The 288,358-nt window shown below is 38.7% G+C and overlaps 3 protein-coding genes and 2 long non-coding RNA genes across 13 annotated transcripts; 3 read left to right on the forward strand and 2 right to left on the reverse strand.

Annotated features, from left to right (window-relative positions):
• Nucleotides 1-25,755: 25,755 nt before the first annotated feature.
• Nucleotides 25,756-58,626, forward strand: SLC18A2 (solute carrier family 18 member A2). The gene is made up of 16 exons (XM_007424026.4): nucleotides 25,756-25,853; nucleotides 28,376-28,520; nucleotides 32,835-33,195; nucleotides 38,077-38,135; nucleotides 38,975-39,058; nucleotides 39,682-39,774; nucleotides 41,109-41,198; nucleotides 41,296-41,339; nucleotides 41,425-41,485; nucleotides 45,477-45,572; nucleotides 49,401-49,479; nucleotides 49,699-49,750; nucleotides 51,509-51,572; nucleotides 53,702-53,821; nucleotides 55,000-55,133; nucleotides 55,817-58,626. The coding sequence occupies exons 2-16, from the start codon at nucleotides 28,400-28,402 to the stop codon at nucleotides 55,925-55,927; spliced, it is 1,569 nt and encodes a 522-aa protein (XP_007424088.1). The 5' UTR covers nucleotides 25,756-25,853; nucleotides 28,376-28,399; the 3' UTR covers nucleotides 55,928-58,626.
• A 1,681-nt stretch (nucleotides 58,627-60,307) lies between these two features.
• PDZD8 (PDZ domain containing 8) lies at nucleotides 60,308-116,427 on the reverse strand. Its single transcript, XM_007424027.4, has 5 exons — nucleotides 115,217-116,427; nucleotides 94,960-95,082; nucleotides 90,973-91,075; nucleotides 66,448-66,610; nucleotides 60,308-64,956 (listed from the first exon to the last, which is right to left on the reverse strand). Exons 1-5 carry the CDS (start codon nucleotides 116,089-116,091, stop codon nucleotides 62,627-62,629), a joined length of 3,594 nt encoding a protein of 1,197 aa, XP_007424089.1. The 5' UTR covers nucleotides 116,092-116,427; the 3' UTR covers nucleotides 60,308-62,626.
• Nucleotides 116,428-116,513: 86 nt separating this feature from the next.
• On the forward strand, nucleotides 116,514-188,866 carry LOC112540176 (uncharacterized). 3 transcript variants are annotated; one of them, XR_015794487.1, is made up of 4 exons: nucleotides 116,514-116,692; nucleotides 120,394-120,435; nucleotides 175,453-175,530; nucleotides 176,512-187,318. It is a non-coding gene; the product is annotated as an uncharacterized LOC112540176 (long non-coding RNA). The 3 variants fall into 3 exon arrangements; XR_015794488.1 differs by lacking the exon at nucleotides 176,512-187,318 and adding an exon at nucleotides 187,787-188,866 and having other exon boundaries at nucleotides 116,517-116,915; XR_003084243.2 differs by lacking the exon at nucleotides 176,512-187,318 and adding an exon at nucleotides 187,787-188,866 and having other exon boundaries at nucleotides 116,528-116,692.
• Nucleotides 146,248-228,271, reverse strand: LOC112540177 (uncharacterized). Of its 6 annotated transcripts, none has more exons than XR_015794481.1 (5): nucleotides 227,810-228,271; nucleotides 201,078-201,174; nucleotides 200,581-200,691; nucleotides 199,659-199,791; nucleotides 197,191-198,089 (listed from the first exon to the last, which is right to left on the reverse strand). It is a non-coding gene; the product is annotated as an uncharacterized LOC112540177 (long non-coding RNA). The 6 variants fall into 6 exon arrangements; XR_015794482.1 differs by lacking the exon at nucleotides 227,810-228,271 and adding an exon at nucleotides 205,129-205,633; XR_015794486.1 differs by lacking the exons at nucleotides 197,191-198,089; nucleotides 199,659-199,791; nucleotides 200,581-200,691; nucleotides 201,078-201,174 and adding exons at nucleotides 146,248-146,395; nucleotides 151,405-151,508; nucleotides 162,290-162,366.
• Nucleotides 228,265-238,982, forward strand: EMX2 (empty spiracles homeobox 2). Of its 2 annotated transcripts, XM_088132538.1 has the most exons (3): nucleotides 228,266-229,006; nucleotides 231,750-231,934; nucleotides 237,291-238,982. In XM_088132538.1, the coding sequence occupies exons 1-3, from the start codon at nucleotides 228,610-228,612 to the stop codon at nucleotides 237,456-237,458; spliced, it is 750 nt and encodes a 249-aa protein (XP_087988664.1). In that variant the 5' UTR covers nucleotides 228,266-228,609; the 3' UTR covers nucleotides 237,459-238,982. The 2 variants fall into 2 exon arrangements, with proteins under 2 accessions (XP_087988665.1, XP_087988664.1); XM_088132539.1 differs by lacking the exon at nucleotides 231,750-231,934 and having other exon boundaries at nucleotides 228,265-229,006.
• The last annotated feature ends 49,376 nt before the right edge of the window (nucleotides 238,983-288,358 follow it).

Genomic DNA, 288,358 nt, shown 5'->3' on the forward strand with positions numbered 1-288,358 from the left:
CCACAACAGCTGGAGGCACCTGCAGAATCCAATAGCTTTGTCAGAATGCTGATGAGCAGGTTGCAAAGTTGTGATGCAAGCTCTGCCCTTTATGTATGAGTATGTGGCATCACAATGTACATACAAAAAAGCAGAGCTTGGGTTGAGATGTTTTGATGCTCCTTTCATCATTTGCCACCCTTTGCCCTCCCCATTGACTCCCATGGCTGGAAGCCACACATTTCTGTCCTGCAGTGCAAAATGAATGCATGCATTTCCCTAGATTATGGAATTATACTCACTTTTGAATAAGCAAGAAATAATCCTTGAAAAGCAGTCTGTAAGCTTTGGGCTATGCAATGCTTCTTATTCTAACAGTGCTTTGGAGGACACGAATATAGCATCTTTCTGTAACTTTTCAGAGTGGCTGCATCTCAAAATCATGGGACAGTTATACAGGGCAGCTGCATGACCCCAGGGAAAGACACAGGTGATTTAAAGAGCTGCAGACAAGTGCTACATTTGTGCCTCTGTACATTATAAAGCACCTGTTTTTAACTCAGCCCAATATGCTGCACAGCCTTAGTAAACTTTCCAATCAATCTTTCCAAAGGTGACTGGGAAACTGAATTAATGCTTGATTCTGGGGGAGCTAACTGACTTGTGGGTTTTGCTATAAACTGATTTTTTTTCTCATTGGGGAGGAAAGGGAAACCAATATTATGTGCAAGAAAGAGACCATTTATGGATTACCTTCTCTGGTATGAGCTTACTTGAGTATTTAAGATCATGAACAGAGGCCCTACTTTGTCCTCCAAAATCCAAATAGTTGACTGGCCCTTTTTATTGGTTGCACCCAAACTTTGGAAATCCCTGCTCAGAGATTTAAGCCACCTCTTTCCTGAGCCTTCTACTGCTGTCAGTGATCTTTGGCTTTAAACTTGGGGTCTTTGTTTATCCTTCTCTCCTTAAATCTACATGGGTATCTATGCACCACTTGGGCCTGTGACTTAGTTGCCTCTTCTGTGTGAAAGCTCATGTCATAGTAGATCAATTCAACTTTAAGCTTCCATTGCACTTTGTTCATTTTTTAAAATTATCAGAAAGAGTTTGCTTTGTATCTTCCATGCTCCTGCTGAATACTGTGCCAAAGGGAAGATGTGATATTTTCACTTCAGAATGCAGGGCCCAGAGGGAACAGGTGTCTGTTTCTTTGCCTTACCTTGACCTATACCTAGTTAAACTATGTGCCTAAGAAGTGAACCCAACCAGGCACCCACGGATGTAACGAAGGTAGTTCATTGCTATTTATTTATATTTAAACGTGGGTCAACATGCAAAGCAGAGTGTAATCACATTTGAAACCAAGATCTCTTCTTACATCAATCTGAACTTCCTCCGTGCCTGGAAGATGGTATTTACGGCTTGGCGTTTAGTTGCTTAAATGTCAAAAGGTTTCAAAAAGCAGCATAAACAGTCAATATAAACACAATTTGCATGTAATGACTAGATTCCTTTAACCTCAAGGGATGGGGAAGATTATTTGTTGGATGCCTTTTAGTTAGAGACAAATGTCCAGGAAAAAAATAATAATTAGGTTTGCAACACTGCACTCAGTGTCTCTTCTTATTGATAATGAAGCTAAGGCAAAGTTTGCCTGCAAGGCTGTGTCAAGTGTTAAGAGAACACTTAGCTGGGAAAGACAGATAAAACAACCTGTGATTTAACCTGGTTATTAGCCAGCTTTTATTTTCCTTGACAGGAGTTCTCTCCTTGTTAAAATACCAAGTTAGGGCAATATGATCTTCTCCCTTTTCTGCCTGGTACAAAATGATTATTTCTAGTGGCAGCTGTCACTGAAAATATCAGTGATTAATATTTCCCATCTAATGGTTTACTGAAAAAACATTTTAAAGATGGTATGCTTTAATTTCATTGTGGCTCTGTTCTTGATATTATTCTAGAGAGGGACAATTTCAAATATTTCAAATGATAACAATTAGAAGTTGACTTGGGTACAGCTGAGTGTAAGAGGGAATCAATCAATCTTCTTTATTACAGTCTTTAACCAGTACAGAAAAAAAAGCATGATGGAATGAATATGTAACAAAGCAGAAATAACATCATATATTGGCCTTCGCCAACTAAAACACTGACCCCAATTTGCTGATCCTTGGATCAGATTCTGAAGGATCATTTGGTGGACTCTACAAGGCACAGCACAAAATTGGTGGGCATTGGCAGCTGAGAGAGTGGGGGAGGGAGGAAAGGGAAGGTACTGGAAAGACTGGTGTGGGCGGGCTGCTGGATATGTTGAGGTAGGACATCAGTAGTGATGATGACAGGGAGGGGCTTGAAAAGGACGGAGGGAGGGAGGGAAGATGCTGGGAAAACAGGAAATGGGCAGGCTAACCTACAGCCCGTGGGGAGGAGGAAGAGAGGGGCAACATGTATCTGCCTTGCCTTCATGTCCTGTAAAATGCAGTGGGAACCTTCTGAATTTTGTTCTGACCAAACCCAAAACAACTAAAACACTCCAGGTTTTGTTTCTGTAACTGTGGCTGATCCAAAATGGTTTGGCATAAACTTGTGGAATGCAATGACTTTTTGTTGTTGTTTCATGCACACTTCTAGTAAGAAGTGACCTGAAAGCAATATAACAGTTGGACTAGGTGATGGCCATTGTGATATAATTTGGTTACCTAAGGGATACCATACTCATATTTTCTGATAGTGCTCAATAAACTGATTGATAATTGCTTGGATACACCTTTTTTATGTATCAGGATCACAATAGTTAAACCCCAATCCAATGGGCCATTTGATTGATACAAATGAAATGCTTAGCCAATCCTGGACAGAAAAGGGAAACACATTGGTCTAGATTTAACATATTATACATACTATGCTTTCCTTGTATCCAAACCAAGACCTGGTAGTTCTATGAAACTACCATTGTATTGTTACAGACTATTGTGTTGAGTTTATCTGGACTTTTTCAGCCAAATAACCACCTGAGTTTGTTATCAATAAACCAGCTCACAGATATGTCACTTCTAAAGTGGGGAGTTCCATGCTAGTTACTGTCCAAGATGAGAGGGATTACTTCAGTGATGTGAACTCAGAGATCTTCATTCCCCGTCTTCCATTTTTCTCTCTGCTGACAATAGGTTTCCTATTTTTGTAAACAATGTTCAAAAGACTGCAAAGTTAGTTGAAGGCACATGGAATAGCTGGGGGCCATGGCATTTCATGGTAGTGCCAGGATGTGCTGGAGATATGAGGAGACAGGAAAATACAGGATCAACTTCATGCCATCCATTTATACATCTGAACATACAGTCAAAGAAACATGTGTTCACAGGCTAAACATGCTTCACTTTGGAGAGGAGAAATAAAATGACCATTCTTTAGCTTTAGTACAAAAAGATAATAGGTTATAACGAGAACTGTGGGAACAGTCCTGGATGTTGTCTCTTCATAATCTGCTACAGAATATCTTCAAGTAAGATGCTAGAGTTCAAATTATCTATTGTGCTACTTAGCATTCTTTTTTTAAAAAAAAAACTGTCTACTTTCAAAGTTATATAGTGCAAAATGAAAATAAGGAACTGTTGAGGCATTGATGGGGAATGCAGCAATCAGTAACAACAATACCATTGTTTCTTCTTCAGACAGCTTAAATTTCCAAGTATCAGTGCCACTGCAAAAGTCAGAGACAACAACTTCCAAAACAGTAGATCTACAGCTGAGGCAACTCGCTACAGAACACAGCCAAGAAACTGCGATATGTCCTCACTTCTCATTGCTGTCTTTACATTTTGGTAGTCTACTGAATCTGTTATGGATCATCACTCTTTTGTTTGTGGCAAATATTGAAGGGGAAAATTTCACTGGAACTGAGAAACTAGATGGTAGAGGATAATCATGCTGTAGATTTGTTTCTGGAACTCCACAAACACAAACATGGTGCTATATGTGGCAATCAACCACCTATTAAGTCTTGTAACTTCACATTGATCCTCCAAATTATTTCCCACCCAGACTTCAGTGAATACCTCGAAAATTGTCTGTTTTAGACAAGTCATGTAAGGCACAGTTTTTATGAAACAAGATTTTTGTAGCTGTTGTTTGATTGGTTAAGAAAAAGTTACTTGGCAGTTCTTCACTGAACTTCTGTACAGATATTTTTGTGGATATAAGTATATTAATCTAGGAAGAGTCACCATTCTCTTTCCTTATTTAGTCAATCATTATCTATTCAGATAAATTGCTACCTCAAGTGTTAAGATTTCTAATGTCATATAGGAAGTACACTAGCACCACTGCAATAAAAAAAGTGAAGATGGTGGGAGTATTTATGTGATTGAGTCTCTCTTTTTTTTTAATCTACAGACAATATGTGCATTGCACATTAAAAAGGACCATGGCTTTGGTCAAGTCACCATCTTGACTTTTTTGACCTACTCCTGCAAATGCCTCTGACTATATTGATCCTATCATATGTGCCCACAAGGCAGGATTTAATAATTATATGTCTGAATACCTACAGGTAGTTGGCTTACAATGGCAGTTTGGACTGGAATTTCCATCGCTAAGCAATGCAGTTGTAAAGCATGATGTCATGTGACCACATCATTTAGTGATAGCAAACCTGGCAGTCTCCAGTGCTGTTATTAAGCGAGGACTGTGCAAGTTGTTAAGCAAGGACCTCATGTGACTGTGATATGGAAAGAGGTGCTGAAACTACATCTCTGGCAAGCAGGACAGTGGGCGAGAGCTATGAGCATGTGTGTGCCACAGATGGGCAGGCTTATGCCATAGACAGGCAGGCAGGTGCTATGGAGCATGGGTGGGCAGGCACTATGGAGTACGAGATCCCCATGCTGCCCAGGGCCTCGTTGGGAGAAAAAGCTGCAGGAGTGGGAGCGACTTGTAGGAGCGATTTGTGACCTCCTGCCAGCTTTCCCACTGACTTTGCTTGTGGGAAGTCGGCACGGAAGGTCACAAATGGCAATCATGTGACTGCAGGATGCTGCAACCACTGTAATTGCAAGCCAGTTGCCGAGTGCCCAAATTGTGATCAGTGACTGCAGGGACACTGCAACAGCTGCAATTTTGAGGACTGGTTGTAAGTCCCCCTCATTCAGCGTCATCATAACTTTGAATAGTTGCTGAACATGTGGTTGTAACCTGAGGACTACCTGTACTTTGATTTGCAATTGTGATGGAGGTTAGATGAAATGAGTGATATATACAATGAGATTGTGCAAATACACCAGATTAATTACTGTAATTAACTGATTATAATCAGTTATAATGTTCTGGATAGATATCAGAATGTGATAACCTGGATTAAGAAATTCGTGTTCCTGTTAAAGAAATTCCTATGCAGTGCTGTGAAATTTTGACTTTCATTTTTTACTTTAGATCATCATATTATCATGACTTTCTATCCCGGTAACAGAATTTCTTGCATATCTCTCCTGGTGGATCTAATGGGATGGGTAGAAACATCAGGGGAAAGCTTGTCCTGCAAATAACCTGGCCCTAGGCCTTGACAGGCTTTCTAGGTGACACCAGTATCTTGAATTTCACTCAGAAGTACCCTGGAAGCCACTGCAACTTGCAGTGTAACGTTCAGGCAGTGAGGTGCATTCATAACTTCCCACATTGCTGCCTTCTGCACCAGCTGTGCCTTCTGGATGATCTTCAGGGGCAGCCCCAGGTAGAGTGCTTTGCAGTAATCTGCTCAGGAGGTGACTAAGGAATGAGTGACTGTGAGCAGGGGTGCTTTTCCTGGACCTTGCACATAGTATACAAGGCAGTGTTAATGACTTAGCATGTAGCATGTGAAAGTTATAGGGTGTGTTTTCAATCAACACATGCTTGAGCTTTGATCATAGCAATATTATTTGTTGCAGCAATATAAAATGCAACCATTCAGCCACATTTTCGTCAATTAAAACTTAAAATTCACAATAATATTCAGCTGCATTCACAGCAATGTCATTTGATCTCCTGCAATTTATGTATAAAGCTGGAAGATTTTAATCTGGTATATTGCTATCGCCATGTCTGATGAGAAGTAGGAGAAAGAGAACTTACAAATGGAAAGAGATTGTGAAAAGAAATGTACCAATAGAGACTAGGGACAGTGAAAAAGACATATTTCTACACAGCTGTGCCAGTCATTTCAGAGCAAGGCTAAAGAAACAAGGCAGGAAATATGGTCTGCCATAAACATTTTTGCAAGTAACAATCCAGAATGAGAATGGTTGCTACAGCAATAAAACACTCAACTGTATCTCTTCCAGTATAGATGATTGTAGACCAATTCATGGCTACTGTGAAACTGGGACTGGTACCAGAACAGTGAGAAATTACTTCTTGTACATAGCCAAGTCCTGCTGAACCACAATGAACACTCAACATAAGCACAATTGCAAGTGAGTGCCTGTCAACTTCCATGTTACCAGGATGCTGGGAGCAACCGCTCCTGTTCACCAATCAGCATCAGAGATCTGGTGAAACCACTTGCATATTACAGTATTAGCAGCTCTGACAGAATTCTATGGCTATTGCAGCTTTCCAGACATGTTGTCCATTCCATTGATTCCAGGCAGTTAAGGAAGCGTCCACTGCAAGATGACATTGAATCCAGTGTTGGATCATACAGCCAATATTTGATCATACAACCAGGCTGATTGATTTGATGAAAATTGTATACTAACAAACAGTGCACCTAGTCTATCTCCATTCAGTCTAAAGTCAAAGAGCAAAGAGAAACATGAACTTCGATAATGACCAATATGCCTGAAACTTGAATTGTGATGCAACCTTTGTGGGAAAACAAGAACAGTGGCCTAGAAAGGTACATTTTGAGTGACGCTCAGAAATCATCACCATCATACCGTATTGTTCTTTCAGTTATGCCGAAGGTTTTCCAACAAATATTGTTAATAATGTTCATTGTGATGCCAAATCTTTTTGCAAGACTTCATTCTGTCTCTTTCCCCTTGAAAAGATATTTGGTTAAATCTAAATGCAACAATATTAGTTGTTGAAAAGGAAGTAATATATAACTACAGTGCATTACCAGCACCAGAAGAAAGCACATATAAAGATACTGCTAATTTCCTAGCACTGTGTGCTCTCCTACAGAAGAAAGTATTTATGCATGTATTGTCAATGTCATTGCAATGCAGCCAGCAGACTATGCAAGTGCCCGAGACACATCCCTACTGGAAGCAAATGCTCAATATACCCAGTGGTGGGGAAGTCGGGAGTTGACCAAAACAGAAATGCAAGTATCTCTCATTGGTCACTGGAATCCTGACAGCTATGTTCCTTGTCTCCCAAGCACAGCTCCTCTTTCATGAGGACCTAGAACCCATGCTTCTAGAACTATTTTGCCATCCCTGAAGACATTTCCCATGTGCCTGTAGGAATAATAGGTTGACAGCCAGTATTTATTTATATTTTTATTTATACATTCAATTTATTCTCTGCTCATCTCCCCCCAGTGGAGAACTCTGGGCAGCTCACAAAGTATATAATCCTAACAGTGACTAACAATTCCTACAATTACAAATCTACAGTGCTATATATATTACACTATGTGACCAGCAGTGGTCGCTAGGGGGTCATCCAGGCTTTTCCTCCTCCATAGATCTTTCTCGCCACTTGCATCGATCATCACTCGTGCCAGTTGCATTCAGAGTTCGGTCCAGCACCGGTACTTTGCTCCCCTGCGCAGCACCGCCGCTTCCTCCCATCTAGACGGGAGTCCCCATTTATCTACTCGCAGATGGAATTGCTTTCAAACTGCTGGGTGAGCAGAAGCTGGGACGAGTGATTGGAGTTCACCCGGTCCCGCGGAGCTGGGCCCGAACCACTGGAGTGCTGTGATGGAATGGAATTATGAAGGCCAGACTCAGGGAGAAAAACGTTTTCTTTCATCTCCTGAGGTGCGAGGGAAAGATAAGAGGATGAGACTGGCACCTCTCTGAGGAATTCACAATGTTGTGGCTGGCATTACATGGGAGCTGGGGTTTCAGTCTGGGAAAATTCTTGCTAGAGGTTGTAGCTAATAAACATTGCTGGACTGAATTTACATGATCTCTTGGAGTTCCTTGGGCTAGGCCTGACAAGTGCCGACCATTTCTGACCGGCAAACTCCAGCGTCATTAAGCCCTGCACCACCACGTCCCTTGTATATTGAAATTGGCACTCTCAGTTCCAGGGTCCAGTGATCCCAGGATCCAAATAACTGAGTTTAATAGTATTTTCAAATAAAGTGTCTTTTAACATGAGGGTATTTTCAAACCACTTTTTCTGGTACCAAATGCCCAATCACTTTGGGCTTCTTTCTATTGTGGCACTGTCACAGACCCCTTCATGGATCACTGCCTTGTCGTGGCGAAGGGGCTTGCGTAACTCAGTGAAGCCATGAGCTATACCGTGCAGGGCCACCCAAGACGGACAGGTCATGACAGAGAGTTCTGACAAAATGTGGTCCACTGGAGAAGGAAATGGCAACCCACTCCAGTATCCTTGCCAAGAAAACCCCATGGACAATGTTAAAAGGCTAAAAGATATGATGCCGGAAGATGAGCCCCTCAGGTCGGAAGGTGTCCAATATGCTACTGGGGAAGAGCGGAGGGCATTTCCAAGTAGCTCCAGAAAGAGTGAAGCGGCTGGGCCAAAGCCGAAAGGACGTTCAGCTGTGGATGTATCTGGAAGTGAAAAGAAGGTCCGATGCTGTAAAGAACAATATTGTATAGGTACCTGGAATGTAAGATCTATGAACCAAGGCAAGCTGGATGTGGTCAAACATGAGATGACAAGATTGAACGTCGACATCTTGGGAATCAGCGAACTGAAATGGACGGGAATGGGTGAATTTAATTCGGGTGACCATTATATCTACTACTGTGGGCAAGAAACCCTTAGAAGAAATGGAGTTGCACTCATAGTGAATAAGAGAGTGGGAAAGGCAGTAATGGGGTACAACCTCAAAAACGACAGAATGATCTCAGTGCGTATCCAAGGCAAACCATTCAATATCACAGTCATCCAAGTCTATGCCCCAACCACTGATGCTGAAGAAGCTGAAGTTGACCGCTTCTATGAAGACCTACAACACCTTCTAGAACTAGCACCAAAAAGATGTCCTTTTCATCATAGGGGATTGGAATGCTAAAGTAGGAAGTCAAGGAGTAATCGGAATAACAGGCAAATTTGGCCTTGGAGTACAAAATGAAGCAGGGCAAAGGCTAATAGAGTTCTGTCAAGAGAACAAGCTAGTCATAGCAAACACTCTTTTCCAACAACACAAGAGACGACTCTACACATGGACATCACCAGATGGTCAATACCGAAACCAGATTGATTATATACTTTGCAGCCAAAGATGGAGAAGCTCTATACAGACAGCAAAAACAAGACCAGGAGCTGACTGTGGCTCAGATCATGAGCTTCTTACTGCAAAATTTAGGCTTAAATTGAAGAATGTAGGGAAAACCACTAGACCACTCAGGTATGACTTAGATCATATTCCTTGTGAGTACACAGTGAAGGTGATGAATAGATTTAGAGGATTAGATTTGGTAGACAGAGTGCCTGAAGAACTATGGACGGAGGTCCGTAACATTGTACAGGAGGCAGCAACTAAAACCATCCCAAAGAAAAAGAAATGCAAGAAGGCAAAATGGCTGCCTGATGAGGCTTTACAAATAGCTGTGGAAAGAAGGAATGCGAAAAGCAAGGGTGAAAGGGAAAGATATAAGCAGCTGAATGCAGATTTCCAGAGAATAGCCAGGAGAGATAAGAAGGCCTTCTTAAATGAACAATGCAAAGAAATTGAGGAAAACAATAGAATGGGGAAGACTAGAGATCTCTTCAAGAAAATTGGAGATATGAAAGGAACGTTTAGTGCAAAGATGGGCATGATAAAGGACAAAAAAGGCAGGGACCTAACAGAAGCAGAAGAGATTAAGAAGAGGTGGCAAGAATACACAGAAGAACTATACAAGAAAGATCTTAATGTCCCTGATGTCCACGCTGGTGTGATCACTGACCTTGAGCCAGACATCCTAGAGAGTGAAGTCAAGTGGGCCTTAGGAAGCATTGCTAACAACAAAGCTAGTGGAGATGACAGTATTCCAGCTGAGTTATTTAAAATACTAAAAGATGATGGTGTTAAAGTGCTGCACTCAATATGCCAGCAAGTTTGGAAAACGCAACAGTGGCCACGGGATTGGAAAAGGTCAGTTTACGTTCCAATTCCAAAGAAGGGCAACGCCAAAGAATGCTCAAACTATCGCACAATTGCACTCATTTCACATGCTAGCAAGGTTATGCTCAAAATCCTACAAGCTAGGCTTCAGCAATATATGAACCGAGAACTACCGGATGTACAAGCTGGGTTTCGAAGAGGCAGAGGAACTAGAGATCAAATCGCCAACATTCGCTGGATCATGGAGAAAGCACGAGAGTTCCAGAAAAATATCTACTTCTGCTTCATTGACTATGCAAAAGCCTTTGATTGTGTGGATCACAACAAACTGTGGCAAATTCTTAAAGAGATGGGAATACCAGACCACCTTACCTGTCTCCTGAGAAATCTGTATGCGGGCCAAGAAGCAACAGTTAGAACCGGTCACGGAACAACCGATTGGTTCAAAATAGGGAAAGGTGTACGACAAGGCTGTATACTGTCACCCTGCTTATTTAACCTATATGCAGAGTACATCATGAGAAATGCCAGGCTGGAAGAATCACAAGCCGGAATTAAGATTGCAGGGAGAATCATCAACAACCTCAGATATGCGGACGATACCACCCTAATGGCAGAAAGTGAAGAAGAACTAAAGAGCCTCTTGATGAGGGTGAAAGAGGAGAGTGCAAAAGCTGGCTTGAAACTCAACATTAAAAAAACTAAGATCATGGCATCTGGACCCATCAATTCCTGGCAAATAGAAGGGGTAGAAATGGAAGCAGTAACAGACTTCATTTATTTGGGCTCCAAGATCACCGCAGACGGAGACTGCAGCCATGAAATTAAAAGACGCTTGCTCCTTGGGAGGAAAGCTATGGCAAGCCTAGATAGCATATTAAAAAGCAGAGACGTCACCTTGCCGACAAAGATCCGCATAGTCAAAGCTATGGTTTTTCCAGTAGTAATGTATGGCTGTGAGAGCTGGACCATAAAAAAGGCCGAGCGCCGAAGAATTGATGCCTTTGAACCGTGGTGCTGGAGAAGACTCTTAAGAGTTCCCTGGACTGCTAGGAGGTCAAACCAGTCAATCTTAAAGGAAATCAACCCTGATTGCTCATTGGAAGGATCGATAATGAAGCTCAAGCTCAGATATTTTGGCCACCTAATGCGAAGAGAGATCTCTTTGGAGAAGACCCTGATGCTGGGAAAGATTGAAGGCAAAAGGAGAAGAGGACGGCAGAGGATGAGATGGTTAGATAGCATCACTGAAGCAATGAGCATGAAACTGAGCAAACTCAGGGAGGCAGTGAAGGACAGGAAGGCCTGGCGCAATATGGTTCATGGGGTCACGAAGAGTCGGACACGACTTAACGACTAAACAACAACAACAACAACTGTCACAGAGGATGAGAGAAACCCAGAAAAGGCTTACACCGAACAATGGCATTGTTTATAACTACACCTATAAGGATTTCTGTTTTTTCATGACAGCCTTTGTGAGTAGAGCACATCAACTGCAGTCTCCTTTATGCGTACTCTCAGTGTTCTATTAGTGGCATTTACAAAGCATTGGAGACATTCTCATGGTAGCTAGTAAGACAGTAAAGTAAAATAGTCGCTGGAAGTTACAGGTAAGAATGAAAATGTGTAGCTGAAAAGATTATATTGATTTATCCCTGCCTTAGGCTTGGCACAGTCACTCTTTCTCAACCCTAGGAAGGAGTCAATGAGAAATCACGTCTGAAAATGCTGCCAAGAAACCTGCAGGGACTAGTCCAGACTGTTGCTAGGAGTCAACACTGATTTGAAAGCACCAAAATAAATAAATAAATAAATAAATCAATAAATCTATGTTTAATTTCTTAGCCATCTTACATATCTCTGAACATTATCAGTTTGTCTTTTGTGAAATGGGCATTCAAGCAGAAAATGATAGTTTCGAAAGATGATAGACTATCAAATCCCAGCTTTAATTTATTCTTGAGCAAGTTACTTTGCCTCATTTTTACATGGACAAACGTTCTCATAATAGACATTTCGTGAAAATGCCTATGATATCCCAATCAATCCAAAAAAAACCAAAACCTTGTTCTAGCTTATTTTCCTTCAAAGTATCTCAGATCTTCTGATATATTTCCAAGTTCCATACTTTTGAAAGTCTTTTTCCTTTGGATGACTTTGAGTCAGTTTTTCACTCCTGGCAACTGTTGGACTAGTCCCTGCAGTTTTCTTGACAAGGTTTTTCAGAAGTGGTTTGCCATTGCCTCCTTCCTAGGGCTAAGAGAGAATGACTGGCCGAAGATCACCCAGCTGGCTTTGTGCCTCGGGCAGAACTAGAACTCATGGCCTCCTGGTTTCCTAGCCTAATGCCCTAACCACTATACCAAACTGGCTATGTTTGAAAGTTTACAATTTCATTTTTTCTTTAAATAATTGTCTATCATTGATTTATTATTGCTACCATAAATCTTTATCTAATTTATTTCTAAAACAAATTATATTGTTTTAGAAATTGTTTTAGATACTGACATCTACCAATCAAAGCCCTATAGATAAGAGTGGGCAGGAAAAAAAGCTAATAACTGCAGTGACTTGCATATTAAAAAAATACCCACTTACATCTAAATTACTGCAAATCCAGCTATGCACAGGAGATGTACTGATTCAAACAAGTTTTCACTCAATTTTTCAATCACATCCATGCCATGCTCTCAAAATCCCAAATGTCCCCATCAGTTCTCAAAATCTGGAGGTGCCTGAAACAAGTTGAGGATCATGTACACCACACTGATTTTGTCAGAAGAAAGATGAGAAAAAAATGAACTGACTAAATATACCTGAGTTTCCATTGAATGTACAGTGGAAATCCAGCACAATGACCTTTAGACATTACCACCATGTAAGCATTAATAATATATCTGTGCACAAATAAGTACTCTCAGAAACAATTTCAGCCACTTGTTCCAAAGGTGCTGGTAAGATCCCTTTTAATATATATCGGCTTTTGTATCTGGCAGTGAGAATGTCAGCTCCTTGGAGGCAGGAAGAGCTTGAGAGCCTAGGAAAGCCAAGGATTCAAACCTGAGCAGTACTAAATAGCCACCATCACCATAGACTACCCTGAGGAAAAGGCAATAGAAGAAACAGAATAAACAGTAACTGGCTAGAGAGGAAAGCTTTCATGGCAAGATGTTTACAATATATCCTGTCACAAAGAAATCTCTTTCTTTTCACTTAATGCACAACATATGTGGAATTCTCTTTGAAAGTCTGACTGCATTACAGCTAAAGACTTATTTTTTCTTTGAAGTATTGCTAATGTGTAAATTATTCCTTTTCCCATAATGTAGTATTGCTATTGCTGTTTTATAGAAGGCACCACAGTCAATGGAGCATTGACTAAGTAAGATTGTTTTTTTTCCTTACTGAGTTGGATTCTAATTTAAATGTAGGTAAATATCTATTTGCAACCACAAAACATAAGTCTTTGACTTCCTATTGGAAAGTTGAAAGATATGTCTGTGTCCCCTCCTCTACCCTCTTTAACTGTATACCTAAGAAAGCTTTATAATCATGATGAAATTTATTTTCTGCCCTAGGATATTGTGTGTGTGTGTGGAGAGAGAGAGAGAGAGAGAGAGAGAGAGAGAGAGAGAGAATATATTGATTTACAATATTTTTTTATTTGTTCACATAACTCAGGAAATATTTTTATTAGGACCAATCAAAATGTCATAAAATAGCAAGCAAGCTTTCAATTGTTCTTCAAGGTTAAAAAGTTAAGCAAAGCATAGATGGAGGAGAGAAAAAGGATTTGTTATGATGTGGTTAGCAAATCTGCATTTAGGGATAGCAGTGTCAGCCTTACTAGGTAGACCAGACAGGAAATACAACCAGATAAGCTAATTCTACTTTATTGTAAAGCTAAATTAACAGAATCTTGCAAGTCTGAAAGTACAATTCTCCCCCTGCCCCTGGTCTCCTTTACAGTCCAAGAAACTGGGGAGGGTTTCTTCTGAGCCTCTTGCCCCTCTATTATCTAGCTGTGGGCTATGCTGTCTCTTATCTGACCATTCCCTTGGCAGCGTCTCTTGGCCCAGTCTCCCAAAGTCTTTCCCACATACCAGTATAAGCAGAAATAACTATTTAGTAAGGGGGTGAGCAACAACAGCTGAGAGCTCTCCATCCCCAACCTTTCAGCCAGCAAATGCTAATGAGGAGTCCATGCTCCACAGTTCACTAGACTAAAGTGAGCATTGTGTGGGTGTCGCATTTGCTTAAACAGGTCTCCCCCTATTTTATTGCCCATATGTACTGGCACTCATTCTCAGAACAAATCATCCACTAGGATCTATAGTGTCTTCTAGAGTAGTGTTTCTTACCTAAGCAACTTTAAGATGTGTAGACCTCAGCTCCCAGAAATCCCCAGCCAACTGGGAGTTGGTCCATGCATCTTAAAGTTGCTGAGGTTGAGAAACACTGTTCTACAGCCATTTACTCATTGTGCTAAAATAGCAATCATGAAGGCAAGGTTATATAACTTCAGTGATGTCTGGGTGATGCTATGAAGATGCTATACATTGATAATAAGGAGACAAATAGTGAGGCAATATGTCAAGACTGTTCTGTTCACTCTGATAATTCTAGAAACAATTAGTTCCCAGAACTGTTCAGAATAATTTTTTAAAAAACATTGGAGAAATGGATGTTGATGTAGGTTGTCCATAGTCAATGTTGGTAGCATGTGGTTACAGAGTTGTCACAACTTCCTTTCCAAGGCTAATTTGTTTTAAAAATGCAACAGAGTTGTATGTGTGTGCTTGTAAACCTATTTCTTTTTGTAAGTTTTCAGAAAAATATGGGTCCAACTTTTTGTTGTTGTTGCTATGGGCATTCCCCTGTATCTCTATTTACATGTGGTAGATTAACAGGATCTAAATTAGCTATAACTTTTTTAAACATAAAATTGCTTTGTGTGATAGTTTAACACATTAATTAAAATTGCAATAACCATTTAGGGATGCTGGAGCAACCTTTTCTTTAAATAGCTGAAAATAAGTTGTTACCTTCCCCAGTACCCTCATTTTTTTCCTCTAGTCCTACCCCCACAACTTCCTTGTCCTCCATGTCTCTCTTTTGCAACTATGAAATGATGCTTAATTTTTCTGTGCACCATAATACCAATACCAATACCAATACCAATACCAATACCAATACCAATACCAATACTTTAATGGCCAAGTATAAAACATACACAAGGAATTTATCTTCGGTGATAACAGCAAAATCAACGGTGCGTTTGGATAAGAGCAAAAAAAAGATCACATGGTGTTCAGCAAAGCAATGGCACGAGGGAAAAAACTATTCTGATGTCTGGATGTTTTAACATAAGGAGCTCTATGGCGCCGTCCTGAAGGAAGAAGTTGGAACAGATTGTACCCAGGATGAGAAGAGTCTGCAGATATCCTCTCTGCCCTCCTTTTGACCCTCACAGTATATAGTTCTTCTACAGAAGGCAGATGGATTGCAATGATCCTTTCTGCAGACTTAACTATTCGTTGGAGTCTGAGTCTGTCCTGTTTGGTTGCAGAACCAAACCAGACAGTTATAGAGGAGCAGATAACAGACTCAATGATTCCCCTATAAAACTGCACCAAGAGCTCCTGGGATAATTTAAACTTCCTAAGTTGCCGCAGGAAAAACATCCTTTGCTGTGCCTTTTTAATAATGGCTGTAATGTTATACGTCCATTTCAGGTCTTGGGAAAGTATAGGGCCCAGGAACCTGAAGGACTCTACCACTGATACTAGACTGTTAAGTATAGTAAGGGGAGGAATAGGAGAAGGATTCTTCCTAAAGTCCACAATCATCTCCACGGTCTTAAGTGTATTCAGTTTTAGGTTATTACTACCACACCACAAGACCAGCTGTTGAACCTCCCGTCTATATGCTGACTCATTTCCATTTTGAATTAAACCAATGACAGTTGTATCATCTGCATATTTCAAAATTTTAACAGAAGAGTCCTTTGAAATGCAGTCATTGGTATAAAGGGAAAAAAGCAGTGGAGAAAGCACACATCCCTGAGGGCACCAGTACTGATTAACCGAGTACTGGAAATAATTTTGCCTAACCTCACATGTTGTTTTCTGCCTGTTAGAAAACTAATAATCCACCTACAAGTATGCACAGGCACAGTAAGCTGGATCAGTTTGTTGTACAGAATTTCTGGTACAATAGTGTTAAATGCTGAACTGAAGTCCACAAAAGAACTCGTGCATAAGACCCCGAAAGTTCAAGATGTTGCAGAATATAGTGAAGGGCCATATTAACAGCATCATCCACTGACCTGTTCCCCCGATAGGCAAACTGCAGTGGATCTAACAGGGGATCCGTGATGGCTTTCAAGTGAGCCAACATGAGCCTCTCAAAGGTCTTCATGACCACAGATGTCAATGCAACCGGTCTGTAGTCATTCAGCTCACTAATAGGGGATTTCTTAGGAACTGGGATGATTGTAGAACTCTTAAAACAAGAAGGAACATAGCCCGTCTTCAGTGATTTGTTAAAAATATGCGTGAAAACGGGGGCCAGTTGTTCTGCACAGACTTTCAGACACGAGGTAGTCACACCGTCTGGACCTGGAGCTTTTCCAATCTTTTGCTTTTGAAGCAAACCTCGCACTTCTTTTTCCAGGATCACCAGAGGTAAGGGACCCGAGGGATTGGGGAGAGGTAAAGAAAAATCGAGTACTGATGATGTATCCGAGATACAATTGGCAGCCGCAGATATCAATTGATCATTCTCAAACCTGCAATAAAACCTGTTGAGATCGTCTGCCAGTTGATGACTCTCTTCAATCAGGAGAGGTGGGTGGTTGTAGCCGATGATGTTCTTCAGGCTCTTCCACACAGTCGCAGGATCATTTGCTGAGAACTGACTTTTCAGCTTTGCTGAATAGTTCCTCTTTGCCACCTTAATCTCCCTCGTGAGTACATTTCTAGTCCGATTATACCTAATCCTGTCCCCACTCCTATGGGCCTCCTCCTTGTCCCGACGCAGCTGTTTGAGCTTTGCTGTGAACCACGGTTTGTTGTTTTTATAAATAAGTATGTTTTTAGTGGGCACACACATGCCCTCACAAAAGCTAATGTATGAAGTCACAGCATCAGTATACTCATCCAGATCTGCAGAGGCAGCTTCAAAAACAAATAACTAGCAATTGGCAATGTTCCTGCGGCTAAGCCTGGCCATGAGAGTTTCTGTCCCAGGGCTTCACTGATTTCACTGAATTATAGTGTCAGTGACTGAAATGGGGGGTCGGGGGGGGGGGAAGGGGAGTTTATTTCTCACCTTGTCATATTTGCAATATGGTGCAAGAATCTCACCCTAATTCACTGTGAGAGCTGCTCCTGTTTCCAGAATAAGAATGGGAGAACTGTCTGTATGAAACAGCAATCAACAATATATCCAAAATAGTGTAATATTTACTAAGGATATTGTCTTCATCTGTGATATCCATAAATACTCAACTCATTAAGCAGCTGGGAGCTGCTAGGGATTTCAGTGAAGCTCACAGCTGTAATGTAGCCTATATGGACACAAGGTTTGCACGAGCCTCACTTTCTCAAATACTTTCCGATGTAATTAATTTACAGCTAAAAAAAGATTTTTTTGAGTGCAGGATAAGAAAAATTCCACTTGGTGAGTCAACATTCTTTCTGAATTACAAAGGGGAAAAAGGTTTTAAAGATTCAAAAACTTTTGGCAAAAAGCTTAATGAGGAATGGATGTAAGAAAATTTAAAATGGATAATGGGTAGTTATTTTGAAAGATCATTTTTTTGATGAAAGTGCTTTTGAATAAATTGGAATTATAATAGACAAATGAACCAGACCTTTGTGGGAATGTTTTTTTGTTTACTATTAAAGACTGCAGACAATTGGTGGATTTTACAAAACATAAGATAAAAGTAATATGAGCCAGACTGTGATGCTGACTGTAACTACAGAGTGCCATTTGAGATGAAAGTATTAAGGGGCCTGGAAAACAAAATAGAAAAAAAAAGGGAAGCTTGCCTTTTCCTTTTCCCTTGTTTGTGACACTTTCATTTTTGGATTATAATATTATAATGGCAACCACCATTATAAGCAGCAAAAATAGCAGAGGGAAGGAGAGGATTGCTAGAGCAACCTGCAGAGAGAGGAATTACACCAGATTTGCTTCAGAAAATGTTTGAGCAACTGGTCAGTAAGTTAGCTGAATCACTTGGTACTAATTTAACTTAATCACTTGACAGCTTTTGAAAAAAGAATGGACGAAAGACTTGTAAAGATGAAAGAGGAGATGAAAGAAGAAGTTAAGAAGATGGAAAGCTCTGTAAAACAAGTGTCTGGAGATGTAAAACAAATTAATGACAAAGTGGAAATTTTGGAAAGTAAGACAGAAGTTATAGACAGGGAGTTAGAAAGAGAACTAGATAATATGGCTGTGTTGGAAATGAGGGAGAAGGGATTTTATTTATTTATTTATTTATTTATTTATTTATTTATTTATCATATTTATATAGCCACTCATCTTACACAAGGTGACTCTGGGTGGCGTACAACAATTAAAAAATAAATACATAAAAACAATTACACATAAAAAACTGTAAAAACACACAAAACAGGAGGGGATAAAAATTAATAAGGGAGCCATTGTAAAATCTCTCTGGTCCCCTGGGAGCCCCAGGCCTGGTCACATAACCAGGTCTTGAGGGACTTATGGAATGTTAAGAGGGATGGAGCTAATCTCACTTCTGGGGGGAGAAGATTCCACAAGGCAGGTGCCACAGCAGAGAAGACCTGCCTCCTGGGAATCACCAAATGACAGGATCTGCAGCATGCCTTCTCTGCCAGATCTGATGGGCAGAGAATTTTGTTTGAGATTTAGAGTAATCCCAGAGGATTCTGGTGAGGATATTAGAGAAAAGGTTATTAAAGCTTTAGCAATTTTTTTTGGATTGGAATGAGAAAGATTCAGAGGCAGAAATTTATCAACTATATAAAATAAATACAAGATTTGCAAGAAAAAGGAATGTTCCAAGGGATGCTTTGATGCACTTTATCAGGAAGAAGACAAGGGATCAAATTTTGCAGCAGCATTTTAATACAAGATTGAAGATTGATAATACAAATGTAATTGTTTTTAAAGAAGTTCCTATTAGAATCGTTGACTGAGAGGTTAAAACAAAAAAAGATTCCATTTTGATGGGACAAATTGGAAGGTGTGATTTTTACTTTTAAACAGCAGAGGTTTCAACTGAATTCTGTTCAAAAGGTGAGAGAATTTCTAGAAAAAAATTAAAGAGAAATTGGAGGAGATTCAAATGGAGGTGTCAGAGGAGACTACACAAAAACTTCAACAGGTGCAACAGGAAACTAAAAGGGATGATACTAAACTAGACACTATAGATATCAATTTTCTAAATTTTTGGCTTGATTATGGATTACAAATGTTTAACGTGGCATATAATTGGAACAAATGCTCCTCAAAAGAGAGAGAAAAAATCATTATTTGAAAAAAAATTAAAACAAGATATAATTTGCCTACAAGAGACATATTTTTTAAAAGTTCACAAAATATTTGATTTATAAAAATGTGGGTGAAGAATTTATTTTAGCAGGAACTAAAAAAAGAAATGGAGTTGTTTTGTATATAAATCCCCAACTAAAACCAGAACTTGTATTGACTGATGAGCAGATTTGTTGGGGTGGAAGTTAATTTGTATGGGACTAAGACTTTGATATTGGGAATTTATGCCTGAAATGAGGATAAAGTACTGTTCTATAAAGGACTTATGGAGAGATTAATATATTTCTTTTATGAAAATTGGTGTGTGATAGGGGATTGGAATGGAGTGGTCCCCCCACAACTGGATAGAACTTCTGAGAAAAATATTAAACTTACTCAAGGCAAATTACCAAAAGTTTTTTTTTTTTAATTTGATGGATAACTTAGGGTTGGTTGATATATAGAGACAAAAATATGGTAATTCAAGAGAGTACACCTACTTTTCTGAAAGACATAGACCCTTTTCAAGAATAGGTATGATTTGGATTTCCAAGAATTTGGTTACTAAGATTTTTAAAGTAGAGATATTACCAAATACGTTTTCAAATCGTAATCCTGTAAGTTTGGTTTACAAAAGGAAATCTAATTCTTTTAGATGGAGACTAAATGAAATGTTGCTACAGAAAGAAGCAATAGTGGAGGACTGTAAAAAAAAAATTAAAATATTTTCTTGAAAATAATTTAGATAAAGGCAGTGATTTAAGAACAGTTTGGGATGCAAGTAAAGCTTTCATTAGAGGTTATTTTATGCAATATAATAGTGAATCAAAAATAAGAAAGCACAAGCTGTTTTGGGTGAGATAGAGAGAAAAGATGAACTAAATAAATTTCCAGAGAAGATAAGTATTTCTCAACAAATTAAGCTTTTACAAAGATAGTTATCTATGTTAACAGTAAGAGAAATTGAAATAAAAATGAACTATGTAAAGCAAAAAAAAAAATTGAGTTTGCAAACAAACTAGGGAAGTGGTAGGCATACAAATTACAAAAAGAAAAGGAAAAGAAAATGATATTGAAGTTACAAGAGGGAGATACTGTATTAATAGATAATGTGTCCATACAAAACGCATCTTATCAATGTTATTCCAACTTGTATAAAGGAAGTGACCTTTCTCTGGAGAAAATAGATGAATATCTAAAGAAACAAAATTTATTGAGGATTATGGAACAGAGACTGATTATGAATAGATCTATAATAATAAGGGAAGTTTCTGAAGCTATAAAAAAGATTAAACCAGGAAAGGTGCCTGGATCAGATGGATTATCAGGTTCTTATTATAAATGTTTTGAGGATGAACTTTTACAACTTATACAAAACACGATGAACTCTATCTTATAGGGAAGAAAGGTGCCAGAGTGCTGGAATGAGGCCAATATAGCACTAATACCTAAAAGGGACAAGATTTGACTTTAACAAGAAACTATAGGCCAATATCATTATTCAATAATGACTACAAGTTGTTTGCAACAATTCTAGCTGATAGACTGAAAATAATTTTGCAAGCTTTTATTCTGAGGATCAATGTGGGTTTTTACCTAAAAGACAGTTAAAGGACAATCTTAGAAATGTGTTGGACATTTTAGAATATTTGGAGCAATGTAATGAAAAACAAGCCACATTGATTTTCTTAGATGCAGAGAAAGCCTTTGACAATTTGAATTGGGCTTTCTTGTTCAAGGATTTGGAAGAAATGAATTTTGGAAAGAACTATATAAAATGGGTAAGATTGATTTACACTTCACAGAAAGCACAAATATTTGTTAAAGAAGATCTAACAATATCCTGTGAAACACACACAAAAAAGGAACAAGACAGTCTCCTCTCCTGTTTACTTTGGTTCTTGAAATACTGAATAGAGATATAAGACAAGATGAGAGCACTGTGGGGGTAAAGATTAAAACAGAAACGTATAAGTTAAGGACTTTTGCAGATGACTTGGTGTTAGTTTTAGAAGATCCTTTAAAGGGAATTGAAACATTAATGGGCAAATTATAAGGATTTGGTGCATTAGCAGATTTCAAGATTAATAAACAGAAGATGTTAACAGAAAATATGCAAATAGAAGATCAAACAGAATGGATGAATAAAGTGGATTTTAAGATTGAGAAGAAGGTAAAATATCTGGGCATCTCTATGACAAATATGAACTGTATGTTATTTCAAAATAAGCATGTTAAGACATGGAATGAAGTTAAAAAAAGACATATTAAGATGGGGAAAACTACAACTGTCATTGTAGTTAAATACAAGGTGTTACAAGATGCAAGGGAAAGAGGAGGATTGGGTCTACCTGATTTGAAATTGTATTTTGCAGCTTGCTGTTTGGTTTGGATGAAAGAGTGGGTGCTGCTGAGAAATAGAAGGCTATTGGAGATAGAAGGACACAACCTGAGATTTGGGTGGCATGGATATTTGTGGTACGACAAAGTCAAGGTTAATGTGGATTTAAAAAATCATTATGTTAGATGTGCCATGTTGAGAATATGGAATAGATACAAACCCAGGTGGTGCCTGAAAACACCTTTGTGGCTCTCAGCACAAGAAGCATTTTATAGTTGAGAAATGGCTAATTTATTGTGAGATACTAGAATTTTGTCAAGGGGAATGTAAAATAAAATCAAGAGAAGAACTAGTGGCAGAGGGATATAGTTGTTAATGTTTTTTTTATTTATAGTTATTAGAAAGATTTAAAGTGGACAAAAGAGTTTATGGTTTTGAACATTGTAAGACTGAGTCTGAAATAGAATTGTGTACAAATGATGGACATGTAATTGCTAAAATGTATAAACTTCTATTGAAATTTGAAACAGAACAAGTGAAAGAATGTATGATAAAGTGGGCTAAAAATGTTGGTTATAATATACAGTTGGAACAATGGAAAATATGTGGTTGAAAGGATTGAAATTTACACTGTGTTATAATCCTAAAGAGAACTTTTATAAAATGATGCACCGTTGGTATATGTCATCAGAAAAATTGTCTAGAATGTATAAAGGTACTTCAAATTTATGTTGGAAATGTGAACAACAAGAAGGGACATTTTATCACATTTGGTGGATGTGTAAATAAGCTAGAAAATTTTGGATTCAAATATACACACTGATTCAGAGGATTTTAAAGAATAATGTACAATTAAGATCAGAGGTTTTTCTTCTGGGATTGATGGACAAACAGTTGAAAAAAGTCATCAAACTTTGTTTTTGTATATGATAACTGCAGCAAGATGATTGTATACACAAAGATGAAAAGATTCTGCACTACCCACAATGGAGGAATGGTTGGTGAAGATAATGAAACTTGGTGAGATGGCTAAATTAACTTCTTTGATAAGAGAAAAGACATCTATGTTAGTGTAGACCTTGGGGTTCTCTGAGCTTGGTTGTTTTCTTGCATACATTTTGTTACCCAACTAGGTAACATCTTCGGTGCTGGAAGGGAGTAGGGTTTGCTCTCTGTTTATGTACAGTAGTTCACCCTGTCAGTGTTGGTGGAGGAGTTGTTTTTTCTTGGTGGTTCTTAGATGAGATTGTTGTTTACTGCTTGATTGTTTGTCTGGTGTTGATTGCTAGTGAGGAGGTGTTCTGGTCTTTTTGTTTCCTTTTTAGGTTTTTATTGTCTCTTTCATCTATGTTTGTTGCTGACTGGAAACCCCTTATGGACTTCTTGCGTAAAACAGAAAAAAAATGAACTTATGATTTATGGTTTTGACAATTAGACAGGATAGATCAGTGCTTCTCAACCTTGGCAACTTTTAGATGGATGGACATTTAAGACATGCTGGCTGGGGAATTCTGGGAATTGAAGTCCACCCATCTTAAAGTTGCTAAGGTTGAGAAACTCTGGGATAGATTATAGAAAGAAGAGCGTCATGTTGCAACCATAGAGTAGTAAGAGGTAAATTTATAACTGTAACTATAACTGCTGTAAAGAAGATTGGGAGCCACTTCTTTGTATCGTTTTTCTTTCTTTTCTATTTTTCTTTTACTTTCTTTTTACTTTCTTGCACTTTTAGCTTTCTCTTTGATTTTTTCTTTTTCTTTCTTTTTCTTAGTTTATATTATTTTGTATCCTCCTTTTTTAAAAATTTAATTATACACACACACACACACACACACAGTATATATAAACATATCCATTTAAAAGTGAAATTAGGCCAATAAACAAGCATTTTATGGAAGTGAATCTATATGTATGTGTGTGTATGTATGTATTTATGTATATCCATACATAAATAGATACATACATATTTGTATGATTAAGCTATGAGAATTGCTGAAATATTAGTTTAAATTAGTTTTTGGTAGCAGAAGATGGAAGCAGCTTGTGATCTGTGAAGTAAAAGCGGTTAATACACCATAGTCTCACAGAACATTCTGCTTTGTTATAGGATATATGTGTAAGTTGCCAATAATCCCTTGGAAGGCTCTTGAAACAAGCCAGAGATGGCCAGCCTGTGTCCCTCCAATCATTGCTGAACTGTCACTTCTTGTATCTCTCACCTATGTTGCCTGAGGCTGCCGAGCACTTTCTTATTTTCTTCTTCTTACAGAAGATCCATGGATTCATCCCCCTTCCTCACAAGTGAATACTGACAGGCTACAAGGTGGACTGTGGAACTGATTTTCCTTGCAAATATGAACAAATGATAATAGTTGACAACTGGCATGCTCTTGCTTTTAAAAGCCTCATGGTTCAGGGAAGCTATTAAGGAACCATCTAGCTACCAAATAGTTATACAACTCATTAATTGGGTTCACACCTTATGCTAAATTATGATTTAACATGGTTTACCGAGAAAGTCATTATTGACTAGGTTCACGCAGTCCACAAAGCCAAAGCAAATTAGCCATCTTGTGCCTCAGCCTGATGAATCAGCTCAGCCTGGGAGTGTTAAAGAGCTGTCCTCACACCGTCCAGCTTTTGTTGGTTTGCAAAATGAAGAGATACCATAAATTGGGTTCTACAGACTGTAGAGACTGTGGACATCATCTTGCATACAGATGCCTTGCTAACCAGATGCCTTCTTCTCATAAGGTGGCTACCAGTATTTTCAGGCCAATGATTGGTCAATGTCTGATCAGTCACATGGATGGTAGAACTTGCTGACTAGTGACCTAAAGGAGGGGGTGTCTGCACGCTTTCTTGCACAGCCAAGACATACCTCTGGTTGCACTTTGTAACACTTCACCTTCCTTTCTGGTTGTCACAGGACCCTGTTTTGTTTAAAAAGGGAGCGCCAGCTGCCTGGGGGAACAAGGAGAAGGTATAAATTGATTACATTCTTTGCTGGGAAGAAGACAAGACCTGCGCCCTGTGGCCAAAGGGGCATCTTGGAGATTGCCCGGGCAATCTGGTGTTGATATAAACTGCAAGTGAGGAAAACCCCAAAGGCAAGTATTGCTCTTAACATTAGACAAAGCAGATCAGCCTCCTGTTCACTGCACCCAGAAGATGGAGACGCCAATAAGGCCAGCTGGCTTAATGAGCTCTTGGCACACTGTCTTCCTAGTATTTACCGCTCGCGCAGCAGCTGCACGAGGAGTGGTGTGGCGGAGAAACCATCTGCAGTGCAAGTGATGGTTATTTCTTCTTGGGCTTCTAAGCCAGACGCTTGCAAAAAGTGCCTCAGGCTCTACAGCGGTTTTTCCACTGAGCATCTTCATCCTTAGTTCCAGGCATGAGGGACGCGCTTACTTTTGAGACGGGAAGAGGAGGAGGAGGAGGAGGGGGAGAGGACGAGGAAACAAGGTGCGCCCGAACAGGGAGCAGGACATGTAATTTCTTTTTGGGGGCGGGTGAGGGACCAGGAAACGTTTTGGTTGCCAGGCTGGCGTCCAGCAGCAAGCAATATCAGAAGGGAGTCTGGGGAGAGAGATAAGGATCTGGCGTGACGTCAAGGAGGAGCTTGGTGAGCGGAGCTGCTCAGAGGCACCGGGGGCTCTTTGGTGTGGCGTTGGCGCTTCGGCAGCAAGCGAGGCGGGCGCGAGACAGCAAAGCTCCGCGGCCGCGTCTGGCGAGTCTGGTCATCCGCGAAGGGTGCGTGGAGCCTTTTGCGCGCGGAGGAAAGACGGGGCGAGGGACGCGGGAGTTAAGGGAGCGCGGAGAAAGTGGAGGAAACTGCGTGGCGCGCTTCTAGAGTGAGAGGGGGCGAGGCGCTGTGGGGAGACGCTTGGGCGGAGTGAGGCGGTGGGTCCAAAGAGGGGTCGGGGCGGGAGGAGAAGTGAGTGGTGAGGGGAACGTGGAGGGAGGGAAGGTGGGGAGGCAATGGGTGGAAATGAGGGGAGGCGAGGGGTGATGCTGGAGCGCCCCGGACAAACGGGGCGGGGAGGGAACGGTGGGGCAGGCCGGTACAAAGGTCGGTCTTCTGAGCCGGACGAAACATAAGAAAGGGCTGAAGACCACGCATCGCACTCACTTTGATTACTATGCTTCAACCCTGCCCCCCCCCCCCGCCCTCCGCAAAAGAAAGTTTATGGCTCTTGTGATTGCAGCCAAACCAATAAGGTATCTTAATGGCACCTTACAAACGAATAAATTAGCTTTTGTGGACAAGATTGTCATCGCCTGCATGGAGCAATGCCTCGAGATGTACCCAGGAATGGCACTCCTGTTTCATCCCCTGCATCACATGAAGTGGACAGTGCTCCACCAAGGCTTATGTCATACAAATTGTGGTACCTCTAGAATCTGTGTGTGCATTTAATGTCACTGAAACGTGGGAGGTAGGGAACCTCTCAATCCAGGAGCAAGGGAATAATCTGGAGGCAGAGTACTCTGGACTTGTGTGTTTTTGGATGCATTTGGGAAGGAATAACAGAAACAATGTAGAGATGTATATAAGAATTGGGGTTCATCCTTAGAACCTGTTCTCAGTACTGGAATTCAGACCTGGAAGAGAGATTTTCTGAGCAAAAAGAGCTGTACTCCCTTCAGCAATGAGTATTTAATATATATGTTTATGTATGTATGTATTTATGTATGTATAGGGAGGGAGAGAGAGAGGGAGAGAGAGAGGGAGAATGCTCATTGCTGAAGGGAATACATATGTATATGTAGTATATATGATGATTATGGAGCATTATGGAAACAGCAAGAAATATATGTAGAGTGTATATATATAGAGATACTTCCAAAACAAGCAGGTTGGTTTCCAGACAGGTCTGTTTCTTCATATATCTGTTTTAATAATTGAAAGGAAGTCTGCATTAATGGTGAAAAACTAGGAATAAAAACATAGTGATTTCTAAGAAAGAATATGATGTAATAGTATGTATGAAAGTCATTTTATGTGCTTGTAGCTTTATATTATATTGTTATTTGGGACAATGACAAAAATTCATGCAGGGTTACAGGTGCCACCACTTATAACCGAACATACGGATCTTTGCATGTGTACTGAAAAAAAATAATTGTGCTGATGCTGTGTCAATTAGTATAGAAGTAAATATTGATTGGGGTGAATTTTAGGGTTTATTTCTGTACGTGGGATTATAGGAACCCTTTGTACACGCTTAGGTTTTTTGTGTGACATGGTTTTCCCTATTAAAAAAAGGAAGACTTGAGTGAACTCTCTATTTATGACTTCTTGAAATGAAATCCGAATTGTAGCATTAGACTTGGGATCCATGGTGGGTGCATGAATCTGGGTATTGAAACAGGCTGCTTGCAAGGTTCTGAGATGTCAAATATTAGTAATCATCTTTTTCTACATTTAGTGTTAATCTTTGTTGTCTGTTATTTAGGCAAACTTGCCACATTATGTTAAACAATGAGAAATTAAAAGTAGAGATTTTTAGAAATGGGCATTGGGGGAAAACAAACTATAACCAGGAGGAAGTTTCTTGGTAAAAGGGGAATATGTGTATATTGCACTGGGGTTTTGAATAATTTTGTTTTAAACTAACTCAGTCCTGGAAAGTCTGTTTGAGATAGTGGAAAATAAACATAATTATTTAATATAAACTATTTATGAAGATTATTCTAAATAAAGCCATAAGCGCTTGATGTTCTTTGCCTAGAGCAAAGGCAGGCAGATTGATTAACATAAATATGGGCAGTAAATGAAACCAATTTAAGGTATTAAGTATTTCTATTGGTTCAGTCAGCAACATTATATCTGAATGCATCTTTTTGTATGTTAATGGGCTTGGGTGTCTAGTTGATTCCTTTTATTTTCAGATTATTTTTCTTATCTATAAATCATTGTTAATTGGATTTTGCACAGGTTATTTTTATGTGTGTTTGTCAGCTCTAACAAAATGCAAATAACTTCTGTTTAATAACTTGTGTAGAAATATTGAGAGTAATGTTAGTTATCATTTATGGTTTTATTCCTGATAACAAAAACACTTGTTTAGCTAGAGAGTATAAGGAAATAACCAGGCAGAAGCAGCAGTGACACCCAGGAAAATGAAGAGAAGCAAACATCACTATAGTGGTGGCAGATTATGGAATCATGTTCTTCCTTAAAAAGAGTGCCATGAAAGCAAAAAAAAAAAAAAAAAGTTTTAAAATTCTGGATTACATTAAACTATTCTTTTTTATGTTTACTGTATAAGCCATAACTCGAGGGAAACTAAACCATGGCTTGGCACGAATTCAGTGTGCTGAACTGGCTCCGAGAGGGTCGGCAGTCCCGAAAATTAATCTTGCTGATTGTCTTCATTGCTCTGCTCTTGGACAACATGCTGCTGACTGTAGTTGGTATGTAAAAAGTTCCTTTTAATATGAATCAACTCTCAGGGTCATTGTTGTGGGGAAAATAGGAGGAGGAAGGAGTATTAGGTACGTTTGCCACTTTGGGTTATTTATAAAAATAATAAAGGCAGGATAAAAAATTTTTAAAAAATCTAAAAAAATATTGTAACTGCTTTGTTTCTGGGTAGCCTTATTCACATCAATGTACTACATTCATTTCCTTCCTTTGTGGTTTTTGTAAAACAAAATGGCAGGAAAGATAAAAAGTTGGTATGTCATGTCTGATACTTTTGCTATTTCACCCTTACATTTTATGATGGTTTAGGTTTTTAATGTCACAACAGTTAGTCATTATGGAAACAACAATAAATTTAATTAATTTGCACGAAGGCTTGTATGTAATGAACATTGAGCAGAGAATTAAATACTACATTCCCATCAAAAGAGGAAATATTTTATTCCAAAAGGACTGAAGGGTTGGCTTCACATAAACTTATCCTGTAGCCACATTTTAAATTTAGTATCCTCTTGTATTGCTTGTTTATTCATTGGAGAAAGTTTGAAGCAAGATTGTCCTTAGCTAACACAAAAGTTCTGTTTTTATTCAATGGTGTTGAACTGCTATTGTTTATTGCTCATATAATGATTGCCAAGACATGAACTCATACAAAACAGGGGGCATTTCTTCAATAAAGGAATTATGAAGTTGAAAAAAACATTCACAAAACAAACAAACAAAAACTATAACACAAAAATGAACTCCATTTGATGCCCCAGATTGACAGTTTCTATATACATATAAAGATATTTAAATCAGATCATTTTAATAATCACTTTTTATCTTTTTATAATGGTTACTTTTATACACTTATTATTTTATTTAATTGTTGTACGCTGCCCTGAGTCACTTTGTGTGAGATGGGTGGCTATATAAATGTGACATATAAATAAATAAACAAACAAACACCTTGTTAAAGTTTTGTATGCCATTTCTTACTGTTGAAGTAAGTCCCTCTGTCAAATGCATTGGGTGGGTTCATACATAATGTAAAATTGTGTTTGTCCTAACTAGTTTGAATTTCCAGGTATACAACAAGTCAACCATCATTTAGAATTCTTTATTTGTTTTTGTCTTTTCATACACTCCAGTGTTTTATTTCTATTTTTTTTTTACTAGAATTTCTATGCAATTGTCAAGAAAAAATTAAAAACAACATAGAATTCCAACTATAAACTCCAGAATAATAAGTGTTATCCACTAAGGGCAGGTCAGATTTTAATAACCTCCCAAATGTTTATAGTTCAGCAGACTCTTGAGGTTGACTAATGTCCTAAATGTAGTTTGTCAGTTATTTCTGAATTCTGCTAAATTATGCATACACATGAATAATTTTTGGTCTTGTTCCCCCCACTCCTTTCCCAGGGACCATAATGAAGATGGCTATTTCTGCAATGTTATTATTTGTTTCTATATAAAGTAATATATTTTAAATTTGCAATCCTGTACACATGTACCTAGGAATATGGCCCATTGATTTAAATGGAGTTGACTTCTGAAGAGACATATGAGGGACAGCTATACCGATATGAAATTGTATATAGCTGTCAAATGATATACATTTGACATGTATTCAGGAAATATATAGCCAGTTGTTGAAACTGGACTTTATTATGGCAATTTAAATTTGCTCTGATTTAAAATAAATCTTCACTACATATTATTCTCTGCAGTATAGTTTATAAAATGACATTTGACGTTCATATATTGGAATAAGTAGTCTTCTGTATTCCTGTTTCTCCTGTAGTTACGCTCATCCATGGCTTTGATCATGTAAATTTCACAGTTTTTCCCTTGTCTTTAGGACGTTTTAGGACTAGCTTTGACAAGAGATTTCCAAATGATTTTAAGTTTTGCAAGTTAGCATCATCACTCCACTTCCTTATTTTTATTGTCAAGTGTTGCCAATTATTCCACTTACGCTTGCTTTTCCTGGTGGAATATACCTTTTTCTGCATAGCTTTCCCTACCAGTAAGCATGGTTATTTGAACAGCTATATAAATAGCCATTTATGGCTCCCCTACACAGTAGGATTCCTGAAACAGCAGCAATATCCTGAGAATATTGGTGATGCTCTGACATGTTAGTATTTTTATATGTTTGATGTTACCTTCATGTCAAAATTATCTTTTTGATTTGAAGTATGGAAATATCCCTTTGTAAATTATTTCCATATCACTAGTTTTTCAGTTACGTACTTGCTGAAGGCCATTCACTTATCTCAACTCAAAGGTTTCCTGAATAAATAAGATTGTTTACACAGTAATTAGATTCAGACATTTGCAAAACATGATTCATGTACATGATTGATAATTTTGTCATTAATATCCCCTGCCAAATAGGTTCCTACCTCCTTTTATTTTAAAAGTCCTCATTTCCTTTCTCACACATTTATATAATTAGGATGCTGTTAGGAACTTAAATCATATACAGATTTCCACATTTACTCATTTTCTTTCTTTTTCCTTGATTCCTGAAATAATCACTATCTCATCTTAAGTAGGTTGACATGAAATTGAACAGAGTTTGCACAGAATCATTAAGCTGTATGTAATTTATTAAACTGTATGCAATTTCCTTGACTGGAAAAGACTTCTCTGTTATGTACATTTATAAAGAATGTATGAAGGAGACATTATCCACCTTAATATTATCTCTATTAATTGCAGCAACTATTCAGACTTTTAAATCTGAGTCTTTTCTAGAGCTACTTGGACTTCTAGGGCTTTGAATTTGGGATGTTCCTCACAGAAAATAAGAAGCTTATTACTGAGTTATTAGTAAAACCAGAAGTGCCTTTTAAATGTGAAAAACCTGTTCTTGTTAATGAGGATTAACAGTCTAAATCCAACCTTAAATGTATATCCTTGATTCCTTACCTTCAGAGATCAAGTAGACTATTTTGTAGAATGAACATAAGAATGATTTTACTTTCAAAATTCTTCAAGAAATGTCAGATGCAATTGGTTGCATATATTTATTACACTGTGTTGGAGTTAAGAGAAATTAAGACCCAAAAATGCCATTGTTACTTCTTTCCTTATTTATATTTTGTTTAACAGGTTTTTTTTTAAAGCTTCTTTTATTCAAATAACTAAAGGTATAAAAGATACAACAGTAGTTTCTTAAACTCTATTATGAAGGGGTGAACTCATTCCTTTTCTGTGGTGTCTCCTGGACAACTAATTGGTACCAATATTGCATTTATTTACATACCAGGTTATTGTTATTTTTGATATGCAGTATTTTGTTTCCAGGTGAACTTTATAGAAGCTGATTTGTCATTTTAGCCTTTTTGCTTTTATGTTTGATGTTTGCTGTGTTTTATTATAATTAGGTTATCTATTTGACTTTTATATCCTGCACTGGAAACTACTGCTGTGGGTAAAGGACAGTTTATAAATGAATAAGGGCATAATGTGCGTATGATTTTAATCCTTCGCTTTTAAAGGATTGGAAGTATTTCTTTTGTCATTCAAATTATAGTTATATTAATATCCCTCAAGTATGCAAAAATCAGCTTAGACATAATTTTTTACATCAAATTTCTAGCTGTGTTTGCATTTTTAAATTCATTTCCCTATTGTAGACATATGGGGACTTACTTTTGCAGAATGCTAAGGAAATTGGGGATGAACTTGTATATATTTTTCCTCAATTCTATAAATCTTTTTGTTGAAATTTTATGTTGGACTGAATACTGATGAGTCTTAACACATTCTTTCATTCCATGTAGAAGAGTGAGAGAGTGTTGAATTACAATAATTTTGTGAACAAACTTGTGGATTTTTTTTCTTCATCAGTATTCTTTTATAAATGGAAACAATCTAGGATAGCTAAGTTTTCAAATTCTTTAGAACAGTCTTCTTATAAACTAAATAGCCCTGACTATGATACATTTTCAAGTAGTATGCAAATATTAAAAGATGTTACGTTAAATTAACAACTGAAATTATAAACAATTCACTTATAATATATGATTAAATATGAAGGAAAAATGAAAAGCCTGGAGACATATATCAGGCAATACAAAATTTGAACACATTTAAACTGCTTTTCCTAGCCTCTCGGTTGAAATAAAGCTATTTTGATAAAACTGAATATAATTATTCCTCCATCCTTCCTGACAAAAAGTTCTGAAAACTAGCAAATTTTTCATTCATGTATTTTATTACAGGAAAGGTACAGTCTTGTGTTTATTTTTGATGTTTTAATTATGGCATATCCCCTTATATGACAGTTGTTCTCTTTGTTTTTTCAGTGCCAATAATACCCAGTTATTTGTATAGCATTAGACACCTCAAAAATGCAACGGATGTCCAAACCATTAGACCAGAGACACCTTCTGTAAACCTGAACAGATTGCAAAGCATCTTTTCATATTATGACAATTCGACTATAGTTACTGGAAATAATTCTGAAGGAACAAGGCCAGAAGATGACTATCATGCTCAGACAGAGAAAATGGTGGTAAATATGACTAAGACAACTCCATCATCCTCAGACTGCCCAAAGAAAGACAAAGAATTGCTAAATGAAAACGTAGAAGTTGGTTTGCTTTTCGCTTCCAAAGCAACTATGCAATTCCTGACTAACCCTTTTATAGGGCCAATGACAAACAGGTATGTTTTCTTTTTTTCTTACATAATGAAATACATTTCATGCTGTTCTATTCAGCTGTGTATTTCTTTTTAGAGAGAGTTTTGTTTTTGCTTTATTATGTGTACGTTCTTATTTCTTATTTCATTTATTGATTGAATAATATATATACATGTTATATCTTTCACTTATACATATTATTAAAAGAAAATCCAAATAATAAACCTGCACTATGTATTTTCTAAATAATTCAGCCTTCTATTTACCACCTGTTATTTTATTTTAAATAATTTTTAACTTTGTTCCTTCTCTGCTCTTTGAGTGGCACCCATATACAGATGTTTCTGTGGAAAGAGTGAACTTTTTTTGAGCTAGTGCAAATATCAGATAATGTGAACTAGAAATGAAATATGGAATGGTAGTTTATGTTAGTAAAACTGTTGCAAAACTCTTCAGTATTAATATGGGAGTGATGAATGAAAGTTGTGCATTTCCTTCCAGCCAAGTTTTCAAGTTTATTTTTTATTGCAAACATATTTATTTATATGTTGCCTTTTGAGGAAAATCCTCCTAAGGTTGCTTATTTCAATAAATACCTGCAAATAAGTGCTGATGAAACCAGGAGCAAAAAAGACTGCAGGATTGGTTCCCATCTTAGACAAAAAGTATTGTCTTTTATACTTCAGTTTGTTGATCAAATACAGTAATATAGTTGACACTACAACTGATTTCATCTGAAAAGATAACAATTCAGGCAGGCTCATATTGTTCTTCTAGGCTGGAGGTGGAAGCACTAGAGTGGCACCATGGTTTTAATATGTCATCACAATTCCATACTTTTCCAGCAGCAAACTTAAAAGCACATATGGAAAAGCTGTAGGAAAAAAAAAGTTAGTATAATCATATTGATAGATACTATGTTCCTGTTAAAGCATGATTGAAAAACAGCAACAAAACCGCCAATAATTGCAACTTTAGTACAGGTAGTCCTCCCTTAATGACCATTTGTTTAGTGACTGTTCAAAGTTACAACAGCACTAAAAAAGCTACTTACGGCCAGTCCTCAAACTTAGAACCGTCACAATGCCCCCACAGTCATGTGATCGTGATCTGGGCACTTGGCAACCTGCTTGCACTTACAATGGTTGCAGCATCCTGTGGTCATGTGTTTGCCATTTGTGACCTTCCCAGCTGGCTTCTGGCAAGCAAAATCAATGGGGAACCACATGATTCACTAAACGACCATGTGATTCACTTAACAACCACAGTGATTCTCTTAATGATCGCCGCAAAAAATGTAAAATTGGGTGTGGTCACATGATGTCTTGCTTAACATCTGCCCTGCTTAACTATGAATTTTCTGGTCCCTATTGTGGTCATTAAGTGAGGACTGCCTGTATTGTGATGTTACTATTTTGTTCAGCTAGGATAACTTTAAAGAAAGTCTCTTCTGATTGTGGCACAATACAAATTCAGTAAGGGAGTTAGAGAAGGTTGGTGATGAGCCTACAGTTAAGGAGGGCTCTGGAGGAAATGAATGATCTGGATGCATTTCAGTCTGGTTTCAGGCTTGGACATGGTACTAAAATTACATTGATTATTACTGTGGGTGACTGAAAGAGGGTACAACTCTCCTAGTCTCATTCTATCTCTCAACAGCTTTTGATTCCATTCATATGGTATCCTACGGGACTGCCTCTGAGGGCTTGGAATAGGACTATTTTATATGGTTCTCCTCCTTCCTGAAGAGAGGTTCCAGTCAGTAGAAGTTGTGAGGAGAAGTCTTGTTCTAGGGTATCCCACTGTGTTGTGCCAGAGGGCTGGGGGAGATCATTGGCTGAAATGGGGTCAGGCAGGCAGATGATACTCACTTATACTTCTTTTGCTCAGGCAAAACAGGAGATGTGGTAGAGTTCCTGTTCCTGTTCCTGTTCCTGGAGGGACAGACTTAATAATGGCAAGACAGAGTGACTGTGGATACATAAACCTTCTGACTCTAGGGATATATTATTTTTAGTTCTGGGTGGGGTTACACTGATTAATAACTTGGGAGTCCTTTTGGACTCATGGCTCCTGTTCAAAGAGCAGGTGACAGCTGTGGTCAAGAGGACTTTTGCACAATTATATCTGGCACAGAAGTAATGAACATTCCTGGACTGGAAAATCCTACAATCACTCATGCTTTAGTCATCTCCCATTTGAATTATTGCAATTTGTTCTACACAATATAACTAGTGATTGAAGTGATAAGTTTCTCCCATATAACATTCCTACTTTGAGAGCTGCACTAGCAGCCAATTTGCTTTCAACTGCTATTCTTGCATTGGCACTTACTGTTATCTTTAAAGCCTGCATGGTTCAGGACTTGGATGTCTATAGTACTGCCTTCCCCGAGTGGCTTCTACCTGTCCATTCAGATCAAGTCAGGTATGATCACCTTGGGTCCTTCTCTTAGGGTATATCATCTATAGAGGCCAAGAGCTTTCCCAGTTGTAGTCCATCTTCTTTGAAGTAGCTTACCTCTGGAAATCAGACTAATACCCAACCTGCTGAGTTTTAGGAAAGCTGTAAAAATTGGCTTTTTATTAAAGCCCTCAGAGGAGATCTGGTATAAGGTAGAGCTCACATTCTGGGTTGTGTCTGGATGTTTATTTTTCCTTGGTGACCATAGTCTTCTTTGTAATGTTCTTTGTTACTGCTAGTTGTCTTGTTGTGATACTGCTTTGTTATTTTAATTTTACTGCAAGAATGGAGTAGAAGCCATTTAGAATCCCTCTGGATTAGAGAGGCATAGAAACCCCAGCAAACAAATAAATAACAAACAAATATCTGATTTGTGTTTACCCATAAAACACTGCAGTACACGATGATCTATGTTATGTAATGTAAATCAGTAGTTTTTTTAAAAAATCCATTATGATTATGATTTTATTATTAATTATATTTATATTATATTTATATATGATGTCCCACCATACTGTCTACAAAAAACAAAACAAAACCACATAATACAATAAAGTAATATGAAAAGCAGTAGCAGCAATTATACAGGCTAAATTCTTAACTGAAAAGTGTAAAATACTAGGAAATCAAAAGTGCAATGATAGAATAAATTCTGAACTTACGATTTACTGACAACATAAATGAAATTGTTGTTTTAGATGAAACAACAGGAAGGCAGGATAATATTTGCATTGCAGTTTGAAACATTAAAATATGCTATTTAACTGCTAAGTGTTACTGTTGTGCTACTGCATTTACATGTGTTTGCTTTTAGAAAGCAGGAATAATTTTTATTTAGAATAATATGGGAAGCCTGGATCACGTGTTGATTTGGCTCACAATATGTGGATATTATGGAACTGCCTGATATAAACATACAGATCCAGGAATCATTACATCTGATTTATGTAGATATTATAGATGCAAGTGCATATTAATTTGAATGTGTAGTAAAATGTAAGATGCCCTTGAGTTCAGTTCAACTCCTTTTTTTAAAGTAATTTTTATTATAAGAAAATTTTACATAGGTTTAAAAAACTACAGAAACATAAAAGAAAAAGTAGGGAAAAAAAAGAAAGTATAAAAGAGTAAAAGAAAAAGTGAACAAAAGAAAAAGAAAGATATCTAAAGAAGTGACTTCTAATCTTCTTTGCAGCAGGTACAAACATAATAATTACCATTTCTACCTTCCCAAATTACATATCATGGTTCCCTTCCTCCCATAAACAAACATTCTTAATCAGTAAATCCCAAGATCACCAGTTCATTTTTATCCATTTTCAGCAAAAAGTCCATAAAGGCTTTCCAGTGTTTTAAGTAATTATAGTTCCCTCCTTAATTCAGCTCAACTCCTAGTGACTGCAGCCATACAGTTTTCTTAGCAGTATTACTAGAATGGTTTGCCTTTGCCCCCTTTTAATACTTCCCAGTCAAGCCAACAGCAGTGTGATCCCTCATCCAAGTGCTACACAGGTCTGATCCTGCTGAATCTCAGGTTCAGTCATGGTCAATTACCTGTTGCTACCTGAGTGTCAGAATACGTTAGAAAAGGGTGGAAGCAGTTGTAAAAAAACATTGTTGCACAAGGTTGTCTCTAAGTTCCCCTCTTTTATTTTCCATTGGTGGAAAGGACTCAAGGTGCAAAATCATAGTACGTTGCTGTTTATATCATCTGGTGCTGAATGGATGTTTTGATGAAGAATTGGTAGAGAATTGCCTGGAGCCCTACTTGTTTTTAGCATCTCATAAAAGACCAGTGTGGAGCCATCTCCTGGAACACCAGGAAATAGGAACCCTATTTCTATTTCTGTATTTCTCTAGTGGTGCAAATACATTATTGATATGTGAAGTTAATGCTACATGCTAAGTTAATAAAATAAATTGTGAGTTTTGAAACAAATGATCTCTAATTTGTGGAGATCTGTAAAGAGGTTTCTGGTATCATTTGGGCACATGCAGAGGTAGTGGGTTTACATCCAACATCTTCCTGGCTTTGAGGTACCCCCCGTCCCCCATTGGCTACAGTATTATGAAGCCTTGTTACAATATTAAAGTTTTGCACTGCCACGTGCTGTGTTTTCTCACTGAAGCAATTTCTTGAATTTAATTATACATCTGTAGTCTATTACAGACAGGCCAGCTAACTGAAGGTAAGCCAGAGCCCTTACTGAAATAAAACAAAATTTGCAATCTGGCAAAAATTCTTTTGTGGTTCCATTCACTTTGCATGAGCAACATGCCCACACAGATCCTTACCCCCTCAAAATTCTTCTCTGGCCATCAAAAAAGTTGCCTAGCCCCGTTATAAAATATCATTTTGAGATTCCTAAAAAAAACTTAGAACAGCTCTTGCAGATATAGAAAAACATATATAAAAATGTGGTATTGATTTTGTTTTTCAGAATAGGCTATCAGATCCCCATGTTTGCTGGCTTCTGCATCATGTTTGTTTCAACAATTAGTAAGTGTTGTTTTTCTCTGTCCCATATCTCCAAGTATTACAGAAGAGAAAGAGAAATAGGAACAAAACATTGTTTTACATTGTCAGATCTGGATAACCTTTGATTCTAAAGAGTATGTGAAGCTTTCACTAGAGAAGCTGAATTGCTGGGCAGAACATGAGTGAAGACAAGACTTTGTTCCATAGATTCTAACTGTGCCATAATAATGTAGTATTCACATAGCCATTCCTTTTGCCGCTTAGGACATGCTCTGAGCTTGAATGCTTTCTCTTCTTATACAGTCCATACTGTTGGACCAGAAGGGACAGAGTGGATGGAAAAATAAGGCATTTTAATCTTACCTATTCTTACTTGCCAGATGAAAACCAACCACAGCCCGATGGAAAGAGGAATGCATTTGAATGCCTCTCATTCATTAGAGTGGTTCTTCAGTTGTATCATTCTATTTATTATATAGAAATACATATTCCCCACAGAGGTTTGGAAATGGCTTGCCTATTTTCAGCAAGGAACTTCTGCTAGACCACTTAAATTGTACCTTGACTGGGGGAAGGTTTTGTGAAATATTGGAATAGATACTGCTTTGATAAGAAGCTTCCTAGCACTTCTTTCTTTTATATTGTATCACCAAGAAGCTGAACAAGAGCAAAACATTTCAGCAATAATAATTCTAAATGGAATAAGAGAAAATAATGCAGTTAGCCTTGAAAGTTCCATGATAGTCACAGAGAACTCAACTTAAATGAATGTTAATAATACAATGGTATAAATATAACTTTTAAATTTAGATAGAGTTAATCCTTTGTTTTTTTAATGTTTCCTCCTGCTTTTTTCCAAGTGTTTGCCTTTTCAGAAAGCTATAAATTGCTTGTGATTGCAAGAGCTCTCCAAGGTGTGGGTTCCTCTTGTTCTTCTGTAGCTGGTAGGTTTCTAACATGTATATTACCATAGGGGTTAGCTGTTTATTCTTTTCTTTATTAAGGATTTTATCAACTTGCAAACCATTTTATTTTTAATATTTTTATATAATTAGATGAGGCTTTTAATTATAAACAACTTTGCATTTCTTAAGAATGATTATGATCTTTTCTTTTGCTTTTAAAAACGTAAAAACCATTTTTCAGGTCAGGTAGATTTAATATATACTGTATCATTTAGAATGCATAGTTTGTTGCATTCATTCTAGATTTCTAGAATTCTTTACGTTCTTGAGAATTGCAGGTTATATCCATTCTGCATTCCTCCATACCACTTTCTTTATTGCCTAGGGAAGGGCACAGGGGTTGCATAGAGAAGGGCAAGTTAATAAAAAGGCATCTCTCTCCTTTGTATTAAAGCCCCCATTGTGTTAAAGAGACTGCCAAAGAGACACATTTGGAGAGAATTCTTGCCCCCCACTCTCCTGATCTTAAGAGATTTTCCAAGTTCAGTTTATTGGATATGTGAAGATAAATGTTTCACAGGTGATTGATCATATCTCAGTGTAATTTCCTGTCTGTTGAAGACAACTTTAGTGATTTTTATTTTGTTTTTCTTTTTATGCAGGGATGGGTATGCTAGCAAGTGTATATACTGATGATGAAGAAAGAGGCAATGCAATGGGGTTTGCCTTAGGAGGCTTGGCTATGGGGGTATTAGGTCAGTATGACTATGTTCCCTGGAACAGAATATGCAATTTTAGAAAATTTCATATGCCCCTTTTTCATTCAACTGCTATTTTATAACTAGTTCTTTTTATTCCCAAGTAAATGCATATGTAATTTTACTGTCTTAGGCTATGATTTTTTTTTCACACTTACATTACAGTCAGTGCCATTAAATATATAAACACTTATGTCTGAGTAAAACTGCACAAGAATAGATTGTTAATTGAATTATTTGACTCAGAATTATTTGTTGGCTTGTAGCTGTCAAAAAGTTTAGTTGTGCATATACACAGAGAGAGAGAGAGAGAGACATATAGAGTACTATCAAGTAAGTTTTGACTCCTGGCGTCTGCCTGGGCAACTCCCTGCTTCTTGGCAACGTTTTCAGAAGTGGTTTGGCATTGCCTTCTTCCTCAGTCAGAGAGGGAGCAACTGGCCCAAGGTCACCCAGCTGATTTTGTGCCTAAGGTGGGACTGGAACTCACAGGCTTCCAGTTTCTAGACTGGTGCCTTAACTATTACACCAGGCTGGCTCTCAGTTGCCAATATACTGAACATGTAATTGTTCCTCCCTTCCATTTTGCAGTTATAGGTACTTAACAAGTAGCAAGGGCAATGGTTACCTCAACATACTTGAATTTTTAACGTATACTGCTTTATTTTATATATAATTGAGCAATGTATGGAGTCTCTCTGAGTATGGGCAACCACACATTCATTTAAGACAAGCATTTCTGTGAACAGCCACCATATGTCCCAAATGGTTCAGTACAATGATGGTTCTCTTTTTATTCCTTCCAATCAATTGAATGTTGAAAAGAAAATATGGATTAGGACTTGTCTGGCAGCAGGATAATTAACTGAAAACAGAACGAAATGGGCAATTGGGTGTTGGGGAGAAGATGGTATAGAAGAAAAATCAAGTTTGAAAATGGACCAGACTGGGCTGGTGGCTGTGGGAAAAAAATCAAGAAAATTCCCCCTATGAATCCCTATTTGAGAGGCAGTTGGGCAGTGTCTCGGAATGCAGCTGACTGTTCCATTCAAGCCCCCTCCCCTATTCTATCATCATGCGACCCAGAGCACAGCTGTTTTTTCTCTTGAAAAGAATTCAAATGCCACGGCCACACATGCCTTTTCTACCTTGTTTTAAATGGCCATTTTCCCTTCAGAGGAAATTGAGGTTTTAACCTAAACACCAGACACAATATTCATCTACGTATAGAGATGCCATTACTTATTACTGATGTTTGGCCATATATCTTACTAGAATCCAAAACATTTACTAAGAAAAAGTAACTTTGAAACTGGTGTATTTTTTCATAGTTGGTCCGCCTTTTGGAAGTGTCATGTATGAATTTGTTGGGAAGGCAGCCCCATTCCTGGTGTTAGCAGCTTTGGCTCTTTTTGATGGAGGTAAGTAGAAGGAATGTTTATGGTTTTGTATATAGTTTTATAATTTAATTACAACCTATACAGTAAAAAGCCCCTTTTTGTTTTGTTTTGTTTGCAGCAATACAACTGCTAGTTTTACAGCCATCTAGGATACAGCCAGAAGTAAGTACTTCAGCAAATATTTTAAAAGAATGTTTATATCACCCTTTTTATAAACCTGATTTTTTTTTTCAAAATCTTTTAACAGAGTCAAAAGGGAGCATCATTACTGACCCTCTTGAGGGACCCATACATTCTTATTGCTGCAGGTATTTTTGGATTTTACATAGCTACATTTTTAAAAATATATGGCTGTTTTCTGGATTTGATAGGCTGGTTGAAAATGAAGTAAAAAAAAATGTTTCAGCATTCAAAACCAGATACTCTCTGCTATTACCCTCAGCTGCTTCTCCTCCCCCACTTCCTCTTCCTCTTCCTCCTCCTCCTCCAAAAGCTCTGGGTTGCAGCTAACCACCATTTTTATTTTCTAAGAAAGCTTATTTCAGAAGCCTACTGAGAATTAGTTTCTTCTTCCAGCCTTTTCTTTGTTTGTAAAGGTAAAATTATCTTTGGTAAAATGAGATGGGTTTGGGTTCAGGACATTTGGTGAGTGGCAAGAGAATTATTCTTGCTAATTAGGAATCATAAAGGAAATCCCACATCTGTATGTAGTAAAATTTATGCAACAGAAGCTTTACAGAACCATTCATGAGCTCCTGTATATGGTTATCAGATTCAGTATAGCAATATTTTTTCTCAGATATTTCTTAGGAGTTCCTTAACGAGAAGTTGAGTGATGATGTAATCTCTTAACTTCCCTGGCTTCTGATTTTTCTCTCCAGAGTACAGCTGCAAGTACTGGATATATTCTTGTTTGCATTTCCAATCTTTAAGTTCTCCTTTGCCCCAGATCTATACTAACTTTGGGTCTTTTCAATTCTATGTCTCAAGAACCTATTATTTTTTCACAATTATTCTTTCTGGTCTATGCTTTTCTTTTTAATGTTGTTGTTGCTGTTGTGCAATTTTCTTCAGGGATTTCCATACAATTGGTCTCTTGTCCCCCAGTTTTATGCCCTTAGCCTTTTCCTGAAGATTTTTTTCAGCTGTGCAGTATATGTGTACATTTTAACTAGTGTGAGTGAGAATAATAATGTTACCTTGTTGCACGGAATTTGGATGTAAACTGCTATGCTACCAGAGCAGTGGGACATTCAAAACTATTGTACCACTCACTAAACAATTAGCAGAGGTCTCACAACTACAACCTTGATATGCCATTTCAAAGTACACTAAACTGAAATTGTATATCACTGTTTGTGTTTGTCAAATACCACTGAAAAGTTGTTGAGTTAATACAGTGTTGATTTACATGCAGCTGGCATCTGGGCAAGCAGCTTTTTAGTGTTAGAAAAGCTTGACTGAAAAATTACAAAAATGGGGAACCTCAAAAAGTGGGGAAGATGATTAGACATACTTAAATACCATTGAAATTAAAGAAGCAAGTTTGTTTTGGAAAAAATATTCATGAATTTTAATTGTAACATGAAGTTTCCTTGGTTTCCTTTTGGATTAAATTTAAAATTATACTTTTAGCATACTTTTTGTGCAGAATTATATTAGTTAGGCACCACTTGGCTGGGTTAGACCTCTGGTGAAGGTACGAGCTGAGGCCTACTATCTCTAACTATCCCCAGTAATAATTCATAGCTCTTCCAAGAGATTTCCAGAGATTTCCTTTGATCCTGTCTATATTTTCTATTGTCTTCCCTTTCTGTTTCCTTCAACCACGCCACATACAGTACTAGCTTCATCTACACAGCTAAAGTATGTGAGTTTCTGTTAGCTGATCATTAACTTGAAGGAGCAGTCCATCCTTATTTGTCCAGGACCAATTAATTGATTTTTTCCTGGGAAAGAGAATTATATTGCATGGTAACAATTGCTCGTAGAGTTACTTTAAATGAACTATTAAATAATTAGGTGTCAAAATCATATGGGTGTTTCATATAGAATGCTAAGTTATAAATCAGAGATGCATGAGGGCAAAGTGGCATTGCCCCAATTCTCTCTTCCTGGTGTTTTGTTCCCTTTTATTTTAGTAGCTTTCTAGTTTGATTACGTATGAAGCATGCTGATTAAAAGAGACTAAAGTCAAGTGTTAAATCAAGCAACCTCCACCTGTGGATTGTTTTTCTGGTTTGTTTAGCAAACTAGGTTCCTCTTAAACCATATTTTTTCTAATGGAAACTTAATTCTCTTTCTCCTGTTCTGTGGGAAGAAGTGAGGTGTTTGGGGCTAGAATGAAACCAAGTTTCATTGGTTTCGGTTTTCTCAAGCTGATTCATGTTCGTACATCAATCATAAAGTTTAATTACCAATTTTAGTCAAATTCAGACTGGGCCATAGTATTAGTTTCTCTTGAATTGCTTTATCTTTGTAGAAAGAAACAGCACAATGTGAGATAACTGGATATCTCAGATAGATGCATGAGGGCATATTCAGAGATAACTAAATATTATGAAATGTAAATACTTGACATGAAAATGAAAATTCTTTAGGTACGTACTCAGGGGTAAAATTTATTTCCTGAGTGAACTAGAAAGTTTAATTCTAGCTATATCAACTATTTATCAAATTGCTTGTAATCATTCTACGTTACTGAATATGTATGATTGAGATTGCAAAAATATACAGATCTTTGCCAAACATTAAATTAAATTAATTTAGAGAGAATATGGTATCACAGATGATACTTCATTTTTTCTCCACAAAAATGTGCTTAATATATGTGGATTTATAGCATGTAATGTATAGATCTTTAGATTACACTTAGCAGAGCTTTGAATTTGTGTAGCTATGTTTATGTCAAATATTTTTCTTTAGAACTGGTTCTTGGCTAATGCTCTTGTGATAGAGTAAATGATACAGCATTAGCTCCCTGAATATTTATGTTAAAATTATTTATGTTGATCTCTAACAGTTATAAAAGCAAATATTAGCTAATGTTTGAAATGAAAGTACTAAAAAAAAGGACTTTTAAAGGTGAGAATGTTCATTGGCTATCCTTGCCTTATGGTATTAGCCTGTGGGTGCTAGAGAACTTGTCATCCGCATCATTTTAAATTAAAATCAACATTGTTTTAAACAAATTTTTAAAAATAAAAAATGGCTGAGGCCTTACAATATTATAAAACCTTGTGAGAGTTTTGCAGTCTTACAGGAGATTGTACTGCTTTTCTGCAAGAAGATATCAGAACTTGAAAAAGCAAAGGCTTTTTTTTTTTTTTAAGTTCTGATCTGTTAGATGCAGCATCTTCTTTGCAAGAAAAGAACTGGACCTTTGCTCCTTGCCTTTAGGCGTATGAGTGAGAGCACATCAAGGTTTTAGATATTCTAAATAGACAACCTAATTCAGCTTGGCATATCTGAACAAAGAATGACAGCAGTGGTCATTTTGTTGCTGAACTGTGTGATAAGAGAGCCTTTTCCTGGGCAAAATAATTTCTCTATAGCTAAGAAATACTAGATGAAGTGTAAAGATTTAAAAGTCATCACAGGCTGAGTTTGCAGTTAAGTTTTGGTTGTTATCAAAACAGTATAAACTGTTTTAAAAGTCATTCAGTCCATGAGTGGTATAAGACAAGTTACAGAATCTTAAGTTTTTCATTTAAAAACTTTATTACTCCATAATATGCTCTAAGAGAAATTCCATCCACAAATATCAGGATATTGGGTATATTTGAATCTACTTGTAGGGAATGTGGCAACTGTTCTATTTTGTGATAAATAATCAACAAGACTTGAATTTTTTGATTTTCTTCTTGTGGTTGTTCTAAAGTGTTCTATCAAATAAAATTTCCACCTGAAAATCGAAAGTACTACATAGAAATAGACATTTTAGTAAAACTAAATGTGTATATCAAATATCACTGAGTCAATAATAGCAAACTTACTTATATTAAAAGTTGTGCATTGCTTCTCCTAGATTTAAAACATTTTCTAAATGTCATTGCACATTGTATTCCACCTCTTGGAAATAGCGTACTTTTTATTGTTTCATTTCTGGAGAACTGGGACTTGTATGAAATTACAGGATTAAATGCTTTGTCCCATCCTAGCAATTTAAATATAATAATTGTTGTACATTTGGCAAGCAGTTCTCCAAACTGCATTTTTTCATGTCAGTGTTGCTCTTTCCAGATATTGATTAGAATTTAAGTGAAATAATTCCAGAAATCTATTTTTCATCTCTTCAAGGATCAATATGCTTTGCAAATATGGCAATTGCTATGCTGGAACCAGCTTTACCCATTTGGATGATGGAGACAATGTGTTCAAGCAAATGGCAACTGGGTAAAGTGCAACAAAATATTTAGCTATTTTATTCTTGATCCTTAGTGTGTGTGATTGCCTTCTCAGAAGTGTTAGTCACAGACACTTTTTGAAATCTGTGTGTAGCTAATAGAATGATTATCAGATTTCTAGTACCTTGAATCATGCATTTGAAAGCATGGGGCTGTGCAGATTTTCAGAGGGGTGCCTTGTTTCGTCAGGTGTCTGAGTGAAAGCGCCTTTTACAATGCTTTACAATCTCATGTTTGGGAGAGGGGAGTGATCGCGCTGCTTCATTTGGGTGACAAAGCTGCTGTTTATGATCCACTGGATGAAGGCATTCCCCATGCCAAGGCAATCCAGCATGCTTCCCTGAGGCAAAGAGCCTGACCGTGGCAGACTGTCCATGATTTATTTATTTATTTTATCTATTTATCAAATGTATATGCTACCCATCTCACTATACAAGTGACTCTAGGTGACTTACATAAAAAATGATGTACTGTACACACTCCTTGTAAAGAGAAGAGCAGGGATGCAGCATAATGTATGTTACACCTGCATAACGGCTTTACTCAACAGAGGTTTGCTGAGCATTGGAATGTTCCATTAGAAGTAGATAAGAATTTAATTAAATTTGTGAAATTATATATACACCAAATTCTTCCCAACTCCTGACTAATAGCTCCACTCTGGGCCATGTGACTGAAATGGCTTGGAATGGAACAGTCAGCAACATTCCAGGCTGCTGCTTGATTGCTTCTCCCATAGGAAAGCCCTGGAGGAATTTTCTTTGGATTTTTTCCCTCTCACCTGAACTAACCTATTTTCATATTCAACCTTTCTTTTGCTGGATTCTCGCTTACCCCAAATGCAGTTCTAGACTGTTCAGTGTTTAAAGGGTTATCGTGCTGACATATAGACAAATAGAGACTTTAGTCCCTTTTTGCAACCACCTTCCAAAATTCTATTAGGTTGCAAGGAATACAAATGGAAGCTAACCCTGTGATATTGTTACTACAGAGTGAAGGGGCTAATTTCTTACCTGCATATATCCTAAATATAATAGTTCATAGTTACTGTTTCCTATCAGTTCTGCAACACATATGATGATATTGTATAGTTGGACTCTAAGAAAGTCTTTGACAAAGTCCCTTATCAAAGGCTCTTTAATAAACTTAATAGTCATGGGATAAGAGGACCTACCATTTTATGGATTGCTAACTAGTTAGAAAACAGAAAACAAAAAGTAGAAATAAGTGGCCAGTTTTCTAAGTGGAGGGAAGTAAAACATGGAATCCCTTAAGGATCTGTTTGGGAACAGAAACTTTAAATTTATTCATCAGTGGTAGTGATCTGGCCACATTAGTAGATGAACCAAACTGTTCATAGTATCAAGAGTGATTGTGAAGAAATCCAGAATGATCTCTTTAAATGGGTAAATGATCAACCAAGTGGGAAATGAAGATCAATTTAAGTGTGTGAAATGATGCGCCTTGGGACCCCAAAGTCTACATATATACAGATGGGATATGAACTGACTGTAGCTCTCAGGGGTCACAGCAGATAGCTCAATGAAAAGGCCAACTCAGAATCCCAACCAAAGCACTCTCCCTTTCAACCTATCTCTTACCCAAATCTAGACAGATTCACTGTCTGGGCTTCTCAAAATGGGAGATTCAGACATTTGGAACAATTTGCCTTCAGGACAGATCTGGCAGTAGACAATAGATCAGATTCAGATTGCTCTTTCCAACTTCAGGAATCTGAGGAATGCAAAGAGCAAATCTGGTTCAGTTTAAGTATAAAGATCTGTAATAGTCAGAAAAAGAGTGTGGGGTCACAGGACTCTCCTTAATTAATTGCTCAATTAAGGTATAGACTCTACGCGCAGCAGCTTTGAAAAAGGCTATTCTATACTAGGGATCATTATAAAAGGGATTTGCCTTTTTCAAAGTTGCTGCACGTAGAGTCTATACCTTACCTGAGCAATTGAAACATCTGAGGGTTCATTGACCCATATGATATAGTCCAGTGAATTCTTAACACTTTTCTGGAATAGTATTTTAATATATATATAAGTAGTTCTATGGGGAAATATTTAAATGTTAAAGATGTTAATGGAGTCTTGAATTATATACCAAAGCTCTGAAATCTGACTGTCTGTGAGGAATTCTGATCGCACCATGCATGATAGGGTGGCTAAAAGAATAATATTGAGAAATTGGAGAAGTGGTAATATTCCAGATATTAAGGGTTAGCTTTTGGAAATGTGTAACTTACCCATCCCGGAAAAGGCAATATTTGTCATTCTAAACAAAGAATGAAGCAATATGTTCTGCTTTGGCATAGATGGTATGACATTTTGCAATAATATTTTGTATCTGATTATAATATAGCACCATATGGTAAATTTGTAAGCCAGTGACTAACTATAATATATAAGGTAGAATGTGTTCATTTCCTCCCCCCCTTTTTTCCTTCTTGTTTTTTATTATTTTTATTTGTATAGATTGTTTAAATTTGTTATTGTTATATACCTTGGTATTTTGCTTATATTCTGTATTTTTTAAAATGAAGAATTAAAAAAAAATTAAAACAAATTTTACAAATATATGGTATGCCTACATCTGGAATAACGTGCATTGGCCACCATTTTGGAAAGGAAAAAAAAATAGAAGAAAAAAGTGCTGAAGAGGGTAACCTAGCTGCTCAGGGTGCTTGAACACCTTCCCTATGAAAAAAGGTAAAACCTTTAGGAGTCTTTTGTTTAGGAAACAGGCAGCAGAGAGAGGATATGAATGAGATGTATGCAATAATGCATAATATGTAGAAACTGAACAGAAATAGGTTTTTCTTCCTCTCTTAAAACATTAGGACCAGGGATCAGCAGACTGGAATGAGATTTAGAATAGGCATAAGAAGTTACTTTTTAATAGAATGCACAATTAACATGGGGAATTTGTTACCAGAAGGCAAAATGATAGCCACTAACTTGTATGGCTTTAAAAGGAGGTTGGATATGTTCATGGAGACAGATCTATCAAGCACTATTTGTTCTGAACACACGTGTTACCTCTAGATTGGGGAATACCAAATATCATTTATAGAGGAACAAGAGCAGGAGAGGGATATATTGTCTGCTTGTTGGACATCCCAAAAGTACTACTTAATGAAATGAGCCTTGGCCTGATCCAACAGGGTTAATGAAGAAAAGTCTGCTGATTCAGACTAAAGGCCTATCAAGGCCAGTATTCTGCACTGGTTAGCCATATATGAATGGGGAATGCTACAAGCAGGATGTGATCAGTAGAATAGCATTCTCTTCCTGTTATCCAGCCACAGGTATTCAGTTGCATTATGTAGCAACAACAGACTGATATCCTTATTCCAAATAAATAAATTATTTTTATTTTATAAACTTGGATTTCTAAATGTTGTAGATTCATTTGTGATCTAATTCTAGGAAAAATCAGTTATTATTAAATTATTTGTTACTTTTCAGTTTAATTCACCTTTTAACAAAGTTTATTGATGTTTATTAATATGTTTTATTTCTTTGTTCTATAGATGCATATACTCCTTCACCTCCACAGAAACATGAACTTATGAGGACACTTTTAAAAATATAATTACAATTTAAATCTGATAGATAATCTTGTTTGAGATTACAAAAGAATTGAAATAACCCGGATATTAGAGAGGGTTTTCTTTCTTTCTTTTTTTTTGGTTCAGACCGTGGACCTTCATTAGATATGTTCTAATAAAAATGGCTGTGTCTGAATGTATTACTTTTTCCTATGCTTCACTGAAAGCATTGTTGATAAGACACCCATTCATATTTTTCAGGCGTTGCTTTCATTCCAGCCAGTGTCTCTTATCTGATTGGAACAAATCTTTTTGGTGGTCTTGCACACAAAATGGGAAGGTAGGCTAAATTTAAACACTGAATTCCTGGACAACTTTTCTAAATGCTTGGGTGTTTCTTAATTCTTAGTGAAAGCATCCTGTGGTTTTCATAATAATATAATTGAAGCAATTTTATTTTAAAGTCACATAGTGCTGTTAGCTACAATATTGCATGAGAAAAATACATTTGGTGTCTATGTTTCTGGATGGCTAAAAGATAATGTTTCTCCTTTCACAGGTGGCTTTGTGCCCTAATTGGGATGATAATAGTGGGAATAAGCATTCTGTGTGTGAGTAAACGTTGTTACTGCAAAAAACCCAGTTCTGTTCCGTTCTGTTTTTTTGTTGTGTGTAACAATGAAGTAGGAAGCAACATCCTGGATTTGGCCAGATCTAAATAGCTCATTAAAATTGAGAGAGCAGCTTGTAAATTTGAATTTAACGTAGGTTCTACACATGAGTTTCAAGTGTGATTTGTTTTAATGATACATTATTGAACAAACTGTAGCAGCTTGGTTCACGTGTTTTATAACCTATAAAATTATGGTTTAAAAACCGTGATGGACGGGATCTCACATAGTGGTAAGCAAAACGAAAAACAAAACCCAAACCCAAACCACTGTGCCTTAGTGCAATCTGTATCTGACACCAATAAAGAGGCATCTGCAAATCATTAGAAATACTGTCTGCTTTACTATTCATCCCAACAGGGTGGAATTCAGGTCTGGAACTATTTTTATAGGTTTTTAAAACAAACTGTAATGTTTTCCCCTAATTTCTATAACTAGTATGCACTTGAATAAATTGTCCAAAATTTTTCTAATGTAGATTGTCCAGCCCTCTTTTTTTTTTTTTTTTGCTGTGTACATTTTCTTAATGCAGGCTTTTAAAATGCAAATTCCTGGTTGTAAATTCTTTTAAACATATAAACTTTAAAATATATAAATACTGCTATTTGCACTTAATACTCATTACTTTATCTTTTTGTCATACACTTTTTATTTAGGGAAGATGAATGCTGGGCAAACTAGTGTTCACAGCATTTCCAGGGGAAACTCCTTTTACATCTCAAATTGCAGCCATTTCATTCTCTTGCTTTTATTCAGGAGAAAAAGAATTATGAAAAATGAGCTATGCCCTCTTGATTATATTATTCTTTACATTTGTGTCAGCAACACTTAGAAATCTTGCCATCATTAATATTTCTAGTTTGCATTTCTGAGCCTTAACATGTCCCTGTCTCTTAGTACAATGGTGCCACTTTTTAAAATGCAGTTTTTTCTTATATAAAATAGAAGCAGTTAGACTTGAATTCTATTGAATTAATTCCATATTTATCCTATGTGGCATGTCTCAGGTTTACTGAAGCACATTTTAGCATATCTGTGTTTTTGTGTGCATCATGTATTTGTGTTGTAAATATGGGAGAAATGTACAGTCAGATGTAAATCCTTGGACAATCTAGGTTTTTAAACTTTATGTAAAATTAAGTTTTATGTACAATAAAGATTCTTTATTATTCCAAATGGACAAAATTCTAGGAACATAATTCTAAAAAAATATGGTTCTGCAGAACTCACATGAAACAAAAACCATTAGCACCAAGTTCCCACACTGTTAGAAACTGTAGTATGAAAACATACCCACCAGAGTGCTCCAATCCCCACAGCTGAAGACTTTGTATGTGTAACTGATGTTATTAAAACCTGTACACTGACTTTAAACTAAAACATTATGTAAATACTATTTGAATCTTATACCAAACATAGGAATGATACGCTGCATGACCTTAATAAGTTTAATGCAGGTGTCTAGAAGGTATGCCTCACCGCCTTGCCTTTTGGTGTCTCCGCCCCAAGTTGGTGGTGCCAAAAATTTTGGTTTGGAAACTTTAAGGGGCAACATTGATGCCTCATTTACTGTGGTTCCTCATGTGCCACGCAAAACCTAGCAGAGCCCTCAAGCTGATAGAGGTTTTCTGCTCATCTAATGAAAAACACATCCAGTATCGATACGTTGATACTTCATTTTGTTTCTTTTACTTCCAGGTACCGTTTGCTAAAAACATATACGGACTCATAGCACCAAATTTTGGAGTTGGCTTTGCCATTGGTAAGGGGAAAAAAAAGGGTGGAAATTTGGTTAAAGAGTATGCAAAGTTACATTCTGTTGTTTAATGTGTTACGCAGAATCTTTACTTTTACATACAGTAGATATCAGTAGAGTGATATATAGGTTTTGATTTCTATCACAATTACATTAAATGAATTTGAAAGAGGACATTATCTTCCTGTGTACAGATGCATCCAGACTATTTGTATGTATGATTCTGTGAAATAAGGGGAGATACATGAGATACACCTCATGTTTAGGTTGGACAGTGATAGAAGAGGTAACATAGAAAACAGCTGAACTGGATTATGGGATTGCTTTGCAATCCCAGATACATTACTTTATATTTCAGATTTTAATTAAGTTGCAACGTGGTACCATCTAGTAATTTGGATCTCCTTCCTGACTGGATTCTGAATACAAGAGATGCATGTATATTTGTGAAATATGATGGCTTTAACATAAGGAACCTACCTCATTGTTATTACTTACAAGTGCTCAGCACAGTTAAGATTCCAATGTTCTAAGAAGATTGCATGCAGCAATATGCATTAACCATTGTAATATATGGAAACCTGTGGCTTGGCCATGGTTTCTGAAAGTATACAAAACCTTAAAAACATTGCAGATAGAGCTAATTAGTGTTCACGTTAACGAAACATAATGCTTTACTGCTGCTTCCTTTCAAAAAGCAGTATTTTGCATCATTTGGAATCTACAAAAGAAGTAAATACAGCAGTGACTATCGGTACATAAGAGACATAAGGAATCCTATTCTGTTTCTGCGTAATGATGTTAGACTGTGCTGCCAGCAGGAAAATTAAACACATTTTTATTGTATCATAACAGATGTGACAGATGGTGCAATAATTAGATATACATATGTCATTCTGTAGAATATAAAGAGTCTTTACGGGGTAGAGAATTTGTATAATGATATCTTGACATTAGTGAATAATATTGGATTGATTATATTCTAATAAATTATCTTTAATTATAGCAAAAGTAGCTCACGGATAACTGACTCTAGTATATAATTATTGGTTTTAAATTTAGTAGAAGCTTTCATCCTCTTGCACATTAGTACAAAGCAGCGGGACATAGGGTAAACAGAAAAGGCTAAACATTTTTGATGAATCCTTCACAGAAAGATGTCATTGCCTTTCATACATAGGCTTTTGCAGATGAAGGTGAGCGTTAGTTACAGTAGCACCAGCTTTATCAAGAGCAAGACAGTTCTATTTTGAAATGCTGTATTCCTGTACTATGGCAGAAGGCTTGAAAAATGGTCCAGCAACACAGGTGCAACTGCTAGAGTTCAATATCTCTTCTACTGGCTTGATGTATCTGTCTGCCTATCCAGGCACAAATATAAGGAGACTTAAGGACAGTTTATGGCAAGATAGAACCAAACATTAGTAGAAAACATTAGTATTCATTGACTTTAAATGGTGTGTAAAATCACTCAGTTGAAGATAATATACTTGTCTTAAGACAACTTTTTATTTGAATTTTGCACCATAGTGGGATACAAAATTAATTATATGAAACTAAACTTTGGGAAACATATATTGTTGAAGAACTTTGATATTGAATTAATAAACTAGATGGTGGATTCATGATGTTAATTATTAAAGGTTTTTGCTTTATATTTCAGATCTGGTACTGATTATCATAACCCACTGATTTTACACCTGTTACCAGGACAAAGTTTATGAGAGTGGTATGGTAGTTTTATAGAATAGGCAGGATTGGGCTGTTCCTCTCTGGGAAAGACAGTCACATTTTGGAGGGGCAAACTCAGGCTTATTAGAATAAAACAAATTGGACATTTGAAGCAACATTTCTTCTTAAGATCTTACAAAACCTTTTGAGGTCATTGTTCCAGTTCTGGTAAACAAAGCACAGCCTATTTCAAATTTTGAGTGTGTTGTGTTGAAAGGAAAAGATTTTGCTACTGCTAGAATACCTTTTGGTTTAAAAATTCTGTAATAAATTCAATAAAACTGGGCACTATTCACATACATATTTCCTTCAAAAATTTGTGGCAATTTTATTTTGCAGGTATATACTTTGGAGAAAAATTGGAGATCCTGCTTAAAATATTCTTTTTTCTGTGTTATAATCAGGGATGGTGGATTCTTCATTGATGCCTATTATGGGTTACCTTGTTGATCTGCGTCATGTTTCAGTCTATGGGAGTGTTTATGCAATCGCAGATGTTGCATTTTGCATGGGTTTTGCTTTAGGTAAGGGTTTTATCTGAAATGCACTTAACATCAAAATAGCTGTTTGTAGCGTTTAGATCTTTGCACTGTTTTGTATTAACCCATCCCCACCCCCACAAATCTATGGTTACTATTTAAAAATATACTGAATTACTACCAAAATTTATATATAAAGCTTCAAATACTGTTTGAGAAGGCCAGGATTTTTTTGGGGGGGGGGGTTACCATTGAAGGCTGTTTTGTTTCATGCTGAAGAACTATTTAAAGCTTATTCTAGGGCAGTATTTCTCAACCTTAGCAACTTGGAAGATGTCTGGACTTCAACTCCCAGAATTCCCCCCCAGCCAGACATCTTCAAGTTGCTAAGGTTGAGAAATACTGTTCTAGGGCTTCCATTAAACCTTTCTTGCCTTTCCTGCCCCAGAATACTAGGAAGCCATGCTACCTATTTTTAGTAACTGGGAGGAGTCCCAAGGCATGAATGAAAATCAGGAGGGGCACCCTGGGGACTTAGGGTCTCCACTTTGCTGTTGAAACTTTCTGAAAGCAAGCTACAGAAAAATAGCCTGATGATGGCAAAAAGGATGAGTTAGGGCGAGAATTAACTGAGTTTTTTTCCCCACTCTTCAATTCATGAAATTATGAGAACTATGGTAATGAAGCGAGGACATTATACTAAGCATTTCAGTAGGCAGCAATCAGAAAGCTATGTTTGCTCACATTTTAAAGATCTGATTATACTTTCAGAGTATTCTGGTTTCCTGCATAACAGAACATCTTATGAGCAAATGCGTTGGTGCACATTGTCAATCATTCCTGTTTAGGTCCCCTTTCTATTAGGAGTGTGGCTAAACAAATAAGTCTTAGTCTATGGCATATTTATCTTTGTATGCCAAATGGGATCCCTTGGCATTCCTAAAGAAACCTGGCTTCAATTTGCAGCATGTTAGATGAAATCTGTCATCCAGGTTTTTATGTAATGCTAATTAAAGATAAACATAGGTAACTGCTTTCTCATTTTTGTAGGAGGGGCCAATTGAAAGCAATCAGGCAGTTTGAATTGGCATACTGGTCTGATCTCTGACTTAGTGTTAGGCATGAAGTGGCCCAATGTTTTAGATCAGGTCTTATTTTTTCCTTATTTGACGGTCCTCAGCTTTTTCTTTTTTCTTTTTGTTAAACAACTTGTATTTCCAAAGGTCCATCTGTTGGTGGTGCTATTGCAAAGTCAATTGGGTTTCCATGGCTCATGACAATTATAGGAATTATTGATATTCTCTTTGCTCCCCTGTGTTTGTTTCTGCGTAGTCCACCTGCCAAGGAAGAAAAGATGGTAAGCACAGAGCTATTTCTTCTCTGGACTCAATACAGAACATCTTTTGTAGCATGTCTTCTGTGTCTATATTTTCTGCAACAAAATAATCATCATGACTGCTTTTAAATACATTACAAGGGTGTTATGTCATTTACTTTTCTGTAAAATATATCTTTAACCATCTAGCATATACACGGAACAGAATGATTGAAGAATAGATATTCTGCCAATTATCTGGATAATTTCACACTAGGGACAGCTGACCTTTACATTCTTAACTGCTGCTCCTTGGTAGCTGACCAAGACCCCTATATTTGCTTGGACTGACATCTAGGAAACAGCATGTCCACATAGCTGAAATAGTATATATCTAAGTAAGATGCATTTTTTATTGTAGATAACTAATGCCTGCAGTTCTAGCTTTCCTTCAGATTAATTCACAAGGAATTAGGTTAAACTGTTTTGTATTATTATATTTAGTGAGCAGGATACCTACATCAAGTGTTTTATATTAAAAGCTAAACACTAATTAGGCTAGTACAAAACAGGCAAATATGTTTAACTTCTGAAAATTAATCCTATGCTGTATATGCTTAAGTGACACTGGCCTTGAAGTCTTCTGTTGTTTTGCAGAGCAATACAATAATACTTTGGTAATATTATCATAGTAATATTATAATCATAGCTCTATTCTTTTATAGGCAATACTTATGGATCATAACTGTCATTTTAAAACCAAAATGTACACACAGAACAGCATCCAGTCACATCAGTTAGGTGGTGATGATGAAGATTCGGAGAGTGATGAATAATGTTTAAAAGCCGGTACTGGTAGTTCAATGATACAGCAGACTTTTCCTGTGAAACATCTCATCAGAAAGTTTTAGTTGTACTGTACTTTTAATTGTGAACTTGTAAAACAAAACGAAACCAAAGGTATAATTATTTGTTGCCCTTGATCAAGAGTACCCACTGCCTTATAAAAAAAGATTTTAGAAGATTTTGTTATAACGTTAAAACTTTGTGTTTAACATTAGGCATTTTGTTGTAAATGTATACATCTCAATCTAGATCCATGCCTTTAAAATATTAGTTCACAAACATTTCCCTATGATACATTTTCATTTAATTCATTGCAGCAATGAGTGCCTGAAACTATCAATTATAAATTATCAGATTGTATATTTTAAAAAAAAGTTATAATACTTTGCACTTTTCAAATTAGCTTTGCTTGAAACTATAAACTTTCCTTTACACTTACCCTAATTAAAAATGATGTAAAGTGAACAAAACTTATGTAGCTAATAGAGAATCAATTTCATTGCAAACTATGGGAACGTTTGGGAAAGAGAAATTTGATATAAGTAATTAATTGGTTCATCTTAATTTGGCATTGGTACTGATAAATAATAAGATATTATACTGAAAATTGTTGTATTTCTTTCATTTCATTCTAACTTGTCCAAATCTGGTGTCTTATCCTCATTTAAACATTGATGTCTAGTGCATTATTTGAATATGTAAATTTCAAATAACTGTTACTATGGTGGCATGCCATTAATTACATCCAAAATTATACAGAAAGAAAGTTGAGATATACGATTTCTGCTTATACTCTTTTTATGTAGGCGTGAACTAGAGTGTGCACCAGATTCAGACAAGCCCCAGATTCCAAGTTGAAACATGATAATTCAGAATAGGTTTTTATTTCCCTGGGATGGATAGGCAAGCCTTGATTTTTTATCTGGAGCTTTAACCTGCTGCAACAGTGATAATGCAGCAACCCTTTCTGTCATTTACATGGAAGGAACTGAAGAAGCACCTTTAATTATATCATGTCCTCTATGAGCTGTGGCTCACTTTAATTCAGTCTTTCATCCTTAGCTGCTGCATGGTTTATGCTTTCGAGCTGTGTCAGGTACCTGACCTGGCCCCAAGCAATGAACCTCTCCATAGACAAGGAAAATTCTTTACAAGGATCTCTTCAATTTATATTCCCCATCTATTCAAAATTCAGTTTGGATGATTCCCTTCAAGGGAGCTACTGATGCTACAAAATTGAACATGCTATATCACAAAATAACATCTGACACTGAGACATTTTAAAATAAGAAATTAAATTTTAAAGGAATATAGCCCCAAAACTTTTGTAGCAATTTCTATAGTTTGGCATGCTTCATCTCACGAAGCTTTAGTTTTTCTGCCGTTATCCCATTTAATGAAGAAACAAACTGATCACAAGTTCAGTTTTCCCCATGTTAGGCTGCAGTTCTGTTCCCCACCCACCCAAATCTTGTTTCCGATCCAAAGGTCAAAATGGAATGGCTATACCAGATCAGTCTGTTTCTGGAGCTTAAGATTAATCCTCAAGCTGCACCATTAGTCTCTGCATACTCCTTGCTAAAACTGTTCTAATACGTGCCTATTTAAACTAGAAACAAAACTGCCAGCATTTGAACTCCCGTATATGAGATCTGTTTTTTAAAAATGCTACCTGATTATCAAAAGGAAGGCCAGGCAGTTATATTCCCTAGTAGATTTGTACTATAAAATTTTATTTTTCTAAAGTTTGTTTTGTTTTTGCAAATTAAAAAGTTATAGGACATACCTGCCTTTTAACATTGTCAGACGTTTAGGTGTCTGCATGAAATGAAATTCATGCAAAGTCTATTCACAGAGTGACTCCTTTGTTTCTAACTATCTTTTGGACATCAGCAGATGGAAGTGGATTAACACCTTTCCTTGAATGAGAGTCTGCATCATAGTGTGCTTTTGAAGAAAATATGCAAAACAGGGTTCAACAGATTTGAAGACTGGGTGGTTTGATAAATGGGAGGCAGAAAACGTTCTGGTTCTTAATACATAATGGTCTATATTGCAATCTATTGAGTCCTGTGGCAGTGTTCTCTCAGTGTTGAGATGAGCCCATGGATTATGGCCTTAGTTGTGAAAATAAAAGTCCAACAAATGTAAGACCATGTAAGTATCAAATATTTATGTAGTGTTGTATACATAACACCGTTTGTAAACTTGATTGCTGTGCCTTTTCTAATGTATCAACAGATGGTTTGTATTTAAAGCAGAAACTTTATATAGTTTTGTAAAGTGTGTGTTTGTGCGTGTCATTTCCGTGCATAAAACATATATTTTGGTCAAGTTTTGGAAATACTTTAGATGAATTGTTATTGTTCTGTTATACAGAAAATAAGAATTGAATGTTATTTTGTGAAATAAATAAAAGGTACAATGTGATGTTTCACTACTGTTTATGTGCCAATTAGTACAGAAAGGCAAGACACCAAGTCTTGGTCCCCTTGCCCCATTGCTATGACAGTTCTCAAAATGACTGTGCTGAATTTCAGAGAAAGTGCTTTAAATCCACAGTTGTTTGCACATGTGGATTTTGGGGCAGGGAAAACATTTTTTTTTTTGTAATCATTCCATATGTTGAAGAGTCAACAGCTCCCTTCACATAAACTTACGAAACCTTATCTTAGATGAAGACAATTAAATAGGTGTCTCTATGTATGTATGTGTATATGCAAGTGAGAGAAGTGTATAGAAAGAAAGGCACTTGATGATTCCTCTAATTTCTCACCAACTTGCAGAGTTGTCCCCCTAAACTCAAATGTTGGGCAGATAAAGAAATACTCTGAATCCACAACTCTTGGAAAGACTCCCTAAATTATGGATAGGAAGTTTTGAACAACAAAACAAAACACCACTGTGAAAGATTAGGAGAGTTTCAAACATCATTCTTCCCTCACAGTTGCCCTTCTTGTGTTAGCACAGTAGACAATAAGTGGTGCTAGAGATTCCTGGGTCAGAACATTCTGAGACAGAGATTCGAATTACTCATTTTTTTCCTAAATATTTGAAGTGCCTCTTACTATAAACATTGCCACTTGAGAGTAAACCTCAGGTACGCCTTAGGTGCTATTGCAATTAACCAATTTAATTCTAATCCATTTTACTTTTGGCACCTGGCATTAATAATCAAATCTTTCTTGTATAACTTTTATAACTAACATTTATTTCAGTGGTACCTTTATTACAGAGAACAGTATTTATCTTAATCTGTATTTGGTTTCTATGCAGTGTATTATTTGAAATATAGTTGCCTTGCATATCTAAACACATTATGCTGAATTTAACAATTCTTCTACAAAATATAACTTTTATTTATATTTATCTACTTACTGATATTCTGGTTTTCCTTGTACATTTTTCAAAACACATAATTGTTTGTTTTTGATAAGTCTTCTTCTTAATACAGTCTTAAAAAGTCTTCTTTTTAAAAATATGAGCTTTTTCACTCCAATAGGTGTGTTTGGAAGTAACAGGTTTTCAGATAATGGTATCTGTCAAAAGTCATACTGTCACAGTAGTGATAACCCTACTGGAGAATAACACAAGTTTTCATATTTAAGCATTCAGAACTGCTTCTATGAGATGGTGATATTAAACATATCCCTTAGTACTGTAATATTTGGTATTAGTTTGCTACAACTAAGGAGTTGCATTACACAGTATGTTTAAGAATTCTGTCATTAAAAGTCTAATAGGAACATCATTATGAAAACAAACAACCCCATTGCACTTACTTTGTAGATAAACTTGTTTAATCACCCCAAGGCGATGTTTTAATTTATGATTTTTAATTAAGTTCCTCAGATTTATCAATAATTTCTCAATCAAGGAATAAGTATTTCACAACCTTAAATCCTCTGTAGCATACAGTATTGCAAATGTAGAGAAGCTTCTTAGAAAATGTGTTACTAGAAAGAAGGGCAAGTACTTATCGTATGTAACTGGGCCACCTAGTTCTCTGTTTCTCCACTAGCCTTTCCCAATCTGGAGCCCTCTGATTACAGACAAGCCTGGCTGGGTCTGATGAGAACTGAAGTGAAAAACATCAGGCAGAAACCAGGATGGGAAAGGGTCCATAAAAGATTTTATTGAGCGGGCTTTCCTAACTCTACCGAGGCCTATCAAGGAATAAGCCTACTATCATTCACAGATAAACAAGCTTTTTATCTTTCATCTACAACCCTTCCACAAAATTGAAAAGTTTCACTGAATATGTTGGAAGCTATTGTTCTAGAAAATAGGCTGGAGTAAAAAAAAAAAAAGCATCAGTTATGTGCTAAAATATTCTTTAAATATTAACAGCTTGTAACAAAGAAACAGAATTTATTTAAAAACTTTTATTAAAGCTTGTTCTCATGATAAAATCATCTGACAATCATCTCAGGCAGATTTCCATAAATATATGCAAGGGTCAAGTAATAACATACCACCACATCAAGATATTCTTGTTCCAGTGGTATTTATTATTTTCAGCTCTGTAGAGTAAAGCAGAGAAGCAAAGGATATAAAAGGAATGTATTAATAGTTGCTCCTTAAAAACAGTATTTATTATAATTCTATTCTTTATGTTTTCCTTGATGCTACCATACTAGTATGTTGCTGCCATTCTCACACAACAGTTAGAATATTGTACTGTATTGAACTTACATTATACAATCGTCCTAGTGGAGAACTAATACCCACCTTTTCATGCCCTTTCATTAACTGGTAACTAACTATACGATGTTAGTTCAGTAAACCTCATAACTGTAGTATTCCTGTAACTGTACTGTCATTAGCAAATTAGTACCTGGACAGAAGCTAAAGGGAAAATGTCCTAGTTTATGCAAACTTCTGTTAAGCTGATGAATTTTGAAAGATAATATCCTTTAAATACAGCGTTGATTGAACATTATTGGTTCATTTGGGCAAATACTTAAAAATGTTTGCCTTTTTAAAAAAATATGGATTATGTTAATTTGGCAGCTATTCAGTTCAACGGTTTGCTTTTTAATTGTAAGAACAAGTTGTAAGGTTAAACATGTCGGGAGGCTGTTCACTCTCATCGTAACAGTAAAACAATTTCTGTGCAGTAGCTCGAGCGGTTGCTTGTTAGTCAAGGTAGGTGTGATTTAGAATGCTAACTTTATAAAAAGTGATTTTTATAGCAGTGCCAAAAATAATGAGTAAGTACATAAACACAAAACATTAAGAAATATGGGTCTGAAACACCTAAATGACCCTAACGAACAATCCTCATGTCAGGTCAACTGATATTTTTTTTTCCAGAACAAGGTGGAAAAGTTTATTTTAGTTTAGTTGGGCTCAGGATCCAGTGGAGGGAAAACATCTTAAATTGCTGAGCATCTGTCATTTTTTTGTGCAAGATATCACCACAGCCACTGGAGAGTAACTCATTTTAGTGTTAATTTTTTTATCCTTTAAAACATTAATTCTTAAATCATAAATTCTCTAGCAAAAATAAACTGGTAAGGCTACCATTAAATTTTAAATTTTCTCACAGGTGCTTAACATTATTACATTATAGAAGGGGTATATTCTGTGAAGCTTCCATCTACAGTTTACATGAACAAACAAAAACCTGCTGGCACGTTTTCAATACATTTCTATAAAACATTGGTATAGTATATGTATAGGCAAAACCTAATGCCTACGGACATTTTTGATCAGGGAAATGAGAATCTGCTGAGGGTTGTTTCAATGATATGTGCTTTAAAGGTCCTTCCCAGCTAAAGATTCTAATAAATCCACAGAAGGAAAGAGTGAGGCATAAATTGCCTTTTCAAAAAATTCAGTCTTCTCTGTGAAAGAAAATCATAGAAATCAAACATTGAAATAATACTAATGTTACCAAATAATGGAAAATAAAGGCATGTTATCTATAATGCATCATTGGCAAAACAAAAAAACCCCTGAAACTCCCAATCCCCTTTCCAAATACTGAATAAGCAAATGGCAAAGCGTAACAAAAGTCTTCAAAACTGACCCCTTAGCAGCCGCTACAGTAGTTCTAATCTGAGTGCAAAGTAAAAATGCGAAGCTTTAAAACTGAATAATGAAAAGAACAGAAATGAGAACAGAAACCGTATAAAGCATTTCAAAGGCAATTCAGAAAGCATGTTGGTGTGAGCAAAGGGCTCTTTCTTGAAACACGGAGGCAGCCATGCCCTTCAGAAGACAACATTTCCATTGAGATTGCCAGGAAACGGGCTATGGGTGAACGTGTCTGCGGAGACGACTTGAGAAAGCCCTCAGAACGGTGATGCTGAACCTTATGGAGGAGGTGGCTGCCTTGAAGCATGCCAACCCACTTTGTGAAGCATCCCTCTGAATGCTTTGTACAGGTTTACAACTTACCCTAATACATTTCAGAAATACATTTTAGAAAAAAAAGTTCAAATAAATTAAAAATCATCTAGCATAAAGCCCCAAAATGTTATTTAAATGTAACATGGCTCAACAAAACAAAATCGTATTGTACCTGGAAATAAAAGCCATTTCCTTACATGGGTTTGAAAATAATGGAGAAGCAGCTTGTACATATTATATCAGTGTTTAATTACATTTTGAAGTATCTGATGTAGTTTGATTAAGTGCAAAGTGTTTCCCAGTGTATAATATGCAAGGCCAAATGTGCAATATCAGTCTACGGACACATTCTGGGATTCAAGTCTTTCTTCTTCTTTTAGTAAGGTTTCAAGCACTGGCGCCATTACTAAAGCGGCCTCATCTTCATTATCTGTTTCTTCCACTAAGTTGTTGTCTTCTTCATCTTTATCCTCTTTTCTAGATCCAAGTTCTAAAGCTGTATTTTCTAAAGCTTCTATATCTTCAATGCCAGCTTTATAATGAATCATAAGAAGTGTCAGGGCTTGCAATCTTTCACCTGATTTAGCCAATGCAGCAGCCAATAGTATTTTTTTCCTTGTATCTGTTGTTTCTTTCTTTTCTCTAATTAAAGAATTGTTGTTTTCCAGTTCCTGGTCTATTTCGTACTGAAGTTTTTCCAACATAATTTCTAATTTCTGGATTCTTTCTTCTGTAGGTAAACTTCTATAAAGATCCCGGCCAATTTCTTTCACTGCAATGAAAACACTATCATCAAGTCCTCCTTCCTTCCTTGGTAACTTAATTCCTGGAGTGGGTATTTGCTTGGAAGGACTACTAGGGGCACCAGTTTCTGTATCACTGCCTTCATTATCTGAAGGATGTGGTGTCTGCTTTGGTGAAGGTTCTATCACGTCAGGTCCTTGTTCATTAATACGAACTTTAGGAACTTGACGGAGGTTTAAGAATCGGCTGCTTGTATTGATGATGTGTCTTGTTAGACCTGTTGCTTTATTTGTAGTTTTCAATTCTGAATCAACACGAGTTCCTTGTGTGGACTGAGAATCTTGGTTTTCAAACTTAAAAGGGTGTAGAGCTCGCTCAAGCCGTCTTGTGGCTCCTAAACAGAAGGGAGCATCAGTTAGACACTTTTCTTGACATTTCTTGTGGCAAACATATGCACAAACCACACACTGTGATGCAGCTTTTGTCCAAACTTTCTTTTTACAGTAGTCGCACCAAGTTGGATTCTGAAACTGAGTATCTTGGAAATTATGCCTATTTTCAGTGTAAGTAATTTGTCCAAAGTAAGGATCATCTTTTGAAAGAACAGGAGCTGCTGCTTCTTCTGAAATATTTTCTTTCTCTTTTTCCAACAAAAAACTTGAGTCTTCAGGTTCACCCTCTCTTAAATATTTAAAATGTATAGTGACATCACCATAACAAAACTTTTCATTGAAACCTTTGTGTGAAATCAAAGTACGCAATGCTGTTCTAGTTACTGCGGCTTTAGGTGCAGGAGGATTTAATCGAAATAGCCTAAAGAATTCCATAGAAGATGTAGCTATACAATCTAAAGCTATGTCTTCAAGTTTTATGCTTTCATATCCTAAACAAACCAGCCCACCTAGTTTGAAAGGGTCTCTACACCAAATACCAATATTTAGGTAGGTATGTTCTTTTCCTACTTCAAATATGTAGGAAGAGCCCTTTGTCCTTGCCCATTTACCTGCTCGATTACGATAAGGAATTTCTGGTGATTCCCATGAATTATGGTTTTCTACTGCCTTAGAATTCAGTGAAGAATGTGAAGAATCTGAAATGTCTTTATATAGCTCTAATTTGTTTGCAATAGGTTTATTGATAGGTGCTTTAATATTCTGTTGAGATTCTGTAGTTTCCTTCAATATTTCTGATTTATTTATAGCTGTTCTAGGACTCTGTGAAATTTCTGAAGGCTCCTTAGTTATTTCTGGTTTGTTTGCAACTGGTTTGGATCCTGTAGATTCTTCTCCTACATCAATAACTCTGATGACCTTTTCTGAACTCTTATCTCCATTACTTGCAGGAGGAGGGAGCTTGTCTACTTTCTCAGAAGATAAGTCACCAGTTTCTAATTTATTTTGAACTTCATTAGAAACTGTTGACACTTTAAGCTGTGGCCGGGGTGGTACAGGTGGTTTGGTTACATTTATCTGTGGCTGTTTGTTTGTCTGCTGACTTGTATCCAGGTTCTCAGGATTTTTGAGCATCGCTTGTCTGGCTGCCTCTTTGAAAAGTGCCCTTGAAGATGTCTGATGACTTCCTAGATGTAACTTGCGATTTAATACTGGAGATACAGTTCCAGCTGGTTTAACAGCAAGTGAAACTGGTATATGCTTGGGACTGGTTGAAGAATCATCTTTGAATTCACTTGACTTTATTGCATTTGCCAAGTCCTCAAATTCTATATCTAATTCTTTGCTATCTATCTCATTCAGCAAATATTCATCTGAAAATGTTGACTCTTCCAATTGTGAAAGATTATCCTGGGCTAGTGGAGTCTGCTGACAATAGCCAACTGGTCTCTCATAAAATATGGTGACTCTTTCACCAGCCTGTTTGATAAGTTTTAACACTTGTATTGTTGATGTAATTCTGACTCCTGTTAAAAAAAAAGAGAAATAATTATAATTAATATTTGCTGTAAGTAATTGACAAACACCTAATCTGAGGGTGCTGCCCAGAGGAGAAGCCATGCAGTCTGTTTCCCTCCCATACAGAAAATAATTGGGACTGTCCTATGAATTAATTCCTTATCAATGTTATTACTATAGATGTAAATAGGAAGTAGAGCAATTATCATTTGCATTATAACAAAAATCCTATTTAGACTAAGACTGCTGACGGAGGGAGAGCCAGTTCAGTGTAGTGGTTAAGGCATCAGGCTAGAAACTGGGAGACCGTGAATTCTAGTCCCACCTTAGGCACAAAGACAACTGGGTGACTTTGGGCCAGTCACTCTATCTCAGCCCCAGGAAGGAGGTAATGGCAAACCACTTCCAAAAGCGTTGCCAAGAAAACTGCAGGGATTAGTCCAGGCAGTCGCCAGGAGTCAGCACTGACAGGAAGGCACAAAACCAACCAACCAGGTGATGGAGGGGTAAATAATCATCATCATAATAATCATATTCCCAAGGCTACAACAGGTGCAGTGTAGTGGTAAAGGAAGGAGTAGGGAGATCCAGGTTCAAGTCTCCAACCAACCCCAGAGCTCACAGACTGACCCTGGGACAGTCACTCTCCCTCAGCCCAGTCTATCTCACAAGGTATTGTAAAGATAAAATATATATGCCTGAGGTTTCAGAGAAAAGGAGAAATAAAAATACAATACAAATAAAATTTATCATTCTTTAAGAAAACATGTACAGTATCAACACAAAATAATACAATACCTTTACAAGGTATTGTAAAGATAAAATATATATTCTCTGAGGTCTCAGAGAAAAGGAGAAATAAAAATACAATACAAATAAAATTTATCATTCTTTAAGAAAACATGTACAGTATCAACACAAAATAATACAATTCAACAGATAATAAAGGTTTAGAGAGTTAAAACTAAATCAAATTTGCTACTCTCTACATAAACATCACATACAGGAAACTCTTCTGTACAACAAAGAATCTTATAGAAATAGTTACCTAGACACTTAATTGTTTGTCTCTCTTGTACTGAAGTGAAAAATATTTCCTCAACAGCTGCCAAGGTTGGTACCAAATATTGATGTGAGTTTTCCTGAAATATTTATGTATTTTTTATTCTCCAATAATAAGGTCCCTTCAGTGTTAAGGAGGAAAATATACCTATAAGGATAACCAGTAATTTTACAGTAAAAACTACACTAAAATATCATTATGGACTTATGCATCTGAAGACAAGTTATGACATTCTCTTCATTAAGGCACTATTGTCCTCAATACAATACAATGTTTTATGATCCTGCTGAGTGATGAGTGATGAAGGATGGCTGAAGCTCTTTTTTATACATTTCTCCATAGTGTCATTTCATTTTTATACCTTCTAAGCAGTTTCCAAATTGCATACAGCTTAGTAAACCTTATTAAGTATAGTCCATGTAGTTTCACTGCATACCTCCAATAGATAATAATCTGTCCCCCCTCTGAAGATCAGCAGCAGCAGCAGCAGAGTTTGGTGTTACAGTCTCAATGACAACGTGACCTGTTTCTCCTTCCTTAGCCTGCACTTGACGGAGAGTCAGTCCAATACTTGGTGAATTTCCTTTTATGAGTTCTGCCTGTGGGGGAAAAAAATGAAAAATGATTTTCATTGTTAACATTAAGTTAACATTATGTTTTATAATTCAAAAATTAAATGTTTTTCTGCTGATATCTCATGCAGAATTTGTATTTGATACAGATAAATATATATTTCATATAATTACTATGTTTTTAAGGAGAAATATATTTTACAAAACATGGTATGTTTTACAGGTCAATACTGGTTATTTCAAACAGAATGATATTTATTACAAGTTATATCTCACTACCCAAATAGTACTTAAAATGATCTTTTCCATCCTTGTCACAAAGACACCACTAATAAAATAGTTTTTGAAGTTATTTGAAGAATCTGTGTAATTTACAGCATACACCAACTTAGCAGGAAGCTATGTGGTTCATGATGTCAACCAAACTAATTCATAACAAAGGAAACCAGAATTAAGAACAGCTCTACAGCTTTATATTTTTTATTCAAAGTCAAACTGTTTGCTTACCCCAAAATTATTCACCTTGCCTGATAGTATATATTTTATACATAGTTCTGTATAAAATTAAGTATTTTTAATATGTGAATGCAGTTTATAAATGCAACCCAAAATTGGGAAAAAAGTTAATGTTGTCAGCTAATTAGTCTGTAGGATGCAGGAAACAGGATAACTTTATATTATTAACTTATTTCTTTGTTCAAAAAGATGTATGTGGCCACCCATATTCTAAGGTAAATAAATGGAGGCACAGATTTTGACAAGCAAGATGAACATTTTCCTGCAAAGGATGCAGATGCCAGGTTATAGTTTGACTGGTCCTAAAAGTCAGCAATGGGAGGAGAAGCAATTGGAGGAAAGGAAGATTGTTTGAAAGAGGGCAAAGAGAAACCCAGCTCCCTAAGATCCCAACTTGGGGTGTGATGAGGAAGAGATAGGGAAGATGAGAAAGGAGAAAGGAAAAGAAGAGCATTTGGAATTAGCAGGGAGCCCTTCCTCTCTACTGGCAGAAAGACCATTCATGAATAAAAGATGGAGAAGGGTCAAAGCTTTGGGCAAGGAATATCAGAGCTGTGACAGGCACCTGAGTCAATGTGGTGTGAAGAGCTAGGGTTTGGTTCTTGGGAGGAGCTGAGAAGCAGCTTGGTGATCTGACCCAAGAGAAGAAAGATGCTAGGATGCAAAGCAAAAAAAAAAAAGTGGGACTGAATATCCGCAGCAACCAATCAGCTACATGAGACATTGGCAGAAACAATTAGAGCGAGCACATTTAGGAAGGGTGAGGGATGAGAGTTGTTTGGTTTCTGGACTGTTTGTTTACTAATTTAGGATAAAGTTCCTATCATGCTGGTATCCATACTGCTCACGTGTTGCATGTTGTTTCCCAGTGATGTAAGTAAAAGTAAGAAGTTCAGAAGTAAAAAGAGGTGGAATATTCTTTTACATATTGCATGGTGCCACACAGTGCAAAGGCACCCGTTACAGCTCCCCCTGGTGGAGGAAGGGTTGGCAGCAGGCTTCGTAAGCATAAATTCTCTAGGAACTGTTAAGAGATTCTTAGTTGCAAATTTCTAGGAAAGTCAGCTCTTGAACCTGAACTGAATTTATGAATACATAAATCTTAAGGATCATAGATTAAAGTATAAGATGTAGCACAACTGTGTTTGGTATCCTGGAGATTCTAGTCAATTTTTCAGTTTGAACCATGAATTCACTTGGCAAGATTGGAAGGCTAGGATAGTAGCTTGCTTATGAGTAAGATTGGATAAAAATACTACCCTTTCTTAAAGGGTTGTTGTAGACATATATGCTAGGTGCTTAAATATCTGTGTGAAATACACTGATCATTTCTGAAGTTATTGTGCTACTACTTTTATTAAGAACTGCTAAACTGCAACATTTTTAAAACTCCGATTAAATTAGATGGCACAGTTTATCACAGAGATATCTGGAGAGCCAGTAAATGTATCCAATTATTCATTTCAGTATATTTAATCCTCAGTACTGTATAACATAGTCTGTGAATTTGAAATACAGGATGATTGATTAGACAATGAGAGGAAAAGTGCTGGTCAATCAAATTTCGCATACATATAAAAGATACCTATCATGTGATTCCCCTTCAAGACAAGCAACACTGCAAAACAAAGTAATAAGAAATGCCAAGAGAAAGAAAAGGTATGAGATAAAAGAAAAAGAAAGGAAATACAGCTAACTATAGTTTATGCAAACACCATTTTACTATACCTCTTCCTAACTTTCTGTCCTTCCAAACAATCCTTGCTTCCACCACATCTACATATAGATTCAAACTCTTTTTTTTAAAAAAAATCTCATTTCTTCCTTTCAGTGGATCTCATCAACTCCATCCAACCACAACCTTCTTAGTCTTCCCTTTCCCCTCAAGCCATTCCCTTTTCCTTCATATAGCTGTTCTGCAATCCAGTCCTCATTTATTCTCTCTTTATGATTAACCTATCTCATTTTATTTAATTCTGGACATTTGCTTTTGTATTCAATCCAAATTCATTCGGTATCTATTCATTTTTTATTCTTTATCTTCTTTTACCACACATACTCCTAAGGACCCCACTGTGTGATATAAAACATTATCTTTCTCCAGACATACCCAACTCTCACTTTCATGTAACAAAGTAAACTCTTTGTTCTGCTCTCATAGTCATTTTAGTTGTTTCAACAAAGGTTATTCCTCACAACAGATCACAACAGAGAAGGAACACATTAGCTTATCAACCTTAGCTGTATCCATGCCACAGACATTATTCCTCATTAACAGTAAATATAGTATTGGTCAGTTCTGGAACATTTTAGTCAGTATGCCACAAGCACAATTAAAATCCACTTTTGTCCCAAACACCCTCACACTATTCTATGTAAACAAGAAACTCTACTCTGGAGACAACCTTGTGAACCGACAAACTGTTGCCCATGCTCCAGTAATTGTAAGATACACACAATGTAATGATAATTTTAGAATTCTCAAATCTTTGGAAATATTTTCTCGTAATTGCACTTCTGATATCCTAATTATAAAATGAAACATTAATTCAGTCTTGCACTTTGAGTCCAACAATGGAATCATCATTAAATCCGCTCATTTCATCTGAATCAAAATCCAGAAATTCTGAGTATCAAGATGCCTATCTTAGATGTTCACATTTCTACTAATAAGAGATTTGGATTTATCTCACTTAATGATGATGCCATCTCTTTTCTTCAGATATGACCATATTTTTTTCTGGGACTGCCCTACCTAAAACCAAGTTTCATTTGAAACTAGAGTTCTTTCAGAGACAATAATACAGATATATGTACTGTATGTATGTATGTATGTATTTAACCAATTTATATAGCCGCCCATCTCACCACAGGCAACTTTGGGCGGCATACAACAAAGCTAAAAACAATAAATAAATACATTAAAAATATAAAAATCAAAATAGAACAGAGAATAAAAGTATATTAAAAATAACGGAGCCACCCCCATCCCCTGGGGTCCCCAGGCCTGCTGGCACAACCAGGTCTTAAGGGACCTCCGGAAGCTCAACAATGACAAGCTCAACCTCAGCTCAGGGGGGAGAAGATTCCACAGTGCAGGCGCCACAGCAGAAAAGGCCTGCTGCCTAGGGCCACCAAATGCAGCTACGTAGGCGATGGAACCCATAACATACCCTCTCTGCTGGATCTGATAGGACGGGCAGATGAAATCACGGAAAGGCAATCTCTCAGATGGCCCGGCCCCATGCAATGAAGAGCTTTAAAGGTCAACACCAGCATCTTGAACTGGACCCGGAAACAAACTGGTAACCAATGCAGCTCGCGAAGCAGAGGTGTAATGTGTGTTCTACTAGAAACACACATAACTGCTTGTGCCACTGCATTTTGCACCAGCTGAAGTTTCTGGATATTCCTCAAGGGCAGCCCCATGTAGAGATGACAAGGGCCTGAGTGTCTGTGAGTAGGTCCCTCTGATCTAGGAATGGGTACTATTTGCGCACAATACAAAGTTGTGCAAAGGTTCTCCTAGCCACGACTGCCACCTGCTCTTCAAGCAGGAGTCATGAGTCCAGGAGGATCCCCAGACTGCGCATAGGGTCTGTTTGGGGCAATGCGACCCCATCCAGTACCAAAGATGGTAAAATCCTAGAACCAGAAGGGCTCAAAACCCCAAGCCACTCAGTCTTGCCAGGGTTCAGTTGAAGCCTGTTGTTCCCCATCCAGATCCTCACAGCCTCCAGATACCGAGATAGGAGGTCCACAGCACTGCTTAAGTCGCCAGGGCAGAGATGTACAATTGAGTATCATGATACCTCATTCCATGGCAACAGATGAGCTCACCCAGTGGTCTCATGTAGATGTTGAATAGGAGAGGTGAGAGCACTGACCCCGGTGGCACCCCGCATAGCAGGGCAGGATCTCTCTTCCCCAATCACCACTGACTGGAACTGACCCTGGAGGAAGGATACTGTGGTGTCCACCCCCAATTTTCTGAGTTGGTCCAGAAGGATACCTTGGTCGATGGTATCGAAAGCTGCCGAGAGGTCAAGTAAGGCAAGGATAGACACATAACCACCATCCTGCCCACACCAGAGATCATCCAAAAGCGCGACCAATGCCATTTCTGTACCATACCCAGATCTGAACCCTGATGGGAAAGGATTCAGATAATCTGCTTCATCCAAGGTCCTCTGAAGTTGCTGAGCAACCACCTTCTCAAACACCTTTCCCCAAAAGGGGAGGTTGGATACTGGATGAAAGTGGTCCAGTATCATGGGGTTCAGTGATGGCTTCTTGAGGAGGGGGTGAACCAAAGTCTCTTTACGAATCTTCACAACACACCACTTTTTATTGATAACTACTTGCTCAGACCAGCTGTTTTAAGCTTGAGACAGAATAAGTATACAATGTATACTCTGATGATAAATATTATTACAAAGAAGCATCTAAGACAGGGCTTAATAATTTCTGTTCATGTATACATATTAAATTATTCTCAAATGATGAATTCTGTAATTTTAAACAAATTACAGAAGGTTGATTCAAGTCAACAGTGAATAGTAACATTATCCTCATATGTTGTTAAAATAAATTGTAGAACACAGATTATTAACTTTACTAATAGCAGCTAAAATACATAATAACAGAAAGCAGCAGAAGTGCTATCAACTGATATAGAAAATATGGAGATTAATACTGCTTGTAAAATCAAGTTTTTTTGGTTAGCAATTCACTTGTCAACAGTAAAAAGTTTATACTTAAATGGCCATTATTTTGATACCTTTGTAATGAAAAAATTCAGGATAGGATTCAAATTATCAGTTTTTATATTTCATTATTTTTATATACGTATTTTGTTTTAAAAATAAAGGAAAGGTAAAACTAATGTTCTTGGAAACTTATTTTTTAAGAAAAACAACTAGCCAAGTAATTAGAGGCTGAACTAAATGCATACAGTTTAAAAGTGATATACTCCAGGATTTACTCCTGATGTATTTCCCCACATTTTACATTCAAAGGGAGAGCCTTCTTTTCTTATTATTCCAAGCAAGTTTTATAAATTGTCTTGAAAGAGCAAAGTGATTGAACACATGTATTCTATATAGGTGATCTTAAATTCAACGCTGGAATCTCAATCAATGGTAATCTAGAGTTGGAAAAATCTTTCCTCTGAGAACTTAAAGAATCTTTTCCAGCTGGAAAACAGTATGTACATTTTATACTTGTCTAACATTTTAGGAAATATTTATGTAAAATTCCAGTGTCAGAATCTGATTTATATTTTAACAAATGGCCCTGATTTTCTCCTAATTATTTCAGCATGCTTGTAATAGCATCCGCTTGAACTGCAAAGTAATAATTTTTTCAAAACACTTGGAAATAATCAGTTTCTGTGACTAGCAAGTAAACTTATCAGCAGTTAGCACAAATTGCCCAGGTATTTCAAGTAAGTGGCAATTACCAAACCAGAAAAGAGAAGATACAAACAACTGCAAAAGCAATTTAAGAGGCTGTATGTATTAAGCTGGCTTTTTTTAAAGGCCACGAGCTTTTTACACAGTCCTGCAGCTGTTCCATCGAAGAAAACAATTTAGCCAATGTGATTTCTGCTGAACATTTCTTATTCTCTGACTTTTAATCTTTACTAATTGGAGTTGGGATGCTTTCTCAAACCTGAAAGAAAATCATTATTTTTATGATTTTCACCCACCTTAATGTACAGTGACAGAAAAACTTCTCTAATTTGGCATCTGAGCACAGAAAATTCTGAAAACTAAACTGACTGATCTCTCATATAGTAGATATTAACTCGATACGGTCGTTGAGGAAAAACAAAGAAATCCTTTTGGGATTATTGTGATAATGAATGTATCAACATTTGGTTATTTTATAATATTGCTCAAAGAACCTATTTCATTCTAAAGAGTATTTAATTATAATTTAATTGAAGGTCATGATTAATGTGAGTTCGAATAATGCAATATACATTATTATAGTCAGCCCAGGATTGAGAAGTATAATTGGGTATCATCAGTAATGCAATACTCAATTTAGTGCTAATTGTAAATTGATACCAGGTCCTGTTTAATGCGAAATAGCATGTGTGCAGTTGAGGTAAGTGGGTTACCACTGGAGTTTTAGATGCTGCTACTTGTGTATGCAAAATGGACAAAAGAGGGACCCCTTCAGATGAAAGCACTACAAGTTAAAAAAGAAGAGGCTCGTTATTACATTAAAGCAAAACTTTGATGTGACTGAACGACATGAAAATAGAACGAGGTGTCGGAATGCCTGAATCTATGGGACACAATATTATAAAATACGCAGGGGAAATAAAAGAAAAAAGGTTGCATCAGCTTTTTGTGGTTTGCAAACACCTACAAGGAATAGTGTTACAATGATAGAAACAGAGCATCTTTTAACTGTATGGATTGAAGATTGCAAGATTGCAATTCTCCTTAGCAGAGTAGCCATTCAGACAAAAGTTTTAAATTTGTTTAAGAGAGTGAAAGAAAAAAATAATGAAGTAGAGGAAACGTTTAATGCAAGCGTTGGTTGTTTTGATTGATTTAAAGATCGAGTAAGCATACCTTTAGGAGTGATATTTAGAATTTTTATTTTGCTTTCTATAATTACTCTGACTTTGTTAGCAATACAGTTAAATTATAAGTTCATTCTTTTTATCATTTCCTGCAATATTTCATTTATAAACATATAAAAATTATGTTTAAAAATTTTCATTGTCTATTTCCATCTATTACCATATTATCCATAGAAATATCACTTTGAATAGTGTGAATTCAATGAATTTACTTTGTGGGATTCATTATCCACACTAATTGAGACCTAGCCATATTCCAATTTTGAGGCCATCTGATTCCGCAAGGATTGTGGGCAGCTTACAATGAAGTTAAATTAAAAAATAACCTATCAAAGAAAAGAAGATATGGCTGACCGGAAGACCAACCCATAACGTGAAATACAAAACAAAAACAAAAAACAACCCTAGCCATCATTGAAAAGGTACATTTCCTGGGTCCCACAAAATGCTAGATCAATGGGCCCCGGAGTGTGCCCACTCTAGCTGACCTCACTAGACAGACCAAAAGATATAGATATAGGAGATCCCATAGCCAAGCCCAAGCCATAGAGGCCTTTATAGGTGATAACCAGCACCCTGAAGCCAACTGATAACAAGTTCAGCTCACATGCACAGTAGGAGCCGTGAGTCCAGGAGGATCCCCAGATTGCATACCGGTCTTGCAGGGGGAAGTAAACACTAAAGATGGAATGTCCCTGGAACCAGAGTGGGGAGGCTTGAGTCTGTTCCTCCCCATCCAGTCCCATATAGTCTCCAGGACTTTGACAGTGTCACCTAGTCAGCCCAGGATTGAGAAGTATAATTGGGTATCATCAGTATTCTGATGATACTGGATACCAAACTAACAGATGACCTCACCTAGTGGTTTCAAATGGTTGTTAAACAGAAGGGGTGAGAAGGGGGCAGACATGCTCCCTCACCCTGTCAACCGACAGAAACTGGCCACAGAGAAAGAACCACCACAAAACAGTGCCTTCCACCCCAACCCCTGAAGCCAACCCCAAAGGATATCACGGTTGACAATAATGAATGTTGCTGAGAGATCAAGGAGTACCAAGATGGACACACCACTCCATCCCTGCTCTGCCACAGATCATCAGCAAGTGTGACTAATGTTGTTTCCATACTGAACCTGAGCCTGAAGCTGACTGGAATAAGTCCAGATAATCTATTTTCTCCAGGATCTCTTGGAGCTGAAGCTAGACCACCCTCTCCACTAGCTTTCCTAAAAAGGAAATGTGGAGACTGGATGGAAATTGTCCAGGATGGTTGGGTCCAGCAGTGGTCTCTTAAGAAGAGGGTCCACCACAGCTTCTTCAAGGCTGAGGTGACCAGCCCCTCTTGCAGAGAAGCAGACACCACTGCATGGGCCCAGCCACAGGTCAACTCCTGGGCAGCTTTAGCCATCTAGAAGGGGCCTAAATCTGAGAAATAGGTGGCCAAGCTCACAGACTGGAGGACCCTGTCCACTTCCTTGGGAGTCACAGGATTAAACCTGCTCCAGATCACTCTACAAGGCTTGGACACCTCATCTAGACCTGTGGAAAGTCCATAAACTTTCAGGAAATGATAAGCATAGTTAACATGGAATTAAATGATACTTATCTTCATTTAATGGTAGAGTTTCAGTGACACAGTTAAATATTTATGTTAATACTTGTATTCTGGCCCTCTGACCATTCAAGGCATTTTACAGAGAAATTACTAAAGTATTATGAGTGGAAAATAATTTTGTATATTTTGTTTCACCATCTTTTTTTCTGCTCCATCATACTACCGGCTTTCAGAATATATCAAATCTGTCACCTTTTTGTTATTAAACTATCATTGCTCATTGGGTGCATTGTTTACATATTTAAATATTTGTAATATTTTATTTAAACTATTATATAAATATATTCATTTTACTAAGAACTGTATTTTTAATGCAGTTTATTCTGCCAATTCTCTTGAACTATACTCTTTTCTTCAGCATAGGTACAACTATTAATAGTTTTCTTCCAACAGGATTTCTTTTTAAGCATTTGGTTTTCTATTAAATATTGTCTTGTTTAAGAAAATGTCTACCTTCAGATTGCAATTCATATTTACCTAAACATGTGCAGGGGAAAAAAAAAACTAGTTTATGCTGTTTCACAAATGCTTCTGCATGGGCTTGCAGAATAATTTGTTTAGAAGTAGAAAGGTAAGATCTACAGTAGTTCTATGTCCACCTGTAACTTTATGGATTTCATTTCATTTTTCTTCTTTGATATCTAGCATAGTCTTCATTAACCTAGGCACTATCAGAGTTTGTTAGATAATAACTCCTATCACCCACAGCAGGAAAGTATAAATTGCTAATTGTGAAGTTCCAGGTTGGGTAATGGGTGGACCCTTGGCCTGCAGGCTAGTGCAGTCACCAAAACATACTGCTGATTTTCAGTGGGCAACCATACAATAAAATAACAAGCAATAAACTAACTCAGCACACAGATTTTGCCCATATAACTCCTTATATCTCACCCAAAAGACAAAAGGGGCTAAAAGATGTTATCCCACACACTGTCTCTGGGCACGCCCTGTAACTCCCAAAGGCCTTTTAAAAATAGTAATTAAGTTCAGGATATGGCAAAAAAACTTGGTTGCCCTACTGTAGCTGCTAGAGTCTATGATGTAAGGCAGACCTTTTATGAGTAAAAGAAATGTTTAATATATGGAAGACCATTTTTCAATCACACTATTTATGGTTTTCTAAAGAGCCTAACTTTCATTTCTTCCCCGCCCCACTGATTTTTAATCTTTTTCAGTTTTTGTTGCTACACGCTGTTACCTATTATATCTCTTTAATGAATTCCTTGCCCATTGTTCTGAAAATTGATCTCTGGTTCAGTCAGTAGCAAGTGCTTTCTCCTCCAAAGCCGCAAATAATTAACTTTTTTTTTAAAAAAATAAGAAATTATACAACTACTTTCACTTTTGGTACACTTTCAATAATTATTTCCTAATTTTTGACCCAACTTCACCACAATATTTCCCCCCACTCAAAATGGAAGGAATTCCACTGTGGGCATCTGTTTGACTCAAATGAAAAAGTGGAAAGGACTATCAGGACTTCTTTGCATGGCAAAGAAGATGGCAAAGCTTTAAGAAGCTTGTCCGTCATTGGCAGAAGTGTGTAGTGAATGGTGTGATTATCTGGAGAAGTAAATGCAGATAACAAAAGAACTCATTTCAAGAATTTTTTTTATTTCATTTATCAAAATATTTCTATTTAAACTAAAGTTATGGAGATGGAGGCATTACTTTTATTCAATCCTTGTATAATGTTCCCTTTCCTTGCATTTTTGCACAGCTTTCCTACATATATTCCATAAAGCCAATAACTGCTTCTTTTTTCTCCCTTCTTTAACAATATGACATTTTCACCACAAAGTCCCAGATTTAATTGCAATTGCCATGGATGAGAATTAATTCTCTCTCATCTATCATCAGTCAGTGTTTTCTTAACAGTATGTCTATTTTGGGGACCAAGTTCATGCATGTTAAGGGCATACACTTTGCTAGCAGGAAGAGTTACCAAAACAGAATTTTCACTGCTAGTTGATGTAAAAACATATTTTTGTCTGTAGAACTGTATCCATATATCTCACTACATCTATTTGTACTGCAGAAAGGTCAGCTATCCGTTATTCTTTGTGGGGATTCTATTCCAGGTAAACAACTGCACATAACAAATATATATATATATAAAATATATAACACATAACATGAGAGAATATATTTTATGCATGAGCAAAAATCCATTTACCATTTACTTGGATAATAAGTATAATCTATTCCAACTGTGGATATGCAAAACCACAGACAATGAGGCATTCAACAAGAAGGGCCACCTGTACTACAACAATTCAATGAAATGACATAGGGAACTATAAGGAAACAGAATATTTCTTTTACCTACGCATATGATCAATGAGATAGAACAGAGCGGCACAGGCTGAGGCTGGTGTCTAGGATGTAGTTGATAAATATTTGGGAAGTTTGTACACTGACTGGCATTTACTGAGACAATTTCTCTCCAACCAGACTTTCTCCAGTGAACTCTGAATACATGTGGAATCCTAAGAGCTCATTCAAGGAGGAAATAGGCAACTAGTTTAACCAGGCTGATTGTACTGATCTTATTTGGAATTCTTTGCCTCCCCTTGTCTTTCCCTTTTCTCAATAAACTGTTTTTATCTGGAGATTTGGCTTTATTGATTGGATAAGGGAATTTCTACCTTATTTTGCTTGAATCACAGCCTTTCTCAGGGCACATTTTAAGAATGCAAAAAAACTGAACAAGTTCAGAAAACACTAGTTAAGTATGATTAGGGGACTACAAGTCCTCTGAAGAGTGACTGAAGGAGGTGCTGTTGTTTAACCTTAAGAAAAGAAGATGGGGTGGGGAAGGGAAATATCACTTTTCAAATATTTAAAAGGATATCATATAGAAGAAAGTCATGATCTGTCTTCATCATTCCATAGTAAGGACATGAAATAGTGGAGTCAAGTTAAGGGAAGGCATGTTAGGGTACAGTATGTGTGTGTGTTTTTACAAGAGCATTTCTACATTAGAAAACCATCTGCTGAAGATGCTTTGATTTGGATTTCTGCAGTGATCTGGAAGATCAATTTGATGATCCCTTCCAAACATTAGAAATGAACAGAAACATTAAAGATGTACTCCTACAGTTGGTTTGAGGATACCCTAGGAATTATAGGATGTTTAGGTACTTTCTTCCAATAGTGGAGGGTCTACTCTTAGAGGGGGAAATCTGATGCTGAAACCCTCTCCCCACCAACTACTTTAAAACCTCCAAAGCTGTTGTCTTACATCAAGGTTCTAAAGTTGTTACAGAAGCATTTCCTGCTATTCCTCCTTTATATGTATCCCTAAAATCTGTTCTGGATGATTCCAAACCTTTTTGGAACAGATTCCGCAGAGTACAAGGGAGAAGAATTCAGTCTCCCAACTGTGGCCATTTCACTGATAGAAGTTAGAGAGTTTGTTGCAATATAGGTAAAGAACCCGACATATTTAAATATGGTAGGAAAGATTTGCTTTTGCTTTTATAGTAATTTATCTTTCATGTGAGCTTTCCCAAGATCACAGAAAAAGCTGCAAGGATTAAGGTCATTGTTAATATTTGGAAAAGTGGGCCTACTTTATTTCTTGCTTACAAACTGAAAAACTATCTTTTCAAGATCAGTCAGTTTGGTCAGTTACACTGTATTTATAAGAAACTTATTTCCTACTGAGGAAATTTGTTAGTCTTCAAATGTCAGCAGAAAATCATGAAAAATAAACCTCTGTTTTCATCACTGAACTCTTGCTGTTCATATCCTCTGACCTATATATTTTAATATCCTCTAAACAGCAGAGTGGTAAAATAATTAAAAGTGAAAAGATTCTACAATATGCTGGCATTTAAATTATTTGACAAAGAAAAAGAGATTGAACTGGGTTTCTGTGCTATTAAAATCAGGCAATGTGGATTAGAGATTTATTTTATAAAACAACTTTAATTTATGGATTTGTTTATATGATAAATTTTCTTCAAGGATGGTTAAGCATTATAGCAGAGAATTGGAAATGAAAAGACAGTGTTAAAGAATTGGGGATTTTAAACACCGGCACTAATCCTACTAGCTGATAGCCTGCCATTTGACAGGAACAAAACAAATCTCCCCATTACTTATCCTAGGCACACTAAATCAGTGTGCCAGATACTTCAAAAACCTTTAGACAGAAATCAATATAGAATGGAAAGTGAGGTTCTTTGGCCTTGTTTACACATTGTGTTAATCCATTATGTAGTTTGCTTTGCTTAAATTGATATACAAACCAATATGAGGGGGAATGCCCCTCCCAATTTATGAATTGCAGGTTCACATTTTATGGCTTATGATGAATGAAACAATGAATTACTGGTCTCAGTACAGAGTTTATCTTAAAGTTTTGGGTTCTTTTCATATAAAGACCCCTCTCCCGCAAATATCCTTGTGGCTCATCTTCCTTTTTATACCCAGTTCAAATTTTGGCTTCATGCTTTATTCAGCTTTTGCATTCTCTCCTGAATGATAACCAGTTAATTTAATGAGCTGAGGAAATTAGTTGATAATATGTAGGGGAGATGTAGCTATTTACTGCATGTGTTTTTAATTGTTTACTTCTAGAAATATATAAAAGTACATGCGCTCCATGTTTTAGATTTTTTTAAGGAAACAAACTAGAGGCAAAAAGCAAAATTTATTATTTGTTAGGTCTTATTTGAAGAAGCTGTTGAAAATACAGGAGTGGACAATAGGCATCAATGGGTGTAGACCCTGCTACTGCAGAGCATGGATGCATTTGAAAGCCTGAAGAATAGTTGTTGGGAAAGGCTGCTTACCTGGTAAATTTACCTTTCTGTACCCTACCCTACTCGGGGCTTCTCTTTTTTTTTCTTCCCCAGCTACTGCATTCCCTCTCATCTTCCTATTGTTTTATTTCATCCTTTCTCTAACTTTCTTTTTCCTTCTCACCCCACCTCTATCCTGATTTTTTTTTCCTTTACCTATCTTGCTGAAATAAGGAAGTAGTTGACTTTTGTGTTTATGCACGTGAGAGTGATGGTTGTAAGAGAGAGAATAAGTAGTATATGCAATGAGAATCAATGGCTTTTCGAAATAAAGTATCCTTTTAGAGGGTAATTAGTTTTACCTAATAATTATTTTGTGTGTGTTGTGAATAAAAGGCAGTGTATGAATTGATACATGGACATGGTAGAAACATGGATGATATCCAAGGATATAATGATACAGAGAGATAGAGTGAAAGGTTTTGATATAAACTAGATTAAGCCGTATTTCATTTTCTTTCTTCTTAAATCATTTATTTTGCTTTTGTTTCTTACACTCTTTCTGCAATTGGTGTAATACTGCTTACCAAAGAAGCAATGTATAAACACCTCCCCAATTAGTTAAAATTACTATCTAAAATAATGCCCTATTTCCAATAGTTATTCATTTCCATCTGCATATACCAATCATCTCTCACATGCCAATGACTTTCACACATAAAAACAAAAGTCAATTTCCACTTCCACAATTCAGTGAAACAGAAGTATGTATGCATGTATGTCTTTTCTTTGCCCTGTCTGTTTTGAGGAAGATGTGGCTTCTGGCAGGTACACAGAATACATCCATATATGAAAATACCTACACAAGTATGGCATATGTAACACATTTATTGGATGAGTTGGGAGGTTTCTCTAGGATTAGTTTCAGCTAGAGTTTGGAACTTTAGATTGACAACGTGGGAAAGCTGCAGTTTCTTCCTGGCTCTTCCTGCACATGTTGGGGTAGAATGGGGCTGGGGCTCAGCAAGGCGGAACACTGATGGGAAGGAGAGTGTTGCCCCAAGGAGTTTTTATTGTGATTTTTTTTTTTTTAAATGTTTTTTATTGTTCTGTGAGCTGCCCAGGGTTGTGGTTCATATTATGGGAAAGTGTACACATGCAGGTGTATGCATTAGATGGAATTTTAAATTAAATTGTCACCAGACTCATGGGGTGGCTTTGGCTTCACTTCATGCAGTTCCTTACAGATTAATCTCCACTTTTTTGTAACCCAGAATGATAAAAATATCAATTCCTGTTCTCAGGTCAGAATGAATAAATCTGTTTTATTCCAAATACAGATGATCTTTTTAAAGCTAAATTTGTGTCTGTAATTGTCTAAAGCAGCAATTCTCAAAAAAATCATCTACGATTGTAGCTCCTGACTTTTGTAATCAGGCTGTCAGTCATACCATGCAAAGTGAACCATCAATTACATTATGACGATAGTTCAAGCCTAGTTTAATTATTGCTTAATTGAACAACTAGCTTCATATGAAGTACTAGTTATCCAGCTTTATTCCACTCAGCTCTGACATATGTATACACCTTCTTAAGTCACTAGAATCATCTAGAGATCAGATGATATTCCTATGCTGACAAAACCATCTTCCAATAAATTCTTCAATGCTTTACATCCCCCCCTTAGACAAATAGAGTTGTCTAGATAAAAAAATCCTACGCAAAACATAGGAAAAGGCTGTAGCTCAGTGGCAGACCACATGACTTGCAGCAAAAAACAACAACAACAAAAAAACACAAGACAACACAAGACAGGACCAGACAAGACAAGACATCTACCCTACACTAATGCTTTCAAGGCCTTCCAGAATGTCATCAGGGTGGAAGCTGTATGGATCTTGGGGGGAACCTCATTCCAGAGTGCAGGCGCCGCTACAGAGAAGGCATACTTCCTGGATTCTAAAATGTGACACTGTTTAATCAAGGGGACCCAGAGTGCACCCATTCTGCTGGATTGTACCAGACAGGCAGAAACTGTGGAAGACAGGCGGTCCCTCAAATAGTTGCACTCTATGCCATGTAGGAGTTTACAGGTAATAACCAGCACCTTGAATCACACTCAGAAGCACATTATCAACCAGTGCAACTCATGGAGTAGAGGTGTCACATGGGCATACAGAGACATGCCCATCACTGCTCATGTCACTGCATTCTGGACCAGTGGAAGCTTCCAAGTGGTCTTCAGTGACAAACCCATGTAAAGCACATTACAATAGTCAGACCATAAGGTGACAAGGGAATGAGTGACTATCTGGAGTGACTGCCAACTGAAACAGGAAAGGCTACAACTGGTGCACCAGATGGAGCTGTTAAAGGCACTCTTGGCCATAGCTGCCATCTGTTCTTCAAGCAGGAGGTGTAAGTCCAAGAGAACCCCCAGGTTATACACTGCTTCTGACTGGGGAAGCATCAACACTGACTAAAACTGACTACGAAGGAAGGAAGAGAACCACTATAATAGGGTGTCTCCAATTCCTAATTCCTGAAGTCAGTTCAGAAGAATGCCATAGTCAATGGTATTGGAGACCTCTGAGAGACCAAAGAGCAGAAGAATGGCAATTCTTATAAAGTACAGTCATAAGAATATAGCGGAGCTAACTACTCTTTTATATTACACCAATCTTGCTTCAACTAGCCTGATTATTATTTCCAGACTTGAGTGATTTTAATAGCTTGGGAGCAAGTTATTCAAATGTTGTTTACAAAAATATAAGCCTATTTAAGCCCCACACAACTGAAAAAATAAAATCTTTACCAATGACTCTATAGGACTTTATATTTGCTATCTGATATTTTTAAATAGTGATACCCTTGAGATCTTCTGAGCATTTATTCAATGCATACTTTTATTAGATGCTGATGCAACAACAGCAGTGAGTCAGATTTGGCCATACAAATGCAAGAAGTTATCATAGTCACCTGATACCTAACTGTCTTGGGAAATAATGTAGGTAGAATAAAGAGCTACAGGTAGTCCTCACTTAACGACCATTCATTTAGTGACCATTTGAAGTTACAACAGCACTAAAAAGTAACTTATAACCGGTCCTCACACTTACAACTGTTGCAGTGCCCCTGCAGTCATGTGATCATGATCCAGGCACTTGGCAACCAACTCACATTTATGATGGATGCATCTTCCCTGAGTCACATGATCACTATTTGTGACCTTCCTAGTTGGCTTCTGGCAAGCAAAATGAATGGGGAACCAAATGATTCACTTAATGACCATGTGATTCACTTAACGACTGCATGATTTACTTAAGGAACATGTGATTCCTTAACAACCACAGTGATTTGTTTAGCAACCACTGCAAAAAAAGTTGTAAAATTAGGTGTGGTCACGTGATGTTTCACTTAACAACCACCCTGCTTAATGATGGATTTTCCCCGCTTAATGATGAATTTAAACAAATTAAGTGTGGACTATCTATACATGCTTAAACATTTGAAATAGGGGTATATTCAATACATCGTTAATACATACAACACTGTAGCCAGAGCTTTCTAGTATTGCAGGACCTTAAGGACAGAAGAGAATACACCACATAAATATACATATGAAGATTATACTAATATATACAAAGTGGCAGTTACAGCTCAATATATACTGCTGTTGTGGCAGAAAATATACATGTCAGTAGAACAAAACTACTTCAATCACTGGAGTCAAGATGACAAAAGAAGTTAAACATTTAATACTCAAGCTTATTGAGTAGAAAGGAGATCACCTTCAAATTTATACAGAAGATAGATTATATAATGTTAAACAATCCTCAAGTCTTAGAACTATTCCCCATAGTACTTACAAATATTGGCTTTTACAAGATTCTTTTTCATAAAAAGTGACATTTTCAAAAAGGCGGTTTCTCTTCCTTAATCTCAGTTCTCGTTTGACAGGATTAAAGACTAAAATGGCAGACTTTAGTAAGCTCAGTAAATTGCTAACCATATGAGGCATTTAAGCAAGGCTCACACATTATTAATTCACCATTACTTCAAATGTGACATTATTTTATTTTCAAAATAAATTTGTGAAATCTATTGGGCTAAGAGATACTGATTGACCCAAAGTAAGCTATGGATGAGAAGGAATTGAACCTGTCAAGCACCTTATTCTAACACCTTAATCCAGGGTTTTTCAACCTTAACCACTTTAAGATGTGTGGACTTCAACTCCCAGAATTCCCCAGCCAAAATTCCCCAACCAGCAGAATATGCTGGCTGGGGAATTCTGGGAGTTGAAGTCCACACATCCTAAAGTGGCCAAGGTTGAGAAACACTGCCTTAATCACTACCGTACATTGGCTCTAGCATTGCAATTAGATTTAATCCTTTGCCACTCACCTAAATGGGACTCATTTATTCATTGCAATGCAAACTGCAGCTATAATTCTACACCAGGTCTAGATCAAGATCACAGTAGGCAGCACGCCATTAAAACTACAATACTGTTATCTGGTTCAGGGGCTTATACATAGGCATTTATTTTTTTAAAAAATGCAAAGACTGATTTAAGCAAACAAGTTCACATATAATTTGACTCTAGTTCTCCTTGGTGTTTTCTTACTTCATCAACTTCTTATATACAAGTAACTGAGTTCTCTTAATGGTTTACAATAAGATATAAAATAATATTTTATTATTAAAAATATTAAAAAATTAAAACTTCAATTAAAAATTCAAAGTGAACAATTAAGATCAACAATGAAAGAATTAGGTTACAAAGGTGTACCTAAGATGCTTATTTAATGCCAACAAAGAGGGTGCTTATCTCCAGTCAGCAAAGGATGCGTTCCAAAGAACTGTGCAGTCACAGAAAATGATAACCTAAATTCACTTCAGAATGAGCCCACAACAACTGGAGGCAAACTTTTTGAAATGATCTCAATGCACATGGAGAGGAGAATTCAAAAAGAAAGTAGAACTCTACTGTGGATCTGGATTCAAAGAAAAGGTGATTCGGACATGCTCACACAGCACCTGCCACATTTTCTTAAAGAAGCTGTGTCTTTTCTTAGTCTTGTACAGTCCCTGGAAAACACGTATTTAAGAAAGTGATGACAGGTGTTATATGTGAACTCTCAAACATCTTTTCCCATTTCAATATGGATAACTCCACAGTCCTAATAGAAAGATGCACTATTTCAAGTACTTTGGACTCAAGCCATGCTGAGTTTTAAAGATAATATCCTTGAGTGTTAACAAAAGTAGAAAGATGGTATATAAATCTCATAAACAAGCACCTGTCTCGGTTGCAAATATGCATTAAAGTTGGAACACTGATTTAAAACTGGAAAGCAGTCCAAACTAGAGCTCACAGCTACAATTCTAATAAAGTTGCAAAAATATTCCAAACTGTAGTTTATCTAATTATTAAAAATTAACTATATTTTTGCATATTTGGATACAATCCCTAAGTCTTCAAATCCAACATGAAATAAAGGTAAATGGCAGCATGCAGGTACTAGACTTATTTGCAGTTTAACAACCCTAGTTTATTAAGTTCATGTTGTTACTTCTAAATCCATTACTGTGTAAAAATGCAAATAAAAAAATAGAAATGGAATGTCTAAAACAGAGGTAGGGAGCATCCCCATTACTTCCTGCTAAATTCCTTCTGCCCCACCTCATTTGCTTTGTATATAGAAGAAGGTTTGGGAAATACTCTAGTCTGAAATCTGGAGAATTGTTGCCAACAAATGTAGATTAAGTTCCCCAACACAGTGCTCATGGACAGTCCTTTGATTTTATGTTTAAAATTGAGAGCCTTATGGAAGACCCTCCTAATTCCTGACAGGAGAGGAAAACAATGAGGCTTTGTCCTCCTTCCCAGGGACTCTGTTACTAACAGTAGTGACAATACAGTTACATTGAACAAGAATATTGGAGGGAAAGGAATGTAGAATCCTTGTAATAATGGGACAGTGTAGCTCCTAATCTAGCACAAAAGAGCCATGAAGCCAAAAAAAACAAAACAAAAAAAGCCTACTGAGGTTATATAGCAGGCATGTTATATGCAAAATTATCTTAAATTTATCGTATTGAACCAGGGACACAAAATTACAAATTTGCTTGAAACAGATATGTCCTCATTGCAACTGACATTTTAAGCAATATACTGGGCAGGTTTAATAACCCTGAATCTTCTTTTACAATCAATTATGTACCAATATTCTGTAGGTGATGTGATCAGATTAAAGTGTCACTACTGTTCATTGCTGTGACTAAGCTGTCTAACTTATCTTCATTGCTAGCAGAATAAAAAATGAAAATGCCAACTCAAGATGGGTAGTATTTTTCTCAAATAAAGAACTTGAATGCACAAGATAAAAGTTGTGTCTCTCTCTATCTGTAAACACATTTAAATCTCCGCATGAAATTGCAGAACAGATCCAGACATTCTTAAATAAGTGCTATCTGACAAAATGTATTTCTACATTTTGCCATTAATATCATCTTAATTGACTACAATGTATTGATTTAAGTGTAACTAAACAATACACCAGTACTTTAGATATTCAACTTAAAGTTTAACAATGCTGAAAGACCTGGTGACCCAATCTAGGTCTTTTTTTTCTCAATATTATATTCATCAGATGTTCCCAAACTACAGACTTCCACTTTTACTCTCTATCAAATCAGTTGGGGGGCCAATGCAATTGTACTTCAAAATCTCTCTGTGGCATATACTGGAAAATTTATAATATAGGGTCAAATGAAGAACCAAGGAACTGAATGATTAAAATGAAGAGCATCGTAATGATGCCTCCCTGATCAGCATGAAATATAAAATTCAGCTTAGTAATAATGATTATTGAAATGATTTAGGAGCATTTTATTGTCGTCTACAACTTTTGGATTAAACTATTAGCAAATTTGAAGGGTAAAAATCCCATTGGCATCTGTTCTTCTAGCAGTTCTTCAGTTATCTGAGATCCAAGAATTGTTCAAAACATATAGTCCATTGTTTGTAGAACAAAAAATATGATGTCCCTTTATTGGATTTTTTTCTGTAGCTTGAACTAGAAGTAAGTAAAGAAGTAAATGAGTAATCAATGGCTTTCACTGCATCCAAATGCTCAAAGTGGGTCTTTTGTTCTTGGAATCTTTATGTAGGAAGTGACATTTTGCTTTTCTCTATTATTTCAAGGATCCATTAGCTTACAGCAGAGTTTGTAAAAAGATATTGTAAAAGGATTACCAGAATATGTAGAGATGGTGCTTTGGCAAACTTGTGAATTTGTCTAAGGGTGGAGGATGGTTCCGTGACTTTGGAGGGGGTTTTCTAGACTGAAACTGAAAATTGCTCTACTGAAAGAAGCATCTTTATATAAGATTATTTCTGAAGAGTAAGTTCTAACTTAATTTCCAGAATTACTCTCCTCTACCATTTTCTTTCTTAGGACTTTTTTTTCCTTAATTTGGATTTTTTAAAAAATTATTATACCAAACTAATTAACATAATTAAAATATAACAATAATAACAATATAATGTAACCTCAAATTAAGCATGAGAAGAGAAGGAAGAAATGAGAAAAAAAAAGGCCTAAAAAATTATGCTATAAACAGAATAAATAAAGAAACCTGACCATATTGTATAGGTTCTTTTTTTAAAAATTTCACTCCTCTGTAAACAAACAAAGCTAATTCAAACAATGATATACATTAACAATCCATCACTGTAAATTAGTGGAGATTTCTATATTATATTACTCCTTTAGCCAGACCTCATGTCTGAAAAATCCAGAGTTCTTGATGGAGTCCAAATACTAGAGAGATAGCCAAGAAGATCATATACATCCACAGTCTTATTAACAAACCTACTGATATCAACCCCAAATGTGGCAATAATAGGACATGTCCAAACCATGAATTAATGTTCCAGCTGCATCTCCAACACAAAAGTGATAACAATGAATATTATTAAACATTCTCAAAGGTACCCAAAATACATGAAACATGTTTTTGTTTAATCTCATTTTCAGACCATAGGAAATAATTTCACATTATTTAAAGCAACCCTCCATTCCTTTATCAGGACAAGACATTCAAACTCATTATTCCAGAGGTCAAGTAAAAAAACACAGTTAATATTAATGCCCTTCAACTTCCTTTAACAAAAAATTACTTGCATAGGAGCCACAATTAATTCCACTAAAATATCCAGTCATTGTAGAACTTCAGAAGCAACAATAGACTATGGATCAAATAGAACAAATAAGAAATGCTTGCATTAAATAAACTGCCAAGAACCATTATTGAAGTAAACTGAATTCATTTTTTAATTCTGCAAAATGTTTTAAATCAGAAACCTCAGGACTGAGTTGATCCAAAGTAATATTATGAAAGGCCCAGTTTACCCAATAAATAGATTTACCCACTATTTTTAACTAATGGGATTATGCCATAATGTAAGATTTCCATAAGTAAAAGGGTCAAAGTTATATTTACAACCCAATTATTTTCCATATATATCTTGGAGCAAGCGCTCACACAAACAGGGCCCAATGCTTGATAAGATTTTGAAGGAGGATTCTTGGGGCCAAGTTAAAAGCCCCTAAAAACTTCTTCCCAGGGAAAACGAAGCACAGGCTCAGCTATATGGTGTCAAACTGGGCAACCACCTCATTGCAAAACACTTTCCCAAGAAAACTACATTGTTAGCTTAGCCACAGAACATTCAGAAGGCCAAGGAATGCTGTCGAGCTGGGAAAAGATACTGGGAGGCAGCAGAGCTCTGGCGAAGCAAAAGAAAGTATCCCCTAGAAAGAAACTCTGTTCATGGAATAACTGCCTCTTTGTTTTGTAAAAACCCCATTGTCTTGGAAGTCCTGCCCCATTGCCTCATAGTTATACCCTAATGGCCTCACTGACCTCACAAGGCACATGATGTATTATATCCAATGAAATGCTTGGCTGCTCTGTCCAATCACATGTACATTCTATTGCCTGTAAGTCTATAAAGAGGGACTGTAACCCTTCCCCTCTTTAGGCCTCCTGCACTGTCAATAAACCAATTTATGCTTCAATGTAATGTGTCCTGGTCTCCGGTTTAAAATTAATTAATCCCTTTAAGGGAAATACCTCCTACTACAATTTCAATGGGTTTAATAATAACTACCAAGTTGAGTGTAAAGAAAAACTGGATTCTGAAATTCCTGATTCCAGCTAGTGGCCAAAGCTAGGATAAATACCCAGTGATAAACCTGAAAGTATGGAAAATTAAATTTATCTTTTCCAAAATTTGGATCTTAAAAGCTTTGCAGTCTCATAGCTTTCAATCCTACTGTATATATCAATTGGATTATTTTTAAATCTTGCATTGACCATCAAAGCCCCATGCAAGAAATAATTTCCAGTGACTACTTTGGATGTTGTACAGCTGGACACTAATATGCCATCTTTGCAAGGATGAAGAAAGTGATATAAGCTTTGGCAGCAGTATAAAATGGTGTTTTAAAGTAGATTCCAGGTGGCAGTCATTATGATCCCTACATGATTCATTACACAATAAATTTTCTAATTGAAGAAATGTGATTATAGGAGCATTCGCCTTGGAAAGAGAAAGAAATGCTTTGGGCAAGTTTAAAATTCTGAAAGCTGTATTTGATTTTTGTATTATTTTTTAACATGATGAGAGGTTGCTTGTTTTTTTTAGAATAGTCAAATAAAGGTTTCCAAAAAAGGAATTCCAGTTTAATCTGGGCCATGTAGGAAAAACTTCTGAATGCTCTTTAGGATAAGAGAATCATTCCCTCTGAAGGCTTATTTGCATAAGTATCAAAATTTTATGTGGGGAGCACATCAAAAAGATTATGAAAAAAAAGCCTTTCTTGCTCTGATGAAAATAGTTCAGGAGCCTTGCTCCAAACAGGCCTTTCTGAGATTAACTGGGAATCACCTGAAAGTTCATTACTCCTGCAATCAAAAATGGGGAGAAACGTCAAGAATAGACTTCTTTAATATGACTGGCTTTACAACTGCTGACCAATTTAATAGTTCTTGCCCCAGTGAGAGTGATGGAAACATTAAGACTTCCTCTGCTAAAAAGCTTGCTTGTCAAACAATAGCTGTCTTATTCAGCTTACATACCTTATCTTGCTTAAATGTATGAACAGAAAGCTCAGTTAAGTGAGGGGATACAAATAGGGGATCCAATTGATGCTTTCTGTCAAGTACAGAGATATTGTGGAAGATATATTAAATAGTAATACTGCCACCTACTGTTAAAATGTTTGCAACTATTACATGGGCTGAGAAATTCACAAAAGAAAATACTAGACCAAGTTTTGGTTCTCTAAAAGAAACAGTGTCATGTATTGCCAATGTTATGCCATTAGTAGCAGAAACTAGGCACATTTTTTTTTTTAATCTTCCCACCAAACCACTGCTTTTTCCTCCAGGGACTACTGCCCATTATTCAAGTAATTTATTTTAATTTTATTTATATCCTACCTTTATTTTTTACAGCCCAAGGCAGCATACATAATGCTCTCTCCTCCTACTTTCCCCACAACAATCCTGTGAGGTGGATTGGGCTGAGGGAGAATAGTTGGTTCTGATCCCAAGGGGAAAGCAATGGGTGTATAAATGTACAGAAAGAATGTATGGAATTTTCTTTCCAGGCAGTGGCTGGTCCAAGAGATGATGGACAAGTTTCCACTGAAAAATATGTTGATTCTTTGCAAAAGATGTATCTCTATAATATCAGGAATAGATCATGCATTTTAAGTTCATAATATTATATATCACATATAGTATGTTATATATCATATAGTATATTATATTACATATACCATATATTACTGCTGCATTAGACTGAAATTATGGAAAATATGGTTTACCGTCTTGATAAAAGTCCTTTCTTTTTCTTCCCAAACTTTATCACTCAATTCAATTGTGCAGTGAATATTTACTTCTCTCTCATAGGATCCAAAAATAAATAATCTGAAATCCAAACATATAATTACTGTTTAAATTAATTATTAAATTACCATTAATTGCTTACAGCTGCTACATTACCTTTAAAAAATGATTTGTATTACACTATTTCAGCTGCACCCATACTCCTACAATTCAGGATATCAGAAGTTTAAAAAAGAATTTGCACCCTCTAGTGGAAACAGGCAGCAAATGAAAGCAAATCCAGAATTTCAACATTTTTCATATAGGTAATATATGCAACTGAAATAGGTAACAAGTAAAACTGTGCATTATTGCAAAGTAAGTAACAGTGATAAAAACTGACTAAAAACAACTGAATGTACTAATTTTAATTAAATGCATATCAGTGAAATAATTCTAAAGGGAAAAATATAATTCTTTTCTTACAAGACAAACAGGTAACTGTCACCTATAACTTTTAAGTACTTCTGAAAACGTGTTCATTATGAAATATACCTGCCACCTAATTGGGGTAGCCTTTTAACCAATATTTTTAAAATCTGAGACTCAGTATAGCTGCGTGTGTGAAGATTCTGCATTTTATAGGAATATTATGTAATTCTATTCAAGCTTCTCAACTGCTATTTAATAGCTTAACTGTCAATAAAATAAGAAAATCAGGTTAGATTAAAGATCAAGGAAGACTTACTGGTCCCTTCTACTACATTTTATCTGAATAATCTATGAGAAATACATTTTAAAACATGTCTATGTTGGCTAGATTTTCTGCGTTATCCAATACATTTGATTATTTATGTGCCATCAAGTCAGTGTTGATTCTTAGTGACCACAAAGATAGATAGTTTCCAAGATGATCTATTTCTAATCTGGTCCTACAGGTCTTCCAATGGAACACCTATGACCACTGCAACTGAGTCCATCCACCTTGCTTCCGGTTGTCCTTTTCTTCTCTTTCCTTCCACCTTTCCTAGTGTTAGACACTTCTCTAACACTTCACATAATGTGTTCAAAGTAGGACAATTTGAACCTGGTCATTGGTGCCTCAAGTAAGAACTCTGAGTTGATTTGTTTGATGATCCCTGTTTGTTATCTTGGCTATCCAAGGTATTCTCAAGATTTTGAACAACAAAGTTCAAAAGTGTCAATACTTTATCCTGCTTCTTTAAAGTCCAACTTTCACTTCTGTGGAGTGTCACAGGGAAAACTATTGGCTGCATGATTCTAATCTTTGTAGGTATAGACACATCATGGTATCTGAATATCTCTTCCAAGGCCTTCATTGCTACTTTACCAAGTGCTAGTCTGCAGCATATTTTTAATTATTAGTTCCTTTACTGCTGATGGTTGATCCTAAAAGGCAGAAGCTATCCATTATTTCAACATCTTCACTGTCAGTTCTGAGGCTGGTTGTTGCACCTGTTTTCTTTAATTAGGTCTTCTTTATGTTGAATTTTAGTCCCATTTTTTCCACTGTGTTCCTTGACTTTCATTACTAGAGCTTGCAAACCATTTGCATTTTCAGCTATCATTACCCAATATATATGCAGTTATACTTTAGTTTCCTGAACTTTTTATCTTGCTGATAACATAGCCCAAGATATATCTTTTTGATAGAGAACACTCTTTCTCTTGCCCATCACCCTCATACCCTACATAAACGGGACTGTTTACTATCATTATCAACTGTTACCTCTCCACCAATGATGATTCAGCAGTCATTCCACCAAGTTATATCAGAGGGAAAAACAGGAAGCAGAACTATACCCCTTGCTCAGCTACTAAAGGGACCAGAAATGTGAAAATTCTCTCTCTTGGCCATTTCCATGCCAGCTAGTTTTGAAAAGATCAGCAACTTCTGGTTACTTTATAATTATTACTGAATTATTTCTGCATTACAGCTGGTCATTTTAAGATTAGTAATACATTACAAATTAGTTCCCAGACATTCTTGTTTTCCTTTTTCTTGCTCTTCATTCTTTCCTTTTATTTTTGATTTTTAGTTGTGACTTTTTGCTTTGCAGGCCACTCTGAGAATCTTTCTGGCTAAAGGAGAGATAACTAATGTCTTAGTTGTTAAACTGTTAAATTTATTTATTTGCTAAATTGATATCCCATCTTTTTTTCAGGAGCTTAGGTGGTGCACATTACACTTTTCCTCCTTTTTTTTCTCTACAACAACCTTGAGAGGTAAGTTGAGCTAAGAGATAGTGAATGGTCCAAAGTCACCCAGCAAGCTTCCACAGCAGAGGGTGGACATGAACCTGGCTCTCTCTGGTCCTAGTCAATTAAGCATAAAATGACTAAAATGACCATTTCTAATAGAAGAGAAATGAGCAAAGAGATTCATACAAATCAGCATCAGTCCTTAGCTAAGACCCAGGTCATAACATTATATCCACTATGAAGTCTATCAATTCTATAGTTGATTCACTATAGAATCCCTAACAGATAACCATTCAGCCTGTTTCAAGTCTTCTAGTGAAGAACTCACTACATCATGTGGCAGCCTATTTCACTGGTTGACAGTCTGTACTATCAGGAAATTCCTCCTGATGACTACAGGGAACTTCCTTGTACTTTTAACCCTCTGGTTTTGGTTTGTTCTCTGGGCAACAGATAATACATCCATACCCTCTTCTATATGACAACTGTTCAGATATTTGACACTGCTATCATATCTCCCAGCTTTATACCCAGATCCCTTTAAAAATTTCTCATACAGCTTGGTTTCCAAACCCATCACCATCTTGGTAGCCCTTCTTGAACTTGCTCTGATTTGTCACTAATGCTTTTTGAACTGTGGTGCCCAGAACTGGACATAGTACTTCAAATGGGGTTTGATCAGGGTAGAGATGAGTGGAGCAATTACGACTGTGAAATGAGCTCTATGCTTTGGTGTTAATGCACCCAAGAGAGCATCCGTCTTTTCCGCAACTGCATCATGCTGCTGGCTTATGTTCAACGAGTGGCTGAGAAAGACTCCAAGTTCCTTTTCACATGTACTACTGCCAAACCAGGCCTCACCATTCTATACTTGTACATTTTTGCTATCCAGAAGCTGAACTTCACATTACTCGTTAAATTTCATTCTGTTTATTTCAGCCCACTGCTCAAGCCCAGTCTCTTTTATCTAAAGTATTAGCTACCTCACCCAGCTTTTGTGTCATCTGCAAACTTGATAAGTGTTTCCACAACTTCCTCATAGAAGTCACTGATAACACTGTTGAACAGCTTAGGGCACATGATAGAGTCCTGTGCACACTGATACTTCCAAGCTAAAGTAGAGCCATTAATGAGCACTTTTTGAGTGTGATTGTTCGGCCAACTCTAAGTCCATTTAAGCCGACTCTCCTAGGAAATGATAAATTTTGCTTGGCTAGGGTACCCAGTGACGGCTTTTGTCACCATTATTTGGCTTCTTCCAAAAGAGCCACACTATCTATGAGTTTAGCTGTCACAGTGAACCTATAGCCAAATAGGTTACAAATAGGTTACTGCTTACTTCTTCTCTTAGGGGCTTCTGGTATTTATTGGTAGTCTCCTGTCCAAGTACTAACCAAGTCTGACACTGTTCATGTTTTTGAAATCAGCAAAGTTGGGTAGTTCCGTCATAAAATCTGTAAAATAAAAATTGACAACCTCTACCACTCAAAGGGGAAAAAGACCAACAAAAATATGTTTTGGGAGTTGATTCTTTGGGAGACGTCTTAGTTCTAGAGTGCACATTTCAGTCATTTCAACTGTCTTGAACTCTGTTCTGTTTTGCTGATGAGAACTTTCTGTCAGAAGAATAAGTTAATTGGACACAAATCCTTAACTTGAAGAACCGTAACACTAACTGTAACCTGTTCCTAATCCTGTTTACCCAATCACCTGATTTTAAGGCACAAACAAAACCAATATGATAGGGATCATCAAGAACATACCTTGAACATTCTATTAAGGAAACTTTCAGTCTTCCTTCTGTTAGTGAGAAACCTTGTATACTGAGGTTCCGGTCTCTATATTCTTCAGGTGGCACCACTTGAAATGGAAAAAACGGTTTGAACCTAATCAAAAGATATGCACACATTATTTATTTAGAATTGTGATTTTAGCAATTCATTCTGTTGATACAGGACTCTGATAGAAATCTATAACCCTAGAAATGGAATCATCATCATCATCATCATGGTTGGGGACAGAGTATGGCAGTCATTGTTGCATTCAGAAGTTTTTGTACATTAGGGTTACTCCTCCCAGGATATCCTGTAGCATAGTGGGCCATGGCAAGAAGTTCATATACCTTGCAATCTATGAAGAAGTTAAACATACAAATCAAGAAACATTTTACATTTCCCAGTAATACTATTTGTGATTACACTTAGAGCTTTATTTCCCAAGAGAAGACTTGAAAAAAAAATCAGTGTGCTTACAGTATTTGTTACGATAAAAAGCTATATGCATTTATTCAAAAATATATAATCTATAACACTTATGGAAAATCCATTCTAGAAACATATGTAAAAACTAAATTGCCAGCCTCCACAGGAGCAGGCAGGATGTGTGTGTCAGACAACAAAAGCACCGTTGCTGTGTTGTGATGCAAGTTCCACCCCTTTTCTAAATACATCATACATGCTCAAAAGGATAGAGATTGCTGCATGATGGCACAACAGACTTTCTTCATTCTGATGAAAGGAGCAAGATCTTGTAAACACCACTGAATTGGAATGAACAGTAATTTATTAAGAACTGTATAAATAACTGATTGCATTTCACTTCATATACTAGTTTCTGAAGGCCAGATTATCTCAGGAGACACACTAATTTAGAATGCTACAGGGTGCCTGATTTCTGCCACTTATAGTATCAATTTTCATGTTAAGGTAAAGTCTCCTTTGAGTCAAATGTTCCTCCTGATGACTTAATGGACATGGAAATGGTTCACCACTGCATTCTTCCAGGATGTTGCTGGTGCTATTGTAGGAGAAAATATAGTGTTGGTTAGGACAAACATAACACCCCACTCCCTAGGTTAACTTCCCAGAGACTTGGGAAACAATAAACCCTGTCAGCATAAGATATAAGGACATGAGCATAGGTGCTAGGAAGCAAAGCCAGTATAGATAACCCTATAAAAGTAACTGTCTTGAAAGAAACCATGTTCATGAGAATACTGTCTTTGTTCTTTTAACATACCGCTGTTTTTATCATTCTACCTCATAGATACCACCTCCATTTGACTTCCCTAAACACACGTGTCTCGGTATATCCAATCAATTACTTTACTGTATACAATCATATGTATATTCTAATGTTCTTAACTCTATACAGACGGGTTGCATTCCCCCTCTTTTTTAGGTTTGCTCCTGCTGCCTCTGATGCCATAATAAACAATTTGTGTTTCATCTGAAGAGGGTATATATGGCTAATCCCAGTTATTAAAGAACTCTATGGAGAAATTTCTCCTCCACGATCTCAGCCAAGTAGTACCCAGGTCCAACCTTGCTTTTTGTGATGATCAAGGATGGTTAGATGCTGCCACTACCTGGGTGATTTTATGTGAGTTTTTTGGGGGGAGGGTCTCTTCAAACCAGTCTTGACTCTGGTGACTGCCTGCAGTTTTCTTGGTACATTTTTGGAAGGGACTTTTACATTGGCAGTATATAAATAAACTGTCATCATGCATAGCATGGCAAGATGTAATAGCATATACACAAATGTTAATAGATAAAAAGAAGTATCAGACAATAGAAATATTTTCCATACTGTACATCCTAAAGGCCAGTAGAGCAGTCTATAATTTCTATTCCTCTCTCCACCACCTTCCTAATAACTGTTCAACTCAGCTATGCCTTCTTATCACCAGTTTCCCATCCTGATCAATTATATGACAGGTCTTTTACTTATTCACACAGCTTACCTACTACCTATTCTAGATGTTAGCTTAATTCACAGGTTTACAGCATACTATGCATCATTTCCATAGCACCACATTCTGTAGGAATAAATGGAAAAGATCAGCAGGTTAATCACTTATACTTCCTTCTCAACCCAAATGTTCTTTTCTACCATATTCAGGAAGGGATTGTCATACCTTATTTATTTATGGGCTATTGCAATGCGCTCTACATGGGGCTACCCTTGAAAAGTATCCAGAAGCTGCAGCTGGCACAGAATGTGGCGGTGTGGGCAATTTTGGGTGCCCCTAGGGTTGCACATGTAACACCTCTGCTGTGTGAGCTGGTTTGGATGCCAGTTTGCTTCTGAGTCCAATTCAAGGTGTTGGTTATGATCTTTAAAGCCCTTCATGGCATGGGCCCAGCCTGAGGACCCACCTTGTCCTGGTTACATCAGCCTGTCCCACCTGGTCCAGCAGGAAGGGCATGTTGCGGACCCTGTCAGAGAATTTTGACTGGCGGGGTCTAGGAGGAGAGCCTTTTCTGCCATCGCCCCCACCCTGTGGAATATCTTGCCCCCTGAAGTGAGGTTGGCCCCAACTCTTCTGGCCTTCCGGAAGAGCCTTAAGACCTGGCTCTGCCGCCTAGCTTGGGGATCCAATGGGAGCTCCCAAAACTGGGGGTGGCTGGCGCCTTGAGGATGCTCTCTCCATCTTTTAACTTTGTCTGTAGTCTTTTCATGTCTTTTGTAGTTTTTAAATGATTTTATATTTTTACTTGTGAGCTGCCTACAGTCACTGATAGAGAGATGGGCGGCATATAAACTTGATTTATATATTTATTTATTACATTTATATAGTACAGCCACCCATCTCACAAAAAAATGACTCTAGACAGCTTACAATAAAAGCAATAATAAAATCCAAATGTTAAAAACTACAATTAAAAGACATAAACAATGTTATTAATAACAAGATATGGGAGAGAATTGATAGTAAAACAATGTAGCCATTTCCTTGAGATCCCCAGGCCTGCTGACACAGCCATTATTTAAGGTATTTCTGGAAGGTTGTCAAGGATTTTCCAATGAGCTCTTCTACACGCCTCCCCACTCCCTGCATTGAGCACTATAGGGTAGAAGTGCAGAAAGTGTTGCCTGAATCCTTTCCGCAGCCCTATTGAGTGCAGGGCCAGAAAAAATATGGATAGTAAGAGTCCAGGTATAAAATGTGATTACTATATACTGTTCTTTTCTTTTAAACTCTTATATGACATTCCAATTTGATCACATTTGCAAATATGAGTTGTATTAAATGTTAACACATGCAGATTTATTACATTTCAGGTCTAACGACTATATACCATGCTAATATTAAAATAACTGCTGTTCAACTGTAGCATAAACTTTTCTGATGAAATCATTAATATTTTCTAACTTCAGATGAATTTGTTATAGCAATCAAATTGTCCTCTTGTTCAGGCACTTTCACTGAACTCTGTGCCAAAAGTAAGCCTCCTTCAAGATCATGTAGTTTTGTAGTGATTTGCTGTTGCTTTCTTCTTGGATGTTTTTTCAACTCTGTCTTTTTCAACTATCAAGTCTAAAGCCCTGCTTAGCTTTCCAGCCCATACAAGATTAGTCATGATGATTAATCAATCTTCATTACAGTGATAGAGCAACATAAAATGAGATTTGGAATAAGCTCATCCCCTTCATATGGAACTATGTTTTTTTCAAAACAAATTGTTTTGTAAATACCTGATTCCTCCCAGTATATTAAAAATCTTGTTAATAACATAGTGTCAGGCAATGAATTCAAAATAAATGTTTCTACAATGTCCCCCTCATATAAGATGCAGCTATAGCAGTGCATTTTGTATGAGGTTGGATTTGAAAACTGTTTAAGCAGCCCATTGTTGTAGAGTTGATGGGTGTGAGATGCCAGGAATAAATGACACAAAATTATAGAATTGCAGCTGTTTGATTTAATTCGAACTGTAGAAATTATAATTCATTGTCATGAATTTTTCACAGAAACTTCCCTGTATGTATTATTCTTATTTAATCACTGACAGCAGAGTGTAATTTGACACATTTTTCAATATGGAGTGTCTAAGAGGAATTCTCAGTCCTAAGAAGCAGACTGTGAATTCAATTTTCAATAATTCCAAGCTTTACATAAATGAATTGTTTCAGAAGAGATTTTCTGCTTTTATCGAATCCATTTCCTACTCAGAAAGACAGAGAAATGCAGAGCTTAATATAAAACTAAATTCAGCTCAATTATAGCAATATATGAACATCATATAGATTTGTTCTAAGAAAGCATTGTTTCTCCTTTCACTAGCATATCTCTTCAGCCTACTTCAGTTACTAGAAGTTTTTTCTATTTGTTTTTTTTTCCTGGAATACTAGCCTGCTTCTTTGCCACATGTCACTTCTCTACTGGTGCAACTAAAATTAGTGTACTTCAACACACACTAATTTATCTTGTTTCATGGGTAATATTCCACCACTATGAAAAGCACCAGCAACTTTACTGTATGATAATATACTTCAGTGAGTCATAGTAATAATAATCGGAACCCCTATCATTTATAGTCTATTAGGCAACATACAGCAGGTTCATCAGCTATTTGTAATACAGTACTGACCTAGGTTCAAGGTTGCAGCATCTGTAGCCCTCCAAATATTGCAGAACTACAATGCCAAACAACTTCAGCCAACCCTGAAGAACTACTGATTTCCAACTACTGATTAGATGTGGGGAGGGAATTAAGATGACGACATGGTCACAATCCTTATAACAGACTGCTCCTAAAAACCTTTCATTTTACCTATATTTTAGTTCACTGTTTATTTTTAGATCACTTGACTTTTTCTTAAAGGTTAATTTTTACTATTTTATGTCTTTTTTAGTATTATTGCTATTATTGGACCAGTCTTTTTTATAGAAAGTACGTTTGCATTGCTGTCATGGGTAAAAAGAAGAGACAGTGGACATCTTCTGCAACATAGCCTTCATCTAAGCCTCTAAAACAACAGAAAGTTGACAGATATGTCACAAACAAGCAAGCCTCTCCCGTAAATAATATCACACCGCTTCATCTATCCGACAGGTATGACCCCCCGGATTGGGACCTACAGGCTGACAGAGAATCAGCAATTTCTAGAGCTTTCCTCCTCTCTGATAGAGAATGCCGCCTCCCCACAGGTGGCTGCTGTTTGCTCACCTGTGGAATGGCTTATACAGGAGGGAGATGAGGTCTCTAATCTTAAATCCTTGAAAGAACAAAATACACTAGACTTTATAACCAGAAATAGTCTACTGACAGTACAGATCGTTCTTTCAATCTTTGACTTGCTGACTAGTCAAAAATAAAGTAGACTCTCTAAAGGAATCTTTTGCAAAATGTATTGAAAGTCAATCAGATAAAATTGCTCACCCTGCCAAAGCAAACAATTTGTGTCTAAATTGTGCCCTACAAACAGCAGGCAGAGGAAAGGAAGACCTCATCCCTGAATTCAGCCTAACAAGGGGAAATGATAAAGAAGAAAAGAAAAGGATAAGCAACTCTACAGAGAAAGGCGAGAAGGGTGAAACGTTTGTAAAAGACAAATGTCTCTTACAAACCAGTAAGATAACTTTGCAAATCCTAAACAACAAAATAAAGAGGTAGATGGGGATCTAAAAAAGCCATCACCCAGTTCCTAAGCCAGCTATTACGCAGTGAAAGACAACTGATGGACTTACAAAAGGTAGAATGGCTTCCACCTAGAGGCAGTTGCAGTTGGATCTTGCTGACATTTGGACAGCCTGTAGTCCCCAGCATGCTCTTTAAAATGAAACCTTTTCTGAGTACTTTTTCAATCTTCCCAATTCATGTTTTCCATTTTGAGGAAATCAGCCCACTTTTAACTCAGTGCAGCCAAGAGGGTACTGGCACTTTAATACACAAAAGTAAAATTCCCCACTCAGACAACTTCAAGGACATCTTATCAACAGAGTCTCTGTGAGGGAGAACTTTAAGCAAACAACTTGTACAATCCACAGTAACACAGTTGTCTAATGAACCACTAGAAGAAAGTCTGATTAACTGTTTTAATGCTTTGTTGGATACATACCAGGCTGACATAATTAAAAGGCTAGATGACCTGAGAGAATCTTTAATGACGTGTAAAACAGCTAAGCCACTAACAAATTTAGCTTTACTAACTACCCAGGCAAATAACTCTCACTTTGAGAAACAATGTGATTGTGTTGCTGAGGAGGAGCAACCTATGTGCATTCTCACAGCTGCCATGAAGAATTCAGATCTGCAAAACTTCAATGCTGAGCTTGATGTAGAGGACTCTCTATTTCTAATTCATGTTCTAATAGTCCTCTGAAACGACCAAATTTTAAAACTTCTACAGTTGCTCAGCTTTCTGTGCAAGCTTCTGATAATTTCAGGTCTGAATCTCCACAAGCTAGGTTTATTGGTGGGACCCATCAGGACCATAAAGTGGGTATTGACAAGTGAGGGCTCACAGAACAGTAGGCACAACAGCATGTAGGCCGGCATAAGGCAAATATTTTAAAAATCCTAACGTGGAATTTAGCTGGCTGGTATTGCAATAGAGGCTCCAATTTTTCCGACCACCTGCATACCAACGATATAATTCTGGTGCAAGAAACATGGACAGTTGATGATCTCCTGCTTAATGGGTACTACTCATATAAAATGGAAGTAACTCCAGGCAGAGGGCCAGGGCGGCTGCAAGGCGGTTTCAGCATCCTCAGCTCTACCTCTTTGAGAGTACCATCTACAACCATCCCTCCATTAAAACAAATGGCTATGGCTCTACTTCTCAATGGGTACTGGCTCATTGTTAATTATCAATGTTTACCTTCCACAGGAAAAGCTGAAATCAATGTAGTATGAATGGAGCTAGAACGGTATGTTCTTTTGGAATACCCAAATGCTATGGTGCTACTGACTTTAATGCTAGATTGGGCCCTGATGATTATATACTTTATAGTAAATTTCACCAGTACCCACCAACTCAGGACTTCAATTCAGCTTGCATCTCCTTTTTGTGTCTCTCCAAAGATAAAAGATCAAATTATGCTGGATTCTGCCTCGCAAAAATGGCAAATAGGCTTAATCACCTTATACTAAATGGTTCTTTTGCAGGAAATTATCCAGGTGAACATTTATGGCAGGGATCAGAACAAGTACCATTGATTATATGTTAATTACATCGAACCTGCTACCCTACATGGAGGATTTCAAAGTGCTACCCCATCTGGACAGTGATCGTTTCTCACTCTGTCTATATTGGAAGCCTCCCACTCAGCAGACACACCTGGAGACTCACTTCTTCATTCCTTCAATTTCTCCAGTAGGTCAAGCAAGATGTCGTGCCAAATGGACCTTGCAGCTTAACCAAAGTATGAAGAGGGCACTGGCAGAGGACAGTCTACAAAAGTGTTAATCGGCCCTCATGTCAGCCAACCTTACTCAGGATCCTTTGGATCTATACAAAACTATACACAAAACCTTTAATAGTACAGATTATTTCAACAAAAATATGGGACATTTAACTGTTTTACTCTCTAACTGGATAATAAAGTCTATGATAGGCAATTATGTCTCTAGAAACCATACAAGGATGTTTTCCAATAGCTACCTATCTATCCTGCACAGAGGAAAACCTTTTTAGGAAATGGCTTCAGTTGACAGCCTTAGCATTTGGGCAGAATGATATGAGAATATGTGGTCCTTCAATTTCTCCAATTATACACAGTGTGAATGGTGTCAAGAAGTGGGAACTTTTCAACATGGCCAAAATACAATCAACATGGTAAGTCCTAGCTAATAAATTGTCCAAAGTGTTCTGAATCAGATGCTATTTGTATTTTCTCCCCAGGGATAGAGTTCATACCAGTAAAAATTGGTAGCAAGTATTTCAATTCACAGAAGTCACTTTGAGACTAAGAACATTTTCCCTATCCCAAGAATTATTAATCAACTCAATACAAATATAACTCCACCTAGAATTGGCCACAATACAACTTCATAGTTTAACTCCATTTTGCAACTACACCATTACCATAACTGGTTTCAGCTTCAGTTTTGTAGCACTCATCCAACTAACCTTGACTCAGAATCCTCTAAAGGCCACTGACTGCTTCACCTGGGTTTTATGAAAAAAGAAGAGCCGAGAATCAGTAGAACTACAATGTAACTGGATACAGAACTTAGATCCTAACTAAATCTATTCCAACCTGTTGCCATAAATTCCAGATGAGTTGCCAAGTAGTTTGCTGCAACAGATATGGTTTCTTGGGGTTCTTTAAGGTTAACAGCTACATTGTTCCATAAGCTTTAGTGGACTAAATCCACTGTATTGATTCAGGGAGTAATATTCAGACAAAGTACAGTGGGGCAAAAAAGTATTTAGTCAGCCACCAATTGTGCAAGTTCTCCCACTTAAAAAGATGAGAGAGGCCTGTAATTTTCATCATAGGTATACCTCAACTATGAGAGACAAAATGAGAAAAAAAAATCCAGAAAATCACATTGTCTGATTTTTAAAGAATTTATTTGCAAATCATGGTGGAAAAGAAGTATTTGGTCACCTACAAACAAGCAAGATGTCTGGCTCTCACAGATCTGTAACTACTTCTTTAAGAGGCTCCTCTGTCCTCCACTCGTTACCTGAACGGAATGGTACCTGTTTGACCTTGTTATCAGTATAAAAGACACCTGTCCACAACCTCAAACAGTCACACTCCAAACTCCACTATGGCCAAGACCAAAGAGCTGTCGAAGGACACCAGAAACAAAATTGTAGACCTGCACCAGGCTGGGAAGATTGAATCTGCAATAGGCAAGCAGCTTGGTGTGAAGAAATCAACTGTGGGAACAATAATTAGAAAATGGAAGACATACAAGACCACTGATAATCTCCCTTGATCTGGAGCTCCATGCAAGATCTCACCCTGTGGGGTCAAAATGATCACAAGAATGGTGAGCAAAAATCCCAGAACCACACGGGGGGACCTAGTGAATGACCTGCAGAGAGCTGGGACCAAAGTAACAAAGGCTACTATCAGTAACACACTATGCCGCCAGGGAATCAAATCCTGCAGTGCCAGACGTGTCCCCCTGCTTAAGCCAGTACATGTCCGGGCCCGTCTGAAGTTTGCTAGAGAGCATTTGGATGATCCAGAAGAGGATTGGGAGAATGTCATATGGTCAGATGAAATCAAAGTAGAACGTTTTGGTCTAAACTCAACTCATCGTGTTTGGAGGAGAGAGAATGCTGAGTTGCATCCAAAGAACACCATACCTACCGTGAAGCATGGGGGTGGAAACATCATGCTTTGGGGCTGTTTTTCTGCAAAGGGACCAGGACGACTGATCCGTGTAAAGGAAAGAATGAATGCGGCCACGTATCGTGAGATTTTGAGTGAACACCTCCTTCCATCAGCAAGGGCATTGAAGATGAAACGTGGCTGGGTCTTTCAGCATGACAATGATCCCAAACACACCGCCTGGGCAACGAAGGAGTGGCTTCGTAAGAAGCATTTCAAGGTCCTGGAGTGGCCTAGCCAGTCTCCAGATCTCAAGCCCACGGAAAACCTTTGGAGGGAGTTGAAAGTCCGTGTTGCCCAGCGACAGCCCCAAAACATCACTGCTCTAGAGGAGATCTGCATGGAGGAATGGGCCAAAATACCAGCAACAGTGTGTGAAAACCTTGTGAAGACTTACAGAAAACGTTTGACCTCTGTCATTGCCAACAAAGGATATATAACAAAGTATTGAGATGAACTTTTGATATTGACCAAATACTTATTTTCCACCATGATTTGCAAATAAATTCTTTAAAAATCAGACAATGTGATTTTCTGGATTTTTCCCCCCATTTTGTCTCTCATAGTTGAGGTAAAGCTATGATGAAAATTACAGGCCTCTCTCATCTTTTTAAGTGGGAGAACTTGCACAATTGGTGGCTGACTAAATACTTTTTTGCCCCACTGTATTACATAAACTAATGATTTGCAGGGGGGGGAAATAAACAAATTGTAAGGTCAGGGGGAATTAAAATGCAGCAGCACAAACTAGGATGGAAAACCAGTGACCATCTGATTGTTGCTGAATCCCAGCACCCTAGTCAGCATAGTCAATATAAGAACGCTAGGCATTGTAATTCAGCCTATCATCCTTATATCAGTCACAAATTTCTGAGCCCTGGTAAGGTCAACTACAATTACCTTTGTGATAGTGGTCATTCACAAAACAGTTCCCAGATGTCATAATCACTGTGTAGTTATCTGGACTAGTAGTTGGTTAACACATCATATAAAAAGAACCAATTGTCTCTGATCAACCTATCAGAAATAATATGCCATTTCTGAACCAAAATTAGCACAGCTATGTCATGATGAAATCAGTCTTTGCAATTCATTTACTCAAGGATGATCTGTTATTATGCAATGTACTGAAAAATCAAAATGTTCCCCTATTGGGTTAAGATATTTCCATTTTTGTTATTGTGTTCCATTATTCTTTTGCATAAGGACTGGCCAGTTTGTCCTATGTAGAGCTTAGTAGTTACAAAGTACATTTTACTCTTATAGAATCTGTGAAGATAAGTTTCCAGATTGTAAAGATGACAAAGCTAACTATGCTAATTTACTGTGCAAAATTTCTCTTGAATAAGGGAATATTTGGTCACTCAACTATACTTTAAGTATACAGAAAACAGAATTTGCCCAGTGGAGAACAGAGTTCTTAGTTGCTTAACAATAAGAATGTCACATGCCGCTGTGCTAACTTAACCCACTGACATTACCACTGCCTTGCAACACAATGCCAATACCTCATGCAGTCCAAGACATATATTTCCCCATGTATGAGAGAATACGTAGATTACATATTTACCACAATGCTGCTCTACATAACATCTCACCAAGCCAATGGGATGTGCTTAATGGTCACTAGTCAACCATTTCCCACACAATTCCTGCACACTGACCTGGGTAAGGAACAGGCATATGTGCCAGTATTCCCTGGTTTTGAGTCTTACCCACTCAAAACCAGAGCCCTGTGAGAACTTGGTCCTGTTCTGCCTGGGCAAAACATATCATAGAAAACAATAGAGAAAAAAGAAAATAATTGGCAAAATATCCTAAAATACCCTGAGTTATTATAGTTATATAATAAATGTTGGTGTAGCAAATAAGATTTTATTAAAGTCTTAGAAAGAGATGTGATTACAGTTAACATCCTTGTTGTGAATTAAGTAGAAGGTAATCAATTCCTTATCTGTAGTATATTATAGATGAAATAAATTGTGTATATAGACAATTATATTCTAGGTGTTTATTGTGCTATCAAGAAACCTTCCCAATTTGCTTCCTGTTTGTTAATATATACTTAATCTTACTGAGACTGTAAAACAGAATTCCAAGTAATTCTCAAAATAGTTATTTGTTTTTTAAATGAAGATTTGTTTTAAAAACTCAGCACCACAACTCCACAACTCTCCATGCTCTTCCTAGAAAATTTACATGCACACTGAAAAGAAAAATAGAATTTTACAGACAAAACTCAAGGATACACCAGTATCCACCAAGGAACATGCATATTCAAATAATGTCATCTGAATAATAAATGGGATTGCCAATTGTGCACCCACGTCAGATTACCAGGTATATTAACATCTGTTTTAAAATGTAACAGATAATCAAAAATAAACTGTTCTGAGCATATATTTATGAGGGCCACAAGATCTAAGTCTCACATTGAGATTATAAATCCTGCTAAATCCATGTAGTGACTTTTCCTTCTAAACAATATACAGAAGTACTGCCAAGTTTTAGGAATGTAAAAGAAATCTGCATAGATGGTAGCAGAACCCAATGTCATCTGTCATTCAATGTTGGGAAAGTAGCATTCATAAGGAAGTAGCATTTATAAGGAAGTTACATAGAAAAAAAGAGTAATTACATACAAAAAGCATAAATTATTAGTAACAGCTTCAACTGCATACAAAAATGTATGTATAACTTGGTATATAGTGAGGAATCACAGCCTGTATAACAATTGCAAACTTTTTAAAATATAATTTTATTAAGGATTTTAATTGCAATAGTAAAATCTAATACAAACTAAAAGAAAGAAAAAGGTATAGAAAGAAAGAGTGAAAGCAGCAAAGGAAAATAAAAAAGTAGAAAATAGAAAGAAAAAAGAAAAAAAAGTAAGACTATAGTAAAGAAAGAAAAAAAGAAATATACTGTATAAAGAAGTGACTTCCAACCTTCATCACAAGTACAAACAATTTTAGTAACTCTTCATCCCCTCTTAGTTTACAACCAATGATTTCTTCATCCCATATCCCATCTTTTATCTATAGACAAATCCATAAAGCATCATCTTTTCAGTCCTGGTGTCAGCAGTAAGTCCATTAAGATTTACCAGAAATAATAACATATTTTAACCTTGACCAAATAAACCAGCGTTATATTCCTTCCTTTTACTTCTATTAAGACTTCTAACAGTCTTAATCTTTAGTCCATTCAAATAATGTTGTAGAATTTGATTTCATTTCTTCTTTGTCCCTTCTCACAAGATTCTTCAAAGCTTTAACAAGCGTCTTTTGTAAATCCAATATAAAAAAAAAAATTATCCAGGTCACTCTTTTGGTTTATTATTTATATTTTCCTTTTGTTTTTTTAAACATCAGCTGGTTTCTTTTGTATATCCTTTTCCATGTCATTCTCATAGCCTGTCATTTGTAGATCCACTTTTGATGCCATCTCTGTCTTATCAAATAAAACTTGTTCCTCATCTGTCATTTCTTCCATAACATCTTTTGGACACAGTCTATCCATAGAAGCAAACATCACTATTGTCATTGTTAATACTAACTTCTGATTCTATTTTTCAAAAGTGTCCTTCAGTATTTTCAATGTTAAAATGTTTTGCATCATTTTATAAGTCCCAGTTCATTAGCTGTTAATCAGGCTTGTGTATTTTTCTCCTTTAACTAAAATCTTTAGTTCCCTCTAGTGTCCAATTTTTAAAATTGCTTATCTTTACTGTGTCTTGCAAAAAGTCTAAACAAATCTATTTCCCACGGGAAGGATTCTTTATAATTAATTCCAAAATCTCATTCCAAATTTATCTGGATCCTTAGTCCATTTATAACTTTCTAGGATCAAAGTCTTATTTAGCTTTTTGCTGTTTATTTTAAATTTTTTAAATTCTTAAGCCAAAGATTAAATTTTTCTTTCACTAAGGATTGAAGTCAAACTCACCTGGTGCTTTCAGACTTGTCAATCCAAAGGTCTCTAATAGCTTAAAAGTAGTTAACAAGCAATTTCCAAATATGATTAGAAAAGGAAGTTTGCGAACTGAGTGTCCTTTAAAAGGTGCTGACCGTGGTTGCGAGCAAGATGGCTATTCCCGTCATCTCCCAGTGCTCAAAACCTGGCAGGGACCACTGTCTTGCAGTCTCCTCACAAGGAGCAACTGTTTGGAGCACATGTGGGTGATCTCCTGTCCTCTGCTTGTTCGGAGAGGTTCCAAAGAGCTGGTCTACTCACCGGTTCTTCATTCTTCGCTGCAGTCATCAGTTCTGCTTTTTGTGCTTCAGGAAATGCTTCAGTCCACCATTTCTTCCTCCAGAAGTCCAACAATTGCAAATGCTTAAGAATTAATTAGCATTTCCTTAGGCAAATTAGTGAACATTTTCTTCAGTCCTTTTCAAATTAAAGTCAAAATGTACACATAACATGCTCAGTGGCAATTTTAAGACTGATTTTAAAATTAATCATTAATTTCTTTTGGAGTACAAAACTATTAAATTCACTATCTATTTTATATTTATAAACTGCTTATAATCAGTCTATGTGCAACATTTTGACTTTAAGTACAGGTAGTCCTTGCTTACTGACCACCCATTCAGTGACCATTTGAAGTTACCAAGCCACTGAAAAAGGAGACTTGTGACGGGTACTTGAAGTTGCGGCCGTTGCAGCATCCCCCAGTCACATGATCCTGATTTGGGCACTTGGCAACTGGCGTGCATTTACAATGGTTGTCGCATCCCACGGTCATGTGATCACCACTTGCGACCTTCACAGTTGGCTTCCAACGAGCAAAGTCAATGGGGAAGCAGGCAGGAAATTGCAAGTCATGGTCATGTGATGTTATGCTTAACAACCCATGGTGATTTGCATAAGTCAGGCGCAGCCACACGACATTTCACTTTACAACCATATCACTTAGCTATGGAGTTGCCAGTCCTAGTTGTGGTAGGTAAGTGAGGACTACCTGTATGTCAAACAAAAATTAAGTGATCCCTGGAATACTTCTATTCTATTGTAGCTTTTCTTTCAAACAGATTTCTTAATCAAAAAGCATGATATATATGTATTTTCTGCAGCTTTTATATTAGTGTTATATTATTATCACTTGCAGAACCATACATGCATATTCCAATTATAACAATCCCTTGTTGCTTACATCACAATTCTTCAAATGACTTTATGAATACATATACTAAATACTGTACATTTAACCCACTCTGAAATTCCCAATTCTCATAAACATGTTTCAAGGTCCTTCTGATCACAGAAATTTACCATTCTTGGTTCTTACTCCCACTCCTCATTTAGTGACCAAGTTCCATTCCAAAAAGCAGGTCATTAAGTGAAATGGTTGCTAAGTGAACATGTGACTGAGAGAGAGAGAGATGCTGCTGTCTCATTCAGATAAAGTTCTCTAGTACAGCTACATCAACTTTCACTCTGGCATGCGTTGTTGTCAGGTGCATGAAATTTGGCCATAAATGTGTGCATTGGTTGGAACATGAATTTTTTATTACTGTTTATTACTGTTGTACTTGAGAATGGTTGCTAACTGTGAAGGAATGGTTGGATGAAGGCTGCGCTCAGGGAGATAAGCATTCCCTTAGCCCCCAACAGTAGCGTGGGAAGTTTAAGAAGATGAGATTGGCACCACCCTAAGGAATTCACAGTGTTTTGGCTTGCTGGCTTAGGAAGTTAGATTCAGTCTGGAGAGATTTCTGTCTTGAGGTGGAAGCTAATAAATGCAACAGAATTGTATCTGCACTGTCTCATGGAGTTCTTTGGGCTGAACCTGACACTAACTGAGGTAGTCGCTAAACAAGATGTGGATATAATGGGTTTGCACTTCCCTAGGTGGAACTTTCCAGGGCTCTTGGCTCCTGAGCAAGTGACAACTGTGCACAATCTACCTTGAGTGCCAATTATGACCTTTCCTATATCAGGTAGCACTTCTCAAAATCACTTATAACTTAGTCTGCAAGGATCCTAACAAGGGGATTGTCAGATTCAGCCAGCACAGCACAGCGACCGCTGCCGCTCAGTTTCACCTAGTCAATTTCACCGCCCCAGGTGCTAGCAGCAGAAAAGGGGAAGTTAGCCAAACCTTGAACTAATTGCAGATGGCGGTGTGGAGAGCAGATACATTGTATCACCGTCAGCTTCCCTCAAGCACTGCAGACAAAGGGAAACTCAGCGGCTTGGAAGCACAGCAATCAGTGCGTGATTAAGAACTCCCAGCTTTATGTGCAACAGGAAAACCCAACAAATGCAACAACCACACAAACAATAGACGGCAAGTAAGAAGACAAAAGAACCGGATTGAATCTGCCATTTGGGCAAGGGGGGATTACTGCAGGTAATCGGTAACTAGGCAACGGGGTAAAGCACGGGAATGGGGAAACTATAAAACACCATGTAAGTTATGCCAAGCCAACCCTGGCTTTGTCTGTACCTACCTATGTTACACTCTAGTAAACTTCTTTGCTGAACCTGTGTGTCACGAGAGTTTCATTGGAGCTGAACGGGGTAACCTTGAAGACCACTCAGACGTTACAATTGGTCTAGAACACAGTTGCATGAGCAGTTATAGGCATTTCCTATTTCACCTATGTAATATCTCTACTCTGCAAGCTGCAGAAGCTACCTGAAGTTAACTTCAGGACCACCTTTTCCCTATTGCTTCTTCCAAAACAGTAAGATTTGGTATAGTTGGCATGCTTTAGGTCCCAGCTGTAAAACGTTGCAATCTTGCGAGACCTAAGAGAGGTACCATCACTGTAGCTGTTATGCCCTATGGAATAACATTTTCCCTGAAGTCTTTATGGCCCCAACTCTGCTGAACTTTTGCAAAGCTGTGAAAAACTATTCTTGAGATACTGTGGGGTGATTTGCTCTTTGATAGCATACTTTAGTATTTGACTAAGATAGAGTTTTCTTCCCTGCTGCACTGTACTTATGTCTGGTGGGTTGCTGTTATTATTATTTCTATGCTGTTATTTTAACCCTAATATGTAAGCTGCTGAGAATTACTCTGATGACGGAGGTGGCACATAAGTTGTTAAATAAATAAGCTTTAGGGAAATATCTTAGTTAAAATGAAGTAACCCCCAATTTTCTTCTATTTATTAATTTGTAAGGAGGCTACCTATTCCCTCTCTTCATGCATTTATCACAAATATTGTTCTTAAATCCAGAGATGCAGAACATGTGGTTCTCCAGATGTTACTAAACTACAGCTTCTAGTATCCCTCTCATCATCACTCATGCTAGCAAGAGCTCTTGAAAGTTGTAATTCAACACCTGGAATATGACAAGTTCCCCACTTTAATGTATTCTAGTGTTCAGTTGATATTGTACTGCAAAAATATTGTAAAAATCTTCTACACAGAAAAGCTAGATGTTATCCAGCCCCACTTATTTATTTAGCAACATTTGTATGCCACTCCAAAAACAGAATATGGCAGCTCAAATAATGAATCATAAAAACTTAAAACCAAGTATTCAAATAAAACCATAGAATAAAATGCAGTCAACCAACAATACGTATAACAGCCTTCATAACCAATCCCCTAGACACCAAATGCCCAGTGGATAGTCTTCATCTCTTTTCTGAAAGATATTAGGGAGGGAGCCATCTTAATCCGGGGGGGGGGGATCTGTTCCATAGGATTAGGGCATCCATGAAACCATCCTGCTTCTATGCCTGCCTGCCTGTCTGTTCTTCTGAGGGAAAAAAATTAGGAGCATACCTTCCCAGTTAGAACATGCAGGGCAAGCTTACTTCAACATTTGGTAATACCTAGTTGAAGAGCCAACTTGACTGGCTACAAAAGTGTCCCTAATTAAGCAGCAGGTTTTCTCCCTCTTTTACATATACACACAATACATGCTTGTAAAACCTACAAAATGTAAACACTATATTAGAAGAGGGTTTCCTTGTATTTATTTAAATTGGGCAATCCCCACAGATGTTATTCAAGTAACTGAGAACCAATCATGTTTGAACATATCTGGTTCTGGGCTAAAACATCAATATTTACAAGACAAAGTGCAGGAATGCTTTTAATACAATGAAAAGAATTCACAAGACATGTTCAAACATATTAAAAAGATGAATGCTAACTTTGTTATATTACTTCTGGTTCAAAAATAGAAAATTTCACACTGGGGCCAATAATGTGAACTGCAACAAAAATGTAATATTCTAAATTCTTTTCCTGCTCAAGGGAGTTACAAGCGCTTTTTAAGTTGTGTTGCAATCTGTAACTGCACCCAGAAAAGAACTCCCACCAATAGATGAGTGAAAAGTAAGCTTTGCTTTTGTCAAATGCATATGCATATCAGGTAACCCATGAGTTCTACACTTTTTCAGAGATGTATGTATTTATTGGATTTATCCCCCCACCTCCCATCAGAGACTGTTAGCTTGCAACATCTATCAATACAAAGTAATAAAACAAGGACAAACAAGCCTTTCTGAAAAAGCTCAACTTTTAATAGCTTACAGTAATGCTTCTTAAAGTGTGGTCCTAGGGTGCCTGGGGATCCCCCAAGACCCTCTCAAGGATCCGCAAAATCAAAATTATTTGCCAGCTTATGTTGAAAAATAATACAATATTAAAATCCCATCAAACAATTGTGAGAAGTGGGAGTGGCAGCAAATGCATACATTTTAATTTTTAATATCAATAAATATAACCCATATAAACAAAAGCTCTTTGGGGATTCTCCGTAATTTTTAAAAGTGGGAAGGAGTCCTGAGAGAAAAAAGTTTAAGGTAGCTACTGTGACATTGAGAATCTGACTTTATACTGAATACTGCTTCCAATCTGAACCTTTACTTTCTTAATATTAGCATAAAGATCTAAAAGCAATACTTCAAATCTATAATTCCATCATGTGAGAGAGCTGCCTATTTTATATACTGATTTGTTTTGTTTATTTATAATTTAATTTATAAGGCCGCCCAATTCAACACTGACTGTGGATGGTGTAGAAATAAAAAAACAAGCACACAATCTAAAACCAAGCAAAAGATAATAAACGTAACAGGGGAATAAGCATACCTCATAACTGAAAAAGAAAAAAACACAAGGATTCCTAACCTATCCCAAAGCTTGGAGAAAAAGTGTTTTTCAAAAGTTGTTTAAAGAATTACAGGGCTGGAACAGTTCAAACCTCCAAGGGATGCTATTCCAAAGACCATAACAGAGAAGGCACACTTCTCCGGTCTCATCAGATGACAATGCTTAATGGATGGGAAATGAAGCCACCCACTCTGTCAGATCTTATAGGACAGGCAAAGAGAATGGGAAAGAGGTGGTTCCTTGGAAAACCAGGCCCTATGCCATTAAGACTTTACAGGTGATAACCAACACTTTGAATTTTACCTGCAAGCTCATTAGGTACCAGCAGTGTTGCATAGGTATACTGAGGGATGCCCATAACTGCTTGTGCTGCTGCATTCTGGACCAATTGTAGCTTCTGAGTGGTCTTCCAGGGCAGGCCCATGTAGAGTGCATTGCAACAATCCACAGGTAAGATGACCAAGGCATAAATAACTGTGAGAAGAGACTCGGTCCAGGAAAAGGTGGAATTGGCACACTAGATTAACTTCCAAGTCACACTGCCACCTGCTCTTCCTGCTATAAGCCCAGGAAGTTCCCCAAATTGTGTACCAGTTCTGTCTGGGGAAGTGCAACACTATTCAGAACCAAAAATGGAGAATCTCTGGCACTGGAAGAACCATGAACCCATGGCTACTTGGTCTTGTCAGGGTTCCTTCCCATCTAGACTCCAATACCCCCTAGGCACTGGAACAAACCTCAACGTCATCACTTGGTCAACCAGGGATCAAGATATATAACTGAGTATCATCATACTGATGACAACTGACCTTGTGTCAACAGATGACCTCACCCAGCAGCTTCATGTAGATATTAAACAGGAGAGATGAGAGTGTCAAGCCCTGAGGCATCCCACAAAGGCTGTACCTTTTCCCACCTGTTAACACTGAGTGGAACCAGTCATGTAGAAAAGAGGAAAACCATTGCAACACTGTGCCTCCCACCCCCAAGCCCCCTAACAGTCCAGAAGAATACCATGATCAATATCAAGGAGAACCAGGATGGTCACACAAGCCCTATCCTGACTCTGCCAAAGGTCATAAATTAAATGAAATCAATGCTGTCATTCCCAGCTGAATGGATGATGAATAAATGTGGAATGAATATAGAACTGAGTGACCAATATGAAAGGAGTACTTTGAGGTGTTTTGTTGATGTGGAGGAAATGAATAAGGACCACATTTCAAAACAAATCTATGAAGGCAGAGTGAATGGGTCAAGAGAAAGACTATGAAAGTTGTGGTTGTATGGAACTGATGAAATTCTGAAAAACAACTGAGAAATTTAAAGAACAAAATGCAAGGATGGATGGGGAGGAAATGAGGCTGGTTTGCAAGAACAGAAATATACAGAAAAGCCTAATTATTAGTTTGGTGAAAACTTAGATATATTCCCTCTTCTTTTTCTTAATTCATGTATTAATTCCTTTGGCTTATTGCTTCTTACCCCTTTTATGTGCTCAGCATAATGCTGTTTCCCAAAAACGGGAATAGTGTGATGAGTATGCATGTGGGTATAAAAATAAAACATCCAATTCATTATCAAAGCCCACTATGATGTGAGGTTTGAGCTTTCTTCAGAAATCCAGCATGGCTTCTAATAAGCCTAAATGTTGTAGAATTATACGTTGAAAGCCAAGTTTATTCATCTTCCCCATTTATTACCATGTCCAAAAGACATTTGTGTCACACTTAAACTGCCCTTACCAAACTTCTTCAGAGTAACCCAGTGAAGTATTCTTCTTCCATTCCCACTCATCTTACGCAAGCATGCAATGTAACTGTATCTTCTTAATCCAAAACAACTTACCTGATTTTATAGTGAGGTAATGTATGCTTGCGCTTAATAACTTTCTTGAACTGATTGACAATGATGGAAGTGAGTTGTGGCAAGGGCCTTCCTTCGAATTGCGACTTGACTTCAAGGTCGATCACAGGTTCATCAACAAAAGCAAAGGACCAGTGTGTGAAGGGTATACGGGTGAAGACCAGCCTCAGCCGACCCACAATTCTAGAGATTTTGGCAAACAGATATGCTGACTTGCCAAAAACAAGGTCTGCATCAATGGCCAAGTGGAAGCCACCATCATACTCCACGTCAACCTCAAAGTCCAGCTCCTCCGGGCAGCCTTCCTCATTACAAGTCACTGGCCGCAATATCTTGATATTTTTAAAAAGGGGCACGACGTTCCCAAAGGAGACATCCCGCAAGCTGAGCCCCTCCAGCACCTTGCCAGTCACTTTTGTCTGCAGAAGCTCCTCAAATTCTACCTTGATCTTCCTGGTGACCCAGTGCCGGATCAAGGAGGTGTCCTTGAGCTCCCTGAAGAGAAAGAGGCAGACGGCATTGAGCCAGTAGAGGGTCTCCTCCGTACACTCCACCGAGGGGGGCGATTCCTGGCTCGAGGGCAGCGCCTGCTTTAAGCTCTGCTCGCTTTTGGAGGGCGACTGGTTGAAAAAAGCTCCGGCGAAAAGCGCCTCCTGCCCGATCCCGAGGAAGCCGGTGAAGTACTCCTTGAGGGTCGAGTCGGGCATTACTCTCGTAACAAAGATGTTGGAGGTGCGAGCCCGGGACGGCCCGGCCGCGACTTCGGGCTTCCTCCGATAAAAGAACAGGATCTGGGCGAGCAGCGTGAGGCAGGAGCCCAGCAGAGCTGACAGCAGTATTCCATAGACCGACAGCATCGCCTCGCCTCAGAGCCCTTCGCCGCCCCAAGCAAACGCGCCGATCCCTGAGAGCCGAGGGGCCCTTCGCACCTTACGCCGCATCCGGTAGCGGCGCAGCCATCCCCGCCTCCTCCATCTTGCGGACAACGACCTGCGGAAAACGGGCCCCGCGCTCTGTCAGGACGCGAAACTCGCGGCCGTCTCCCTGGTCCGTCCCAGACAATAAGGCGAGAATCCGCTGCTGCCGCCCGCACGACTCCCTCCTTCCCCGGCCCGCTCAGCCCCTCGCGCCGGCGGCGGCAGCGGCATCCGGGTCTTTTCTCCCTTCCCTTCCGCCACCCTCCTTTCGGAAATGAAGAAACCAACTGCTACTTCTCTCCCTTTGCTCCGCTATTTCCTTAGGTCTGGATTGGAGGAATCCGAGAGGACCGGAGGGTTACGTCATAGGGCACGCCGTCCCTTCTCGCTGACCTCATAATACTGCGGAGGGAGGAAACAACAACAAAAAAGAATAAAAGAAAAAAAAGCCAACGGTAGAATGTACGCGTGCGTACTCCGTCCTTCCATTCCCTCCCTAGCGCGGTGCTTCAAAGCAAGTCGGAGAGCGTTCGGCTCGTAGGTGAGGAGAAACGCGGGCGCCTCGGAAAGAGTGATCTCATTTTGCAGGCCAATAAATCTGATGAAGTATGTCTTACGTACAATTCCTCATCCTGCACGGAAGGGGGATTCCCTTTTCAACGTAAAATGAAAAAGAAGGGTGAAAACGAACGGTTTAGGGAAGGCATCTTGTTACGAGTTTTTCTGGCCGTTGGTCACTCTCTGGCTACTGAGTCCCGAAGGAGGTATGACTTCCCGCCCTGTTTCTTTTCAGCAGAAGCGGGTCGCGTCTCCAACTGTTTCCTGCACATGGGGAATTTTGAGACAAAATACTGATGATGATACTTAGAAATAGGGCAGTACCTGTTCCTGACTAGGGAAAAGTGGTGATGAAAGTGGTCCAACCACAGTAAGAAAAGGAACATTCTGATTAAAAATGCAGATAAAATAACATAATTTAAACAGCAATAATAATTTGATAAAAGCCATTCTTAAAGCTATAAAAAAAGGCTAAGTTGAACAGGTGCAGGTTATATGAAATGCACAGCTGTAAGCCACACAATGAATTTTAGGATTTACAACAGATTCAGTGCCCTCAAGATTACGATGACCACGATATTTGCAGAGTGGCTTCCCCAAATTAGAATAATAAAAACGTTCTCTTGAAAGGGCCGCCAGTGAAGACACTGAAGTTGAAGTAGAAATTGAAGAAGTAGTGGGCCAGCCTTTTGGGGCTGGAGGATATATCTGGAATTTTGAGAATATGTTATGGCTATTTTCCTAAAATTGCTTGGAACATTAGGCTTGCCCAATGTCAGCCGTAGGTAGTTGTAACATAATCAGTTTACAAAAGTGATTTATCAATCCAGCCATCACTTCACGCCCCCTCTCCCAGAGGTTCTTACAATTTCTGCTTACATACGTTTCTTTTTTGGAGGTATACATTTCCAAATAAAGCACAAGGGTGCAGTCACCCAACATTTCTGTTTTCCAAGCGTATATAGCTTATTGGAGCCTAGAGGTGTTATTGGAAATAAAGACAATGCTAGAGGCTGGGGGTTAGCTTTATAACATGTCAGTGTCCCACTTTTGGAATTACATTTTTAAAATGTAAAAAAGGCACATGGGGCAGAGAGCCTGGCAAGGACCAAGGTAGGTGTGTGCAGCCACATTGGTGCCATCACACTGGATATCCAGCCATAGCTCGTATGAATTGAATGGGTCACAAAAGGAACATGATATATTTTTCCTGGATCTGCAATAGCTTCTTAAAGTCTCTAGATACATTTCAGTCTCCTATTTTCCCCTCTAAAATTGTAACTAATCTAAGCCCAATACAGTAAAATTGGAAGTAGCGGGCGGGGGGGGGGTTATTTAGTGATGCATTAAGTTATTCATAGTTAATATTTTTTTATTTAGAAACATTTTAATTATCTGTTTTATTTTATATTTATTTATTTATTTATATTTCAAATTTAGATACTGCCCATCTCACAAAAAGTGACTCTGTTTTACAAATATTTTGTTCATATGCTTATTAATAATGATAGATGTTACCATAGATGTTCAAATAGTTCAGAAAATTAAAGATCTGAGTTACAAAACAATCTACTTATAATTTCTAAATTAAATTAGGGGGAAATTGTACAACTAAAGATTAAATCCCTAGTCCCTTAGAAGATTCTAGTCCCTTAGAAGCCTTTCATCTACAGCTCAGGAAACCATCACCCTCTGGGACTTTTTCTTTTTTGGTAATGTTTGTAGAGTTTTTACGTCTTTTGTAATTTTATATGTATTTATTATTTTAATGGGGGAAGCGGTGGTGCAGTGGCTTAATGACGCTGAAAGTTGCCGGCCAGAAATGGTCGACGCTTCAGCGGTTCGAGTCCAGCCTTCGCGTTAACAGGGTGAGCTCCTGTTTCCTCCCCAGTTCCTGTCAACCCAACAGTTCAAAAACTCATGTGAGTAGATAAATGGGGACTCTCACTCCGGTGGGAGGAAAAATGCTGGCAGCGCCTTGCAAAAGGAGTCAGGAGCAGTTGCCAGTAAGCGTGAAACCGCGCTCGCCTGAAAAGGGCGCAAAGCAACGGAAACTCCACCTCCTGCGCTCGCCAGCTGGGCTCTGCTCTAGGAAGGAGGCTCTGGCAAACCACTTCCGAGACACCTTGCCTTGAAAACTGCAAGGACTCATCCCACTCACAAAAACCAAAGGGCCAGTTAGATTTTTTAAGGTATCTTAAAAGATTTTTTAAAATTGTTGTAACAGTTTGTACTGTTGAAAGCTTGTTAGCTCATGGCTGGTCTGAAATCCATGAGTATTCAAGGGCACAAGCCAGAAAAGGAGTGTTGAAGATGAAGAGGGTGAAATCGTAATGTACTAATTTGCAGAGGACCCTTGGTAGGTTTGAAGATGACCAAAGAGATAAAATCAAAGCATCTTGTTGCCTGTCAAAGCTAAATCAAGGCCAGTTGCCAGTTCATCTGACTGAACTAGAGAAATCTTGCCACTAATACCTGTAAGTCCTTCCTTAACTCTAGAATTAGACTTAAGAACTCTAGAGGTAGAATTTTAATTAGAAGAGACAAAATTAGAATAGGGGATGTATATGTTGAGCTTAGATCATAATCTGTGCGCATATAGATGCTTAGAATTTACTAGAACTCAAAGTTGGAGTTCAGAAAAAAATGTTTTCACTTTTGAAACACTCTTATGAGCAAGGGAAGAACAAGTGTTCACTGTAAATCATGTCTGTAAAGCTTAGCTGGAAACAAAACTTTTCCATTTCCAGCTAAGCTTTGCAAACATGATTGCTATGTATTTTATCTGTAGTCTGAATTAAAGGGAGGATTAGAATGTTGTTCTGTCTCCTTCACTCAGATCCTTCAACATATCCTGTGACATTTATTTGTTTATTTGAATTTATTCGCCACCCAACTCCAGTGGACTCTGAACGGTGTACAAAATTAAAAAACATAAAAACAGTGTGAAACATTAAATCTCAATAATTTAACAATCCATATCATTTGTGCCATTATTACTTACTCCTCTCTATATTCCTATCATTTAATAATCACTGTATTTGCTAAGTAGTCTGCTTACCAAACAAGCATGATTAAATAACAAAAATAGAGTTTGCAACAACCAAGCTCAGAGAACCCAGGACTCTGCAGTTCAATCCTAAGCTACATATATTCTCTTCTGTTAGTTTGCATATTGTTTATCACACTTTCTTTTGTTAGGTTACTTGCAGAAATCTGTACATGGGAGCATGCTTTAAAATAGTTGCTTAATACCAATAATTGATTTCAACAAGGAAGGTTGAGTGATACTGCATTGTAATCTATTGTTATGTAACTCAATTTTTTTAAATTAAAAAGTGCATTAGTGTTATAGATACTCAAGGGCCTTGCTGTTTAATTGCTCATGAAGATATTTTTTCCCAGTTAAAAACACTTCAAGGCTTTGCTGGGTGTGGATAGAAGGTAAAGGAGGTTCTACTGGTTGATGATTTGCAATAGATCATCAAAGGGTTCTGGATTTATTGTTTAATAATAGTAACAAAAGGATTCCATACCTCCTAAATTATTCTCTTAGAATACTTAATAGGTATCTATACAGAGACATCTTCCTGCTTTTCATCCCACAGAAAAGCTGAAAGTTGTTTAAAATAAAATCATAAAATGTTACTGCTACAATCATATTCATTTTTTATTTTTTTTTAGCGAGTAGCAGTAGTGGGTATCCAACCTTGTGCATCTGATAAGGTATGTTCTTTATTTCAGACACGTTTCTGCAATGCTTTTTATATCTGAAGCTGGATGTGACAATGCTCTTTTCCCTAACTACTTCATGGAAGCAAATCTAATGGTGCTGACAGGTGCAGCTGTTATTCTTCCAAAGTCATATGACATACCTGGATGCAATTGCCATCATGGAATATGGCACCAAAATTGACCTTCAGGGATATGAATAGATACATTCAGTCAGATAATGCTGAAAGGAGAGGGAGGGAGGGAGCGCTGATTATCTTTAGTATGCTGTTGTTCCCTGTGTTTTTTAATAGGATATATTTGACTACTGGCAACTTTAATTCTATACAGTATTGTTATATTTCTGTTGTGTTTTATTTCAAGAGCGTATTGCTTCCTCTTGCTACACACACACATGCACACACTTCTCAGTTATGAATATCTTGACTGTCTTTTTTATATTCTTCCATTGCTAGCAAGAGAAAATAGATGACCAATTACCCTCATTCTTCATATGTGATCAGTAGAAAGGCAAGATGTTGAGTAAAGTGCATAGAACCTAGGTAAACTAACATGTTTGCTATTGCAGGTGCTATTTCATTACTTACCTACAGTTTTTTGGTTTCAGAGTTGCCACACTTACAAGATTAACATTCATGATCATTTACATGAATTGTGTTTATACACTGCTACAAGTAGCGCTGATATGTGTACTATAGAAGGAACCCGTGTGTTTCTCTGCATTAATACATAAATGTAAGTTAATGAAAGAGGAGAAAGACAATTCTCTTAATCAGCTTTCTGAGATGTTAATTTGTGGCTTATTGGCTTTAAACATAGGTATTGTGATATTGTGCCATGTAAAAATAATGTACTTTAGCAGGGAACACAGCAGAGTAAATGCATCATGCTGTTCATCTATTATTCAGTTTATAAATAAACACACCCCTCTGTTGTTCTCTAGAGAGTTTGAGAAAGCCTGATGATTAAAGGCAAAGGAAGAGAGGCCTGCAGATAAACATGCCTAATAAAAGGCTGGGGCAAATGGAGAGGGATAAGAAAGAGCAGGCACAAAATACACATTAAGAACTCGTGTCTAAAATTGTACACTGTGGCTGTAGTATAAAATGTATAAGCCAAGGATAGGCACTTGATATTGTCAATGGTCAGGAGTTCTGGGAGGAATTGTAAAGACTTTCCTGTGCTCCAGTTCTCTCTGTAGTGGTAAATTGGCATCTGGACTATTTTGTCATAGAGAGGGAGGGGTAGATGGCATAATTACATGTTATGTTCTTCCATTAAGAAAAAATAAATCAAACATTTGTTGCAGATGGAATGAAACAGTGTTCGCTCAGCATCTTGGGCCAAGATCAAAATTAGGGTTTAGGGTGGATCTTGGATCTATTCAAATGTACTAGCTAAATGAGTATCTTGTCTGTAAGTAAAGGAAAGTTGTTGACAGATTTCTCTGTAGTCATCACATTGAAATAGTTGGAAAAAGCAAATCACTAGAAGACATTTGGATGAAAGTTCAGAGAGAATATAACTTTCAATTTATCTTTGTGAAAGTAAATTTTCAGCGCTCATCCAAAAGTGAATTTTGAAATAGACTAAATGTTACGCTATTCCAAGACATTTTTAAGAAAGAAAACTCATGTCAGACATTGAAGAAATATACCATCCTAAGTACATACATCCCATTGAGATTTTTAATTGATGCATTAAATATAAAGGAAAATAAATGTGTTTTTTAAAGCAAGTTTTATTTCAATATTTTTTATTTTTTAAATCTTTTTTTAAAAGGAACAATCATAGGTCTCATAAAAAATATTGCTCAATTTTACACGGTCCAAAAACGGTTAAGAAACATTGGAAGGAAGAATCAGTATAGCATCTAGCTTTGCCATTTTAGCTGCCATGTGGAGAAAATTCTTCATATGACATCTAACTATTTCTACCCATTATTGGAAGTGAAATAAGGCATGTAGAGGTTTACAACCCCAAACCTAGGCTACCAGTTGACGTGCATCTCAAAGTGCTTTGCATTTATATTATACACTTTATATGTATTATTTCCTATCTCCTCTGATGCTGACCAGCTTTGTATGTTCTCTGCCTTTCCAGTGTGACCACTCCCAACTCTTTTCCAGCCAATGACACCTTATCTCTTTGAAGCAATGTAGATGTTTCTTTTTTCTGGTGCTCACTTCATACATTCACACTTTCCCCTTCCCTCCATGGCCTTGAAGTATGTCTTAAAACATGCATGAAAAATAGAAGGTAACTACATAGATAGCTAACAAGAAAATAGAGAATATCCAATTGCTATAAACTAGTCTAAAGAGCTAAAAAGGATTTTGCATAGAGGTATAGAGGAATAATTGATGCTCCTCACTATGACAATATACATGAGAAGATGCTTGTTTAGAAATGTGTGCCTTAAACTTAAAATGCTTACTTTAAGCAGAAGCATGTGAATTAGACTCAAAACTCCATAGGCAGCCAGTATAGTTCCCTTTGAAGAAATACAACTAGGCAAACTTAGAAGCCAAACTCTATTTTAGTTACACCACCAAAAACATACTATAGTTAGCTTTCCAATGAATGAAATCTTAGCACTGTAAATTTCTAACACAAGAAATAACAACCAATAAATATTGTGACAGTTATAGCCAATAACTACCACATCATCAACTCCAAGCCTTATTGTCTAATACATACCCCCCGCCCCATTCTGAATCTCGCCACAAGAATTTTTAATAAGCAGATCATCAAAAGATTAGCCCTTATACTGATGGAACAATATCACATTGAGGATCAATTTGCAAACTTTAGAATTGCTTTTTAATGCATGTATTTATTCTCTGTATCAAATTTCTATAAGTAGTTAAGGTAGTTCTGTATAAGCAAATACTACAAAATTGAAACAGTATATGTAATACCATAGAACAATTTAAAAACTCAGTCTTCCACATTCCAAAACGTCCATGACGTAACAAACCAAATCAAAGAATAGCCAGATTCTTGTCATTCATTTCTTTATAACTAAAAACAAACAAACCACAACCCTGATAAGTTTTTAAGTTAATGTTTTTAACATATTTAGAAAAAACAAAATACTCTGAAATAAAACTTGAAAATAGTTCAAAGTAGTCTTCTACTATATTTCTGTGACAACCCCCTAGTTTTTAATATGGCATAAAGGTTCCCTCTAAAGCATGGATAAGCAATAAAATGGAATACTTGTAAGCTTCAGCCTCTTCTCTTAAATCAGCTATGAAAACCTGAAGAAAGATTGGCCATTTTAAGGATTCAAAAAGAGGACATGAGCTGTAAATTGGAAGCGCATCCTAGTAGATGCTAAGGAGTTGTGTGTATGTGTCTACATGTGTGTGTTTGCAAGTGTAATAGCAAGGTTTCAGACATCCATTTTTACTATACAAAAGTGGGGGCCTCATTTGTTTGGTTTAGCGCCTTCCATATTTTAAATGGGAAAGCTGTGTATAAAAACATTATCATCACTGAAATGGGCAATATCCATCTTTTTCATTAAGACCCCTGTGTCAAGAGAATACAATGGACTCCTTATGCAGGTTCCTTTTCCTGATACTAGTACAAGAAGTAGCAGAATAATTTTGTGCAATTGTTTCCACACTTTTCGTAAACATCAGTACAAAGCTAGCTCGGAGGAACTTGCTTAAGATACCGCGTGATGTAAAGCTTAATGTTTTGTCCTGGGACTGGTGAGATAGATGTTTAGATCCCAGATGACTGCCAAGCTCACTTAGTAATATTTGCTCTGTTAATATTTCTCAGCCCAATTATTGGGAGGATTAAATAAATGGGGATCTGCGCTGTCCTAAGTTTCTAGCAGAAAGGTGGGATAAAATTGTATACTTATACTAAATGACATTCAGGGAAGCTAGATACAAACCTTGAAACAGAAGGATGATGTCAGAGACAGAACTTGAACAGGAATGTGTTCTTTCATTTTATTTCCCCAGTTTGCTGGACCTAAAGCAGGAGTGAGTAATGTATGGGATTCAATCTTAAAAATATGTATAATCCCAGAAATATCTATTATTCTACAAGTCCAGTGATAATTATGTATCTTAAAAAAAACCTTATTCTTCTCAGTCTTTCATGTTGGTACTGCATGCCAAATCTCAGTTAGCCTCATATACCGTCCATGAAGAAGATATTATCTCCATATTGCAATTTAAGGAGTTGTGGCTGGAAAAAGTAAGTTATTGATTAAGACCTAACTAAAGTCAACATTATGGAGGTGGGATTGGGATCCAGTGGCCACCCAGATTTTATCCTATGGTCCTATGCTGTTATATTGGTCTTCCCCAACCTGATGCCCAGATTTCCAGTCCTTCTTTATCTTACTGGCCTTCTGAAGGGCTGTACAGTCTTGGCTCTTTAGGAAGCATTGGAACATAAGAAAGATTAGCCTACTCACCCATGCCCCACCCCATGGGTGGTACTGTACATTCATGATGTTTTGGTTAATACGAAGTTTCCTATGGGATTTGATATTTTTAACTCTATGTATGGTGATCCGTAAGATCCCACGAGAATGCCTTAGCAAATACAGACCTGCCTACTTACATAATACAGGGAGTGAGTGCAAGGGAAAGCTGCTGTGCTCATCTGTATGTTTCCTTCTTTTGTGGTCTTATTACTCAATTTCTATATTTCTTCATAACCTTTTAAAAACATTCATACTGGAAGAAGGAAGGACCACAGTTGGTGTGTACAGGTTTTGCAAGCAAAACCCCCCAGCTTTCATTCCTGGCATCTCCAGGTCAGATTGGAAAAAAAATCTTTGCTGAACCTCTGGAGAATTTTGGCTACTTGATATTGATAGCTGGCTTAGACAGACTACAGGTGAGACACCAGTGAACCACAACTTGGCCAATCACATTTTAACTTTGCATGTTAGACAAATCGTTTATTTAAAGTGCAGTGTGAACCCAGAATAAACTGAATACATTATTGTTAAACGTTTAGGAGTCAAAAAGGTAGACATTTTTTTTTTTTTTTTACTATTTTGGGAAAAGACAAAGGAAAACCATTTCCAAATAATGTGAAGAAACCTGAGTAGTAAGAGTACACTCTTACTACTAACCTGCATGGATTCCATGTAAGTAATCAAGAATCAACTTCAACTGGAAGCCTTTTTTTTTTTTTTTAATTTCAGCTTACTTTTTATAAGTTCTTAACAAGCATATTAAGCATATTTTGCCCTTAATATTTTCTTTAAAAAGAGTCTACAAAAATAACGTTGCCCAGAATTGGCTGTCATTTTGCTGAATTTTGGCAGGATAATCTTGGAGTGTTCTGAGGGAATCAAAAATGGGGCGGGGGAGCTGCATGTAGCCTGTTAACCACATATTCACCATCCTTGCAGTATGTAGCATTTCCTGTTCTAAATAAGAGAGCTTAAAAAGAAAAAAATAGTCCCCTCAACTACTGTGGTCACATCTGCTATTCAACCAGAACTGTGGGATTAGCAGGACAAACTGTTTTGAATAAAATTGAACTTTATTGTCCCAATCATCTCCTGATCACTTTATTTCTATCAGAGGGGAATTGAGAAAAAGACTGACAGAAGACAGGGGAAAAAAAAAAAAGAATCCAAACAGTTAATTTGTTTTCTTTAGAGAATGCGAAATGAATACATTTCCACTGACTTCAGTAATAGAATCTTCAGATTTGCAGGGTAAAATTGGGGATCCAGCAACCGTAGTCCTGAAGTACATTAGCATGCATGACTGGTTTGACAGAGTCTTGAGTGAGACTTGCTTTTCTCTGCAAATCTTCAAAAGTGACAACAAAATGTCTTTTTTGTTTTATACCATCATGCCATCTAAGCTTGGTGGTGGGGGTGCTATCAAAGGACAATCTCAGTCACCTCTGTTAAATATTCACTCTGAGTTCACAAGCATAGAGTTACTATAATCAATGTTTGACTCACTGCAGGGGGGTATTTTGTTTTGGATATGTTTTTAGGCAAATAGCAAAGGCTGGACATTGGTTGGATACAAATACCAACATTTTGCATTGTGAAAATCTAAGTGCTGCTGTAGAAGAAGCTCTGTCATTTGTGTACAATTTATATTAAGGCTATGCAAAGACCACTCAGTTTATTCTGCAGTCGGGAACTGATATTCCATATGTATATCTCCCTATCTCACCTTTGCCAGGGTATAGTCTACCTTGATTTCTTGCTAGTTCAATTTGGGAGGAGCTCCTTTTCCGATGTGAGCATTTCTGTGATCACTCTGATGTGAGGCCAAATTTGTCATTTCCCAAATCCAACCAAGGTATTTTACACAAGCAAACTCCCAATATTTTTAATGTCCTTGTTCTTTTTGGTTTGGCTGTTGTGGCACCACTCAAATCAGGATCGCAGGGCTGAGAATATTGAGCCGGGACAGGATGAGTAGCATCCTGTTTCAGGTAAGTAAAAACTGGTGCTTAATTGCCCAGAGTCATTTTGAGGCTTTGACTGAAGCAGAGCATTGCCTATCAATATGTTCAAAATAAACACACAGCTCTGTTGTTAATTACAACAGAATTACAGGTATTCTGTTGCTTCTTCTAAGAGATTATCTACCTCCTCTGGCCAGTATGTAGTGGACATCTAGCACCAGCCATTCTGTCTGTCTTCCTAACCTGTTTCTTCCAGTTGGTCATTGTAAGAACAGCAAGTTACAAAATAGATTCCTGAGCTTACTTTTCCATCACCCCTTTCCCATCCTTTTTTTTTCCCCCCATTATGCATAGTAACTTTTAACTTGTAAACTCAAGGACTGTGTCTCTCATACTACTATTCTTAGTGAACCATTCTGGGAATTGTTTTGGTTAAAGGCCAGGCTAAAACAGGGTTTCTCAACCTTAGCGACTTTAAGACGTGTGGACTTCAACTCTCAGAATCTCACACATCTTAAAGTCACCAAGGTTGAGAAACACTAGGCTAAAATGATGGAAAGAAATAAGCTGTTGTTGAGCTTGCAGTCCCTTTCTAAGCATTAGAAGCATAATCTACTAGTTTATAAGCTTTTTTTATTGTGTCCAACAGACTACAAGGTCAACCTTGTTTAAGATTAAAAACAGATATTTTTAGAATGGTAGAATCACCATTAGAAGTTCTCTTTAATGCAGAGGCGGGCAGTCTTTTTCTCTTAGGAACCACATGGGGATTGCATGGAAATGGGACTGAAGCCAACTAAAAGTGGGATCTGAGTCCAAAATGGCCAGGGATGCCTAGTTTCTCAACGTCTCAGTTTTATATTTCTGAAAATCCTCTTTCTTTCTCTTCTACTTTCTGACACTTTCTTTTCTCCCCACCACATGGTAGGCTGCAGGGAAACAACAGCTCAAACTGATCTCTTCCTCAGGGCTTTTTGAATTAAGACAAGGTTTACAAGTTGTCCAGTATAACAGTGGTGCATCTATTATACTGCATCCAAAGATAGATGCAGATAGATCTCAGAACTGAGCAGTTCTATTTTTCTATTAAAATATTTTCAATCAAAACATAAATAAATGTGAAACAGAATAGGCATATAGGCAGAATAGACCCTTTTAAACCTAAGAGAGATGAGACTGACAAACTATCAGTTGATTTACTGGCACTTTTAAGTTCATTCCAATTACAATGCTTGGAGAACCAGATTTTTGGCAGAACTGGGGAATCCTCTGTAAATTCTCTTGTCATAATATCCATATTTTCAATGGGATCATAGCAAGTACAGTATCTGAAGCTTTCTCTACTCTTATATGTTTCATTCATATGTTGGGTAAGTCTCTCATACTGTTTTGTGGTTGCTTGAAGAAGCCACTTTTGGAGATGGATACTTTTTTCTAGGTTGAGACTGCATTTAGCTTTCAATTGAAATATAAGAAATCAACAGAAGAAGATAGGGAAGAAATACACACAACTGACTAATTGTCTAACAATATGATCTATTATAACACTAAAATTAAAGGAGAAAAAAAAAGGATGGAAAATTATAAACCAAACAACACAAAGTGTTTGAACAACTAATTTCTAATTGCCAATTCCTTGAAAAAAAAATACTACTACAAACAACACATAGCAACAGTATATTGCTGCACATCAGATGTCAATCTATCCTTTCAGGGTTGTATTGCAGTCAGTTTACATGAGGCAGTTTTGATTCACCTCTATAAGGCATTTTCTGCAGTGAAGGTGACTGGTATGTTTCAATGAGGTATAAAAGCAACACAATATTAATTTTTCAATACACACTATAACGTTTGGAATTTGTTTATAAGATTGTCAGTTACCCAACAGCGGTTAATAATAAGTAAAATATAGTGTTATCATAGCACATTCTCTGGTTTAGAAGCATCAAGCCAAAAAGCTCTTTTCTTCACTTGGCAACAGATCATGAGCAAGTGTATTAATGGCATCACATGCCAACACAAGAGTGGAAAAGAGAGTGTTTTAAAATAAATATACTGTAAAATGTATTCACACATCCTGGATTGATTACTGGGAAAAGAAAGATATATGGATGAATAATAAAGGATATGCATTTCACTCCAGGAGTGGCGGTGGGGGGGAGCATTTCCTCCAATCTTAAAATAAATGTTTCATTGATTGTGGTGATACAATCTGTCTTCAGATTTCATGTAATTCTGGAAAAATACTCTAAGGCATTACAAAGTGCCTCCAGATTTAACCACAAGATGATGTTGCTCCAGTACACAATTTCCTGCTCTTACAGTGTCAATAGCATTAATAACCAGAAGCTAACAATGCCAATAAAAATATAGATGATTCCTTTTTACATCCTGTGAGACTCAATGAAAGTATAAGAATACTTTCATATAGGCAGAAGCGATTGTGCTAAAACGGGTAGACTTGATAACATTGCGCTATATTATACACGCTCTCTAAATATTGCAGATAAGTGGCGCAGATAGATTATGATGTGGAAATAGGGAATGATTAGCTCTCATTGTCTATCATTTGGCTGCTGCTATGATGAAGCTGCTTTGTTCTGAATATAATGCTATATATAATCTAATTAGAGTATCAATAGAATCACTTCAAACTCATTTGAAATTAATTTGGGACACATGAGAATCCACACAGACATTACAGAGTGAATCAGGAATTTATTTTCCCTCCCTCCCTCTGTATGGATCTCATTATATAGCCTAAAAGACCCCAAAGTACTGGTAAAAGCTAATTGAAGACATTGTAAAATCAGCTTGAATTATCAAGCACTTCCATGTATTCCAGGAGTGCCTGATAATGTGCAAAATCAGCTATCATTGTGTTGTGGAAAATTGTTGGGAACCAAGTGTTTTAGGTTGTGCAAAAAATAGTTCCAGGATTGTCTCTCCCAAATAGATTTGGTCTTCCCTGGGCATACTTTTGGAGAGGACCTGCTGAGGATCCCCACCACATGCAAAGTAAAGGGAGTGGAGTAAAGTGAGCATTTATCTCCCTGATTGTGTCTCCCTGATTGCTGCCCCCACACATTGGAATATCTTCCCTCCTGAGACTGTAAGTGATTTTTCACTATAAAGTTGAAAGAACAATCCAAGAGGTGCGAACATAACATTTCAAGATCAAAAGTTCTTTCAAAGTCAGAACAAGATGGAATACTTTGATCTTGAAATGTTTTGCACACTTTCACAAACCAACTAAGGTATTCCATTTATATACGTACACTGCTGTAAATATATTTGTGCTTATTGTTCTGGACAGGATCACTACTATTTTCAATAATGGCACAGATAAACTATTCAGTCCAAATGGAAAGCCCCATCTGAAGGAAATTCCTTTCCTGAATAAAATCAGACATGGACTGAACAAATACCTGTATGAAAGTCATGTGCTTCCAGGATATTGCTGTCATAGATATCCTTGGTCTGCCTAAATCCATGGTGAGGTGGAGGGAAAAAATGCTGATCAAATTTGCTGACGACACAACATTGCATGAGATAGTTAATATTTTAGAAGATAGAAATAAAATTCAAAATGATATTGGTAAGTCAGAGAAATGTGTTGAAGGTAGCTGATCAAAACTGAAGGGAGACAGATATAAACTTCTTCAGTTTGGAATTAAAAATAGGGTAGGGGGAATACTTGGAAATGGCACTTGTGAAAAAGTTCTTGGAACAGCTATTAATCACAAACTAAATATGAGTCAGCAGTGTGATTAAAAAAAAGACAAATATAATTCTAAGCTGCATCGACAGTTACGTAATGTTCAGATTGTGAGAAGTAATTGTACCATTTTATTCTGTTTGGTTCAGAGAATACCTGAAGCAGTGTGGTGAATTCTATTTACTTCATTTTAAGAAGGATTCAGAGAAACAGGAACAGGCTCAGAGAAAGACAACAAGGATGTTCAGGGAACTAAAAACAAAATCCTAGAAAAAGAGATTGAAGGATATGGTTAAATTTTAGTCTTCAGAAGAAAAGATTAGTGGGGAGGGAGAGGGGGTGTTGAATAGCACTTTGCAGTGACAACTGTCTCAAAAAATCTGAAATGTCAAACAAAGGAAGATCAAGATCTATTTTATCTTCTTCTGCAGTGCAGGACACCAAATAATGCATTTAAGTTATCAGATGACAGACTGCAGTTGAATGTTAGCAAAAACTTCCTGATAATTAGAAGAGTTTGACAACGGAACCAATTATCCAACTGGTGATAACTCCACTAATTTGGATGTGTTCAAATGGAGGCTGAACAGCAATCTGTTGAAGATGCTTCAAACTGAATTCCTACACTGAGCAAGAAGTTGAACTCAAGGATTCTGTGATCCCAGTACTGAAAAATCTGTACTGATTGCTAATTGCTCGTTGGGCACAATGTAAGGTGTTGAGTTTTAAAGCCCTGAATGGTTTACGGACAGACATTGTATCACCTCTCCCATTATGAATTTCTTCAGCTGTTAAGGTCTGCAGCAAAAGCTCCTTTGGGGATGTTTCTGCTGTTAAGAGGCCCATAATGCTGGCCCAGGACAGAGATCATTCCTCTGTGTTGCTTCTAGTCTTTAATGCTTATTTTAGTTTTAATTTGTTTTAACATTTTATATCCCCCCCCCTTTTTTTTAATTGTTAGGATCCTTGAGTACTCACCAGAGTGGAAAGCTGAGGATGTAAATAAGATGGATATTACTTCTAAAAACCAATTCACATATGGCATTTTTCTTCTAAGCAATATTTTCTTTTTATGGAGAAACATGAATTATATAAAAAGCAATCATAGCCATGTTCATTCGTGGCCAAATTAATGTCCAGTTTGGCTTAAATAAAGATTCTGGTTTTCTGTTATGTCTGCTCTATGCCAGGTGAGAGCGTCCGTTTTTCAATTGTGACAAGAGACATAAGGGAAATGGTGTTTTCAACGCTTGGAGTAATATTTTCTTTTGCCCAGAGATGCTAGGTGTTACTGATGCCAAGAACAACTATGTGTTCAGCCCAAAACCTCTATCCTGGGGCTGACAGGCCTCATGGCTAAAACACCTAATATGGCCTAATTTTTTCTTGCTTCATCCTAATCCTTATTTTTTATAACATCTTGCCCAACAAAAATGCCTAGAAATACTTGAAAACTTGAATTATTTTTCAAGCCACATTGGTTGGCCCTTCTAAAAGTATTGCCAACTATGGTTGCATAAAATCACAACTCATAAAAAAGTAAGGAGAACCCATATCAGACCCACGTATGTAGTGCAGCATCCTGTTTCATACCCTCAAAAATATAGGACATGTGCATGTTTATTTTATTTTTTGCATTTGCATTATTTGGGGACTGTAGTGTGTGCAGTGTGCTTAACACAGGGACCAGCATTAAAATAAATACTCAAACATTTTTCCCCACAAAAAAATGATATATAAAGTTTGACACTTGTTCTATACAGAGATTATATTCTGGTAGGACAAAAAATGCAAAAGGAGCTGAGCAGCCTTTTTTGCTGCTCTTAAGATTTAAGCAGGTATAGCAACTCACAACAACAAAAGGTCAGAATGTTCACCTCTGCAATTCCTCTTGTGTTCTTAGAATTCTAAAAATGCAGAAGTTGAAAGAATTCTCTGCTAGAGTAAACAGTGTCTCAGCAAAATATCCCCTGGGTGATTTATCTTCTTTGTACGAGTTAACTTTTAACTGCAAAATGGATAGAATGAAGAAAGGCACACTATTCCTCTAAACAATACTCAATTCTTGAATCAGGTCAAGATTTAAGATTGGTTTGTTTGGTATCAACTGAATTGGTGTTAGCATAGTGGCTTAGCTGAGTTCAAAATATAAACAAATGCTTGCATTCATTGGTCCTGCCAGTAAGTCAGATGTGCCGTTTTGCAGAATATTCCCTTTCATTCAATGTTTCTCCCTTTCAGAGTCAGCATTCCATGCCTGCTTACCATGTTCATTCCATGTCTAATTATTTTGTAATGTTCTGCCACCACTGTGTTAGGATTCTTTTATTTCTGCAACTTGAGTTCTTTCAAGCTTCACAGTACATCTCCTTCTTACATATGGACGGTGCCATTTTGGATACTTACAGTGCAATCTTATATATGTTTTTTTTTTCAGAAATAAACCTCAGTAAGTTCATCATGCATTGGTAGAAGGATCAAGGATCTGCATTCTGATCTTGCTATTAATATATAAGACTAAGGCTACCCTATCTGGGCTGTAAAAATCCAGACAACCGCTAGATGGCAGCAGAGAGACACTGTCTAGAAGCCCTTTTCTCTACACTTTTCTGCCATCTAGCGGTTGACTGGATCTTTGCAGCCCAGATAGAGTAGCCCTAGTAAGGCAATCATTCAAAGCAGCTCTACTAGCGTAGTTTCCTTTGACAATAAAGGGAAGCATTAAACCTACCATAACCCTATATTTAGCAATCATCCGGTCTGTTTCCATGAATCTATTCTGTCTACTCAGTTTTTGAGAGCAGGGGTAACTGGTAAATTCTGCTGAGTTTATGTATATGATAATCCTTGGTTTGTTTTAGCCATGGTTTGTTGAACAAGTCATAGTGGTCGGGCTGTCAGTGTAATCTATGCTTTACCAAATTATAATAGCTGAGTTCACATATCACATTCAGCCAAAACCCAGTGAGTTACATTATGGCTTTGTGCAATGTCTGAATTCAACAAGTATGTTATCTCTACTGAATACCCAATGCCCATAATATTTCAAGACCCTATGATTACAGTAGATTAATTTAGATTCTTGATCTACTCCATATGTGCACAAGAAATGTTGTTTCCTATAAACAGTTGCATTAAACAATTGCTTGGCATTTGTAAATGATAACTGTCTCCCTTGTGATAGGGAGGAAACCCTCTACCCTATCCATCTGTTCATCCATCCATCCATGTTCACTTTCTCATACCAAAGGAAATACTTAAATGCCTCTAATTATTGGCTATTTTTAAGCCAATATTCATGTTCATCTGAAATCTTTGTCCTCAGACTGGACAAAGATCTACCCTTTTCAGATGTGCATACCCACCCATGCCATAGTCTCAGTAGCCACACTTTTTGTTTTGCCCTTTGTGAACAGACCTTGAAGTTCACAATATAAGCCACCAATTGCTCTGCTCTGCTCTGCTCTGCTCTTCTCTTCTCTGCTCTTCTCACAATAAGGGATCACAATGGCCATTGTTCATCAACTGAATGGAACTCTGCTTTTAAGATACAATGTACTAGTTCATAATTCAAACTTTTCCAAGAAGAACTTGGAAGTAAAATTGTAGCAAAAAAAGAGTTGCCAGAATATTAGCTCCAATAACTCTAGCAACCAGAAAGAAGCAACTTCCTCTCATTTAGCCTGACTTTTTCTTTTCTTTTTGATTTGAATGATCATCCACTTCCTTCTGACTTCTTCAACAGCCTCTTATAGCCACATTATTTCTCCTACATAATGTATCTGGGCCTTTTCCCACTGCTGGGTTAACGTGATATCTACCCATTCTTGAGTTGGCAGAAAACTATCCCAGCATGAAATTTGCTATCTCCATTGTTGACTGCTGCTCTTCCTCTATTACACCTGTTCCAAATGACTGCCAGATGATACTCTTCTGGCAATGAAAGTGCAGCACATGATAGGCAAAACAATTGGCTGGGTCCTCTGATAGTGCTATTATATCTGGAATGCAAAAATCCAAATGACAACTAGATACAGCAGAGGGATAGAGAAAAATGGGATTGTTTGCTGCCTTCTAGAGGTCATTCAGGATTTTGCAACCTACTTATGGCAAGTTCTGTCTTTTGGTTTTGCTGCCCTCCCCCTTCAACATGTAGGGAAAATATCACCAATCATGGCACTGCAGTGCCAGAGGAAGAGCCAGAGACTTGGACAAGAACATGCCAAGGTCAAAAACATAGCAAGAGTCAGGAGCAAGGAAACACTGCGCCAGATGCCAAAGTTGTTTCCAGCCATGGAAGGCAGTTTCTGTGTGGTGTAAATCTTTTCCTTGTGGGACATGCACAGCTGAAGCTTCCCTTGCCCAGCGGTTGTCAATAAGGAGGCACTTGGCTTGCTTGAAGAGTTGGCAGCCTGCTGCTTACTTGTGAGGTGTTCATTTTCATGGAGCTCAGAGTCTCCCCCACTTCCTGGTTCCTAAGTTGGCTAGAGAGGCTTCAGTGCTGGCTGAGGAAGGGACTGAAAAAGCTTTGGTGGTGAGACAAAAGGCCTGCTACTGATGAATTGGTGGGTGCAGCACCTGGTGGGGCCTGATCCTCCTTCATTTTAGATCCGGGTCCTTGGGCTATGACTTCCCCACTTTGTGGAAACTGCAACAAGGACAAGGAATCTCCTGTCCATTCTCCTATTTATCTTCTCCTTTCAATACTAACCTGTACAAGGCGTCCCTCACGTTAGTCACTATGATCCACCCTCCACATACATGAGCAACAATAAACACAGTCTACTGGGGTTGTCATCCCCCCTTGCTTTCCAAACAGAGGGGTTGGTGGAAAATCTTAGTGGCAGCTCTGGTCACCAGCCACAAGTTTATTTAGGTACTAACATACACGTCAAAAAACAAAAGTGCCTCCTCACATGCATTTGCGCAGCTGCTCATTGCCCTGTAGGGACAGGGGAACCCTCTTTCCTCCCCCTTGCTTTTCATGGTGCGGAGATCATGGGGTGGGGGGAAGAGACACCCAGTCCTGATGTGCAGGCAGGAATATATTCAGAGACACAACACACCACAATCAATGAGGATTAAGGGTAGCCAGGCCACAGACAGCAAGCAACAACCCTTTGATATCTCCCCATTCCTTTGTGCACTAACACTCACGCAAGCTGGACATCCAAATGTTCCACTGCCTGTTAGTCCTGCAGAGTCAGATGGCAAAAACTGGCAACTAGCCTTTCAGAGTCACAACTCACCTGGCCTTGCTCCTGCAGAGTCCCCAAAACACTTCCCCACAATCTCACCCTAACCTGGTAACTCCAAACAGGTTCTGGATCAAGGAAGAAGAAAGGCATGGGCAGAAGCCATGAACCAGGGGGGCTCAAAGTGGCAGACTGCTGCGGTTCTTGACCTCTGCTCCTGCCAACTATGCCAGACTGTTGTGGGAAAAATGCCCACTTTAGAAAAGGAACCAAAGCAATTGGAAATAGATGCAACAGAATATTTTTTTTTATTGGCATGCGCAACTACAGTGATCACTGGGCTGTCTGCCATGAGAGTACAAAAGAGCCCTGAACTAAGCAAGGTGATGGGTTATATATTCCCAGAACTTTACATGGGAGCAAAGTAAACCACACTATGCCCTTTACAGCTGGAATGTAACATCTGATTATATTATGGAAATATTCCTTCCCTTCCCTTCCCTTCCCTTCCCTTCCCTTCCCTTCCCTCTCCTCTCCTCTCCTCTCCTCTCCTCTCCTCTCCTCTCCTCTCCTCTCTTCTCTTCTCTTCATTGAATATGTGGTTATTTTTTAAATGGGTGTTTACCTGTACATTTTATCTTTAACTCCAGTGCCAGTTTTGGGGTCCTTTGGTTGAAAAGCAACATAAAAATAAATGAGAACATATTATACCCTCTCTAAGTCTGAAAGTTAATAAAACATTTGGTAATGGTTAGCATGGCCTGCCAAGAGTTACAGACTTTTCTAGCTGCTGTTCATTAGCTATCATGCTTGACAGCAATTAAAGGCCAGCCAGCATATCAACTGATATCAGGCCATCTATGTTCCAAGCTCTGCCAACCTCAAGAAAGACTAATCCACCTATCTATACTCTAGTACAGTGTTTCTCAACCTTGGCTGCTTTAAGCTGTGGACTTCAACTCCCAGAATTCCCCAGCCAGCCATGCTGGCTAGGGTATTCTGGGAGTTGAAGTCCAGACAGCTTAAAGCAGCCAAGGTTGAGAAATACTGCTTTAGTAGATGAATAGCCTAAGACAATAAGACCTTGCTCCAAATAATTAGACAATCATTCCTTCTAATAGCAAAGCAGGGTGGGGACTGTGGACAGGACTAAGTCACTAAGACAGAACAGGTCACAAAGAAGCAAGAGGCAGTATCAGCTGCTTAGTGGGATCTGGAAACAGAACCCCCCTCTCTTGAAAAACAATCCCAGGAGCTCCATAATGGCTAACCGCTCTCAGGAATACACTACAGGTCATAGCTAGTGGGAAGGAAAATGGGGGTTGGAGAAGGAAAAGGTCGAATATCCTGCCTGAAGAAAATAGCTGGAGTCCTGAACAGAGAGGGTCACTTATTTATTAAATGTATATATCCTTCTAATCTCCAAGGGCTCAGTTTTATTTTTTCCATATTAGAGATCAGGCAGCCCCCTCCTTACCACAAGTTAGGAGGGGCTCAAATTTGGGCTGCAAAACTTAGACACCCACTAGGTGGCAGCAAAGACATGTAGAAAAATGCAACTGTTTGCTAGCGGCCTTTCAGACTCAAGCAGCCCGGATCTGGTAGCTTATCAAAATATCTTGGTTTTTTTATGTTTCTTCTGCATATCTTGTGGTTTTAATTGGTGGATGCTCTTATTGCACGAAATTTTATTTTTGTATGCTGAGTAGAGCAAATTGGAACTGGGCAGCATATGTTAAAAATAAGTACGTTTATTTTGCTGCAAGACCTGCTTGTCTTAATTAAATATTTCTTTCTTTGTCCAAGATGTGTGTGTTTGAGGGGGTGCGCATTAGGGGAGGGGATTTTTTGGTGAAAAAAGGAAGGAGGGGAACAGCCTTGCTTCTCCTCAATTATCATCCCCCCTTTCACAGTAGCAGTCTCCTGTGGCTGATATTCATTTCCAAAAATCTGTTGAAGAGCTGCAGAGCTGCAGTGGGGCATGTGGGCCCTTAAGCTAATTCACACTTTTTTTTTTAGAAATCAAAAACACTTGGATACCCCTTAGTATCCTAGTTAAAGCTTTTGGCTAAGTGAAGACTTGCTGATTAGATCACTTAGGTGTCTGCGCTGTTAATCATGTCCCACATTTGCCTATAGGCTACCACTAAGTGACATCTGAGCTAGACACCATTAATTAACATGGTGCTGAAGCACGGTATACTTTGCAGATGTATTCAATCTGCAGCAGCCTTTTATTTTTCTTCTTCCCATTCTTCTCTAATGTCTTTCCACAAGTCTAGCTATGGATAAAGACTCCAGGGTTGTTGTTCTTTTTGTTGTTGTTTTAAATCCTCCAGTATACCACTTAAATGTTAGACAAGGATGTGCCTAGGATGAAATGACTAGATTCACACATTCCACTATGATTTCTTTAACCCTGGTTTACCAGATAAGTTACAGTTGGCTGAGTTTGTACAATGTGCTAAGCCAAAAATGGTTTCTAAATCACAATGTAAGGATGAGCTGTAGAGTTTACTAAACAAAACCAAATAAATTATGTTATAATTTCTGTGAACTAGGCAAGTTAGTATAAAATCTCATCATGGGTTGTGTTAAGATGCAGTTAGCTGGTTTGTGATTCATTGTGATGTGTAGATCCAGGAAATTGGATTAGATCATTTAATCCTGCATATAAACAGAGAGCAAACCCCACTCCCTTCTAGCACTGAAGATGCTACCTAGTTGGGAAACCAAGCGTCTGCAAGAAAACAACCAAGCTCAGAGAACGCCATGGGCTCTACATTTAATCATAATTAGCACACTGTGCAAACACAGTGTATGAGTATTGATGTAAAATCCCAGTTTAGAAAAAGTTAGGAATTACTACTCTTTGCTCTTATTTTTAGGAGCATCCACCAGTTTTTTAGTTTCTAAAGTCTACAGGGAAATACTTGTTTTATTTTCTGTTTCAGTTTTTAATCAGGCCAAAGAAACCTCTGTGAACTGGGATAAAAATATATATATAACATAACCTTGGCTAATGTTTCAGTGTCTCTGGGAAATTTGTACAATAAACAGAAAGAAAATATCTTGGTATTCTATGACAGTACATTGTGATAAATACACATTCAGCCTGGCTTCCTGGGTGTGAACTTTTTCCTCGGTGGAGAAAGGTAAATATAGCATTTATTAGAAAATTTAGACATGTGGGCTTGCTGTTCACGTACCGCCCATTTGTTCTAGAAAAGGTAGCAGAGATAGAGAATGGGAAGTTGCCATACATGGGCAGGTGGAAGAGAGCTATTTAATTTCTATTGGCAGCTTCCTATGACATTTCTTTCAATAAAGGAACATTGAGAGAGTATAAACCAGTGTTTCTCAACCTCGGCAACTTTAAGATGGGCAGACTTCAACTCCCAGAATTCCCTAGCCAGCCAGGGACTTCTGGGAGTTGAAGTCCATCCATCTTAAAGTTGCTGAGGTTGAGAAACACTGGTTTAAAGCATGTCTTTGCCTAACCATTCACAGTTTAATTCCTTCTAAGTATGAACTCCTTTTATCTCAATCCCTGGGAACAAGAGGATCAAGAGGTGAACAGTTTTATTACTAGAACCATAAAACTCTGCAAATATTTATCAAAGGATCAGGAAGTTAGGTTAATAGTTTCAGACTATGAATCCTTGGCTGTACAAATGCAAATGAACTCTAGCCTGGTGTAAAATGTCAGAGATGAACAGGAGATAAGGGCATATGAAAAAGGCAACCTGTTGTTAACTCAATCACATGGGCCAGGCAAAATGTCTGACTTGATTAACTTTGCCAGAAGACTATAGTGAGTACATTCATTCATATGAATGAATCTAGAAAAAGGTCATGGCCCTCAAGGACTTTGAGAAAATGTGGAAGACCAAAAATACTTGGCTCCTCATGTAAAAATCACATTGACAAACAGTGCTTGTTCATTCCTGTGCCATCTAAAGGGCTCACAACTCTCAAGAAAGTTTGCACCAAACTTGATCATAGTAATTATCAATGCATATAATCATAGGGTTATAAAATAAAAAGAGCAAAAAGGTGCTATCTGAAATGAGCAAAAAGATTAACAGCACCTGTGTATTCAAAGATGAAAGTATAGTAGAGTTTAAATTTAAAGTGACATAGATTAGCAAATACCATTATTTCAAAAATGTGTGCACTTTTGGTATGCGTAGTATTCTGCATATGCCCTGTCATGCAAACACCACTAAAATCCAAGTGCTGCCATGATTGATTTGGTGATTTGCTTTGTCATAAAGCAAGGCTCACAAAGAAGCTTATATACAATCAATAAAAACAAGACAGTCGCTACCAACAAACTTATAAATGAAAAGGCAAAAAAGAAAAAAGGGGGGGGGAGGCAAAGACTGAAGTGGGAAAAAAGAGCAAATAGGTCTTTTAGTAATGATGACGGGATCCCATTTCTCTTTTTAGTGGTGTAGCATTATCCTGTGATTTTTATTTATTTATTTGGTAGTATGAACAAGTTATCTATCGTTCTTTCATTCATTCATCACATAGCATTGGCCCAACAAGGTGGACATGAATAGTCCTTTCTGATAAGGCTATTGTTTAGAACAATGTTTCTCAATCTTGGCAACTTTAAGATGTGTGGACTTCAACTCCCAGAATTGCTGGCTGGGGAATTCTGGGAGTTGAAGTCCACACATCTTAAAGTTGCTGAGGATGGGAAACACTGCTTTAGGGCTACCAGATGTCACTGATAGAGTTCAGCTAGCTCCTAACTGAAAGAGTTAGTTTTCTATATCTGTTTGCTGCCATCTAGTGCTGTTTTCTTTTCTTTTGTGCCTTCGAGTCAGTCTTGGCTCCTGGTGACTGCCTGGACTAGTCCCTGCAGTTTTCTTGACAAGATTTCAGAAGTGGTTTGCCATTGCCTCCTTCCTCGGACTGAGAGAGAGTGACCGGCCCAAGATCACCCAGCTGGCTTTACGCCTAAGGCGGGACTAGAACTCACGGTGTCCCATTTCTAGCCTGGTGCCTTAACCACTACACCAAACTGGCTCTCTCAAATCATTTAGATTTGTGGAAATAAAATGGGGAGAGGGCTGTCTGTCATCTGCAGAAAGGAGCTGCGACACTTACATTAATGAGTATATGAAAACTGATACCTTTTAGTGTGCTGTATTAAGACTGATCACCACCACAGCAATGACACTGTTGGTCTGGAATGATGGGAATTATGGTCCAAACACCCCTGGGGGGCATCAGATTGAGAGGGGAGTTGATTTGGCTTGTCCTGCTCCTGATTCATAAGTAAGGTGTGTTAGTCAATTCTCTGTTTGTTGGATCCAGAGGGGCAGAGCTGACAAATACTTAGTGAACACTAATGTGATCATGCTGTCCCCATGCTGGGGTTTATTTGTTGGTAAGCATGCACTGAATTTGGCAATATATTTAACTGAAAAGAAGCAAGAATATATAGGATAATAGTGTCTTATGCTTTCTACGCATAATGTGTAAGTCTTGTAGTTTTGTTAAAACAAGAAGTATTTCATGCCAAGATGAGTAGTCCTAGTTAAAATGTCATGCATAACAATGTTAGAATAAGGGCCAATAAGACATGCTGTTAAATGTACACATGTATTAAATGTGTCTGGTTTTTTTTTAAACAAGATTTAGGAAAATCAGAATTAAGACAATGTCCCTGAAATTCAATTAAAATTAAATTAATCGTTCACCTCTGCACTATTCCATTTCCTCTGAGATGGTTTGCTGATTTAGTTTAATGCTGATGCATACACATTTATTTGTGCCGTGTTGCTCTGTCCTTTGAAATAAATGTTGCAGCCCGTGGACTGAAGTAAGTACTCCAGGAGCCACAAGGCACTCGAGGTCAAATACTTTATATTTTCCAGATAATACTTCCTCTGTTCTTTATCAGGAAATAGCGTTTGTAGGAAAGCCTTGTCATATATTGTTAACTGATGTCCTAGTTTATTATCATTTATAAATCATAATATCTTTTTGGTGCTATTATAGGTAGTCCTCGGGTTATGATGGCAGTTGGGACTGGGAACTCTGTCACTAAGTGACATGGTCATAAAGTGCAACATCAGGTGACCATATTGCTTAGCAACAGCAATTCCAGCAATGCCGGTTGCCATCATTAAACGAGAACTGTGTGGGTTGTTAAGCAAAGACCTCATGAGATACCAACTTCTGACTTCCTACTGGCTTTCCCATTCACTTTGCATATTGGAAGCTGGTAGGGAACATTGGAAATCATGATCACGTGACTGCAGCTTGCTGCAACGTTGTGATCACAAGCTGTGCACTGAGCACCCAGATCGCAATCACATGACGGTGGGGATGCTGTGATGGCCAGAACTTTGAGGACCCCACACTGTAAGTCCCCCTCATTCAGCACTGTCATAACTTTGAACGGCCACTGAACAAATGGTCATAACGCGAGGACTACCTGTATGTACCTTTCCTATCTGCCCCTCTGTGTAAGATAAAACTACAAGATGCTCCTCTCTTTACATCTTCTACCTTCTCTTACTCTTTGTCCGCATGTTTTCCTCCCCTCTTCTTCCTTTTCTTCTTTTTTCCCCTTTTCTTCCTGTTTAAAAAGTTCGTGTTTTTTCACTGTGGCTAAATAATATTTCCTGTACATTTTGTCTCATTTCAACCTTTTGTTGAAGTAATGGATGATTACATTTCCAATTTGTTAGTTATTATTGTAATGACAGATGAATTCTAATTTTAATTTAAATACTTTACATTGGAAAATGCCCTGTAACTAATCCAAAGCATAAGCTGAGAGCCTTTTTAAAAAGGGAGAATATTGCTGTATGATAAAATCTTCCTAAATCCAGCCCAATGGTTCTTTGTAAAAAGTAGTCGCTTTCCATTTTGTGCCACAAGGTGGCAATACTGATCCATTTTTCTGTCAATTTTCCAAACAAAAAAGAAAATGGGGAAAATTACAAATGAAACCTGCATGGCTCCTTTATTACTAATATTGTTTATTAGGTTTCTCTGGTTCTTGTTCCAAGCACTTTCATTTGCCACTGAAGTACATAGTGAGAAATATTTAACCCCTGTATCTGAGAGATAGATGCTCCTATGAAAGTGTTAAGTCTCATGTCAAGTTTATTAGTTTTACATCCTGTCTTTCCTTGAGGAGCTCAAGTCAGTTTATATGAGAAACTCCCATTCATTCTATGCCCCAAACAATGACCCTATGAGGTACCCAGGGCTGTGAGAGAATGTGACTAGCTTAAAGTTGCCAGAGAGATTCCATGGCAGAGAGTGAACCTGAAGGTGGGAGTCCATGCCCTCCTCCAACACCATAACCAGGGCACCAATTTGGCTCTTTTCTTTCCAGAATCTACCTAGCTCAATACGATGGAGCACCTAATTTGTGTATGCTGTTGTTCCTTTATTGTTTTATGTTTTTATGCTGTTTTTAATTATTGTTAGCTACCCAGAGTCATGAATTTGTGGTGGGCAGCCATATCGAATGAATGAATGAATGAATGAATGAATGAATGAATGAATGAATGAATGAATGAATGAATGATTCTTGCTTTTTATAAAAGAGTGATTATTTTATTTATTATTCATAAAATCAGGAATATTATTTTATGGAAGGCAACAGTCACAAGGACAGAATAGTGAGACTGTAGTTTGAAGTAGATAGACTGTCAACATTAAGCCAAGAGCAAAGAAACATGGCTTACATATTGCACTGTTGTCCTGTCTGCATCAATTATTTGATGAACATCCAAAAATCTGCCACTTTAACACTTCAACAGCCTGGAAAGGTCTACTGAAAAACAAACCCCACTGGTCTCACTGATATAGGTTTTTCATGATCATTTCTTGTAGTGTGTGTGTTGTTGTTGATGTTGTTGTTGTTGAAGAATACTCCTGAGAATATCATGGACAGCCAAGAAAACAAATGGATCATCAAACCAACCAACCTAGAGTTCTCACCTGAGGCACAAATGACCAGGTTCAAATTATCCTACTTCAGACACATTATGTGAAGATCTAGCTCTCTAGAGAAGGCTCTAATTCTGAAAGAAAAGAGAAGGCTCTAAAGGAGGAAGAAAAGAGAAGAAGAGGATGACCAGCAGCAAGATGGATGGACCCAGCTACAATAACAATGGGTGCACATTAGAAGACCTGAAGGAAAGGTTAGAGGCAGATCATTATGGAGAAAATCTATGTGGTTGCTAAGAGTTGATGCTGGTTTGATGGCACATAATCATCAGTCAAGCTTCCAGCAAGATCCTCTCTAACCTTCTCTCCTTTTATTTTATCTTTCTCTCACTGGAAGCATGCAGTAGCATTAATGCGCTAAGGACACCTATTTTTTGTTTGCCTCTTCTTTTATTTTGCCTTGCCAGCAGTAACATCAATGCATGATGCTGAATAATCAGTCCCTGCTGTACTTCTCAGCAGTCCCAAGATCTTTGGAGGAATCCAATTTCAAATCCAGGGTCACAGTGATTGTTTCTCTTTCCTGTGGTTTAATTCCTGCAAGTGAAACAAGCAAGGGAGTAAGTCCCACTGAATTCAGTTTGATTTATTTGTGAGTACAAATCCATAGGATTATACTTTTTGGAATGAACTGTTCAGGAGTTGAGGAAATGATGTACATCCAGAGATTGTTAAACTAACTTCTATTCTCCAGAGATAGAATAATCAATGGTTAGAAAACCTTAATGCAACTGAAATCCCACCATGTTCATGAAACCATTTGGTGTCTTTCACTATGAGCCACTTACAGTAGTAATAAGGAATGTTTATGCTTAAAGAACAAACCAAACTCTGAAATGGCAGGCAGGGAGATTGTCCATGGAAGTCTTCTTCTCAACATGAGGAAAATTAGGATACCCAGTTGCCAAAAAAACAGAACAGAACAAAACAATCCTTCCCTCTCCAGATAGGGCTTCTAAATCTTTGAAAATTTTGTGGAAAATGGAATTTCAGCAGATGTAGCCCTTGTTAAGATTCCCTTTTAGGCCATCTTATGCAAAGTGGCTGCTTGCAGCCACAGGTAAAATAATAAAGACATCTTGGAATTGAGACATACCTGGTGTCTACTTTGACACAATCATGCAGGTTTTCTGGCAATAGTATGGAAATGGCTTGTAATTTCCTTCTTCTGGGATAGTTTTTAACTTCCCAGTTAAGCTTACTACTCTGATATTCCCTGTTGGTCTCCAACCACTAACCCAGTCCAATGCTGGCTAGCTTACAAACTCAGGTGCTGCTACCTGCTGAGACCCAAACATAGAAAAACAAAGAATATAGGATTCTGTTTAGTTAAGCCAACCAGATACCCTTGACAGATAGATGGTAGAGATGAGCTGAGAATAGATAAGAAGAATAGCTTGACTTAGAGATCTTGCTCAGCCCAGTTAAGTGAAACTATCTAAAGAACAGATTACTTTGAATGGGAACATAAAAAGTTGAATTCAGGGCTGCATGGTCTTCAATTTACTCTGGAAGTGGAGTAGCAAAGAGTGATGTTTCTCTCTCAGTTCAGAAATTACTTAATATCCAAAGCCCATCAAATTATTTTGGCATCTGATGCAGAAAAGCACCTGTTCCTGTCCCAAGCTATAAAAATAAATTAATAAATTAAAAGAACAATTTGCCGCCCTTTTGCAACAATTGTCACAGTGTGTGGCAATGCCTAGCTGATCTTGGCTGACCTCAGAAAGTTAAACAGGGCTGATACCAAGTTAATGTTTGAATGGGAGATGATCAAAAAATCTCAGAACTCTCAGCTAAACTGAAAACTTGAAAAAAAATCCTGAAAAAATTATCTTTTTTTGCCAAGAAAATAACATAGATGTGTCAATGTAGTTACCAAAAATTGCAGGACCCTTGACCTTTACCTACCTCACTAGAGTGTCTTTACTGTGTGGGAGGTCTTTTTTTTCCAAACTATACTTTTCTGTGGATGAGGGTCAGAGATAATCTGGGACTGATGCAATAAAATCACAGGGCATGAATGGATGTTTTTGGCCTTTCCCCACGCTTTTGTGATTAGGGATATTAAATTTTAATGGATACATTAACTGTTGTAGAGGCTTGACAAAACTATTTTAATAGTTATTCCGCTGAAAATCAGCATAAGATCACAGGTCAATTTCTTGGCAGTTTGTAATTGAATTTTACCAGATCAACACTGGGAGGCTCTAGGAGCCAAAAAAGAGGGTTTGGGGAACCAGAAGAATTCATGAACTGTGGATTTTCCAGCCCAATTCTATCTAACAGCAGAACAGGAACCAAATGAATCAAATGACATCAATAGAATCCTTTGAAACCTCCAATAAACTCCAATAAGTTCTAACTGCCCCCAGGAGAAAATTGAGATAAATTCTCAAACATTAGAAAAAAGTAGAAAAAACAGAAGTCTATTTCACAGAGGAAAAAAACTTCTGAATTTTTCTGGTCTTCTTACTCTGTGTTCCAGCCCCTTTCTTCCTCTACTGTTGTCTTCTTCTGCCATTATTTCTCTCTATTATTCACCCTCATGGTACATCTGGAACTCATGCAAGCCATCAGCTGTCTTCCCAGGTTTGACGGCCCCTTGTTTCTATTATTTCCAGTTTCCCTGCTGTGCCAGAATGAACAGAATAGAACTATGATCAAATGAACTAACAAAAATGCTAAGTGCTTGAAATTTTGTTTAAAGACATTCCTTAAAGACATTCCTTCCAAAATGGACATACTGTATTTCAGCTCGTTTGAAGTTGTCAAGTCCATTCCAGAGGAAATCCTAGAATATTCAACAATATGTATCTTTCCATCACTTTGAAGCCCTAGCTGCTCACACTTCCTAATCATGCTATCTCCCCTAGGATTTAATTGAAGCAGAAGCTAGGGAGGCTGCAGACCACTGGAGAAATGATTACACAAAGACATGCCATTTATGCCCATATCTTATGCAGATACATGCCGATTTCTTAGAAAGTCTTACAGTACGGCCAAGAAGCTGACATCTAGCAGTTAACCTATTTTAATATTTTTTAATAACCGTTAATTTTCTTAGTAGGAAAAAGCTTATTGATATTATGTATCACATCATCCCTAATGCAGGTTTTAGATAAGTCTTCCCCACCCTAGCATCTTCCAGCTACATTACCCATCACATCAAGCTAGCCAACCATCTGGCTGGTGCTGTCAGGAAAGCAGAACAACAGTTAGAAGAAGGGCCATACTGGAGAATGATGGAGCCAAAGGTAGATATCAGCACAGAGTCTCAACAAAACACTTTATTTATTTATTAATCAAATTGGTATGGCTGACCATCTCACAAAAAGCAACTCTGGGCAGCGTACAACAGTCCAATAAAACAATGCATATATAAAACAATCAGTATAAAAATATAAGAATCAATAATCAATATCTGTGGCTCCTGCCCTCTGGAATAGCCTGCCCCCTGAGGTGAGATTGGCCCCCGCTCTGTTGGCCTTCCGAAAGGATGTTAAGACTTGCATGGGGACCCAGTGGGGGTTCGCGGCACTGGGCGTGGCTGGTAGCCTGAGGATGCTGTCTCCACTTTTTTAGTTGGCATTGTAGTTTTAACTTTTTAGTTTAATTTTAACCTTTTCCAGTTTTTAACTTATTTTTTTTTCTAGGATTTTCTAGTTTTTTATCTGTTACACTGCCTAGAGTCACTTGTATAGTGAGATGGGCGGCATATATAAATTTGAAAATAAATAAATAAAGAATACAAATATTAAAATATAAATAATAAATATATACAAACCCTAGGCAAAGAGAGAATATGAATAGCCACCTCAGCAATGGAGTCATCTAAGCATGTCTCCAGTTCCCTGGGAGACCCAGGCCTGGTGATATCACCAGGTCTTGAGGGACTTCCAGAATGACAGAAGGGATGGACCTAATCTAATTTCGGGGGGGGGGATAATGTTCCATAAGGCGGGTGCCATGGCCCAAAAGACCCATCACCTGAGACCCACCAAATGTATGTCCCTAGCTGATGGTACCCGTAGCATGCCTTCTCTGCCAGATCTAATAGGGTGGCCTGATGTAATTGAGGAGAGGCTGTCCTTCAGATAAGCCAGTCCCATGCCATGAAGGGCTTTAAAGGTTAAAACCAGCACCTTGAATTGGACCCAGAAGCAAACTTCCTTTTCATTGCTGATCTTTCCAACATCATTTCCTGACCTTGAGATAAAAGAATATGTTAGAGATTCACTTGCTAGTATTATCCAGAACTCAATGATAGAGCCCAAGGTCTGGAATTTGGAAACATTAGCAAGAGCTGTAAAAAAGGGTTTAGATTTGTTGTTCATCTGCCCTTAGTAATGTAATGTAACTTTGCATTTCAGCCCTTAGCAAAGGAAAGAAAGCCAGCGATATTTTGGATATCATCTCTAAACGAACTCCCTTCAGGTCAAAGTTCCATGATTGTGGCAGCTTTTCATTACATATCTTTCAGTAACCCTACAGATTATAAAGGCTGAGCAGATTATCCCTTTTCATGCAAGATACTGCAAACAATTTGATAGTTTAGCATTTGGGAAAGCTTAGTCCAGAGAGATTCAATTAATTTTTCATATGCCCAAAAACAGGTTCAAGATGTTCCTTCTCAACTTGAACCAAAGATCTCAGCTCCTATCTAGATCTAGATCAATAAGCAGCAGCTGACTTCAAAAGTGTCAAAGTCATAATTAGCATCATGTGTGCTCACTAATGCAGATATATTGGAATCTTGCAGAAATTGAACCCTAGGAGTGTTTCAGTGTAGCTTCCATCGTGTTACGCCAGTGTTGGAAAGCATGTTCAGAACATGACTTCCTCCCACTTTGAAATAAGTGGAAGAATTTTAAAAGAAATAGGTCTGACTCCTGTGTAATCCTCCACCATGCAGAATCTCTAGTAATACCATTTTTTAAAATTGTAGGCATAGTGTGATGGAATGGACTTATGAAGGCCATGCTCAGGGAGATAAGTGTGTTCTTAGCCCCCAACAGGAGCGTGGGAAGTTCAAGAAGATGAGGCTGGCACCTCCCTAAGGAATTCACGGTGTTGTGGCTGGCTGGCTTGGGAACTTGGGTTCAGTCTTGAGGTGGAAGCTAATAAACGCAACAGAACTGTATTTGCATTGTCTCGTGGAGTTCTTTGGGCTGAACCTGACAAATAGGCACATTTGCCTTTCGTACTCTTTTCCCCATAGAATTTGGCTTACATCAACAGTGTGCACCCCTACTCACAAACAACATAACAGGAAATGCTAGTTCCTCCCTCTCTTCCCATCTCCAAAGAAAGTAGTAATAAATTTACCTTTGCTGGATATACTCAAGAGGAGGTTAGACATTTATCTATCAGGAATAATTTAATCTGGATCCTTGCACTGAGCAGGGCCTTGGACTCAACAGCCTTCACATTCTACAATTCTATGATTTTAATAGCCACCTTTGTGCAGTACTCATGACTTTGGAGGAAGTTTTAGTGAGAGAACTATCGGTTCTGAATAAACCACAGTTCCAGGTTTGTTAGTTCCTGTTAGATAACAAATGATGGTTATTGTGCTGCTTATATGTTTCATATTCTTTTCTATTCTTGTTTATCTATTTTTCAGTGAACAGCTTCCAGTAGGTTTATATAGACCCTGACTTGTAATAAATTTAGAGCTAAAATCAAATAAAAGTATGGAGATACAGGTAAATTATTTCCTCAACTTCCCCAGATGACCAGATTCTTTTATAGAAGATCTTAAAGAGACCGTGAAAGCATTTAGGTCGACAACAACCTGATCCTCAGTTGGGAACCTAAAGCTTGCTTCTACAGTGCTGGCATGTGGATCCATGTTACTTTCCATTTCATCCCTCTTGTTGCATAGTTTTCTTCCCTTTTTGTACAACCACCGGGGGGTGGTTTCTACTCTGTGCTAGCAATCAATAGCAATCTTTTTAAGTTCACACAGAACACTTATTTTTATTTTATAACACTTTATCCAAACAACTTTGGATAGGCTTTTAAAATTATTTGTTATTGTTTACTCCTGAGAATGTGAGCATAGCAAATTGCATATATGTACTTGCTGAATTCTTTGAAAATATATCCATATATGAATGGGTTGAATCAATGTCAGCAAGATTTACATTCATGCAATCTAATTTTACGTATTTTACAATGAAAAAGGGATAGTTTCTGCTTTTCCTTTCTCTTTTTGTTTTTTGTTTGTTTTTTTTGGTTCTATTTTATAAAATAAAGTAAAATTATCAATAATAGTAAAGTTATACATCCCATTTGGTTGTGATGAAAAATCTAAAGCATAGTATGAGGATTGTAATATATTGTTTGTTTATACACACAAAATTTTTTGTTTTGCGCTGAATTCTACTGAATTCTACACTACTGATAGAAATGGGCATCAGCAGGGTAGGCAGTGGGAGGGGGGGAGGGAGGATGAAATTTGGACACCTGAGAATAACAGGCACCATATAATTCTACTTGGGATGACTGAATGATTCAGTCCCCAAATCTGGCGCTGGACTTCAAAGGATCCACTGAGTATAGCTCTGAGAATCTACACTACTTAAAGACTTCTGATGCAAGGGTGATCCAATTGATTATCCAACCTTTCCAAATACGGAAGTCTTTTGTTTCTGAAAGGCACAATCCCTTAGTCTGGAAAGCCCCTCTCTCACCTACAAGCAGGCATGTTTGTCAAATTTGATTCAATTCCTTCTCATTTTTCAGCCTAGCATCATTCCATTCTATTAATACATCAGTTTGCAACTAAAAAGAAAAGAAAACCCTCTGCAAGAGGATGTATGTGTTTCAATTTCTCCTAATATGCATTCTTGTACAATGCAATATACTGTAATACACACATATTCTCATATATGCACCCTCTGCAATCCATTTTTTGCTAAACCAATGTATTTTGTGTACATTTTCATTCAAACTTTTCCATTATGTTTTACTCACATTTGGAATAACAATCTGCATCACAAAATTTGGGAAAGTGCAGATTTTAGTGTGTGGCGAGGGGGGGGGGAGTTTGGCAACTCAAAGAAACAGTTACAGGCAATCCTAGTGAAATTATGTCATGAAGAGTTGAAAGCAAGCAACTGAACAAGTTTAGTATGTGTGTGTATGTGTCTGTGTGCATGCTTATTAGTTATCCTTTCTGATTTTCTCACATTTTTCAGATAACAGGAAATGATCCCCTCCCATCCCCATATCTCATTCTTTTCCTAATTCAGAAGTTTAATATTCATATATCAATATGAACTTTAGTCTGGTGTAGGCAAATTATATCAAAGAACATACCTTTCTTCTTTCATGATAATCAATAAGCCTTTTCAGAAATATTTTCAAGAAAAAATACCTCTTCCCCACAGAAAAAAGTGAGGAAGAGTTTGTATTTTAATGTCCATTTTATGGAAAGCTTAACAAAGAGTGAAACCACTGGATTGTGAATATCGAAAGCGGTTGTAAAAAGCTCTTACACTGGCATCTGATAGATGTAATGGATACAGTGATTGGGAAACCAAGAATGCCAATGCTTTCAAAACAAATTCCCACCTGTTTCAGATTCAGAGATCCATGTTTTGAGAAGATGAAGCAATTCATGATTCTGCTCACCTCCTCAGATCTTTGTGAGGCGCATCTCTGTGTCTGATCCATAACTGAAGTTCATTCAGCATGCTGCCAGGCCTATAACATCACTGTTGTTCTTTCAGGTGAATCTGAAAAAAGATCGACTGTTTTAATGAACACTGGAGAGGTGCAGTGCTCATTCTTGTGCTTATAAGAGGTTCAAAACACTTCCATATCTTTTCTGAAACACACATGGCTCTACTGGCCACAACTCTTTCCTAACAGAAAGCCGTTGAAAGGACCCTGACTGATATCAGGACCAAGGCTTGAGGGAAATTCTATTATGCAATCCCCACCATGCCATCTTCCCACCTTACAAAAATGTCACTTGCTACTACATGTACATGGGTAGCAATCAGTACCTTTTAAATCATTCTATATATTCAATATTGAAATTGCAGTTTGGAAAAAGAAATTGGTAGATTCCTGATGTTTTTTTGAATTATCACTTGTACATTACTGTTTTGTAACTGTATTTTCTTATTTTATCAATCTAGTGTTTGTATTATTTTGTTTTCTAATGAAATTGTTAACTAGAGATTTAACCTGATAGCTGACAACTGATTAGAGAATTTAAAGTTATTTCTGACCCATATTTTAATACATTTGTAGACCACCAAACTTCCAAACTAGATTCCTTTTTTAAGATATAGAAGGATTTTAAAAAAAATTGTTTAGTAAATGAAGGCTACCACTTATTGCCAGAACAAAATACCATCTGTAATATTTAAGTTTTCATTCATTTTATTCATTTCTTGCAAGTCTTGCAATTCTATTGGAGCATAGTTTGACCATCAATTGAGTAGAAATGTAATCTGCTACTTAAATAGTAAAAATATAAAAATAAGCAAATTCTGCCAGTAAAGTGCCAATGACAATCCTATGTTTTTTAAAATGTTTTTGTGCTGTAAAAGTTAATGCAAACCAGTCAAGCTGATAAAATCTGGAGTTATCATCACAGATAGAAAGAATTTGTAGTGGTGGGAATCTGTGGTAAAGAGTAGAATTTAAATTCTAGGGGGTTTCCCTTTGGCTTATCAATTTGTTGTTGTTCACAGCTACTATGGAATGGCTGGGAAAAAAATATTTTTCAGTAAAGCAGAACACAGCCTATTAAATGTAGATCAAAAAGAAATATCCACAGAGCAAAAGTAGAAAGAAGTGAAATCTGGTGATAGAAAGACCAAGTCAGCACACTTTGGTTAAAAAAAAACCTTCCTGCTTTTTGCAGCTGAATGTAGTAGAGTAGAGGCAGAAAGAAAAGATCAAAGCTAGATCTAATAGTACAGAAGAATAAAAGTCAGAGGGAGTGATGTGAATAAGAGTGATCCTAGTAGGTATTTGGTGAAAGACACCATATGCGTCAAAGTATAAAGAAAAGGGAAGACATGTTACATATGAGAAAAATGCAGCTTTCAGTATTACCTTTGCACATATCCCAATTTTATTAAAAGATTATGTGGATGGGAAAAAAAAGAATGGGCATGAAGCTAATATTATAATAATTCCATTAATGGTTGAACTTCATTAAAGGATTTAGATTACAATTTGAAGTACTTTGCCAACCATTAGACTTAAAAAAAAACTTTTTTCAAAGCAAAAAAGGGAAGAAACACAAAGAAGCTCATTAGCTTTAAAAAATGAGAGCTAAAGCATAATGATCAGTTCAGACTTTTTTCTACAGAAAGAATTTGAGACAACAGAGCTAAAGAGAAAGTGGGAGGATGTATATAACCATTTTTAGTCTGGGCAAACTTATGATGAAAGTCCTCCGCTAGTGTTATTAATAATAGAACAGGTGGCATTCTTTGCAGATGTTAGACATCATTAAACTATTTTATGCAAATTGCAGATAATTTAAACATTAAATTAAAAGACGAATTAAAAGTGGCTGAACTCTTATGGAATCTTGGCAATCACTGAGGTCTCAGATGATCTCCCATAATTTTGTAACATTTCATGGCATTTATTATTTTTATTTATTTATTTATTTATTTATCTTTGCAGTTTCATGGGCATTACTTAGCGATGGCATGGGTGCTATGTTTCCACCCAGAGCTATGCAAAGGTTTGTTGCAGGAAACTGATTTGACAAGGCTTTGGCAGTTTGATTTGTCAAATCAGATCAGTTGATCCAATCACTTGGATAACAGAAAAGGTTCACTATGCATGAACAGAAAACTGATTTTCTGAATCAGATTGGAACAGAACTGTTTCTATCAGCAGAATACAGAAAAGGGAGTTCCTATCCTACAGCAAATGATTTTAGGTTCTGCACCAAGCAATTGGTGGATTCTGAGAATTCTGGTAATTTGTGGAAGGTATCAAGAAGGAGAAGGTCCCATTGGCATGACAAAAACCTGTTTTTTCAAATTGGATTTTACCCATAGTATTAGCTCCATATTAAATTAGTTCTATATAATCTTGATAATATAATGACTTGTTCAGTTGATTTCAATGGACATTAAATATGGCAATGGATGCAGTCTTAAACTAGGAAGTAAGTTCTAGTGGATTACATAGAGCAGACATGGATAAAATTATGTTGTTATTTAATCAAGATCCAATCTATAATATTTTCAATGTTAGTTATCCTTCCACAATTACATTTCATTTTATTTTTGTAGTAGATATACCAAACGCTAATGTATACAGTAAATATAAATACACATTAAGCAGAAATAATACACTGAAAGAAAAGTATCAACTAAATTCAGATTTAGAGAACAGCCTTCCTGAAACTAAATCAGTTGAACCTCAGCAATACAAGCTCACATCTTTCTTTGTTAATTTATCCAGTGATGTTGAAATAAGTGCACCCATCTTGCCCTGAATTAAAACCATAGTAAATTCTTTTCTGTTCCAACTTCCTGCTGATTTGCTGAGGGTAAGATCACTGGAGATCATTTAATCTGAAGAGGAAAATCCTCTTAGCTATTTTCCAAAAGACTTGCTGAGTGGGCTAAGTGGAACTATTCATGGTGGAAGAAACAGGAGGGAAAGAAAATGTAATAGTCATACTTTTTCCCAAGCAAAGACTTGACAGAGAAACATGTTTTTAAAAAACTCTAATACCTAAGAAGCTTTTTAAGGCTGTTCTCAAGAATCCTGGTAATTTCAACAGAGTATTTGAAAGAAAGACAAGGATCCTGCAATAAAATATATATTTTACAGTAATTTTCCTGTACTAGATAAAGCTGGATAAAGCATTGCTCACCCTAAGTTATAGTCTGGGGTTCAACTCCTGTCAGAAGTAAAACTTCTGCTGTGATTAAATTATCTCATGCTTTCAACCTCATGAGTTCTATTCTCACCTTGTTCCTTCTTCTAATTTTCTTTAAAATGTCACCGAAATCTATATGACAACTGGTTTTTGCCCTAGTTCCCCTAACAAGTATAGACATTTCATATTTTTCTTTCAAATACTTCTTCACATCAGACTCTCTCCAGGATTAGAAAGGCCCAGGCCATTTCCAGCTGTTGAGGGCCCGCCATAATAAAAACTAAAATGAAAACATGTAAAAACAAAATAAGGCACACATGCATACCACCTTGAGTGAAATTTAGTTTAAATCTTTTTTTAAAAAATAAACTATTTGCAAGTATTGAAATGTGTGGACTCCTTGAACTCAGGTTTAGGCCAAATGGCCCTCCCTGTGTCTTGTCCAGTACAGAATGCATCTCCACTAGTCTCAAGAAGAGGCAGGTTTTCCTGGCCTAAATCAGCTTTCCTTAACCTGGTGCCTTCCAGATAAGCTGAGTTTCCAACATCTGTTGCTGGCTAGGGGGTTATGAGAATTCATTTGGGGGGTTCCAGGTTGGGAAAGGCTGACCTGATCATCATGGCCTATCTAGTTTCCCCCTGTTTTTGCAGTATATGCTTTGGCTCTGATCAGCATCGTGTCTTTGCTTTCTTTCTTACACCTAAGAATGCAATACACCTAATTATACTGCCTCTGTTCTCTATAATTTATGTTTCCTCAAGAGCCCATTTCTCATTTTGTGTGATATTCTCCCTTCTGTCTCTCACACTCTTTTATGATGCTGTTGTGTATGGTCTCATTAGGTTATCGGTATAATTTGGATCAGAGGCTCCTTAGAGTAGAAACCTTGTGTTTGGCCTAATACATAATACTTCATCATGCTGTTAGATGGGTCTTCTGGGACTGTATTAAACAGGAGTGGCAGATTATTAAGGAAAAGCATCTGGCAGTTTGTGACACCTGGGGTCTGTTTTGCTGCGGCATCAACAAAGTACAATAAAGTATTATTCATCAGATTAAAAAAATTTTAATGCAAGACTAGCTGTGCCATCAACATTTGAAGCTTTATTCAGACAACCTCCTCTATGCATTCAAAGGGTACTGGTGGGGGAGGGGCTCTGTGTTAACATGGGCTAACATTGGCCTCACTGTTTTTGTAGTCAAGGCACACTTTGGGTAGCAAAATCACTACCCTTCCTTCCATGCATTTTACCAGCATGAAATGCAAAGGCCCTACATACTATGATATATAAATATAGAACTCTTTCATGCTATTGTTAGGATCGAATTTAGATAAGTTCTCCCTTATTTGTAGGTGCTCAGGGATACAATGGAGCCCTTTCCCAAGTCCAAAGGTTGGACAGTTTGTTGCCAAGGAAGAACAACTGTATGACTGCTGGAAGTGTAACTGGAAGACTGTTTAACCATACCTTCCCATGTGTTCTTTCAGCACTTCAATCATGTGAACCTCCCTGTAGCAGTAGAGTCTCAGCAGAGGAAGTGTAATGTCCATCAGGTTCCACTTGTATGTATCTACCACCCAGATTAATGTTATACAGAAAACAATCTTCTGCATTGCTCTAACAGTTGTCACTGAACTTGGTGAAAGATAATGTTCTTTCAAAATTTCTTTCAAGACAGGATGATTCCAGTGAAATTTTTATGGGACGATGAGTGATGTTTTTTGTCTTACTTAGGTTCAAAGTGGTGGAAGAATATATGTGTTTGCTCTTGTGCTATCATTTTGCCAGCAGTTTGCAGACTCCCTTGTTTCCCACACTTAAGTCCCAAGGAAAGAGATAATGATGAACTCCTCTATTGAGCTTTTTCACAATGGGTAGTGTGGGCAGCCAGGGAGTTTTAGAGTGCTGGAAATATGTGTTACAGAAAAACAATAAAACCAGCAGGTTGCAATCTTTAATAATAAAGTAAGTTGGAAACAATGTCAAGGGAGGTTCAGAAGAAATTCTCAGCAGGCTGAGAATAAGGTACAAAATTAGAAGTTTCTTTAGCAGGAGAAAACTTTGAGAAATTCCAAGATACATTTCAGCACAGCATTAGTACAAATACTTGATTTATTGCTCAAAAGTTTGTACTTATTTTTCCTACTTCCTTCATCCAAATGAGAAAGCTCATAGTTGCCATGATATTGTTGTGAATTGTTGCAACTAATTGTCTCATCCAATGTAATAACTCATCATTTACTTGTGTTATGAGTTCAAAAAGTGTAGAATCAAAAAAAAAGCCAACATATAGCAAGTCAATATGTAACTAAGATAGGTTTTCTAAACTGAGATTTTTTTTGCAACGGTGGTTGCAGGAAATGTGGTGGTGACATGATGATGTCACAAGAGGAGGTAGGGTAGCTTTTTCCACTTCAGATTTTTAAAAAGCTAATAAAGTTTAGAGAGGTTTAGGGTGGCTTTTTGAAAGTAAAAAGATGTGCTATTCCTATCAGAGGCTTAATGCACCTGTTCTACTTTGTCTTAAAAAAAAAAAAAATCAACACACACATGCTGGGTATTTGCAATGTTTTGTTACCAAATATTGGCAGCATGACCTTAAGGGATTCTGGGCCTGAAAAGAAACTGAGGGCTACATATCACCCACAGGCTGCAAGTTGCCCATCCCTCTCCAGCTTGTGGTCTGAGGGCATCTGAATTAATCATCTTGCAGAATTTCAACAGTTTGGCTTTAGATAGGAATTTAGGATCTGTAGCCACTTGGGCTCAGATAGTCATAAAACTCAGATTAATAAGAATAGATGCCTCCATCATGTATGCTACTTTGATATCTATGTTAATATTTCATGGATTTGTTTTTTGCTTATGATGAAAAATATCATATATATTCATACAAACCAACCTTTCCCAACCTGATTCTTTTCTGAGATGTTGGACATTTTCAACTAGTGTGGCCATCTGGAGGGTATCTGGTTGGGGGAGAAGGGGAAGGGGAAGAGGAAGAAGACAAAAAATGTTTGACAGATAATAACCCTTGTGGCAGAAGATTCCACTGCAGAAGCGTCTTTCTGAATGCAAGGGGGAAAGACCATGATCATAACCGATTATATTCATGTGTTACCTGCTGCTGTGACTCAGCTTACAGAATCTGAGGACAAAAGTAAAGGAAGGGCTATTAAGAGATTCATCCTGATGTAGCCATAAACTGCTAGGTGTTTCTCAGACATCTGCTGAGAATTTGAAGCCACAACTTCATACTCAGCTGAACAGAGGTACAACAGGAAGCCCCTGTCAGTTAGGAATAATTCTCCAGAAGCAGAAATAAACTTTCATTCCCTACAGATCCAGAACTCTCCTTCTCATTAAGTGCCATTGGGTTGCAGAGTATAGTCCTTTAATCTCTCAAATCATTTTTGTCTGCAGGCAGTGCTGCTCCCCACTTTCCTGAAAAGTATACATGATTAATTTTTTTTGGACAACAGAACTTTGGGAAACAAAGTGGTATCTATGCAACATTTGTTTTCTTTATAAACACAGAAGCATCTGCCTCCTATGGCTAAATTTGCAGGCCCGGGCCCTTTCCCCTGGTCTTTCTGAATGCAAACTGAAGGTTGCAAAAACCCTGCATTTCCCTCTTTCCCCTTGCTAAAGATTTTGTATTCCAAAGGCCAGGGGAAACAGAATTCAGGCTGCAAAGGGACATTTCGGCCTTGTTAAAATAAGTTTTGAGCATACTGTATTCCAGCTTCCTTAGACCATTTTTAATAATAATCACTAACAAAATTACACAAAGATATCCATTGAAAAACAGCACATCTCAAATCCACTGGTAATAAATGGTAAGTCTCTTTAAATAGTGTTGTTTTGTTGGGCAGGAACTATACTCTGTGCACTGGACATGCCACTCCTGATATATAGTTACACTATGTTGGGAGATAAAAATCATACTGTTAAAAGTTTTTGATTTTTAAAATGTTTGAGGATGTATTTGCAGGATTGCAAAAATTATAGCTAAGGTAGCTGCTTCATAAAGTGTATTTCATACAATAACAGAGGTATCTATATGATGAAATCCATTTTTATTTAGCTCTTCTGATTTAGATTTAGATTTAGATATACACATGTATATATAAATTTCAATATTCCCACTGATTTAGACCTGTCTGGTTTCAGAAGCTTTTCCAAGACACACATTATTTATGGTCCTATGCTTCTGAAAATGGAAGGCAAGCAGGTATATGCAGAAACTCAATTATCAGGTAACCATAATACTGCAAATTTAACACATGAAAAGGCTACCTAAGTCAAGGGAAAGTGTGAAAAACTGAACTTGAGAGGATTGGATTGACTTTGCCATTTCTTTGATAGATCTCCATCCCCCACCTTGTTCTCTACAGATTTCAAAGACGCTTTCAGATCCTTTTCAGTGGTCTCCTACCATGGTAGATTACATGGCCAGGCCTGCTTGTCTTCAATGTAGAGTGCCTTTCTGGGCCTTCAAAAAATATTATTTGGGAGTAATTTTGCTTGTAATTTCTTTGACTTGCAGTAGATGGCAGTGAATGAACACAAAAGGCCAACTATTGCTATGGGCTGAAAAATAAAAGAGTCAGTTTGAAATATGGAACACATTTGGAGCAGAATAATCATACTTGGGTCTGACAGGATAAAAGGATGAATAGATAGGCTAATAAAACATATGAAATTACCAAACTAGACAGCAATGACCATATGAGCAAATAAACTAAGTATGTTTTCATGACAATGATTACAGTCATAAAGAACAATATTCAGGAAGTTACAAAGCTCTCTCTTTTATTATTAGAGTAATGGGTAAATAGACATCAGGTTGGAGCTAGAAACAAAATGGTAGCTTGAACTCTGCAAGATTTGCCTGTGAGTAAATGTTTATACATGTCTACTCAAAATAATGTCCCATTTTCAACAGGAGCTTGCTTTCAAGCAAGAGGAGAATAGGACTACAGCCTTAATCGAGTTGGACTGATTTCTGAGGACCAAGTGACAGACAGTGATTTAATTAATTACAAAATGGCAACTTTAGATTCTAGTGCTAGTTTTCTGATATATCTCCAACAACCATACACCAGGATTTATATGTGAGCTATTATAGATCAAGATCGGATATCAGCTTATTAAAACACAAGTCACTTCCACTATTTCTAACCCTCCCCCCCCCATCTCACCAAAGCAGTTCAAATCAACTGGAATCATCTCTGTTTCTACCATTCTTGAAACACAGAGTAGTTACGGGGAAAAACTATCAGCCAGTTAGTGCCCTTTCCAATTGACAAATTGGTGAGTGCAAAGAAAGTAATTTAGTTAGCACGTTACCCTCTGAGCCAGCTTACATTCCAGAGTAACCCGAGTCCCCTCACTCCTGTTACATAAAATGGAAATAAATAAATTGCTGGTATACCCCATACCTACATTTTAGATAATGTTTTGTGCATTTATCTAGAAGCCTGCAAAACAGTAACAACCCTGAACTGTTGCTATGAGTAGTAGTTGTAAAGCTACCCAACTAGCTTTCCTCCACGGCATTTAACAGCTCCTATGAGCAGTGACAAGAAGTACATTTATGCAGTACAGTAGGCATTTTCCCACATACTGCTACGGTGGCTGAAGTGAGAGAGATGGGGAGATTCCCTCAAAACAGTGTTCTAAAACTCTGTGGGAAGAGCAGTTGCCTTGAGTAAAGAGGTGAGAGAACAGAGTGAATCGAAACCACATAGGTCTGGATATGGTTCCAACCTGGCATAAAGTCCACATGTCAAAATGCCTGTATTGCAACAAAACCACTCTCTTGAAAAGCTTTTCTTCATCTATCATATACATGTTTACTTGGAAGAAAATCCAGCTCAGTTGCATTTTCAGCTCTTGCTTCATTTTCTTTACTTGTAAATACGAAGCTTTAACTAATTTTTATAGAAAGCCAACCTCTTGCAAACATTAAGATCACAGTGAGATATATCTACAGCAGGCATTATTTTCCACTAGCTTTGATAGTCTGATAAACAGATGGGTTAGATAGTATGATAGGTAACAGATTATTTCAGTTAGGACTCATTTGTAGAACCAACAAATAAAATTGCTAGTGGGTGCCTTTGGCCAAGGCTCCTATACCATTTTCTATCATACCACAGAAAGAAATGAATCAGGTAAACCTTTTGCCAGAAGACAGATGGGGGAAAACTTTCCTTGCCACATTTCTTACCCTAAACCTAAATCTGTCACTAGATCTCACTTGCATTACCCAGTGACTAAGTTGCTAGTGGGAAGACAGATCCTTTGCCAACCTTTCTATCCCAAATCCCAACATCACAGGGAGAGGAAGCCTTGCTGTCAAGAATTAATTTGAAAGACTTACTTTTCAGCTCTGAAAATTTGAATGGGCCATGATCTGAGAATATCTGAATGTTATGAACCTTGAAAATTTGAGAGGCACAACCATTCTTGAAGCAAGCAGGATGGTTGAAGTGGAGGAAAGAGGAAGACAGGAGAATTTATTTCTACATTGAATAAATGAGGTGTTTTCTATAACTGTTTCCATGTAGCTTTTTTTTAAAAAATCAGCCACTGTGATGGAGACTAGCTTTTTACAGTGATATTGCAGTAGGTATCATAGCAGTAGTAGAATAACCCAGAGGCAGCTGTTCTCCTTCCAAATCCTCCTTATGGCTTACTATTGCAAATATATAAGAATAAGTGGGTCTTAAGACATTTAGGGCTTTAAACACTTGAATGAGCACTTTCTATTATTCCTAGAACCAAATATGGTATCAGTATTTTGAAGTTATATGATCATTTTGGGCCAATGGAATCCTTTGAACAGTCTTCAGTGGCAACTTGGCATAGACTACACTGCAGTGATCTATGATAAATCTTTTAACCAATGAGATGATGATGATGATCTCAGTTTCATATGAGGACACTCATACAAAGCTGACTTTTATTGAAGCAGACTCTTATTTAGCTAGACCTGATTTTCCACCCAAATGTGGTTGATACTACTTCTTTCAGAATTCTGGGCAAACAGGGTCTATTTACTCTGAATAACATACTGTAATAATTTTGTTAAAATCTCATTTAAAAACGTCATCTCTTATTGGAGAGGCTGGAAATTGAACAAAGTGCATGTACTGGTCAGATCTGTCAGAATATGTTATCCATTCATTTTAGCCTAAAAAAGGAAGCAATATTAAGCCTGGTATGCAAGGATCTCTTCAAGAGAGAGAAAAATAAAGGATGGCAACCAGAATATTGTTTTAAACAGAATTTGATGTATCAATTCTTGATTAACTGAAGGAAGTCTTTCCCACCCTGTCACATTCTAAATGTGTTTGTTTAAATAACTTTTATAGCCATCTATCTCACATAGTGATTCTAGGTATCTCACAACAACCAATAAAAACAAGATAAAAAGAGAACAACCCCTTCCCAGCAAGCGCCAGACCACCCATACTATTGACCCCCTGCCTCAACACCATCCTGGCCAAATGTTTGGGGAAAAGCTAGTTTTGGGAGTGTTGGGATTGCAACTCCTAAAATACCATATTATCTGCTGGCCATGTTATTTGTGTAATTTGGGGAGCTACAAGCACAAGTTTCTGGATCCAACTGTACCTCTTTCCAGGGACAAAGGAGGTGAGATGCCAACCTTGAAAAGCAGAGATCTTCAAATAACTTGAGCACATCCAGTTCTAATGAAAAAATGATGGAAAGGTTTTAGTTGCCTTATATGAATTCTTCATTCAATAAAGTCATTAGTCTGCCATCAACTAATACCCTTGATTTGATTAGAATTCTAGCAATAATGTATCATTCAAGAGGTTTTGTTCATAAGTATTTAGAACTGTTGCGAATAAATATATTGAAGTGGAATTGATATATGTTTATGACATTGGTTAAATATTTTAATTAGATTAGTTCTAAGTATTATAGCTGCTGTGAAAAATGAACTGATTCCTATCCTAGAGAGAATGGGCAATAATAGGACAGTTGAAAGAGTATTCTACAATTGGTTTTGATATAATAATAATAATAATAATAATAATAATAATAATAATAATAGTTTAGTTTATAGAATCTCCCCAGTTCAAGCTAATATGCTATTCTACATATCTATATCTATCTATCAGTCATCTTTCAGTGAAACGTTATTGTTGTTTCAAATTAGGAAAAATCCTCTAATTAAATACAGTATAACTGTACATTTTCTAAATAAATGGGGATGCTGTTATTTGATTATTTATTTATTAGTGTTTCTTAGAAATCTAAATGTTTTAAGTGTCATATAAAATTGATTCAGACATAATATTAAAAAAAGGAATAATGATAAATCTGAAAAATATAATCCAACCTAACTGGTCTTCACTACATAAACAATATTAAAAGAGAAAATATTTAATACAGAATACACATAGCCGGCAACACTGAAATGAAAACTGCTGTCCATGCTACTGGGACTACAATAAGACTACTAAAAGCTTAGAAAAATAGAAAGGTCTTAAGAGTCTAGATCATGCAAAATGCAGGTGCTAGCTTTCTTATGAAGAACATTTTGAAATCACAAGTCCACCATAAAATTCTTTGGGTCAGTCACAACACTTTAATGAAATGGGCTGATCTAAGGGTTTTGAAATATTTTTATTTTTATGGTTATATATTCTAAATATACCCAACAGGGATCCCATTCCTGGAATCAGTGAAGAGATTCCATCTTTAGAAGAGGAAACAATATAGCTCTAGTTAAATATTAAGAGTCACCAAATATGTATTACTATAGAACATATAAAGCTTATCACTGATCCATCACAACCTTTTTAATCTGATACCAATGAGATGTGTGGTGACTATAATTTGCAAAAGTTCTATTGGGCACATGGGCTAAAAATTATGAGATTTACAGTCCAAGTGTATTCAGTAAACAACAGGCTGAGAAATACTTCTTGATCATTTGTTTCATGATTCATCTGGTCTGAACATGTGACCATATATTTTTTACCATTTGGCAGGATGCTGCCAAAAACTAACCTACTATCAATGAGACAGCTCAGCTGAAAGTAGTTTGGTCATCTGTATGTACTTATTTTTATCTTTTAAGATTTATCTTGACAAATTTTGGGTGTATAGTTCATCTTCATAGTGCCAAAAGGCACAAACCCTAATTTTCTTTCTGTTTTAGGACTAGATTCTAAACTGGCAGATAGATTTGGCCAGATGCAAAAACAACAAGAAATGTAACAACTTTAAAACAGCTAGGTCAGTTTACATTGGCTGAAAATTGAGTTCCCTGCTTTCAGATAGGCTTTAATGATAATATTTTAGTTGTTATATATATGAAACCAGATGATTCTACAGATCCTAGGCATACTTTGTAGATATAAACAATAATAGACTCAGAGTTTTCTTGCCTTGTAGAAACACACCATTTATATTTTTCTGCTTAATGAGCAAGAGAAGGATTGCCAACATGTAATTATACAAAATATATACCATGCTGATTAGAGATTCTTGTTCTTTAATGTTCAAAAGAAGCTTTTAAGTTCATGTTATATCTTCTCTCTCCCTTTCTAATGAGATATGGCTTATTTGGCTCAGAGCATGAAAAAGATACAATTAGCTTGGGAAAAAAAGTGCTATAGTGTCATCAGTAGGGAAATTTCTTCCAAAAGTATAGGCTGAAGCCTCAATTTTCCTGAAGCTCCCCCTTGGTGATGGAATTCACAGTGAAAACAAAAATTAGTTACTTGAAAATTCCCAAGCAGAGTTCAGCTAAGTCACCATAGAGTTTGGCAATTGTTCCCTATAAGGTCAGGATAGAAAAAAGTAACTTTTTGGCTAACCTGCTTCCAGAACTGCAAATGTTATTTAAAAAAAAAACCTAATCAAAAAACAACAACAACAACCAAGAAATGTTGTAACAGGGATAAGAAGGAAGACTCCTAGAGATAAGTTCTTGGTAGGAAAAACTCCACAGATAGAAATGGGGTAATTTCCATCTTGAAGAAGACTAGAAGCTAAATTAATAGTGAAAATAGCTTCTAATCATTTGATGTAACAAAGAAGCATGGTAAGTTGAGTAGAGGACCTCTAAAACTAGTCCTGAGGATGGTGGTGGCTTTTTTTTTTTTTTTTTGGTGGGAGTAGGGACAAGTTTGGAAGATAAAAAAATAAGCTGAAAATATTTTAGCACATCTAAGAAGAAACCAGTCAACAGTCTGCTAACTCTTAGGGTCAAATTAGAACATTTATATTCATAACTATGTTTTTTCATTCATTGCTACTACAATTGCAGCAGTGGGAGGCTTTGATCCAGATAAGAAGGGGAAGAATGAATATTTTATGCATATATCCACTGGGAAGCATACTCCAAACCACTTATTTGTATTCACAGGAATTTCCTTCACACACAAACTCAAAAATAAATAATTGAGGGTTAAATAATTATGTACAAAACACTTGACTACTTCTCTATATCTCTTGGATCTAGGTTAGATTGAGATCCTATAGAATCATTTATTTCTTTATTTTAATATAACAGAGGAATATGATTGTGCATTTATCATTTCATGAAGTCCAAACCTTAATGGTGATGAACTTTAGATACTCAAGATGAATTGAGTTTCCCAGACTAGATTTCTGGGAGATCATTGAAATTTGAGATTTTTTTCCCCCTAAAATAGGACAGGACATGTTGTGTTATGGGACCAAAAATTCAATTTAAGAATGTCATAAACTTGTCTACTCTGCAAGATATTGCATTATGGAGATATTTGCAAGACACAGATGACATAGCCATCTTCTCCCTAGGTAAGTCTACTAATCTCTGTAAGCCAGCAACGTGCAACTCAGAAAGGTTGGATCTGCTATTCAAATGACTGCAAAGGAAGCTGGTGGTTATCAGTTTTCTCCCCACTTCCTTTTTTTTCTTCTTCTCCAAGGGGAAAAAAAATCTTGTGGTATCACAATAAGTGTTCGCACAATTACAGATAGGGTTGAAGAGGAAGTATGCATCCTACCTCTTGGTGTCCATTTTTTATATCTCTTCCCACAAATGTGGAAACTACTAAGGAGACAGATGCCATTCCTATATGAAGTGAGGCCTCTCTAGAACATCCTCTCAAGGCGTATCCACATCACACCATTAAGCTGTTCCTGTCCCATTCTGATGGCAGTTGGACTCTAAGCTAATTTACAAAATTTCTGTTCAGATTAGGATGCTTCAGCAGCAACTTGCCATTACCAACAATTACAGTGGTATCTCTAGTTACGAACGCCCCTCCTTACGAATTTTTCAAGATACGACCAGCTCCGGCCCCAAAAATTTACCTCTACTTGTGAACTCTGCCTCGAGTTACGAACCAGATCCGCGGCCATTTTCCCTGCTGCCACGTGGTCGCGGCTTCCTGTGGGCGAGATCGCGGTAGCAAGGAGACATTCGGTGAGGCTTGTGTGTTTTGTGGCGTTTGAAAGGTTTTTGTGGCGTTTGGAAGGTTTTTGAGGTTTAAAAATAAAATGCATATGTTTCAGAACTGTTTAGCCGTATTTACATTGAACCTTATGGGGGAAATTTACCTCGGGGTGCGACCAGGTTTGGAGGGCGGATTAGCCGTATTTACATTGAACCTTATGGGGAAATTTGCCTCGTGGTGTGACCGAAATTGGAGGGCGGAACGGATTAACCGTATTTACATTGAACCTTATGGGAAAATTTACCTCGAGTTGCAACCAACTCGAGTTGCAACCAGAGTCACGGAACGGATTAAGTTCGTAACTAGAGGTACCACTGTATACTGCTCATTGGACAATTCTCTGGCTGCTGAGTCCTCCCAATTTTCTGTGTACAATCACCATTCTTCCTGTGGGCAGGCCAAGAATACACATAAACACAAAAAGCTAAATTTATATATACAAAGTTAAAGCATCAAAATGCATATATATATATATATATATATATATATATATATATACACACACACACACACACATATACATACATACATACATACATACATACACACACACACACACACATACATACACATACATACATATACATACACTGTATACACACACACACACTATATATATATACACATACATACATACATACACTGTATACACACACACACACTATATATATATACACATACATACATACATACATGCATACATACATACATACATACAGGCACACCAACCACTTTAAAATAAAATTTCTTTTTTTTGCATTTTCCAAAATTTGGCTCATTAATGTCTGCTGGATCTACTCTTACATGAATCTCTCACTTGCATAGGGTTATATATTAGAGATTATGATTGCAGTTGGCTCAGGGTGAGTAGAAGATGACATCATCTCTTCCTGCCCTCCAGATGGTTGTTGGTCCATACAGGTAGTTCTCACTTAACAACTGTTCATTTAATGATGGTTCAAAGTTACGACAGCCTCAGAAAAAGTGCTTTACAACCTGTATTCTCGCAAACGATCGCAAACCATTGCAACCCCCTGTGGTCATGTGTTCATGATTTGTGACCTTTTTTACAATGGTTGTAAAGTGAATCACCATGGTTGTTAAGTGAATCACATGGCGATAAGCAAATTCTGGCAAAGAAGTCCATTGGGGAAGCTGGATTTGCTTAACCACCATGTGATTCACTTAACAACCATGGTGATTCTTTTAACATCCATGGGATTCGCTTTACAAACATCATAAAAATGGATGTAAAATTGGGTCCAGTCACGTGGTGACTTGCTTAACAGCCACCCCACTTGACCAATTTTCTGGTCCCTATTGTGGTCATTAAGCGAGGACCTGTACTTGCAACAGGTCAACTTGTTCATGCAGAAATGCCATAGTCTTGAGATAGAATCAACTACTCAGTAGTTCACACAATGTAGAGAGAGCCAGTTCAACTTTAAACAAGAGAGAGTCAGTTTGGAGCTAAATCTGAATACCTCTAACTTAATTAAGTGGGTCATGTATGCAGTTTAGAGAGTCCTGTAATATGCTGACTGCCCTTGTTACCCAGTTGTTATGTGAACAGAGCCACTAAGTATTGTATGGACCATGTATTGTGGTTTTATATGTAAGCAGTTGTATTTTGGTTCTGTTTTAGAGACCTTTAGAGCTTACAGAATTACGCTCTCCATAATCAGCTAATAGATTTTTAATGCTGCTAGTGACGTGCTTGGTTTCCTTTGCATGTATTAGGTTAGTAGACTCATCTGCTAACATGAAAAAGCAGATTTGCTTGCCATATGGCCTGAAAACTAGAGTTAATAATCAGAAAAATCAGAAAGAGATATAATAGATCCATTCAGTGGAAAGGAAACAGTACTGATTGAAGAGTCTTTACAAGCTAGTCATGTTCCTAAAAAGTACTGGCCTAGGAGAACAATTCATTGAAGGCTTAATAATTGTGCAAGAGTTCTGGTCTGCATATAACTGAACTCTTGGCTCTTAATGGATCACACAGTAACTACGTATAAGGTCTTTCCTCTCAAGAATTTGGGATTGACCCGTTTTAATATGCCAGAATTGAAGCTTTAAAAAGGTTCCTGAATATGATTAATAATGTAGAAACTGGAAATCAGCAGGCACCCACATTCACACCCACCCTGAAGTTTTTAAATACATTAGTTGCTAATAGTGCTTGATTTTACAACAACAGCAGTGGAATACTGGTACTTGGTAAGCAGTACTTAAAGTTCAGTGGAACCCACATCAATAACCTCTAGGAATTACTGTACAAATATTCTATCTGAAATTGTTGTCATATTTTTGTTCATTTGTATACTGTCATCTATGGTCAAAAGAAAGCTATTTTAAAGTAATTACTGATTTCTGCCTAGCTTCTTAAATGGACTAGAATTACTATGTGAGATAGATGGCCATAAAAGTTACTTAAACAAACACATTTAGAATGTGACAGGGTGGGAAAGACTTCCTTTAGTTAATCAAGAATTGATACATCAATGTGCCAATATTTTTACAAAGTGTTTTAAATAGAGAACTTTTTCCCCTAAACGTTTCTTTGAGACAAGTAGACAATAATACAGTGCCTTTTCATTAATATTATTATAAATATTATTTTAGTATATATAGAAATCTGCTTACTCTCGTACCTTTTTCTGCCAACTTTGACTACATCCTCCTTTCCATTCATTTTCTCTAGCTTCTATTCTCTGTTGACTGACAATGGGAGAAGAAGCTGTTTTGAATCTTTCTTTCTGCATTCCATAACTGTAACTGACATCCAAATATATAAAATATACATTTTAAATTGCTCCTTTTAAAATATGGCCATATTTATCCTGCCAAAATTGGTTTGTTCTGTTATTATGTCAGATATCCCACCAAACTTGAATCCAAGCTTTCTTCAGCAGTTTCAACAATTCAGCAATGTCAAAAGACCACTCTAATTACAACAATTGTCTTCTGAGACTAAAAGAATTAAGGATATAATTCTGTATCCAATTACTTATACATAAACGCTGCTTGGATTTTCCTGAATATCACTTATGGAAGGCTTGTCTGCAAATATTTATAATTCCTAGTGGTCTATTTCTTCTTTAAATCACAAATTCAGAAAGTGGAATCTTGGATTCCATTGTGAAACATTCACCCAGAAGTAAGGCTAATGGAATGTTCATGCAAGGATTCTGTATCAATTGAAATTCCAAACTTCTGGGTTCCTATGATGTCAGAAGTGTTGGAAAGCTGAGTCAATTCATTTTCGGTCAATTGTGAGTTAGTTGAACCACTGTGAAGCTAGTTCCCCACTGGAAAAACCTCTTGCTTCATTCAACCCTCCCCCTGGCTCCTGAACTTCACATACTGTAAAAGAAACATTGGCTTGATAGCTTTGCAGTAGCCCAGGAAAAAAAACAGTGATGAAACAGATAAGTATTTTTGTTAATTTTGTCCTTCTTTTCATCACAGCAATGGTTGCTAGCTTCCTCTCCCCCCCCCCCCCATTTTGTGTGTAGAGACTTTTGTTACTGCAGGACTAGTGACAGTCAGGCATCTTGGATTGCCTTCAAATTGTTTCTGATGGTTTAGGAAGTGAAAATGAGGTTGATGTGGAATTATTCTCATTTATTGTAATGGACTCAGAATTATCCCATTATCCAGTTAGAGATCTATCTATGCAAGATTAAAAATAGAAAATAACTTTTTTGAAAAGGATTACATATCAGGACATCTCGTATTATTGTGTTAATTTTTATTTTAATTGGTTACAAAATCAGTGCAAAGCCCTTTTTTTTTTAAATTGATTGAATGAGGGTTCTGAGAAGCTCAGAAAATAAAAATATTGCTCAAAGAGTTCTTCCAAAGTTAGCTGCATGGTCATCTGTCAGAGAATCATGTTGATATCATAGCCACACATCAAGCCAAATTCTTTCCAAATTTCAGGATCACAGAATGTTTCAAGGAAAAAAAACAAACCCTAGAGAAGAACCCCTTGAAACTTTAGTTACTTTAAAATTCAAGAACTTCAAGGATGCTAGTAGAAAGATGTATGAATGGTTTTTATGTGATTTTACCTGATGCCCACATTAATGTGCACTCCTCCAGTTCTTGAGTCAGCAGGAAATATGACCTCATAATTGTGCTTCTCTGATGTCCAAGCTGTAATCTGCCTCAATAATGAGGCTTCAAAGTAGTCTGTACAACTTTCCTGTGGTACAGTTTAAGAGCAATAGTTGGTAAATTCACTTGCTTTTGTTCCCCTATCCCATGCAATGTCAGCTGCCAATTGCTTTTGTTAAAGTGTGGCAGGGTGTGCTTGGACAAGTGTGGGTGGGTGCCTTGGAAGGAGACTTTTGCCTGACTGACAGGTCACCAGTGAGGAAGTGTTCCATGTCAGTAAACTGTCACTCGAGTCTATTGGTCTTCTGGAAGCCTAAGTCACAGAAAGAGCAAACTCATTTACCATTCTTCTAGAAGGCTGGTACACCAATGTCCAAAAATAGCCTAGAAGGGGAAACTGGCATAACTCTTGTCAATTCCACCCCAGCTTCCAAATATTCCACAATGGTTAAGTGCTACAAGGGAATGGCAGTATGGGCGGTGTTTAGCTATAGTCAGTAGCACTCAGAAATGTTCCATCAAGTATGCCCAATTCTGTTAGAGTAAGCTAAATATGTTGCTTTCCTCCCAAAGGAATGAAAATAGTAGAAAGCCTGGCCATGCAAATCCCTTATTACAGAAGCAGCAGAAAACCTTAATGCAGTCATTTGTGACAGAATCGGCAATACATCTCTTTCCCAGTTAAAATCAGCAGGCAAGCCTAGTTTTTATAGACACACCTTCTGGTTCTTTGAAGGCCATTGAACAGGTATTTATAATAACAGGGCAAGTGGTCTTCCAGAAGACTGGTATGGCAGTCTATATAAGGAATCCATGTAATGACTCCATGCTTTGGAAAGAGTGGGTCAGGTATTATATGAGCAGATGCCTCTATGGAAACCAATTGTCCAGTTTCTCCTGCAGTCCAAGGCAAAATGGCTATGAAGAGCAGGAACCAGTGATGGGAGGGAAGGGAGATGCCTGTAGCAGTCTCAACCAGCCAATAGGACCTTGGAAGAAGCCAGTCCTTGATACCAGGAACATGAATGAGGCATTGCAGGTCATTCACATCGCAAGATTTGTTTCAGGAAATGATAGAAAAATTACTTTAAAACTGAACAGCTAAAGACAAATTTAGGTTTCTTCTGCAGTAGGCTGTGGTTGAGGCAAAGCTGCATCATGGTGACATGTCCTCTAAAAATGGCTAGTGGAGTGTCTTCATGCCACTGATAGCTGAAAGTGCAGATGAGGTATAAGTTACTCTTACATAATTTATGCCTCATCTGCACTCTTAGATAATGGTGGCATAATGGTACCACATTAGCAATTTTTAGAGCTGAAGGAAAGGAGGGAGAGCACAGATGAGTATGCTGGTTTCACGTTTATTGTCTTTGATCTCCTCAAATACACATAGAGGTGTTTCTGATGTTTCAGAGTTCTAAATCCATGGAGTCTTCATAAACAGGGAAGGCTCCCTGTTGCACATGGAACCTCTAATTGTGCATAGCAGCAAGAATAATATTAGGGTAAGCAAAATTAGTGTGGTCATTCTTGATCCTACAGAATAAGAGTGAGCAATGGGTGGTCTGTAAAATTGCATGTGGCCCCCAAGATCTCCATTTGTGGTTTCTTCATCATTCCCAGTTTTGTGCAATAATTGTGATGGAGTGTGTGTTTTAAGGGTGGGAATGGAAGCCTCCCAGTAGCATTCCTGTCTTGGTCTCCAAGCCCATGGCATCATTGGAGAGCCTGCTATGGCAGTCCAATAGGCCAGGACACTGAATTGTGTTCCAATTGCTCAAATGTTTCCCTATACAGCATAAAGTAAGTTATTTTCTTTTTGTATCAGTGAGAATGAAAGCTAAATTCTAAACTGATTTATCTGGGAATATAAAAGGACATTTCTTGATAGATGTGCCTATGATTTCAGTGTTAATGCAACTTAGTTTAGGCTCAAATTAGATTTGGTTTTTTTAAAAAAATGCTTCCAAATAAACTGTAAAGTAGTAAGATAGCACTGTAATACTTTATTGATCAGCCATTAGGCCACATCAGAATATAAAATATAAAATACAGAACAATAATAAACTGGGTATGGATGTACATTTTCTGAAAAAGATTATCCGGAGAAATCACCCTAGGGCTGATATTTTAAATAGCCATTAGAAACAGGTATTAAAGACTTCAGGGTCAAAATATACATCATGGAAACAGTTCATCATTTATTCAAAAGAAAGGCATGCACATTTCCTGATAGGTGGAAAGATGACAGGCCTCCAGGTGAAGAGGAAGATGTGAACAAGGATAAGCAGGACTGTTCAATGAACAGTCGGAAATGATAGGCCTATTTTGCATGATATTGTATTGAAGGGTTCTTGTTTTCCTATCCTTTCACATGATAATGTTTTGGGTCCTCAGGATATCTTGGATTTCACAAGATATAGGAGGAATACATTTCTCTAGTTGGATGGATTTGGTTCTGTCTTGTTTTAGATCATTAGAGGCTGACCGAGTTGAGCCATGTATCCAAAGCACAACGGGCACATTTCTTATATTTGAACAAGCAAGATAAATGGAAACATCTGCTTTTTACTACTGCTTCTGCTGCTATTTAATTAATGTGCATTCTCTTCTCTGCTTTCCGTTTCTTTTGGCATGCTGTCTTTTCATTCAGCTGAATAGAGCTATTACTCAGGTCTCCTATGTACTCTTGAAACATTTTACATGGGACTGCGGGTGCAAGGATTAGTCCCTTTCCCTTTGGAAATAATTCAGGTCTTTCCCATGTATAATGTCCAGATCTTTGTTTGAAAAGCCAATTGTTCTTTTACATCTGGCAACATGAGGAAAAAAATATAGGCCATGTACTCTTCATTTGCTGCCATACCAGCACACTTGCAAGCCTGTACCCACTTACATGGAGCAGATACCATGGAATACAGTAGGAGGGGGCTTATTTCTGAGTCAGCATGCATAAGATTGCTCGGAAATATATTCACTTAACTACATCAATATTTCCTGGCATTGAGTCTGGCTGTATATTTACAGTACGTGAATTGCTAACTTTATATCTCTTTTAATTTTCTAAAGAATCATGCTAGCTAAATATAGTCAGGTTGCGAGGAGTGGGAAGAGAATGGGGATTGTTATTTTCTTTCCCTCCAGAATTCAAATGCAAGCTTGGAGCATGGAAACTGCATCTCAGTACAGGCTTAAGGAAAAGCTAGAAGAAAGGCTTAACTAGACGGCAAGCCTTTTAAGAGGACAAAGAAAAATCTGATCCACAGGAATTAACATCAGCAGGAATTAATGTAAGAAGGAGCCCTGATTTTTCAGCTTAGTACACATTAGGACATTAAAGAAGTGAAACTAATTTTTGTCATTAACCTTAAAAATTCAGTGCTTTGGGAAAACTCCCAGCTGCTTCTTGCAATCTGCCGCTCAAAGAGCAAAGCAAACTGCTTCTATTTGTCTGCATTAAGTTGTCTTTTTCAAACCTTCTCAATATTTTCTCCGTTGGGGAGGGTTGGCCAGTTGTCAAACAACTCTTTGGTTTTCCAGTTAGAGGAAAGACAATAGCTACGTTTATTGCTGACTGGAAACCCCTTATGGACTTTTTGTGTAAAACAGGAAAAAAATGAACTTATGATTTATGGTTTTAACAATTAGACAGGATAGACTATAGAAAGAAGAGAGAGATGCTGCAACTTTAGAGAAAGAGGTAAATTTATCATTGTACTTATAACTGCTGTAAAGAAGATTGGAAGCCACTTCCTTGTATCTTTTTTTCCTATTTTTCTTTTTTTTTCTTTCTTTCTTGCACTTTTAGCTTTCTCTTTGATTTCTTTCTTTTTCTTTTTTATTCCTTACTTTATACTAGTTTGTATTGGTTTTTACCTTCGTTTTTAAAACTTTTAATAAAATTATATTAAAAAACCCAGCTCTTTGGCTTTGCCATTTTTTACTCATTCCTCTCCCAAGCATTTCATTTTCATGTACCACTAATTTGGAATTACACTTGAACCCATCACCCACAGCAATTGCCCTCTCCATGAGATTGCAATGATCTGTCCAAGTCACAGGTCTGCAATTGCCATCTTCAAAGGAATAAAATTCACCAGAGAAGAAGAAAACAACAACACACTACCCTTCCTGGATATCCTCATCAGCAGAGGAAACAACAGGAAATTAGAAACTCAAGTTTATCGGAAGACAACCCACACCAATCAAGTGCCCCACTACCAAAGCAACAACCCGACCTCCCACAAGAGGAGCTGTGTAAGAACATTATTCAAGCGAGCTCAAACACATTGCAGCAACCCAGAACAGCAGAAAAAGGAAAAAGACCACCTATACAACATCTTCCAACAAAATGGATACCCATGTAATTTTATCAAAAAGTGCCTGACCACTCAACCTACTACAACACAACCCACACTGCCATACATCAGAAACATCTCAGAAACCACCAACAGATTATTACAACCATATGGCATCTCTGCTAGAGATGTGATCTGGGAATTTTCCATTACATTCAGTGCAATCCTTTACATATCTATCAAAGTATCTCTGTGGCATAGTTTACATATTGTACTAAGTGATGGTTTATTTCTATGTTCATATATAATATTTCATGTACTAAATTATGGATTGTTGAATAGTGGCCTGGTTCTTTCCTAATACTAAGTTTTAAATCAGGCAAAATTGGTAGATTTAGACATTCAACAAGCAAAGCTTCAACTAATTAAACTATGTTATGGTTTATTGTGATTTTTGACAATAGCCACTGAGTTCAGTGTATTATATTGTCAGTTCAGTGGATATATAATTGTAGCCTCAGGAAATATGATATGATTTATTAATTTCATTCAGTTTAAAAGTTATTTTAATTCAATCTTTTAGGGGGAGGTCTTCTCAAAGATTTACAGAATAGGAATTAGAACATGAGTATCATAGAAAACAATCCACAAAACAGCATCAGCTTAAAATATAGTCATACAACATTAAAACCAGTGAAAAACCTGGTGGCATTTTTAAAGTTTTCAAAGTTCTAGGGCTCTGCTCTGAATATATGTTGTTTTAATCTGAATCCAATATTCAGAAAGGTTATCTGGGTTCTGCTCGTGTTTAGAAATTCAGAACAGATCAGGATATATTTGTAAACTGACTTTACCTGTAAAACATTTTTTGACTCTCACCTTCTCTTGTCAGGTATGAAATGTGCTCGCTGGGAATTATACACAGGCCTTCCTCTCTCCACTTTTGGGAAAGAAGCCAAGACTTCTTCAGGCAGGTTTAAATTTGGATTAATCATTATTTAGCTGTTATTTATGCATTTTAACTAGATGTTAGCTGCTGGCTAATAGGCTAAATTTTATTATTTTCTATTAGCTACCTTGAGTGCTGCAGAAATGGAAAGATAAGGTTCCTTTTCCTTTCTCCTAGTTTTTGCATTTGTGAAGAGATAGAAAGCTTGGGCCCTCTCTCCAGCTGATTCATCTCCTTTCTTGCTGCCCAGCTGAAAGAATGAATTGTTGGGTGCTTCTCAGCTGTTCTTAGCATCATATTTCTTGATTCTTTAGGCCATTTTTATTAGCTCCTTCAGCCTGTGCAACGAGGAGGGAAAGAATACTTTTCTCCAACCTCTTTTCCCCATGTAAAAATGTGCATGATTTCAGATTCAGAAAACTTAATGGGTTCAATCTTGCCTTCTGAATTATTCCCCAAGAGCTCTGTGTCAATAGATTATCTCTGAAGAGGGAGAAGATATACAGAATGCTACTTGGAAATACCTCTCTTCTACTTTGCTGTAAATCTCTTCATGGGTTTTGGCTCAAATAAGGTCTTGGAATAATGTGTAGCAAAGAGACAACTGTAGGAATAGTATGCTAAATAATGTTAAATTAAAATGAATGTGTATGCAGCCCCTGACAAACATCATAGCAAAACTACTTTTTAAAAAACTTGGGAACAGAAGTTTTCTTAGAAGATGAAATATAATAAAATCTCTCACTTAAAAATCAAGACACTTCACAGCTGTCAAGAAATGGTGCTGGTTTGAAGCAAGCAGTCAGTTTCTGTAGTATCTTTATTGTGCTATTGCCAGGGGTACATTTCTAACCAAAATGTAAAAAGCTGATTTTTGGGTTGGATTATTAGAAATCTCCTTTATCCATGCCAGCTCTTAAGATAGGCAGTAGAAGACTGAGAGTAGTGGTTTTCTGTGGTAGCTCCACATCTTGTGAACATCTTACTAACTGAATTTTCCAGTTCTCAGACTTGCATATTTTCTGTCATTACCTCTGGGGATATGTTTTACCAGACTACTGATGCCTGACATTTAAAAAATGTAAGTCTCTTTAGAATGACATTTCTTATTTCATTATTACTCTAATCAAAGAATGTGATAAGCTTCCTTTTCCTTTCCATGAAATGTTCAACCAGAGGCTGGACATCCATTGACTGGAGTTGCTTTCATTTAGATTTCTGTGCTAAACAATGAGTTGGACTTAAGATCTAAAGAACCCCTTACAACTCTACTATTCTATAGTTTATTATGGTATTTATTACTGCATCCAGCCCTGAAAAATATTTTAAATAGAAGAAAGACATGATTTTAAAAGGCAGCACCTGAAAAGTTGAAAGATGCTCTTCTTTTTAGCAAAGGCAAGAAGTAAGAGGCCAAGAGCTTCCTTCTGATAGGACCAGAAAAAAGGTACAGTTTTCCTCCTGTAGGGATTTGGAGCATGGAGCAGGCCTCTGTAGATGATTTCAAGGCTTAGGCAGCATCATACTGTCAGTGGGGATGGTATTAAATGTGCAGATGACAAAACTTGGATAGACAATAGAAACAGCATTTGATAAAGCCTGAGAAGTTGGAAAAGTGGACTAAAAATAACAGAATTAAATTTAATAAAGACAAATGAAACATGCTTCATTTACAAAAATAAATCAAATATGTAGGTATATGGGGGTGGATACCTGGCTTAGGAATATGACACACAAAAAAAGATATTGTAATTGTAGTTAAGCAAATATTGAACATGGCTCTGTTGGTGCTGGCCAAAAACACAAATACAGTTTTAATTTGCATCAAAGGAAGTACAGTTTCCAAATAATGGAAAGTAATGGTTCCACTATATTCTGCATTGGTCAAACTCCACCAAAGTACATGGTGTACTTCTGGATACCACATTTGAAGAAGAATTCAGATAAAAGGGGAATGAGGATGATTGGGGGCTGGAAACAATCCTACAAAGAGAGACTATGGGAATTGGTCATATTCCTGTGGGGGATATGATAGTAGAGATGCCACAGAAAAGTAGCTTGTCTCTTCTTTGTTATTCTGTGGTACAGAATATACAATAATGGTCTTAAATTACATAAATGAAGATTTCAGTTGAATGTTAAAAAATTAATCTTCGAACAGTAAGAACAATTCAACAATGAAAACAATTACCAGGTCTGAACAGTGATGGGGATTTGACTTCATGGCCTCACTACCCCCTTCCAACTCTATGATTTTATGATTCTGTAAGAATATCCCAACACAGATCTCCCTCCTTTCTGTTGTCCAGCTGATTAGTGCTGAAACAGCTGAGGAGCACAATCAAAATGCAGCAAGGAAAGGAGAGACAAAAATGAAATCTCAGATCACTGGCGGGAAGTACATATGACTGTGTGTGCTTGCATTTGTATGTGTGTATGTACATGAAAGTGTCTGGAGAAAGGATATGTGTGTGTATATGAATTGTGGAGGTAGTTCCACTACATATGAACCAAGGGATACAGTGGAGGATATCTGGAAATGATCCAATCTAACATTTTGACCATGTTGACACAATATCCTACACCTACCAGTAAGATGGTCAAACATGTTGTTTTAACTCAACATATATGTAACAAAATTCTCTAGCATTAACAATCTACGGCTTTGAAAGTAACGTGTGAAAAACATGTTACAAATTATACTGTATCATTGATGCTTGGAGGCATGTTCTAAAAACGCCAAGTACTTTTTTACCAATCGTATCCTGATTCTTGAGATTCTAATCTTATAGACACTTATCCAAGAGGAAACAAGACTGAAAAGACTGAAACTCACTTTTGAGTAGGCATATTTGACTATTACTAATTACTACTATTTTCTGCTGCAAATGATATTCACTTCAATGGAATCTGGCTTAATTATTTTGTTTTCTTTCATGTTGTAATAGAAAGAAAGAAAGAAAGAAAGAAAGAAAGAAAGAAAGAAAGAAAGAAAGAAAGAAAGAAAGAAAGAAAGAAAGAAAGAAAGAAAGAAAGAAAGAAAGAAAGAAAGTCTCAAACCTAAATTGGACACAGGAAGACAGCTGTAGACTGAACAGGAAGTGCTGCCCAGGGCTAAATAAAACAGCTGTTGCTATTCTTCTGAATAGAAAGTGCTTCTGCAATTCTACCCAGTCCAAGATCAGAAAGCAGATGTTAGTAATTATTACACATAAAAAGAGCGGCACAGGATCAGTCAAGTGACGAAAAAGAGATGGGACCAATAGATTTATAACTCTGCTGCAAACCAACAACCATCAAGAAGACTATAACAAGTGTCAATGTTTATTTTTCATTCTTCCTGTACAGTTCACACTGAACTCATTGCCTCCCTCTGTTCGGCTTGCAAGCTGATAACCAAAGGATCCAAGCACAACAAAAATAAGATGAAAAGAACTCTATCAGTTATCAAATCTGCTTTGTAATACCTCTGAATCATCATCATTACATGAACTGCTTGATCAGTGTCAACAGTGCAATTTTATAATGGAGCAGCAAGAAAACATTACATTTCTATATTTTATCTAATTTATCAGCACATATGACCATGCTAAATCTGCATTATTAACTCATATCTCTAGACTGCAAATTAAACAGAATGAAACTGAATGCTGCAACTTCTACTGTTCCATTCTGATCAGATCTGAAGTGAAAAACATAAACAAAACCCCATAAATTGAATTATTTTGATTCTCATGACAGAGAGCCTTTTGATTCTAATGAGACCTGGGCTTTCCTCTTAAAGCACATGAAAAAGTTTCTGACATTTTTTTTTATTGTTTCAGACTAATGTTGAGCCGATTTTGGACTCTTGGTGTCCATGATGATGCAGGAATCAATATCTTTGGCGATATCTGTATCTGCTCTACCACCACCACCACCCCACACCCACAATTTGCATAATTTGTGCTGTTGCTCTTCTAGCAATGGCAGGGAAAGAGAAGGAGTCCCCTTCTCCTTTAATTCTGGCACACTGCCCTGGTTGCACAGAAGGTGCAATGAATGCTGCAAAATATGGCTAACCCAACACTACAGCCTTGATCAAATGTCCTGGGAAAAAAAGGAAGAGGTCTTTTCCCAACCCTTTCCTATACTGGATGGAGAAAGAAGAAAGGCTTGGAGAAGTATATGTGACTGGGTAGAAGAGGCTTCAGTGCCTCTCCAGCATCATTTTGAGTCTGAGCTGGAGAAGAATATGGGGAATAGTAACTGTTTAATATGTTCCAAACCCACTTAGCTTATTTTCCAAACTGTGACTATAAAACGATTAGCTCTTTTACTGGTATGAATAGGGATTTACAAAAAGTGTCAAAATGGAAATCAGACTTATACTCTGCCATAGATACAATGAAGACTGTAAAGTCAGAGCTGAGACATCTGCATTGGCAATCACTGTCCTGCTTCTGTGGCATCTGTTACGTATTCCTGCTGAGTTGTATTGTCTTCATTTGAGAATGTGCCAATTGTTATAAGCATGCTGACTGGTCTTCCACCCTGGCTTTGCTGTTATTCCCCTTCGGCATATCCCAACAAGCAAGAAAACATCTACCAGTCAGAGTACTGCAGCCGGAATGAAGCAGTTCTGACATTATTGTTCAGTTCTGGGACTCTGTCTGGGTTTCTCTAGGCTGGTTTGCCAGTCTCTCCTCTCAGCCCCCATTTGGGCAACTCAAAAGTTCAAAACGATGTGAAGTAAAGAAACACATGGGAAGATGGCTTCCAAGCATAAAAGTGTTTCTACAAAAAGAAATTGAAAGAAGTCAGGGCCAAATGGATTTTTCTCTGGCCAGTATAATTAGAGGTACATTAAGAGACATCAGAGCAAAAATAGCTCCAAAGAGGAGGGAAGCAGAACCTACCAAGCTTTTACAGCTACCTAGATCCTATATCATTGAAACTTCCTTTTACTTTAAGGGGGCAGGGGGAGTGTTGAAACAGATAAACACAAGGAAACTATCAGATAAGGAACAAGGACTCAATTCAACATCCCTCATTATTTTCTGGTCACTGAATTGAGGACAAATGGGACTTTGCATTTAATGGTAAAATGCACATTACATAAGATGTCATGTTGGAATAGCACTAGGATGGAATTGCATAAATATGCCTCTTCTTCCTCAAATAAAATAGTGAATGTCTATTTTCTTCTCCTCTACCTTGTTTGAAGCAAGAAGAGAAGCTGGTTTCAGAAACAGGGAATGGGAAAGGTAATAGGTGTGCAGGTAACACAGAAACACAGCACCATTTGAGAGGGCAAACCCTGGAAGAGAAATAGCTCTGGTGGAGGCCAGTAGCCGGAGAAGGAGCATGTTTACATCATCCAACATGCCTGAAATTACTGGTCATATTTTTCAGGTCACCTTATCTCACCTCCAAGATAACGAGGGGTAACACACCACTTGAAGCTGTGGTGAGACAGTATTAACTTAAATGGGAAAATACTATTTTGATTCTAGTAGACAAAGTGATGTCATTAGGCCGTAACTCATGGAAGATAAAAAGCCAATATCATGTGATCAGGGGAAGATTGAAGTTTTCAGGGCCTTACGGGGCCCTGCAAATTGCAAGTGGAAACAGGACTAGTGTAGCAACACCCACAGGCACTTCCACAGTGATATTGGCAACCACAGTTCTTTTGCACTGATGATAACTCCACATTAACCAGAGACGTTTGAATATGTTGTCAGTACCCATACAGTTAGCAGTGGAGTAATAGGAGATAGTAGCTGTTTTGTTTCTTTGGTTGAACTGGATGAAAATATGAGAGAGAGTTCACCATTTAGAGGACACTAATGTTGCAAACATTCAACTGGTTAGCTTCAAGGCTTTCACCACAATAAACTTGAAATATTTCTCCTGGTCTTTTTTTAAAGCAGAAATATCAGGGATGAGAAAATCCCCCAAGCTGTGTAGTCTCCAAGCTGTGCAGTAAAGGACTGATAAAAAATGTTGCACTGAATCAGCACAGAAAGTATCCGACTCCAGCTTAAAAACAGAAAGCAACAGCAACAAAACAAAAACTGTTTAAAAAGTTAAGCTCTAACTAAAGATCAAAGAGTCCTCCAACCCCATGACACTTGCTTTCCTGGCCTGGCAGGCTTATTGGCATGACTTAGTGGCAAGGTTAACTTCTTCTAGGAATGAGGTATTATGCACTGTTTCTTATATATATCTGAGAAATCTATTATTGCTACTCTATATATTCTTTTATGAAATAACTCTTTGGAAAAGACCCTGATGCTGGGAAAGATTGAAGGCAAAAGGAGAAGGGGACGGCAGAGGATGAGATGGTTAGATAGCATCACTGAAGCAATGAGCATGAAACTGAGCAAACTCCGGGAGGCAGTGAAGGACAGGAAGGCCTGGCGCGATATGGTTCACGGGGTTACAAGGAGTCGGACACGACTTAACAACTGAACAATAACATGAAATAAAGATGTATATGTTATTATATCCAATAATGCAATAGCGAGCGCACACCTTAGGACCCACATGCAATGAAGAAGACCCATTTATTAAAGATCAGGCAGAGATAAATAACAGGGAAAGAGGCTTTGTTTTCAAGTTTGGGGAGAAGAGGTAATGGAAAAAATGAAGGGACTGAAAAGCTGTAGATGGACAGGTACAGAGACCAAATATTCCAAGCATTCAGCCAAATAGGCTAGGTATTCATAGAACATAAGGATAAAAAGAGAAAGATATAGGGAAAGGAAGAGAATGACATAGAAAGAACAAGCCAGATCAAAAAAGAGCAGTATAATAAATCTGAATCCATCTCTTCCTCTCTAAGAAAACCTGCCCAGATAAATTCTAGCAGACAACAGAATTGGATTTGCATCAGTGCAAACTGAGAGCAGGCTTTGATAAAACTAATTGGACCTATCATTCCACTCACTCCTCCTACAGCTTTGTTTAGATACAGAAAGAGAGCTGTTTTTACCCGGTAGAGTGTGTGAAATTCTTTACTTGCTTTAGTCAATCACTTTTGCTAATACACAATAAACAAGAATGATGTTTTTTCTGAATGCTGTTGAATTAAGGGGAAAATACTACTTTAACATTGGCACAGCTAAGAATGATTTAAGCCTGTCTCACTCATGGGCTGGACACAAGATGAAGGCAAAGTCATGAGGGCTCAGTAGGAAAAAGAAGTTGCCAGCGCATGTTTGCACTATGGTTAGGCACAAATAGGGAAAGGCCCAAAGATTCATGAGGTTGTAAATAGCCATTAGTATTAGTTGCCTGATCTGACATTAATATGTCCACTCCCTTTTTAAGACCATCCAAAATGGCTACCATTGCCACAATTGCAGGCAACAAACTCTACCATGTGAAAAAAAAATTATGATGGTGCTGAGTTTCCCTACATTTAATTTCAATGGATGACCTCAAATTCTAACATTGTGAGAGAGGGAGAACTGCCTTCTCCCCACATTACACACACTCTCTCCCCTAAAGTTCTTTGCAACTTTTCTAGCTTGATAATATCCTTTTTTAAGGTATAGTGACCAGAACACAACTAGTGTACCCAATACTCCAAGTATGATCTGAAGTTCTAGAGTCAATTTCTTTTTTAATGTTCCAAGCATGGAATTTTGCTTTTTTTAAATTTTATTTTATTTACATTAGATTGACATTTTCATAGAGGTGTCCTCCAAGTTCTCTTTTCTGGTTAATCCCTGCCAATTCAGAGCTATTAATGCATATATCAAATCTGGATGTTTGTATGTTTGTTCCAACATACATCATTGAACACTGAGCAATATTTGCCATGTTGAAGCCTTTATAGACATTTGGAGAAATCCTTTTGGAGCTCTTCACAATCACCTAACCTCAACACAAACATTTTTAGTTGACATGTCTTCATGACATTTCATCTCTTTGTTTCATCTTCATCTCACAGTTGAGGCAACTTAAAGTAGCTTTTAGCTATCACAGTTTTAAAATTATGTCTTCTCCCACATAATTTTTGCCATGGATAACGTCTGGCATGTTTCATTGATGATATGTTTCATGAAGTGGCCACTTTGAGTTGCTGAGGTCATGCCCCTCCCCTCTAATAATGAGCTGTGCTCTCCGTGGCCATTTTGGCTTGGGCTGGCCTATCTCCTGGATATTTTTTTGTGTGTAATTTTTATTTATATGTATGTATGCATGTATGTATTGTGGATCCATTACTATTGCTTCTATGAAATTGTTAGATATGTGTTTGTTGTATATAATATTCTGGGGTGGAACAAGGAGGAGTTGCTAAAGTTGGCAGTTTGCTTGTAGTAAGTCTTAGAAACTCTTCTGGAGGAGGAGTTACCAGGGAAAGCACAGTCACTGGAAAATCTCCTGGGAAAAAGCATCTGATTCAGTTAATGGGTGACTCAAAGCTACTTTGGTCTAGTAGTTAAAAGCACAAGATTAGTAATCAGAAGACTGTGAGTTCTAGTGCTGCTTTAGGCACGAAGCCAGCTGGGAAACTTTGGACCAGCCATTCTTTCTCAGCCATAGGAAGAAGGCAATGGCAAACCACTTCTGAAAATGCTGCCAAGAAAACTACAGAGACTTGTCCAGGCAGTCACCAGAGTCAAGTCTGATGTCACACACACACACCAAGCTGCTATGCTTAGGGGGAAATCCCACTCACTTCAGTGAATGCAATCTTCCTTCCAAACAAAGCACAGAGTCAGGCCACTTTGTGAAATTAGGGGCACCGGGGAGACATTCCCCAGTGATGATGGTAACTACATTGGCTCTAAAGGCTTATTGAGTCTTTGGCTATTTTGGTTTTTTTATTGCAAAAAGAGCACAGAGCAGCTGTTCTTACCTGGAAAATAAGTCAAACTGAACTAAAGAAAATCCCAGACTTTAGGATGTTTGCATTTATAATGAAAAGTGGATAATAAATATCAGGAATAAATAAAAATTCAGTGGGACTTCAGCTCCAATTAAGATTACATTATGATTGCTTTAGATGGTGGGAAAAGACCATGAAGCCTGAGCCAATGAGCATTTACTGATTTCCATATGACTTTCTCCCTGGATAAATATGGATGGATGACTGCTTCCATTTGGAGCCTGCTTGCATTATAAGTTGCATGCATGACTGCTTTCAGGGGAAGTGAAACGTATTTTGTTGGCATTCAGGTTTTAAGCACAGAACATTTGGTTGGAACCAGTCTAGTTGGATTTAGAGGGACTATAATACTAAACAGTGACTGCTGACTTAATATTCACAATCCTGTATCTCCATAATTTACAAGTGCTCTGGAGAGGATGGTACAGGTAGTCCTCAGATTATGACCACTCACTCAGCAACCATTCAAAGTTACAATGGCGCTGCATGAGGGGGACCTATGAAGGGTCTTTGGAGTCCTGGTCATTGTAGCATCCCTGCAGTCATGTGATCATGATCTCCAACATTCCCTACTTGCTTCCCGCAAGCAAAGTCAATGGGGAAACCAGCAGGAGGTTGCAAGTCACTCCCACTCCCACAACTTTTTTGACTGCCCGCACTCTGTAGCACCTACCCACAGCACCTGCACACCCACCTGTAGCTCTCCCCCACAGCTCTCCCCCGCTGACTTGCATGTCTGGCACTCCCACCTCTTCCCACATCACAGCCACGAGGCCCTCACTTAATGACCCGCAGGGTCCTGGGGTTACAACAGCAACTGGGACTGTCAGGATTGCCATCGCTAAGCAATGTGGTCATGAGACATTGTGGTTTACAACCGCATTGCTTAGTGATGGAAATTCTGGTCCCTATTGCTGTCATAATCCAAGGACTATCTGTACATCTAAGCAAGTGTGTTAAGACAATGACTCTTTATTCTTTGTAGCAAAGATGGTTAGGCTATAGACATGAATCCTGTGGACTTCAGTAGTACTAAATTGGCTTGATGGAGCAGGTTGTGAATCTCAAATGTTCACCTGAAATAGCCACAATGGATTTTAAGTGCAAAAATATAGCATGCTGTCTACCTTTCACTGTATATTGCAGATAGGTGACCCAGCATAAATGATACTGATTTCAAATGTATTTACGATAGAAATATCAACCTCTCAAGACATCCATACAGTATTCCCATGATTTGAACTTTTTAAAAGCTAATACCCTGAAAGACTCAGTCTTCATATGTATTTGCTGTACTTTGGAAATATATTGATATAACTGGTGGGATAATTTTTCTTTTTTTGGTTGGGGGATTACTATGGAAATATTGATCTCCAAAGAGATCAATCAATCTGTCCCAAACCAGTCCCACTTTGGTGGAGCATTAGAAAGCACAACAAAGCAGGAAGGTGTACCTGGAGTCCCTTGATTCTTCTATCTGCATGTTCAGTAGGGAAAAAGATGACAAGAAATCCACCAGTCACAGCTCTGAAACTATCTCACAAGAAAAATTGTAAGTTCAATACAGTAAAATATAGTATAGTAAGGCTCAGCTATAGAGACAGGCTAGCTTATATTGATATACTTTTCTTCTGACTTAAAATGCCTGTGAGGAAGATCCCAAGGATGGGTGGACAGGACTATAACTCAGCAGTGAAGAAAGACCCTGTATGTCAGACACTGACTGGCAGCACCACATTAGATGCCTTCACAGTCCTAGGGAGACCAAGAAAAGGGCTTTCTGAAGACATTCTAGATCTGCATCAGATTTTATAAAATTCATTAACTTCCTTCCTAGCATTTTCCCATCACTTTTCAAGGATTTTTTCAGATTCTGAGGAATATTTTCAGGATCTGGTGTCAAAACCTTGACTGAGCCTAGGTAAAAAATGGGTTCAAAATCCTACGTAGTTGAGGTTCTGCATACTTTTACACATTCCTCAAAAGCAGCAGGAAGGAAGTATAAATTACTTATCAACTTCACATATACCCAAATTCCATTTCCAGCTACTAAATAAAGGTGGGAAACTCATTCTATCCTGTATGTATACGTCTATGCACCTACACACACACACATGTAGATACATGTATAATTCAAGAACTATGGGGAATAAACTAGGTATTAAAGCATGCTTCTTTTGTTTTCTTCTGAGAAACATGAAATAGTCATCAGAAAGCAAATGTTAGCAATTACAACTCAGGAAAAGGAGGGTACAGATAGGATTTGGCTTTTCATTGAAGAAAGATGACTCAGAATGTCAACAATTTGTAAATACGCATACTATGCAATTACATCTATTATATTTTGTACAGAAAAGTGAACATGATTATGCATATATATTCATGTATCCATACTAAAAACAAATTTCAGTCTTAAAGAAAATGCCTTCAAATTAATACAACCATGAGTGTACAGTACCAAAGTAGTGATAGAAACACATCAAATCATAAACTCTTGCTTTAACCAACCTGGGAAGAATCATGGTGAATATTTGGAATTTGGAGAAAATTACAAAGAAGAGATTTTGGAGTGTTAGGATCCTGATTCTTTACCCTCAGGGCTATGTAGATTCATGTACTACATAAGGTCACTATAATCCAAAGGAGAGACTTCTATGAAGCTAAACTTGCACTTCGCCACCTTAAAAACTGAATCTATTTTCTGTACTTTGGGCTGAGGGCCAAATCAGGCAACCAGCAATGTGTGAAGAATTCATCAAGCTATAGCCTGTTCCAATTATATCTCTCCTTGAATAATTGGAAAATGAGGTTTTTATTAAGTGTTGCCTGGCACCATGGGATGTGTGAGAAAGACGGTGAGAGATTGGGGAATAGTGTTTGGCTACTCTATAATAACAGGCAGGGGAGGTATGACAGAAGGCTGCAACTTGGCCATTGCAGGGAAGGGAGGGTGGTGGGTGTCCTGACTTTCTTTTAGAAGTCTGCCTAACCAAGAAAATCTAGGTGACAGTGAAGGTGGGCCCTCCAGCCTAAAGATCCTGCTTTTTAATGCCAGGTCACTTCCTAGGATTCTCTAGGACTGAATACTGGATGGAAGCATTGAATTGGCATAGAGTTCTGTCAGCCAGGATATTCTGTGATGTGTCAGGATAGGGAGAGAAGGCAAGAAGATAATGTAGCTGTAGTCTGTCTGTAGGGATTCTGTCTCACTTACCAGAAGCTCCATTAGACCATTTTGAGTGTTTGCCACTGTAACTTAATTTGGGTAAGTGGGACAATCTAGGGATCCTTTTAGTGTAATGTCCACTCCCCTGGACAACAGTCTCTCTTCCTGAATTAGCCAAGGTGATCTCTGGCATAGTGCTGGATTACATTAGACTTCTTGTCTTGCAGGATTCTACCATCCATGATGAGATTGCCCAGTGAAGAAAGGCTCAGAATTTAATGTCTACCATGACAACCATGGACTGGTTCCAGTTGTGTCTGGCCTCACACATGAAGCTGGATTTTCTTTTTGGTTTGGTTGATGTTGGAGACTGAACAGTGGAGACGCTTCCTGTAACTCTGGTGTTATGAACAGATCACCCTTTGGTTAGTACTACACTGGTGGCTTCTATACATCTTTGGAAGGGGTGGAGGACTGGTTGAAATGGTTTGAACCAGGCACTTGATGGATCAGGATATTTTTCTGAATGCATGTAGGTAATTTCACACTTTGTGTATTAGAAATACTGTTGAATATGTGGCTGGTTTTGCATGAGGAGATGGCCTGCATGGTTGATACTATTGCACCTAAATATTATCTTCCCTCCAACAGAGCTCAGTTAGCACCTTGGGAGCTGAGACTAGTGAAGCAAATATGTAGAGAATTGAAGCATGAGTAGAGGACTTCTTATGATGAATTGAATAAAAAAATGGACTGGGGGCCCATTTGAAATCTTATTCTGTAGTTGTGAGTGCAGCAAAGGGGAATGACTTCTGTGCCTTGATTGCATCCCCACCAACCAGGCTAGTGATCCTTTTCAGTATTGTGCAACACCTCCCTCATTAATATGTTGGAGGAGGGGAGCCAAAAGAGTTGGAAGCTTGCTGTGAGCATTTTCCATCATTATCTGCAGATAAAGTTGATCAAATTTTGCCTCCACTTGGAGTCCAAGTTTATTATTTGTAGAATCCCCTCTCCTATGATGAACCTGCCTGGTTACTTAGATCAGCAGGAGAGGCCCTTCTGCTCCTACTGTCAGAAGCTCAACTATTGGGTACATGGGCAAGGCCATCTTCTGTATGGCTCCTGAGTTATGAAATATGTTTGGTTCCTGTTCTCCCAGTATTTAATTGTTAAACATTTCATGACATTTTAATTTTGGTTTGCTTTTAATTGCATTAATTTTATTACATGTTATACTCTGCATTTTTCTTGTTGCATGTTGCCTTGAGAATTGGAAGAAACATTGATAAGTAAAATAAAAAAGATATAATGATCTTGTGAGCCTCAAATTTGTTTGCCTACTTAGCATTTCCTTCATATGTTGAACATCCTCTAAGAAGTACCTTTCTCACATTTAAAAATATGTAATTGGAAAACAGCTTCCCCCATAACAAGGAGCACAGATTCTATGAAAGGTTAGTCAAAAGATAAAGCATATGTTTGCCATCTTTGCTCCAGATATGAGAACCAGATGCTTAAATATACCAGCCACCATACTTAATGTAACACTCTTTTTTTTTTTTATTAAACCCAGTTTTATAAAAACTCTCCACCTCTGTTAGTTACTTTCAAAGAGGTCGCATATTCCTCATTGCAACTATCATTATGTATTTAGAGTAAATTAGACGGCCACATAGACTGTTTTTGATTATTACTGCAAAAGAGCAAGAGGGCACCTTATTCTTCTCCCCGCCTTTGATAAATTAAAAGAACTGTAAATGGGTGATTTCTGCAACCTGCAAAAGGGCAAGTCCATCTGTGACTCATTTTGCATTGCTTTAAAGAAGATTTATTTGATTAATTTGGGCAGAATCTAGAGAGAATATCGATCCCCCTTTCCTTTTTAGTTCTATTGCTCAGGAGTGGGAGAAAAAAAGAAAACCCAGCCTAGCACAGACATTTCAGGAATGAAAAATTGTCAGCATGTTATTATTATATGAACAAAGTTTGCTGCGTTCGTGGTGAGATAGAGAATTGCTGCCTAGCCAACTGGAAGAACGCCGTTCAAGAATGGATTTAATATTCAATAGGCCATATGCCACCACCATGGGAAAGAAGCAAGGCCCAAAAATGTAGGGTAGATTACTGGTCAATTGACCTAAGTTGGTAGAGGATCCAAGAGAGCATTTGCAAAATCCTATCATTTTATTTCAGATTAAAATCTTTGGAGTAGATCTCATGTCTGAAAAAATCATAATATGTTCACTAAAAACAAGAATTAAAGTAAATTGCCTCCCCACAGGTTATTTTGTAATAATAATAGTTTTTAAAAATTATGTGTATGTGTTGTACGCATCTATAGGATTTGTGCAGTGAGATGTAATAGCCAAATAACAGACATGGAAAAAGTAAGTGCATAAATTCCTTTTCAATGCAGGTTGATGGAAATGTTCTCTTTGGTCAGAATCTCTGTGTTCATGTTACAAACAGGTGGGAGAAGAGAGCCTGATTGGATATATGATTGGATTATGACTGAGTTGCTGATGCCTAGGACAGGTGGCTAACAGAAGAAGAGGTTGAGACAATTGGTAATTTGGTGGAAGAGTTTGTGATAGAAAGACCTAGAAATGTGTACTTGGAGGGAGGGGAAGAGGTTGGATGCAAGCAGTGCAAGAGGCAGGCATCCATGCATGGTGTATGAGGGAGAAAGGGCAAGCATGTAATAAATGAAGCAGTGGTTGGGGGAGGAAAGGTTGAGAATGGACAATGGACCAGTAGGGCTGGTCCAGCACCTGCATTGGCTAAGAAGCAGAGATGGGGAGAGAATGTATGCATAATAGCTGGTTGGGTGAAAAAGGCCCAAAGTAGGATAATGGGTCGGTTGAAAAAGGTACCTCTTTTATCTGCATCACTCACAAATAAAGTTATATCCATGTATACATTTTCAACCAAAGGAGGGATGGTAGAAGACTCCATTCAGTGTTGTCTTCCATGCTATGGACAAAGTCTGTTTTGAAAAAGGTTGAAAATTACTCCCATGAAAATCAGGGCCAAATTCTTTTCACATCCCAACTTTCTGCATGGCCCACCCTGTGCTACTAATATCCAAAAAGTTCTAATCATAGAAATTAAAAGTAGATAGGATGGAACATAGTCTGAATCCCAAATGCTGAACTGAAAGCTGCTATGATTTTCTAAGAATGTAAGGAAAGGGTTACAATGTGTGTGTGTTTTTGTGAAGAATACCTAAAATTACTGGTTACAGTGGCAAACAGCGGCAATCAGCTAAATAGAATACAGTACTAGCACTATTAAGAAAGATTGCTTGGATCTCCCTGGCATTGTTGTAGGTCCTTCCATTAGCTATTACCCTGTGGAGGTGCACAATTTAATTCTCTGCTTGTCAGCCTCCAGGTGCAAGATCCATCCATTGCAAACTTCAGTCTGAAGAAGTGGTATGTGGAAAACAAAGCTCTCCCTCTCTTTCTCTCTGCCATTGCTTATGAAGGGTTGTCTATATAGTGATAAATGGGGTTAGGTTGAAATTCCCCTATCTTCATCTTTCCTGACAAGCAGGAAGAATGAGGAAGATCAAAAGCAAATGAAAATCAATAGGATTAAGGTTCTGAAATTCTTCTGTTTTGCCACAGGCTGTCACTATAACTCCACACACTTTACAGCTGGAGATTTTTTTTTTTTTTTAGTTTCCTAAAAGAAGTAGCTAGAATAGACAAGGTTTACTCTTGGGTTTATTTTTATTTTTTTACAAGTTTCTGAGATATAATCTCCCTGAAGATTTGTCTAGGAATCTAAAGCCTATACACATTTCTCTAAGAAGGGAATAAAGTATTTGTCTTGATAACATGCAAGCTGTGTTTATGGAGGTAGTTTGGTTGGTAGAATGGGATGGCCAGAAAGAGAGATATAGAGAATGAGAGACAGAGAATCTAGTAACAGTTTTAATATTGCAGGGTTTTGCATATATAAGTCATTTGTGTCCCTGTACAAATTTGCCTAAGAGTACACAAGTGAGAAATCTGTGATCTCAATGACTCCTGTTTGGTCTAACTGATACCATGCCAAGCTCTTCTGATGACAACAGATAAGTATACCTCAACAATGAAATATTTCCATTACAGTAGGATCATGGGTTGGGAGGCAATTGCTTTACAATTCATACATGGAAGTTCGATTCAGTGTTTGAAATGATAAAGTGGATTGATACTTTTCATTCCAGGAAGTAAAAATAATCAGCTAAAATACTGTCCCAAGAGATGTTTCATTACTTTGGTTCTCCACTTTCACTTTCCTGTTAACTGAGCTATTGATTTCATTAAGAAAAAAAATGGACAAAATTACACTGACCATCTGACCCAGACAGAGTCTTCAAAAGGTCCAGCATTTCAGACATGTTAGCTCACAGCACATAATAATACAGATTCAAGAGTCAGCATGTACTGCAACAGAGGGTCTGCTCTTCTCCCAAACAGTTAACATCATGCACATCCTGATCAGATTTACTAATGAAGCAACATTCTCCATGTGGTTGGTCCTCTCTTCCATCGTTCAGACTTCCATCACCTATGACACAGACACATTAGATGGATGCCCATAGGTATAGTATCTGAATCACATGACTTCTCTCTCTTGGAAAAAAGGGAAGAGATTGGGCATAGGCAGAGTATGAGCATCAAGTAGAACAAGTATGAAAAAACTTGTTACTCAGGTAGACGTCTAGACACGTGTGTATCCAATATTTTGTGCTGATCAAAAACTGTGGTATGTCAGAGGTGATTAGAGGATACGTTTTAAAAAGCAAATGGAGTCTTTTGTCTTGCAATAGCTCTGTTTCTAAAGCAAGTTTTCAAGTCAAAACATAAAGAAGGGGAAAGGACACATTGCCAGTGGAAGACAGAGATAAAGGGTCCAGCTGAAGGTCAGTGAGATGGAAAAAGTCAGCACTATTGAAACTGCAATTACAAATATTGGTCAAGGGCTGAAACAAGTCCAATCAAGTATCTTGGTCTTATTCTCTGATCTTCAGTATCACACAATGGACATTTGACTTATGTGGCACTAAATGCCCAAAGGATTGCAGCTGCCATCCAATTTTTTTTCAGCATAGAGAAGCTTAATAGAAACTCATGGCAATTTTCTCAGCCAGATCTTGTGTATTGTGTCCATATAATAAAGTTACCCTTTTAGAATTAGTTCAGAATTTTATAATCTTTCTTCCAGGTTCCTTGCTTCATCTCAAATGCAGTTTTCCACATTGCAGTGGGGTTGAATTTGTACTGAGTCCAGGCAAGAATGTTTAACCTATGGCTAATGTTAAATTTCTATCTGCAGAGTTTAACACCTCTCATTTTGGAATGTAAATTTTCATAATCTCACAGGTTCATGTGGGAGAAGAAATTGTTCCAGTATGACTTCTTTTTAGGTTCTGTGAGCACAATGACTTATGATCATGCTAAACTGGAGCTTAGTCAAAGGATCCTAGATACAGATTGTCAAACTGATGAGAGCAGGATAACAAACTCAGTCTGTTTAGGTGCCCAGATTTACAGTGAAAGTCAACTCGGTCCATAAATCAATTTACTGTGCCAAATATTGTAGGATGAATTTTATCAGCACATGTGCTGCTTTGGACAGTCTCCCTTGAAAGGTATATAAAGTTAGCATATTCAGACAAGCTATTCAGAGTGGCTCTGAAACAGCAGCATATATTATATATAGCAATTGCTATGCAAATATTGGTTTAGAGTATTACCTTCTTCTCCAACAAAATATCAAGGCCAATCTGACATGTTTTTGTTATTTACTTACCTTTCTTCTGACCGAGTTTCTCTGAGTGCATGTCATGTTCAACTGCTCAACCCTTGTCATCCCAAAACAAGGGTTACTAATAGCATTTTAAAGTTTGCTTTTATGTTATATTGTTATTGATGTGGTCTTGCCTTTGGTTTTTATATATGATCAGTGAACAAACTAAAATTCTATTTTAGCAGTGACTTTGAATCACAAATGTCTTCATGCCCACTCAGCAAAATTGAATCTGTTAAAGCCTATTATTTGGCTCATGCATGACTTCATATAGGCTTCACTTAACATAGCTATAAGCATATTTATTAGATTAGAATTCTACTCATCACCCATCATGAACAGGGCAGTATACTGGTCCAAAGCTGAGAACCTTTGGAAGTCTGAAAGCAAATAAAGTCAAGCTTGAAGAAGGGAGTGTAGCTTACTGTAGAATGAAACCTTCCCAGTTTAGTCCTAAGCTTCATGAAAAGCACAGTTGGAAAGGAAACCCATCAGAAGCCCGGGGGGGGGGGGGTCCATGCCAGTTTTGTCTAGATGAACCAATAGCTCTATGAGGATGCTAAAGATTGTGCCTGCTACAAGCTATTATGTTTTGCCCAGAGGCTATTGTGGAAGCAGAAATTCCTAGCCTGTAGATTTTTCTAGCTTGGCCTTTGCTTGAACTACTCTGACTTCACCTTCTACCCCCTTGATAATCTTTTCAATGTTGGTGACTTTTTTAAAAGGTGGGGGTTTTAGCCCTGAAAAAAGACAAGCTAGCACCTGCAATCACACTATAAAAGCCTGCCTTAACTGTTGCCTATGTCATTATTATTATTATTATTAATAATAATAATTGGGACATATGGTCCCATACCAGACTGTTCTATGACAATGCTAGCCCCTCATTGAATATGTGTATCAGTTAATGTGAAATGACTGGATAAGACCTATCAAGAGTGAAATCTCTTTTATCAAGAGCGAAATCTGATTTTTAAAATAATTTTGGGAAAATAAAGACTCAATTCTGGGGGTGAGGGAAGGCAGAGATCCTTACTTATTTTTTCCCATTTCTCACAACACCTGTGCACAAACCAGAATTTCTTCTGCCATGCTTCTGGTTTGATCAGGATCCAGAAGGATTTTTGACATGCACTCCAGAACCCCAATGAATCCTCAAAAGATTTTGAAATGCATTTTATTTCAGAAAGCAGTGCCCAAAGCGAAAGTGCGTGCCCAAATCCTTCTAATGTATTACTGGATGAACGTTCACTTGTATAAAGTGAAGACCAGAACTGGTTTTTCCACTTGGCAAAGTAAGAACTAACACAGGTGGGCAACTTTTTTGTGGCCAGGAGCTGTATTTCAAAAAAAGAGAAAATTATTTGCAGTATCTTTTGATCGCCAAAGGATTCACTCAACCAAATCCTTAGAGAACTAGAGGCAGAATTATTGGCCTATTTATTACATTTTGGAGTTTGCTGTTTTTATGTTACCCTTTTCACTAAAAAATATGGCAGAAAATCATGCAATTTTGGCCATTCACCACTGAATTTTTGCAGCAGATTCTTGGACAGCAAAGCAAAGCAAGAGAAGGAAAAGTAGTAATTTGGGCCAAATACAGCATTCATGCTGTCCTTTCCCAGCCTAGAAAGAACAAACAAGAGTCATGCCTAATGTCTGGCTATTAGAGTTCATAGTAGCAAGTGAACTGAAAATGAAAGCTTTGGAATATTTGCAACACCTGTTTTGCTCTGATTTATTCCTCCACAATTCACCTGGGGAATCATTTCCCCCATTCTTCCTTCACATTATGGCTCTTCCTTTAAGATGGCAAATCATGCACTTCAAATGCACATGGTTCAATTTGAAATCCATGGCACCTCCCATTAGAAAAGATTTCAGACAGCTGGAAGAACTCTGCTTTACACTTTGAAAGACTATATTGACTGAATTAAAATAGGTCAGCCTTCCTCAATTTAGAATTAGAGTCTGAATTCCAAGCCACTTCTGGATGCCCTTCAGATAAACCGGGACTGCAAAATGCAGAATTCCTGGCCAGCAAGGACAATGGAATTCTCTGAGTTCTTGTTCCAACACATCTGGAAGGCACCAGACTGGAGAAGAGTTGGATAAACCCCTTCATATATGTTTATGGGAATCATGCTTAATTCATTTGGAATGCTTACCAAACAAGAAGCCATCTGCACAGCTGACATACATGATATATTTCCATTCATTATAATCCATCTCTTAATTACTGCTGTCATAAACAGCAGGAAAACTTGCTGGCTCTGTAACTAAAGGCATTGGAGAGATGGGTCACAGTCGCATAAACACATGTGTTTTGGAATCCAAAAGTTGGAAGGAATCACCCAAAGAGATCAAGTTCAACCTGTTATGGGTGACAGGGCTGAGTGGCAGGTATTGTTATGAAAGCAGTTCGTGCACTGTGACATTCACTGACCCCTGTGCTTGCTCAACCTCAGTTCATGTTAGTCATACACAATCTTGAATCCTGCCTGCATTTTCTCTATGAGCAAAAGCTCGCTGTATTTTTCTTCCAACCTGATTTAGTGTAGGGAGTGGATCATAAAACAGATCATTTGCTTTCCCAAATGTTTTCCCCTCACCCTTGCTGTAAAAGGAATGGGGATAGGAATCCCCATGTGCAGATAGTGAGAATCTTCTCTGCACTTTGAACTGTTAAAAGTGCATTTGGCAAAATTGGGGCTCTCGCTTCCTCCCTCCCTTTCCAACATGTACATAAATATGGCAAGCATATAACAAATATTAATGAAGTCCTAAATCAAAAGACTGTCATTACAACATGATTATCGTAAGTCAGGAATGCATGTGTTTCCCAAATTTTTTTTTTAAATGACGGTAAAAGCTGAATCCTTCATACTTCTTTACTTTTCGAAAAAGTATTTTGTTTAGCTGGGATTCCTGCCAGTCTCATTTGAATCATTAATTTCTCAGCCAGAGCAAAGCAAAAAATCCTTGCAAACTAGTTCTAGGTTGATTCTAGCTATATATCCAGGTTCTTCTATTTAACCTGCAAAGGCTACAAGGAAGTTTTTTTTGTGGAGAAGCTGTTCTTAATCCCCTCCACCTATTGAACGAAATTCTGATGTTAGATCAAAGGGTATGACCTGAAGAACAATGTTTGATGTGTTCACTCAAACCTATTCCCAGACAGTTTTAATAAATCCACTGTGTATGAATCAGAAACATCCTTGCCTTGCATTCCCTTCAGAATAAGGGAGACAGTTTTTAAAATTATGACGGTGGATAAGGATTAGATTAATCTATGTTCTAAGAAATTTTGCACACTGAAGCTGAAGTAGACTCCAGTGCCTCTGCCAACAGATCTCTAAATGCAGATATTGATATCCATTTCCCACTCAGTTCTTAAACATTCATTGTTATCAAAAGACTCCAAAATGTAAACAGTAGAGGTTAACTGTTTAATTTGGATTTGAGGCAATGCATGCATTTTCAAATGCTGTCAAGTGATCTAGTGGAATGTTGGTAAAAAGCTATAGAAGGCACTATTGGCCACATTCCCCACAGGGATGCCTTCCAGATGTGTGGACTTCAACACCCATAGCTGAGAATTCTGGGAGGCAAACTCCATAATCTTAAACACATCAAGGTTGGAGAAAGCTGGAGTAGGTACAGGAGAGAGTTAAGGGAAGAGCAGAAGACTAATGTTTCAACCCTAGAAGTACAAGTAATTGAAACTATACAAAACATGGCACAGCTACAATGGAAACTAGACACAAGAAAAATCTTGTTCTATTATTTCATAATATCTCTCCAACACAGACCAAGTTGAGAATATTTTATTTTACAGATTTACTGTTTAAAGCCAAATCCCACATTTTGAACAATTCATTCATAAACATCTGCATGGCAAGGAGCCAGCAATGTTCTTCATCTGTCCATGTTCATAGAAATATCCAACTTGGAAAGGCTTTCCCCTCCCACTGGTGTACTGCGAGCCAGAACAAATGTGATCATCTTTTAAACCATCCTTTCATGTGGTATTTTGGCATACTGGTTCCTGAAGTGTCCTTAATTGTTATTGTAATAATAACACAGGAGTATTTTGGCTTAAATCAACATTCTCAAGCTTACATGCCTGTGAGTCCCATTACTAACAGGATAACTGAAATTCCTCAGCAATCCCGTATTTGCAACAATTTATTCTAAATCATATTACTCCAGGGAGAACTGTGCACACGAGTTTAGAATAATTGTTATCTTGCTGGAAATGTGCAAAAGATGTCATTCCATAATGGTTATTAGAATAAAACTCTTAAGGAAATATATAATATTGACATCTTGGACTACTAGGTACTATGTTGTAAAACTCTTAAAAGTTTTCAATTTTGAAAGAATTATTGGCTACAGCTCTAGCCTGATGCCATACTGCAGTAGTCAAGAACATTCTTCTTCTTCTTCTTCTTCTTCTTCTTCTTCTTCTTCTTCTTCTTCTTCTTCTTCTTCTTCTTCTTCTTCTTCTTCTTCTTCTTCTTCTTCTTCTTCTTCTTCTTCTTCTTCCTCTTCCTCTTCCTCTTCTTCCTCTTCTTCCTCTTCCTCTTCCTCTTCCTCTTCCTCTTCTCCTCCTCCTCCTTGGTGTTTAATATGTAATGGATCCTTAAATGGCTTCTTGGATACTTTTTGAAACATCAAGAGACATTGTGAATCAATGTAATGGAGATTTCCATGAAGTCCTGCCTTTTAAAGGAAATTAGAAAATGAACAGGTGCTTATAGGAACTGATGTGGGCAATGCATTTGACTTCCCTCATTGTGTACTCATCTATAGACATTTAGAATGGGGTGTGGGATTTTCTTTTATCATAGTGGCTTAAGAAACTTTTCCATGTAGTTTGAAAATAATATGTAAAAGGCACCACATAATGCAGTCTAAATGCTTTGATTAACCAATTACATCTAATTCAGGCTAATATGTATTGCAATTTCTTCTTAGTCTTTTTAAAAGAGATCTTATATTCTTCCCATATAAATCAGCTCACACTGATCCATTAATGTGTTCTGCTTGTATCTGCCTCCAAAACCATATCCTCTATTTTCTAGCAAGATCCCACGCTCTGGAGTGTGCAGGATGGTCCAGGCTTAACTAAAGAGGCAGCTGTTCACTATTTATTTTTATCCTCTTTGTTAGATGGATAGCCATGTACTCCATATATTACATACCATCCATCCTCTGCAGTTAATCAGTCAGAGCTCTTCAGAATGGCCGTTCATTCATCCTGACTGCCCAGTGCTATGCCTTTCATCAGACATATGTGATCCTTGTAATTAGATACTATACTGGATAGTAACCTTAACTTTGTTGTTTCTAAGCTTAACTTTCAGTTTTATCAGTGCAACATTTGTAGGGCATTTCATGGCAACTTTGCCTAGCACAGAATGCCACTAATCTAGTTCAATTATACAATTCTACAAATCTCTATATAAAATAATGACTGCAGGAAGCAGTATGTTTTGTTCTCTGCCAGCTTTCCATATGAGTTAGACTATATGTACTTAGAGCAGACTCACTGTAATAATTAGATTTCATAGTCCTTTTATTTATGTATCCAATTATACAACATGGATTTATTTTAGTAAACGTGTACACCTTCACCTTCTGATGCTTATGTAAAGGAGTTAACAATTCAAATTCTAATTTCAGTCAATTAAAGTCATGAATAACAAGTTCCATTGGTTTCATTGAGTCTATTTTAATTAAGTCTGGATCCAGCCCTAGGAGAAGCTGCAGATCTTTCCTTTTTTAAAAAAAAGACCCAAGCAAGGTTAAATTGGCAGCGCTTTGTAGAATCTCCAACTGAAATTCATTATCATGTTTCATAATCACTTATTGGTTTGCATTGCATGGATGCATGCACAGATACACACACAAATATAAAATACATATATATACACAGAAGACGGGATTTCCTTTAGAAGATGGAAACCCATCTGTAATTGGTTTGGATCAATGATGGCCAAATGTTAGCCTGTTGGCCAGATATGGTTTCCAGTCTCATTTTTCCTCATGCTTCATGCTTTCTCTGTATTTTATAACAGATTGGATGTGCAAGGCATTATTTCTCACATGGCAGACATCTCTCGCAGCAGGAAATGAGAGGTATCCCAAGATCTCAGCATGGTATAGGCATACTGAGCCAAGACCTAATATATACAGTACTTGCTCATTTTATCTTAATGAAAACTATAGATATCTCAAACACATATTGTCTGCTTTGAAATTCAAGCTTCAAGGACTTCTAATACTCACTTCAGATATAAGATGAACATTAGGACTCCATAATTCTTCTGCCTGAAATTAAAATCTGGGTCTTGGAATAACCCAGAAATGTCCATTCTCCCACTTGATGAAGCTACACTTCAGCCACTCCCTTAACTGGCAGCTTTTTAAAACAAAAAACAAGAACAAAACTTCAGAGTCTGAAGTATGCAAATACAAGTAGACATGGGAAATGCAATTTTTCTGCATGTTACTGTGGAAGACCATATCCACTGAGAAAATAGCATTTTCTAGACTTATTCTAATTGCCAGCCTAATTTAAGAGAAGGTATGACAGAAAGGACTATAGTACATGGACTACATGGTTAACTCTTTGCACCTATCACTTTCTAATTTGAGCTGACTCTCACATACTGCATATCTGCAGAAAGAGGTACAGGTAGTTGTTGACTTATGACCATTCATTTAATGACCATTCAAAATTATGATGGCACTGAAAAAAATTACTTACAACCAGTCCTCACACTTATGACCATCACAGTATCCCAGTGGTCACATGATCAAAATTTGGGTGCTTGGCAACTGGTATGTATTTAGGATGGTTGCAGCATCCCGGGGTCACATGATCGCTATTTGCGATGTTCCCAGGGGGCTTCCAACAAGCAAAGTCAATGGGGAAGCCGGATTTGCTTAATGACTGCGGTGATTTGCTTAACAACCATGGCAAAAAAGGTTGTAAAATTGGGCATGACTCACTTAATGACCACATCACTTAGTGATGGAAGTTCTGGTCCCAATTGTGGTTGTAAGTAGAGGACTACCTGTAATCTGGTTTGAGCTCTCCCAATTCAAAACAGGAAAATAGTGGGGCAAGTAAGCTAACTGTCTTCTCTGCACAAGCCTATCTAACCCAAATCTATGATAACTATATTTAATTTTTAAAAATCCTTACAAGGGCTGAAGATGTGAATGACTCCCTATCAGGTTGATCACTGTGCTCTTAGTTAGGATCAAGCCCAAGGAACACCTTGCAAACACTACAAAAATGATTGAGTTGAAGATTCTGTTCAAAACAATGAAATGGAAGATTTCAGTTAGTAGAGATTAAAATAAGACACGAATGTGAATAGTATTTAGAATAAATCATAACTAATATAAGTTGGCAGAACTCTAAAAGAGTTTCAGGAGGGTATGCAGAACACTTTTTCCATGTTTATCAAGGTTTTCATTTTACATGCCAAGGGGCATTCTCTGGTTAGAGGAATGAGCCCCAAATCTATTGGCTGGTAAGAGTTCTGTGGGATAAGTCTACTGCCAGCAGTGTTCCTACTAGTAGTAGGCTGCTGGGATGCTAAGAGGAGTGATAAGACTCTTGGCTATAGGGTTCTGAGGGGCCTATTCCTCAACTGCTTTCTCACACAACCCCCTCTGGCTTCCACATGCTCCTACTTGGCAGTATTGGTGGCAGTTCCTCTTCCACCACAGCTTCTTCCTCCTCTGCTGTCAGTGTCTTTTTGGTGGCTAACATGTCCTCAAGGTGCAGAGGCTGTTTAAAATGGAAAAAAAAGTTGGTATTGCTGCTTAATACTTAAATTTCAGTCAGATGCTGCCCGAGTAGGTACTGAACCCTTTAGAATGGCAACAGGGAAGGCCTGCAACTGTTCAAATGCTCTTAAGAACTGCACACCCACAAAAAGCACCTTGTGATTTATGCAGCTGCCTGATCCTTATACTTGGAGGGGTTTTTTCCCTTCATTTAAATAGCATGTGGTGCTATAATTTTTGAATCAGTTGATCTGCAGAGCAGCATACTATCACCATAATATCTGGTGGTCATTTGTAGAGTTTCTGGACTGCAAGGATCAGATCAATGCCTACTCTTTGTTCCTTGAAGTCACAGTGACCCTGAAATAATATGTGTGTGTCTGTGTGTTTGTGTGTGCGGAGAAAGTGGAATAGAAGTACGTCTGAATATATATATAGAATGAATTGAATAGAAAAAAAAATATGAAAGCCATAACTTTCCACTTTCTTCTATATTTTGTGCTACATTTTATGCAATTCATATAATATTGATCCGATGCTTATAAGGAGATTTTCCTAAAATTGGTCAAAAATTATCTTTCAGTTTTTTAAAAGAATGGATATATTCTTTTTCTTTTTTAAGACTCTTAATGAAGTCTAATTTCTAGCTGAGGACTCTAATAAAATATATGTGGTTATTCTGGCCACCTTGTAAAAAATAATGATCAACATTAATAATGATAATTATTTTGAAAGCTGAGCTACTTCATTCATAAGAGCTGTGCATTCTATAATACATATCATTGAACCTTTTGGCCTATTCATGAATGATGGATAACAAGGGATTATACCTCATTCCCTATGTATCTTTGTTTTACTGATTAATAAGATTTGTAGTACCGGTTAATTATGAAATGCAATTGCATTATAAAAAATATTATCAGGATTTCATAGAATCATAAGGTTGGAAAGGATCTTGGAAACATTATAAATATTCTGTTGAATGCAATATCATAGTGGACTAAAATGAGCAACTCACCACCCACTTTGTAACATATAAATATAGGAAACCTGAAATAGATAGCCATATTCTTGAAGTATACAAGAAATGTGGATGAGAAACCAAATATGATGGCTTATTATGAGGAAATGAGGATGGAGTTGGATAAAAGGAATTTGAGATCAAGTCCATCCCAACCATGTAATTTGGAAGATGTGACTATGTCCTGAATACTTGTATGCTCTGCAAAATGGAATACTCTTTTTCAGAATGTCTTCAGAAGAAAATGAGTAAACAACTGCCGAAACCTTTGGCCATTAAAAAGAAATGCCAAGATTGTGTCTACTATTCTATAATGGGTGGGGGATGTTATGGCTGATTTATCATTAGCTCCATGTGTTACCAATCTTTCTTTCTTTTCAGTGTGATAATTGTATAGTTGAAATTAGACATAGTTATTTGGTCATTGAACAATGAAGAAACAGTAAAATCACTAAGAAAACAATACTGTGCCACACTTGTAAAAAATAAAATAATAACAAGACAGCAGAGTAATACAACATTCACATCAGGGAACAGTGTTTTTTCCAAGTCAGTAACATGTACCTATGCTTTTGTTTTTTAACACTGTAATTTTTTTTCATAAAGATATTGGAATTCAGACTTTCTGTTGAGTTAGATGCAAATGGAATGCTTATTTGCACACTCTCTCTACATTTACCCAATACATTTCTTTATCATCACTTTTCCACAAACTAAATGGGTGGGGAAGTGGTTTCTCAGTAGATTTGAATAATTTTATTCTTATTTTTGATGTTGCTGACAACTTTTGCCTGCTAATTGTTAAGGTAATTGATGTCAAAGCCATCCCTAAATTACACAGAATTTAGTTTCTATCATGAGAAGCACCTATGAGCACATGTGTCTGCACACACACTTAGCTAACCCCTTCCTTCCTTCCTTCCTTCCTTCCTTCCTTCCTTCCTTCCTTCCTTCCTTCCTTCCTTCCTTCCATCCATCCATCCATCCATCCATCCATCCGGTTTAGCATGCTTACAGTCAGTGGTTTAGAACATCCTTGGAAAGGAACATCCTTGGAAAGGAACATTCTAGAGGCCCATACCCACACTTTGACGTTTTCCAACAACCAGTTTTTCTCATTTTGTTTTTCATTCTCTCTCTTGCTTACTCACTCTCCCTTTTTCTCATCAAAGAAACAACGTTATTTTTTCTCTCCCTTACTAAGTGATACAGGCACTTTTTCTCTTTAACTTTTAGAAGTATTGAGTGCACAAGCATGCCTGTATTTCTCCCAAAATTTCCAAAGAAGGGAGAGGAAGGAGGAGACATGGAATATCATATGCTGACTTTTTTTTTTTAATAAATACATGGATAATGGGAGATTGGCTTATGCACAGTAGTAAATAATAACTCGGATACTAGTATATTTAGACCTTACATTCCCTTAATTTTTATATACAGGTAGTCCTCATTTAGCAACCACAATTGGGACCAGCAACTTGGTCATTAAGTGAAGCAGTTGCTAAGTGACACAATGACTGTGCTTACGAACTTACTTCAGCTTTCCTTTGCTTTACAGACCTGCAAAGGTTGTAAATGTGAGGATTGGTCACAAAGTTACTTTTTCATCACCATCATAACTGCAAACAGTTGCCAAATGAAGCAGTCGCTAAATGAGGACTACCTGTAGAATGAACAACATCCTCTTAAAAGTTGAAAAACTAAAAATTTAATGCTCATGGGTGTTCTAGGACTAGATGCACCAATGGGACTGCCTATTTTCCTTTGAAAATTGTCCTTTCTCAATCAAGTGGAGCATCCCTATAGTAGAAATTCTTCCTCTGACAATTCACATTCAGTTTATGTAGCTTTTCTCAAGTATCATGACACTATTTTGATGTTACAAAGGTATACTTTGTTCACTTACTGATATTATATCTTTATATTGTTTTTATTTTTTTCTTTCTGCCTTTTTTATATAAAAATGATTAATTAAAAAAAAGAGAGAAACACTTTTTAAAGAAATAAGAATATAGGAAAAGTTATGCTGAATCAGACCAAAGTTCTTGCTATTATAGCATCCTATTTCTACAGTGACCAGCCAGATGCCCTTAGGAATCTTTTGAAATCAGGCAAAAATGCAACTGTACCTCTCACCAATGTCTTCCACCCAACTATTGGCATACTACATACTAAAATTTCATTGTTTGACTCTATGATGATTGAATACCTACACTTCTCTAATGACTATATATTGTCTTAACAAGTTCTAATATTTCCTTAATAGACCAGGAAATATTAGAACTAAATACCTGGCTACTATAATGATCTGATTGTGGTCCTGTGTTGGGCAGGAGGAACTTGCAATAGTGATTCATGCCCTCATCAGTACTTGATCAGAGTATTTCAGTGCACTGTACTTAGAGTTGCCTTTGAAGACCATCTGGAAGTTCCAGCTAGACCAGAATATGGTGCCCAGACATTGTTCAGGGCCCTGTACTGGCTTCCTTTTAGCTTCCAGGTGCAATTCAAAGTACTGATTATTACCATTAAAGCCCTATATGGCTTGGCACTCAAGTACTTGCAGGACCACTTTCTCCAAACAGAATTGATCTGCCCAACCAAAGGATCTCAGGAAAAAAGTACTGGTGACTCCCCAAGCTTGTAGTTTGTTGGTTGTGGGACCTGTACTGTGGAATTGCTTCCCTTTAGAAATCAGGCTGGCCCCTACATTACTAGCATTCCAGAAATTATTAAAAACCAAATTGTTTTTTGAGGTCTTTTGGAGACTGATGAGATGCCCATGACTGATTGATGCTATTTATTATGGTTTTATGGAGTTTGTTTACTGTGAATGTTTTAATTAGAACTGCTTGTTCAGGCTCTTAATTACTGTAAACCACTGAGAGTCCAGTTGATTGCAATGACAAATAAATAAATTAAAACAGAACTTACCTGCTGTCCCATCCCTTTGAAACCTGTGGAGCTATTCATCCTTCCAGAAATTAAGGGGTTAGAGCCTGGGGGAATTGGTCTGTAATTTTTTCCCCATACCTGTAACACATTTCATATCTTCAGACGGCCAAAACATTTTTGGAGGCAATGGATGTTTATATTTGTGTTCTGCCAGAACACAAATCAACCAATTGGATAAGTTTTCTATCAAATTAGTTTGCCAAGAAAAAGAAAACAGAATATTTAGAATTATCTTAAAACCACTTCTACACATATGGGTAATTGTTTGGGCTAAGGATAACAAGGGCAACAATGATAACCTGTAGATGGAACTGAACTCTAATCTCAGTTTAATGAAGTGCCCAGCCGTATGGTCATTAGGTGACCTTTGGCAAATTACATGTTATCAGTCTCAGGACTGGTTTACACAGTGAAACCATCAGAAGCATATCTGAAAAAAGGAGGAAGAGCCAACTTTTGATATCAAACTTGAATCAACATATAGGTCTTCGATGCATATTTCTTTCCTTCCTCCCTACTATTATTCACAATCCATTTAATAGTAAATTTCTTGGGAGAATTTTTTTTCTTTTTGGATACAGAGTATCAAATTAGATGTAGAGAGAGAGAGAGAAGTAGACTTTCACTGTATACATTGCTGGTTGTGTATTTTTATTCAGTGAAAGACACGCAGCTTGTTTTGAAAAGAGGGTTGGCTCGACACTGTAAAAATAAATTAAAGCTCAGTCCTCAGGTACAAGTTGTTACTTACATGTAGAACATATATTACCAAGTTTCAGAACTGAGAGAGGGATTCAAAACAAAAGAGGGAGTTCTGAACTGACTTAAAATCCCTCTCAACTTCATTTTAGCTCATAAAATAAATGGCCAATTCTGAGATGCACATCTCTCCTTCTGTTTTTCCCATAACATTCCCAGAAATAGAAGAGGGAGAAATAGAAGAGCTGGTCTTAAGACTCTGAACCTTTCCCACATGAACTTCTAAGAATAGAGATACTAGAGAAAATGCTACATGATCAACAAATTAAACCATGCAATGATATTAAGGTCTGTTAAGAAAATATTATTACTTAAACAAGAAGAACTAAGCAACAATTCTCTGTGTACTAAGGTGGTAAGATCTAAGAGAAGACAGCCTCTACCCTTATAATTGATTGACTGATTATTATGAGGATGGTTTGTCCCCAGTGGTTTGTCCCCAACCTGGCACCTATCTATCTTGCTACTGGTTGTCTTCCTCTTCTCTTTCTCCCCACCTTTTCCACCATTATAGACTTCTTAGGAAAATGAGGTCTTTATATAATATGGACATAAGCTGATCTTGTAAAACTTCTGCTTCAAAACTTAGTAGTGGTAAGTACTTCACAGCCTACATTTTCAAGCATTTTCTCCTTTAGAACTTGAAGGTACAGCATCTGTATTAGTTGGTGTTTGCAAACTTTCTTCATATGGAAATTGTGATCTTTTGAATATGATTCTCTACTTCTTCCTCTCCTTCTTTGGATGAAGAGTCCTCCTCAGGAAGTATGATACACCCACTTGAAAGTCTGTATGGATGTAAATGGTTCTCTAACTAAGAGTATACCTACCTATAAAAGTTTTAGACAGGCTTGTATTCTAACCCCAATGCTTTTTAACCTCTGTGTCAACAATAGTCCAGAATTCCTGTATGCTTCAGACATTCATATACCAAATATCCATGATACATTTATTAATATTCTTTTATATGCTGATGATATGGTTCTAATGGTACATTCTCAAATAGGCCTGAGAAGACTGTTGAGAAAGCTAAATACCTACTGCATTCTCAATTCTTTAACCATCAGTAAAACAAAATCTAAAGTGATAGTATTTATCAAAAAAGTGTGAAATATAACTGGCAGTTGAATGGGGAGCCTATTGAACAAGTGAATTCTTCTACCTATTTAGGACTGGGTTTTACCAACACAGTGTTGTGGGTCATTTTAAAAGAAGCTTGGTGAGAGCTGAGGCAAGTACCAAAAGATTATATAAACTATTTAATTATAATTACCGAGGTACCTTGACCCCCATATTGAAAGTATTTAGGGCAAAAATAGTCCCAATGCTGACCTGTGATGCGGAATTGTGGGGCCTTACAAAAGTTACCTCACTTGAACAAGTCCAGACACATTTCTTAAGAAGCATACTGGGAACTGACAAGAACACATCAGCCCCTCGGTCAGAACAGAAACTGGTATCCACTTCATACACAGCCACTCAATAATTAAATTCTTTACCTATTGGCAGAGGATCCATTCAATGGACCCTGATAGGCTACCCAAAACATGTTTAGCTGAACAGATAAGTATGGCTCAACCCACCTCCTGGGTAAGCCGACTTACCAAAGTTATTTCACAACATGAGTTTTCCACCCAATATTTACTCTGAAATGCCTCCCAGGCAAAGGAAATTTTTAAACAGAAAGTCCTAGACATCAGTCCCCAAACAGACATGGAATTATTGGCAAAAACCAGATCTTTAAATTGGCTGGCTAAGAACAAAACTATGTTCCAATTCAAAAAATACCTGTCAATGAATTTGAAACAATTCCTAAGAAGGGCGTATTCTAGAGCAAGATTTGAGTTGTTGGACTCACTGGCCAAACATGGGTACTTCCATCACCTGCCATATCATGAGAGGACATTGTATATTCAGTGCCCTAGCCATCTAAGATATTGCTCATGTTTTGTTTGATGGTCAAATCTATGCCCTTTTAGGCTTAGATATTTAACCCCTCTACTTAAAAGAACAGCCCACTGGGACCTGAATCATAGATTGTCCTATTTCCTCCTGGGCTCTAACATATACATACATTGTGAGCAGAACTGCCAAGTTTATACACAAGACAGTTCAGCTAAGAACCATTATATTTAACAGATCAAGGTATCATGTAAAAGTGATGTATTTATTTGATGATTCTTTGTATTTACCACATCTGTATTTTACCTTTATTTTTCTTTGATATGGTTGTAAGACTACTCAATGAATTACTACTACTACTACTACTTCCAGGAGAGTTTATATGTACAAAGAGATTATTTAAAGTATAATGCTTTAATGGTTTCATAGTTGGACTGTTCAGTATGTTCCTGCTCATTCTCTCTGTGTTCTATGCTTGGGGAAATCAAAACTCAAGCCCCACTGAGAGCGATATCTCAAAGCAACCTATATTTTTCAAATAATCTCAAGAGTTAGGTAATCAGAAAGGGACACAGGGATTTTAACAGCAACCTCTTTCTAGGAACACAATCTTCAACTATGGTTGTGGCACTCCCATCCATGTGGTATCTTTTCCTTCAGTGCAGCTCTGGAGATCTTGGAGAAGATGAAACCTGGGAAAAGTGGCAGAGGATGAAGAGGAGCTTTGTTTTCACCTGCACAGTGGGATGAGCCAGCCTGGTAGGTCAGATTACAGCTGTGGGCTGAAGGCTCCCTATCTCTGAAACTGAGGATAGAAAATGGAAGATGAATCTTTTATAGATTTTTTTAAGTCTAGAAAGACTTTTGGCTTAGATGTAAACATAAGTTCATGATGTCAATTAAAACTCTATGAAAAGATTGTTGGACTCACATCAAAATAAGCAAATAATCAGATGTCTTAGCACTGAACATAAAAGAGATATTTAGGGCTTAAACTGATTTTTGCTCTTTCTGAAGCAAAAAGTGGACAACGTAAAACATGGGATTTATAGTAATGGGCAGATTTGCCCCAAAGCTTCTAATGGAGGTGGAAAAGAAATTTTGCATGGATAGTCATTAATGTTTAGAAAGAACTTGGAGAGATATTATAGCTATAGTCAATGTCCAATGGTAGAGATTACTGTTGGCATATTCACATTGGATTCATTTCTCCACTTGTCATGAACAAGCAGTACAATATCTAGCTTGAAATGCAAAATCATAGAGCTTTTTTTGCCCTGAAAATACTCTTCTCTGCTTAACTTAATTCATACTGCTCCAAGCTTATCTGCCTATTTTACACCTGTCTCTTAACATGGGCTATGGCAATGCACTTTACATGGGGCTGCCCTTGAAGAACACTGGGAGGCTACAGCTGATACAGAATGCAGCCACACAGAAAGTTACGGTATGTGTGCTCCTCAGTCAGCACATGTTACACCTCTGCTCTGTGAGCTGCACTGGTTGCCAGTATAGTTACCAATTCCAGGTGCTGGTAGTGACCTATAAAACCCTTCATGGCATGGGACCAGGTTATTTGAGGTACTGCCTCTCCCCGATTATGTCTACCCATCCCCGGTCTGACAGGGAAGCCATGCTCCTGGGCTTGTCTGTTAGAGACAGCCATTTGGCAGGGCCCAGGAAGAGAGCCTTTTCTGACCTGCCCTTTGGAACATCATTCCCCAAGAGGATAGATTGGCCTCGACCCTGCTGGCCTTTTACAAGTCCTCAAAGATATGGCTTTGTCACTGGACTTGGGGATTCAGATGTGTGGCAGAACCTGTGCAATGGCAATGTTGATTTGTTGATGGTGGTTTTGTCTTTACCTTCGTTGCTGATTATGTTGTTGTTTTATATGTTCTGATGGTGTTTTTAACTGTTGTTAGCCACCCAGAGTCATGAATTTGAGATGGGGGGCCATATACATTGAATGAATGAATGAATGAATGAATGAATGAATGAATGAATGAATGAATGAATGAATGAATACCAATGCTATAACATTCATCTTGGACACCTAATTTTATAGATATGAATACATACCCACTGAGCTAGTCCCTTTAAGGGTAAGCAACTTTATGCAAAGAGCAGTAAAGTAGTAAAAAAAAGTGAGCAAGGAAAATTAAAGGCATGAGACAAGAAAAAAAGAAAAAGAAACCAATATCATTCATGCCTTTCTATCCTTGCAAATCATGTTTGTCTATTCATACAGGTAAACCATGTGTAACTAATTGTTTGGTCCAAAAATGCATCCAATGGTTTGGTGTATTCCAAGCCATTCCCACAAACCAATTAACATTCCTTGACCCATAATTTGAATCAACCAATCCCTGTCCCATTTTATTCTCATCCCGCTACAAATCCAAGCTGTTGTTTCCAGGGATTAGACTTGGTTTGTAATTATAAAGGTATGTACACAAACCACAAGACCTATCCTATGCTACCTGAATTATCTGAACACTCCTCTTTCCCACGGATTACTAGTCGGATATGGTGTTCCAGTTTTTTTACTTGAATTCCGTTCAGTTATTGAGAGTTTGCATTGAAGCTAAAACATCAATACACATTTGAATTATAATGAACAGAATCTCAAAAATTATAGTGATGATCATTTCACAGACCTAACTCTGTGTTCACCCTATCAGTTTTAGAGAAAAATGTTTGATCTTTACAAATAACTCCTACAGCTGTGTGCTTTCTCCCCACCCCCTGGATATACACAAGCAAATCCTTTTTGTATTTGTGGGTACTCAGATGCTTAAGCCAAAGACAATGCTTGATCGTATGAAATAATAAAATAGACATAGTAAGTGGGGACCTAGAAATATGGAATGCATTAGAGATGGTTGCACTGAAATTGAATATGTCAGAGCAAAATTCTAAGAAAGGAAAAAGGATCTAGAAGCGAGCACTTTTTACTGTGATATGACCTCCAGATATTAGATACAACTAAGTACTATGATTATGAAGTTTCTTTTTTTTTTATGTTGAATGCTACCTTGCTCAAATTAAAAAAAAAATCATTATCTCCAAATAATTATCATTATCTTTCATTTTCTGGGGTTAGTGCTTAGTTTCCTAAGTTTTTACACTCTTTATTTCTATCTTCCTCCTTTCCAAAAAACTATAAAAAAGGAACAATTGTTGTAGAAAAAAAACACAACTATACATATACATACGAGCAACATTTGTCACAGAGGCTTCCATTGAGGAAACATGGAGACATGCTCATGAAGTCTTGGCACAGATTATTCCATTTCTCTTGACAGCTGGTAAAGTTAATGCTGCCTCTTCTCTTCTTCAATAGTACAGCTGTGGCTGGATTTGGGCACCAAAATTCAGTGGCGTTATTACCCTGGGCCCCTTGAATGACCAGTAATAGGTGTATACCTCCCATTCTTCCACCTACTGGGAGTGGCTCTCTGTTCATGCTCATTTTTACATCACCTGTAAAACATATTATCCCTTTTTCTGAAGCAAAATGGAACTTATCCCCACGTCAGTGTTTAGAATGAGGACAACAGAAACAACTACAGTGGTACCTCGGGATACGAACTTAATCCGTTCCGTGACTCTGGTTGCAACTCGAGTTGGTCTCAAGTCGAGGTAAAGTTTCCCATAGGGTTCAATGTAAATCCGGTTAATCCGTTCCGCCCTCCGCCCGAATTTGGTCGCAACCCGAGGCAATTTCCTCTTCAGAGCCTGACTCCCGCCAAGCCTGCTCTGCATTTTCTTTGGAGCCATGCTAACACGCACACCAAAAACCTTCACAAAACACCGCAAAACACACCATGAGCCTCACTGAACATCTCCTTGCTACCGCGACCTCGCCCACAGGAAGCCGCGACTGCGTGACAGCAGGGAAAATGGCCACGGATCCGGTTCGTAAGTAGAGGCAAGTTCTTAGCCCGAGGTAAAATTTTCCTGCTGAAGCTGGTCGTAACCCGAAATGTTCGTTAGTAGAGGCGTTCGTATCCCGAGGTACCACTGTATTTTATTCCTGTAGTCGTTATAGTCCTTTTATCTAATGCTGTCTAAAATATGAAACTGCACATGTTCAGAATTTTAATTTTTAACAATTAAGAGGAAGAAAACACACAAGTCATGAATGTATAAACGTGGACTGGCACAGCTGAACACAAAGCCATCTAAGGAAGATTCCCATAAGACCACAAAGCCCAAAGTCTAAATTTTAATAGTTGCATTAATGTCTCCCTCCCCCATACCAGAATTCCCTGGGGCCAGTCTGAGAATATACCCCATGCAATTCAGTTTAGAATTCTTAGAAGAGAAAAACTCCCCATTTTTATTTTAACATTTGCCCATCAGACTAATAATTAGCAACCAATTATAATTCAAGAAGATGAGAGCAAAAGTCAGCAGCAGAAATGTGGTGAGCTCAGAACTTTTTAAGGGACAGCCACCACCTAACAAGCCAATTCACATCATCTTTTTGCCACAGACATGATCAGTTCAGGCTAATTAAGAAATAATGTCACCATGCAGTTATGCAATCTGGACTTTCATTGCTGAAACTCCCAGCACATATGCCATCAATCATGGCTACTTTCAGCTTTACCATTCACAGTTGTTACCACTATGTCTTCAGCACAGTAATAACTTCATAAATACATATACAGAGAGAGAGAGAGAGAGAATGAGAGATCTCAATTTGTTTCAGCCATTTTTGTTTATTTCAGCCATTTTTGTTGTTGCCAGAAACAAAACACTGGAAAACTAAAGTACATTTTAATTTGGATCAATGGTATTTAAAAATGTAAAAGTGTGGGGAATAGCAGTGGCTAAAGAACCAACTTAACAGCGAACAGCCTAGAAGCATTCTTTAAATAAATAGTTTCTTGTTCACATTTGATCTCCCTTTTTTAGTTCAGTCAGCAAAATAATTCCTAATACATTTCCTTCATCTATACAAATGCATTTTGGAAAAAAAGGATTGAATAGGGATGTTTAAAAAGCTGTATCCCTCCTTAGTACTACAAAAGTATTTATATGTATTTCCAGACCTAATGAGAGGGAGGAATTTTTTGTTTTTAACTAGTTTGTTTTGTTATACGACGCTGCCTTTCATTTTCGACAGTTTGTACATTTCATTTTTTTAAAGTTTTCAGAAAGAATATAGGCTATCATTTTTGGACCCAGATAGTCTTGTGATAAATGTTGCTAGTTGTCAGGTACAGTTGATTTTTCTAAAATTATTGTTCCCCTTTTATAGTTCTTTTCAAAAGGGAGGGAAATAAGATTGAAGGTTATGGAAATCTTTGCACGGTGCAGGAACTAGATGATTTGGCCTGTGATTCCTCATGGAACTCTAATTCACCACCCACGTGAAACGTCCTTTATACAAGCAGACGTGTCACCTGTTTGAATGCTCTTCATACAATTACCCAAAAAAAGCCTCTGCTCATCAAAATCTAGAACACTGGGGAAAAATTGTAACCTGGTCATCTCTGATATGCTACTGGGCATTTTCAAGTGAAGTGGCATTCAGACATGTATTGTATTCTGAAGATATTGTGTCAGTAGGCTATTTTTCAAAGCTTTGAACCAACTCTCTTTTTTAAAGCTATCTTTAGAGATAATTATTTATATCTCACCTCTCAAGACAGCTTAAACAGCATAAACCCAAAGTATGAAACCACAAGGCAAGAACTGATCAACATTTCAACCAGGGAGAGCATAACGCATCGGCAACTTAACAGCCAAAATGATTGCCAAAAGGCAAGTCTTTGCAAGCCAGCCATCGGCTATCAGGAAGGGAGCAAAGCGGGCCTTCTTCCAAAGGGAGTTCCACTGTGGGTTGTCAGAGGATTGTATCCTGTTGTACAGTCAGGCATAACTTAGATGTTGATAGAACATGAAGCTGAGCTTATCCAACTAGTCATACATACATACATACATGTATGATTTTTAAAAGGGAGATAAAAACTAATACAAACTAATATAAAGTAAGGAAAAGAAAAAGAAAAAGAAAGAAATCAAAGAGAAAGCTAAAAGCACAAGAAAAGAAAAAAAATCAAAAGAAAAATTTATTTGTTTGTTTGTTTGTTTATAAATCAAATTTATATCACCACCCAACTCCCCCACAAGGAGGGACTCTTTAGAAAATATAGAAAGAAGAAAAATAGAAAAGAAAGAAAAAAGATACAAAGACATGGCTTCCGACCTTCTTTACAGCAGTTTTAAGTATAATTATAAATTTACCTCTTATTTTGTAGTTACAACATAACTCTCTTCTTTCTATAATCTATGCTGTCTAATCATCAAAACCGTAAATCATCGGTTCATTTTTTTTCTGTTTCATGCAAAAAGTCCATAAGGGGTTTCCAGTCAGCAATAAACGTACAGCTTGTCCAACCAGTCCTAATGAGAGGCAGTCTCTCATAATCCACAAAAAAGTAATGTGTTCCCTTCTACCTGCAAGTACTTTTTCTGCAGCACTTGATAATGTACATTTATAGATCAAGAGAGCCATAGAAGAAGGTACACCGGAGATCATCCAGTTAATCCTCCGCTTTATGCAGGACATGGAATACAAAAATTAACCAGAGCATACCTCACAGTTGGCCACCCAGTCTCAGTTTTAATATCTCGAGAAAAGCTATCAAGTGCCACTTAGAGTCTTTCCAGGTGCCAGCCCAACAAGGTAGACCGGACTAAATGCCACATAGGTGAGGACTACTTTTATGGTAACAGCCATAGTAACAGAATCTTGCAAGTCTGAATGTGTTTCCCCCTTCCTCACTTTATCTTTGTGTGAATATTTTGCATAGAAAAGAAGTGAGTAAGAAAGGAGGTCTTAGGTCTTTGGGGAGTTGCCAGAACTAGAGGAGCAGAAAGGGAGTACGGTGAGGGATCTTTTGTAATGCATGGGAAGAGTGAGTTAGTTATGTCTGTGACTGTGTGGTTTGTGTACATAACACTGTTACCGTATGATGGCTCACATGGCTCCCTCTTCTCCAAAGGGGAAAGTGTGTAAATATTGATTTTTTTTCTTCCCCGTTGCATTTTCCTTCTTCCTCTCCCTGACCTTCCCCCTCTCCCCTGTGCTTTCCTTGGAAGTAAGTCCCAGTGATTGTGATGATGAATCTGTCCATCTCATTTGAATGCCTATTATTCCACTACCTTGTCTTTGGAATCAAAATGTTGTCTTGTGTTTTTTTTCCTTCTAAAAACTGTTTTGAAAACTTGCTCAATTAAATCTTTGCATTTTCTTAGCTGATGGGAGACTACTTTGAAATAGCAGGACTGAATGCTAGACAGGAAATTAAAAAAAAAAAAAAGAATTTCAGAGGGAGGCAATAGCAAACTTCTGCACTGTTGCCAAGAAAATTAAATTGATGTGTCCATGTAGTTAAGGAAACTTTAGTACTGCTGCTTCAATGGCCTCATTAATTCATTGCAGTAAAAACAATGAAGAGCTTACTTGCTTATTTATTTATTTGTTTACTTTATTTGATTGATATAGCTACCCACTAAACATACACCATTATGCTATGGTTAACTGATTACACTTTTAAGGATCCAAAAATTGCTTCATTAAATCTCTGCCTGACATTTTTTCTCCCTCAGCTTTGTTTATTTCTAGTACCGGATGTGACGCCAGTATTATGAAATCGTTTTACTCCCAACAAAGGAGGTCTCTTATGAACATAGACGACAGACAGATAGACAGATAGACAGACAGACAGATAGATATAGAGAACAATGTTGGGTTAAAAAGCGGAATGGCCCTCCATGCAAGTATTGTATTAGTATTCTAGTTCCAACAGTGTGACTCGATTGCTGCCTGCAAGGAGTTAAGGCCAAGAATTGCAAGTCCTTCATTTCAGTGACTCCAATTTGAGCCTCGCAACTCAGCATTTTTGGATGGCCCAGCAGCCCCTCCCCCCACATGCTGACAAAATTAACTATTCCATTTCCAGCAAATGCTCTTTTATAATTGAAAACAAATGACTACATGGGCTTATACCATCTTGTTTTTTTAAACTAGTACAATCAACCTCACTGTGTGTTTTTGCATCTGTCGGTCTACAAAGAATGACAGAGACACCCAGAGAGCACTTATTTTTTAAAAAAGTAGTTTGTTTATATATTAATTTTGACTTTTGAAATGTTAACTTTAAGAGGTCGCCACAGAAGGCACATGGAATATTATCCACAAGGCCTCCTTTTCTCTCAGCTCTTTACAATAGAACTGGTCCCAATAGGCATGTATGTCTGTGCCAAAGGAAGGAAGTGAATTGAGGTCCGTGTGCACCTGCACACCTAAACTCTTCCCTCGCCCCTCAAAAACCAAATATCCTGTTCCAGCAAATGTGGGGACTGACAGAACAAACACATCCACTTGAAGCACACTGTCTATTCCGCAGTTAGCAGCCTGTGTCAGATTTCTGGACATGGATGCAACAAACAGAGTTTGGTCTGGTAGTTAAGGCACCAGGCTAGAAACCAGGAGACTGTGAGTTTGAGGCGTGAAAGCCAGCTGAATGATTTTGAGCCAGTCACTCTCAGCCCAACTCACCTCACAGGGTGGTTGTTGTGGGAAAAATTGGAGGAGAAAGGAGTATTAGGTATGTTCGGCGCCTTGAGTTATTTATAAAAATAATAAAGGCAGGATAAAAAAATCTAAAAAAAAAAAACCTTGTTGAAACTACTGCTGCCACTCGGGTGTCCATCTGATTGACGGCAGGTGCTAGTCTGAGAAAAAGCGCCCGGACTCCCGCTTTCCCTGGTTTGGAGAAGGGTTTAAAAACCACCCAGGCCAAGCCAGGCCAAGGAAGGCAAGGCCCATGACTCCGGCTGCATTCCGGATCGCCTGAAGCGCCTGGGGTCTCCCCCCCCTCCTTGGTTTCTCATGTTCATGGCCGCGGGGACTGAATCAACAGCGGATTATTTCAGACATTTTGGGAAGGTGTGACAAACACTCCGAAACTAACACCAGAACAGTTTCAAGACATCGCTGCCCAACTTGAAAAGTGGTCACCCTCCCTCCACACGCAAAAAAAAAAAAAAAAAAGCCTTCAGAAAGTAATAACAAGAAAGACTTGCTGGTTGCGTTTGCTGAATCCCAAGCGACAACCAGTCAATGTTGCCGGCGGTCTCCTTCTGCTAAGCAGTCCCCCCGGAAGACTGACTGAGCCTGCAGAGAACAAACGAGAAATCTTATCTTGGAGGCTCCAGGCTTCGTCTCCTCATCTTAGCTGAATTTAGGAATGTTCGTCGTCCTTAGATTCCAAGATGATTCGGCCGCCCCCTCCCCTCCGCTTCCCGTACCTTAAGCGAGACAATCTGGTGCGAGCCCCAGATGTTTTGGACTCCTCCTCCTACAAGCCCCACCAGCGTGGGGCTGAATTCATCAGGCTGAAATTAAGTCCAAACTAAGGTTCAGGTAGAAGGTTCCTACCTAAATATTGCAATTGGAGCGGCTCCTGAGTTCCCGAAGAGAAGCTGGACGCACCGGGCGCCGGGTGGGATTGAAATCTTTACACCAGCGGGCAAGCGTAAGATCGACAACCCAGGAAGCAGCTGATCTTACTGTTCCCCCATTCAGAGGAACGAGAAGTGTGGCTGTTCTAAACACACTGACATTTCCGCCAATGGTTTTTCTCCGGGAGGGGGGCGACCCTCAAAGGCTCTACGCGATAAAGAGGTTTGCGCTTGAATTTGAGGAACGGAGAAGGAAACGTTGTAAGACTGTATTAGTTTGAAATGATACAATAGGATTGGGGCAATAAGCTCTGGGAAATTATTCTGAAAAAATGAACACCGTTTCAGGAGTCAGATCTCTTTTGAAAGTCACGGCAAATTAGGCTGCGCTGAATCCTAAACCCTCTTTCTTCGAAAATTGTTCTGCAGACTTACTTTCTCCGTGTTAACCTGACTTGGCCGTGGCGGGCAAAAAGTTTGCAAACAAGCAAAGGGGTTTCTCTGCTTGTGTTTTATTTGTTTATTTATTTATTTCGCCTGGGACAAATAAAAAGGGAATTGGGTTAGAAGGTATTTCTTTCCACAGTCCCAGAAAAGTTGGAGTTGTCTTCAGCCTCTTTGAGTGATTCCATCCACGCAGCCAGTTCAGCCACTACAAGCCAACACACACCAGCAGCGGTTCATCTTTCCATCTAGCAAAGTAGGCTGGGGGGACCTTCACAGGCAATACAGCCTATTCACAACGCAAACGCCAAGTGCCCTCTGTATCCTGGCACACAATCCATTCTTCCTGAGATGGGATCCCCCCCCCGCCCACCTCCGGATTCTGATTCTGCTCTCTCTGCTTCGCTCCTGCTTCAAGGACCTCGGGGTTAGGGAGTCATATAAATATAGCGGCTAGCAGGAATGCGGCTCTCGATCTAAATTTACGGCCAGAGAAATCGACAGACTAGAACACACCCAGCTTTTTCGGTCCTGATCCTAACGTTATGTCTCTTTATTTCCTCGTTCACGCGTTTTTCTTTAGAAATAGAGTAAACCTCTCCATTAAAAACCGACAGGAAAGGTCGGGGTGGGGGGCAACTCAGACCAAAGCGGGCTGTTTCTTGGACGCCTCGGTTTGCTATAAACTGGTTCCTCAACAACCTTCAACCCAACCCGTGTGTCTTTTTTCTTTTTCTTGGACACCCTCTCTTGAAAAGGTCAGCAGTTTTAACCTGTGAGGAACGGGCTGGGTTCCCGCGTTTATCTGGCCCCTATGCCAAGTTTCTCATTCCCGAGGTCTGGAAGGGCTGCTTCGCAGGAATGTGCTGCACCCGCGGGGGCTCATCAGGCCTCCTCACCTGGGAAACCCCCGCGTCCTGGGTGGAGGGAAGGAGGGAGGGAGTCCGGCGTTTCCTTCAGTGCCTGGCTGTTGTAACGGCATGCGAGGCAGTGGAAGCCTTTGAACCAGGCACGATTTAAAGCCAGATATTAGTTAGTTTCTTAAATGGCTCTTTAATTTGCTAATATTGAACCTCTGCTTCAGAAGCTGGGTTGACTTATATCATCTGCATATGTCGGGGCTTCCTTCCTTCCGTCTGCCTGTCTCCTCCCAAAAGTTTGCGTAGGAGGTGACTGGAAATGGAGAAGAGAAGGCATAAAAATGCCGCCGTAGAAAGGGGAGCAGGCCCACTTTAAAACTCTGAGAAATGTTTCCTTTAAGCCTCCCGCCCCCTTTCTTCTCATTGCAATTTTCTGTCCCTATCATCTCTCTCTGCTTCTTTTTGTCCATTGACAAAATGGGTCAACAGAGCCTCTGGGGACCCTGCAATGCTGAAACATCTTTGCGGGTGACGTTGGAACTGATCAGTTTTCCAGCCTCAAAGGATAAATTAATCCATCCTATCATTTTAAATACTGAATCAAGTTTCACAGGGGGGTCCCTTGCTATATGTAACCTGTCACATCCAAGGCCATTCACTCACGCTGGAGACGCGTGGGGGAACAACAGCTTTCTGGAAGGCCTGAAGCTCCCCAAATTCAGTGCAGAGGTTGAGAACCATCGATGAAATGCCACTTCAGTGAACTGGTGGGTCCAGTTGGCACACCCCAAACTGGGTTAAAACACACACTGCATTCATCATATGCCATGCCAAATGATGGCTTAATTTGATGGCCTAGTTCATAAAACATGCAAAGGCAATGGCTGGGGGATGAACCACCAACTATACAGCCTGTTTTAGTTCAGTCTAGGGTATTGTATGACCTCAGCTTACAAACTGACATTCCTCATTTGGTGGCTTGCACATTTGTTGGCTTGTGCAGACAAGGCCCTCGGGCTCTATGTGGGTTTCCCACACTGGAGGGAGGGAGGGAGGGAGGGAGGGAGGGAGGGAGGGGAAAGGTAAACACAAATCTCCTCTAGGTTGATCAAGCTTCTGGAATGAAGCAAAACTCTTGGAAGATGAAGAGAGACATCAACTTGGAAGATCCCATCCAAATAGCTCCTTCTGCTTGTCAATGTGGGTATAGAGCACCAGAATGGATTTGGGGCAAGATTGCCATGGAAGTAATCAGATTGTATGGCTACTACTAAATGAGCCAGGATGAGATATATTCCTGCAGAGAAACCCATAGGACCTGTCAGTCCTGAGCTGAGGGCCCATGGTTGCTTGACACTCCTATGGCCAGAAGAAGATACAAGTGAGAACTCAATTGGGAGAACACTTCTGGGGCCTTTATGGAACCTGCAGAACCTCTTCTGGAGTCTTTATGGAATGAACAGCAGGAAGGCAGGAGGCCTCAACTCTTTGCATTGGCCTCACCTCTTTGCAGTTGCTTGATCCAGAACTGTCAGTGCCTTGGATCATCAGAGCTGGTCAGATAAAAAGGCTTCAGAGGGGATTATAAGCATATGGTGTCCATGATTGCAAAAAACATTATAACTATATGGTAAGGTGGGACAATATTATTGTGCTGCAGAACATAGCAGCAGAGTAAGGAGAGAGAGAGAGAGAGAGAGAGAGAGAGAGAGAGAGAGAGAGAGAGAGAGAGAGAGAGAAACATAATGAGGCTTTGTTAGGATCATGAGGGTGTCTTTGTAGGTACCCCACCCAGCCAAACTTAGCAGATGTCAGAAGCTGAGCAGAAGTGGTCCTACTTAATATTTGGATGGGGGACTGCTTCAGAATGTTATGACTATTTCTTATGAATGCAGTCAATGGGAATGGAACTCAACTTGAGAGTGCTGTTTTCTCTAAACAACTGAACAATGCAAACTTTAAATCCTGCATACACAGAATTGTATACATTTTCCTAATACTGTACATAGGCTTCTTTGTGAATAATGATGAGGGTTTCTGGAGAGAAAAGGGAAAGATTTGGTGCAATGTATATAGGCTCAGTCTCTGAGCAGGGGAAAGGGTCAGCACCTCTAGGCTGTAATCATTAGTAAAAAGACACTGGGTCAGTCCATAATCCAGTAAAGATAAGGAAAAGACAAAACAACTCTCTAGTTCCCCTTATTCCAAGCCTATGCCACTTGCTGCAAAGAAAGAATGAAAAGCCCAAACAAAAACATTCAACCACAAGGACTAGAAACTTTTTAAATAAGTTTCCAAATGCTTAATTAGATCAATTTACTGAAGAGAATGTTTAAATGGGAATGAGCTAATCTCAGTTTGAAAGCAATGTCAATGCTCACAATTTTAATTGCAACAATTTCATGCATTTGCCCAGAAAGCTAGCTGCTGGTGCTCCTGGAAAGAAGGGGGGTTGTTGAGCTTCCTTGCAAAAGAAAAACTGAAGTGAAGGGGTGGAAAAGCTGGGCCTGCAAAGTGGGAGATGTGAGAAAAACAATCAGGCCATGGGAATGCAAAATCAAAGGCAAAACCAGTATGGAAACAAACTGGAAACTTGAAACAAGAGGCAAACCAAGAGTGTGATGGAGTAGCTGACCAAAATCTAGGAGCAAAATCCTGACTGCAAGTTCATGAGGTCTTAATAGTCTATATCTGCACCCCAGACTTGAGGAAGTGAGCAGGAAACATTGCCACATGCTTACCCAGCAAGTCACACACTTTGGAAGAGCATCCCTGAATTCCATCTGAGTCAAGACCGGGAGCACAATTTTCTACAAAATCTTAGGGTGCGATGCAGGACATGGTCCCTTCAGAGCCCAGCACCAGTGTACGAGGAGATAAGGGCCAAGCTTGTGGAGTAGGAACAGACTGTATCCCAGAACACAACAGATCACCGGAAAAGCCACCGGTCACAGCTCCAGACAAGAAACCAGTTTCATTTGTAGGATGGGAGCAAGCTAACTCAAATATAAACCCTTTGGCCTAAAAAAAAGACTTTAAAGAGAATTTGTTTGCTTGTGCCATTTCAGATCCAAGCAGAGCTTTAACTTCCAAGTCAAAATGTGGAAGATACATTGTTGCAGTAACTGAAAATATTTACAAATCATAAAGCTGATATCTGATCAGTACTAGAGCTCCCTTGGTTTTTTTTCAAAAAGCAAAACAAAAACAAATACCTTTTGAATGCAGTAAAATTAGGGAATCTGAGGTACTGTCTTATCTGAAATACAAGAAGATGGGGAAGGAGAGGAACAAATATGAAGAGAGCAGTTGTATATGGTTTAAGAATTCATAACTGAATTCAAAATATTGAATATGATTTCTCTCCAGCCAAGATTCTGGAAATTCTCACAATGACTTTGTGAAATCGTCTGTGTCTGACAGATTACTTGTGTACCCAACCCAATTTCCTAATGAACTTATTAATTTAGAAATATCTTTTACTGAAAATGAGTCACAATTACACATTATGATGAAATATTAAACACCAAGAAATGTAAAACTCTTGCACTATTCAGAATTTTTGATGCCAGGTTTATATCACACTTTAGAAGTAAGAACAGCTCAGAAGTGGAAAACATAGTATATTTAGAAGTGTCTTCATTTTCAGAGAGGAAAGTACAGGAAGTCAGTTTTCGATTTATGTGATGTAAAAGATTTATGTTCAGGTTTTTCAGAAGTTGTCCACTAGGCGGAGCTGCATGCCTAGGATTTTATTTAAAAAATGAAAGATGAATGGGCAAGAAAAGACGTTTTAAAAAGTGTCTTTACCCAGCAATGGATTCTTAAAGAAAAGCATTGAATAATGAATCCACGTTTTGGATACAGTGCAAGCCCAAGTTCATTTGCAAAAATACCTGGAAACTATTTTTAAAGTCATTCAAAATATAACTCTATGGGTTTGGTTGGTGGTGTTGTTGTTTTACAAAGCAATACTACTTTTTCCAGTCTGTTAAAATGTGTGTTATAGATACTGTGTATTTAAAAAGATAGAAATGTGTTATTTCCATTCATAATGTATATGTCTGGGTGTGTGTGAGGGAGGAATGATTCATTAATAGCAGCAACTTCTATTCCTAAAATTTTTTTGAACCACATTTTGGAACATTCTGAGTCTGATCCTACTGAAAAAACAACAAGAAGTTCAGAAAACAGATTTAAACACATCTAATAAATGGGGCAGATGATGTCTAACTACAGTCAATGGAGCTGTAATCCTAGGAAGGGTTTAGAAATTGCTAATTAAATTCTTAAAGAGTTTGCAGTTTAGCCAGCTGGACTTTCGTCCTTATGGGCCCTCTGCTTGGCCCGATATGTTGTCTTATGGGGCAATAGAGAGAATGGAAAAGCATTAAGGCCAATAATATGATTCTAATTAAAAGAGTTAGCTTCTTAAAGCCTTCCAAATGCAGATGCCTGGGGGTGGTATATATTTTGATGCAGTTTTACTGATGTTGCTTTTAAAAAAAAAGGGGGGGGGGAGTAATTATCTTGATAGCTTAATCAGATGAGGATCATCTTATTTCACTGTAAATAAGCTCCATGAAGATCAGTAGGTCTTACTTCCAAATAAATGTGCTCGGAATAATGCACAGCCAGCTTCGTGGACAAGGTGTATTGGGCTCAGTCCCCTTTTCAGCTCATGGGACTAACTTTTGAAATCCAAACCCTCTTCCCCAAATGACAGAATCCACAAACATCCAGATATGATGACCTCCCTCCCCCCCATTTCTGCTTTTGTTTGCCATTCTTGTTTGTTTGTTTTTAATTTACAGCCAGGCTCCAGAGGGTCATTTCTACTCAGGTCATGTTGCCGAGACCATCCCTGACCCCTTTATGGTGCACCGAGTCCCCTGGTGCTTAATTCCCCCTGTCAGGCTGAAGTGCTTTCTGGAGGGAATTCCGCCCTGACCTGCAGACCCCAGCAGAGCCAGACCAGAGTGCCAGAACCTATATAACAAGCAAGTAAGCAAGCCTCTGGAGTCTGTCCCATCCCCATCCCCACACAACACGCACACTTACAGTGCTACACACAACCAGGCACATTCCTGGTTTCTACCCATGAACGAATCTCCCCTCTGCTTCCAAGCATTCGGCAGCACGTGGCTGGCCTGCTCCAGATCTTAAATTGGCCTGAAGAAGGGAACAACATGATGGGGATCCAGGGATCTGTTCAAACCTGCATCCAGGTAGTCTCTTAGTAGTGGAAGACAATAAGGGAAAGAAAAAGATGCGCCCAGTCAGGTCGACTCCTGGTCATTCATGGGCACTGCCAGGTTGTCATCTTGGCAACCCTCTGGAAGTTTCTTTCTGGATACGCTGGCCAGAGATCTCATTCAGGGCCTGATCCCATTCATGTTTATCTTGAACTTCCCTTGCTTGGATGCTCTAATTCTTCAAGCCTGGCTCTCTGGGACCAGGGCTCCTGCCTCCTGCATACCCCTGAGATACCCCTGTGGAAGAGCGATTCCTTTGACTATCTGGGGACCATCTAGCAGCTAACATCCCCCACCCAGCAAAAGCCATCAAGGAGCCGGTGATGCAGGATTCCTTGCTGCATCCGAAGCAGGCTGGGTAGCAAGGCCCCTCTTCCGATCGAAGGGGAAGCTGCTCCAGGGATCAGGTGAGGAGAAGAGCACAGGCCGCTCGGGCCCTTTTTCTTTCCTGCTACTGCTAGGATGGGAGAAGGCTTGCTCTCACCTCCACCTGAGTGAACCTGCCACCTGACTGTCCAGAGAAGCAGGCACTCCCCAAGGGGTCAAGCCCTCCTGTGTCTTAGCAGACCCGGCTCTGATCTGTTTGCATAGGACAGCCTGGCTCCAGGCACTAAAATGCTTCGGAAGGGGTCTCGGAGCAGCCTCAACCTATCTGAGAATGAATCTGAGTCTGCACTGAAGTCACTTAATTATCTCTCTGCCCCCCCCCCACCGCTGGACCTTCCTGTGAGCTGAAGCCTGATCCACCAAGCCAACGGGTGCCTGAGGAGAGCAGGAAGAGAGGACTTTCACATGTATGTGGACTTACTTATTTCCCAGAAATTTTGAGGTGGTGGTTGTGGTGTGGGATTGATTTTTCTGCCTTGAACTGATCTGGGAAAGGAGCAGGGCGTGTGTGTGTGTGTGTGTGTGTGTGTGTCAAGGGATCTGAATTCAACACACTGGATGAAAAGCTTTGGAAAAAAATAGGACCCCCCCCCCCAAAAAAAAGAATCAGGACTGCTGTCAGGTTTTTGTAAAGATTTGTAACAGACAAGGGTTTGGCTTCATGGAGCCCCCCACAGCTGGTCCCTTTTCCTTCCTGTTCTGTTTAAAAACCTCTCCCTTCCCAACAAAGTGCCTGCCTCTTTTGGAAAGGCCAGCGGCTCCTGGGCATGTTGAATAAGCGGGATGCTTATTCTGGCCTAGGCAGAAAAGCCCCACAAACTTTTCCTTTGAAACCCAGAAGGAAAACTCGCTGATTGGGGCCCTTTGGCAGCATGATCCCGCAGGACAGGCCGCTTTCCGCGCTGTCTGTCCAAAGAGGGCGGAAGGAGAGTGGGGACGACCTTGCCAGGCAAGATCTGGTTGGAGGTGATGCCGAGACCATTCAAATCAACTCCCCGCAAAGCTAGACCGAGAAGGGGGCTAAAAAGTCAGCCGGCCTTTCCCCTCCCTTCGGAGTCGCTATTCAGTCTTAAGGGTTGGAAATATCCTCCAGCGTACAGGAAACTCCCCAAAGGCCTGAGACTCCCTATAACACACCAAACGGGCTCAAATCTCCAGGCTGAAGAGATTTAAACAGTGAGATTTCTTTCTTGGAGGAAGTTAAAATTGGGGATAGAGGCAAGTTGATGTGCCTTTACTTCTTCCACTCCCCAGGCTAATGATCCTTCACCATCACCGCCGTTTGGGAACTTTTAAAACACATGGCTTTAAAGTGGCCCTTGAAGCCTCCTCTTCCAAAACCGTGCTTCCCACCCCTGTTCCCATCACTCTGCTGTATCTGTTTGTCTATAGCGATATCTTGAGTAAAGAGGACTTAGATCTGTTGGCACGCCAATCTATCCGAACTAGTGAAGTCCCCTGATTTCAGGAGAATTCTCCTGGGTGTACCAGGGATAAAGCAATTTATTGTTACCATATTATGCATCCACACTTAGGCAGAAATAAAAGTGCACCGGCAGGAGTGAGTTGATTCGCAGTTCCACGTTTAGGAATTCCGTGATTCCTTAGACTCTTTATTAATGAATCCAAATTACTGAGATAAAGAGAATTCTTCTACATCAGATTAACAGAAAATTATTACTATATTCGCCTAGAGATACAAAATGTCCTTTCCAAGGCCACTCTTCCCTCGTTGCTATTCTTTTCTAAGGCTGTAGCCAAAATATTTAGTCGTGTGAAACGAAGGGGGTGGGCGGTGGTGGGGGGGAATGGACTGTTTTACAGTGCAGGTTAATCTCTTACAGGGAAATGAAAAGACGCTTGGAATCGGCCCGTTAGAAAAGTGAAAGCAAGTTCAGCTGCAAAGAAATAGGAACTTTCCCTTTTCTTTCTAATACTTCACTGAATTAAATATTCATCTGAAAAAATATAAAACACACACCAACACATCAGGATATGAGGAAGAATAAGAGGAGTGAACGCAAGCGATGTGCGCAGGCTAAAGAACACCAATACGCTTCTGCCTTCACGGATGTACACAGCCGAAAGCGTCTCTAATCTGCTCTCCCCTTTCACCTACATACAGCCAAGCCAAAAATATTTGGCTTTTATGTAATTATTATCTATGATATTGATGATTGTATTAATTTCAGCAGCATTCATTTATAAGCACATATATTTATATCCAATATATTTATATTTTATATGTCATTTTATATGCCGAATAGAAGGAAATATAAAAATAGTGCACGTGGACTATGGATAAAAATATATTTCGTGTTAGACACACACAAAATGCCCAGCGTGAGGGTAACTCCCAAGCGTTTAGACACGGAGTTCTAACTACTGTTCCCACGAGAGATTCCTGGTCATCGTAGCTTCCGGAACAACACTTTTCCTTGTCTTGTTTTATTGGGGGTTGGGAGTGGGGATTTTCACAGCTGTTATGAAAAAGGCAGATACGTTTCCAATTATATGAATGTGCCGATCAGTTTAAACAACCCTGTCAAATATCTGGAATTATTTACTTTTAGGTAAAGGATTGGGAAGAAGACAGGAAGAACAAGAGAAAATTAGGGCGTTCTGAAACAGGGTTTGTCATTCTTTCTTGTACCGCAGAAATATGCTTCTCCACGCACAATTCCTCGCCTTTCAGAAAATAAATCACATCGCCCAATAGATTTAAAATACGCAGATTTTTTTTAAAATCATTAATGGTAAACGTGAAAAATACCTGCTGGTACCTCACTTTAGGAGAGTGTAATTGGTAAAAATAGGAGGTTGATGAATAGATAATAGATCCTTAACTACCAATAAACACTAAGCAGCGGCCCGCAGTGTAAGGATGTGATCATAATTATTCGACCGCGGCAGCCAATGGGAGCAGGAGGACTCGGCCCTAAAAATCGTCCCCGAACGCCACGGCAATCTCGAAAACCCGGACGAAGCCGGATTCCCGGATGACGCGCCCGTCTCTTTACCACAAGCTCAGCTTTGTGTCCTCCTGCCCCCGACCTCGGTTCTAAGAGTCTCACCCAAGATGCCGCCTGCCAGAAGAGCCAGGGAAGGCGTGGAACGGCCTCTCCCCGACGCGCGCGCCCTCCCCGCTAACTTCTTTCCGGAGGAGAAAACGCCAGACTTGTGAGGACTCCCGAAACGAGTTCCGGAAAAGTCCCCGGAGGGGAGCCTTCGAAGAGGAAAGTGACGCTCCGGGGGCTGCAGGTCGGACGAGAGAGGCCTCCAAGGTTTAAAGGGAGCGCGAGAAGGAGCTAGAACGAGGGAGACCGCCGGGTCCCCCCACGACTCAGCCCGGAGGCCAGGAGCCTACATCTTCTCCAGAAAGGTTGGAGATGGGTTTTCCCGAAAACTCAGCTCCTCCTTCCCATTGAAGCGCGGCGTTAGAGGAGTTCGGCATGCCCGTTTGGCGTTTGTTTTGTTTTAAGCCAGAAGAGGGACTCCCTTCTCCCCCCTCCCGCCCCCAGCTCTTCCTCGTCCCTCCTCAAAGCTGTGAAACCGCCCTGTTCCTACCTGACTCCTGGCGGGCTTTGATTCCGCTCGCGGGACCGCCGCCCGCTGCTGCTGCGTCTGTCTCTTCCTGCCTCCTCTGGTGATTTTGCGCCTCTCCCTCCCTCCCTCCCTCCCTCCCTCGCCCCCTTCAGTCTCGCCTGGCAGGCGGAGGAGTCCATTCCAGGCGGGCCCGGATCCATCCCTCCAGGATCGCGTCGGCCAGAAGTTTGCCTCTCCCCTCTGACGCACTTTAAAGAGTCTTCCCCCTTCAACCTCAAGGCGAGTAATAGCGACCAATCATCAAGCCATTTACCAGGCTTCAGAGGAAGCTGTTTATGTGATCCGCGGCACTAATTAGGCTCATGAACTAACAAATCGTTTGCGCCACTTTGGGCAAGGGACCCGATCGCTCTCCTTCATGGATTGCCGCTGGACTTAAAAGGGGCCGCCTCGGGCGCTGCGCGAAGGAAGGAGTGAGCAAGCGAGCGGGAGGGCGGACGGGCGGGGGGTGGGCGAAGAAAGGGGGGAGACGAAGAAGAAAAAAAAACAGAAGGCAGAACTTCGCCCAGCAACTTTTTCCCCCTTGGTGGATGAAGGGAGCGAGCGAGCGGAGAGGAGCGGCTGCAGAGAGCGTCTCCCTTTTGGGCGCTCGCCTCTTAATGCGGCCAGCCAGCTTCCCTCCTGTTGCCGTCTCTGGCGGCCGTCCGGCGGCCAGACTCTGGATCTAGGCGGGCCGAGCCCTCCGATCTTCCGGCCAGGACCCCGAGCAGGAGAAGCGGCGGCAAGCGGGAGGCCAGCCGGAGCGTCCGCTCGTCGCCAGGATGTTCCAGCCCACCCCGAAACGCTGCTTCACCATCGAATCTCTGGTGGCCAAAGACAGCCCTGCCTTGCCCGCCTCCCGCGCCGAGGACCCCATCCGGCCGGCGGCGCTCAGCTATGCCAACTCCAGCCCCATGAATCCTTTCCTCAACGGCTTCCACTCTGGCGGCCGGGGAGTCTACTCCAACCCGGACTTGGTCTTCGCCGAGGCTGTCTCCCATCCGCCGAATCCCGCCGCCGTCCCGGTCCATCCCGTGCCCCCGCCCCACGCCTTGGCTGCCCACCCGCTGCCTTCCTCGCCCTCGCCGCACCCGCTCTTCGCCTCGCAGCAAAGGGACCCGTCCACCTTCTACCCCTGGCTCATACACAGATACCGGTATCTGGGCCACCGGTTCCAAGGTAAGCTCCAAGGAAAGGCCGGCGCTCGCGTCTCCGGCTCCTTCTGCACAGGATGTCACGATTGCTATTATTACGGAGGTGGGCCACGTCCACCACGCCAGAGTTCAGGTGTGTGCGAGGAGGAGGTCGCGGCTCTTTGTCCCGGCCACCCCAAAAGCCACTTGCGTCAACGGGAAATAATTGTTTGGACTAGCCCAGAAGCGGCCTCAGGGAACTCCCGCTTTCTCGCTTGCTCAGTCTCTGTTGGTGGATCAGCGGGGCTTTTGCCCGCCTGGACAAGCAGTCCTGTGGGGGGCGGAAACGAGGATGGAGCAGGCAGGGCTCTTCGGGACCCTGGATTCCCGTAGTCGATTTGGCTCAAAGGAGCCCCCTCCCCACTCGGAGAAGACAGGGAATCTTTGTGGAAATTCCTGGCTTTCGGCTTAGGGTTTTTTTCTTTTTTGCTGCTCGTCTGAAGCTTCCCGGAAATAAACTGAGCTAACCATTTAGCTCGGCGGGCGGGGGGGGGGGGCACTTTTCCAGTAAATTAACTTATCGCTGGAAAATCCTCTGAAAAGACACTAGAGTTTATTAAAACGGGAGGAGAACAAAGGGGCGGGGCAGAAGCTAATTTTTGTTAGTGTTAGAGCGACATTTAAAACCTCACAACTGAATTTATTTTTAAATAGACAAACCAAAGGTGACATGCATTTGGAATTAATGCTGCTTCATTAACTCAAATATATAAGCTACTTCTTCGAGAAACTCCCCTAACGGCTTCAAGGGAGGACTTTGCATTGTGTGTGTATCTATATCTAACTAAAATACACACACACACACTCCTTAGCCCCATTTCTTGTGAGTCCATCGGGCTGCAGTAACCAATTTCCGAAGTGCGGCTTCTAAGGGAAGTTCCTGGGAATAAATTCCTTTGAAGCCCAGGGTCTCCACGGGTCTTAACTTCTCAGGAAAACAACAACAACTTAGGTCGCCCTGCAGTCGCATCTCCGTGTTTTGGTTTGGCTTCTTTCCGCCTCCGCTGTCATTTTCCAATGAAAATGGATCCAGGGGGATCTCCAGAACAACACAAAGTAAAGCCGCGAAGACCTGGGAAAGATTCCGGACCAGCAGCTTTTCCCTTCCCTTCGGTTCACATGTAATTACCACTAAGCAGAAAAGAGGGTGAAAGAACCCGTGGCAGGTGAGACGGCCACAGAGAGAAGACAGCTGGGTGAGAGAGAAATTGGGAGGCCAAGTGATTAAGACTTTCGAAGGCTGATATGGGGGGTGGAGGGGGGAGAGAACAGCAATCAGTCTGAGGGATCTCCACCCGCCGCCTATGCCCGTAAGGCATCGTCCTGCTATATGTGTGCTTCTGTGCGTGTGCGTGTAGTTGCAGTCCTAATGCACGTCAATGTCTTGGGTTCGCATTTCAGTTATTTTATATAGCTTTCCTTCTCTCTCTCCCCCCTCCAAAATAAATAAAGGCTCTCCGCCAAATCCACTATGGGATACATATTTGGGGTGTGGAGAAGAAAGGTCAAATCCGCACAGGCGCTTCTCCCCAGAAGGGAGATAAAGCAGCGAGCGGGTGATGATTGTGCGACTAAGCTCTGGGTGGAAAATTAAGGGTTTCGCTCACTCCGTAATCCCCGCTCCGTTGTGCTCCGCTTGTTGAAGAGCGCCGGCGGAAAGGAAGGGCTTGGCTGTGGTTGTGGCGCTCGTCTGACTGGGGTATCGGCCTCTTCGGGAAAGGAGCGAAATACCAAGGCGGGGAAGCCGATCGAACAAAATAGACAGGCGATTGGGGTCGCATTTTCAAACCTTTACTAAAAATGTTTTGCAATGGACGAATGCAGCGCTGTGTGTGTGTGTGTGGGTCTGTGAGCGTGCTCGTGTGTGTGCCGGAGAGAGAAAAACACCCCCGCCTTTTTGTTTTAGGATAGGAGAAAGGCCCAATGAATTCAGTGCGACTTATTTCTAAGGCATGCTCCGCACTGCGCCGTTTGTTCGCATCCTGTGTAAGAGGAGGAAGCGGAGGAAGACTCTGAATTTTGTAAAACCAACTTTGGCAAGAGCAGTTCCTCCGGCCCCATTTTTTCAAAACGGACAGTGGCAAGGACAGTACAGTAACTCTGACTTCTTACCTTGCTAGGGAACTGACAAAGAGGGTTTTCAAAATAAAACAGAAGCGGCCAGCAAGGAGGGGAGGAGGAAGAAGAAGGAAGAGAGCTCGGGTTCGCAAACACCGAGAGAATAAAGTGGGAGTTTGAAGTGGATCCGGGTGGGGGATCTATTTACAAAACTGGGTCACCTGAAAGATTCTTTTTGCACCTTTCCTGGATTACCTCCCTGCATGTGGAGGAGATTGACTAATATGGGAAATAATTCGTCGGTTTGTTACTGTTGACTCCCCTTAATTTGAAGTTAGGTGCTTTCGAAGCACACTTACAACGCATCTTTCCTTCTGCAAAAGAATAGCAAACTGGCCAATTAATATACCCTTACCTTCTTCTCTCTCCCCGCCCCCCGCCCCAATTTCCTTTCTGGAGATAAGTACTAGAAAAGGGAGGGCAGATAATTCCAGTCCTCCTTCGAGGAAGAACTGAAGCTGTAGCGAAGTAACAAGCCGTGTGTCAGAAAAGGGCCAGATAAAGACGGGATGGGGTTTTATTCGCCGAGAGGTACAAAAATGGTATTTAGCTGGGCTTGGTTGGTTCCTGCTTTTTGTTGATTCCTTTACTTTTTTCTTGTGACTATCCAGGTAATGAAACCAGTCCGGAGAGTTTCCTCTTGCACAACGCACTGGCCCGGAAACCGAAACGGATCCGCACTGCTTTTTCCCCATCCCAGTTACTGAGGCTGGAGCACGCTTTTGAAAAAAACCACTACGTCGTCGGGGCAGAGAGAAAGCAACTGGCTCACAGCCTCAGTCTTACGGAAACTCAGGTAAGGAGGAGGAGGAGGAAAAAAAACAAAACATTTGCTTCCTGTGTAAAATGCGTGAAATGTAAGGGCGGTGTTGGTGGGGGAAGCCGAAGATGTTTCCTTCTGTTAACATTCTTGAAAGAAAGAAAGAAATGTCCTCTCGTGCTTATTTTCTCAAATGTGTCTGCCTTTAAAAAGAGAGACCTATGCAATGCCTAAAGCCAGTGGTTGCTGTAGATCTTGCTACGTGCGTGCTCCTTGAGGTCCAGGTAAAATAAGATCTTTCGCCTGAGTGACAGTAAAAGGAATTTATCATCTTCCGACTGCAATCCTATACGCCTTGCTTGGAAGGCAGGTCCATTCAATTCAGTGGGACTGACTTCTAAGTAGACCTGCCTAGGATTACACCGCTGATCAAGGCAGATCGGCTTAACAGGTTTTGGCTCATGCAGTGAGGATTATCCGGGGCCAAATTTCAAGGCAGAGGAATAAAACATGAGTTCGATGTTAGGGCTTCTTCATCTCTGAGGAGTTTTTAAGTATTACAGGGACCTTTACGAGGCTGAAAACTGTTCGGTGGACCTCTAGATTTATGTGTCAGTTTTGAAACTTGGACTACAAAGGATGTCGTCTTTTGGGTGGTTATTGTGTTCTTATTTAGGGCGTAGACTTGTTTTGGGATTTTTTTTTGTTTTTAAATAAAATCTATATGTTTAAAAATGTATTTCAAACTCTAGAACACTTGTCCACAAGGAGGGAAAAAAACTATATTTTTCCGTTCCCGGTTTGTTTTTGAAATTGGAAGTAAGCATTTCTAGTTTTTTTCTTACATATGTTTTGTTTTACTGCCCAATTAGATTTAAATAACTGGATTTTAGTCCTGGGCAGATCATGAGCATAGATAATTAGAAGCCCTGAATCCGATTGCGATGGAACAATTTCCGAGCAAAAGTATAGGAGATCGAGCTGTTGGATCTAGTGGTCTGGACTTTAAATCCCACGGATTTCCACGCGGTTTTAAAAGAAGTCTGTCCACACTGCAGTGAAACCGGAACTTTCTTAAAACCTCCTCCACGGTTTTGTGGGTCGATTGCTTAGCGTTTTTCCTGATGACTGGAATTCCGGGCCCTTTGCAAGTTCCACCGTTGAGAAGCGTGGATGTTCTCCAGCCCAGCGGAATGATTAATGACCTTTTAGGGGGTGCGTGGGGAGGGGGATAGACACATCAAAAAGATGGTGCGCCGGGCAATGCAATGGGGAGAATGGCGTTGTTTGACAATTGCCCAGATGAGGCCGTAGGAGATTCTTGGAAAAGTGTGCTTAGGATAATTATCTATTGTATTAACCTTAGGCGGGGGTGGGGTGACGAAGAAGAGGGGAAAGCAGATCAAATTCATCGCTCAAGCTTCCTGTTAGCATGCCCAGCTGCCTTCTGGGTGCCTACACCTTTGAAACTAGAGGGTTGGTTTAAGGTGGTGGTTTTGAGAAGATTTCCCAGCCTGAGCTCCCGATTGTCATTCAGCTTGATTATGGTGCCATCCCTTAAGTTCGGGAGCCTTTCTCTCCCCACTAAGCCATTTCGAAAGAAGCACGCTTCCTCTACGACGTTGTTCTTGTGTTTAAAGGAACGGAGAGAAACGGGAGGGGAAGAAGAAGGGAAAAAATAGACCCAGCTTAGTTCAAAGTTCCCAGTAAACAGTAACGTTCTTGGGTCGGATTAAGTTGTAACACTTTTTTCCTCCTCCCTCCCCCCCCCCTGCCTTTCTTGGGGCGGAGCGGAGCGGAGGAGAGCATGGAAGAGGTTGGATCTTTTGTTTTAAACATGCCTCTCTTAACAAAACCCCAGTCAATGGATCGACACTTTGATGAGGTTCGCCGAACAAGGGGCTGCTGACAAGCTGATTTCCACGGGCAAAGCGGCCTTTAAGGTGGTCTTTGTCCCGCTTGATTCCGAAGCTGGTCGGGGTCTATTGTGGTGGTGTCAGGCCCCCAGCCCCCGACAAAATGAGCTCCCCTTTGGAGATCGGCGTGGAGAAATGAACCGTCGTCCCCTTCAATTAGCACGCTGAAAAGCAAATTAAACTCACCCCTTGTTCCCCGCTCACTATTTAAAGAAGGGGCTTCGGTAGAGAATATGAAAATGCAGCCGAGATGTGTGGAAAGAAGGCGTCTGGCAGCGAAGGGCTTCAGAAAGGGCAGCGAAGCGGGTTAAAGTGGCTGATTAAAATGGTCCCGTTTTCGGATTTTTCCCTCCCCCCGCCTTCCGTGCAAAGTCTTTATCAGACATTTCCAGGCTGAATCAGAACAGAAAGTGCTCCTTTTCCTTTTCCTTCTTTTAAAACCGCGTTTACCTTTGGCCGCAACAGGGAGTCAATTCCACTCGCTCTGGAGGTAATTTCGGGATCAATATAATCTGTTATTAAATGACTGTCAGCATCAGCACGTTGTGTTTGATTCGGATTTCGGCGACCCAACGCAAATTCACGAGGACTTCTTCCTCCCGTCTTTCCTAAGGTGTCTAACCTGAAGGACTTCCCCGTTTTTAACCTCGAATCGCAGTCACCCGAGCTTTTAGGGGGAATGTGTTCCCTTCCCTCCTTTGATAAGATGGAGGCGCTTGATACAAAAGGAGCTTCTATTTGAAGTTGGCAGAATTCGAACCTCCTCCTTAATTAACTGAGCTCGTTCACTACTCTCTGTCTCTCTCTTCTCTCTCTCTCCCTCTCTTTCCCCCTTTGATAATTTTTAATTACGGTAGAATAATCCCTTCCTCCACCTTTAAAGGGATTTTTCCCCCTCCTAAATTAACCTGGAATCTAGCTGAGTTTGGGCTAAATGTTGGTAGGCCTGTCTGTTAATCGGTTTCTAAGGTCCGACGGTAAGAACTGCTTTTCAGTGGAGAGATCAAACGGAGGATGGCAGAAAGTGGGTGGAGGGGAAATTAAAAGAAGAAGTCTGGCTTAGTTATTGTTGTCTTTAAATATCAACAATAAGGCCATGGTGATTAACAGTAAAAACCTGAACTCAGGAATTCCTAAGAACTGTCTTCATCCCTAAAGATTTTCTTATGTAAAGTGTACTGTAATATGAAAAATGCACACCACAGAGGGGAGACATGGAGACTCAGGAAATGGGTACAGGTGTGATAACACACACATAAACACATCTGAAGGGAGGCTGAATAAGTGAATATTCCCTTCTCTGCATGAACAGAACACCTTCATTCTATTCCAGATTTATGTATATTACACCACAATATGTAGATGTGACTGCCACCACCGTGCAGTAAACAACATGCAGGCACCCCCTCTTCCTCCCAGTCATTTAAACACACACACACACACACACACACACACACACGTCAGGTGTATATAGCATACATAGCATACATATGATATGTATGTATCGTGGATCGATTCAGATGGGCAAACATGGAGGAATGCATACAGGCACATGTGGAGGTGAATGTACATAGATCCAAATGTCTGGGTAACAGCCACATATCCCAATTCTGGTTTACTTTTCTCAGGGAAGGAAACTCGTTGAATCAGCAAGGCTCGATTTTAAGCAAAATGGGTTAGGATGGCAAGGCACTGCTACCACACGAAACAAATATCAGTAAACATGTTTAAAATCACTTGGGTGTGTCCAGGTAAATAGGCTTAAGACTTCTGCCAGTAGTCCACTGAGATATGAGGAGGTGGAGCCCACAAGGTACTTCCCCCCCCCCCCCCCCCAGACCAGTAAGATCTCGACAGAGCTATTCTGGAGAAAATAGGAAGTCGCTGTACAGCATAGAGACTCTGTTCACACAAGGCTCAGGCAAACCGAATCACAATAGATTTTAATTTGTTATGTGAACCAGCTTTCAGGTTAAGCCATAAGATGATTTGGCTTAGCAGGTTATGCTAATAGAATTATCATGCTTTGTTAACTAGAGTTTAACACGTTCTGTGACCGAAGTGCGTCCTAATTCAGAATAAACATTTGTAGCTCGAATGGAGTCAGGTGCCCCAGTTACCCATTTGCATTCAAAATCTGATCTTCTAATGTGATCCAAGCGGACTTGTAAAGAGTGTTGAACGCTTGGCATCATGATCCTAAATGATTTTCCTGGGCCAGGAGCCCTATTGATTTCCTGATGGAATCTAATGTTAAAAACGAGTTCCAGTCAAGGGTGAAAAGCTGCAGTCCTAAATTGACATCAATGGGGGCATATTTCCAAGGACTGTGCCTAAAGTGGGGGATTAATCTTAAAGCCCAATTACTGTGGCTTAACTGAGTTCCAGGGAGGCAGGAGGTCAGTGTTCCTGTGAAGTCAATGAGATTGCCTTTGATCCTGGCATTGTCTTCCGAAGCCACGGGAAGTCCCATTAATTTCTATGGCATTTATTCCCCAGTAAGCGTGCATAGGATCTTAAAGCACCAACTTGCATGAAATGCCATATTTTAAGTCTCCAAGACCCTGTGAGGCCCTGGCCAGAGCAAATAAGGGAGAAAGAACACAGTCATTCACGGCACTTACTTTAGAGGAAGCCCCATTAGAGGCAATAAATTTCCTATAAATACACTTGGATGGTTGGGTACGGTTCTTGCAGGGATAAAGACTGGAGTTCTCAGGGTTTAATTTTAAAAACCTTTACCAAACCATCAATTCCAGCCTGCTCTTCTGCACAGCTGCTCACAAATAACCCATCTTTGAATTAACTTCTGAATAATCCTACCGAGGCTTGAAACCAGAATTCCGTGTAACAGTCGTAAGTTTAGGTTTGCAACTCCAGTGGATATTTATTAGGCTGGAAATACCCTAATGTATGTATAGTGTGTATGTGTGTGCTGGGGCCCACCTGCGATCCTGGCTCTTGATATCAAAGGTAGGCAGAAGGTGGCTCTTGGGATTTCTGCTAGTTCTCTGGGCTGTTGCTAAATGTGTAATTGTAGCAAGAACGAAAGAGCCAGCACACACTCACTCATACATCTATTTTGCTGGAAAGGGAAAGTGTGAGGTGACACCAGTGCCCTTTGGCATGGAAGGACTGGACGGAAGTCGATTCTGGAATTGAAACCAAACCCAGCGTCTGTAAGATGTTGAGGGTAAAGAAGGGTGCGACGATTAGGAACATTTTCGGAGTGAGTAGTTTCTTTTTGGAGTTACGCATTGCTTCCTGGCCTGCTTCGCACCTTAAGCTCCGGTGGTATATATTCGAATCCGAGGAAGCACCGCGATGCAGAGTTGCAGCATTGCAAGGGCAGAAAAGGATCCTTTTCCTTGTTTCTTTTTGCTAATTATGATGAATTAGACTAACTAGCTGGGAGTACCTGCCCGAGCTTAATAGCCGCCTCTGTTTTCTCCACCTCTCTCCTTATGCTCCCCCAGGTAAAAGTTTGGTTTCAGAATCGACGGACAAAGTTCAAGCGGCAGAAGTTGGAAGAAGAAGGGTCGGACTCCCAACAGAAGAAAAAAGGAACTCATCATATTAACCGGTGGAGGATCGCCACCAAGCAAGCCAGCCCAGAGGAGATCGATGTCACGTCCGACGATTAAACCACCCCTTTTAAAAAGTAGAAAAAGAAGCAGCAAAAAGAAGCGAAACTCGATGTTGGCGCTTAACAGACTTTTCCAGGAACACCGCACGTGTTCAAGGCTCGGGACAAGCCCAGGAAAGTGAGTGTCGTGGCCGGGCCAGGGACAGATTCCGGCTTGATCGCACGGCCCTTCTGGCTTAGACAGAGGCAGCGGCCAGGGGCGAGAGCCAGTCCGAGCGTTGACCGCGCTGGTCCTGCACCGGTACAAAAAAGAGAGCGAGGGAGGGAGGGAGAGAGCGCGAGAGATCGGAGGGTGGGGAAGGGAGAGACTGTCAATCAAAGCCAAATCACCGAGACGAAATGATTGACCAATATTCAGTTTCTTGCCATTCGGAATGAAATCACTTCAAATTTCAAAGGGAAATGCATACACTCACACAGCCGCATAGGACACCTTGCACTTCACGAGGGATTCGTTCTTATTAACAATAATTCTGATTTTCTCCCAGTCTATGGGGGAGAAAATTCCACCTAGCCAAAATCGACACACCTGTTCCAGAAACTTGAACTGCATGCTTTTTTCTTTTCTTTTCTTTTTTCTTTTTGGTTGGTTGGTTAAAAGACCTTGTGGGAAGGGGATGAAGGAGGGCATAGGGCTTTAAAAAAAAGGTTGCTAAAGAAGGGCGGATATGAAGTGTACTTTTTTTCTCCTCCTGAGACAGGTTCAGTGTGCTTTTTAAGTTTATTTTATGAGAAGCTGTGCAGTCTGTAAATCTTTTTATGATAACTTCTGGCGTCAACGTGGTTGTGAAAACTAAATGAAGTAGCGGTAACAAATTCTATTTTTTAAAAAATAAGTTTTGCTTTTCCCCAAATGGATACCCTCTGAAGAAAAGGATAAAGGTTGTAAAGGGTGGAGGGGAAGGGAGCCCTTATAATTTTGCTGCAAGACAGAAAGAAATTTAAAGAAAATAGTCCTCATTCTAAAACTTCAGTTATTTTTTTCTTCCTTCCCTCTTTAGGCTGTGGTAAAACAGGATTATGGATGGATCTGAAGATATTTCAGCCTTTCTAATTCTGGGCCTTCTGAATGTGTAAGGCTGCAATTTCCATAATACCCAGCATCTGGGGGTGATGGGAATAGTAGTCCAACATAGCTGGAGGGCACCAATGTAGACAAGGCATTTCAACCCTGTTCCACAGGGACAGATTTCAAGCACTGAAATAAATAAGGTCAATTGTTCCAAGATTATACAGATACTAAAACAAGCCTCTCCAACCCTGTGCCTTTTAGAAGTGTTGGTTTTCAACTTGCAGAATTCCCAACTAACATGGCCTTTGGAATTCTGGGAACTGAACTGACACTTTTGAAGCGCACCAGGCTGGGAAAGGCCTGACTAAAATGACAAATGTTTCCTTATTGTCTTCTTTACCAGAATGTAAATATTTTTGTGTTGTGTGTTTAATTTGTTAGAATTCTAACACACTATATACTTCCAAGAAGTATCTCAATGTCAATATTTTGTCAATAAAGATTTATCAATATGGCTTAACAATTTTAAGCATTTTTTTTTAAAGTTTAACCTTCTCCCTTCCATGCCTTCATCCCTTTCTGGTGCTAATAGTCTTTGCATTTCATGACCAATGTTTATTGGTATCCGTCATCCCGAAAGTGACTTTGTAACAACAGGACAAAAATATTTATGATATCAAATCACACTGACAATAAGATGAATTTTTTTTTCAAAGAAAGGGAGGGCTTTTCATTTAGACTTTTTGTACTGATACAAATACCCTTTTCAGGTATCCATTTTGAAAGATGCAGTGTTCATTTGAAAGAGAGGTGTCTACGTATAGCATTCATGTCCACATAGAAGAAAGTCAGGATTACTGAGTGTACAAACTTGAACTCCTGGAAGTGTAGCTTTGCGTGGGCCCCTGATGCTGGGGATAAAGCTTGTGTCCATATAAAAGTGTCTCCGAATTACATTACTACAATTGGTCTCTAGGTCCCTGCTTAGGATTTTGGGGCTGTCATTTTAATGCTGGTATATACTGATGTGGTATAATTGGACTTTTGATTGGTCTGCTGAAATCTGGGCATTGCTGAGCCTTAATTTGGATTTAAGTCCCATCTGAACCCATGAACCTATCCAATCAAGCAAATAGTTTGAAAAGGCCCAGTGTAATTAAATCCTTCCCTCCTTTTCTTTCTGTTCTTGTGAAGCTTCATTTTAACAGCTACTTGGAAGTAAAGCTCCTTTGGTGCCAACCTAATGTACTTCCAAGTAAGGCTGCAATCCAAACTACAATTTACCTGGCAGTTTCACTGAACTCAGTGGGCTGTCTTCGAAACGTCCATGTGTAGGATTGCTTCATAGGTGTGCCTGGAGGATGTCAATAACATGCAGTAGTATAATAATTGTTCATTACTTGTTATTGCGGGACAGAGGATTTGAGCGGCAATCTCAAAAATACAGTCATATTAGTTTCTTTTCAGTCATATTATTTTCTTTTTATTTCAGTATTATTGTGTATGTCTTCTGAAGAAGAATCTTTCTAAGGGGCAGGGAGAGATGCCAACTTTAATAGGGAAGGGGCAAAAAGTTTCTCCTAATCCTGGAGGAAGCTAGTTGGCTTTCTGGGGTACCCCATTTTTTAAAAAATTTAATTCATGGTTCATTTGCTCTTTAGTCCGATAGGCTGCATTAATCAGTTTTCTTGCCATTGACAGCGCAAACCGCGGTCTGCTGTGTTCCAGCTACAAAGACTTTTTTGTGGAAGTGCAAATCAGTTTAGGCAATTATCATACCAGGAATATGAAGGGGAAAGAGGAGCCATTGCCCAGTGGTCTCCTTTAATCTCTTAATCCGTGGATCCAGGGGGGCTAGTTGGACATAATTTAGGACAATCTGACTACCCTTTACACTGTGATAAGGCGAAGTTACAATGCGTTGTGAAAATACCAGCTTTGTTCAACAACCTGCCTTGAAAAATTCAAATTAGAGATTCCATGCACATGCTGACTACTACAGGGCCCTCTAGAAATTGGGTTCAAAAGATCTGATCCGGGATATATATATATATATATATATATATATATATATATATATGTGTGTGTGTGTGTGTGTGTGTGTGTGTGTGTGTGTGTGTACACATACTCCCCCTGTTTCTTCCTTCAATCTTAATGAATGACTATTCACTCAGAGCGGTTGGGAATAGTTAAGGGAAAAAAATCCTTCCTTCCTTCCTATCACTTCCCACTTCAGAACTCAAGGACAGAGTCCTACAGTAAATTTTCTTTCTTTCTTTCTTTCTTTCTTTCTTTCTTTCTTTCTTTCTTTCTTTCTTTCTTTCTTTCTTTCTTTCTTTCTTTCTTTCTTCCTCCCTCCCTCCCTCCCTCCCTCCCTCCCTCCCTCCCTGGAAAATAGACGATGTAGGCAATAGATTCATTTTAGCGTCTTTAAATTTTCTCTCATTCCTATTAAAGATATGAAATGAAACCCACACCTCTTCTCCCTAGACTCTGGCTTTATTACTCGAAATTCTTTCCTATCTTGATATTTTTAAAGGATATGTATGTGTGTGTGTGTGTGTGTGTGTGTGTGTACACACCCACCCTCCCATATAACACAAACTCTCTTTTCTGAAACCCCAAAGAAGGGGAAAAAAGAAAGAAGGAGACAGAAGGGGGGAATTAAGCGCCCTATGTAGCGTAACAGCAATAAAATCTTCAGAGAATGCTATTAGCTTTGGGGGAAAAAAACTCTAAAAGCTTTATTACAAACCAAGCTTTGAAAATAGGGGGGATTAGGAGTCTGAAAGAGTCCCACAATGGCTAGAAGAAAAGGTTTCATGCTAATGAGGTTAATGCCCTTTGTATCTGAGGACTCCACAACTTCATTACTCGCTATCTCAGGCTCCACCGAGCGGCTCAGAACACTCCAGCTTCCCCCTTCCCTGCCTAAAGAAGGATTTGATAGCAGCTCTGTTCAAACTAGATAATTATATCTTTTCAAGTCGGAATTAAGATAAAGAAAGTGAAGCAAAAGGCGGCTTGCCTTGATCCACTGCAAACAATTTGGGCGCACTTTCTCCACTCCCTCTCTCTCTCTCCCTCTCTTTCTGTCTCTCGCTCTCTTCTTCTTTTCCTCCTCCTCCTCCTCCCCCCCTCCCAAAAAGCAGGACGCTCGGAATTATTAAGTCCTCGTTTGCTTTATTAATTCATCTCTTTTAAAGCAGCCCGGATTACGCAGGCTGCTGCTGGCACGGTCGGCGCTGGAAGGCTGGAATTTTGCGCCCCCGCAGAAGTCTCCTCCCGGCCGGGTCAGGCCCCTTCTCGAGGCTGAAAGGCGCGGGGGAAGAGAGGGCGCGGGGGGCGAGCTTGGGAGCAGCAGGTAGAGGACAAGGCCCGGGCGTTGGCACTGCTCCTCCTCACCAACATGCTGGGGCAGAAACTCTTTCCTTCTGGGCTCCCGAGTTCCAGAAAGCAAAAGCGCTCGTCCTTCTCCCTGGCTCCGATCTCTCGTTCGTGTTCCCGCACTCCGACGCCACCTTCCGCCCGCGAAGGACCGGCGGACGGAACGAAACGGGGCTGCGGCTTGGTTGTTCCTACCGTGCGCCAACGCCTCCTCCCCGCCCCTTCTTTCGTTCTTCTCTTATCCCTCGCCCTAATGTTTATTTTTTTTTCCTTTTAAAATCCCTCCCTGGAAGGGGGTGGCCCGCATGCAGCTGCTACATTACAGAAATGGCTCACGCACCCCCGGAGAGGCTGTTGCCAGGTAAAACAGGCGCTGCGGTGTGCCTTGCACCGTACTCGGCTACATAGTTAACACCGGCTTCCCAAAGTTCTTCACCAGACCGCTGACCTGCTCTGCCACACCTTTCAGCGGTCTTGAAGAGCGACCTTCCCCAACCAAGGCTCCTTCGGATGTGTACGAGGCCTATCATTTAGAGGGCCCTTTTGGGAAAGGCTGCAATATAAACCCCTTAACGGAGAGAGAAACCCGCGCCTCCCCTATGGGTGGCTGGACGGATTCGCATCTCAGCAGCTGCTCCCCGCATTGCCAATGGCCAGGGAGAGCGTAGATTTGCAGGACCACAGGTTGCTGAGTCGGGCCCATCTATTGTGAACTGCAACTAGCTGACTATAGGGGTGCGCATGCAGTCTGGGGTAACCTGGCTGTGGTCATGCAAGGGTAGTGGAAAGGAAACGAGGCTTCCCTTTCTGCATGGTGGACATTGTATACAGCACATGGTATACAATGAGGCATGCTATAAATGCCCCAAAGCAAAGTCCTCCTCTTCCCCCCCACTCGCACCTTCAGTTTTGGATGGGGCTTCCTATTCCCGTGTAAGGAATACACGGGAAGGGGCTGATCTTGCACCAGAGAAAACCTTTTCCCTTATGCAGTTTGAAGAACTCATGTTATGTTAACATCTGCATAATCATATCTAACAAAGCCTTCAATGCCTGGAACAGAAAATTGATGGAAGAAGGAAGGATGGTGTGTGTGTGTGTGTGTGCACACGCACGTGCGTGTGAAGAGCGCAGCCAACCATTTACCCACTGCCCCGTCTTAGACAGTCTTAGAACAGCTGCCTGGCTTCGATCTGGTTCCTGGAGTCTTACGAGGGTTCTGAAGAATCTCCTGCAGCACCCGGGCCAGATCCCCAAAGCTTGCCAGTCTAGCATCCATATTTATCAAGGTTCAGTCCACTTGAGCTCCAAGGGCCTTACTTTGAGTTGGTGGGCAGAGAGGTGCCTTGTCATTTTCGCGTGGATCCTAAGCCTAAGCTCAAAATACCTTCTTTAGAAGATGCATTTCTGGCTCTCCAGAAACTTACTTCCAAGTCAATGTGCACAAAGCGGTCAGGACCATTCTGCCTGCCCTCCCTATTCTTAATGAATGGAGGTGGAGAATATGAACCCTGCTTAGGAAACTGGTGCTGGGAACCTCACTGGAAACTTTGAGAGGTCACCTTAGGGGGCCGTCGAGCCCATTTAGTATAGGGCCTTTGTGTGTGCATGTGGGTTATTTCTTTGCTATACCATTCTCAGTCTTATGTGGATTTTATATAGGTAAAGGTTGAAGCTGCCTCTGGGGCTGGATTTGAAATATGGACCAAGATTAGCAGCTGATCTGAGCCACATTTGAATTAGGCTGCAGCCTGACTCCGGAGAAAGCTCGTGGAACTCAGGGAAATGGATTTCCCTAGAAATAAACCCCAAGGCCTGGCTTTGGTACAAAAACTGGGGAATGTTCGGACTAATCCTGTGGTCTCCTGTTGAACTGCAACTTCTGTTGCCTAAATGGTCTTGTGGAGAGGGGAGTGATAGGACTTGTAATCCACCACACGTGAAGGGTGCCAAGTTCGGCAAGGGAGTTGCTCTTGATATTTGGGCTTGGTGTTGCTATGTGAAACCATCATGATGATGATGATCATCATCATCTATCTCCCCCCCACCCCCCAAGTCTTGGTGATTATTATGGCATAAGCTGGTGTTTCATAATGCGTTTGCAGCCAGTTGGTTCTGGCTTCTCCTCCATAGTGTGAGCAAGGCTTTCCCCACGCCCCAATACTTAGCTCATTTTCGCAGACGGAGCTCCCTTTCAAGGAATCCTGCACTGAAGGTCAACGCGCATGAAACTTGTAGCAAGAGTTTACTGTCCGGATGATTTTTGTCAGCTGCTAATCCGTCCTTTCTACGCTTGACGGAAAGCAGATGAACCCTGCTCGAACCCTGCTCGGTCGAAGGGACAGAGAAGCAGAGCACAAGTCACTGAGGTAGCTGTCCGGGCCAGCCCAAACCTCTGCTTCTCTTTCGTGACTACTTAGAGCTAATAATGTATCAATTGATTTACTTCTCCAAATAGCCCTGCTGCGCCTCGGACGTTGCAGTTTAGAGGACCTACTGACCCCGAACGGTAACCTTGCGCCGGCCCAGGCTTATCCTGGTGGGACACTCACAGCCATGGGGCGAAGTGGGGGGGGGCAGCGCTGGAAGCGAAAGCCCTGATTAATCAGCGGCGCTTGGCTTTGAATTGGCCTTTTGTGATCGCTCTCGGGCCAGGGAAACCAGAGGTCACATAACTTTGAGAGGAGATGCTTAGACCTCCTCCCTTTCCCCCTTCAGCTATTTCCAATGGACGAATTCTCCCTTTAGATTGTTTGGGAGCAACTGATTCCGGAGCAAATCCAGACTGATAGGATCTCTCTCCTCCCTCCCACAAGGTATTAAAAGCTCCAGGAAGTCCAGTCCCGTGAGATCAATGGAGTCCCCCCTCCAGACAATCGCATCAGTGCTGGAGAGGACCAGTCGCCTCTTTCCCCATTGGCTTTGATGTGAATGGATGGCCTGGAGGATGGCGGCAACAATTCCGCCGGAACTTTTTTACTTCTTCCAGATCAGCGAACTGAACTCTGAGCAGCCTTTTCCAACTGGGCCCTTCAGAAATTCTGGTCATCCAGACTTGGAATTTGGGAAACTGTAGTCCAAGGTACCTGGAGGGCCCCAGATTAGGAGAGGCTGCTGTATACGTACTCAGAAATTAGCTTCATGTACTCTCTGCCAATTTCGCTTTTGAGGCTTTTTTTTCTTGCGAGGAAGTTCCGTGGAAAAGGGAAACAGGGCCAGCTTGCTGGCAAATATGTTCAAGAAATTAGCACTTGTCTTTTTGAAGACTGGATCCATGCATCCCATAAACCCGAATGCCCAAGAGGATTGTCACAGCAGGAATAAAATGCATGTGCTCCGAAGTCTTGAAACCAGGCTGATAATATTGTTAGACATCTTAAGGACTTCACCTTTGTGGTGAAAATAACAGCGTGATCCTATAGATGTCTGTTCAGAAGTAGAAGACCAAACTAGGAGCAATACCCTACTTAGTTTAAAACTGCAACCGTCTTGGGTTAGGTTTGCCCGTACACTCAGAGAACACAGGCCAAAAGCAGTAATTTTCTTGTTTTCTTTTGAACTTGCTTTTAGGTAAATTCATGAAGAAACGGAAGGAAGGCTGCGTTCACACAACACACTTAATCTGGTTACTAAATTAACCCATTTTCTGGGTCGCACAATGCACTGAAACATTTAATGACTAAAGGGGATAGATTCGCACAACTTTGAACTCCCTGAAAGAAGCCTATCTAATGATTGTTAATCTAATCAAGCTGAAAAAAATCAGTCACTGGGTCTTCACCTGATCTGGTTAAGCAGGTTGTGTGAGCACAGCCGCCGTGTAAGAAGAAGTTTGTGTGAGCGGAAGGGGGACAATTTTCCCTCCTCTTCAGAAGTGAACTACCCAGCTGGGAAGGGAAATGACAGCAGGAGGAAAGGGACATGTGTCTCGGAAGAGGTGTGTCCAGGGTTCACTATTCAAAATGAGAGGCTTCGCCTTACCTGGGTCCTGCCCACTACCTTGGAAAATTCTACCCTTTATTGAGGAGGGAAGAGTGTCAAGAGACTGTCATTTGACGCCTTGCTGGAATTTAATCCGCTGGCAGGTGCCTGGTTGACCCATGAGCTCACAAAAGCCTTTTCTTTTCCAAGGTCTTGGCTTTTTGAGAGTCTCATGCAGCGCATCTACCGCAGATGCGCACTTGAACATAGGGGTGTGGGGGGAGAGAATCCCTTGGAAAAGACATCTCCCCAGTACCCCCTAATTGGGGGAAATCAGCCCTGGATCTTGCTTGGGCTCCACTTCTTGTTGGAAACCGCACTAAACCCTTTGAGATGTAAAGGAACATTCGAAGCATTTTGCCATTTCTTAGGCTCTCAACTACACAGCCCAACGATCCCAAGCACAGCCCTTTCGTTGTAAATGTTTGGTGGCATAAACAGGGGGACTTCTTCCGGCGTGAAACTGCAGCCTCATCCAGTCATGGGCACCTGACTGCTCCTAAAAGCAGATATCCCGCAAGGGGTGGGCCTTTTTCCTCTCCCTGGATATTTCCTTATTATTGTGAAAAGGCTGATTCCATCGTTGGGGCATCCATAGTTTTTGCCTCCCGCATGCACCATTTATACAGACTGGAGCAGACAAGAGAGGGGCTCCCATCACACCACATCTACTCACTGCCCCTCCCCTGGGCACGGGACAGGCTCACTGCCCATTAGAGTTTCTTACCCTCCTCCCCCCCCCCCGCCTTAAATGTTAAGTTCAAAAGACTGGATAAGCTGCTCCATACTTTTCAGGTGCCCCCCCTGAACATTTTAGGCAGACTAGGTTTATTCAGGCCCCTTATCTGCCACATCCCAGTGGCTGGGGGAAGGCTAGCCTCGCAATCACGTGGGTGGTGTTTTTAAAATTGCCCCTACCTCTGTTCCCTCTTTCCTCCCTTCCCCACGCTGGCAAATATCCGCGAAATATCCATGCTGGCAAATAGCAGTTTCCGCAGGGATCAGCACCCCTCTTCCTCCTCCGGGCCCTTTTGAGATGACCATCCCCATGTCAAGCCTCGCAGCCCTCCGTTTTTCTTCCCCTCCCGGTGAGGGAAAGCTGGCTAATATTTATAGCTCAGCTCTCTATTGCACTTGGCTGGACCTGACGTCAACGTCAAATGCTGGCGGGGGGGTGGGGGGGGCGGGGGGACCCACTTGATCCAGCCGGCTCCTGAAACTGATCTTGAAATGAGAGAACAGACTCTACACAATTCCCATGGCCTTGACATAAGGTACAGCGATAAATATACACCACTAATGAGCAATTACCATATAATCACCTTCCAATTAGTTCGCATAATGATGAATTAAACATTCTAGCTGGCTGGATTAGGGTTCTTACTTTGTATATTATTTACGAAGGCTAGCTTTTGCCTAGCACTAACTATCGAGTTAGATAGGGAATTTTCAGTTGGGGTTATTATCCATTCGCTGCATGCCCTCCTTTGGGCTTTAGAAAGCATTATTATTATTATTATTATTATTATTATTATTATTATTATTTACCTGCTGTTGTCGTTGTTGTGGTTATTACAAGACCAGGGAACTTACTAAAAGGCACTGACCACCACATTCCTCCACCTTGCCTCCTCTGCCAGCAGAGAAAGGGAGAGGGAAAAGGGTCTTCTGTTCCGACCGGCTTAACCCCCGAGTATTTTTTAGTTACGCAGTTCCTTTTGAAAAAGAGAAGTCGCAAACAAATTGTCAAAACACAGAGGTCTCTCCTAACCATCATAGTCCATCCTTCTTTCAGTCCCAACTTGGGTTGGGATTTATTTTATTGAAAAGTGTTATTCAGCGCCTTAAAGGCCAATGGAGGTAGGAGAAAGCCTCCCGCCCCCCACTTCCTCCCGGCCTGCCGGGGTGGGTTTTCGGCCAATTCAATGAAAAAAGCAACTAAAGGGAAGGGTCGAAGCGCTTGCAGTGCTCTCCCGAAGGAGCCAGCTGGAGGGGTGCTCGGCTGCCGAATCGGCCCAGTGCCTGGATGCCCGAGAATCAGATGGGACGCCTGGAGTTCGGTAGCGGGCCATTGGCTTGGATATTTGGGAAAGAGGGTTCATTCTCCTCACCCTCGCCCCACAAAAAACGCTGGTTCAGAATATATTAGAAAAACTCCTTTCTTCAACTTGAAGTGTGAAAGAACCTGGTGGCATTTCGACACTGAGTCTCCAGGGGAACATTTGCTTCTCCCTCGTCCCGGTTTCGAAGCTTCATCCAAATGGGGACCCATGGTTTAAACATCCGAAGTGCCAGGCTGGGATCTTAAGAAACATTCCCGTTTTTTGGAGGGGAGGGGAAGGTAGATCGGAAGCGCAGGGATAGAGATGCCACGTAGCTGTCGCCTCGCCTGGGAAGCCTCCTCCAACTTGGTGCTATTCAGATGCCTTGGGTTACTGCTCCCATCATCTCCATGCAACCAGGCTTATGGAAGTTGTAGTCCTACTTTTCTGGCGGGCACCAGACTGAGGGTGCTGAAAAAGGGTACCCAAATGGAGTTCTTGGATGCCTTCCATTCATCTCCTGGTGGAACCAATGGGGGCGACCGGACAAAGTGAAGTGAATCGAATTTGATTCGATTTCATGGGGAGAGATGAACAGCGCAATCCTACGAAAGTCTCCTTAGAGGTAAGTAATCCCTGCTTTGGGATTACTTTTATCAGAAAGTGGGATAAAACTTAGGAGAATAGAAGGGCACTCACCCTCTTCTCTCCCTGGAATCGGCAGTGAAAGGAAAGAAAAGTCTGACTCTTTATAAATAAATGTTTGTTCCTTCTGGAGTTTTAATGAATGGATCAGATGCTTTCCAATAGCCCCATCTGGGAAGGAAGCCCTCTGCTTCTCTCCCCCCCAAAAAAGTTTTACAGCTTTTTGTCAAATAAGTTGAAGCAACTATTTGACAATACAAACTACTTTGGCATGTTATTTTTCCACCCTTCGGCTGGTCCTGGAAGCCATTCTGTCTAACAAATCGGAAGGTGCCTTCGATCAAGCTTTATCCTCCCGGTTTCTCTCTCAACATGTTAGGTGACAGCCCTCATAATGCAGATTCCGAATGGAGTGATGGGAGTTGGAGTCTGGAGGGTTCGGGAAGATGTCCTCCAGTCCTCACAAGGTAATCTATAAACGAACACTTCACACAAAACCAGGATAGCGTGAACCGGACAGGTGACTTACTTGGACTGCCCGGGCGCGGGAGAACCTTATATGCCAAAACAATGTGCCTAGTACACATTCGGTAGCAAGCCAACGCAATCCGTTTTAAATTAGATTATAGGAAGAAAATATATAGACTGGAGAGTAAGAAGACTAAAGTCTGAATATTGGACTTAAAAAAACTGGACGGGAATATTTAGAGTAAAAAAGTTCACGGTGGAAAAATGAGAAAAGTCTGAAAATGTTTGCGGTTATCTTCCAACACATCTTTATTTGGAGCGGGGGGGGAGGCATCTTCCGAACTCCAGAGCAACCTGCTTAGGACTGGCTGGTTGTATTAGAAAGCCCTCTGGAAGGAGTCACCACAGGAATTGCAAGTGATGCAGGGATCCGGTTGAAAACGATGGGTGTTTCCAGTGGTTTGTCTTTTTGCAAGGGGAAAGGGGGGGAAAAAAAAGAATATGAAAGGGGAACTCCCAGTTGAACATATCCCCCAAAAGGCTTGTAACAAATGATAGTTGGACAAATGTTTCTGTTCTCCTCTTGGATCTTAAGCAAAATAAGGCAATGTGTGTAGGTATTGGGGGTGGGGGAGTGACGTTGTTTTCCCCAAACCTGCAGCTCTTGACGTTTCTAATGTTCTTCTGTTCTTCTATCAATGCAAATAATCTTTTCCCGCCTTTTCCAAGCTGGAGGCAAAGCCCCTGTGGCTGGGGACAATGGAAGTTGTAGTTAAACGCTGCTGGAGAGCGCCTGGTTACTTGGCAATAAGTCTCACGACTTTTAAGAGGAGGGGTACCACACCACACCTCTCTTAGATTTGAAGGGGAAGCGAGAAAAGAGAGCAGGAACCCGGGGTCCGAGGCAGGCGCGTCGGAAGCCCGAGGCCGCCAGTAGGAGGCGTCTGCAGGGGAGGGGACGAATGATGTCACGCGTATCGTGACGCCATGCAACTGGCGTGAATTTGCAAATGATGTCTTTCCAGTTGTTAGTGCTGCACGATGCTCGCGCTTGTATCAGATGTCTCTGCACACTCTCTAGAGGCATGCGCTGTTTCGGTCACTAAGACTTGGCTTTCTTTTACACAATATGCTTCCTGACTGGTTATTATGATTCAGGTGGGATGGGAAGTCAGCAGCCTGCATGCGTTAGGCCAGTGTTTCTGAACCTTGGCCACTTGAAGATGTGTGGACTTCAACTCCCAGAATTCCCGAGCCAGCATGGGGAATTGTAGGTGAAGCGGGAAAAGAGAGAGCAAGAACCGGGCGCATCTGAGGTGGGCGCAGAATCCACGTCGGAAGCCCAAGGCCTCGCCCCAGGATACTTGCTGCAAGTAGCACAGCCGCTCCCTCCTCTAAGGGCAGGGGAGTCTCATTCCCAGCCTCCACAAGCGCCACTCTCCTTCCTGGGGGTGAAAATACCACTCAGCCAGGCCAATATTTAGGATATTCTAAAGGCCTCACACTCTGCCCAACCAGAGGGCCGGTCGGAGGAGAGAGGCTTTCCGGCTGAGGCTGATTTGCCGGTACAGATTCGGTGGCGCGCCCGGGTTGAGAAGGAAGCCGTGGCGCAACAGACAAGAGCGGAGCGCCGGCGCGAAGTCGCTCGACTCACCAGCGAGAGCGGCAGTTCAGATCCCGGACGCTTTGGGGACGGTGGAGTTAGTTCCTAGCAGGCCTGCTCTTCCGAAAAAGAGCCCGTAAGGCGGACGTTTTTCCTCGAAAGAGGGGAGATAAGGGAAAGGGGGACAGCGCTCCACTCATTGTATCCCCGCCCGCGTTCGATGGCGGCGAAGGCCTGCGCCGAGGCGTCTCAACAGCGCGCGAGATGCCCAAACTCCCCAGCCACTTCTTCCTCTTCGCGGGTCGCCGCTCTTGGAGGTGGCCGATCGGGGATCAACCCAATGCTCAGTTTTTCCCGCAACGTTGGCTTCATTTGACCAGGTCCGGTGGAGAAAATAACTTGCCTTAACATGTTCAGAAGAAGACGATCTTTTTTTCTAGTTGCCCCTTCTCCTTTTCCTCTGCGCAGGCCAATCCTAGGCCTATTTATTAGCAACCGAGCCCCTCGCTGGGGAGCGGCCTGCCCGAGGCCTGCGGGGCTTGCGTCCCCCTAACTGAAGCACTGATCGTGCCAGCTCCCGCCTCTCCCCTCGCAGCCCACCCCGGCATATCTGCCCTTTTCCAAAGAACGTCGAGAAACTCCGAGCGCGTTGCTCCCTCCGTTTAAGCGCTTAGGAGGGCGACCAAGGGAACCAAGTGAGATGCTGGTTGGGCTAAGGTTGGGAAAGAGGAGGCGGATGCACCGTGGCTGTGTTTGCACAACACACTGAACCGCAGGTTATCCAGACGGTGTTTAGTCCAGCGTGTTCCACAAACCCAGCCGTAACGGCTAGGTTAGGGTACTGTGTGTCCTGCCAGCCCAGGAAACTGGATTGAGTAAACCAGAGTTACCAGTCAGTACTGAATGGAATCCTAGGCCCATTTAGACGGAAAGTGTACTGGGGGTCTTATTTCCCGAGGCAGCAGGCGGGAACTCTAGGGTGTTCTTTCATTTATATCAAACTCCGGGGAACAGAGACTTTTGCCTGATGGGACTCAGACTCAGTTTTAAAACCCTTGCACTCCCAAATTACAGTTCTGGGACAGAGAAGTGCTGGGAGTGAATCCCCCTAGCTTTGGTCCCTTGAAATGTATAATCTTGTGGAAGTTGATGGAAACACTTCTATTAACATTTGATCATATCTTAAACATAGTTATTGGAGTTAGTGGAGGAAGTTTATGGACTTCTGTAAAACGTGCTAGTTACTTAAATGTAAGATTGTGCTTTAAAGATATTCACAGTGTCATCTGAAATCAACCTAGAAGGACTTACACTAGAGTTAGCTTGTGGACAGATTTGGAAGGGACTGGTTCAAATGAACTACAATACTTGAAATTCACAGCAATATTTTCCTTTCACATGTTAGATGTTGAGTTCTTTAGCTTATAAAGATATCTGGGAATAAATTCTCAGAGCAAACCTAGGTTTAGATGTTTATATAAGATACAGGCTCAGTTTTTCTTCTAGTATCCTAGCTTGGACCAAGTAATTGAACTTAACTGTGATTTGTTGACAAAGACACAATGGTGTGTTCTCTACTAAGAGAGAACCAAATCAGCTAGTCCATAATGTCTCTGACCTGTAAGACTTCTTTCTGCTTTGTTTTTTGTTGGTTGAGGAAGCTTAAATTTTAAGCTTTAAATTTTAGAGATGGGAAGAGCTGGATGTAACAGCTGGAGTCTAGAGAGTCATCTAGACCCCATTCCTAAACATAAGGTGGGATGTAGGGTTTGTGTGGTGCCAAACAGCCTAGATAGAATTTAAGTCCAACTGAGAAAATAGGTGCAGGCAAGGAGGAAAAAAAATGGAATTTTTTGCTTTGCTCTTTTCTTTTGCTAATTGTGAAACTTTGGTCAAAGAATGGCCCTGAAGTCTTTTCCTGGCCTCCAAATTCTTCAACTGTCTTGATCCAAATAACTTTGGTGGGCACATGAGAGTCCTGCTGGGCTATTTTCCTCTTGATCTCTGGATGACAGAAGCCTGGGCAATGCTCTCCAGTTTGCACTTAAGACTGCATGGATCAGATTGTTGCTCCTGCTACCCATGTCCAGAAAGTGACTGGCAGACATCACCCACCTGTTTGCACCTTCATCTTCTGCATCCCTCAAGCCCATGGGCCAACCACTCCATTCAGTCTAAATATTCTCATTTCATTAGTGTGTGCTGAAGACAGATATTATGTTTGTTGATTGGTCAGACTTATATCCCATATTAACTTAGGAGCTCAAGATGGTAGAGCTTTCTCCTCCCATGCTCTCCTACATCAGCCCTGTGAAAGGATTGAACTGAGAGAGAGTGATTGGCCCAAAGCTGAGGTAATGTGAACATGTTACATCGTCATCATCATCATCCTTTCCTAATGCTCTCAGTCTACAACTCCCCAAACCTTTAGCATAATAAGAATTTAACACCCCAAAAGCCAACAAAGTTGGGCATGATTCTTAAATGCTGGCTGGGGATGGCAATCCACCAGCAAGACTTTTAGGTCCTCAAAAGGCAACATTGGTTGTCCCTTACAGAATACCAAACCTTTCCCCCTTTTCCCGTGATGCTTCTGGATTTGGTACTGGCTGTGGGTCTTCATTGTGCAGTGAACATCTTCGCTGAAGTTGCTGGTGAGTTTTGCTGAAGACAATAGGTGCAAAGTTCTGGTGTCCGACTGCGACTCCTCTTACTTGCCTTATTTGTCTGGACAATCCTGCCTGTGTCTGGAGTTTCTGAAGGTGTATCAGTTTTTGAAAAAGGAAGCATGTTTGCCATCAGTTTCATGAAAATTGCTTTGCAGGATAGGCTGACTTGCTATTAACTGATGTGTGGTTTACCCAGTTAACTAAGCTTTCTGGGTTTGCCCAACAAACAACCATAAGCTAATTGCACCTATTAGATTTGCACAACAGGTGATAGGTTAACTTGTAGTTAACTAGTTGGTTCAAGATATCATGAAAACACAATCCAAGAGACTCCCTGCAATTTTGGGAACAGGGAGAAGCTCAACCTGTCACCCCTCCCCCCCCAGTCCAAATTTGCCTGGTGAAATGAGCTCCATCATTTTTATTCTTTCAAGGGAAGACTTGAAAGATTTCCAGGCAATCCTGTTGGAGATATCCCATTCAGCTGGGAATTTCTAATGAAATAAATAATGCATCAGTCTCTTTTCTTCCACCATCCAGAGAGCATTTGATTTTGGCCTGTGTTGGGTTAATCAGCACTCAGATCCAGAATCTGGATACCACTTGATATCTCGTCCACTTTGGTGCCCCCACTCCCTTTCCATGGGTCTGCTTTAATGTCTGGCTCCAACCAGGTAACATGGACATGCAGAGATTCTTTTCCTGAAGACTATAGCTACACTTACAAGATCCTAAGGTGTTTAGCCTCTCAAAAATGTTTAGCTGGATCTTTTACAAACCCACTGAAAAATAAGTCTAACCCAAAGTAAGTTTAAATTCAGTAGGGTTTATTTTTAAATACTTAATCCGCAACTGAATGAGAGTCTGTGTAATGACTGTGTAATGAGTCAATGCTGTGCAATGACTCTTCAGCAGACAGATAGCTCTGTCATTTCTTTCTTTCTCTCTCTCTCTCTCTCTCAACTGTAGCCAGACCACTGTTAACAATATGTTAAGAACTGAAATTGATGTTTATAGGTAAGCTTGAATTCAGAAATGTGGATTTTCAGGCAAGATCATTTTGAGGGTATTCCATTTAAATGTTCCAAGACCAGGTCTGCGCATTTATATTTACTGTGTCTGTAAATGTGTAGGACATTTCAGAATTAATGTGATTATGTAGGATATAAAAAAAGTGCAAAGAAGTAATAATTTTGTGACTTAAGTAGTTTGAATGGCAAGCTGCATTTATCAACATTCTTACTACTACCAGATTAGGGAAAGGGCAGAAGTCTTCTAGCTTTTTCGTGCCTAGTTTATAATACTACATAAAAGAAAATGGCTGTTGGAGAGCAGAGAGTTTGATAAACCAGGAATAAACATTTTAAAGTAATTCAATAAACCAACTGCTTTACCAGTACAATTCTAACCTTTTCTTACAAAAATAACATAAATACATGCAATGAAATTAAACCACTCTGCAAACACACATCAAGTAGAAATGTTCTAACTTAACGTTCTCTTGACATATTGTTTTGGTGTGCAAATATGTTTGCATTATAGGGTATGGACAAGCATTTAGTCACCCCTACTGTGAGTGGTGCAGCCCAGTCATCAATAAGCTAGGCCAAAGTGAAAGAATGGAGCAGGAAGCAGATGGCCTGATTTATCTTTCTCTGAGGGAGAGTGGCCAGGTTTAAGTTAGACAGGGCTCTAGCCAGTTTATCCAGGAACCATGAAGGACAGAAGGGAGAGAACATGTGACTTGCAGATAACATCTGCTGTATGGCACCAAACGCAAGTCTTTGCGTAATAGTACATCATGGGGATGGGATTTCAGTGCAGTTCCATTAAACGCCATGGCAAATCTCCCTTCCTTTCTAAATCATTTTTTTTTTTTTGGCTGTTTTCACACACAATGCTGAACCATTAGCTGGGCAACCAAATGTTAGCCTAATGTGTTATGCAAAGCCAGATGATGTGGTTAATGTATGGTTAAGTATACCATGGTAACTTTAGAAAAGAAATGGCCCTATTAATGTGGAGTAAGCGCATCCTGAAAACACAGCTTAATCAAGGGGATGGAGTTTGGGGCATGACTCCCTCATTGTGTCCATGGAAGTCATTTGGATTTAAAGTTAAGGTTTAAGTTTCTGCTGAGCTTGTTTGTGGTTGGGATTGGAATATTAAGATACAGCATAATAAAGCTTCATGCAGGGATGCTTAAAGCACACTTTCAAAAATGGTCTAAACTTTCCTGAACAATAGTAAGCGAAGTTTGTTCTAACATGCAGCCAGTTATGCATATAACTGGGTGTGCAATTGTAGACAGTGAGTTCAGAGGAAGATGAAATACAGAAATATCCATTCATAACCCAAGCTGGCTGATGTAGGGAATCTAATTCACCCATGCAGTACAACAGGAAAGCTTTGTCAGAACTGAAGCCACGTGTAACTGATTTGAACATCTCACTGGTCAGTACTTTGCAGTTTCAGATGACAGTTTCCCTTCAAGTTTCTTTGTTCCAAGTTGGCTACTTTAAGGTTACTTGCAGAGTGCCTTGGAAGGCTGAAATGTTCCTCCACTGGTTTTCAATCTCAGTGTGAGTAAGTCATTAGTTTATCACTGACAGGGTGTCTAAGTCAGTGACAACAGTGCCATTTTCCAAGGGGGTAGTGGGTTGCATCCATGTAGCATTCCAGGTAACATGTTGATTATAAATCAGGAGGGTTTGGAACCCACTTTAGCCTGAGAACCACGTTGGCCTTTACCCTAGAAGTTGAGTAGCACTTACATCAGTTAAAACAGTGTTTCTCAAACTTGGCAACTTGAAGATGTGTGGACTTCAACTCCCTGGCTGAGAAATTCTGGGAGCTGAAGTCCACACATCTTCGAGTAGCCAAGTTTGAGAAGCACTAAGTTAAAACATTTGGCCTTTGGGTGGTGGCTGCATAAGTGTGTGTGGGAGATCATGCTCACAAAAGTAGTGAAAGCTAGAGCAACAGCTAAATATGTTGAAGTTAAGTATATTTAATAGAATTACCTCCAGTATATTTAATATCTTCTATCACATGGCTTTAGAAGCCATCCCAATGCTTGGAGGGAGCTGCATGTGGCTCAAGGTCCAGGTTGTGTATCCCTGTTGTAAAGGCATAAAAGCAACTTTCTAGGCTGGCAGTCTCATTGAACTGCAGGGAATGAACGTGAGCTTTTACCTTCCAGGTAAGAGCTAACAGCCTAATGTTCAGGATGGTGCTGGAGTGTCCACCTGAGCTGTAATGTTCTAAAGTTTCCAAAACAGTATGACAGTAACAACATGAGTGTTACCAAGGGAATAGTGGACATGCATCAGTTAAAACATAAAAAATAGGAGGAAGGAGTATTAGATATGTTCACTGGCTTGAGTTATTTATAAAAATAATAAAACTGGGATAAAAAATCTTAAATGGTTAGGTTATTTGGTTTTAAAAGGGCCTTTTTGAAACAGAAATGGAAAAGAAATTCTTCCCTATATTGGAAACAAGCCTAGCCCTTGAATTCTAACTATATGAGAGTAGGTTGTGGTTCCTCAATTGTAAGCCAAGGGCCCTCTGAATGCATTCAGAGATACCTTCCTCAATACACAATCTCAAAGCACCTACAAGCCCTTCTCCTCCCTAACTGCTGCCATGGGTGATTATAGCCTTGGGCTCTAACTCACTGCTTTTCCTTTGATCAGCTTAAAAGATGGCAAAGAAAGAATGTATGACTTTCATTCTTCATTAAGAGGGTATCTTCTCCTTCTCATGTAAAAAAAAGCAACAACAACCTAGCCAGGAAGGAAGGGCCTGGTGCCTGTCGACCCACCAGGCCCCTTCCTTTGGTCCACAGCGCCTCAAACAAAAAGCCACTCTTTCCTCTCCTGTTTGGGAAAGGCAGAAGCACAATAAAACTGACTTGGTGGAGAGATGCCACTTCAAAGCTGCCACCTTCTCCTTGCAGAGAGACTGGGAGCAATTACTCCTAGCTTCTGTTTGCATGAAGGAAGAGAGTGCTGGAGGGAGAGGGTGTATCTTCCCCTCCCCAGACTTAATTTGGCTCCTTCGAAAGATGGACAGGGGGATGAGTTCTCCATCCTGACCCAGCCAAATCGAAGAGAGAAGTAGCTACCTCGAAGCAGCTTGGACCTGTGAAACGCCAGATCAAAGAAATGCAGTTTTATCAAGGCACAGTGTGGCTATTTGGATAGAACATTTGCAAACCATGCCATGCGTCTATAGTTCTATAGGCAAGCAGATGTTTATGTATGCGTGCATATGTGTCTGTGGAAGCTTCTCTTAATTCCTCCCCCCTTAGCCGTTGGCAAATGACTGTAATTATATGTTTCTATGGGGGAAAAAAACCAACACAAAAAATGGCGTCAAATAATTTAAAGCAGTTCAAGTAGAAGGTCTGTCAATTCTTTAAGTAAATGATCCTGTGTTTATTCAGATGTTTCTCCCCATAATTGTTGTCTGGAGGGAAAAGCTCACAGGCTAAACCTCACTCAGTCTCCCAGGCTTAGGAGGAGACGTTGATTTGGGATTGATTTATTGAAACAGAGTGAAAGCAAAGAAATGGGGAGGGGGGCATCTTTTTATTCCACTAGGCTTAGGCAATGCATGGGGCTTTTGCCAAAATGAAAAGGGAGGGAGGGGAGGGAGGGGAGCAAGGGATCTTCAGTTCTGTGGAACTGGCTTCAAACTGATCTGCCCCTGATTCATTGTTTGAACAGGTTGAAAGTCTGATAATGAGGTTTTGATGAATCCTGAACAAATAGTCTTCCTTCAAACCTGATTATACTGTGCTGGGGTGGGGGAGGGGAGGGGATTGGGGGACTAAATTGGAGAAAGCTGCTGCAGAACTGTGGAGTGTCTGTTTCTCTCTCCCACCATCCCTGAGGTATGTTACATATCTCCTTTAAAAAAAAATGACATAACTAAAATCTACCAGCCAAAGTCTGGTATAGATGACAGACATTTTCAAAAGCTAAGAATATACTAGGTACCAGAACTGAATTGAGCTCTTGGTCTTCCCCCCCAACCCTATTTCTAGTTATCCTAAGTTTTCTTAATGTTAGCAGTCTAACATTTTTTGTTGTTTGGGGGTGGGTGGCTGGGTTGCTTCTGTGTCTAACATTTGGAATCTTGAGATCCTTGCTGAGGTACTGGTAATCATGAAGGAACTGAATTATTTCCAATCTATTTTCTGTCTGCTCTTTTGCATACCTTTAGTCAGAAGGTCAGGAGTTTATGGCAGAGGGGGAGTGGAGTAGGGGGCCATGCACAAGATTGTATTATTAATTTCCTAGGCATCAATAATACTTACATAAGAACAACTCATCATTTATATTATGTGCTCTGATTTGGGTTCTGCTGAAATCAGACTATTCGAAGGGAAGAAACTTTATTACAGTGTCTTCCCCAAAGCTAGCCAGAAATGAAATCTTTCTTGCTCCTTCACTCTTAATTGTCCTGTTAATTCATGCCTGAGTTTACACAGGGAATGTGATTGACTGGCTGATGAGGTTTTATACAAAGGCCAGATTCCTCACCTCCTCGGCATTCAAGTTGGTGTAAGTCACAAACAAGTAGAAAGAGCTCAGTGCAGAATCTCACTCTTTATTTCAGATGATTACTTTCCATTGAAAAGAGGAGATAGAATGGAGTGAAGGCCTCTCACTGGTGGATTTTGAAGACAGCATCACAGAAAAGCTCCTATCACAAAGCGTTTGTAAACATTTTTACCAAGCAAGTTGAAAGATCTAGCAGGACCTAAAAGACGCTAGTGCAGTCTAGTTTCTGTTCAGTGGTAATAGAAAGAAGCAGGAACCTTGTATTTCTAGTTCACTTCAGTATATTTTAGCTTTTTCTTTTTAAGATGTGTCACGATTTAAGAAGTATTATAAACATCAGTGGCAGAAAACATGCAGAAATCCTTAAGATGTTCTCAAATTGCTTGTGTGTGTAAATATTCTGGTGCCAGTCTTTTATTTATATAACCCATGTGTATTCAACCCATTCCATCCACTTAATACACTGAATAATCTTGCTGGTAAAACTTCATGCCACTTTCAGCATTATGCTGAACTCTATTCTTATGAATGCGAGATTCTGATTCACGTGGGATCCCCTTTTTCCCTATCATTTCCATGTGCATCTTTGATTGTATCAGGAGGGGTCAAACATCTAGGCTGCACTGTGCACTACTGACTTTCCACCTCAAGCTGTCAAAAAAGGGCAATGTGATTTTTCTGCTTGTTTTTTTTGGGGGGGGGAACAGGTCGAAGGGAAGTTTACAGGAAAATTGGATAAATAAACCAAGACAATCACACACCAATGAACAATAGTAATCACAATGCTCAGAACAGCCTAGAATATTAGAAATGAGGGCACTTCAATTGGCCAAATTTTGTTTCGTCAACAGTATATTTTGTTTCGACCTTGAAACAAAATTTTCAGAACATGCACATCTTGTTTCGAGCACAGAACACTTGGAACATTTGTTTCAAGCATAGGACCTTTTGTGCACCCTTGTGTAAAAGATTTTATAATTATCTGCTCTTAATGCTGTAATAACCCTATCCTAATTTTCTCCTTTGAAAGCTTATACATGACTAAAAGAGAAAAAATGACCCCATCTTATGACTTTTCCATTAGAGTGTATTTGTTGAGTATTATAGTTCTTACATCTTCCTGTCCCAAGAGTCATTTGTCACTTATGAAGGGAGTGATTCTCAGCAGGTTTCTTTGAATTAAAGACAAAATGTACAAGCAAATTGCACATATGGCTTTCATTGTTTCCATATTTGTTGAAGAATAACTCTATTGTGCTTATTAGGGTGGAAAAGGGGTGTCTGAGTTAAAACCAGAAGTGTAGGTCAGAATTTTATCCCCATCTCCTAGAAAATAAATGATAAATCATAAGGCTAAGGTCAGGGGGAAGTAGGAAAGGAATGGAAAGTAGACATTTGATAAGATATTAGGAATTTTTAGATGGGACTTTGAAAGCCATTATCTGTCCCTTGGCATGGTGCTAATCCACACAGAACAGTAAATGATCAGCAGTGGTCTATTATTATGGTGAACTATATTTTTTCTCTTATTTATTACTTATTTTATTTATTTACTTTTTTTTTTTCAAATAAATCACTGGTTTCCAAATAGACTTATGGCAGTATACAGTAACCCCAAATAAAGATAACAAAGATTGCCTCTTGACATTGCATTTTTATATTCTTCTGTCTTAAAGACCAGGAGAAAATTTGTAAAAAGCACCTTAAAAAGAGAGAGAGAAAGAGAGAGAATTAGATCACAATCAATTTACCAATAAAAAGACGCAAAGATTTGGATTTACCAAAACACAATTTGGATCTGAGGCAAAACACGGATTCTAAAGTAACTTGAACTGTATCAATTTCTTCCTAAAATGCCAAGGCACTTTTTGTCTTGAATGTGAGCTCTTATTAAAAATGAAACTCGAGCTTCTCAGAAAGCTTCTTCACCAAATGCCACGTTCTATCATTCTATCACATGACAGGGGAATCATAAGTTACATGTAGCTCTGATTGCGATACAAAGGAACGGTTTAAAGAACTTGCAAAAGGATAATGAAATACACGCCTAATAATTAGCTGCATTTGGAAGCTCCTTCCTCCTGACTCATTGGTTTCTTAGCCTTGGGCAGTCATTTCCTGAGGGCATTCAAGGTTTTCTCTGCAGCCTGGAAGGCTAGAAACTTTCACTGAGATAATTAAAAGGTTTAGTGAGGTGGTTAGAATCCTCAACCATATGAACTACTTTTCTACTTTCCATACTACGCATCTTCAATGCACGCCATGCAGTCATCTGGCCCCAGACTTCCTAAAATTGGGATATATCATCAGTTTTAACTGCTTTGTACAGATGCAGTTTTAGGGGATGGAACTCCACCAAGTTGTTATCTATAGCATTAAGAAATGATTTGGAGAGTAGTAGTATTATAAATCACGGGCCCGTGTTAGGAAGGAACCTGATAGACCTGTTAAGATCTGTTCAGGTTTAACCTAGTTTCTCCCCAAGAGACACTGTGAAATATTTTCTTTTCTTTATCCAGAACATCAGAACATAAAATCATTCCTTCTCTCTTTGTAAATTCTTGCATCTCTTTATGATCATGGTAGGTACAAAAGTGGACACTCTTCCAGAATCCTTTGAAGAAGTTCCCTTCAGTTATTTAATAGCAATAATAACTGTAACCAGGTCACCTCAGGATGCTGAACAAAGGATACCACTGTACAGACATAATTCTAAGTAGGACAATGAACAAATGATCACTTGCAAAATATAGTGTGAATGTTGATTTTGCTGAAAGAACATGGGCCAGAAAATCAATACAGAGAATGGTGAGCTAACCATGGTTTTGTAGAAAACAACAATGCTTGTAGCTTGTATCATAAGAAACATTATAGATATTTTCCCCCTCCCTACATGGAGAGTATTCCCAAACAAAAATGTTTGCAGCACCCACTTCTCAGAACTTGACTTATAACTTGGAAGGTAGTAGAGAAGAAGCTAATCTGACTACCATTGGCAGAGAAGACTGAGGGAAGATCCTAAGCAACCTTCTTCTGCATTCTTAGCAAAGTGAGTTTGATAGTGGATGAGACTGAGAGAATCTTGTTCCCACAACAGTGTCCTTTTAATGGGTTCTCAATGAGCACGTGGCTGAGTTTATCACAAAGCCCAGCTATTCCTCTTTTGTCAGGGACAGTGCACCCTCCCTGCAACTTCTTTCTGCATATCTTCTCTCCTCTCTCCATTTGTAGTAAGGCATTTGCTATTTGCTTTTTATTGGGAGCTGAGGAGGACCAATTTTGGGGGAACCTTTTGTGCCTGTTCCTTCCTGCTTTCATTTGGGTTGAGTCACTTTTGGGCAGAGACTTTGGAAGCTCCAGTCATGTTAGCTATTGTTTAGATGATTTGGTAAGCACCTGGAAGTGCCACAGGTCAAGATGGCTGCACATGTCTACACTTCATTGCTATTTGGCTGGGATCCTGAATGCTTCTTTCTAGAAAGAGGTGGAACAAGAAAGAATTCCTTGTCTGCCTTCAGGTCAGGTAAGTAGTGTCAGGAGATGATCTGACTATGTAAACACCAAGCTGGAAAATTCTTAATGCATGTTACTGTCTATCAGCTGTTCAGATTACATGGGACATCCAAACTTTTTTAGTTAAAGCTGGGTCCATTTTATTCATTCTTGGTTTGTGTTGTTCTTTTCATAGGTGAGCAAGAACTTTCTCTGAAAATCTTAAAGTCTGGGCATGCTCACCAGAGAGACTCTGGTTTATCAAATAGCCTAGTCCTAATTTAGAGGGGACTTTATAGGTCATAAACAGCACTTTAAATTGTACCTTGAAAAGAATGGTAACCAATGGACTAGTTTAAAAAAGAGTAACATATTCTCTATAAGCAGTGCCAATCAATAGTCTAGACCACCTTAAAAAGCAATTCCACATATACAGTATTATGCTAATTCAACTTTAGATAAGTTATCATTTGGTAAAAGCATCTGACAGGTTTTGATCTGAAATCTTGGTGATATTGCTGATGGTTGCCATTTTTCTTGCTCTAGATCCTGTTTGGTTTGGAGGATGATCCAGATGAAACAGATAAGGTAGTGAAATAATGGGGCAACAATTGTATTGACTTCTGTTTTGATAGCTTGACCAGGGTTCTGCATTTTCTAGACATGAATGACCTGACCTAATTGTGATCAGAATCTCAGTATGATTGATAAGCCCTATTGAGTTAAAACTGAAATGAAAGCTCTCTTATATCTTAAGCTTTTGAATCATGGTTAAATGTTAACCATACAAACATGGCAGTTCAATTGTTTAGATGATTTGGTAAGCACCTTGAATTTCTTTTAACTTTCACTGTATTGCAGTGTATTGTTTTATGGCCACTACAATGCACTTTATATACAAAAATATTAGATCAGAGTTTTTTTATTGTAACTTCTGAGCTTCCTCACAACTTGCTGCTAAACTTTAATGGTAGATCACTGAATAATGACGGCATGATTTTTCTGCTTTTAAAAGAAAAGAAGAGAAAAGGAAAGAATAGGAAAAAAAAAACAGAAAAAAAACTAAAGGGTCAAAAATGAAAATATTCAGAGCATGTAGAAACATTCATTTCCTTAATTACCAGAAGGGTTAAAATAAGTAAGATCTGAGTCTCACCAAAGGTAGTGGATACTATTTGTCAAGCCAGTTGTGTGAACTGTACAGACAAATAATGAAAGGAGAAATTAACTGGTAATTAATCTTGTTTTTAATTATAAACATATTACAGTTTTGGCACATTTGAACTGGAGCTTGTTATGCATATGGGAATTATTGTATTATGGGCCTGCTAATTATGTGTTTCAGTAACATCAGTAGAATTTTCCAAAATATCTCTGACACTTGTCTAGAGAAGATGACTCATTCCCTCGTGGAAAACTTTGAATTGTAGCCTAAGCCAAGAGGTGCTCAGCTGAATTCCTGGCACATGTGGGGAGACAAACAAATCTCTTGTTCTTCAAAGAGTTTTTTTTCCTGATGATTTTACTTTGTTGTCAGTATGACAGCATAGTTGTGTGAACTGGCCCTTTCTGAAAAGTCTGAACTTCCAAGTTTACAGGTTCTGTAGAATATAATTAACAATTCCATTCCGAACATGACAAATAATGCTAGGCAGGCACACATTATGTCAGAATAAGTAAAAGAAGGAGGAACTTTGCTGCGTAAAAAGAAAAGTTGATTTATAGAAGGGCTACTGGATCTGGGCTGCCAAAATGCAGATGACCATTATAAGTCTGTAAAGAGTTTTTGTATCTCTTTGCTGCCATCTAATGATTGTCTGGATTTGTGTATTCTTTTGCAAGAAGTAGAAAGATAAACCATTGTGGCCCTAACCACGTGCTTTCCTTCCATTCTTAAAGTTATTTGTTATGGCAAAGCTGAGTAATGATTTTACTTTTGACCCATGTCTGCTGACATCTAGCAGTAGCGTATCACGTATGTAGTAGTTAAGTCATGAATCTGCCTTCCAGAAATTCCATGAAGGAATTGAAACAAAGGTGAATTTCAACAGTGGTTAAGCAAGAATGTTTTTCTCCCGTATAACAACTTCTAACTAGAAGTGCAAGGACAGCTGGTGAAGCTCAACAAATTACATCTGTCACTCTAACTAGACCACATATGCAGATGTTTGAGGGATTAGATTATACAACAAAACAATGCAGGTGCATGGCCCAACACACTGTGTGAGTCTTGGCAGTGGTTGTCAGCAAAATGCTTGACATCAATCACACTTTGGCTCTTGTGTGTGTATAAATTACAGTGTTGCAAACTCCTTGAGAGTTAATGAGTAACTTATATGGGTCATGCATACAGCTGACCTTTTTGTTGATTATGTATCTGTATTAAAAGCATTCTACCTGTTGTGCCTTCAGAAAAGAATGAAATTCTACAAAGAAGAGCTTGGAATGACAGTTGCTTCTAATGTAAGGCCTGGGGCAACCAGAGGGGCTGAAAGGGATTATGTTCCTATTGAGTCATGAAGAATTGACTGCAGTTTACCTTAAAGGGACTATTACCAGCCCTTCAATGTGCATCTTGCAGTACTATATTGCAGTGTGTTCCTAACCTTCCTCATTTCCCTGATATTCCTCAGGGAACTTCTCAAAGTTGATGTGATGAGAAATTGGTAACAGTAGACCAGCTGCTTAAAAGAAAATGATTAAAAATAAACTGAGAATTGCCCTTATATTACATTAAGCTAACAATCTAGCTTTCATTCATGTCCAAGTTTTCTGCCAGGAATTGAAGGTAATCAGCTTGCTCAAACTCAAGTTTTTGCCTCCTCAGACTAGATTCTGATTTCAGATGGTTTCTCTGGAGTTTCCAGGCAAGAAAGAAGGATATATAGTGAATGCAAACAGCTTCTAATACTTAATTTAAGGAGGAAGAATCTTCAACTATTTATTTTTTTATAGAAGTTATGAAAAGGCCTTGAAATGAATAGCCACAGAATATCATATTTATTAAATTTTAATAAATAATACATTTATTATTTATTAAAATTATGTGTAATACTAGTCCAGTAAATAAACAGTTATTTCACACTTGGTTAGTTAAGTTAGAAAAGTGTTATTGCAAAGCAACCTTAGAGATAGAAAACAATAAAAGGATGAGACAGATAAGAGAATATTTTCATGATTTTATACATTTGCAACCATGCCATTATTTTCCTATTATTCCCAGTTTTGTTCTGGGAACATTATTTTTGTTTGTATGTAGTCACACCCAAACTGTAGGGATCAGCTTGTTATGTTTTATTTTGCTTTGCTATGAAATGAATAAATGCTATATTTATAGGGCCCAGAAGGCAAAGAGTGGCAGACACATGTGAGAAGAATGTACTTATGAAACTCCAATATGAAACTCTGATTAAGATTAAGATTTCATATGCTCATGTGTAAAATATTTTTAAAACCTTGTCAAAACTTCGAGTCATCATTTTTATGATGAGACTGTTTATGGCTGTTAGAAATCTAAAGCCATCTCTTCCTTTAGTGGAGTAGGGCCAAATTTAAGAATAAATCCCTCCAAGATTTTTAGCTAGGAAAACTCTACCCCCAATGTGCCTTTGAGAGACATACAAATATGCAAAAGCTTGGCTCTCCGAGTGGGATGCAAATCAGATTTCCTTAAGTGAACATCTTGGACTTTGGAATATGTGATTTATATTTTTTAGTTTGCGGGATATCAACAGACACTAATTTTCTGTAAAAATTAATTAGGATTGCAGTCTGATACACTCTTAGATGGGAGTAAGTCCCATTGAAATGCAAGAAAAAGAAAGGCAGTAGAATATTTTTTTAAGTGTGATTTATCCCTGCCTCAACCCAGAGGATCTCTAGGTGGTTTACAGTTTTTTAAAAAAGGAGTAAAGACAACAATAATGATAATTTCCAATAATACATTAATACATTGATCTGTAGGTAACTAGGGCCCCTCAACTGAGAATCAGCTTCTGAAAGGAAATAACACTGGGGACATCCTTGCCTCAGAGTGCAGGCTGTTTCATCAGAGAAGAGCTCCCACAGAGAAGGCCAGCTGCCAGGCCCCTCTCCCTGGATCTCCTGATCAGTGGGAACCCTCAGCAGGAGCTCCCTGGCTGTCCTGGGAGGTAAACCCTATCTGGGAATGGAGGTCTGTTAGGCACTCAAGTCCTGAGCCACTGGTGATGGCTACTGACTAGCAAGTGTGGGCAGGCAGGTCAGCTTTTTTCCCCTAAACGGTAATAAAAGTCATGAACATATTTAAAAGATGCTTTGATGTGCAGGTATTTTGAAATGTGGTTCAGATATGAGTTAATTCCTTCATCACATTGAACAATTTTGCATTCTCTGCACATTGGTACTTTCAGGTTCCTTGAGATGGAATCTTTCCTAAAAATAGCTTATACAGAAAGTCGATATATAAGGGAGTATATAAGGGAGCAAAAATCTGGTTGTTGAAATGAAATATTGAAAAGAAAGGCATTTATATCTTAGCTGCTAAAGAGTTTGGAAAGCAAATTTCTGCTTCCTCAGGAAAAGGAGGATGAAATTCTCTTCTTCCTCCATTTATCAGTCTTGGTTCTAAACAGCGACCCAAACCCCTCAGTAGAACAAGAGAACCATTTTAAGTCAAATAACTCAGATAGGTTTGACTATTTGATTCCTTAATTAAGCAATGATCAGAACAGATGTAGGCAGAATTTAACTATGGAGGATCTTCTTCCTTTTCCTTTTCAGCCCAAATAATCCACCCAATTTAGGTACAAAAGAACTGTACTTAGAAGTACAGAATTTATTTTGCATGTCAGATCTGAGTGGATGCCACGCTTCTTCCGACAATCCACTCCTAGCTATCTTAAATTTTTGACATTTCACTTAGGCAGGTTGTGGCAGTGGCGGTGGGGCATGTCATTTTGATGTTGCTAATGTTAAACGGTTGAAAGTCAGAAAGACTTGCATGCATGCCATCACCCAGTACTAGTGCAGCCAATCAGCTGATCAGGACCCCGGATGATCAGGATGACCATTCAGAAATAAGATCCTTTCACTGGCTGATTTAGGTCCCTGTCTCCCTCTTACCCTCAAGCTGCCATTTAGAATAACAAACTAGCTTATATACACTTTGCGGAGGCTCTTCCAAAGTCTTCTCATGGGAACTAAAGGAGACTGTTAGCATCATCCTTCAACTTATTCTTTCCAGAGTCAAATGCTGTTTCATGAAGAATCTGGGGTGAAATTTCAGCCTTGGAATTCAAGCTTGCACACAAGGGGGGGAAAAATCTTTGAATCTTTTTTTTTTAAGGAAGTGTTGAGTCCTGGCTACTGCCTGGACAAGTCCCTGCAGTTTTGTTGGCAAGATTTCAGAAGTGATTTGACATTGCCTGCCTCCTAGGGCTGAGATAGAGTGACTGGCCCAAGGTCACCCAGCTGGCTTTGTGCCTAAGGCAGGACTAGAACTCACCATCTCCCGGTTTTTACCCTGATGCTTTAACCATTACACCAAACTGGCTCTCATCTTTCTTAGACATAAGAATCTTTGTTAGATATAAACAAATAGATATTGGAGGTATTATACAATATATGTCTTTCTCTTATTATAAACAATATTTTATTAGAAGCTGGTTTCAACTCAAAATAATGTACCTTGCCAATTGGCATAACAGTCTTTGAGCTTTCCAATTAAATAGCCACTTTTAACCCCCACTAGGCAATACACAATCCTGTTCTATTCTGTTCTATATGAGAGATGCTTGAGTATTTAATTCAGTTTGCATTTTGAAGTGATCTGACCTGTTCCATACTTTTAGCGCTAATGGGTAATTAAAGTGAAAGTATTCTTTATACTTTTAGCTGAAAGCAAATATCAGCTCAAAATCCATATGAAATTACATAGAATATATAATCTTTGAAAAATAAATAATTCTAGGAAAGTTTTCTTTGCCAGGAAACACATTACACTGTGATGTTTTCATGTGATTTTTAAAAAAATTAACATATTAATGCAGAAAGGGGGTAAAACAGCCATATGAGAAAATAGAATAATCCACCCACTGCTGTTAATGTATTTGTATATCCATCTTTCTTCTCTCTTCACAGATCAGATGAAAAGAATGGTGGAACTCGTGAACATTTAATTGTGTAGAAGAATGTTGGCAAGTGAAAAAAGACTGAAATGCCCATCTTTTAAAAACTTTCATTCATGTATCAAAAAAGTTATGTCCTGCTATCTGTACAGACCTTGAAAGCAAGGGAGCTCTGCTTTCTCTATTCTAGTCCAGTCCTCTGACCAAGGATGAAAACTTACAGTTATTTTAGATTTTATTCTCCATGGGTGAAATGCCATATACAAGGCGTTTGTTCATAAAGATATTGTATTTCTGACACAAAATTGCTTTGCACATGGGCCATAAATGATCAACTGTACATTTTAATAAAAAAGCAGTAATGTGGTAATGAACTCCAGTTTTAATAGTGAACAAATATTATATTTTTTATATTATATTATATTATATTTATAGTTTTTCATCCATTCTGTTATAAAGTTGTGAGTTTAAAACTGCATCACTTATCAGGACATTTTAAAAAGTGGTTAATTGAACTTATCTGTTTTTCTGTGTCAGCTAAATGCATTCAGTTCAGCCTCTGAGATCCTTTTCATGTGTATTATTGATAAAAAAACTGAACAAAAGTAATGTGAAAATCCATCTTTGTAACCTTTAATCCATGATTTTGGCATCTGTTTTGTATTCAGCAACTCGGCTGAAATGAGTATAAGTACAGAAACTCAAACAGTCAAATGTGTATATATCACTACACAAAAATACTCCTTTCACCACTCTGTGGTAATCATCTATGATTTACATGACCTGATTTCTGAAGTCTGACTTTTATTAGTACAAGAAGACATGTTTGTGAGTGAAAGTAAGGCTAGAAATGCCAGCATTTCTGATTTAGCAAATTCCCTCTGCAAACAAAACCTTGGGAAACTGGCAGATGCAGTGTGATTTTGACCTAGTATAAAAATATTTGTCCCCCCTTCCATTAATGAATTTTTCCTGTTAGCTGGTTGCCCCATTATAACACTTCATTCAGATTTCAATTTGATAGAGATCTCAGTGTGGTGGAGCAGCCATGAAGGCCTTGGAAAAGATATTCAAATGCTGTGATGTGTCTATACCTGCAAATATCAGAATTGTGCAAGTAGTGGTATTCCCTGTGACTCTCTGGAAGTGAAGGTTGGACTTTGAAGAAGCAGGATAGAAAAAGTATTGACACTTTTGCAGTTTGGTGTTGGAGAAGTCTCTTGAGAATTCTGTGGTCAGCCAAGAAAACAAACAAATGGATCATCAAACAAATCAACTCAGTGGATGATCAATAGCAAGGTGGATAGACTCAGTTATAGTGATGATGGGTGCACCACTGGAAGGCCTGAAAGACCAAGTTAGGGATAGATTGTCATGGAGAAAATGTGGTCACTAAGAGTCAGCACCAACTTGATGGCACGTAATTATTTAAAAAATGGCCTAAAAGACTTAGAGCTAGACTGATATTTCAGTCCCTTATATCCATATGGACCTGCAACAATGGCAGTCCATGCCACCTTGCTGGTGGTCTCCCTCTTTTTCTCTTTCCTCCCACCTTTCCCAGCATTAGAGAATTCGGTTTTTGCATTATGTATCCAAAGAAGGATAATTTGAGCCTTGTAATTTGTGCCTTGTGTGAGAACTCTGTGTTGATTTGTTTGATGATTCATTTGCCTTCTTGGCTGTCCACAGTATTCTCTTTACCAACACCAGAGTTCAAAAACATCAATCCTATTCTGCTTCTTCAAAGTCCATTTAGACCATTACATGAAAGAAACAGAGACTTGAATTCAGTTAAGAAATAGAAAATTAGACAGTATTCATACTGTATTTCAGGACTGGTGTTTTATGATCCATAAAACCTACAGTAGACAACAATTTGGTTATGATATTTTAGGTTAGCTATAATCTTTTTCACCCACACAGCAACTACTTCTACCTTTCCCTCTTTCAGCTGGCCAGTGCTTCTACGTTTCATCCAGTGGAGCACCAAAACACAAGGTGCAGCTGGTGCCCTGTCTCTATTCTTTCTATCTCAGCATGCCAACTTTTTGTGGCAAGGGAAAGAAAACAAAACAATCCAATCCAGACACTGTTGGTGAATGGCAAAGCTGTTCCTCTGCTCTGTGGAGAAGGATGCATGTGGTAATGGGGGTGAGGGAGAAACCAAGGCTTCTGGAGGGAGTGTGGAACCTTAGAGGTGGAAGAGAAGCTAAGGGAAAGCCAATGGCAAGCCAGGCTACCCTATAGGTCCAGGGGAAGTGCTGTGCAGTTGTTTCTGACCATTTTTCTGGAGCAGGACTTAAGTTGATTAACTTGTAGAGTTAACCCAGCTTTCCAAGATACTAGAAGTCCCTTGGTGTTGAGGAGATGTGCAAGGAAGACACCAATCTCAAATTGGTATATTTTTGAAGCAGTTTTGATGAGCAGCCTTCCATAAAACATATTATAGTATTTCAAGCACGAGATATTTAAGGCATGATCCATTATGACCAGTTCAACTTTTCTCAGGAAGAAATGAAACTGGAACACCATCAAAAGTTGGGTAAAGGAACTTCTGGACAATGTTTTCCCCAGCACATCCAGGAGCACCCCCAAACTCTATGAAATTCACTTTGGAAAAAGTTGCACTCTCAATTTCAGGTTGGTCTGTCTATGATTACAAGATCCCAATTTGTCTATTCTTCAATTTGTCCAGCCTCAGTGTTTCTGAGTTTTTCACTGTTTCTTTATCATCACTTGAGAAAGAAAAACAAGAGCTGGGCTGGGATGCAATGAAAGCTCTGCGTTCCCAGTGTATGGCTTGTCAGCTGCAGTATATGATGGACTCCATTCTCTGAGCCAGACTTCAGGATCCATGATTTTCCATCGCTGTTCCTTACTTGATTTTTTTTCCTAGAAGAAATTAAAATCAGATCTAGCAAGCCAAGAGTGCCTCTTGATCTGAAGAACTGAAAGGGATTAGAGATTATAAATCCTGACTATTACACCTGAAGGATACAGGTGCAGAAGTGCCCCTCTATATTACAATTCCTCTGCATTTTCCTATAATATGGAACAATTTAGATAATGGCTGGGGGACAAAGAACAATTTAAAATTAGTTACTTCAGCGTTCTCTGTTACCTCTGGCACATAACCCAAAGTTGGACTCTGTTGGCCATTTTCCAGAAAAGAAATATTTTCCTTTTACTGGAACAACTTGATGTAAAACAGCAAAGCCTTGTCTCTTCTCTTTCTCTGTCTTGCTCGTACAAGACCTGCAGTACTCACATCATGATTAGTCTGAAAAAGACCATATTTCAACTGCAAGGTGTTTCACAACATCCACCTTCTCTAGTTGGAATGACTAGAGAAGGTATTTATTGCAGGAAGTCCCTTGGAAGAAATATCTGCCTATTAGAGACAGTAATAAAATCAACATATTGCCTTTGGCATAATTCTTCCAAAGGCTGTTCTACAAATGTCTGAGTAACAGTAATTCTAAAATGCCCACTAAAAGGCAAGTTTTTTTCCTAAATAGCAGTGATGTCTATGTTAATGTATAGCTAAAAGCCATTGACAAAAGATCTATAAACAATTCAGAATATATAATTAAGAGTATAGCTATTAGATCATAACTGCATTTCTATGACATATTTTGGCAATCAATTTTTTATTAATCTATATTCCTATACATACTTGGAATGCTACTGAATTGTATTGGAGTTGACACATGTACAATTGCACATTTGGGTGGTTTGGTGGGCTGGTAACAAGAATTTGAATAATATTTTTCCTTTTTTCTTTATTTTAACTTCATAAAGATCTGTGGCACTCATGATGAATGTTGTAATGCAGTTTATGCAGCTTCTCTCTTCTTTGGATATGAGGAAAAGATATAAATCTGCAATGTATTCTTATTGCAGAAGAAATTAGGAAGCCCCACCCCCCACCCCTTTCATCAGGAATCTGAAAATGAGAATATATTTCACATCTTTGTGTGAATAACAGAAAAGCCTCTTTTTTCATTAAAAATGTTTGAAGGACATACTTGGTCCAAAGACTGCCCAAGATATAATTCTTAATATAGCTAGCTATAAGTAACAAGGCTGGGGGGAAAAAAAAGATGTACATTCCTTGAGGGTTCTTGCCAGTTGAACAGATCATACCGGAATAGTCATATAATTAATCTGAATAGCAAGTACCATCTGATGATCCTGAATCTTTTCAGAACACAAAACAATTTAATCACAAAGATAGATACAAATGTATTTGTTTTAGTAGTTTTAGAACAAGATGTGTCCATTTTTATTCTGATGTTTGAAATGTAATCCACTTTTTCAACACAACATTTGTATTTTTCAGATCAAATTTTAGGTAGATTATGAAAGAACTTGTTAATTTTTGCCTAAGAGACAAAAGTTGAAAGAACTTTTAATATATAAAGAATGAGGGCATCTATTTCAGCTGCAACATGTATATATGAACACCAGAACCTAATAGGAATGAGGAGATTATAGTGATGAATACAAAGATCTGCTCATTCACTCCAGACCAATTGAGAAATAGGTGTACTCATTATTTATTTATCCTTTGATTCTGACTGATTAAATAATGGCAAATTGCCAAGCCAAAGGAATGTATTTCTGCCAAGTACTCATTAAAAACATCAACAACAGGGAACTTCAAAGTGCTTATGAACTGAAGTACCTGCCACAAGAACACAGGGAAATGACTAAACAAGGTAGATGAACAAGCTATGTCCAGGTACTAGTAATTATGTCACACGTGGCTTGTACTTTAGGCTTCTTTGAGGCTTATACTGAAAATCCTTAACATTTTCTTCACTTTACCGCAATGAAGAATGAACAGCTACATCATGTTATTTGGGGCTAAAAAGGGTATCTTAAGACCATCACCCTGAAGCATTGTCTTCAAGACAAAACAATTTATTTTAACAAAAGCACACATCCTAATATAGACAATTTCATTATGGTCTCATTTAAGATGGGAACACAATAACCTATGCTTTGTTAAGAATATATGGTCCTAGCCCTCAGGTGATTACAGTTGAAATGAAATGCAAATGAATTTTGTTGAAAAATTCATTCAGATTCATTTAGTTAGATGGGTCTTTGGGCAAATGTGTGCATCTGTTTTGCCATACCTAGTAACTAATACTAATTTTAAATTAGATTTTTTTACTTCCATATTTCAACCTCGAAAGTCTTCATTATTTCAAAGAAACTTCTTGCCAAGTGCAGTCTCACTCCCATTCATCAGCGTCTTTATTGTAATTTTAGGAGAGTGGCAGAAAGTCATCACTCAGAATATAGAAAAGACAATAATTATACTACACATTTAATGACATATTTATACTTCCATTCAGTAATATATTTAGATAGCAGACAAATAGACAAATGCAAAGTAGGTGACCAGTTTAAGTATTTGAAATACAGTATGGCTAGCTAAATAAATAAAAATTAACAGCTTGGTTTATTTATGTACAGAACAAAGTTACATTGTTTGTAGTTGCTTAAAATAATAAGTTGACAACCAATTTATTAGGCAATGTGCATCCCTAAAATAAATGCTTGTCTCTACCTCTGTATCATTTAATCAGAGTTTGCATCTATATCACAAATCACTGTGTTTAAGATTCCTTCCTTTGCTCCAAGAAGCTCTAGATTCTTCTCTCACTTTTCTCTGTAGAAGTGGATAGAGCAGAACCTTCATCAGTAAAATTTTTGGGGGGGAGGGGGCTGTTTTGTTTTGTTGGATTTGTGTTGCTTTTAGATCATTTTAGTCCAGGGTCTCTGTGTGGTTGTATGTTTTGTTTTTATGGATTTTTTTTTTTTTTTGGTTTTATATGCTGCCAAGAGTCCATTGGAGTTGGGCAGCTATAATGAAGAAATTAAGTTTAAATAATTCTTTTATATAAAACTACCTTTCTATGAGACCTCAAGGGAGCTTACTTAGGACAGTATCTCCTCATGTTCTACCCAGAACATCTCTCTGAGATAGCTGGGCTGAGAGGGAAATAAGCCTAAAATCACCCAGTGATTTCTGTGGTTGAACAGGGATTTCAACTTGCTGTTCCCCACCCAAATCTAACACCTTGACCATTATATCTACCCATGGTGGTTGAATCAGTTATAGTGACCAGAAATGCTGCTAGTACAGAAGCAATTAGGTCTACAGATTTTGGGAAGAATAGAAGAACTAAGACATTGTTTCCCTTTTGTTCCTTTGTCACATTCCAGCTGGCATCAGCTGGATAGAGAACCGCAATAAAACATGAATCTCAGCTGTATTAACTTTGGTTCTTGGCAGTGAAAAATAAGATTGTCCAGAAAAGTGCTGAAAAGAACTAATCATTACCTATTATAAGAGTCTGTAAAAGGGAAAAAATCAATGAGATCAAATGAGTATTGTGTGCTCTGTTTCCAAACCCAAGTTCCCAAATAGGGTGCCTTGATTTTATCAGGAGAAGCAGCAAAACGAAGAGTTCCACAACTTTTCTAAATTATAGTGAACGGGCTGAACAAATCCAGAGCAATGGAAGAGATTGGGCCAGTTTTTTAGGAAAATGAAAACAGCACAAAACAGAACATGATGATTTTTTAAAAATGTGGTCTATGAAACATTTTTTTCCTTTCTCCATCAAACTGCCAAGTGACATAATACAGATCCACGAATTAGCTCTGTACTTGAAAACCTCTGCATTTGTATCTGTACAGTTCTAAAAATGCATAATTACCAAATTTGCGCCTTTTGTGTGTGATTTCTCCACCAATGAAATTTCCACAGATTTGAGAGGTTTCAAGTGCCGTCTAAGCTTTAGTTGCTGAACTGCTCACAAATTTTCTATTAGTCTGCTGTAAATGTTACAGTGCAAATATTGTGGCAAGACTCTACAATCTGGGTTATAAATATGACGAGAAATGAAATGCTGTATAGTTGGTTTAATCACTGTCAGTGTAAACTGGAAATAAGAAAGTTTAGGATTTTACATGAAGGTCCCTCTTTGAATTCTATTTTGGGAGATATTTATTCTGTACCTATTTACTAAATAGAGATACTAAAACACCTATTTTGGAATATTACTCTAAAAGAGAAGGAACTGATTTTACTTTCTTTTCAGTGCCGAATAATTTTTCATTCCTTCCTTCAAACATTTAACATTTTCAATAAAAAAGTTACACTTGTTGATTGATAGATTTTTTAAAATTTTGCAATATTTTTGTTGTTAGTACATATTATATTGTTTAATACAAAGTTATGTACACTGCTTGGAGCTCTTTATTATGTACTATTTTCCCATCAAAATCTCTGTTCTGGAATTTTGATCTCTTGGAGGATATATCAAAAAATAAGACAGAAGTTTGGCATTTGACTATACATTCAAAAATTTCCACATGAATAAACTGCCTTCTGACACAAAATACTGACATGATTGAGAAAAACAGCCACACTTTTTTGAAGGGAATGGTGGACATACTGAATAAAATATTGTATACTTTGTTTGCCAGTCATATAGAGCAGTGTTTTTCAACCTTGGCAACTTTAAGATGTGTGGACTTCAACTCCCAGAATTACTCAGCCAGCAAGTCCACACATCTTAAAATTGCCAAGGATGAGAAACTCTGATGCAGGTGTAGCTTGTGACTGCTGATCCATGAAAATTCATATATAACAGATGCAAGTGAGGCCATGATTCCTGCAAGCTTGGTAAGAATAACAATTTCTATGAAGCTATGATGAAAAAGATCTCAGAAATGTGGATATATTTACATTACAGATGTGGATCATTCATTAAAATATATGTTAGATTTGAATATTTATCCATGAATATTTATTTATTATTTATTAAACATATTTCTATGCTGCCATAATCAAAAGGACTCTCAGTGGCTCACACAGAAAAAATACAATATAAAATACAAAAATAAAAATACAATAGCAGTACAACGATACCAAGAGAACAAAAAGACAACAGCTTAAAAGCAAAGCAAATCAAATCAGGGAAAGGCTCTCTGAAATAGTTCAATCTTCAAAAGCTTTCGAAAGAGCAGCAAAAAGGGAGCTGACTTGGTCTCCGCAGGGAGGCTGTTCCATAGCGTCAGTGTTGTAATAGAAAAGCAGTGCCTCCTTGCCATAGCCCCCCAAACTACCCCAAAGAGTGGGATTTGCAGCAGTTTCTCTCGGGTAGATCTAATCAGTGGGCCAAAGCTGGGTAGAGAAAGCGATCCTGAAAGTATCTGAGTGTCAAGCCATGAAGAGCTTTATAGATCAAAACCATCTTAAATTGGACCCAGTAGCCAACTGGCAACCATGCAGTGCCTGCAAAACCAATATTATGTGTTCCCAGTGTTGAGGGCCCCAAAGACCGCTGCATTTTGAACAACTGCAATTTCTAAATATTCTTTAAAGGAAGACCCAAGTAGAAAGTATTACAGCAGTCTAGGAGGGTGGTGATAAGGGCATTAGTTACTGTTGCCAAATCTTCCTGCCCCAGATAAGGCCACACTTACACATTATCTAGAATTGGACATTGTCTGTCTGGCTATAGAGTCCAGAAGGACCCCCAAGTCATGACCCTGCTCCCTGACAGGTAATGTTTGCCCATCAAGGAGTAACTCGGGCAGCGCCAGAGGTCCCTGATATATCAACAACAATTCTGACTTCACAGCTTCACTTCAGTCTGTTATCTCCCATCCAGACTGTTATAGCCACCAGGCACTGGAAAAAGGAGTCAACAACATGGGCTGGAGTGGCAATGTACAACTGGGTATCATCAGCACATTGATAATACCGCGTCCCAAACCTTTGAATGACCCACCCTAGGAGCTTCTATATAAAAAGAGGGTAGGCAAGACTGACATCTGTGGCAACCAAGAAGCTCTCCTCTGTAATATAAATGGAACGTTGCTGCAGCTCACCATGTAACCCAACATCACGGATCACAAAGCAGCCAGAGAGATTCCTTGTGGAAGCCAAAAAGAGAGTCTCTTTCTTGACTAAGGCATCCAAGGATGAAGAGTAGTCTGGATTGAAGTATCTTTGTTAATGTGATATGTAGTAAAACTGGGCAGAACTGCAAAATCAAGCAGGTTCTGATGCTCCCATACTTCCCCAGCAATGTCCATAGAGTAGATTGCTTTAATAATTTGCTGCTTTGTTGCTACTACTCTTCCTCAGATTTAGAGATTTCCTGAGCTATAGCATCTTCTTTGATCTTTCCATCCATCCATTTTTCAGTCTAGCTCCTCCCTTGCTATAGAATGATTGAACTGGGAGGGCATTTAAGTAATTACATCCAATTCCCTGCTCAGTGCAGGTATTCAAATTAAAACACCCCTAGGAGATGGCTGTCCAACTTCAGCTTGAATGTATCCAGTAGAGGGGACCTCGTCTCAGCTTTGGATAAGTGGTTCCACTATTGAGTTGATCTTATTGTTAAAAAGCTTTTCCTAACTTTCTGCTTCAATTTGCCTTCCAGTAACAAAAGAAGATTATTCTCTGTCTTGCTGTCTGGGATGAAAAAGAAAAGATTTTGACCTCCTTCTGTATGACTTGCCTTCAGATACCTAAAAAGTGTTAACATTTTCCCTCTAAGTATCATTCTCATGGCTAAATAGTCTATTCCCTGAGTCTCACCTTGTAAGTTTCTGGTTTCCTGATCATTCTAGTTGCTATTCTCTGCACTTATGACCATTTCTCTGAATCTTTCTTAAAATGTGATGCTCAAATCTGAAATCATGGTAGGGTATGGCTAATGCAGAATACAGTGGAACTTCCTGTGATCTGGAAAACCCGCTTCTCTCAGTGCAGCCTAAAACTGAACTTTTCTCATTCACAGCCCCATCACAGGGCTAAGCCATATCCAACTTGAGATCAACTGCAATTTCACAATTCTTTTCACATTTATTATTTCCAGGCCTAGTATTCCCAATCCCATATCTATGCCTTTGATTACTGACAAGAAATTAGAGATAGTTAAGTGTGGAGTAGAAGGTGCAACAACAGAAGTTTAACCAAAATTTAAGGAAGAATGATTCCCATACAGGCAACACATTATGCAGCATGGTAAATGTGACCACTTACAGTATGGCTTTTAAGGGGGTCTGAATGTTTACAAATATCACAAATTAGCAAATGTATAAAAAAGGGGAAGTCGGAAATAAATAGTTTTATATTATTATTATTATTATTATTATTATTATTATTATTATTATTATTATTACTTTTTTCCCTCTTTTTTCCATGTTTCAGATATTTTAATTTTTGTTAAATTTGCTTTGTCTATCTCTTATTTCCTTTTATCAGTGTATGTATACATATACACACACACACACACACACACACACACACTCACCAAGTAATAATACAGTAGAGATCTTCATATTAATTAATTTCAGGCCAAAACTATTGTTATATAACTTCTATTTTGATATGATATACAGCAGTCCTTTTTTAATGTTCTACTCAGTTTTGGATGAAATCAAACTATTGATTTTTGACTTCCCCTTTTTTATACATTTGCTAATTTGTGATATTTGTAAACATTCAGACCCCCTTAAAAGTTAAATAATTTTATGCTTGCAATATTGACCTTCTAAAATTCTATTAATATTAATAGAATCTTTACTTTTTTCATACTTTCAATACTTTAAGCTTGCTAAATAATAGAATGTTCATACTTTTTAACCATATTACATAAACATTATTGCATTGAAATCTGCCAAAAAATGTTTGATACACATGTGGTAGAATGTTTATTGAGGACAGGAAAATGGATGGAGAAATAATGATCTGTATAAATGCTGATAGAAAGATAATGATTTGTAAGTTGAGTGCTGCAAGAAATGAATGTTGAAAGAAACAAAAAAGGCTGTTTATAACTTTCATAAGTGTAAAAACAAATAAACAAACAAACACTGTAGGATGTTGATCTAGTGCATGTCCATAATACTATAGCAGCTTTTTGAGATTTGTCTGCTGAATCCTGCATCATGGAGACATAGACGTTCACAGCCGCGCCAGCCATCACTAGGGAAGATAGTAATTGGTACCCCAGCTGATAGCTCCCATTAGCCTCCGTGACTGAAGATTTTAATGGGAACTGAAAATGAATTATTCCCCTTTGATTTGAAGTAATCTCTTTGGAGTTGTACTGAATGGAGGGAGAAGGACTAGTGTTTCAACTGGTGTTATAGCTGTTAAGTGAAATATTGATTTCAAAATATGAAACTCCTCAAAACAAATAAAAGCATAACAAATTAAGGATGATACCTAAAGGAATTAATGGGGGAGCTGGCTGGATTGCAAATATCACATTATATATTTAGATGAAAATCCTCTGTTAAATGGTGGTTTTTTTTAAAATTTATCTTACGTGTTTGTTTATGTATGCCAATGAAGTACATCTTGAAGTGTCCTGAAGTATCACTACACATCTTTCTCTTGTTATCAGAGAAACAAGTTATCATATATTCCCACTTGTTTACAGTACCAGACAGTAAAGCAAGCAGAGTCTGAGCTGCATATAGAGAAATAAAATGCCTGTTTGGCACTGTGGGAAAAATGAATATTCTGGTGTTGATGTTGTCATTGATTGATAGATTAATTAAGTCCAGTCAAATTGGTGTTGACTCTTAATGAACACAAATATTGACTTTTTCCAATATGGTCTGTCTTCAGCCTGGCCTTTTAGGTCTCTCAGTGGTGCACTCAATGGTTGCAGTTGTAGTTGATTCCATCCAGTTTGCTACTAGTTGTCCTCTGCTTCTTCTTCCTTCTACTTTCCCAGCATTATGGACTTCTCAAGGGATCTGTGTCTTCACAAAATGTGTCCAATAGTTTGGGCATGGTCATTTGTGCCTCAAGTGAGAACTCTGGATTGATTTATTTGGTGATCCATTTATTTATTTTTCTGCCTATCCATGATATTCTCAGGGTCTTCTCCAACAGCAAAGTTCAAAAGTATCAATATTCTTTCTACCCTACTTCTTTGAAGACCAACTTTTGCCTCCATAGAGTGTCACAGGGAAAACCATTCTCTACTTGATTCTGATTGTTGCATCATGGTATCTGAATATCTTTTCCAAGGTCTTCAGTGCTACCCTACCAAATGTGAGTCTGCTCTGAATTTCTTGTCTGCTGGTTCCTTTACTGTTGACAGCTGATCCTAAAATGAAGTTTAGGACTTCATAGGGATTCCTGATGTTCCCCTTGAAAATGTAGGTATATTGTGGAAACTGATTGACTTTTTTCATCCATTTCAGCTTGGCTTAGAACTTGCACATGAGCAATTCATGATCTATTCCACAATCACCCCCTGAACATGTCTTTTTTGTTATAATTGAGCTCTTCCACCTCTTTGTACCAATAATATAGTCAATTTGATTTTTGTGTAGTCCATCTGGTATACTATATGTATATGGACATCATTTGGATTGTTTGAAGAATGTGTGTGCAATGTAGAAATGATTGGATTGGCAGAAACTGGTAAATCATTTTCCTGCTTAATTTATGTTTCCTAGGCCACAAGTCCAATTACGTTTTCCACATGATTTCCAACTTTGGCATTCCATTTGCGTACCATCAGCAGCACATCTTGCATGCACACACTGTTATTTTCAATTTGAACTTGCCTGTAAAACTCATCAACTTCCTCTTCTTCTATATCAATGGTTGGGGCATAAACTTCAATAACTGTTATATTAAAGGATTATCCATGAAATCTAATTGATATTACTTGGTTATTGACTGCATTTTACTTAACTACTCTCTTTGTTATCTCCTTCCTAAATATGAAAGCAATGGTTTTGTTTTTTGTTTTTGTTTAAGGGGTAAACAGTTTGACGTTCTGAATGAAAGTATCCAGTTCCGTGTCATTTCAATTTGCTGATGTCCAAGACATCAGTATGTAATTGATACATGTGATCTTTCATTGTGTTGAACTTTTCTGGGCTCATGTGTCCTACATTCCATGTTCCCTCTGTAATTCTGTCATTGCAGCTTTGGATTTCTTCTTCTTCTTCTTCTTCTTTGCATGGCAATATCAGCAACCAGAAAGCTTTAATCTGGCTGCATCATAAACACTCATTGTACTCCAAAGTCTCCTCAGCTCTGTTTGTGCATCAAACGAGACTATTTCATTTTCTTCGTAAAGGAAAGAATTACGCTAATGGAGATATTAATGGATATAATCATGCCCACAGACACCCAGGTTGCCAACCTCTGAATTATAGCAGTAATTCCTTGATATGCTTATCCATCCAGAATTCACAAACTATTAATACATAACCAGTTTCAGTCTGAAGTACAATAAAAATTAAGTTTCCTGGCATGAACTCAGGATCTGTCATGCATTCAAACCTACTAGAATTAACTGAGTTCACATACTGGCAGCATCTTGATTTAGAACCTAGACTAAAGCTCATATTCTTGGCTGAAAGTATTCAAAATATCTTTATATTTTGATAACAATGTTGTATGTGAATAGCAATTTCTTAATTCACAACCGGACTGATGATTTTGTAAAAGGATTATTATCAACATTATATGTCATTAACTAAATCAGTGTTCATTTTGTTTCCAGAATTGTAAACCTGGTAATAATTTAATTGTCTGCGGTCAACTGGCATTTTGCCATGCAGCAGATTGAACAGAAATACGGCTGAATTTCAGACTGAAAACAACTCAAGCATCCTGTTAAGAGTCAAGCAGATTGTTCTTCAGAGAGTAATCTTATTCCTCTCTGCCTGTCTGTCAGTCAAGTGAATCAGAAGTACACTTTGCATTTATAGCAAACACTGAAAACATATTTTAGTGATAATATGCACATGGGACTTGCAAAAGAGCAAAGTGGCTTCTTTAGTATTACTTTATACAGCACTCAGTGGACTGCTTGAACAGGAACTGGCTGCTGCAAATAATTTTGTATTGTCTTCAAGTACACATAAGCAGCCACATGTTTATGACTATTCATAACTGGATGACTAGAATTCAAGCTAGTGTTAGAAGATATTTTAGAAAACCCTTTGGAGATTTAATTCAAATGCAAATGAAACCAATTTCTCCTACTTTTTAAATTAGTACATGGACTACATGCATGACATGGATACATCAAAAGGCCCTATATAGACATATACACATATGTATGGAGGAGCTCTGGGTTTATACATTGCTGTGCATATTAAGAACCCTTTCCCACATGACTCAAGGGTATAGTTAGTGGGGAAACATCCCCCCCCAGCTGCCATCAAGCATGGCAGAAGTAAAACATGGCTACAGACAATGTGCTTAGTGGGTAAGGCATTGGCCTGGGCCTGGGCAGATGAATCTGGGAGAACCTGTCAGCCATACAAGCTCCATCAGTGACTTTTGGCCAAATAATACATCTAAGATGCTGATGTAGAGAAAAATGGGCAGAGGGAGTGCGTGCCATTTTAGCTTCTAGAGGCAAAGCAGATACAAATCTAATAAATAAGTAGGGATGTGCAAAATTTCAAATGGACGATTTGATCTGACAAAGCTTCAGTCAAATCACTCCATTGATTTGCAAATTGAAATGGAGATCTGCTTTGAAATTCAAGTCGAATTGGGTAGCTCTGAAGCACTTGGAAGATCTAATGGTTTTCTGCTGCCTTTAGGGATTCTTACAGACCATATACAATGCTGCAACTTGTTCCATGTAAAGGAATAAGGTAACAGGCAATGGATTATCTCACACCAACATGAGCATACGGCCAGTGAGATTAACCCCTTCATGAAATTCTCTGCTTATCAAAGAATTTGGGGTGACAAGTCTAGTGTTCATTTTGTTTTCCTCAGCTCTCACCTTCCTAAAGGTTTCCAAGCAGAAACCCCAACAATGCGATATTTTGTGCTAATGGAATGCTTCATTTCTGTGCTGGTCCTGCCAACACAGCTGGGACTACAGTTATCAACATTCTAAATGTGGACTCAGGGCTGACTTTGCTTTTACGTTCTGCATGATTTGGGCAGTTCTAAGTGTCTTAAAAATTAGTGACTGGGTGCCAGGCTAATCCTTACAGACCCTGGTTCAAACTCAAGGTAGCAAGACTAGCAATGCCATTTTCTTATGCCAGTTTCTCTGCAGCTTGCCTATCTGTGTGACAAAGTATCTTTTAATGTCCTGCTTCTGCTACTCACTGAGTCACCCACTCAGAATGTTGCCAGCAAGTCACAACACTGACATCTATAAAGCCCTATATGGCCCAAAGCCTGGGTACCTTTGAGACCGTCTGTCCTGCATAACATCTACTTGCCCAGTCCATGGACCCAGAGTCTGCCTGTTGAAGAACCCCACCTATTAAGAGATGTGATAGGAGGGAGCCCTAAAGCAGACATTTTCTGTGGGGGCTCTCCTCCTCTGGAAAACCTTTCCCACCCCATATAGGAAAAGGTAGCGCTCTCATGGCCTTCCAGAAGTGTGTAAAACTTGGCTGTTCAGGAAGGCCTTTGGGATTTTAATGTTCTGGAATTCCTGTCACCAGGCATGAAATTATTACTATTGTATTAATTGTAACTGTAATTATAATGATATGTTATATTCCCTTTTATTATGCCTATTCTATTACTTTATTGTTACATTGGTTTTGACTGTTTCTCCTGTAATGTGTTTAGAGTCAGGTGTCTGAAACAGTCTATAGATTCATAAATTAAATAAAATTAGGAAAATGACTCCTTTCCAGGAGAGGCCTAGCTTGCCAATCAGCTATTCCAACGCTCCTGGTGCCTCAAAAAACCTTGAGCAGAGGCAGCAAAGCCCAATCCAGTGGCACCCCAGAAAAGCAAATGGGGTAAGCGCTCATTTTTGATACAGTTTTTGAAAGTTTGCATTTTAAAAGGAAGCTTTCTGCACTGATTCAGCCAGCTTCTCAACAGGCCCTCTGTTAGCTAATTTTGAGTTAGTTTTCTTTTCAAACTATTAACAAAAAACTCTCATTCCACTCCTAGTCTTCAAGTGATGTTTCATCACTCTTAAACACCCATTTCCAGGTTCTTTTTTTTTTTTTCTGGTTCTCCCTTCTCCCATTTGTTCAGGAAGTGTAACCCCTTCTCTATGGAAATGTAGCAGTTTGGGTGTACCCAATAGTTGATTAGGTGGATCAATGGTCTGATTTGTATAAGGCACTTTTCTACAATTGACGGCACTTAGATTAGCCACTTTGTCACATGAGAGCCGGTGGCCTTTGCTCATCTCAGGTCAGTTCATAATAGATACAAGGATGGAATACCAGATGTTCATAATGCTGAGTCGGCATGTGTCCTGCTTTATAAAAATAGAGCACTCCAATCCAGGTCCCACTTCAAGCCAACTGGACAGCAGACTTGAGCAACTGGTGCATAGGTCACCTGGGGCAGTCTTCTTCAGAATTTTCTGAACTGTAGATTTCTGTTTAAACTATACTTTGTTCTTTCTAATTTTGCATCTATTCAGATAACTGACCTGTGAACTTCAATGCAAATGTTCTCACATTTAATTGAGTAGTTTGGATGAAACTTTTTTTTTTAGTTTTAGCACTGCATAAGTATACACCCTAGGCAGGGATCCAAAATGAAGCATCGATCTGAAGCAAGAGAACAGGTGGATCAAGGAAGAAACCCCAAGGAAGAGGCAGCAGGTCTTGAAATCCAGTTCCTTTCAATGTTTACTGACTACAGAAGTGCATGTTTCTATATTTGTTGCATATGTTTGTTGCCATGGTACTGTTCTTTTAAATATTCAGTGACTCTTTTTTGTATTGCACATGCAGCTCATTTTCTGAGTTGTTCCATCCTGCCATCAAAATAGAGCAATTGCTGTTTGCTGTCCTGGTCTTGGGCTTCATTACACACCAAGGTGGCAAAGATTACACCTTGCAATTTTGCCACTTGAATATTATTCAGTGGCAGTGCTAAGAAATGGAAACCTTGATACAAAAAACTAAGGATGCAGACTTGAGATGGTAACATCACTATTAACAGATTTAAAAGCAGAAATGGATTATTTGCTCCTGGGCCCAGAGATAATGAGGCAAATATGCATGGATCAAACAGCTTCAGAGTTCTGATCATATTTGCCTATTGAAAACCAACTGTTGTGAACAGGCAAATTGTCATAATTGTAGTATATTGTGGCATGAACTGCTGAATAATACTCTAGGCGAGGTATCTGTCCTTAGAGTATTAGATGATCCCTGTTACCCATTATAGTAGCTTACAGGAATTACAAAAGAAAAAGGAAATACTATTTTTTTACAAGCTTTATTCTGTACCACATTAGATTAGCTAATGCTAGCCTTATATATTAGGTCTCTATCTCTGTATCTACTTAATGTCCAAAACAATTTATTTTAAGATCCACTCTAAAAAGCATGGCATTCCCTAATTGTCTAGCTATAATATATGTAAAATATTGCACTACTGGGGCTCATTAGCAAAAGCATTGATGCTGTTTAGTAATCCATAAGGCGATGTTGGTTAATGAACATTGCAAATGATTCCACTAACTACTTTAAGATTAATAATAGATACGTCTCCTGCAACAAACAAGTCTCCCTTCCCCAGAGAGAACTGGAGAAAATGGATCATAATTAGGATGAGGCCATATTAGGCATTTAGAGTTGAAGTGTTTGCCATTGAAACTCTCCTGACTTTTGCTCTACAGCTGCTATGATTTGAAATCAGCTGAAGGCATCTGCCTATATTCAAATTGCAATTTGCTATTTTTTTTTTAAATGCTGTATGACATTTATTTAAAAATGTGTTCAAAAGTAATGACAGGCAAACTTTGATTAGATTTGCTCAGAATTTTCTCCTAGTGCATAGCTCTGATGTGCATGTCCTGATGATATATCACTTATATGCATTATTGTATTACTTCTCTGGAAATTATTATTTCTATAACTTAGGAATGGACATTTGGCATGTGAAAATCTCTTTCCACCTAGATGGCCTAGATGGATGGACAGAATCTCAGGTATATTTTGTTGTTCTGCTGTTAGCATGAAGAGAGGTGAGAACTGAGAAAAGAATGAACAAGCTTTGTTCCAGTATGAATAGAACATGCTAGTTTTAAACTTTGCTAGATAGAAATAATCTTTGATGAGACAGCTGAATGATTCACAGTTAGGATGGTAGTGGCTTCATCTCTTGGCCATTTCCTCCTCCTCCTCCTCCTCCTCCTTCTCCCTTGTATTATGATATCTGACCACATTTGGGGATTGATATAGATTTCTCTGCCTGCAAGCTGGTTCTGTGTAACTATGACCTGTCTGTTGCCATTTTTCTCAAGCTTTTTTCCCTAGGTATCTTGAAAATAGACCCAGATAATTAAGGAATCCTGGAAGGCTCTCGACTGGAGTCCCAATGGCATGGATAGATGATCATTCCCTCTTCTAATTTCTTCTGATGATAATTTTGCACAGGAAGTAAGGTACTGCTTTCTGTACAACCAGCTGACTTATCCATCCCTTAGCATTTCTGACACCTTGTTTAAAGCTTTGCTGCCCAGCAGCAACCTCTCTTAAGACTTGTATAACAGAACAAGACTGCCAGAGATACTGTTGGTGAAATGAGGTGGCTGTTTTAGGTAGAAGATCCCAGGGCTAGGCCACTGTCTCATTGTGTTGAAAAGAAGTGCTGTGTATGCTACAGGGTTTGTCTTGTGCTTCCAAAGGGGTGTGTTGAAAGACACAGTCATCTTGCCAGTGTTGAAGTAAGATGCATTGCTTAGTCCTATTGGCGTAATACTTGAAAACATGGATTAGGTATCTTATCCTTACCTTTAGTCATCAAAATGTCTTACATTGCTTCAAATCAGTAAGATGGGGATAATGCTTGTGTGCAATTGCAGGACTCTAAGGTGAAGCTTTCCACTTGCCTCTTAAAACAAACAAAAAAATTGTTCTGTGTGCACACGCACGTCTGTTTACATATCATTTGCACACATTTTTCCAGAAGCACTTGGTGTCAATGAATAAATTACCCAGGAAGATGTTGTAAGCATGATTTCCAAAAGATATATAGGCCTAGAGTTATCAGTGTTATATGCTGTGATTCATACTGTACTTGTTAGATAAAAACAGGCTTCCCAAGTTTTCCATAGGGTTGTTGTAATAAACTTGATAAGTAGCAGTCCAGTTGATTTCTGTAAAATTTAATAGGAGTTCTATAACTGAACACTGATTTAGATTTGTTAGGCTCCGTTCCTGCAAATAGCAGCTGAGGAGATTCGTGTTACCTAATGAAACACTCTAAGCAGCAGATGAGAGCTACAGTTGCCAAATGTTGCCTACAAGAAAATTTTCTCTGTGTTTGAAATGAACATACTAGAGAGAAGTCTACCATAAAATGCAGACTATAGTTCAGCTGTTGTGACTTCTGTTTCGTGTCTAATTCAAGAAAGGAGAAATAATTGATAGATTTAAGTGATTCACTTCTCATCCCGACCAAAACCATACCACTGGAAGCAGATACCTTTTAGCATCTGCTTTAATTCTGAACTATTAATTAAGAATATGCACATATCAGTTAAATCCAATCTTCTTTACTGCCCATTTGCATGGCAAATTTCTTTTTTCTGTCTTCTGTTTTATTATTTTTCTGGGGAAAAATAATTTAAAAAATGGGCTGCAAAATTCCAGATGGAACTTGATGGCAGCAAATAACCCCCCTCCTCCATCATGTGGTCATCCAGATTTTTGCAGCCCAATATGTTAACTGCCAGGGGTCTTTTATGTTGATATACAAATTAGATAGGCAGACAGATAGATGAAATATAGTAATTTGCAACTGATGTTACTTATTGTATTGCCCTGCAAACCATTATGAATACCTTTAGTATAAACATCTCAGCGACAAAGTCTATCTCTTCTTTCCTTCTTTCCTTAAACTGAACCTGAACAGGAAATGGTATGGAAAT

Source organism: Python bivittatus, unplaced genomic scaffold (assembly GCF_059951505.1).
Source record: "Python bivittatus isolate LINGU-HERP-01145 unplaced genomic scaffold, Pbiv_v1 ctg000980_np1212, whole genome shotgun sequence".
Classification (NCBI taxonomy): Eukaryota; Metazoa; Chordata; class Lepidosauria; order Squamata; family Pythonidae; genus Python; species Python bivittatus.

Excerpts from the sequence above, each read along its gene's own strand:
- EMX2 (XM_088132538.1), top strand. The coding sequence starts at position 228,610 with ATGTTCCAGCCCACCCCGAAACGCTGCTTCACCATCGAATCTCTGGTG. Across the intron at positions 229,007-231,749 it reads TCTGGGCCACCGGTTCCAAG|GTAATGAAACCAGTCCGGAG; the intron begins GTAAGCTCCAAG and ends GTGACTATCCAG. Across the intron at positions 231,935-237,290 it reads TCAGTCTTACGGAAACTCAG|GTAAAAGTTTGGTTTCAGAA; the intron begins GTAAGGAGGAGG and ends ATGCTCCCCCAG.
- PDZD8 (XM_007424027.4), bottom strand. The coding sequence starts at position 116,091 with ATGCTGTCGGTCTATGGAATACTGCTGTCAGCTCTGCTGGGCTCCTGC. Across the intron at positions 95,083-115,216 it reads TTACCTCACTATAAAATCAG|GTTCAAACCGTTTTTTCCAT; the intron begins GTAAGTTGTTTT and ends TCTTTTGATTAG. Across the intron at positions 91,076-94,959 it reads TCCTTAATAGAATGTTCAAG|ATTATTTATTTTTGGATCCT; the intron begins GTATGTTCTTGA and ends TTTGGATTTCAG.
- SLC18A2 (XM_007424026.4), top strand. The coding sequence starts at position 28,400 with ATGGCTTGGCACGAATTCAGTGTGCTGAACTGGCTCCGAGAGGGTCGG. Across the intron at positions 45,573-49,400 it reads TTCAAGCAAATGGCAACTGG|GCGTTGCTTTCATTCCAGCC; the intron begins GTAAAGTGCAAC and ends CATATTTTTCAG. Across the intron at positions 49,751-51,508 it reads TGGGAATAAGCATTCTGTGT|GTACCGTTTGCTAAAAACAT; the intron begins GTGAGTAAACGT and ends TTTTACTTCCAG.